This window comes from Oncorhynchus nerka, linkage group LG27, assembly GCF_034236695.1.
Source record: "Oncorhynchus nerka isolate Pitt River linkage group LG27, Oner_Uvic_2.0, whole genome shotgun sequence".
NCBI classification, from domain to species: domain Eukaryota; kingdom Metazoa; phylum Chordata; class Actinopteri; order Salmoniformes; family Salmonidae; genus Oncorhynchus; species Oncorhynchus nerka.
In genome coordinates, this window is record NC_088422.1 from 33455110 (window position 1) to 33743467 (window position 288358).

Here is a 288358-nt window from a genome sequence, read left to right on the forward strand (position 1 = left end):
TTTTAAACAATATATCACGTTTATTCCATATATAATATCTGTGTGGAGAAAAAATTGTGTTTATAAATTAAGGACCATGACAAGAAAACCTGCCGATGAAAAGCAGAAAGTTTCACTGGAACTTTGTCAATATTATAATTGCAAAACAACATGAAGTTAAGGCCACCAAAAGAAGAGAAGACATGATGAGGAATAACATTCCAGATAGAAGTGGGTCTTCTTAGGAATTGTTTTATCCAACTGATCTTAAAAGTATTATTTAATGTAGTAAAGTCCAGAAAAGTCAGCTCACCATTCTCATAAGTGTTCATTACAACAGTTTTCCTAATGTAATGGGTACGAATTCTCCAAAGAAAGTTGAAAAGCATCTGGTCTATCTCCTTGCTTATTTTACTGTCAAGATATAAAGATAGAGCGCCATATGTTAGTCTAGAGATACCTTCAGCCTTGGTTATTAGTCATAGATATGGCTACTAAACGGCAAGCTATAACATTTCAACCAGCCACCTAAAGCTACATTTACCACCAAACGGTAGCACATGACTGGAGTTGACTAGATAGTTAGCCTGGCACCTGCTAACTTATTACTATGCGAAAGGCCTCCCATTTGTAACTTTTTAGCAAATGTTTAACATCAGAAACTATAAATATTTTTGCTAGCTATGTAACATAATTGACAAAGGCTGATATTGGTTATGGTTATGACCGTGGATACATTTCTAAATCACAAAATTATAGACATGATGCTAGATAGGATTCCAAACAGATGTAAGTAACAATTATTGACTATCCAGCCAGCTAGCTAGCTAAATTTACTCGCTAACAGTGAGGCGAAAACAATAATACAACAATTTAACTGTTGTAAATCTCTCAAATTGATAAACTGGATTTACTCAAAAAATATTTGCCTGAGCATGCCTGTTCGACAATGGCTGTAGCTAGATATTGTCTGCCTACCTACCTAGGTGCATTTGCATGGTCTGGTCACTGCAAGGGTTGAGGGTTATGCCATATTTCTTTCTATTCGGCTAGATATTTTTCTAAATGCAACTCTGTGCCTATGCACATGTATGCATGTTCAACTAGTCTATCCTAATGGTCGTTCAAACTGTGCCATGGAGTATAATTTATTATATAGTTTTGTCTTAGACAATACTGTGTGGTGTATGGACTTCTTTCTGGCATGTATTCCTGGAGAGAAACATAATTCCTTTGCCTGCGTGTGTCATTGTAGCAAAACTGTATCCTGTGAACTGTATCCCTCTCGATGGATTGGACATTATGCTGGATTTCAAGCAGAAGATGACTTGAGAGGAGCCAAACGGCAGTTTGATCACGACAACTCCTCCCACTGCTGTACAAGTGTACCCTGAACTTACTGTATGTTTCTTTGGAATGGCAATTTCATCATGACCACCTCTCCATCATCTGCTAATCACTAGTTCTCTTCGCTACAGATTGTTACACCAGACAATGTGATTTAACCAAAGATCTTTGGTTCCATTACTGGGAGTTACAGGATACGTACTGTTTGGTGTAGCACCGGTTTGAATTTAGAAAATGCTCCATTAATAAAATAAATACTTTTTTCTCCATGAAGTAATGCAACAGTGTATCCCGCCATCTTATCTATTTCAAGTCTTCTCTCATTGATCGAGTGTCCACCCCAAAGTGCCGCATGTCATGATGACAGACACCTGTCTCAATCAATGAGAGAAGACTTGAAATAGACAAGATGGTGGCGTAAACATTGTTAATTACTTAATGTAGCAAATTTCTAAATAAAAAATGACCCCCTGCAGCTGGACACACATTTTATGAGACAAATTGAGGACGCAGACAGCATCGCCAAGCCAATGTTGGTCGAAAGTTCTCTGTGCTACACCAAACAGTACCTATCCTGTAACTGACATAAATCACATGGTTGTGGTGTTACCATTTTACACTTTTTTTGATAAAGGTGTCAACCGATTGGGACCTAAGTGTTTAGAGACAGACTAGTGTATTTATTAAGGACAATGTGGGACATTGGGAGCAACTTTTGAAAAGAAAGATCAGTCAACATCTGGGGGGCTGCAAAAGGTGTGAAAGTCTTAGGAGGGCAGTTCCGACACAGTATGTATCGCTGTGTATGGGAGATTGAGGAGAAATGGCACCTTTCAATCGTTCTCATACACAACAATACATTTACTGTCTCTAAAAACAACCCCCTTTCCTCATCTCAAAGACCTATCTGTAAATCTCCCCCAGCCCATTGACTTTGACAGATAATTCTCGTCAATAGTAGCAGGGGAATTTTGTAGACTTGTCTTTATATTGTGTTTTGAGAATCTGCAGAGAGAAGGTGGTTGTGGTTGTGTCATTACTATTGTCTTGATTTGAAACCTTTCCCTGTCCCTTGCTGGTTTTTGTCTAACAATCTTGTTGTGCTCCATAACCACAAGGTGTATCCCCTCCCTCATACCGCTGCTTTGGAGTACTTTTCAGCAGGGCCTGTGGAAGGACTCCAGATAACCTGAATTTTACGAAGAGAAAAGGGGTAGACCAAAATTGATTACATGGTCTGGAAGGTTCTCTGTGGTCCAATTCATGTTTATGCCATGCTTACTGTAAATAGAGCTATTTTAGCCATCAGCTCGTAAATATTTTAGCAAATTTACCTTCACCTTGTGCAGAGCTTGGGGTTGGAAACACATGTTGGTGGAATCGGATTATGTACCACCTACAACAACAATACACCGTTTATTCACCCCATTAATTGTATTGATTTCTATTAGACTGGCTAGCTTTGCACACCTAACATGGTCATTTTAACATTGTCAGCTTGCTGGTAGCGTCACTAAATTGGCAGCAATATTATTAGCCAGCTGAGAACCAACTAACCAACCATAGATAATTTATACACATTCCTCATTACTGCCAACACACCGAGAGTCAGTTAGCTATATCAAAAAATTATACACTGCTCAAAAAAATAAAGGGAACACTAAAATAACACATCCTAGATCTGAATGAATGAAATATTCTTATTAAATACTTTTTTCTTTACATAGTTGAATGTGCTGACAACAAAATCACACAAAAATTATCAATGGAAATCAAATGTATCAACCCATGGAGGTCTGGATTTGGAGTCACACTCAAAATTAAAGTGGAAAACCACACTATAGGCTGATCCAACTTTGATTGGTAAAACAAGTCAAAATGAGGCTCAGGAGTGTGTGTGGCCTCCATGTGCCTGTATGACCTCCCTACAACGCCTGGGCATGCTCCTGATGAGGTGGCGGATGGTCTCCTGAGGGATCTCCTCCCAGACCTGGACTAAAGCATCCGCCAACTCCTGGACAGTCTGTGGTGGAATGTGGCATTGGTGGATGGAGCGAGACATGATGTCCCAGATGTGCTCAATTGGATTCAGGTCTGGGGAACGGGCAGGCCAGTCCATAGCATCAATGCCTTCCTCTTGCAGGAACTGCTGACACACTCCAGCCACATGAGGTCTAGCATTGTCTTGCATTAGGAGGAACCCAGGGCCAACCGCACCAGCATATGGTCTCACAAGGGTTCTGAGGATCTCATCTCAGTACCTAATGGCAGTCAGCCTACCTCTGGCGAGCACAAGGAGGGCTGTGTGGCCCCCCAAAGAAATGCCACCCCACACCATGACTGACCCACTGCCAAACCGGTCATGCTGGAGGATGTTGCAGGCAGCAGAACGTTCTCCACGGCGTCTCCAGACTGTCACATGTGCTCAGTGTGAACCTGCTTTCATCTGTGAAGAGCACAGGGCGCCAGTGGCGAATTTGCCAATCTTGGTGTTCTCTGGCAAATGCCAAACGTCCTGCACGGTGTTGGGCTGTAAGCACAAACCCCACCTGTGGACGTCGGGCCCTCATACCACCCTCATGGAGTCTTTGTCTGACCGTTTGAGCAGACACATGCACATTTGTGGCCTGCTGGAGGTCATTTTGCAGGGCTCTGGCAGTGCTCCTCCTGCTCCTCCTTGCACAAAGGCGGAGGTAGCGGTCCTGCTGCTGGGTTGTTGCCTTCCTACGGCCTCCTCCACGTCTCCTGATGTACTGGCCTGTCTCCTGGTAGCGCCTCCATGCTCTGGACACAGCAAACCTTCTTGCCACAGCTCTCATTGATGTGCCATCCTGGATGAGCTGCACTACCTGAGCCACTTGTGTGGGTTGTAGACTACGTCTCATGCTACCACTAGAGTGAAAGCACCACCAGCATTCAAAAGTGACCAAAACATCAGCCAGGAAGCATAGGAACTGAGAAGTGGTCTGTGGTTATCACCTGCAGAACCACTCCTATATTGGGGGTGTCTTGCTAATTGCCTATAATTTCCACCTGTTGTCTATTCCATTTGCACAACAGCATGTGAAATTTATTGTCAATCAGTGTTGCTTCCTAAGTGGACAGTTTGATTTCACAGAAGTGTGATTGACTTTGAGTTACATTGTGTTGTTTAAGTGTTCCCTTTATTTTTTAAGCAGTGTATTTTTAGTAACAGTGTTTTCCAGACAATGGTGGAATAGATGGCAACCAGATTGAGTTACTCTTATTTGCTAATGTTAGCAAGCTTATGTTAGCTAGAGAGTAGAGTATTAAATATGAATCCCAATTTGGGAATTTTTTTTATCACAGCATGCATCATCAATGACTTTGTAAAGGAAAATGTCATGTTTGTGCTTTTCTAATAACCAATGTGACTGGGTTCATGCAAGTGACTGATTGATTGATCGTGCCTGGGAGGAATCCTCACTATCAGTATAATGCAATTTGGCAGTATGCCCAGAACATTGTTTTAAGATCTGAAAGGGGTGTCTCAGTTTCAAGGTCTCAGCTTGTAAAGAAGAAGCTTTGTGAGGTATTGGTTGGTCACATGCATGAACCAAACGTTAATGATTAATTAATTATGAATAATGAATTAGCTAAATCATGCAAATATAACTTGTCTGTGTAAGCAGTATATAAGAGAACTAATGGGACTGCCAGGGCGGAGCTCCTGACAGCTATAAACTACTTGGTGCATTGAGTTTGTTGGAACCTCTCCAGCTGCTGATAATAAAGAATGATTAATTTAATAGACTTCAAGTGTCTCTGGTGGTAATTTCTATGACAACTTACAATGACAGGACACGCAACAATGACCAACACATGATAAAAAACAACATATTAAGACACAAGGGCATATGCACCATAGTATCCCTAAAATAATAGTCTGATTCCAGTTCTGTTTTCTATCCTACACTGGAGGAAAAACGGGCAACTACATTTTCCAATAGGACTTAAAACAGTTAATCAATTACACTCTTTAAAAAGCCCCATATCTGTGTGTAAACCTCTCTGTGGAACATAAAGGGCAGGATGAACCTGCTACTGAAAATGCTCCTGTGTTGCATTAAAGTGCTGTGGAGTATGTGTGTGTCATTGTTCATGATCATTTGTGTGTTTTTACTTGCAGCCTTTTTATGATCATGTCCTGCATAGATTCCAGGCTACAGCCAATTGTAGCACTGGCTTTCTTAATGATTTTGTTGAGCTTGTTTAAGTCCTCCTTAGATAAATTATCTTTCCAGCACACAATGGCATAGGTCACTACACTCGCCACGACACTGCTATAGAACATACAAAGCATTTTTTCACATACATTAAAAGATTTAAGCTTCTTTTAAAAGTACAGTCTGGATTGTTGTTTTTTGTTGACACTGAGAACTCTCATTCCAGTTCAGTTTGTTGTCCACTATTACGCCCAAGTACTTAGAGTCAACACTGCCAATCTCTTCACCATTATTAAAAATGGGATTAAAACATCTTTGTTTTTCCTAAAAATCTACCACTAGCTCCTTGGTCTTCAGTACATTCAGGTCCAAGTAATTGGCCTCACGCCATTTCACAAAGGACTTGTATCCCTGTAATGAGCATCTCCTCTCATGACACAGCTTACTACTAAAAAATAACTTGTATCAAAAAAGTCTAATAAATAAAAAACAGAAAAGTGGTGTGTGCATATGTATTCACCCCCTTTGCTATAAAGCCCCTAAATTTTATTTTTATTTTACCAGGCAAGTCAGTTAAGAACACATTCTTATTTTCAATGACGGCCTGGGAACAGTGGGTTAACTGCCTGTTCAGGGGCAGAACGACAGATTTGTACCTTGTCAGCTCGGGGGTTTGAACTCGCAACCTTCTCGGTTACTAGTCCAACGCTCTAACCACTAGGCTACCCTGCCGCCCCAAATAAGATCTGGTGCAACCAATTACCTTCAAATGTCACATGATTAGTTAAATAAAGACCACCTGTGTGCAATTTAAGTGTCACATGATCTGTCACATGATCTTAGTATATATGCACCTGTTCTGAAAGGCCCCAGAGTCTGCAACATTACTAAGCAAGGGGTACCACCAAGCAAGCGGCACTATGAAGACCAAGGAGCTCTCCAAACAGGCCAGGGACAAAGTTGTGGAGAAGTACAGATCAGGGTTGTGTTATAAAACATGTCTGAAACTTTGAACATCCCACGGAGCACCATTAAATCCATTGTTAAAAAATGGAAAGAATATGGCACCACAACAAACCTGCCAAGAGAGGGCTGCCCACCAAAACTCACAGCGCATGCAAGGAGGGCATTAATCAGAGAGGCAACAAAGAGACCAAAGATAAACCTGAAGGAGCTGCAAAACTCTACAGCGGAGATTGGAGTATCTGTCCATAGGACCACTTTAAGCCGTACACTCCACAGAGCTGGGCTTTACAGAAGAGTGGCCAGAAAAAAGCCATTGCTTAAAGAAAAAATAAGCAAACACATTTGGTGTTCGCCAAAATGGAAGAAGGTACTCTCCCAAACATATGGAAGAAGGTACTCTGGTCAGATGAGACTAAAATGTAGCTTTTGGGCATCAAGGAAAAGGCTATGTCTGGCGCAAACCCAACACCTCTCATCACCCCGAGAACAACATGGTGATGGCAGCATCATGCTGTGGGGATGTTTTTCATCGGTATGGACTGGGAAACTGGTCAGAATTGAAGGAATAATGGATGGTGATAAATACAGGGAATGTCTTGAGGGAAATCTGTTTCAGTCTTCCAGAGATTTGAGACTAGTCAAAGCCCAGACCTCAATCCAATTGAGAATCTGTGGTATGACATAAAGATTGCTGTACACCAGCGGAACCCATCCAACTTAAAGGAGCTGGAGCAGTTTTGCCTTGAAGAATGGGCAAAAATCCCAGTGGCTAGATGTGCCAAGCTTATAGAGACATACTCCAAAATACTTGCAGATGTAATTGCTTTGTAGAGGTGGCTAGTAGTTTGTCTCTGAAAGGAAAGTAAACCGTTAAGGTTGATAGACTAACAGGATAAGACAGGGCTACATGGTTTGTGTTACTGTGTCATGCTACATTTCCCTCTGTGTACAGAGCAAATGAATGGGATCTGCTGTAGAGTGTGTCATCACAAATCTGTGTCTGTAAAGAGATAGATGGATCACAGGGGTATGACTTCAAATTGCCAAACTAGCAATATCTGCAAATGCTTTCGGTTGTCCTGTGTGTGTCTTGTATAAAACCGTTCTACCCCCATCACCTAGTTTGTATATGTGTAAGGACTTCTAGAAGAGGTGGGTGGAGGAGTCAGGCGCAGAGAGCAGGGTAGTAGATAAGTGTATATATATATTTATTCCCAAAGCAACAGAGTGTCGGTCAACGCCACACACACGGGCGCTAAAAGACCCAATCCAAAAACAAACAGGACGAAACGGTTCGGGAAAATAAAATCCACAAAATAACACACACCAAATACAGAAAAACAAGCCTGCACAAAAGCCGGTGGGCCTACTGGGTTTAAATAGCCCAAAACCTAAACAAGAAACAGGTGCAACTAATCAGACAACACTAAATGAAACAGAAAAGGGGATCGGTGGCAGCTAGTAGGCCGGCGACGCCGAGCGCCGCACTAACAGGAAGAGGCACCATCCTCTGCGGGATTCGTGACAATATGTAAACTACAGTTGCTAAGTAAAACAGTCTGTTTGTGAGGACAACTCATAAAAACCACTGTCTGTGTTGTGGCATTGTTCCTGGAATTATTTGATATTATGTTTATTATATCCAGCTTGGCTCCCAAAATTTGATGTCATATTTAAAAGGGAATTCTACATAACAATTTGTTTTTGTGTGGTCATAGACTGCTAGGGAGATCATTTCTCATGTTTTGTTCACCTAAACTGCTTTCTAGTGAGCAAACTGAAAGTGTAGTTTGTCACTGCAACACTGAAGATGGTCACAATTTTTTAAAGAAATATTATTTCTTTCAGAAAGCTTACAACGACAACAAGAAATTAGAGAGTAGGTTTATGAGAATTGCTCCTATTTCATAATGACAACAAGGAATTAGAGTGTAGGTTTATGAGAATTGCTCCTATTTCATAGACAGACCTGCTTTCTGTGGTAATGATGAGAGGCATATGAGCCAAGTCAGTGGTGATGGCATGCTGCGTCCTGCCCAGCAGGGGATGTTGTGTTCCATTGGCTCTCAGAATCCAATCAAACTTTTTTTAAATGTATTTTTGTTCAATAGTGTATTCTAGTAGTCATATAATTTGGAGAAACAAATACATACAGTACCAGTCAAAAGTTTGGACACAATTACTTATTCAAGGGTTTTTCTTTATTTGTAGTAAAAACATAAAAACTATGAAATAACACATGGTATCATGTAGTAACCAAAATAGTATTAAACAAATCAAAATATATTTTAGATTCTTCAAAGTAGCCACCCTTTGATGACAGCTTTTTTATTGAATACAACACATACAATATACTTGCAGTGAAGCAGCTCAACAACTACACCACGCCAGCCATCCAACAGACTCCATTCAGAGCGACACACAGAAGTATCCAGGGCCAATGCCCTGCTCAAGGGCATATCGACAGATCTCCCATAAGGCCACAAATGGGGACCCGAACCTTCCAAGATCCCCCCCCACAGTCCCCCCAATAAAAAATATATATAAAAAAATACAATTCATTCCATTCCCCACCGCCAAGAATCCCCCCAATGCACCAACAACCAAGAAAATTAACTCGAAAACAGTTGTTCTGATTACAGAATAAATAAAACTGGCTGTCTTGAGTATCTAGTTGAGTATCTGGAGCATCAGCATTTATGGGTTCAATTACAGGCTCAAAATGGCCAGAAACAAAGAACTTTCTTCTGAAAGTCCTGTGTTCCAATGGCACATTGTGTTAGCTAATCCAAGTGTATCATTTTATAAGGCTAATTGATCATTAGAAAACCCTTTTGCAATTATGTTAGCACAGCTGAAAACTGTTGTTCTGATTTAAACAAACAATAAAGCTGGCCTTCTTTAAACTAGTTGAGTATCTGGAGCATCAGCATTTGTAGGTTCGATTACAGGCTCAAAATTGCCAGAAACAAAGTACTTTCTTCTGAAACTCGCCAGTCTATTCTTGTTCTGAGAAATGAAGGCTATTCCATGTGAGTAATGCCAAGAAACTGAAGATCTCATACAACGCTATGTACTCCTCCCTTCACAGAACAGCGCTAAATGGCTCTAACCCGAATAGAAAGAGGAGTGGGAGGCCCCGGTGCACAACTGAGCAAGAGGATAAGTACATTAGAGTATCTAGTTTGAGAAACAGATGCCCCACAAGTCCTCAACTGGCAGCTTCATTAAATAGTACCCGCAAAACACCAGTCTCAACGTCAACAGTGAAGAGGCGACTCCGCGATGCTGGCCTTCTAGGCAGAACAGTTGAAACTGGAGCAGCAGCACGGCCAGGTAGACTGGGGACAGCAAGGAGTCATCATGCCAGGTAGTCCTGAGGCATGGTCCTACGGCTCAGGTCCTCAGAGAGAGAGAAAGAAAGAGAGAAAGAGAGAATTAGAGAGAGCATACTTAAATTCACACAGGACACCGGATAAGACAGGAGAAGTACTCCAGATATAAAAAACACTTAAACTACTGCAGCATAAATACTGGAGGCTGAGACAGGAGGGGTCAGGAGACACTGTTGCCCCATCCAATGATATCCCCCGGAAAGGGCCAAACAGGAATGATATAACCTCACCCACTTTGCCAAAGCACAGCCCCCACATACACTGCTTCCTCGGGAACAGGCCCCGTTCCCCGTGATCTGCGTGAAGAGGAGGTGGAGAAAGAGAGGCCGAAGGTCGAGCTGCCTTCTGAGAATTCATAGGCTATCGAATAAACCCCCCTTCCCTCCATTCTGCTAGCAAATGTGCAATCCTTTGGACAATAAAATTAACGAGTTACGCGGAAGATTAAACTACCAATGGGACATTCAAAACGGTAACATCTTATGCTTCACGGAGTTGTGGCTGAACGACGACAACATCAACATATAGCTGGCTGGTTATACGATGTACCGGCAGGATAGTACAACGGCGTCTGGTAAGACAAGGGGCGGCGGTCTATGTATTTTTGTAAACAACAGCTGGTGCACGATATCTAAGGAAGTTTCAAGCTATTGCTCGCCTGAGGTAGAGTATCTCATGATAAGCTGTAGACCACACTACCTACCGAAAGTTTTAATCTGTATGCTTTGTAGCTATTTACATACCACCACAGTCAGAGGCTGGCACTAAGACAACATTGAATGAGATGTATTCCACCCTAAGCAAACAAGAGGTGGCGCTCCTAGTAGCCAGACACTTTAATTCATGCAGGGAAACTTAAATCCTTTTAACCAAATTTCTATCAGCATGTTAAATGTGCAACCAGAGGAAAAATAACTCTGGACCACCTATACTCCACACACAGTGACACATACAAAGCTCTCCCTCACCCGCCATTTGGCAAATCTGACCATAATTCTATCCTCCTGATTCCTGCTTACAAGCAACAATTTAAGCAGGAAGAACCAGTGACTAGATCAATAAAGATCAATAAAAAAGTTGTCAGAGGAAGCAGATGCTAAGCTACAGGACTGTTTTGCTAGCACAGACTGGAATATGTTCCGGGATTCCTCCAATGGAATTGAGGAGTACACCACATAAGTCATTGGCTTCATCAATAAGTGCATTGATGACCTAGTCCCCACAGTGACCGTACGTACATACCCCAACAAGAAGCCATGGATTACAGGCAGCATCCGCACTGAGCTAAAGGTTAAAGCTGCCGCTTTCAAGGAGCGGGACTTATAAGAAAGCTTATAAGAAATCCCGCTATGCCCTCCGACGAACCATCAAACAGGCAAAGCGTCAATACAGGACTAAGATTGAATCGTACTACACTGGCTCTGATGCTTGTCGGATGTGGCAGGGCTTGCAAACCATTACAGACTACAAAGGGAAGCACAGCCGAGAGCTGCCCAGTGACATGAGCCTACTAGACGAGCTAAACTACTTCTATGCTCGCTTCGAGCCAAATAACACTGAAACATGCATGAGAGCACCAGCTGTTCCGGAGGACTGTGTGATCACGCTCTCCGCAGCCAATGTGAGTAAGACCTTTAAACAGGTCAACATTCACAAGGCCGCAGGGCCAGACGGACTACCAGGATGTGTACTGCGAGCATGCGCTGACCAACTGGCAAGTGTCTTCACTGACATTTTCAACCTCTCCCTGTTCAAGTCTGTAATTCCAACATATTTTAAGCAGGCCACCATAGTCCCTGTGCCCAAGAACACTAAGGTAACCTGCCTAAACGACTACCGACCCGTAGCACTCACGTCTGTAGCCAGAGACCTGGCCGTGTGGTGCCAGGGCAACAACCTCTCCCTCAAAGTGATCAAGACGAAGGAGATGATTGTGGACTACAGGAAAAAGAGGACCGAGCACGTAGCCATTGTCATCATCGGTGCTGCAGTGGAGCAGGTTGAGAGCTTCAAGTTTCTTGGTGTCCACATCACCAACAAACTAACATGGTCCAAGCACACCAGGACAGTTGTGAAGAGGGCACGACAAAACCTCTTCCCTCTCAGGAGACTGAAAATATTTGGCATGGGTCCTCAGATCCTCAAAAGGTTCTACAGCTTCACCATCGAGAGCATCCCGACTGGTTGCATCACTGCCTGGTATGGCAACTGCTCGGCCTCCGACCACCAGGCACTACAGAGGGTAGTGCGAACGGACCAGTACATCACTGGGGCCAAGCTTCCTGCCATCCAGGACCTCTATACCCGGCAGTGTCAGAGAAAGGCCCTAAAAAATGTCAAAGAGTCTAGGTCCAAGAGGCTTCTAAACAGCTTCTACCTGAAGCCATAAGACTCCTGAACATCTCGTCAAATGGCTACCCAGACTATTTGCAGTGGCCACCCCCCACCCCCTCTTTACAACATTGCCACTCTCTGTTGTCATCTATTCATTGTCACTTTAATAACTCTACCTACATGTACATACTACCTCAACTAACCGGTGCCCCTGCACATTGACTCTGCATCGGCACCCCCCTGAATATAGTCTCGCTATTGCTATTTTACTGCTGCTCTTTATTTACATGTTACTTTTATCTCTTATTCTTATCCATATTTCTTTGAAACTGCATTGGTGGTTAGGGGCTCGTAAGTAAGCATTTCACTGTAAGGTCTACTACACCTGTTGTGTTCGGCGCGTGTGACTAATTGAATTTGATTTGACTGTCATTTCGCTTTGCTTATTTGAGCTGTGCTTGCCATAATAAAAATGGCAAACAAAAAAAGAAAAGTCCTCTCACTGTCAACTGTGTTTATTTTCAGCAATATTATGTAAATATTTACATGAACATAAGATTCAACAACAGACATAAAATGAACAAGTTCCTCAGACATGTGACTAACAGAAATGGAATAATGTGTCCCTGAACAAAGGGGGGAGTCAAAATCAAAAGTAACAGTCCGTATCTGGTGTGGCCACCAGCTGCATTAAGTACTGCAGTGCATCTCCTCCTCGTGGACTGCACCAGATTTGCCAGTTCTTGCTGTGAGATGTTACCCCACTCTTCCACCAAGGCACCTGCAAGTACCCGGATATTTCTGGGGGGAATGGCCCTAGCCCTCACCCTCCGATCCAACAGTTCACAGACGTGCTCAATGAGATTGAGATCCAGGCTCTTCACTGGTCATGGCAGAACACTGACATTCCAGTCTTGCAGGAAATCACACACAGAATGAGCAGTATGGCTGGTGGCATTGTCATGCTGGAGGGTCATGTCAGGATGAGCCTGCAGGAAGGGTACCACATGAAGGAGGAGGATGTCTTCCCTGTTACGCACAGCTTGAGATTGCCTGCAATGACAACAAGCTCAGTCTGATGATGCTGTGACACACCGCCCCAGACCATGATGGACCCTCCACCTCCAAATTGATCCCGCTCCAGAGTACAGGCCTCTGTGTAACGCTCATTCCTTCGACGATAAACGCGAATCCGACCATCATCCCTGGTGAGACAAAACCGTGACTCATCAGTGAAGAGCACTGTTTGCCAGTCCTGTCTGGTCCAGCGATGGTGGGTTTGTGCCCACAGGCGACTTTGTTGCCGGGGGAATCAAATCAAATCAAATTTATTTATATAGCCCTTCGTACATCAGCTGATATCTCAAAGTGCTGTACAGAAACCCAGCCTAAAACCCCAAACAGCAAACAATGCAGGTGTAAAAGCACGGTGGCTAGGAAAAACTCCCTAGAAAGGCCAAAACCTAGGAAGAAACCTAGAGAGGAACCAGGCTATGTGGGGTGGCCAGTCCTCTTCTGGCTGTGCCGGGTAGAGATTATAACAGAACATGACCAAGATGTTCAAATGTTCATAAATGACCAGCATGGTCGAATAATAATAAGGCAGAACAGTTGAAACTGGAGCAGCAGCACAGTCAGGTGGACTGGGGACAGCAAGGAGTCATCATGTCAGGTAGTCCTGGGGCACGGTCCTAGGGCTCAGGTCCTCCGAGAGAGAGAGAAAGAAAGAGAGAATTTGAGAGAGCATATGTGGGGTGGCCAGTCCTCTTCTGGCTGTGCCGGGTGGAGATTATAACAGAACGTGGCCAAGATGTTCAAATGTTCATAAATGACCAGCATGGTTGAATAATAGTAAGGCAGAACAGTTGAAACTGGAGCAGCAGCATGGCCAGGTGGACTGGGGACAGCAAGGAGTCATCATGTCAGGTAGTCCTGGGACATGGTCCTAGGGCCCAGGCCAGTTGAAACTGGAGCAGCAGCATGGCCAGGTGGACTGGGGACAGCAAGGAGTCATCATGTCAGGTAGTCCTGGGGCATGGTCCTAGGGCTCAGGTCCTCCGAGAGAGAGAAAGAAAGAGAGAAGGAGAGAATTAGAGAACGCACACTTAGATTCACACAGGACACCGAATAGGACAGGAGAAGTACTCCAGATATAACAAACTGACCCTAGCCCCCCGACACATAAACTAATGCAGCATAAATACTGGAGGCTGAGACAGGAGGGGTCAGGAGACACTGTGGCCCCAACCCGAGGACACCCCCGGACAGGGCCAAACAGGAAGGAAGCCTGGTGAGGACCTGCCTTACAACAGGCCTACAAGCCCTCAGTCCAGCCTCTCTCAGTCCAGCCTCTCTCAGGCCAGCCTCTCTCAGGCCAGCCTCTCTCAGGCCAGCCTCTCTCAGGCCAGCCTCTCTCAGGCCAGCCTCTCTGCCTCTCTTTTTTACCTTTATTTAACTAGGCAGGTCAGTTAAAACAAATTCTTATTTACAATATTGACTTTTACCAAGTAGGGCTATCTTCTGTATACCACCACTGCCTTCTCACAACACAACTGATTGGCTCAAACGCATTAAGAAGGAAAGAAATTCCACAAATGAACTTTTAACATGGAACACCTGTTAATTGAAATACATTCCAGGTGACGACCTCATGAAGCTGGTTGACAGAATGCCAAGAGTGTACAAAGCTGCCATCAAGGCAAAGGATGGCTACTTTGAAGAATCTCAAGTATAAAATATATTTGTTTTACAGATTGTCAGACTTTTATAAAACAGCAAGACTTTCTGCATTTACGCGTGAGGTGTAGGCTAGGTGCCGCTGGAGCAGGGGTGGAGTGCTGCCGGAGCACTACATCCCTCAAATATAAAATATAACACTTTTTTGGTTACTACATGATTCCATATGTGTTATTTCATAGTTTTTATGTCTTAACTATTATTCTACAATGTAGAAATTTTAAAAACTAAAAAGGTGTCCAAACTTCTGACGGGTACAGTATATTTACTCATGTGAACTGCAATGAGACTGATAGACTGGAGTCTTGAATTAAGGAAAATAATTAAATGTTTTTTATATCATCTAAGGATGCATCATCTACTGGTGGGAAATACATATGGATTTGTAGACACATGCTTGTTCACAAGAGGGTGGTTGGAGAAATAAGTAGAGGAAGTGGGAAGGACCATCTGCTCTCCTTTTCAGAAATCCTGACAACCGCAGGGCTCTCCAGAGGGTGGTGTGGTCAGCCCAACGCTTCACTGGGGGCACACGGTCTGACCTCCAGGACATCTACAGCACACGGTGTCACAGAAAGGCCAAGAAGATCATCAAGGACCTCAGCCACCCGAGCCATGGCCTGTTCACCCCGCTACCATCTAGAAGGCAGAGACAGTGCAGGTACATCAAAGCTGTGGACAGAGAGACTGAAAAACAGCTTCTACCTCCAGACCATCAGACTGTTAAATAGTCACCACTAGCCGGCCTTGGCCCAGTACCCTGCCCATGGCTCCGGGCCATGGATCATCACTGGAGGCTCTGGGCCATGGATCATCACTGGAGGCTCCGTGCCATGGATCCTCACTGGAGGCTCCGGGCTATGGATCATCACTGGAGGCTCCGGGTCATGGATCATCACTGGAGGCTCCGGGCCATGGATCATCACTGGAGGCTCCGGGCCATGGATCATCACTGGAGGCTTCGGGCCATGGATCATCACTGGAGGCTCTGGGCCATGGATCATCACTGGAGGCTCCGTGCCATGGATCCTCACTGGAGGCTCCGGGCCATGGATCATCACTGGAGGCTCCGGGCCATGGATCATCACTGGAGGCTCCGGGCCATGGATCATCACTGGAGGCTCCGGGCCATAGATCATCACTGGAGGCTTCGGGCAATGGATCATCACTGGAGACTCTGGACTGCGAACTGTTGCTGGAGGTTCTGGACTGTGAAACATCGCTGGAGGTTCCGGGCTGCAGACCGTCGCTGGAGGCTCTGGACTGGGAACTGTCGCTGGAGGCCTGGTGCGTGGAGCTGGCACAGGATGTACTGGGCCGTGGAGGCGCACTGGAGGTCTGGAGCGTAGAGCTGGCACAACGAGTCCTGGACAAATGACCACCTTCGCACGGCAAGTGCGGGGAGCTGGCACAGGACGCACTGGGCTGTGAAGGCACACTGGGGACATAGTGCGTAGAGCCGGCGCAGGATGTACTGGAACCTGGAGGCGTACTGGAGACCAGGAGCACTGAGCCGGCACAATCCGTCCTGGATAGATACCTACTTTAGCATGACAAATGCGGGGAGCTGGCACAGAACGCACCGGACTGTGGAGGTGCACTGGAGACACTCGTAGAACCGGAAAACATGGCACCTGAACGGTGACCAACTCCACACGGAGAGTACAGGGAGTTGGTTCTGGTTCCCACCGTGGCTCCGCCAACCACCACATGTGCCACCCCCCACCCCAATTTTTTTTTTGAGGCTGCCTCTCTGGCTTCCGTCGTGGCCACGAACCCCGGTGTCATCGATGTTGCTCCTTTGCTGCCTCCGTCTGCTCCCATGGAAGGCGATCCTTTCCGGCCAGGATTTCCTCCCATGTCCAGGATCCCTTCCCGTCCAATATATCCTCCCACGTCCAGGATGTCTGCTCCTCCTGGGCACGCTGCTTGGTCCGTGGGTGGTGGGATCTTCTGTAACGATCGTTGTTGGGTAGGATTGGACCAAGGTGCAGCGTGGAAGGCGTTCATCATGTTTATTAATGTGAACCAGCAACAAAACAAAAAAGAGTAACAAACGAAACGTACAGCTTTGTAGGGCTAAAAAGCAACAATACAAAATCAAGATCCCACAAACAACAGGTGGGGAAAGGCTGCCTAAATATGATCCCCAATCAGAGACAACGATAGACAGCTGCCTCTGATTGGGAACCATACCAGGCCAACATAGAAAATAAAAAACTAGACTACCCACCCTAGTCGCACCCGGTTCTCTAAGGTCAGGGCGTGACAACTGCACTATGTTCATAGTCAATGAACACTGGTCACTTTAATAATGTTTACATACTGTTTTAACCCACTTCCTATTTATATACTGTATTCAAGGCTCATCCTATATATGCTGTATTCAAGGCTCATCCTATATAACTACAGCTGTACACACCTTTTCTATTCAAATACTGTCCATACTGCCTATTTCACACCATTATATATATTTATATTCAATACATTTCATAATTGTTATTATAATTGTTTATTTGTGTATTGTTAGGTATTATTGCACTGTTGGAGCTAGAAACATAAGCATTTCATTGCACCTGCGATAACATCAGCAAAATATGTGTACACAACCAATAAAATGTGTTTTGGTTTGATTTTGATTATCTTTACTCTTCACTTAAGCACTTCTGTTGGCTATGTGTATCACTATGTCTATACAATTCATCCCCATGAGCAAATTGAGCTCTAATTTCTGTGGTAAAAATTACCCTGTTACTGTATTTGGAATTACAAGTCATTGTCGATGTAATCTACTAGCAATATTTAAAAAAATGTGTGATTTGTGACCCATTTCCAAAGATGAAGCTTACAGTATTTAATTGGAAGTTGAGATCAGACAAGTTTCTTGAGGGTTGGCAGAGCCTCAGGCTTTCATGCTTGCATTTTTGTGCTCTAGCCTTTCTGGGCCCTTTCCTTTCACATAGCCATAGCAGTGGAACTGACAATGCCAGTGATGAGGTTGGGCGGTTTGAACCCATAGCTAACCAGGGCAGGAGAGGAATGTGAGAGAGCCAGTTTGTCCTGTGGTGCAAGCAAACCTTTGTTCTCTTCTCTGTGCTCCTGAAGTCCCAAAATCTTTCCTGTTTCACACACCTGCATACCTGACTCCGGAGCGTTATAGTGGCTGCTCCACCCGGTGCCATGAACAGGAAATTCAGGTCCTGCAACCATGATGATGTTTAAATAGCAGATAGGCTCTAACTATGGAATGGAAAACAACAAAAAGGAATGATTACATTCTCTGTCACCTTCACCCTGAAACATCTCAATCTCCTCATCAAGGTCCTAATCCACTGGTAAAATAAAATAAAACATATGATCGCAGTCTCATTCCAGGGATGATCTGTGATTGCTTTAGTGACAGATTTGAATAATAATATGTCTCATAAACTATTTTAAAACGCAACTCAGTGTGTGGTGAAGGAAAAATGTACCCCCTCAGATCCCCAATTTGGTATTCCAAAATGCTTAAAGTCATCATTTGCATTCTTCATCAAGTAAAGTCAGTGAGATCTCCAGGTGCACCTGTCTGTTTTACAACATCTTAAAGAATTTTGTCAAATAGTGAAGCAAGACATTACCTAGTGCAGGGATGGGCAACTGGCGGATCAATTTCCAAAAAACATACTGTTGACAGGGGGCAATTTCTAAATGCATCAGCAGTTTTGCTCTTGCTTTGTCAGTCACCGACAGTCACTCAATTAGCCCATGTCAGCTAACCTTTCTTAGATTAATCATTTATTCTAGCGGCCAGCTATCTAAACTTGTAGTAATCATAGTCGAATTATCGACCGGGGGCCCCCCTTTGATCATCTGATATCATATTAATAAACGAAAACATCTCTCTCCATTCTATGGCAAAATGTGTAGAATTCCAGGAAGTTAGCAGTAAAAATTCACATTTTTCTCCCCACTGCATGGCAAAATGAGAAGAATTGCATGAAATTAGTTATAAAATAGCAAAATATTCTCTCTGCCCAAGGCAAAATGTGTAGAATTTCAGCAAACTTGCTTTATAACTGCAACATTTTCTCTATGCCACATGGCAAAATGTGTAGAATTGCAGGAAATGTACTTTAAAACATACATTTTTCTCTCTGCTGTCAAGAGGAGGCCACTAAAATGTTTTGCTCGCAAGGTGGGGTGCCCAACAAAATTTTGCTTAGGGCCCCCAAAAGGCTATGTCTGGTTCTGACTGCAAGTATGGGTATGGATGTTGGTACACAGACCCTTGAGCCACTGTGGCCCTTCAAGATGAGTTCAGATTTTTTGTGCCCCCCACCCCCATTAAAGTTTCCCACCCCTGACCTAGTGGCATCTCACCATTAGCTTTCAAAAACACTGATGATACGGTCATGATGCTCCAAACTATCTTGTTACACCTGTAGCTCCCATAGGCAGCTCCTCCATACAGTGAGTGCACCCTACCAGCTGCCACTGTCTGAGCATGTGTCCAGTGGCAGCTAGATCACTGCACCTCTGCAGCACACACTAAGGATTAACAGAGAGTCTGTTAAACACTGATAAACTGTCACTATAAATCTACTAACTGAACAAAACAAGCTCTTATATGCTTTCAGAGGAGCAAGCCTTCAGTCCTTTTAATTCCTCCAAAAAAAGGTGTCAACTATAACTGGCAATTATCCTACTGTCCAAATCATACTATACAGGATGACACTATACATTTCTAGAATGGTTAATATTCAGCATTGCATAACCTTCTCCTATGGTGTCCATCAAATAATTTTCATTCCCTTCTGTTTCCCCTATTGTTTATTACAATATCTCCCCCACTACAAACAAAGTAACAGTACATTTTCTGGTGTTTGGTTTTCTTGATCAAACTGAACTTCTTTGTAAGCCTCTTTTTATAAAGCTGTTTTTTAATCTAAGTTTGGTGGATGTTGTTTTCTATTACATAATTGTGTACTTTTTTATGAAGTATTAAGGCCTACTATTATCCATATTCATTTTCTCAAGTATGTCACTAAGTGCATTTGTCACGCCCTGACAATAGAGCCCTCTGGGTTCTCTATGGTGTTTTAGGTCAGGGCATGACTAGGGGTTTTTCTAGTCTATATTTTCTATGTTGATGTGAGTATGGTTCCCAATTGGAGGCAGCTGATGGTCATTGCCTCTAATTGGGGATCATGCTTAGTGTGGTCCTTTTCCCACCTGTGTTGTGGGATATTGTTTTGTTTAGTGCCTATGTGCGCTACGTACTGCACGTTCGTTAGTTCTTTGTTGTTTTGAAGTTTCACTGTAATAAATATGTGGAACTCTACTCACGCTGCGCGTTGGTCCACTCATTCTTACGACGAACGTGACAGAATTGTCCTAATGTAGGCCTAATCCTTTACATCTGCTTCTCTCTGGGTTTAATCTAAGCTTACTTTTCTGATACATCCATTCCCTGTTTTAATCCTATTGACCTAAAAGCAGGCAATGATTTCCACAAGTGCCTCCCTTTTATTTTCACAGAGAAAATAGTATTCTTAGCTTAAGGGTCAAGTAGTACTCGAGTTTGAGAATAAAATTAGGACAAAATCAGCAAAATAACACTTGACTATTTCACTTTTATGCTCACTTGATCTAACTTGCTGGTCATTTCTCGCTTGCAGTGATGAGGGTGCTGTTAAAATGATCCCACAATGAAAACAGCAGGCAGGCTGTTTTCAAACAATGGGATGAGAGGTGGCCTATCCACATAATATGCTGCTGTGCACTCACAGAACAGGCCTACAAGGGTAGGCTATAGGTTATAATTAGCAAATGAAGTACCTAACTGTGTCAGATCGGTTGAATTAGCTTTTGCAGTGATGTGGCCATGCCTGAAAAGAGTTGGTGGCTGCATAGCAAGCCTACTTGGCTCTATTCTAAGCACCTACAATATCCCATTGCATCGTGTGAGGCCAAAAAGCATTTTATTAAGTCATATTGCCCATTATCCAACCTGCAAGTCCCCTCCTTTGTGGTTATTATGATAATACAGGCCAAAGCACAGAATCAGAATGACATATTCTCTGACAGTGATAAATGGACAGCACCATAGTGGTGGAGAAATCTACTTCTTAAAAAATATATATGGTCATGATGCATATTTGAGATTCTTCAAAGTAGCTGCCTTGACGACAGCTTTGCACACTCTTGGCATTCTCTCAACCAGCTTCATGAGGTAGTCACCTGGAATGCATTACAATTAACAGGTGTGCCTTGTTAAAAGTTAATTTGTGGAATTTCTTTCCTTCTTAATGCGTTTGAGCCAATCAGTTGTGTTGTGACAAGGTAGGGGAGGTATACAGAAGATAGCCCTATTTGGTAAAATACCAAGTCCATATTATGGCAAGATCAACTCAAATAAGTAAAGAGAAATGACAGTCCATCATTTCTTTACGTTAAAGTTTCTTCAAGTGCAGTCGCAAAAACCATCAAGCTCTATGATGAAACTGGCTCTCATGAGGACCGCCACAGGAAAGGAAGACTCAGAGTTACCTCTGCTGCAGAGGATAAGTTCATTAGAGTTAACAGCCTCAGAAATTGCTGCCCAAATAAATGCTTCATAGAGCTCAAGTAACAGACACATCCTAACATCAACTGTTCAGAGAAACTGCGTGAATCAGGCCTTTATGGTCGAATTGCTGCAAAGAACCCACTACTAAAGGACACCAATAATAAGAAGAGACTTGCTTGGGCCAAGAAATACGAGCAATGGACATTAGACCAGTGAAAATCTGTTCTTTGGTCTGATGAGTCCAAATTTGAGATTTTTGGTTCCATCCGGCGTGTCTTTGTGAGAGTAGGTGAACTGATGATCTCTGCATGTGTGGTTCCCACCCAAAAACCTTGGAATGAGTAGGTGTTCTAAAAACTTTTGACAGGTAGTGATATATATATATATATATATATATACATTATATACTGTATATTTTTTGTATATGTTTTTTCAAAATGAGAAGAGAATCGTCCAGCCCATTGCGTATCTCACTACACCACCCATATCCCATGTCTTGAAACATGTAGACAGATAGATTAAAAGAACATTTACATCATAATACTTCTGACAGCCAACTTTCTAGCTCAACCTCAACCTTCCAGACTTCGTAGCATTCCCAGAAAGCATGGATCAGTGAATCATTATTAGTTTTACACTTAAGACATGACTCTGCCATTGTGCTGTAGAATTTGTGAATTTTTACTTGTATAATACATTCTATACATTAGTCTATACTGGATTAAGCATACATGTTTGTTAACTGTAATTTCATTAGTTATGCTTCAACTTTCCTTCAATCTTGTGCCAACATCAGTTATTTTTAAGAATCAGTTCCAATAGCTTATCTTTTTGTCTTAGAGTTTGTCAGTTTGATAGGCTCCCTGCAAGGTTTTGTACTGTATATCTTCCCTCTCAAATGAACATTATTTTCTGACTCAAATAAGATCTCTCTCTGGGAGGAGAGAGAGGGAGAGCGAGAAAGCGAGAGAGAGAGAGAGAGAGAGAGAGATGTCAACAGACCACCTACCTACCTGAGACAAGGCTGAGTATAGCCCACGAAGATCTCCCCCAACGCATGAGCCCGAGAGGGCGCAAGACTGGACAGGAAGATCAGGTCAGTAACTCAACCCACTCAAGTCGAGCATAGCGAAGAAATCCTGGCAAGACGTGATGCACCCCTCCTAGGGACAGCATGAAAGAGCACTAGTGAGCAAGTGACTCAACCCCCATTATAGGGTCAGAGGCAGAGAATCCCAGTGGAGAGAGGGGAGCCGCCTTGGCAGAGACAGCAAGGGCGGTTCGTCACTCCAGTGCCTGGCCGTTCACATTCGCACCCCTGGGCCAGACTACACTCAATCATAGAACCTACTGAAGAGATGAGTCTTCAAGTAAATAAATAATGGTCAAGACCGAGTCTGCGGCTCTTGCATTGATAGGCAGACAATTCCATAAAAATTGGGCTCTAGGAGAAAGCCCTGCCTGCAGCTGTTTGCTTAGAAATTCTAAGGACCATAAGGACGCCTGCGTCTTGAGACCATAGCATATGTGTAGGTATGTACGGAAGGACCAAATTGGAGAGATAAGTTGGAGCAAGTCCATGTAATGCTTTGTAGGTTAGCAGTAAAACCTTGAAATCAGCCTGGAGTAATATGATAAAATGATATTACTCGCATTTAGCACTAAGTGAAGTTTATTTAATGCTTTATCCAGGTAGCCGGAAAGTAGAGCATTGTAGTCTAGTAGTCTAAGTGACAAAAGCATGGATTAGCTTTTCTGCATATTATTTTTTACAAAACGTTTCAGATTTTTGCAATGTTACAAAGATGGAAAAAAGATGTCCTTAAAATATACTTGATATGTTCGTCAAAAGAGAGATCAGGGTCCAGAGTAACGCCGAGGTCCTTCGCAGTTTTATTTGAGATGACTGTACAACCATCAAGATGAATTGTCACATCAAACAGCAGATCTCGTTGTTTCTTTGGACCTAGAACTAGCATCTCTATTTTGACCAAATTTAAAAGTAAAACATCTGCTGTCATCCACTTCCTTATGTCTGAAGCACAGGCTTCGATGGTAGGCAATTTTGTGGCATCACCATGTTTCATCTAAATGTACAGCTGTGTGTCGTCCACATAGCAGTGAAAGTTGACATTGTGTTTCAAAATTACATCACCAAGAGGTAGAATATATAGTGAAAACAACAGTGGTCCTAAAACGGAACCTTGAGGAACACTGAAACTTACCACTGATTTGTCAGAGGATAAACCATCCACGGAGACAAACTGATATCTTCCTGACAGATAAGATATTTGAATAGTCCTGCAGGGCTAGCCTTTTGAAGGGGCAATCTGGTATTCAAACAATAACAAAGCGCCTTCGCTGCCACCTTATTTAGTTAAACAGCTGAGGAATGGGGCTCGAGAAATGTAACCACTCCCAAATATAGAGATGCAAGGACTCTCACATATGGATGCAATTACTGACCCTCCAGATCAAAATTATAGTTTTAATCATGTTTTGAAACTATAAAGTGTTTGTTTACAATGACATTGTTTACAAATAACGGAGTAAAACAAGCTTATATTTTGAGTTCTGATGGGGTAAGACCATTGCTCATGAGGCATTTATTCAAGAATCAATAGCTATATATTAATAATAAGTCCAAAAATGGATGTACAAATCCCAGATTGCCCCATTAATGGATTTCATGAATTTATTAAATCTGATGTCATCCAACAGGCACCAACACACATCAACAAAACTCTCCAATCCATTAATACACACATGCACACTCACACGTGTGATTGACGATAATATATACATAAGGTTACCCTTGAAAGTTGGAGGGCCTGATGCAAAGTGCACATTGGATTCATGTGATACAGCTCGCCTAAACGTATCTCATAATAATGACTTACTATCTCATAATAATGACCTACGATCTCATAATAATGTCTTACTATCTCATAATTATAACTTACTATCTGATAATTATGACTTACTATCTCATAATTCTGATTTACTATTTCATAACGCGTAGTCAGATTTGTTTTGGGGGGGTGGCGGGAAAGGGCTTCCATTGGGCTGCTGATAAAACGCCAGCTATATCATCACAACAGCTCTGTAGTCTTATAATAACATTTCAGTTGTGAGGTGATGAAAAATAAACCCGTGCCATTTTAATAGCCTACTTCATGAGTGACGTAAACGGTCTCTGTAACATGGGCTCCCCCCGTGATTCTATGTGCGAACTACTGTGGTATCCTCCGTAGACGACGATTCCCACGTAAAAAGAAACGTTACATTCATTTAGCTTTTTCCTCATCTGGTTAAGTTCGCTGCCTTCAAATGTCACTCGTAGACGTCTAACGCCTGGAACCGGTTGTTTGTGCATTGCTTCTACCAAAAACTTGAAGGAGATAAATAGTTTCACTGGTTTTATAACCGAACATTTTCCTCTAGTGGGAATTTGTTACAAACACTCCATATGTCGAATATCCTTTAAGAGTTTAACCGGCTTCCAAGACGCGAGGATGAATTCCATACGACGGGTGCCTTCAAGGGTGAAAACCAAAATGACCGAAACCAATTTAGGTGCGGAAAGGGATCATTTTGACAAGAAGCAGGTAAATATTTTACTCCATGTGTAACTCTGTGTCGTTGTATGTGTCGAACTGCTTTACTTTATCTTGGCCAGGTCGCAATTGTAAATGAGAACTTGTTCTCAACTTGCCTACCTGGTTAAATAAAGGTGAAATAAAAAATAAATAAATAAAAATTGACTAACCTTGTGATGGTGGATGCATTTGCCCAGCTCAGCTGTTTGTTTTGCGGCTTTTCGACAAACCAGTGTTTGAAATAGCACGTGAGGTCTTTAATTTCTCCAATGCTAATTTTATTTGCGCACCGGCAAGGTAGCGTGTTTCCAAAAACAGCGCTTGTGAACTGTATAACTGTAATATGATGCTCGAGAACGTTTTGATGCAAAATCTGCACCTGGTCCATCACATGAGTTGCTAGTTTGGCAGGCCTGTGGCACCCCGCGTGGCGAAACATTATTCCCAGCATAATTGAACGTTCTGTATGCCATTCAAGCATCTGGTAGTGGTTGCTTGTGATGAATAATTGAGGTTGAGATGTAGGCCTAATTCCTTTACATTGATCAGCCATGCCGCTATCGCAAAAAATATATATACGTCTCACTGTCCAGACATTTTAACTGTATCATCATTTCCATCATCCAAAATGAATAGCCTAATCATCTATTTCCAAATCATTTATTAGTAAATTACACTCTAGGTCGTGTTAATGACATCAGTAGTAGACCTTTTTTGTTGTTGAAGTATCTTAGAATTTTTATTTGCTTTTTGCTTTCATTTTCACCTTCAGTGTCATTTACTTACTATCAGGGATCTGATTGGCAACACATTGTCTGCCTCTCAGGGAAGTCCTGGCTCTCAATACAAGGCCTATCATGTTCAGCTAATCATTCTTGTTTGGCTACCTTGTCCTGACTTTCCCCTTGCTCTTTTTCCTAAACCTGTTAATTGAGACTGTGGCAGCAGACCCAGCGCTATCCTTTATAGAGTATATTGAAATAGTAGTACAAAGTAACTTTAGAAACAGTTTCCTGTGGATGGTTCGCCGCATGGCAAATGCATCACCGAAGTTGAAATGACTGGACAGTAGTAACCTGCTGGACTGCTCCATCTAGAATGACTGGACGTCCAGCAAATTCAAAACGGCAACAGTCTGTGTGACCCTGGCATGAGGCAAGAGGAATCTCTGCCTTCTCCTTGTGCCTTTGTTACAGTACCTCATTTGAATATATTGGATTGATTTGCTGCACAAATACAGGACCTATTAGTGTTGTCACACTACCAGTATCAGAATACTAGGAAGTAAGGAAGCAAAAGAAACAACATGAAGCGGACAAAGTTTGAGGAAAACAGTTCTAATGTTGGAAAAAACAGCCTTATGTTGTGACCCAGAGTCACATTTGTTTATTTTGCAAGCTAATTTACAAAAGTAGGTTTTAAAGGACCATAGAGTTCAGTCTGCTTTGTTTTATTTTCTGCCAAGGAAAATCTGGTATCATAGTATCGCGATACTGGTTTCATGACAACACTAGAACCAAAAGTCACACAAGGTCAGCCAGACAAAGTTAGGCAGTGATGATACTAAACTGAATCAATGAGGAAGAGAAAATGCATTCCTTTGGCCTGCTAGATGGAAGGAGAGGGAGATTGTGTGGTCCCTTTGACTGCATTGTTGACTGGATATTTAAGATTAGCATATCAGATCATGTAAGAGGCGCAGTCACATGCCCTTGGCACGTCTCTGTTCAGCGCTGCCATAGACATGAGATCCTGACATGTTACATCCAAACAGTGACTGGCTTTAGTCTAGCCATTAGTCAGTAGGGCCCTATGAAATCCCTCAGATTTCCTGTCCAAATTCTGTTTTTCCATTTAAATTATTTCTGTGTTATACGATTTACGCTAATTTTATCATCAGAAAGCGTGTGTCTAATAATGTGAATGAATAAAACGTTGACAATTTAATAAGATATAACCGTACAATTGTAATGATGCAACACAACATTGCACTATTTAAAAAAAAAATCTAAGCAAGTGCTTCAATACAGACTTCTACTAAGTGTCTCATTATAAATGAAAAAAGTAATGCAAGAATCTAGGCAACAATGCAATAGGCAAAACCTAGAGTTATACTTAAAAAAACTAAACTTAGCATATATTGTTTTTTGTTAAATAAAGTGCTTCACATAAGTGTTTCATTATAAATACATTTAAAAAAAGATTTATGCAAGAATCTAGGCAATAATGCAGCAATAGTCAAAACCTATGGAACTACCTTATGAGCGGCTATGTCTGTCCATTGTAAGTTTTCCATCTATCACAGACATCTCAATTGAATTACATGATTGTCATCCTGTTTGTGTTGAGCTCGGTGAGTGCCTCTCGCTTGTCTGTGAGTAGAGTCTTGTATTTGCTGAAACTCCTCACAGTCGACTGAGCTGACTGGGAAGTAGATGTAGGGCACTGCCACTTCTGCAACTCTTGGGAATCTCACACTCAGGCCCCTCCAGTAATCAGCAAGCTCCAGAGCAGGTGAGGGCTCACTGGACACACAGTGCTGATAGGCAATCCATTCTTCACTGAGCTCTGTTGATGGGCTTGCCATGGGTTTCAGTTGTGTGCAGGCTTCAATCTGCTTTTCCATGGCTGGAGCCTGCCTGTAGACCTCTCTGGCTGGATGTGTAGCATGCATCATGGAGCGGTCTTGGCACCATACCCACATGTTTTTGCAGTTCCATTCACTAGGTACGAGCCCAAATCCTTTGACATTTGTATGCAGGCACTGCTGTGGTGGGTTCCTTCCAGGATTGGCAGAGTTGTCATCAGTTTGGAGCAGCCCTCCGAGATAAAGGTTAGCTTGACAGTGAGGGCCTGCACCTTCTCCTCTGTTTCCAGCTGGCTGAGGATGTTTGTGACTGCCTGGGATGATGTTTCTGCCAACAAACTCTCTTTACAGATGAACATGCGCTGCATGTTACTTCCCTGCCTCAAAACAGCTATTCCATCTGGAGCTCACTGCTTCAGGAGGAGCCTTGGCCTGCACAAACTCCTTCATAATGAGGAAGCTCACCCATCTTTTCTTTCTGGCAGGCTTCTTGAAGGAGACAGATCTCATCCATGTCACAAGTGATGCAGCTTCAGAGAAGTATTTGTTGTGCTGCCAGGTCTTACCTACCAGATTGACGACATGACAGAGACCGGTTATATGGACACTGTTGGGCGTCACTCCTTTCAGAACCTCCTTGTATGCCTTCAGGCAGTAGGAGGCATTATCTGTGACCACTGCCCAGGCATCATTCAGGTTCAGATGGTTGCTGTGGAGGGAGGCTAGTATAGCTTGGGAAACTGAGTCGTTGCATCTGTCCATGAAAATGACATCCATCAGAAAGTACTGGTTTTCAACACCTGCAATGAAAGATGAGGAAAAACAAATTATGTTTCAACCAAAAAAAGTGTTATTTAAATTTCAAGTCTAAACGCAATATAGATACAGCGGTAGTTGGCTAGATGGAGAGGCAGACAGCTGCTGACTTTATGCATCGCTATATTTCATCACAATAGCTCGTCGTTTGGAATATCACAATTTGCATGCGGACAATTCACATCGGAGTTCCAAATTGGTAACGAAATTACAAAAAATCAGGAATGGAATTACTGCAACTGAATTGGCTACAATGGGAAATCATAATATTCACACTCCACAGTTGGGTCACTGTTGTCGTTTGCCTTGTGTCTGATGGTCAAAACAAGTGTTTATAAAACAGTCTGACTCTGGACATCTCACATACACAAGCCCCCTCTTTCCATTTACTGTAACCAGTTTCTTGCTGTTTAAGTACTTACCTAGATGACTAACTTACCTCAGTTTTGACCTGTTGCTTTTAAGTGCAACGCATCCTTTTTGCCAGTGTACAATTCTCTGGGTTGTCCATGGAAACCAAGCATCTACAGGAAAATGAAGAAGCCAGGGGGAGCTATGTTGGGGGTGGTTTGGTAAGCTTTGTTACTATTATTTACAGCTGACATCCTCCATTTTGTGTGGCACAGCATAAAGTTAGACACTTAGGGGAGTGAAAGCACAAACATCTGGTAGCATAGTCATGGTGTTGACACACAGGGCTAATGTGAACATTTTTGAGAGGTGGAGGAGGAGACTGGAATGACTGTAGTACCATTTTTAAGGTGACACAGCAGTAGTAAACTTCTGCCTCCCTTGAGTGGGTGTGGGCAAGGCGGGTCGCTTGGAATGTTTGGGTTCTATCAGAATCTCACAGGCTTGTTGTCCAGAAGAGGAAGTGTGTCTCTCCAGCACAGAACACTCCCCTTTATTTCCAACCATTGTAGGATGGTTTGAAGCAATGGCAAGTCCTTGTTGCATCTCCTACAGTGCATTCGGAAAGTATTCAGACCCCTTGACTTTCTCCACAGTTGTTACGTTACAGCCTTATTCTAAAATGTATTACATATTTTTTTTATCTACACAATACCCCATAATGACAAAGCAAAAAAACAGGTTTTTATCAATTTTGGCAAATGTATTAAAAATAAACAGATACCATATTTGCATACAGTACCAGTCAAAAGTTTGGACACCTACTCATTCCAGGGTTTTCCTTTATTTTTACTATTTTCTACATTGTAGAATAATAGTGAAGACATCACAACTATAAAATAACACATGGAATCATGTAGTAACCAAAAAAATGTTAAACAAAACTATATATATATTTATTTGTTTGAGATTCTTCAAAGTAGCCACTCTTTGCCTTCGTGACAGATTTGCACACTCTTGGCATTCTCTCAACCAGCTTCATGAGATAGTCACCTGGAATGCATTGCAATTAAAAAGTGTGCCTTTAAAAAAAGTTAATTTGTGGAATTTCTTTCCTTCATGTGTTTGAGCCAGTCAGTTGTGTTGTGACAAGGTAGGGGTGGTATACAGAAAATAGTCCATATTATGGCAAGAACAGCTCAAATGATCAAATAGAAACAACAGTCTGTTACTTTAATGCGAGAAATGTCAAGAACTTTGAACATTTGTTCAAGTGCAGTCGCAAAAACCATCAAGTACTCCTCATGAGAACGGCCACAGGAAAGGAAGACAGTTACCTCTGCTGCAGAGGATACGTTCATTAGAGTTAACTGCACCTCTGATTGCAGCCCAAAGAAATGCTTCAGAGTTCAATAACAGACACATCAACATCAACTGTTCAGAGGAGACTGTGTGAATCAGGACTTCATGGACTTCAATAAGAAGAAGAGACTTGGTTGGGCCAACACAAGCAATGAACATTAGACCGTTGGAAATCTGTCCTTTTGGTTTGCTGAGTCCAAATTTGAGATTTTTGTTTCCAACCGCCGTGTCTTTGTGAGACGCAGAGTAAGTGAATGTATGATCGCCACGTGTGGTTCCCACCGTGAAGCGTGGGGGTGCTTTGCTGGTGACACTGTCGTGATTTATTTAGAATTCCAGGCACACTAAACCAGCATGGCTACCACAACATTCTGCAGCGATATGCCATCCCACCTGGTTTGTGCATAGTGGGACTTTCATTTGTTTTTCAACAGGACAATGACCAAACACACCTCCAGGCTGTATAAGGGCTATTTGACCAAGAAGGAGAGTGATTGAATGCTGCATCAGATGACCTGGTCTCCACAATCACCCAACCTCAACCCAATTGAGATGATTTGGAATGATTTGGACCAGAGTGAAGGAAAAGCAGCCAACAAGTGCTCAGTATATGTGGGAACTATTTCAAGCCTGTTGGAAAAGCATTCCAGGTGAAGCTGGTTGAGAGAATACCAAGTGTGCAAAGCTGTATCAAGGCAAAGGGTGGCTATTTTGAAAAATATCAAATATATTTGTATAACACTTTCAGTTACTACATGATTCCATGTGTTTTGACATCTTCGCTATTATTATTCTACAATGTAGAAAATAGTAAAAATAAAGAAACCCTTGAATAAATAGGTGTGTCAACTTTTGACTGGTACTTTAAGTATTCAGACAATTTGCAATAAGACTCAATTGAGCTCAGGTGCATCCTGTTTCCATTGATTGTCCTTGATGTTTCGACAACTTGAAAAGAGTCCACCTGTGGTAAATTCAAATGATTGGACATGATTTGGAAAGGCACACCTGTCTATATAACATCCTACAATTGACAGTGCATTTCAGAGCTCCTTGACAGGTTTGTTCCGAGTCACGGATCAGGGGAAGGTTACCAAAAAATGTTTGCAGCTTTGAAGGCACAAGAACACAGTGGCCTCCATCCTTCTTAAATGGAAGAGGTTTTGAACCACCATGACTCTTCCAGAGCTGGCCGCCCCTCCAAACTGAGCAATCAGGGGAGAAGGGCCTTGGTCAAGGAGGTGACAGAGCTCCAGAGTTCCTCTGTGGAGATGGGAGAACCTTCCAGAAGGACAACCATCTCTGCAGCTCTCCACCAATCAGGCCTTTATGGTAGAGTGGCCAGACAGAAGCCACTCTTCAGTAAAAGGCACATGACAGCCTGCTTGGAGTTTGCCAAAAGGCACTGAAAGACTCAGACCAAGAGAAACCAGGTTCTCCGGTTTAATGAAACCAAGATTGAACTCTGGCCTGAATGCCAAGCGTCACGTCTGGAGGAAACCTGGCACCATCCCTACGGTGAAGCATGGTGGTGGCAGCATCATGCTTGGGGTTGTTTTTCAGCGGCAAGGACTGGGAAACTAGTCAGGATCGAGGGAAAGATGAATGGAGAAAGTATAGAGATCCTTGATGAAAACCTGCTCAGGACCTCAGACTGGGGAGAACGTACACCTTCCAAAAAGACAACAACACTAAGCACACAGCCAAGACAACGCAGGAGTGGCTTCGGGACAAGTATCTGAATGTCCATGAGTGGCCCAGATCAAACATCTCTGGCGAGACCTGAAAATAGTTGTGCAGCAACTCTCCCCATCCAACCTGACAGAGCTTGAGAGGATCTGCAGAGGGAATGGGAGAAACCCCCCAAATACAGGTGTGCCAAGCTTGTAGTGTCATACCCAAGAAGACTTGAGGCTGTAAATGCTGCCAAAGGTGCTTCAACAAAGTACTGAGTAAAGGGTTTGAATACTTATGTAAATGTGATATTTCAGCTTTTTATTTTTAATACATTTGCAGACATTTCTAAACTTGTTTTTGCTTTGTGATTATGGGGTATTGTGTGTAGATAATGGGGGGGACAATTTAATATATTTTAAAATAAGGCTGTAACATAATAAAATTTGGAAAAAGTCAAGGGGTCTGAATACTTTCTGAATGCACTATATATATATATATATATATATATATATATATATATATATATATATGTGTGTGTAGGATGTCTCGCTTAGGAGAAGCAGCAGCAGGGGTGAGGACAGAATAGTTTCATCAAAGGCTAGTCTAGTTGGGGCTCAGGTTTCTGTCTGTATCATCGCTGTAAGAGACTGAGCCAGCAATTGTGCTGTCTGGGAGACAAAATACAATAAAGCAGGAGTCAAGGAGAAATGTAATACAACAGGGAAATTTACATAATGGCCATGAAAGGCTGTTCCATGAAAACAGCTAGTATTTGATGTTGGGATAATGATAATTGATGCTGGCTTGTTGAAATTAAATGTTTTATTTATTTTTACCTTTTATTTAACTAGGCAATTCAGTTAAGAACATTCTTATTTACAATGACGCTGGGCCAGTTGTGCACCGCCATATGGGATTCCAAATCACGGCCGGTTGTGATACAGCCTGGATTCGAATCAGGGTGTCTGTAGTGACGCCTCTAGCACTGAGATGCAGTGCATTAGACCGCTACTCCACTCTTCTCAACACTGCCAGTGAATTAGTGCTAGACTAGTTAATGCTCACATAACCAGACAGTCTGTTCAGCCTCATTAGCAGTGTGTTTACACTAGTTTATTTAACAGTATTAGTAGTAGCAGCCGTGCAGTGCTTGGGTCTGTGTCTGACCTTGACAGCCAGAGCTGCAGCAGCAGTCTGTTGAATTAAGCTGATAAGAAATGCAATACCTAGAGTCATTGCAGGGCACCTGACTGCCCAGTGTGGAGTAGACTAGAGGTGTTTCTGCTGTCTCCACTAGCTATAGTCCTCCTGGCAGGGATGTCTAAGCACATAGACACACTGCTGCTTAAAGGCAAGAAGGGAGAAGATGAAAAGGTAAGAAGGGAGTGATCGGGGATGGGAGGGGTGAAGCGGAGTGTGTGTGTGTGGCGAGTTTATCTGGTGGTGAATCTTCCGACTGTCTTCAGGGATTAGGCTGGGATCATCTCCCCCTCATTCCCTTCTCATTACTTCTCCCTCTATTGGGGGATTTAGCTATGTTTGGGACCAGGTTCAATGTTATGGTGTCAGACTGTCCCTGGCCTACTTAAATCACAGTTGACCAGCTTCTCCTGTTTCCAACCAGATTAATGTAAACTTTTATGACCTTATGGCATTGCTGTTGAACGTTTTAATGATGTTTGTTTCTTTGTATGAATGAGTTGAGGGAGTGTCAGTGGGGGATGGGGTAGGTCTTTTGTTGGTTTGTGACATTACCAACCTCCAATTCTAGATTTCAAGCAGTTCTGTAAATTGCATTGCTCACACTTCACTGCATTATGCACTGTATGCAGTTTCTGATAAGGTTAGTGTAACAAGGATCTCCCTTCCTCCCCCTTCCCTCTCGTGTCCTTTCGCCTTCACACTCCCTATCTTTTTCACTCACACTCTCTCTGTCCCTCCTACTTCCCTCCCTCCCCCTCTACTTCTCCCTCTCCTCTCTGAGTGACGGTCAGTCTGAATGTATTAGGGAGCCTCCCTGCACTCATGCTGCTCCATGGCTATCTGTCAAGGCCTCTGTCCTAGAGCGTGGCCATCATCAACCCAATCTTCTACCCCAGCTGACGGGCCTTCCTCCTCCCACAACCCCCTCATTGTTATGCACCCCTCCAGACCACCACTTGCTCTGGACCCCTATAAGCCAGGGGGCTAGCTAGCAGTAGCTTTACAAGGAGGGGTCCACATGAACCAAGACTTCTCTCTCTCTCTCCATCCAACTCTCCCCTTAGGTGCACAGTCGCCCTTCTGTGCTTTGATTAGTGACTATGTTTTGGAGGAGGTTGGTGGGTTGTGGTCTGTGGCGTTTCACTAACTAAATTAGGTCTTTATGCATTTCTGGGATTGCTGGCAAATTTCGCCAGGCCTGCCTCGAATTTTGGGTGTGGAGATTGTATTCCTCCTCTCCTATGTGTATGATAAGATGTGTGCATTCTAGAGTGAGGGAATGAACTGTGTGACTGTGTATACAGCAAGTGGGTAAAGGAAATGTGTTAAGTCTGTGTGAGCCTGTTTGTGGGATTCTTTTGCGATTGAGTGACTCAGTGGGGCAGAATGTATGCATATGTGAGTACAGACTTACATTTTCTGCTGCTCGGTGTAACATACCATTGTCTCTTTTCTGTGGTGGTTTGGGACTGGTGGGTTATTGAAGGCCATGACAGTAGCAGAGAATCTGCATAAATGAATCTTAACAGCTCATACATGTTACTCCAAGCTGGATTAGTCAATTAGTTATGTAATGAATTGAAATTAAATAGAACCGCAGGCTGTGAGTGAACAGGGGATCCAGAGCTCTGAACGTCTTGTCCTTTTTCACCCGATGTGTATTCATTCATTCATTCAGGGCCACAGGGAGAGTGGGTGGTGACCTCAGAATGAGTTTCTATTGGCCAATGCTTCTGTGTTGTGTGAGGAATGCTTTGTCAGTCCATTGTTTGGTACTGTTGATCCTCTATTCACTCAAGTCTGGAGTCAGAATTTGGACATGTGCTACAGAATTATGTGTTACCTATATTTCCCTCATTTATTAATTGAAATCAATAGAGCTTGTCTTCAGTGGGTCCATATGGGTCAGTCAGAAAATAGCGTGTTCTCTGCATGTTCATAACTGTTGAAGATGCATTACAGATCTTATGTTGGGACAAGCCAGACTAAGGGTGACGGGCTGAAAAGACTGGTATTTGTATCAGAGGTCACAATATGCTTGTCATGTTTGGGATTCAGCGTATTCCCATTATCTTCTGGTGTTACTAACTAAGCCTTTATCAATGACTGGGCAACCCCATGTACTGTACAAACACACCAGTGGAGGCTCCTCAGAGGAGGAAGGGGAGGACCATCCTCAGTGAATTTAATAAAAAATTAAGAAGTTGTCCTTCCTAGATAACTAGACAAAATATATTCGTTGCCAAATCATTGATTAAAACACAGTTTTACTGAAGGTCGACAGTAGCCTCAACAGCACTCTGTAGGGTAGTGCCATGGTGGAGCCGGAAGACCGCTAGCTTGACTTCAATACAAAACCTAGGAGGCTCATGGTTCTCTCCCCCTTCCATAGACTTACACAGTAATTATGACAGCTTGGAGGATGTCCTCCAGAAGTTCAGAGCTCATTCAGCATGACCTGACATGTTGTCCACCCAATCAAAGGATCAGAGAATGAATTTAGTACTGAAAGCATGAGCTACAGCTAGCTAGCACTGCAGTGCATAAAATGTGCTGAGTAGTTGACTCAAAGAGAAAGATGACAGTTTTAGACAGAGGGAGAGATTTCTCTTAATTTTTGTTTTTGGTTCACTTAGCTAGCTCCTTTCGCCTACTCGAACAGAGGATGCTATGTTAGCTAGCTGGCTATGACTATCCAACACTGGAACTCTTCCAAGTCAAGGTAAGCTTTTGGTTTTACTAATTTATTGTCACTGGGCCTGCTCGTGAAAAGGGAGATGGGAGGAGAGCACGTAGATGCGAGAAGGAATACAACAAGGTGTTTTGTATGTGGCTATGAAAGTGAACTGTTTGCGTGTGATCATGGGTGTATTCATTCTGCCGATTCTGTTGAAAAACATTTCTTAAACAGAAGGAAACTGGGATAAACACACCGGAATTTGTCCAATAAAAACTGTTTGCAACTGTTGGACTAATGATTACACCCTAGGTCAGCTAGATGCAGGCAAGAGTGTGCAAGGTGGTATGGAATGTGTCACTGTCTCTCACCTCATCTTTCTCTCAACCTGTGTGCACCTATGTTGAATTCATAGGCTAGGTTGTAGTATCCTAAACCTATTGATATTAAACTGGGTGAAGGGAATTTGAATGACAGTCATCCAATATGCTGTAATAGAAATAAGGCCATGCTCATTTAAAAAAACAAAATTCCTCCCTCAGCTTAAACGGCACCGACCGCCACTGAAACGCATACGCTTTGAGGAAAGAGTCAGAGCTCGGTCTGAGCAATCTGCTTCTCTCACTTCCTCTCTCCATTCACTCAGACTAGTTCTACCTGTTGGCCAAGAAGCCTGAGGGGCCAGGACGGAAAATATAATTACAAAACTAAATAAAAAGTTGGTCACATTTTTGGGGGGGACACACCCAAGTATATAGAACAGATATACTAGTTGCTTTTTCAGTCCCCATTACTTACGGTAGCCTAAAACAACCAGATGATTGAGAGATTATTCACTTTTATTACGAAAATCCTCTGTAATAAGCATTAGTGCAAAGTCTATGGGTATCTACTAGCATGCTAGCAGATGGCTATAAACTTTCAGTCATTGTGCTAAAGCTAGTTAGCATTGGACTCGCAAAACTACCTCTAACTTCCTTCCTTCATACTGGACACAAGCATATAAATGGTATCCATGAGTTCACCTGACTCTGGGGAAGTAGATAAATGGCCTCATTGCCAAAATCCTAAAGTATCCCTTCAAAATATGCTTTGTCGCTAAGTGGTAGTTCAGTAGCCATGGTAACTGATGGCCTCAACCCGTCCTTTCTCTTCTCTCTCTTCCAGCTCAGCAGCATCAGCAAAGCCATCAACTCCAACGAGGCGCCTGTGAAAGAGAAACATGCACGCCGTATCCTTCAATATAACCCCAAACTGGGAACAGTAAACCTTTTTTGCTATTATGTGCTCCAAACTTTGTATGCCTGATAACCCACTGTGCCGAATAACTGGGCTGTTTTTAACCACTGGGGAGTTAATCTGTTGAACCCCAACTCTGTTTGTGTTCTGTAAAGGTAATTGGTTTTTAGAGCTGACATTTGCCATCATGTAGGCTATACATCACCTCAAGGATAAAAAATAATGAAGGTTAAGACTCAAATAATTCCATGCGGACCGTTTGGAAATAAACACATTCATTGGACCAGCGCTGTTGCTGATTCTGCAGGATTAGCATTGCAAATGTAACCAGCGGCTGGAAAATCAAGTAATAAAGTGGCTGTAGATAATTTGAAAAAAGTTTAAATGAATAGAATGACAAACAGTTGAGCCATGAATTTTGTTGAGTAGTTATCTGAAAGTCACTACAAATGCAAACTTTCTGTACTACTACCGTTCACTCTGTCATTTTCGCGCTGGTTCAGTGAATTTGTTTATTTTCTAACGCTTCTGCATGGAATTATTACGTAAGGAATAATTGAGGGGCTATGCGTTCTATGGAAAATAATAAACAATGTTGAAGGTGTGTTCCACGGCGCGCTAGTGGAGTGGAACTTACCTCCCATGGAATTGAATTGTTTTCCAGAGAACGCATAGTCCCGAGTATATAGCCATTGAATTCTACCGTGCTGATATACCATGCGTTCTAGGGAAGTAATGCACGCGCTAGTATGCCCTTCAAGCCAATCCGAAACGAGTATTCATCAATGCCATGGTATAACTTATCTTCACCTTTGTTATCTTCAACCTAGCATTCACCCAGGATATTTTACTGTTAAATGTATTCTATGGCAACAATGCTTATTATCAAATTAAAACACAGTTTATTGGTCACGTGCACACGATACAGTGGAATAATTACTTGCTAATTTACAATGTATTTTATGCTCCTGGGATGATTTAGTGTTCAGTATACATTCATCTCTTAAACTGTGTTTTGTTATTGGTAATGTAGTAAAATAGAGGCTGAAATGTTGTGATTTTATTACTGTCTCCATCGCACATGAGGGAGAGAAAGTAAAAGAATATGTGAGGGACCAAGTAAAGGTATTATTTTGGCATTGTATTTTGCTGGTTGACTCTTCCTTGATGGGCCCTACAGGGATCATTCTGGGGACCTACAGGGAGAAGGGGGCCTTTACCTTCTGGTCCTACGCCTTGGGCATCCCCTTGTCCAGCAACGCCATCGTTAGCTGGAAGTTCTGCCACGTGCTTCACAAAGTGCTGCGGGATGGCCACCATAATGTAAAAACTTGCTCTCCACTCTATACACTCTGTATTAGGGTTTTTATTTCCACATAATCAAATGCATATAAATCATGTAGAGAGAAAAGGAACCTACATGTGCTGGGTGGAAAAATTCCTGCCTAAAAGTCCTGCCTAATTGGTAGCCTACATAAAATAAACAATGCCGTATTGCTTTGAGCAGAGCTCTCAAACTCATAGACGGTGTATTAATTAAGCATTCTGTTTTTTTATTTTTTTATGCTGACCTCAATGGCCTTAATTAGTCCAGTAATAATGGCTTAATCCTGAAATTGTATAATTGCTAAATTGAGAATTTAAGTTGCAGTACTATTATTGAATTGACATTATCACTCCCCCTTTTGCCCTCCAGAGCCTTCAGGACTGCATGAGACATCACGGTAACATAGTTGAGATGGGGCAACTATGGGTGAGTGGGGATTGTGCTGTGTTTTTGTCAAGGGGTGCTTGAATAGGTTGACATTTTGGGTGAATAAATTGAATGTCAAATTACTTAAAATGAGAAAAACATCCCTTGCTTTAATTATTTCATTTAGGTAAAAATGCAGATGTTTTGAAAACCTCTTTTCAATCATCTTATTTTCCCCCTCATACAGTAATTGTGCTTCTTGTGCAGCCAGAGTTGATCTCTGTTGGCTGCAGTTAGATGTATCTGGTACTTTGGTAAACTTTTTAGCCAGTAGTTCTGAAAGTAGCGCTCACGGGCCTCCCGGGTGGCGCAGTGGTTAAGGGCGCTGTACTGCAGCGCCAGCTGTGCCATCAGAGTCCCTGGGTTTGCGCCCAGGCTCTGTCGTAACCGGCCGCGACCGGGAGGTCCGTGGGGCGACGCACAATTGGCCTAGCGTCGCCCGGGTTAGGGAGGGCTTGGTCGGTAGGGGTGTCCTTGTCTCATCGCGCACCAGCGACTCCTGTGGCAGGCTGGGCGCAGTGTGCGCTAGCCAAGGTGGCTGGGTGCACGGTGTTTCCTCCGGCGCATTGGTGCGGCTGGCTTCCGGGTTGGATGCGCACTGTGTTAAGAAGCAGTGCGGCTTGGTTGGGTTGTGTATCGGAGGACGCATGACTTTCAACCTTTGTCTCTCCCGAGCCCGTACGGGAGTTGTAGCGATGAGACAAGATAGTAGCTACTACAACAATTGGATACCACGAAATTGGGGAGAAAAAGGGGTAAAAAAAAAAAAAAAAGTAGAGCTCACTAGCCAAAAGAAGTCCCCGACATTTGCGTACTAAGTCATTGCTCTCTTGCTCGGCTGTGTGTGATTCTTGCTAGCTGTCACTCAAATGGTGAGGGGCTGGCCCATGTGGGGGAAAATGTAGGGAAAATGGCGTAGCACAGCTTCCAGAAAAGTTGCTTTCAAACTAGGGATTTCATGGCTATTTGAGGCAGTAATTAAGACATTAATTCTGTTCATAGATTATGCATGTATGGAACTACACATTGACACATCCAGCCCAGAGTGGGAGGTTTAATAAATACTTACTAGTCGCCAAAGTACCGGAGCATGTCTTGAAGAGAGGAGTGTGACGAGAGGAAAGGCTTCTTTTTGCCATCTTCAAATAAAGCAAAGCTAAATATTTGTTGCAGGAAAGCTTAATGCTTGCTCTTATTGTTTCCAGGGCAACCTTCATGACAGACATGGACAGCTGGTGGCTCTGTACTGTAAGCTCCTTTGCACAAAGATGGAGTTTCACATGAAGGTAAGCACACCCTCTACAGTTTTGGGGGATGGCATGTTTTACCATGGGACAAGTGCTTTCACATAATGCCACCTAGTTGAACAAACAATGTATGTAATTTGAATTAATGTGATTTACATAGTTTTAATGTTGAATCACTTTTGCCATCCTTTTGTCTTCCATGCAGCATTCTGAAATCCGACCCAACCTAGAGGTGACAGATGAGGTTCTAGAGCGTGTTGCAGGAACCGACGTCAATAATGTGTGAGTGTTCTCTACTCCTCCCTCTCCACACATCCCTGGCACTCTTGGCTGTGCACTCCCTCTCCTGTTGAGTTATCAGAATATCATACAAATCCGTATACATTTAATTGGCATAACTCAAGGGAAGTCAATTATTGATATAAGATACAAATGTCATGCTCTCTGATTCAAAGGAAACTATCATACCATTTAGTTGGAGTACTGTGGGGACTGAGGAGCGAGCCTGCTGCTCTTTCCCTGTTACTAAGGGCAATATTGACTTCCCTCCTGTAGGTTCCAGCTCACTGTGAAAGTGTTTGATTACCTGGATGCAGAGTTGAGGCTAGCCGAGACAGGTGAGAATCCCTCGCTTCTCCCCTACTTACCTACCTCCACCTCTCAAAGGATGGGTAACCAGAGCTACAGGGCAGTGGCTGGTTTCCATCGACTGTTTGTTTCGGAAATGGAATAGGGACAGGATAGCAGCCAGCTAAATAAAAACTTGTGAGCACACTTGTGCTGCTGTTGAGGGAGTGACTTAATTGCCCAAAATGATTAAGTTATCAAGGGATGTTTACCTTGTGTAAATTAAACATTTCTAAACCACTTGTTTAATATGACTAGGGCCCTCTGATGTAATTTCACCAAAACCATATTAATAAGTTCTAAATGTTTTCAATTAGAGGACATTAATTATGTTTCTTCTGATTGGCTGTAATGGCATCATGCCCTGCAGGATGTTGTGACAGCCTGTCATCCTGAACAACCATAAACAAACTCTGCAATTGTAAACAACCCTGCCTGACTTACTAACTTGGACATCTGGTACTCAGGAAACATGGGAGCTCCTAACTGCCTTCTTCCTTCTACCCACCCTAGATCTGCTGGGAACTATTTTCCACCCACTCAGTGGGTGATTCATGAATATGTGAGCTATTATCTCAGTGTTGTATTTCTGAACCAGTGACAGAGAAAGGTGTTTCACCCAGGCAAGCCATTGATTCCAAATCCTGCCAATTGAGGCCATGTGTTTTTCCTACATTGGTGTGTTTCTGTGATCTGCAGTGATCCGGCAGCTCAACACGTCCATTGCCATCTCTACGACAACGTCAGGCCAGTGTCGCCTGTCCCCCCTCATCCAGGTCATCCAGGACTGCAGTCACCTCTACCACTTCACCGTCAAGCTGCTTTTCAAACTGCATGCCTGTACGTTTGACCACTTATGTGTCTTTTAAAGTGGAACTGACAGCATTTTAGCAACATGACATCTTATTCAAATCTATTCATATACACCCCCAGGAAGAATACAGCTTTTTAATACATTTGTTTACATATGGTAATTTTCATGCTTTCATAAATGTATACAATGTTTGGGAATATGTGCTATAGTAAGGCATTTTTAAAATTTCTATAGCAATATAGTGGGAAAGTGGCTGTGCATTTGGACAATTTAATAGACACTGCAGTAAAAACTATGATTTGCTGACTTGATAACAAAACTTGTTTCAAAGTCTTTTTAGTGACTGTCTCTTGCATGTCCTGGATTTCAGGTCTCCCAGCAGACACCTTGCAAGGACACCGTGATCGTTTTCATGACCAGTTCCACAGGTAAGTCACCCCGGGCCTCGGGCTGTTATTATATAAGGGCATTAGGGAAGAGAGGGAGGAAGACTCAGTACAACACAATCTTGCCTATCCCTGGCCTGTGTTACCCTGAGCCGATGTAAATATACTCATCCCTACCACCCAACTTCCACCCATTTCAATGTGTCATCACATCACTATCCTATGCACACCTCTGAAAGTGAAAAGGGGTTGAATCTGAGCAGTGTACCAGGTGACATGTTAATGTTAACAACCTGCACAATGATCAGCCCAGAAAGATTGCAGAGGAAGCTTAATGTATTAGTGCATCTGGATAGTGGGTACCTTGTACCTAAGATAACCAACTAATTTCTCTTCAGACCAATTTATTTTTATTTTACCTTTTTATTTAACTAGGAAAGTCAGTTAACCTCTCTGAGATGTGAGGTTATCAAATTCAAAACAAAAATCTCATAATTAAAATTCCTCAAGCATACAAGTATCTTACAGCATTTTAAAGAGAATTCTCGTTAATCCAGCCACAGTGTCTGATTTCAAAAATGCTTTACAGCGAAAGCACCACAAACGATTTTTAGGTCACCACCAAGTCACAGAAAAATCCAGCTTTTTTTCCAGCCAAAGAGAGGAGTCACAAAAAGCACAAATGGAGATAAAATTAATCACTACCCTTTGATCTTCATCAGATGACACTCATAGGACTTCATGTTACACGATACATGCATGTTTTGTTCGCTAAAGTGCATATTTATATCCAAAAATCTCATTTTACATTGGCGCGTTACGTTCAGTAGTTCTAAAACATGCGGTGATTGTGCAGAGAGCCACGTCAAATTACATAAATACTCATAATAAACATTGATAAAGCTACGACTATTATACATGGAACTTTAGATAAACTTGTCCTTAAACTATGAAAAAAGCAAACCATGCAATCTAAGTACAGCGTTCAGACAACAAAGCAGCCAAAAAGATATCCACCATATTGGGTAGTCAACATTAGTCATTAATAGCATTATAAATATTCACTTACCTTTTATGATCATCAGAATGCACTCACAGGAATCGCAGTTGCACAATAAATGTTTGTTTTGTTCGATAATGTCCATTTATGTCCAAATTACTTATTTTGTTAGGGCGTTTGGTAAACATCCAAAAGCGCGTTCAGGTCCCGCCGAACGTTGGACGAAAAGTTCAAAAAGCTCCGTTACAGCCCGTAGAAACTTGTCAAACTAAGTATAGAATCAATCTTTAGGATGTTTTTAACATAAATGTTCAATAATGTTCCAACCGGAGAATTCCATTGTCTGTAGAAAAGCAATGGAACGAGCGCTAACTGTCTCGTGACCGTGCGTCATGAGCCCAAGGCACTCTGCCAGACCACTTACTCAAACAGCTCCTATGAGCCCCTCCTTTATAGTAGAATCCTCAAACAAGTTTCTAAAGAAGGTTGGCATCTAGTGGAAGCCTTATGAAGTGTAACATAACCAATATCCCACTGTATCTACAATAGGGGCTGAATTAAAAAAACATACATTTTTAAAAAAAACTACAAATCTCAGATTTCCCACTTCCTGGTTGGAATTTTCTCAGGTTTTTGCCAGCCATGAGTTCTGTTATACTCACAGACATCATTCAAACAGTTTTAGAAACTTGTGTTTTCTATCCAATACTACTAATAATATGCATATATTAGCATCTGGGACAGAGTAGCAGGCAGTTTACTCTGGGCACCTTATTCATCCAAGCTACTCAATACTGCCTCCATGTCACCAATAAGTTAAGAACACATTCTTATTTTCAATGATGGCCTAGGAACAGTGGGTTAACTTCCTTGTTCAGGGGCAGAAAGACAGATTTTTACCTTGTCAGCTCTGGGATTCGATCTTGCAACCTTTCGGTTACTAGTCCAACGCTCTAACCACTAGGCTACCTGCCGCAACCACCTGAAGAGTATTCTATTGCATTCTGTCCTATACACATACTGTATATGAAACACAGTTTAGAAAATTTTACATTCCTGTTTTGGAGGCATCATTCGGATCAGTGGTTGAAATATTTTGCCTTGCCTTACAGCCTCAAGACCTTCTTCAACAAAGCCAGAGACATGCAGTACTTCAAGAGACTCATCCAGATCCCCAAGCTGCCAGAGGTGAGAGCATAGACCGACATAGTAGGGGAAAGACACTGTATTGGTACTCAACCACACTTCCTAGATAACGTAGCCATCTGTGTTTACAGTCCTCTGTCTTATGTATGTGTCTTCATCCTCAGTCTCCTCCTAACTTCCTGCACGCGGCTTCCCTGGCCAAGCATGCAAGGCCAGTGGTGGTCATCCCAAGTGAGGATGAGCCCGAGCAGCAGGAGGATGATGATGACGATGATGACCCTGAACCGCTTATCAACGTCAGCGATGTCACCATGCCCAGCATGATGGTGCCACAGGTATGACTCATAGGTCACGGTCATGATCTTTGAGGTCTATGGCCCCTTGGATATTCATGTCTTATTAATAAAGGTATCACTAATTTTGGCTATAGATTGTGTAAACATTAATACATCATCTCTGACTTTTTCTTTTAGCAGTTTGACAGATTTGATCAGACTTTCGGACCTTCCAATGACAGGTTAGTCATTGTCATCTTTTAGCATTGGTGTGCTTGAAAATAAAGGATATGTAAACTGGGGTGCGTTCAACAAGTGAAATAGTTAGCTAACAGATTTAATTTGTTTTGTGTTAGCTGCGACCGTTCACTAACGTTAGCTGAAGTCTGAGAAGGTAGTGTATGGCCAACGTAAGTGTCTGTTTCGGGTCTTAACTGCCACTACAAATAAGAATGTGGACATGTAGACTCCATTACATGTAGTAGGAATAGCAAAGTAATTTGCAGTTTGATTATTGCTCTAAAAATCTATGGTAGTCCTTACAAATAGTAGCTGTTTGATGTTTCACTAACATTTTGGAAAGTTCATTCAAATTGTATAATTAAGTAACATGTTTGCTGCAAACAGAACCCTTGTTGAACTCACCTGGTGATAAAAAAAAAAAAGAAGAAGAAAGTAATAATTTTTTAACTGACCTACAGTACCCGTCAAAAGTTTGGACACATTGTAGAATAATAGTGAAGACATCAACTATTAAATAACATATATGGAGTCATGTAGTAACCAAAAAAGTGTTTAACAAAATATATTTCATATTTGAGGTTCTTCAAAGTAACCACCATTTTCCTGGATGACAGATTTGCACACTCTTGGCATTCTCTCAACTAGCTTCATGAGGTAGTCACCTGGAATGCATTTCAATGAGCATGTGTGCCATGTTAAAAGTTAATGCGTTTGAGCCAATCCGTTGTGTTGTGACAAGATATTTGGTAAAAGACCAAGTCCATATTGCAAGAACAGCTCAAATAAGTAAAGAGAAACGACAGTCCATCATTACTTTAAGACATGAAGGTCAGAATTTCAAGAACTTTTAAAGTTTCTTCAAGTGCAGTTGCAAAAACCATCAAGCTCTATGAGGACTGGCTCTCATGAGGACCACCACAGGAAAGGAAGACCCATAGTTACCTCTGCTGCAGAGGATAAATTCATTATTTACCAGCCTCAGATTGCAGCCCAAATAAATGCTTCAGAGTTCAATAACAGACACATCTCAACATCACTGTTCAGAGGAGACTGCTTGAATCAGGCCTTCATGGTGGAATTGCTGCAAAGAAACTACTACTAAAGGACATCAATAAGAAGAAGAGACTTGCTTGGGCCAAGAAACACGAGCAAGGACATTAGACCAGTGGAAATCTGTCATTTGGTCTGAGTCCAAATTTGAGATTTTTGGTTCCAACCGCAGTGGAGGTGAACAGATGATCTCATGTGTGGTTCCCACTGTGAAACATGCAGTAGGAGGTGTGAGTTTTTTTTTGCTGGTGACACGGTCTATGATTTATTTAGAATTCAAGGTATACTTAACCAGCATGGCTCCCACAGCATTCTGCAGCGATATGCCATCCCATCTGGCTTGGGCTTAGTGGGACTATCATTTGTGTTTCACAATGACCCAAAACACCTCCAGGCTGTGTAAGGGCTATTTGACTAAGAAGGAGAGTGATGGAGTGCTGCATCAGATGACCTGGCTTCCACAATCACCCAAACCCAACTGAGATGGTTTGTGATGAATTGGACCACAGAGTGAAGGAAAAGCAGCCAACAAGTGCTCAGCGTATGTGGGAACTCCTTCAAGACTGTTGGAAATGCATTCCAGGTGAAGCTGGTTGAGAATTCCAGGAGTGTGCAAAGCTGTCATCAAGGCAAAGGGTGGCTACTTTGAAGAATCTAAAATATATTTTGATTTGTTTAACACTTTTTTGGTTACTACATGATTCCATATGTATTATTTCATAGTTTTGATGTTATCACTATTATTCTACAATGTAGAAAATAGTACAAATAAAAACACTTGAATGAGTAGGTGTCAACTTTTGTCTGGAACTGTATGTTTGGATATTTTCTTGTGTGCCAGTGCTTATGTATGCTAATGGTTAGTGAATGTCTTCTGGTGTACAGGGATATCCAGATTGAGAACCTCCAGCAGGACTTGGGGAAGTTGAGGGCAGATCTGGAAAGGGTCAAAGGAGAGGTAAGTAGACATGTTTTAACTCCTTTAAACAGATTTTTACAGTTGTACACATTTGTTGATTTAAATGCTTGTCATAATTAGTTGCAATAATAAGTTACTTGTTGCTCTTTATACCTGAAGATCCATGTTTGATTGAAACATTGTCAATAAAGGTGGTAAATTGGGAGCATATTCAGTCTTTAGCTCAGCACCTATGCATTTTTAAGGATGTGCGTGTGACCACAAAGACATCTATTGTTCCTCTTTGTAATAATACTACACTGAACAAAAATATAAACACATAAAGTGTTGGTCTCATGTTTCTTGAGCTGAAATAAAATATCCCAGAAATGTTCTATATGCACCAAAAGCTTAATACTATCAAATGTTGTGCACAAATTTGTTTATGTCCCTGTTAGTGAGTATTTCTCCTTTGCCAAGATAATCCATCTACCTGACAGGCGTGGGATATCAAGAAACTGATTAAACAGCATGATCATTACACAGGCGCATCGTCTATGACCAGGCAGCTGTGGTTTTGCACAACCGAAGATGTGCTCTTCGCGGATTAATCCAAATTTCAACTGTACTGGGCAGATGGCAGACAGCGCATATGGGGTAGTGTGTGTGCCTGCGGTTTACTGATGTCAAAGTTTTTAACAAAACCCCACCACCACAGTGCACTATGGTATGGGCAGGCATAAGCTACGGACAACAAACACAATTTGGGTTTTTTAGATGGCAATTTGAATGCACAGAGATACTGTGGTGAGATCTTGAGGCCAATTGTCATGCCATTCACCCGCCGCCATCACCTCATGTTTCAGCATGATAATGCACGGCACCATGTCGCAAGGATCTGTACACAATTCCTGGAAGCTGAAATGACCCAGTTCTTCCGTGGCCTGCATACTCACCAGACATGTAACCCTTTGAGCATGTTTGGGATGCTCTGGATCAATGTGTACAACAGCGTGTTCCAGTTCTGGCCAATATCCAGCAAATTCGCACAGACATTTAAGAGGAGTGGGACAACATTCCATGAGCCACAATCAACAGCTTAGTCAACTGTATGCGAAGGAGATGTCTTGCTGCTTGAGGCAGATAGTGGTCACACCGGATACTGACAGGTTTTCTGATCCATGCCCCTACTTATTATTTTTTACAATTAAAAAAAAAAAGTTTCCTGTGACCAACAGATGCATCTGTATTCCCAGTTATTTGAAATCCATAGATCAGGGCCTAATTCATTTATTTAAATTGACTGATGAACTGTAACTCAGAAAAATCTTTGAAATTGTTGCATTTTGCATTTTATATTTTTCTTCAGTATTTAAATGTTAATTATGTATAACAAAGTTGTGACTGGTGAACATTTGTTTGTGTACATGGGAAAGGAATTTAGGAAATGTGTTGGGTGGATGCAAAGACTGAGCTTGACATGTGGAATGTGGCAACTAGTCTCAGAATGGGAAATGACGTCTGTCTGTGTTCAGAGAAGACCAGTGCCTGGGGACAGATGTTTACCCTGGTTTCTGCAAATGGCTAGCTTCTTATGTGGCCTGTTAAACTAATCAGCATTTGTATATTTTTATGTTACAGTAGTTAGCTATGATGCTATCACTATTGAATCAATCCATCCTAACCCAACATTGATTAATTTCAGAATAATTTTGTTCCACTCAACATATGTTTCTCCTGTCTGAGGCTCCCATCCACCAGTGCCATGCCATGGTGGTACTTGATAATCTATCCAAAGGAGGTTTACTATGGTGACTGACTGTCTACCTGCCTGCCTCCTCCCTCCTACAGGCCCAGCGCTACATCACACAGCTCAAGTCTCAGATTAACAGCCTTGAGACAGAGCTGGAAGAGCAGCGGGTGCAGAAACAGCGTGCCCTGGTGGAGAATGAACAGCTGCGCATGGAGCTGGAGGCCACTCGGCGCCGCAACGCTGAACACGAGATCGTGCAGGCCACCTTCGGAGAGGCCGAGAGTAAGTGGCCACTCACTAAGTCTGGCATACATGTTCAGTCACACTTGATTTAAAACGCATTCTGACATCTCTCTCTCGTCTCTGACCCCTTCTGTGCTGTCCAGCGAGAGCCCAGGCCACAGAGCAGCGCTACACCAAGCTAAAGGAGAAGCACACGGAGCTGGTGTCCAGCCATGCTGAACTGCTCAGGAAGGTACAGAACCTCACTTTTGTTGTCATTCTGTGGTTTTCTGTTTGGTTCATTGGGTGCAAAGTGACCACTTGTAGACTCACCTGAGCATTATTTGTCTGTTTAATGTTAATAGACTGTTTAACAGAGTGTGCATGTGACATTGTGCTGGCAGAGTGCAGACACCGTGAAGATTCTGTCGGCAACACATCAGACCCAGGAGGAGGTGGAGAGGACCAAGCAGCAGCTGGCTTTCGAGGTGGATCGCATCAAACTGGACGCTGACATGAAGGTTACTTTATTCTGAGTATTGACAATAGTGATCTAGTACCGTTAATGTTATATTTCAGTACTGTATTAGCCATTTATTAAAATGACTGAATTTTCTTCTTGTTGCAGCTTGAGGAGCAGAAGTTTGAGATGAAGAAGCTTAAAAGGGATTTTGAGGAAAAGCGGGCTGAGGTGGAACATGTCAAAGGCACTCTGCAGCGCACTGAGAAGGTGTGTGTTGCTGATGCAGTAAATATTGAATAAAGAAAGTAGATTCCCTCGCTTATGTAATGGCACAGGTGACTCATCTGATTCACCCTCATGTAGAAGAATCACTGTACTTTCCTGTCATGAAAATCATAATTGGCTGAAAAGCCCATAGGAAGCTGCACTCTGAAAACATGAGTCTCACAAACATCTGAAAAGGCTTGTCAGTTAATGCACCTATTGTTATGCAATCTCCCTCTTTCTGTCTCTTCTCTCCCCACTCCTCTATCCTCCTTCCATCACTCCCTCTCTCCCAGGTGGGGGAACAGCTGACCAGCTCTATGTTGGCGCTGCAGGCGGAGAAAGAGCGCCTGATGCGCTCTGCAAGTGAAAAAGAGGCCGAGCTGTCGTCCCTGAGCCAGACTGCACAGCTGCAGCAGTCTTCTCTGCAGCAGGAGAGAGATCGGAGCACTAGGGAGCTGGGAGAGCTGCAGGGCAAGTTGCAGGAGAAGGTGAGTTAGGACAACACAGCACAGAGCAGTGACTAGCTCAGTCCGCTGCTTTGTCTTGTCTATATAATTTGCTGATAGCAGAAGAGGAAATAGACATGTAAAAGCTACACCGCTGGTCAAGTCCCACATTACTCACTGTGCAGTGAAAGATTGTCTTGAATCGATGAACTATTTGGCTGTCTGTGCACAATATAAGATAAACCATTAGTATGTATGTGCCATCTATTTTTCCCTGTGACTGGGTCTGACTGTGTCTTGTTGCATCTTTGCAGTCCAGACGTGAGGTGCAGTTGCAGCAGAAGCTGCTGGAGGAGCAGTTCTCCCTGCTGCAGGGAACGGTCTCTGAGGCTGAGTACATCATTCAGGACGCTGTGGCCAAGCTGGACGACCCCCTGCATATCCGCTGCACCAGCTCCCCAGGTTAAAATAAGTGAACATGCTCACAGAGAGGGTGCTTAGGGATCCTTAGCTAGTAGTGGTGTTCATGTCACTTAGAATAGAAAGTGAGAGATCCATTCGGTTATCTCAGTTTATATGTATTCATCTGGTATATCTACTCATCATTCCATTCATTATTTTTGGATCTAGAACAATATTGCATTTCAAACGTTTCCTTGGTCTCTCCACCACCACAGATTACCTGGTCAGTCGGGCAGAGGCCACTTTGGGCTCCATTGACAAAGTGAAAAAAGGTCACTCCGACTACCTGACGAACATGGGAGGTGAGTTGCTCATTACTTGGTACTTCGTGTTTTTGATATACTGTAATTAGTAGTCTTTGAGCAACCACAGTGATGGTCATAAGTGACAGAGCTGGGCTGTGTTGGAATTGGCAGTGATACCTTCTCTCGCTGGTTGTATTTCTGTTCTCTAGATGCTGGTGGGCTACTGAGGGCCCTGACCAACTTCTCCCACCTGGCTGCTGACACCATCATCAACGGCAGTGCCACAGCACACTTGGCTCCCACTGACCACGCCGACCGTAAGAACATTCTTCTCTTCAAGTACAATTCATTATTGTTTGAAACAGGCATCTTGTTGTATCTTACTGGGATTTTACTAGATGAGATATTGAATCCATTTGGTATGTGATTATAGTGTCACAGAGTGTGTCTTGCACTTTTGCACTCTGCAGGTCTGACAGAGAATTGCAGGGGCTGTGCCACTCAGAGTCTGCAGTTCCTGAAGGATCTCAAGTCCAAGACCTCCCTTCAGAGGGCAGACCCGGCCTCCATTCGCATAGTGGTTGAAAATATCATGAAGCTGGGGGAGGTGAGGGGCTACTGGGCAGTCTTCTCCATTTCTCCCACTCTTCTTTTCCTACTTCTTAATCTCATCTCCTCTTCCAATGTTTAGGAGCTGCGACCTAAAGGCATGGATGTGCGACAGGATGAGCTGGGAGATCTGGTGGACAAGGAGATGGCAGCCACATCAGCAGCCATTGAGAAGGCAGTGAGCAGAATCGATGTGAGGATCACAGCCATATAGAATCTAGAGCACCGTACTGTAGCTAGGAATGCCATATAAAGCTCAACCCTATGTTTTACAATGTGGGTAAGTCATTCTGTATCTAGACATCTCTCATTTGCAGTCTTTCTGTATCTAAAGGAAATGATGAACCAGGCCCGAATGGACACCTCAGGGGTCAAACTTGAGGTCAATGAGAGGTCAGTACTATATGTGTTACTTGCACTGTTTATGCATTCATCCCCTTTCACTCACCATGATATTACTCCTTGTTTTATAGAATCCTCTACAGCTGCACAGACCTGATGAAGGTAAGATGCCTTTTTCGATTGACTTGCACAAAAGGTCTGATCGACATCCTAATAATGCTGCGTTTAAAAAAAATATATATATATACAGCTATGGAAAAAATGAAGAGATTTCAGCAAAATGATCCGTTTGACTATTTATAGGTATGTGTTTGGGTAAAAATGTAAATGTTTTATTATATAAACTAGTGACAGCATTTCTCCTAAATTCCAAATAAATAATATTGTTATTTAGAGCATTTATTTGCAGAAAATGACAACTGGTCGAATAACATAAAATGTGCAGTGTTGTCACCTCGAATAATGCGAAGACAATATGTTGATATACATTTTTTTTTACTGTTTTAACTTAAGAAGAGTTCAGACATCAATATTTGGTGGAATGACCCTGATTTTCAATCACAGCTTTCATGCGTCTTGACATGCTCTCCACTAGTCTTGCACATTGATGTTGGGTAACTTTATGCCACTCCTGCCTGGCGCAAAAATTGAAGCAGATCGGCTTTGTTCGATGGCTTGTGACCATCCATCTTCTTGATCACATTAGAGGTTTTCAATGGGGTTCAGGTCTGGAGATTGGGCTGGCCATGACAGGGTCTTGAGCTGGTGGTCATCCATCCACACCTCGATTGTCCTACTGGAAAAAACAATCCTCAGAGTTGGGGAACATTGTCAGCAGAAGGAAGCAAGTTTTCTTCCAGGACAACCTTGTTCGTGGCTTGATTCATGAGTCCTTCACAAAGACACATCTGCCCGATTCCAGCCTTATTGAAGCACCCCCAGATCATCACCGATCCTCCACCAAATTTCACAGTGGGTGCGAGGCCTACAAGCCATAGTGTGTGTGTGTGTGTATGTATATATATCTTTTTTTTGCATTCCCTCCTTTCCTCTATCCCACTCTCAGGCCATCCACCTGTTGGTCCTGACATCCACCGACCTACAGAAGGAGATTGTTGAGGGCGGAAGGGTGAGTCTTGAAATATAGAATTAAATGTTGAAAATGTAATGGAAATCCATCCTATCATTAGCTAAAAGATTAACGTCCTGACCACTGCTGGACTTGATGTTCTCTCTCTAGGGTGCAGCCACTATTAAGGAATTCTACGCCAGGAACTCCCGTTGGACTGAGGGACTCATCTCTGCCTCCAAAGCTGTGGGATGGGGAGCCACGCAGATGGTGTAAGTGCATTATCATGAGGGTCGTCTCAGCTTGTTATTGTGAGAGTGATACAGAAATGTCCCATGTTAGAGGATTGGGATGATGATGTGTTGCTTGCTTGGTTTCTCTCACAGTGAGTCTGCTGATAAGGTGGTGCTGCACACTGGCAAATATGAGGAGCTCATTGTCTGCTCCCACGAGATCGCTGCCAGCACGGCACAGTTGGTCGCATCCTCCAAGGTGGGAAACAAACGTTTGAACTCAGTGCTCCCTTTCCCCTTAACATTCTCTGTTTATTTTCCTCTAGCCCTCATGTATTCCCTCAGGGTTCCATTTTAGCATCTGTGGTCATTTGTATTAATGACTTGGGAAATGGGCTGCAACCAGACAAGTTGCATCTGTATGCAGATGCAACGGTCATCTATTCAAAAGATCCTTCTCTGGTTCAGGAGGTTGAAGAGTTCGACTGCCTTTCAGTCACTGCAGAGCCACCTATATGGTCTCAAACTGGTCTTGAATACACAAAAAAATGAATTATGACTATACCAGATCTCATTCTCAGCTAGAAAAGGGTTAGCATTTTCACATCTGGAGGCACATCCATTGAAAAAGTGTCATCCTACAAATACCTAGGTATATGGTTGGACAACAAACTGTCGTTCAAATTTCATATGTATTGTCTTGTGAGGAAACTGAAATTGGGTTTTTATTTTCGTTTTAGGCTTCCTTCCTGTTTTGAAATATCACATGGAATAATGTAGTAACGAAATAAGTGTTAATGTAGTAATCTTCAAAGTAGCCAACTTTTGCTTTGCACACTTCGCATTCTCTCAACCAGCTTAATGAGGTAGTCACCTGGAATGCATTTCAATTAACAGGTGTGCCTTGTTAAAAGTGAATTTGTGAAATTTCTTTCCTTTCTAATGCGTTTGAGCCAATCAGCTGTGTTGTGACAAGGTGGGGGTGGTATACAGAAGATAGCCCTATTTGGTAAAAGACCAAGTCCATATTATGGCAAGAACAGCTCAAATAAGCAAATAGAAACAACAGTCCATTACTTTAAGACATGAAGGTCAGTCAATCCGGAAATGTCAAGAACTTTGTTTCTTCAAGTGCAGTCGCAAAAACCAAGTGCTATGATGAAACTGGCTCTCATGAGGACCGCCACAGGAAAGGAAGATCCAGAGTTACCTCTACTGCAGAGGATAAGTTCATTAGAGTTACCAGCCTCAGATTGCAGCCCAAATAAATTCTTCAGAGTTCAGTAACAAACACATCACAACATCAACTGTTCAGAGGAGACTACGTGAATCAGGCCTTCATGTTCAAATTGCTGCAAAGAAACCACCACTAAAAGGACACCAATAATAAGAGACTTGGTTGGGCCAAGAAACATGAGCAATGGATATTAGACCGGTGGAAATCTATCCTTTTGATGTGAGATTTTTGGTTCCAACCAACGTGTCTTTTGTGAGATGCAGAGTATGTGTGGTTCCCACCGTGAAGCATGGAGGTGGTGTGGGGTGCTTTGTTGGTGACACTCAGCGGTTTATTTAGAATTCAAGGCACACTTAACCAGCATGGCTACCACAGCATTCTGCAGTGATATGCCAGCCCATCTGGTTGGTGCTTAGTGGGACTATCATTTGTTTTTCAACAGGACAATGACCCAAAACTCACCTCCAGGCTGTGTAAGGTTTATTTGACCTGGACTCCACAATCACTTAACCTCAACCCAATTGAGATGGCTTGGGATGATTTGGACTGCAGAGTGAAGGAGAAGCAGCCAACAAGTGCTTAGCATATGTGGGAACTCCTTCAAGACTGTTGGAAAAGCATTCCATGCGAACCTGGTTAAATAATGCCAGGAATGTGCAAAGCTGCCAAGGCAGAGTAGGGATCTGAGTGTCACCAAAGAGTGGCTACTTTGAAGAATCTAATTGTAATATTTTGATTTAACACCTTTTTGGTTACAACATTTTTTTTACATTTACATTTTAAGTCATTTAGCAGACGCTCTTATCCAGAGCGACTTACAAATTGGTGCGTTCACCTTAAGACATCCAGTGGAACAGCCACTTTACAATAGTGCATCTAAATCTTTTAAGGGGGGAGGGGGTGAGAAGGATTACTTTATCCTATCCTAGGTATTCCTGAAAGAGGTGGGGTTTCAGGTGTCTCCGGAAGGTGGTGATTGACTCCGCTGTCCTGGCGTCGTGAGGGAGTTTGTTCCACCATTGGGGGGCCAGAGCAGCGAACAGTTTTGACTGGGCTGCGCGGGAACTGTACTTCCTCAGTGGTAGGGAGGCGAGCAGGCCAGAGGTGGATGAACGCAGTGCCCTTGTTTGGGTGTAGGGCCTGATCAGAGCCTGGAGGTACTGAGGTGCCGTTCCCCTCACAGCTCCGTAGGCAAGCACCATGGTCTTGTAGCGGATGCGAGCTTCAACTGGAAGCCAGTTGAACATACAACATGATTCCATATGTGTTATTTCATGATGTTGACGTGTTCATTCTACAATGTAGAAAATAATACAAAATAAAAACTTTTGAATAAGTCGGTGTGTTCTAACTTTTGACTGATACTGTATATATTCGAATTCTGCCCCTATCACTATTTCTCACCCTCCCTCTCTCCTCTGTGTTTAGGTAAAAGCAGACCGCAACAGTACAAAACTGACAGCTCTCCAGCAGGCTTCTCGCCATGTGAACGAGATGGCAGCCAACGTGGTGGCCTCCACCAAGACAGGCCAGGAGCACCTGGAGGACAAGGGTTAGTGTGTGTGTGCGTGTGTCTGACCAAACAGAAGATGTGAATCCCCTCAGGCCCTGAAGTCATATGGCTGTGTTTGATGTTTGCCTTTCTCTTTCTTCTGCAGATACCATGGACTTCTCTGGAATGTCTCTCATCAAGCTAAAAATGGAGGAAATGGAGTCACAGGTGAGTCCCTGTGTATGTGTCTGTTTGAGCCTGTCTGCATACATGTGTTTCTGTTTGATTGTAACCCTCCACTAATGTATGAGTAGGTGAAGGTGTTGGAGCTGGAGAATCAGCTGGGTAATGAGCGTCTGCGCCTGGGAGAGCTCAGGAAGAAGCACTATAATATTGCAGGTGTTCCAGCAGCAGACCTCCCGGAGGGCAACGGACTGGACCCCTCGCTTGCCCCTGTTGCACCCTCCTCACCCAAATCCTCCAAGCCTAGTGTCATGAGGAAACCTGACTTGGCTCAGAAACCCAACTTACCGCCTAAAAATATGGTAAGAGAACACAGTCGCTGGGTTTGTGTTCATGTTTAGTGTAGTACTTACTGAAAAAACTGCCACATAATGCCACATTTGAAAAATACTCTTATGCTGCACCATTTAATGGTAAATTATTGTTTCAAATGTGTGTTTTCTCTCGTCATTGCAGTTTAGGTAGACAGCTACAAGCTAGAGAAGGACATCTTCATAGTGGATGGTTGGGTTGATCTGAGACACAGCCATCTTATGACGTGGACACAGGGTCCTTTTGAGCTGCCTCCAACCGGACAATCCTCTGTCCCAAACTCTCTGCCTATTTCTTTTGCCAAACTGGAACTTGTGCTCCCCTCTTCTTCAGCCTGGTTTTATCTCTCGGTGCTTTCTGCCTGTGAAAGAGATGCGCTCTATCCTTTTTATAGATAAACCACAATGTGCCACCGAGGCGGTATTCTTTGTTTTTGTGGACCATAATGGTATCAAGAACTGAAAGGGAAAATGTTTTATGGAATTATGCAAATCGTTTGTAATGGAACAATGTAATTTTGTGTTTCTGAGCTTTTTACTTAAAGCTACTTTTAAAAGACCGTTGTGCATATAATTGTATTAGTATGGACAGGATCACTTTAACATCATAAAATGACAGAGTATTGAATTAGGCCATATCTGGGACAGCCTCTTGGTGCACATTGTTTGGTAGCCTTTTTCTGGAGTGCGTCACTGTATTTTTTTGTTATTTTTCTATGTTGGTTGCTGTGTGGGGGAAGGAGGGAGACATTGGCACACAGTTCATGCGGGAAAGCACATTTTTACACAGTCCCTATTCAATGTCTCTGCATAAGTTCCAGGGTGTCATTCCCGCTACTTCCTTAGCTTGACCCTATATGTAATTGGGACTGTAGTCTCGTCCTCACCCCTTTCCATATCACTACATGCATGATCATCATTAAGACCAGGGAGTTAGGTGTTTCGAGATCTCCCAACGCTGTTTAGGTTACTGCATTTGATTCTAGATTTGACCCATTACCCGCAGATCAAAGAACCGCTCGATCAGTAACTATACACACAAGTACAATTATGTATTTTTATATACAATAGGAAATTTACTCAATAGGGATTTAATCTGCACATCACAAATGATTGTTTGCATCTCTTATGTGCACCCTAGACACTGACTGTCTCTAACACTGGGTATGTTAAACTGGCTATGTAGTTACAGGACATTGGTTAAAAATGTTGGCACACAAAGGCAATCTCTGTACTTGACAATGAACAAGTCTCACCTTTTTTAAAGGGACTTTTTTGCTACTTTCCCAGGCTGAAAAGGGATGGAATATGTGAGAGGGTGACGGCACAAGGGGTCTATACAGGATGTACAGTATGTTGAACCCTTCTTTTGCTTCTGGGAGCATAAAATGCTTTCCTGTTCTTTCCTCTGTATTAAATGTGTTTTATATATTAAAATCTAGTAATATATTTTAGTAAAGACTGCTGTTACTGTGGTTCCTCTTTATACATGGCAAATAAACAAATGTTAGTGTATGTTTGCCTCTTATTTTGGACACAATACTTATCATGAGCAGGTTTTGTTTTTTTAATCCTTTACACTTATGGGACTTGACCTGTGGATAGGATACATTTTAAATGTTTCTTACTTTTAATATTTCTTCTGTATGTCACTTTACCCCTAGCTACATGTACAAATGACCTCCACTAACCTGTCTCTTGCACATTGACTCTGTACTGGTACCCCCTGTATATAGCCTCGTTACTGTTACTTTTTTTTTTAATTTAGTTTATTTAGTTAATATTTTCTTGACTGCATTGTTGGTTAAGGGCTTGTACATCTTTTGTATTCGGCTGTGAGAAATAACATTTTTATTTGGTAGCAATTGCAGGGCAACAGTTTATTATACCAAAGGTGAGGCCACAACAGTTCACCTGACACTAGACTGAATCCAAACATTACACTGTTGATTTTGTGCACTTTATATTTACTGTACTCTTTGCAGCATTTGTTGATAACAAAATTGGAAAATACTCTGGATACATTCAGTAACATAATATCTTAATGTGGGGTAGTGCAACAATAGACAAGGACTAACTGGTGTTTCCAAGTGGCTATTCACCTCTCCAAAGTGCACAGTTCCTAAGTCATCTCAATGCAGTTTTATGACTTATAGAGTCTTCAACATTAGCTTGATTTGCATCCAAGACAGATTTTCATGAAAATGTTCTAAAACCTGCACAAAATAATCTGCGCATTTTCCCACCAGAGATGTTTCAACCATACGGGCCTTTTATGGATAAACATTGCATGTTTATCAGCCCAGTCATAACTTTTTTTTCATGCTTCAGGTAATTCATCCTCATGAAATGGTTGGAAACCTAGTTTATAAGGTGCTTTTTGAGCTCTCCTAGCTGTGCCTTTGTGGAACTGGAGCAAGGACACTTGTTTGGAACACAACCCTGCATCCCTGCCACCGCACAATTACTGATGTAATTCATTTGTCTGCTAAAGCTAACTCTCTCTCCTCTGCTCTCATCCTTCTAGACCTATCGGCTGCCTTCGATACTGTGAACCATCAGATCCTCCTCTCCACCCTCTCCGAGTTGGGCATCTCCGGCGCGGCCCACGCTTGGATTGCGTCCTACCTGACAGGTCGCTCCTACCAGGTGGCGTGGCGAGAATCTGTCTCCTCACCACGCGCTCTCACCACTGGCGTCCCCCAGGGCTCTGTTCTAGGCCCTCTCCTATTCTCGCTATACACCAAGTCACTTGGCTCTGTCATAACCTCACATGGTCTCTCCTATCATTGCTATGCAGACGACACACAATTAATCTTCTCCTTTCCCCCTTCTGATGACCAGGTGGCGAATCGCATCTCTGCATGTCTGGCAGACATATCAGTGTGGATGACGGATCACCACCTTAAGCTGAACCTCGGCAAGACGGAGCTGCTCTTCCTCCCGGGGAAGGACTGCCCGTTCCATGATCTCGCCATCACGGTTGACAACTCCATTGTGTCCTCCTCCCAGAGCGCTAAGAACCTTGGCGTGATCCTGGACAACACCCTGTCGTTCTCAACTAACATCAAGGCGGTGGCCCGTTCTGTAGGTTCATGCTCTACAACATCCGCAGAGTACGACCCTGCCTCACACAGGAAGCAGCGCAGGTCCTAATCCAGGCACTTGTCATCTCCCGTCTGGATTACTGCAACTCGCTGTTGGCTGGGCTCCCTGCCTGTGCCATTAAACCCCTACAACTCATCCAGAACGCCGCTGCCCGTCTGGTGTTCAACCTTCCCAAGTTCTCTCACGTCACCCCGCTCCTCCGCTCTCTCCACTGGCTTCCAGTTGAAGCTCGCATCCGCTACAAGACCATGGTGCTTGCCTACGGAGCTGTGAGGGGAACGGCACCTCAGTACCTCCAGGCTCTGATCAGGCCCTACACCCAAACAAGGGCACTGCGTTCATCCACCTCTGGCCTGCTCGCCTCCCTACCACTGAGGAAGTACAGTTCCCGCGCAGCCCAGTCAAAACTGTTCGCTGCTCTGGCCCCCCAATGGTGGAACAAACTCCCTCACGACGCCAGGACAGCGGAGTCAATCACCACCTTCCGGAGACACCTGAAACCCCACCTCTTTCAGGAATACCTAGGATAGGATAAAGTAATCCTTCTCACCCCCTCCCCCCTTAAAAGATTTAGATGCACTATTGTAAAGTGGCTGTTCCACTGGATGTCTTAAGGTGAACGCACCAATTTGTAAGTCGCTCTGGATAAGAGCGTCTGCTAAATGACTTAAATGTAATGTAATTTGTAAGCCAGTTGCCAACATGACTAGCTAAATTATAAAATGATATTAAGGTGTAAGGCTTTCACAATGCAATTCAGGGAAAGGAGTGCATTCAGGTGTATGTGCGGTGGCACATTTTCTTCACAATAGACAAGCATAGGCTCATTCTGTTCAGAACAACCCACTGTAGGCCACATCAAACAGGGAACAATATTAGTTTAATGATATGGAAATATGAAATGCACATTTGGACTTGCAGGTGTTTGGCTTGCTTGTATGACATCAAAGCGGTATTTATTATAATCATGTTCAGAACCATATGATAAATAAAGGGGGCATATAAGCAGACGATTGATTAATATTTCTTTAAAACAGGCTTTAGGCTACATGTGCCTCACCAAGTCAGAAAAGTAGGCTAAATAATGAGGGGAAAAGGGACCAAATTATTAGGGTTAGGCACATGGGCTACTAACAGCTTACTACACAACATACACTTCGTATTACTTTCTTAGCTGCAGTATACATATCTCTGTGGTATATTACATAATTTATGCAGCAGCATACAACACATTTTTGGACTCACCTTGTGCTGTGATCATTTGAACAGGAAGGTGGTGTGGCGATCCTTCATGGGCCATTGTCATCAAAGCCTGGCTTTTTCTGGATTTATGGTGCTTTCAAGACAACTGGGAACTCTGAAAATTTCAAGGTCAAATCATGACGACGTCAGTGATCTTCAGGCCGGAGCTCTAGAAAGAGGCCCGAGTTTCTGACTTGCAATTCCAAGTTGGATGACCCTTCAAAACGTATTTTCCCAGTCGGATCTTGTTTTTTTCCATGTCCCCAGTCTTGAACTCACTGAAGTCTGCGATTTCCCAGTTCTGAGTTTCTCTTCATTATTTTTCTTCATATGACAAGGATTGAAAATGATTTGCCAGTACATTGTCAACTTGATTCATGATGATGACTGCTAGCTTGCTAGCAAAGATTTTGAAAGTATAATGTTGACATGATCAGTCCAATCAAAGCTACTGTAGATTTAACGCGATTAAATGTCATTTTATCTGTGGCCAATGACCTTGAGCCTTCTTGGATGGGCACTTCTAATGTAATTCTATGGCAGCATCCAAGGGGCTGGAATTTTCGAGCTCTCCCCATGAGTGACAGAACACTGAGCCAATTACAGTGCAACTAGAGAACATTACCCCAACGCTCCGTATTTGCCACTGGCTGCCCCACCACCACAGAAAGCACTGAGCTACGGTGAAACACCTGCATTTTGGAGCTGCCTTACTCAAGAAAGCAAAAAAGACACCATGTTTATATGCAGCTTGATTAATTAAATTATTGTTAGATTTTTTACATTGTTTGCAAACTGATATGTGACATGTATTAATACCAAAATAACATTGAAAAGAGGCAAAACATATATTTTAGCTAAACGGGTGGGGCTCAAAACAGGTGGTGCGCTGCCCTGAATGACGGGTCGCCAATACCCAAACGTCTACACATACATAGAGTCCTCTTAATTTGCAGAATTTCCCTCACTCAGACAACCAAAAATCTTCAAAAGTTGCCCAATTAGCGGGAGGGATGGGGTCAAAATAAAGATGATGCCGAAGAACATGGCTGACGTTTTACATTCTCCCAACCAATTGTGCAATTTTGTTATATTTTTGCATTTTGTGTAACTTCTTTTACATTTTTAATTTTTTTTTTAACTTATTGTGTACATAATGTTCCTGCTACAATCTCTTATGACCAAAAAAAAACTTCTGGACATCAGAAAAGCGATTACTCACCGCGGACTGGAAGAAACTTTTTCCTTTAACAAGTCCAACGAGAAGGATATCCTGCTTTCACTGGAACAGGCCCAGATCCAAGCCTTTTGCATGAAGAAAATACGCCGGAAAAGAGGATGCAGATCGGGGATCCTTCTGAGAATCTGGAGGCTAGCGAGTAAACTCCCAATGTCTTCCATTCTCCTTGCTAACGTTCAATCGTTAGAAAATAAAATTGATGACCTACTATTAAGATTATCCTACTAACGGCACATTAAAAATGGTAACATCTTATGTTTCACCGAGACGTGGCTGAACGAAGAAACGGACAATATAGAGCATTTGGGATTTTCCATGCACCGGCAGGACAGAGACGCTACCTCTGGTAAGACGAGGGGTGGGGGTGTGTGTCTTTTTGTCAATAACAGCTGGTGCGCAATGTCTAATATTAAAGAAGTCTTGAGGTATTGCTCGTCTGAGGTAGAGTACCTTATGATAAGCTGTCGACCACACTATCTACCAAGAGAGTTCTCATCTGTATTATTCATAGCCATCTAATTACCACCACAAAGCAAAGCTGGCACTAAGACCGCACTCAACCAACTCTATAAGGCCATAAGCAAAGAAGAAATTGCTCAAACAGAAGCTGCGCTCCTAGTGGCTGGGGACTTTAATGGTCTAGGATTTTTTTGCCCCCCTGGTTGCACATGTGACATGCTGGTAAAAAAAATTGGTAAAACTGATTTAAGTTGGCTCTCAACCAACTATATAAGGGCATAAGCAAAGAAGAAAATGCTCACCCAGAAGCGGCGCTCCTAGTGGCCAGGGGACTTTAATGCATTAAAGTCCCCTGTGCCGCTTCTTTATAAACTTGATCTCCACTATAAAAAGTATCTAGACATTATCTCACATTTCTTTTAGGCTGTCTCTCTGACATTTGCAACATAGTTTCACAGATCTCCAGCTGTCCCATAGTAATGAATGTGTTGGTCTGGACAAGACAGACAGGCAGCTTTTCTCAGCCAGTCGAAATCATGAATCAACCGGCATCATTTTTATGGATATATGCAAAGAAATGTCAACTGAAAAAAGGTCAAATGAAACGAAGTGCAGCTAGTTTGCGGTCTTTCCAGCTTCCATTTTTGACCTCATCCCGTCAGTAGAGGATGCCTTGTTGTTCTTTAAAAGTAATTTCCTCACCATCTTAAATGAGCATGGCCCTTTCAAAAAATGTAGAACTAAGAACAGATATAGCCCTTGGTTCACTCCAGACCTGACTGCCCTCGACCAGCACAAAAACATCCTGTGGGGGACTGCACTAGCATCAAATAAGTCCCCGCGATATCCACATTTTCAGGGATGTCAGGAACCAATACACAGTCAGTTAGGAAAGCAAAGGCTAGCTTTTTCAAACAGAAATTTGCATCCTGTAGCTCTAACTCCAAAAGGTTTTGGGACACTGCAAAGTCCATGGAGAATATGAGCACCTCCTCCCAGCTGCCCACTGCACTGAGGCTAGGAAACACTGTCACCACCGATAAATCCATGATAATCGAGAATTTCAGTAAGCATTTCTCTACGGCTGGCCATGCTTTCCTCCTGGCTACCCCAACCCCGGACAACAGCTCCGCACAGCCTGCAGCTACTTGCCCAAGCCTCCCCAGCTTCTCCTTCCCCCAAATCCAGATATCAGATGTTTTGAAAGAGCTGCAAAACATGGACCCGTACAAATCAGCTGGGCTAGGCAATCTGGACCCTCTCTTTCTAAAATTATCTGCCGCCGTTGTTGCAACACCTATTACTAGTCTGTTCAACCTCTCTTTTGTATCGTCCAAGATTCCTAAAGATTGGAAAGCTGCCGCGGTCACCCCCCTATTCAAAGGGGGTGACACTCTAGACCCAAACTGTTACAGACCTATATCCATCCTGCGCTGCCTTTCCAATGTCTCCGAAAGCTAAGTTAACAAACAGGTCACTGACCATTTTGAATTCCACCGTTCCCCACTCCGCTGTGCAATCCGGTTTCCGAGCTGGTCACGGGTGCACCTCAGCCACGCTCAATGTACTAAACAATATCATAAACGCCATCGATAAAAGACAATACTGTACAGCCGTCTTCATCGACATGGCCAAGGCTTTCGACTCTGTCAATCACCGTATTCTTATCGGCAGACTCAACAGCCTTGGTTTCTCAAATGACTGCCTTGCCTGGTTCACCAACAACTTTTCAGACAGAGTTCAGTGTTTCAAATCTGAGGGCCTGTTGTTTGGACCTCTAGCAGTCTCTATGTGGGTACCACAGGGTTCAAGCCTCAGGCTGACTATTTTCTGTGTATATATCAATGATGTCGCTCTTGCTGTGGGTGATTCCTTGATCCACATCTACGCAGATGACACCATTCTGTATACATCTGGCCCTTCTTTGGACACTGTGTTAACAAACCTCCAAACGAGCTTCAATGCCATACAACACTTCTCCCGTGGCCTTCAACTGATCTTAAACGCTAGTAAAACTAAATGCATGCTCTTCAACCGATCGCTGCACTCACCCGCCTGCCCGACTATCATCACTACTCTGGACGGTTCTGACTGAGAATATGTGAACAACTACAAATACCTAGGTGTCTGGCTAGACTGTAAACTCTCCTTCCAGACTCATATTAAGCAACTCCAATCCAAAATTAAATCTAGAATCTGCTTCCTATTTCGCAACAAAGCCACCTTCACTCATGCTGCCAAACATACCCTCGTAAAACTGACTACCCTACTGATCCACTCTACTCAGCAAACTGGATGCAGTCTATCACAATGCCATGCGTTTTGTCACCAAAGCCCCATATACCACCCACCACTGCGACCCTTATGCTCTCGTCGGCTGGCCCTCGCTACATATTCGTCGCCAGACCCACTGGCTCCAGGTCATCTATAAGTCTTTGCTAGGTAAAGCTCCGCCTTATCTCAGCTCACTGGTCACCATAACAACACCCACCCATATCACACGCACCAGCAGGTATATCTCACTGGTCATCCCTAAAGCTAACACCTCATTTGGCCGCCTTTCCTTCCAGTTCTCTGCTGCCAATGACTGGAACGAATTGCAAAAATCGCTGAAGTTGGAGACTTATATCTCCCTCACTAACTTTAAGCATCAGCTATCTGAGCAGCTTACCGATCGCTGCAGCTGTACACAGCCCATCTGTAAATATCCCAGCCAACTACCTACCTCATCCCCATATTGTTTTTATTTACTTTTTTCCCCTCTTTTGCACACCAGTATTTCTACTTGCACATCATCATCTGCACATCTATCACTCCAGTGTTCATTTTCTAAATTGTAATTACTTCGCTACTACAGTTTATTTATTGCCTTACCTCCTTACTCCATTTGCAAACATTGTATATAGATTTTTCTATTGTGCTATTGACTGTACTTTTGTTTATCCCACATGTAACTCTGTGTTGTTGTTTATTGTCGCACTGCTTTGCTTTATCTTGGCCAGGTCACAGTTGTGAGAACTTGTTCTCAACTGGCCTACCTGGTTAAATAAAGTTGGGGGAAAACATGTTTTTAAGTGATTGTGTTAGTTGTGTTGTTGTTGGCTAGCTCCTCTGAACAACAGTGCCCTGACGAGAGAGCACATTTTCGATGCCAGGCGAAATAGCACCTCATTAGCTCATTGTTAATAGATGCATCCAAATAAATGTCACTAGATTTGTGTCAAGACTATATCTTGTGGAAGGATGAAATAGAATGAATAAATTCATCATAATAACATTTTTAATGAAAATATGTAAATCATTATTTGAATATGTTGGTAACCCATTGTATAAAAGTTACAATGCCCTTGAAGCCGGTGTTTGGAGGATATATTGGTACAGTTTGCTGGCCCGCCACAACACCCCTGACAATATATCCTCCAAACACCGGCTTCCCGGGCATTAGGGTACTATAGGGCGAGACAGTTCCATTTTTCAACAGTTCCTCTGGCTGCTACTAGTCTTGATCAACTACAAATTGTATCTGTTTCATCAATATTTTTTAGACATTCCATCAAAACAATTTAGTGGTAAATTGATCACATTTTTTGTAATTTAGAAAATGTTTTAGATATAATCAAATGAAGTTAGATCAATTGTTTTTATATATACATGTAGGGTTGCCTTAAGATAAATCCTCCACTTGTTTAGAGATAATTGTTTTGTTTTTGAGTAAAGTAGTAATATGTCAGGCTAGTATGCTAGGAGCAAGATGGCATCTCCAATGGCATCTCGCCCCTTGATGGTTGATCATTTGTTTCTAGCTGTAATTTAGGCACTGGCTAGCCCAGTTAGCTAACTAGTAACCTCACTAACAGAAAGTATGAAGTTAAATAAATGCTAGCCAGCTATTTAGCATTAGCTAATGTCTGCTAGCATATCTTACTAGCCCCCAGTTAGCAGGGCTATTATTAGGATTAGGGGTCAGAGTTAGAATGGGGGGCTGGGTTAGTATAGGAATACGGGTTAGGGTTAGAATAGCGGTTAGGATTAGAATAGGGTTAGGTTAGGGTCAGAAGGGTGTAGGGTTAGGGTCAGAATAGGTGTTAGATTAGGGGTCAATTCTCAACCATTCTCCACCATTGGCCATCAGACTGTTAAACAGCCATCACTAACATTGAGTGGCTGCTGCCAACATACTAACTCAAATCTCTAGCCACTTTAATAATTAAAAATGGGATGTAATAAATGTATCACTAGACACTTTAAACAATGCCACTTTATATAATGTTTACATACCTTACATTACTCATCTCATATGTATATACTGTTCTCTATACCATCTACTGCATCTTGCCTATGCCGTTCGGCCATCCCTCATCCATATATTTATATGTACATAATCTTATTCATTCCTTACACTTGTGTGTATAAGATAGTTGTTGTGAAATTGTTAGATTACTGCATATTACTGCATGCTAACCATGTGTATGTGACCAATAAAATTTGATTTGATTACTAAAATATATTTCATTTTTAGATGAGAGTTCACAAGAAATTATATGATTATGGTGGCTATTTTTATTTTACCTTTATTTAACTAGGCAAGTCAGTTAAGAACAAATTCTTATTTACAATGAAGGCCTACCAAAAGACAAAAGGCCTCCTGCGGGTAGGGGGGCTGGGATTAAAAATAAACTAAATAAAATATAAATATAGGACAAAACACACATGACAAGAGAGGCAACACAACACTACATAAAGAGAGACCTAAAACAACATCGCAAGGCAGCATCACATGGCAACACAGCATAGTAGCAACACAACATAGTAGCAACACAACATGGTAGCAGCACAAAACATGGTACGGTTTGGTGAAGATGCGCTTCGTTATATCCTGAATGCTATTGAAAATGGGCAGGGTTTTAAGGCAGCTGCCCGTGCTTTTAATGTGCCACCCAAAACCTTGAGGCCCACTGGAACAAGCAGGCCAAAACCCCAGGTCACAGCCATTTGGGTGGGTTACCAGTCTTCACTTGCTCTTTCGATTGTAACCTGGTGAGCCATATCCAAAAAATGGAAAGAGCCCTTTTCGATTTACATCATGGGATGTCCACACCCAACAATGGTGTTTCCATCAAACTGACTTGTTGCCGATAAAATTCAATGCGTAGTGCACACAAGATTATTATTATTTTTGCTTACATTTTCATGTACCGAATACAAATCAAAGTTTCAATGTGTTTATATCGCATTTTAAACTCTACCAATAGTTTTGTCACAAAAACTGTTGTGTTAAATAGCACATGTCTACTCTGGTCTTGGCACATGATCTCTAGCCAACAGTTTGCAGATACAGTGCGGGTAGGCTTATTATGGATAATATTTGTATTTTCCAAACGGCAGTCGTGCAACAATCATGTCACCAGAATAAGACCCTCGATATTTATTGGAAAATAGCATCAAACTCATCACCATGCACTTTCACCACCCTGTCAAATTAATCATAATCTATTTAATCTGTAGTTTAAGAGGAGGACCATACGCCATGTCATCGCGTGACTCCAAATGTACTTCGATATGATGGTTATTCTATCAATATTATTATATATTGATTATATCAATATTTGTGCATAAAAGGCGTTTCCACCACAATTTCTTGCATTGTGCACTTAATTTTACCAAAACAAAACGATCCTACTATGTCGAACTAACATATTTTGTGTGTGCGTTTATAAAATTGCACCGAAACTTCCTGTTTCCATCACAGTTGTCGTTGTATTTTATGACTACTCGCATAAAAACTGTGGATGGAAACGTGGTTACTGACCAATAAAACAAACTTGGTTTCCACAATGCTTTTTGGGGTGAACCTGTAGCAGGACGAAGGGATGACGTTTCAGCACCCTTCTGTGACATGACATTTTTCAACTATCATAATCATTTCATGAATGTAAATAAAACATTATTGGAAAGTTCATGAAAGGGAGACAAATTACCTCACTCCACAAACAAATTGTGATGGATGATAATGATTATTTGAGGAGCTTACTTCGTCTTGGTCTGGCTCGCCTACCTCGCCAACCTGAGTGCTGAAAAGAAGTCACATTACACCACAACTCTCAATAGTCATTTCACTTATGTCCCCGTCTGTGCTTCTTTGGACAGGATATTCACTGCAGTAATGCCGATGGTAGCAGCAGGGTTGATTGCAGACGATCCAATGTTACAGCCAATCAGAATATTATGTCCTTTGTATGAACTTTAATTGTATTTTCTCTCATTTTTTGATGTCATTGTTCTTGAGCCAAGCACCTCCACTGTACCAAAGCACAGTACCACATGTAATCTGAAATGCAATACTTCCTTGTGATCATGTTTGCATGATGTGTGGTGGGAGTATTCTTATTGGCTGATAATGTGTAGATCTTAATTCAGATCTTTAATCAGCTCATCATAATAAATGCCATGATCATTAATACTTTCACCTCCTTTGCCAATATACTAATCAAGCAACTCACTATTACTACCTCCATCTTCCATTCATTTTAGAAGGCCACATGTGCCACAAGCCACAAATCCACATGCATGATGTCCTCCCTGGAGAACTCATTGTTCTCACTTCATGAACAATCTTAAGTGTAACCAAAGTATTGCTATTGATCTCAGTAGTCGTATTGGAATGGCTAGGACATTTATTGTCAGGGTGTAACCTGAGTTTTTAATTTCTCTCATTGCACCTCTCCAGGATAAGTATCTTCTCCGGAGACATGAGGCGACCAGATGTGCCAGATATGTGGAAGAGAGGAGATTATTTGCACATGAAGCAGGCTCAGGAGGCACTGAAGCATCCATTAGCTGGGACCTATAATGTCCCATGCTGGTGGTCTCCAAGTACAAACAGTACAGGAATGGGCTTGTGGTCCGTGCACCAACAATTGTCATGGGAGTCCTTGCACCAACAATTGTCATGGGAATGTCCAACAGCCAGTTACCACCAGAGGGTGTAGGGGAGCGCCAGAGGGTGAATTATTGGAGTTCTGGTTGAATACAGTACCAAAAATATGTGCTCAGGCTGGGATAGTCAGATGACTCATATTCAGGGCATAGTTTGACAGGAGAGCTTGGTGTTTTGAGGCCTAAAGTGAGTAAGATGAATCTATGAAGAAAGTCATAAAGAGCATTATGCCAAGTGCGATTGTCAGGACAAAGTTGTCCTGATGGGACAATGAGAGATTCATTCTGGAGAGAAGAATGTGCTATCTGAGATATCCTGTGCCTTTTCAATAAATGTTTTGTTGTACAGATATGGTGCTTTATACTAGCAGTAAGTAGACTGTATTACAAGCTGGCATATTGTTGACTACCTGTGATGTGAAGATGATCAGAAGCAATTTTTTCAATAGATATGGTTTTCAACACAGTTTTCAATGTTTGCTCAATTTTCGACACTCAAACATATAAAATTGCACAGTGTTTTTAATGTGATGTGACTATGATCACAAGCTATTTTTTCCAATAGATGCCTGTCAGTTCTAGCATATTTGTTGGCCTTGTTAATTCTGATGGTTTTATCGCTGCTTTTTCAGGGATTCCTGAAAGCTCTCTGATGGCCACAAGGCCCCCTGATTGACGGAATGTCAATCTAACTTCAGACATTTAAATTCCAAGTACAAAGTTTAAAATAACAGGGAAACATCACGTGCTGTTTACCCGATTATGCGCATGGCTTCACGGTCGCCATGGAAACGTTGCTCTCTTGTTACAAGTGGCGGAACAGGCTATCTATCGCTATTGGCTTATTTGTATGTCCATTAAACATTTTCAAAGAGGATGGTCCATTCAGTTACTAACTTGAAGTGGCTACTGTAGCTCGCATGGAACTACATGTATTACAGTTCATACGTTTATTCTATGTTAAATGTCATAACGGTGGATTTGAGAAATCGGTCCCACCGGTTGAGAAAACAAACTCGTGTTTCTTTCAACTCAATTCGGTGCGCTTTTGGAACACGAGAAATGGAAGAGTTGAACGAGTCCAAGTCCTCACCGGCTTCTGCGTTCGAGAAGGACGCATTTGAGCTGACAGTGGAAGATGTTTATGACATTTCATACGTTATTGGCAGAGATTTGTTGAAAATAATTAGTACAGGTGAGGAAGTCTCAGATTTGCAATTCAAAATTGTGCGTGTTTTGGAGATGTTTGAAACGTTAGTGAATAAGCACAACCTATCGCTGGAGGAGTTGAAAATGGAACGAGACAACTTGAAAAGTGAACTGGATAGAATCGTGAGAGAAAGTTCTGTCGGTCAGGAAGAGGTGAGTTTGATGTTTTCAGACCAGGAATCTTTAACAGTTGTGGACAGAATCGATACATTTCATTTCCCATAACGTGGTCATGTCTACCTGGACTAGGTTCTGTCAGGGTATGTAAAGGTTGTCTTACGTTTCACTGGGTTGCTATACACTCTACTTTGCAACACAGTTGTGTGGACTCCTTTTTGTTGAGTTTATCCCTTTAATCAATATCTTCTCCCAGCAAACACTAGGACCAAACAAACTGGTGGTAGACATGAAAGATCCCAACAGACCACGCTTCACAATGCAGGAGCTGAAGGAGGTGCTTCAGGAGAGGAACCAGCTCAAGGCACAGCTATTGGTGGCCCAGGAAGAGTTGCAGCTCTACAAGAGGTAGAATACAGAGCCAGGCCTGACCAGTCCCCCCCAACCAACATTTACACATGTCTATGAAGTGCCTAAACCTATGACTTAAGTGTTGGCCTGGCTGTCAAAGTGTGTACCTCACTCAGGGAGTGATAGGGAAAAAACGTTCTGTTACAGCGAACATACCAAAGCACAATCAATTGTGAGATACAACATATACATTTTGTGTGATGGATTTATTTCAAAATACATCACCCAACAGAGCAAGCCTTTTACTATAGGCATAATTGTCAGAAACCATTTTATTTCTTTCAAGGCCTTTCTCTGTAGCCTAAACCAAGCAGAAAATGCCGGAGTCTTTAGTACTCGGGAAATGTATACTGAAGCAAACATTTCACCCACCTTTTTATATAAGAAAGTCTAATAATTCCACAGCTTTTGTCTTCATAAACTTTCACTCACATAGCCTACTTTCTGATCCAAAGTCATGGGATTACACCCATCTGCCATCCTCGTAACAAACCCAAGCATACTTGATAATCTAGCCCAGCTTCTAGACAGATATAGGGAAACACTTGAGTAAATGAGGGATACAAAGTATATTGAGTTGGTGACTGAGAAGGCCATGGCATATGACTTACACAGTTAGAACTTTCATAAAACCATTCAGTGACAACTTTGCCCTGTGGATGGGGTCATTGTCATTGGAAGAGAACACTCCCATCAGGATAGAAATATTTCACCATAGGTTGAAGGTGATCACTCAGAAGGGCTGTGTATTTATTGGCTTTTACCTTGCTCTCTAAGGGGTTTATTGGACCTATTGGACCTTTCAGGGAAATGCCCCACACAGCCATAACAGAACCGCCAGAACCCCTCACCTGCTTTCAATTTACTTTGTATGTCTGTCTAGAACAGGGATGGACAACTGGCAGCTTTTGTAGGCCCGCGGATCAATTTAACAAGACAAACAAATTTACTCAGTCAGGTGCTCAACTTGCTGTAGAGTTAGAATAGTAGAATACACAAGGTGCAATTTTGAAATTTGGTTGTGCATCAGCAGTTTTCCTGCTGACCGTCACTCAATTAGCCCATGTCAGCTAACATTTTTTAGATTGATAAGTTAGTCTAGCAGCCAGCTATCTAAACTTGTAGTAATCATGGTCAAATTACTTACTGGGGGGGCCCCCATTGACTTTGTTAGTCACTCACTCAGATATCATATTAAAAACTGCAAACATTTCTCTCCACCCTATGGCAAAATTAACACCCTGGGTTGCTCCTGCTGCTCTGCATCGTTCCATTTCTCCAAACATCAAATTTCTAAGCTGCTCCTCTGTATCATTCTATTTCTCCAAAGGTCAACTTTTGAAGTTAAGTTTATGCACTCATTCACAAATGGTTAAGGTTATGGAAGTTCCCGACGTCCTCAGAACATGGAAAGACATCCAATTTCGAAGTCAATCTTGAACGATCTCCCTGAGCCAAATGTATAGAATTGCATGGAATGAGTTATAAAATTGCTAAATAGATTTTCAGGAAATTAACTTTAAAACACTGTGGAGAGGAAGGCCGCTAAACTGTTTTGCTCTCTCTGGAGGGGAGACCCCAAAACTAAATTTCACTTAAGGCCCCCAAAAGGCTAGGGCCGGTTCTGACCACACGTGTGGGTATGGATGTGGGAACTCAGACCTGTGAGACACTGCGGCCCACTATGATACATTCAGATTTTCTGTGGCCCCTACCACCATCAGTCGCTCATCCCTGGTCTAGGAACTGGACTTGATTTGCTACCCCATAATAGGCTATGTGAGTGAACGTTTATGAATACAAGCAGATGGTTGACATGACAGAAAGGTATGCAGATATATTCTTATCTAAAAAGGTGGGTGAAATGTTTGCTTCAGTATACATTTCTCAAGTGAAAGTTGTGTGTTGTGTCGCACAGAACTTGTGCATTTTCTGCTTGGTTTAGGCTACAGCGAAAGGCATTGAAAGAAAGAAATGGCTTCTGACAATACTCCTATATTAGCTTGTTGGGTGATGTGGTAAAGTCTGATGTATTTTGAAAACTGCCGGTGACAGTGTTGTTTTAAGAGTTCCCTCATTCGTGTGTTGTTGTATGCGCAATAAACCTACGGGCTGCTGTTCCCCTCTTGCTTGGCAGAGATCTCAGAAAAGGTAAAAAGTTGTGAACCCGTAAATGTTTGTGCTTTCTTAATCGATTAGGCTTCCCGAATTTACACTGAACAAAAAAATTCAATATGCAACAATTTCAAGATTTTACTTAGTTACAGTTCATATAAGGAAATCAGTCAATTGAATTAAATTATTTAGGCCCTACTCCTCTTCAATGGCTGTGTGAAGTTGCTGGATTTTGGAGGGAACTGGAAAACGCTGTCGTACACGTCGATACAAAGAATCACAAACATGCTCAATCTGTGACATGTCTGGTGAGTATGCAGGCCATGGAAGAACCAGGACATTTTCAGCTTCTAGAAATTGTGTATTGTTCTGTGTGACATGGGGCGATGCATCATCATGCTGAAACATGTGAGGTGATTGCGGCGGATGAAAGGCACGACAATGGGTCTCAGGATCTCGTCACGGTATCTCTGTGCATTCAAATTGCCATCAATAAAATGCAATTGTGTTCATTGTCCGTAGCTTATGCCTGCCAATACCATAACCCCATTGACACCATGGGGCAGTCTGTTCACAACGTAGACATCAGCAAACCACTCGCCCACATGATGCCATACATGCTGTCTGCCACCTGCCCGGTACAGTTGAAACCGGGATTAATCCTTAGAGTACACTTCTCCAGCATGCCAGTGGCCATCGAAGGTGAGCATTTGCCCACTGAAGTCAGTTATGACGGTGAACTGCAGTCAGGTCAAGACACTGGTGAGGACGACGAGCACGCAGATGAGCATCCTTGAGACGATTTGACAGTTTGTGCAGAAATTCTTTGGTTGTACAAACCCAGTTGTCAGTTGTCCGGGTGGCTGGTCTCAGACATTCCTGCAGGTGAAGAAGCCAGATGTGGAGGTCCTGGGCTGGCGTGGTTACATTTGGGCTGCAGTTGTGAGGCCGGTTGGACTCGCTGACAAATTCTCTAAAACAACATTGAAGGCGGCTTATGGTAGCGAAATGAACATTCAATTATCTGGCAACAGCTCTGATGGACATTCCTGCAATCAGCATGCCCCCTCAACTTGAGACACTTGTGGCACTGTGTTGTGTAACAAAACTGCACATTTTAGAGCAGCCTTTTGTTCCCAGCACAAGGTTCACCTGTGTAATGATCATGCTGTCTAATGAGCTTCTTGATATGCCACACTTGGCAGGTGGATGGATTATCTTGGCAAAGGAGAAATGCTCACTAATAGGGATTTAAACAAATTGAGAGAAATAAGCTTTTAGTGCGTGCGGAACATTTCTGGGATCTTTTATTTCAGCACTTTACACGTTGCATTTATATATTTTTTTCAGTGTATGTTCGCTGAGAGAATGTAATTACTGTCAGTAGATTTGCTGTATTCCTCAGGGGAGGGGCACTTTGAGACAGTCCAACACTAATTCGGAGAAGTTTAGGCAGTTAGACAAATTCCCTAAATTTGCTGCTGTTCCTCTTTTAATGAAGTGCTCTGTACTTGCAGTGGGATGCACTCACAGGGCAAGCATGCCATGGTAAAGGCTGACCTGGAATTTCCATCCCCTTTGGTTCCTAACACAACAGATGAGACTAAAGAAGAGGAACCAAAAGAGGAAAATACCATCAGAAAGCTGTAAGCAATGAGCTTTTTTCACAAATGAACTTTGCATAACTATTTAACATCCATAGTGAAGTGTGTGAAAAGCATGTAGTTTGAAGAGGTTGATTTACACTGAAAAAAAAACAGAAGTATTTCAGAGACATTCATCATGGTATCACAGGGTGGACAACCAGGGGTAGTTTGTTTTCACAGTCCATCTCTGCCTTATGACCTGCTTGTGACTGGTGGGCTGTTTGTGCTGATACTGTGTGATTGAATGAAGAGAGAAAGCAGATGTAACTGTTGCTGACCACTTCGAAGCCAGCTTGGATGTTGTGGTCAGCATTGTTATGGTCTGCACTCTCCCTTCACAAAGACCAGTAACTTCTAGGGACTTGTTGGCAAAAACAAATTGCAGAGCAAGCTTTCTCAAATGCATTCTGAACTAATGTCTTTATTTGTAGGTTTTCATTCAGGCGGAAATGAGGACAACCGGTGTGAGAAGGACCTAAATCATTAACACCAACGATAAACCAAACATTTTTTATGTACACGTTTTTCCTATGCTTCCTTTGTACTAGGATAATTTAACTTTAACGGAATGGCATTTTAAACTCTAGAATAATTAAGCCTTTTAAAAGTATCTCAGCATTGTGTTTTTATAGATGTCATTAATAGTTAAGGGAAATTCCTATTTCTGCACTTTAGGTAGAATAACATGGTAGATGCACGCTAAACTCATGTTTCCTTGAACATTGTACAAAAATGAGCTGTAACAGAGGATTCCTTTTTGGTTGAACATTCATCACTACTTGGTTCAAACTCTGGATGGACAGATGGAACCTTGCAAAGACCAACATTCAAGCCGGGGGTTACAACAGTAGCCCCAGTAGAGACAGGACCTCCAAGACTACATGAGCACTCTGCCATTGGAATGTTTTAGCAAATAGGATTTTCTTTTTATGTACACTGAGTATACAAAACATTAACACCTGCTCTTACCACAACTGACTAGGTGAAAGCTATGATCCCTTATAAGTGTCACTTGTTAAATCCACTTAATCAGTGTAGATTAAGGGGAGGAGACAGGTTAAAGGATTTAAGCCCTGAGACATGGATTTTGCATGTGTACCATTGAGTGTGACTGGGCAAGACCAGTACCATTGAACAGTGTATGGTATTAGGTGCCAAGCGCACCGGTTTGTGTCAAAGAATTGCAACGCTGCTAGTTTTTTCCCCCACACTCAATTTCTCATTTATATCAAGAATGGTCCACCACCTAAAGGACATCCAGCCAACTTGACAACTGTGGAAAGCATTGGAGTCAATGTGGCAGCACCCCTGTAGAACACTTGACACCTTGTAGAGTTTGACATGACAGGAGGGGGGCACTACACAGGAGCCTATATAAAAAGAGTTGACAAAATTGTTCACCCTGAATTTTTTTAATGCAAGTTCTAGACATTTTCTTTGCTATTTACTGAGTGATTGAACTTCACTTTTATACTAGCGCAAAGGGCTTTTGAACTACCATTTGATCTCAAACAATAGAGCAGCTGTAAAGAAAGCAATTTGAAATATTACCGTTATAAAATCACACCAAATATATTTAATCTGTTGCACGTTGTGAAATAATCATACAAGGATGCTGGACTGTTACACATCTGAATATTAATAAGCTTGCCTTTCTGTGCTTTGCAAAATGAGCTTCCAGGCTAGCCAGATTTATGAAAAGATTTGTCTATGTACACAGTTCATTTGTTCAAAAAGAGCAACTTACATTGAATTCAAAATTCATTCGGATGTTTCACCCATTGCAACAAAAGCTACATTTTCAAATCAAGTATAAGCTGTTCTCCCCGAAGCCAGGAGAGCATTGACGCTCCTATGCAACATATTGTTGCGTCAACTAGAACCATACATAGCTTGATAAATTAATCACTTATATAAAAGCAACCTAAAAACAATAGCTAGTATGTTAAATATATTTCACACATGGACACACTGGCCTTAATATGTATAAAAACTCCATCCAAATCCAGCAATAAATGTATAGTTTTAAAAACAAATTTAACCCATGTGCCATCTTAAAAGGTTGTGTTCCACCTTGTTCATACTGCCACCGTTTTGCCCAAACAGGCACACTTAATTTGTCTCACCGGAAAGCAGTTTGCACCTTAGGGCCAATGGAATGGATTTTTAAAAAACAAAAAGAGAACAGGTTCTCTTTTTGAAGAAATGAATGCACCTAGTCATTGTCTTGAGAGAATACTCTGGTGGAACATCAGTATTTGAGCCATGGGTGAGCACATATTGATTCCTTGCTACGATCACCGTAGTCATAAACCAGCTCTTCCTCTGCCTCAATGTCCCTTGAAGCCACCAGTATGAGATGAGGTATTCCATCCATGGCATGGAGCTTGGTCTGGCAGTTGCCATTTTTACTGTGGTTTAGCAGCCTTCCCAGGCGAGTTGATTCTTTTGTAGCATCAACACTGTAGAGGAAATGAAAGATTTGAAAACATCCACGAGCTAGCTGACAATAGTGGCAATACATACACTGAGTATACAAAAACATTAACACCTGCTCTTTCTATGACACCAGGTGAAAACCATGGTCCCTTATTGATGTCACTTGTTAAATCTACTTCAAAAATCACTAACTTTTTTTAAACCCCTCTGTGTAGACAGGGAGGAGACCGGTTGAATAATGATTTTTAAGCCTCGAGACATGGATTGTGTACGAAAGCCATTCGGAGGGTGAATGGGCAAGACAAGATTTAGGTGCCTTTGAATGGGGTAGGGTAGTAGGTGCCAGGCACACCATTTGTGTGTGTGCAACTCAATATTAGGAAGGTTTTCTAATGTTTGGTGTACTCTGTGTATGTCAGGGTTACTTAATATAAACTGAAAATTAAGTGTGTGTAGATGACTTACCAGTAGGTTTTGCTGAGATACTGAAAATAGTACATGTAGCAGCCAGTCCCAGGGTCTTGGGCATACAGAGCCTCTCTCTTCTTGGCATCAGTCAGATGCAACAAGTCACCATGATACTCAATTACAAACTGACCCTTCTTGAAACATCTGACAGCAAACACTCCTCTTCCCTTCCCCTCTATATTTTTTACCTAATTGGGGTTTAAGTAGGTAAAAATCAAATTCCAGGTTCAGATGATATGGGTCAGTAAAATATGACTTTCATTTCAAAACCAACCTGCAGTCCTTCTTCAACTCCATGTTTTATCAGGTCATCAAGCTGTCGGTGTTCTTCGTTCTGTTGGCAGAGTGTGGTTTTTAATTAGTAATTAAAGTGACTCAATAAATATTAAGGCTGTCAAACAATACAGATAATTAAAAACATGACTCTGTAGTTTGAATTTACTCAAATTAGACCCGAAAGAAAGATTTGTCCATTTTAAAAGCAGTGCATTGTGTTGCTCCCGAGTGGCGCAGCAGTTCAAGACACTGCATCTCAATGCAAGGGGTGTCACTACAGCCCCTCGTTCGAATCCAGGCTTTATCACATCCGGCCGTGATTGGGAGTCCGGCGCATAATTACGCCGGATTGGGCGGCGCACAAATGTTCAGCATCGTCCAGGTTTAGCCAGGGTAGGCAGTGATTGCAAATAAGAATTAGTTCATAACTGACTTGCCTAGTTAAATAAAGGTTACATTTACAGGCATACTATGCTTTGATTGTGAAGGAAGGATAAATGTTCTTGAAGTTTAAATTGGAGGGTTTATAATAAGGAGAAAACATTTAAACCTGGCCAACAATTATGAATTCCACAGAAGACAATCCCTGATCAGCCAGGTCTGAGTTCATGTATGTAATACAGCTATTAGATGTAGCCTAGGCTACTTATTCATAACCATGTTCTCCAACATTAACTAGTTCAAGCTGCTACTACTAGAATTGAGAGCATTTGCTTAAATCTTGGACCTGAGAATTACATTATTAAAAAAAAATATTTAAAAAAACCCACCACACTAGATGAATGGATGTCCTGTTCTGACTAAAATCATTGTAGGAAGTTTAGTGTTCAAGAGGCATCCATTTACTACACATTATTCAATTCTGAGCAATACTTTTTGGGGGGGGGGGGGGGGGGGTAGTATAGTTGATCCTGAAGCACAACTCACTTTGGCATTATATACTGACCTTCAATTCAGCTTTGCTTTTTCTGGAACTCCGTCTAATCGGATAATAATCTGTGACCTTCCTGTTTTGGGCAGCACTGCCTTGTGCTCTGGATAAAAAGAGAATACATTATTCCATTCTGAAAAAAGCGTATGCGCCAATGGTCAGATGATCTGGTCATGAAGCGCTGGCCTGACCAACAAATACTGTTCTCCATTTAAACAAATGTTTTATTGACGTGTCAGCATGACTTACTTTTTGACTTTTTGACTAGCCCCCCCCTTAGATTTGGGCATGGGGACATCTGGCGCAAGCCCTGGGTCGGGGTGCGATTTAGGATCCTCCTCAACCTTCAAGGCAGTTGTTTCTCTGGTTCGAGGAGCCAAGCAGGTCCTCACTTTATTCTCCGCTTGCCGAGACACACCAGCTTGAGAGTTAACTTGATTCTGTCTCACTGAATAGAATAGTTTGGAATGAAGCACAATGTACATCAGACCTGGTTGCATAAGCAAAACATACTGCCTAAATAAACAGCTGTGTCATAAGACATTGATCAGTGGACACTGCTGCTATTCACACACAGGAAATTATTCTGAAGGGCACTTAACGCCGATCTCCTGACTAACAAATAATTTAGAGGTAACCAAAACATATGGAGTGCAATTGTTGCATGGCTCGAGGTCCTGGGTATGAACTCCGCCCTGTGCAACTGGGTCCTGGACTTCCTGATGGGCTGCCCCTCAGGTGGTGAAGGTAGGCAACAGCACCACTATGCTGATCCTCAACAGGGGGGGCCCCACAAGGGTGCATACTCCACCCCCTCCTGTACACCCATGACATCTCCAACTCAATCAAGTTTGCAGACGACACAACAGCGGAAAGCCTAATTACCAACGACAACGGTAAAGTCCCTGGCAGAGTGGTGCCATGAAAATAACCTCTCCCTCAACAAAACAGCTGATCGTGGACTTCAGGAGACAGCACAGCGCCATCGACGTGGCTGCAGCGGAGAAGGTGAAAAGCTTCAAGTTCCTCAGTGTACACATCACTGACAATCTGAAATGGTCCACCCAGACAGGGTGGTGGTGGTGAAGGTGCAACAGCAGCTCTTCAACCTTGGGAGGCTAAAGAAATTTGGCTTGGCCCATAGACCCACAAACTTCTGCCCTCCAGGACGACATCGACAGCACCCCCTGTCACAGGAAGGCCAAGAAGATAAAGGACCTCAGCCACCCGAGCCATAGCCTGTTCACCCCGCTACAATCCAGAAGGCGAGATCAGTACACATACAGCAAAGCTGGAACCAAGACACTGAAAAACAGCTTCTCTCTCTCAAGGCCATTAGACTGTTAAAGTCACCACTAGTTGGCCCCTGCCCTGAACTTCTGTCACTAGACAGCTACCACCCGGTTACACTACCATGCACCGTAAAGGCTGTTGCCCTATGTACATAGTCATGGAACACTGGTCACATGAAATAATGTTTACATACTGTTTTACCCACTTCATATGTATATACTGTATTCTAGTCAAGGCCCATCCTATAACTACTGCTGTACATATACTACATATTCTAGCCCTATAGTCTATTCATCCCATCACACGACCAAAAGTGTGTGGACACCTGCTCGAACATCTCATTCCATAATCATGGGCATTCAAATCGTTTTATTTCACCTTTATTTAACCAGTTAGGCCAGTTGAGAACAAGTTCTCTTTTACAACTGTGACCTGGTCAAGATAGAGCAAAGCAACAAAAAAACAGAGTTAAACCTACAGTCAATAACACAATAGAAAAAAAATCTATGTACAGTGTGTGCAAATCTATTAGAGTAGGGAGGTACAGCAATAAATAGGCCATAGAGGCAAAATAATTACAATTTAGCATGAACACTGGAGTGAGACACTGGGGTGCAAAAGAGCAAGAAAATAAATAATGTGGGGATCAGGTAGTTGGGTGTGCTATTTACAGATTGGTGGTGTACAGGTACAGTGACCGGTAAGCTGCTCTGACAGCTAATGCTTAAAGTTAGAGGGAGATGTCTCCAGCTTAAGTGATTTTTACAATTCGTTCCAGTCATTGGCAGCAGAGAACTGGAAGGAAAGGCGGCCAAAGTATGTGTTAATATGGAGTTGGTCCCCCCTTTGCTGCAATAACAGCCTCCACTCTTCTGGGAAGACTTTCCACTAGATGTTGGAACATTGCTGCAGGGGCTTGCTTCCATTCAGCCACAAGAGCATTAGTGAGGTCGGGCACGGATGTTGGGCGGTTAGGCCTGGCTCAGTCGGCATTCCGATTCATCCCAAAGTTGTTTGATGGGATTGAGGTCAGGGCTCTGTGCAGGCCAGTCACGTTCTTCCACACCGATCTCGAGAAACAATTTCTATATGGACCTCACTTTCTGCACAGGGGCATACCTAGCCTGAACCTTGAAAAACAGCCCCAGACCATTATTCCTCCACCAAACTTTAGTTGGCACAATGCATTGGGGCAGGTAGCGTTCTCCTGGCAGCCGCCAAACCCAGATTCGTCCGTTGGACTGAGAGATGGTGAAGCGCAATTCATCACTCCAGAGAATGCGTTTCCACTATTCCAGAGTTCAATGGCGGCGAGCTTTACACCACTCCAACCGACACTTGGCATTGCTCATGGTGATCTTAGGCTGTGCACGGCCACAGAAACCCATTTCATGAAGCTCCCGACAAGCAGTTATTGTGCAGATGTTGCGTCCAGAGTTAGTTTGGAACTCAGTAGTGAGTGTTGCAACCGAGGACAGATGATTATTTTACACGCTTCAGCACTAGGCGGTCCCACTGTGAGCTTGTGTGGCCTACCACTATGCGGCTGAGCAGCTGTTGCTCCTAGACTTTTCCACTTCACAATAACAGCACTTACAGTTGACCGGACTGACTTGTTGGAAAGGTGGCATCCTATGATGGTGCCACATTAAAAGTCACTGAGCTCTTCAGTAAGGCATTCTACTGCCAATATTTGTCTATGCAGATTGCAAGGATCAATTTTAAACACCTGTCAGCAACAGGTGTGGCTGAAATGTCCAAATCCACTCATTTGAACTGGTGTCCACATACTTTTGTATATAGTGCAGCAGAAGGGGGGGGGGAAATACCATATTTAAGGCCCAGGATTTTTGAATGAAATGTTCGATGAGCAGGTGTCCATGTAGTGGTAATGTAGTTGTGTATACACACTGCTCGTTCTAATATTTAGATATAATATTTATTTTACACGTGTGTATTAATGTATATAGACTTTTTTTCCTACTGTGTTATTGACTTGTTAATTGTTTACTCCATGTGTAACTCGGTGTTGTCTGTTCACACTGCTATGCTTTATCTTGGCCAGGTGGCAGTTGCAAATGAGAACTTGTTCTCAACTAGCCTACCTGGTTAAATAAAGGTGAAATCAAAAAAATAAAAATATTACTGCACTGTTCAAGCTAGGAACACAAAACAAGTATTTTGCTATACCCGCAATAAAATCTGCTAAATACGTATATGCGACCAAGACTATTTTATTTGACATCTGGTGGGTTAAAGGTTTTATTCAGACAATAATCAATATTGTATGGTTTAGAAAACGAGATGGTAGAAGTCCATTGTCATTATTGGTGGTGGATGGAAATAACAAATGGTGGGTTACCTTTCCCTTGCTTTGATTTCTCAGTTTGTAGAGTCAATTTCTCAGGAACATTTTCCTCTTGGCTGAGAGAACTTGAGTTGTTGCACAGAGGAGATTTGGGTTTGCTGGGACTCCAAAAACTTGGTAAAGTGGTCTGACCATTACCTGCATCCTGCAACACATTAATGTTTTCATAATGGGTGAATGTATGCAACATGCACTGGTGTAACTTAGCTAGCGAACACCTGAAAAGTATTGATGACCAATACCAGCCTGTATTAGTGCTATATTTCCAACACAATAGCAATTTACCCGATTAAATTCTGGTTTATTTTCCTTTTCGACTTGTTTGGGCTGAAGGGTTCCCTCGGGTTTCTTGTAGGTGGTCCGCATTTTTTCCTTCCCTTTGAAGGCAGTCGTGTCTGGAGGTTAGTTAGGTTGACCTTGATATAGCCTACCATATCAATAGCATATCCAAGGGTTATTTTAGCTAGCTAGTTAGTTAGTCCCCAAAAATTGGGGATAAAAATAAACAAGTAGGACACCGGAGCAGAGCACATAAATACAAAAACCACCATACAGAAAAATATTAATAAAATGAGGACAGATCGCATTTCATCATACATCAAATATTATTTGTACTGCACAATGCTGTTACTAGCATTTCATCATACATCAAATATTATTTGTACTGCACAATGCTCTGTTACTAGCTCTGTAATTTGAGGCAATTTAGTAAAAACGACAAAATTAATCGTTACTTGAAAATGTACATTTACGAATGAATATATATATATTCATCTCAAATGTAGCTTCTCAATTTTATCAAAATAAAATACATTTAACGTCTCTCTAGCTTACTTTTGTCAAATTAGAGACACAACGTGTTACCACTGTACTAAGTAACGTTAACGTCGTTGGCTAGATATAGTAACGTTGGATAACTGACTAAAGTTAACTTCCTCAAAACATCCCTGTTTCGCTACTTACCTTTCGCCATTTCAACTCTACAAAAACTAGACAGTATATGCACGAATTTACGTTATAAGTTTTTGCAATGTTCGCGTGTTCCTCGTTACGTTACACTGGCAAACAAACACAACCAGAAATTCACCACCACCCACCGTGCCCACAATAACAACTATTTAAAAATCTAGCTACTGCGTCCCTGATTGGTTAAACACTACTCTGGTAGCATGTGATTGGCATGACGCGAAACACACGTCAGAAGCCAAAATGGATCTAGTTTCTTTGAGTTGTCTGCCCTTGACGTGATAATAAATTTAAAAAACGAGTTCGTGCATTGCAAATCTATTCAAAATCTCAGTAAGCAAGTAGGCTACATCATGTTTCTGTTTCCCCAATATGTGTCAATTGATATACACTGCTCAAAAAAATAAAGGGAACACTAAAATAACACATCCTAGATCTGAATGAATGAAATATTCTTATTAAATACTTTTTTTCTTTACATAGTTGAATGTGCTGACAACAAAATCACACAAAAATTATCAATGGAAATCAAATTTATCAACCCATGGAGGTCTGGATTTGGAGTCACACTCAAAATTAAAGTGGAAAACCACACTACAGGCTGATCCAACTTTGATGTAATGTCCTTAAAACAAGTCAAAATGAGGCTCAGTAGTGTGTGGCCTCCGTGTGCCTGTATGACCTCCCTACAACGCCTGGGCATGCTCCTGATGAGGTGGCGGATGGTCTCCTGAGGGATCTCCTCCCAGACCTGGACTAAAGCATCCGCCAACTCCTGGACAGTCTGTTGTGCAATGTGGCGTTGGTGAATGGAGCGAGACATGATGTCCCAGATGTGCTCAATTGGATTCAGGTCTGGGGAACGGGCGGGCCAGTCCATAGCATCAATGCCTTCCTCTTGCAGGAACTGCTGACACACTCCAGCCACATGAGGTCTAGCATTGTCTTGCATTAGGAGGAACCCAGGGCCAACCGCACCAGCATATGGTCTCACAAGGGGTCTGAGGATCTCATCTCGGTACCTAATGGCAGTCAGGCTACCTCTGGCGAGCACATGGGGGGCTGTGCGGCCCTCCAAAGAAATGCCACCCCACACCATGACTGACCCACCGCCAAACCGGTCATGCTGGAGGATGTTGCAGTCAGCAGAACGTTCTCCACGGCGTCTCCAGACTGTCACATGTGCTCAGTGTGAACCTGCTTTCATCTGTGAAGAGCACAGGGCGCCAGTGGCGAATTTGCCAATCTTGGTGTTCTCTGGCAAATGCCATACGTCCTGCACGGTGTTGGGCTGTAAGCACAACCCCCACCTGTGGACGTCGGGCCCTCATACCACCCTCATGGAGTCTGTTTCTGACCGTTTGAGCAGACACATGCACATTTGTGGCCTGCTGGAGGTCATTTTGCAGGGCTCTGGCAGTGCTCCTCCTGCTCCTCCTTGCACAAAGGCGGAGGTAGCGGTCCTGCTGCTGGGTTGTTGCCCTCCTACGGCCTCCTCCACGTCTCCTGATGTACTGGTCTGTCTCCTGGTAGCGCCTCCATGCTCTGGACACTACGCTGACAGACACAGCAAACCTTCTTGCCACAGCTCGCATTGATGTGCCATCCTGGATGAGCTGCACTATCTGAGCCACTTGTGTGGGTTGTAGACTCCGTCTCATGCTACCACTAGAGTGAAAGCACCGCCAGCATTCAAAAGTGACCAAAACATTAACCAGGAAGCATAGGAACTGAGAAGTGGCCTGTTGTTATCACCTGCAGAACCACTCCTTTATTGGGGGTGTCTTGCTAATTGCCTATAATTTCCACCTGTTGTCTATTCCATTTGCACAGCAGCATATGAAATTTATTGTCAATCAGTGTTGCTTCCTAAGTGGACAGTTTGATTTCACAGAAGTGTGATTGATTTGGAGTTACATTGTGTTGTTTAAGTGTTCCCTTTATTTTTTTGAGCAGTGTATATTTTCATCTGATAACGATAACACGCACACACACACACTTCTCGTAACTAATTGTCATGATCATGTAGCGTAAATGACGTAAGAGTAGGCCTACGCCAGGGATATTTTTTTTCTCATTATTAAACATTTTACTGTAACGACAATATGTGTACGATAATACTTATTTAATTGTAATAATATCCTTATTACATTGCATAGGAATATTTTTTTGAGTTACGTTATCCGTATTACTAGCACAGGCTACAGGAGCTGTATGGTCAGTCATAAAAAAAAAATATTCAGTCATCTGAGTTTGACATTAACTTAAAAAAAATATTTTGCCTTAAAACTATAACCCAATACACTATAACAAAAAGCTTAAAGAAAAATAATTTCATAAAACGTGTATTTTTTAAATGAATTTTGTAATAGTTATCCTAAGAAAGTTGTTTTTGGGGTCAAATAAGCATGTATTTGCTATTGTGAGGATATATTGCATTGTGGGTGTCAATATAAAGTGACGGCCATATTTGCCGGTGCTGCTCTGCTGTAAACAAAAAGTGTCTGAGGGAGACAGAGACGCTTCATTGGATTTTAGGACGATTTTTATTTCTTTAATTTATAATGTCTTTAGGAATGTCTTACAAGCCCAACCTCCATCAGCATGTTCTCGGAACTTCCGTGAACCAAGGTGAGGAGGAAATTGCAGTTAATGTTTAGTCTTGACTCTGTTTTGTCGGTTGTAAAATTCGATGTTGTAATGAATACCTGGGGGAAGCCCGTGACTGTAGTTTTTGTCCAGTTATATGTATAGGGTCAGATCCTGAGAGCTGATTCATATCCGCCATTATCACTAATCATAAAACCCTTTCCCTCTCGTGCATCCGTAAAGTTTATAATTCGGTTGTTCACTCGTCTACCTAAACAGAACATGCGTACTCTATTGTCGGATTTTCTCTCAGGTTGGATGCTGCAACAGTGTATATTAAATGTATCACTTTGGCTTCTTAATTCTACCAGTACGGCTTCCTCCATGATTGTTTCACCAAGGCTAATGATTGATCTGGATGTGGACCGTTCTTTGACCCTTTGGTGACACCCAGTGTTCTCTGAGCCTCATTGCATCTCCATCTCACCCCCCCATACAGCCTCCATTAGTCTCCATGTATGTCAAGTTAAAATGGACAAAAGTAATGCAACACACTCATTGAAACAATGTCATAAATAAAACTAGTCTAACGTTTCAGCCACTTATTCCTGGTCAATTTCAAATGATTAATTCCAAAACAATTTAATTTAATGCATGCATGTATTGCATGTGGCATATAGTATACTGTATATCTTTTTGTTTTTTCACTCCAACAGTTGCTGTTGTTCACTCTACTTCAACAAGCATATCAACACTGCAATCTTACAGGCCAGTAGTGAATGACTATGGACCACCATCTTTCAGCTTTTCACAGGTAAAGACTGAAATTGTAAAACATGTTTTGGATGATAGCAATGCATTATCTAATGTGATAGATTATACCACACATTTTAAATGTTGCCAAATGTTTTTTTGCAGCACAAAGCATGAATTTCCATAGAATATTTCTGGTACCATTTACAGTCAGTGGCCAGTTATTATATACACCCATCTAGTACTGGGTTGGACCTCCCTTTGGCTCCAGAACAGCCTGAATTCTTCTGGGCATGGAATTGTTGCTCAATTGGTATCAAGGGACCTAACGTGTGCCAGAAAAACATTCCCCACACCATTACGCCACCAGCCTGTACCGTTGACACCAGGCAGGATGGAGACATGGACTCATGCTGCTTACGCCAAATCCTGGCTCTGCCATCAGCATGACTCAACAGGAACCTGGGATTCATCGGACCAGGCAATGTTTGTCTACTCCTCAATATTGTCCAGTGTTGGTGATTGTGTGCCCACTGGAGCAGCTTCTCTTTTTTTTATTTTTTAGCTGATAGTGGTGGAACCCGGTTTGGTCGTCTGCTGCAATAGCCCATCCGTGACCAGGACTGACAAGTTGTGTGTTCTGAGATGCCGTTCTGCACACCACTGTTGAACTGCACCGGTACTTGTCTGTTTGTGGCCCGCCTGTTAGCTTGCACGATTCTTGCCATTCTCCTTCAACCTCTCATCAATGAGCGGTTTTCGCCCACAGGGCTGCCACTGACTGGATGTTTTTTTTGGTTTGTTTCACCATTCTCGGTAAACCCTAGACACTGTCGTGCCTGAATAGTGCCTGAATAAAGGTTAAAAAAATAAATAATACTACACTCCATCTCTGAGGTCACTCGTTTTGCCCATTCTAACATTCAATCGAACAGTAACTGGATGCCTGCCTGCCTGCTTTATATAGCAAGCCACGTCCACGTGACTAACTGTCTGTCGGAGCGAACTATTTTCATGAACGGGGTTGTGCACCTAATAAACTGGCCACTGAGTGTATGTTGGTGACTAACGTAATCGACATAAGTCACACTGTTATATTTTCAAACCATTCTTTCATTGTATCAAAGAGTTCAAGTGGAAGTCAAGTGCCTCAGAGTAAATATGCAGAACTGCTATCCATTATTGAAGAGCTTGGGAAGGAGATAAGACCAACTTATGCTGGGAGCAAAAGTGCCATGGAGAGACTAAAGCGAGGTATGTGCTTGCCTATTCATGCACTGTAATGCTAGCGCCTTAGTCCATTCACAAAATTATCTGCCCATGCGGTGGAAATGCCCAGACGGTCTGTCAAAATGTTAATCTTCGCTTGCAATATGGTTCAATATCCTCGCTTGCAATACTTTTTAAAAACTTTTTTGACATTTTGAAAATTCAACTTAATTATCATCCAAAAATAACTTAAAGTTGTAATCTGTAGCGTTGAAACTGCCACATCCGTTTGCGATATTACATCAACAAAGACGTTACTTCAAACAACAAATATAGTTTTTTCCCCCTCTGACATCATTGCACACCATTGCATGCATGGTAGAACAGTAGAGTATGTACTATGATTTTTTTATTTTATTATATATTTTTTACCACAATGCAGAATGCACCTCTGCCCCGTTTTCAAAAATAATAACAAATGCGACTGGTGCGACCAATGGCGATGTTTCAACAAATGTGGATCTCAGTTTTAAATGCCAAAGAGCATATGATTTGCACAACTATTTAAGTCAATAAGTCATCGTTTTAGTCAAAAGTATGATATATTTGGGCTTGAAGTAGGACTGGGACGACACCAGTATTGCGATACTCTTTAGTGCCCTGGCAAGGAAGCAAAGCATGAAGCGGATTAAACTTCTTTAGGAAAACGCCAAATGTTGGAAACGAATATCATTGTTGTCATCCAGTCACATTTATTTATTTTCCAATATATTACATGCAGCAGGTTTTTAAAGGTTCAAATAGTTTGGTCTGCCTCATGTTGTAAGTTTTTCCCTAGAATTTATTTTGCAATACTGGTATCATCACCGCTCTAGTTTGAAGTGACAAATCCGAACTGCCCACTTCGTGCGAATCCGTGTGAATGCGGTCTTTTCCCATGACATGTAATACAAATTATTTCCAACCTCCATCTAGTTTCAGGGCTGGGTTTTATTTGAATGTTACCACCCACCAGCATGGCATTGTTTATTAACCATAAACCACTGCAAAGTTATTCCTCTTTGCGACTGAGCCAAACAGTGTCCACTTGGCCGCCTGAGCCATTAAGCAAATTAAAATAGGGGGTACAAACTTATGTTTTTGCACCGCCACTTTTTGGGGGGAATAATTGTAATAATGCATTGGATAATGTGTCAATTTTCACTTCATTTTGAGCTAGCCTGTGTAAAAATTATAAATTTATGTGTGTATATATATATATATTTTTTTTTTTTATCCGTTATTTTACCAGGTAAGTTGACTGAGAACACATTCTCATTTTCAGCAACGACCTGGGGAATAGTTACAGGGGAGAGGAGGGGGATTATTGAGCCAATTGTAATCTATCGATAGATATAGATATATATAGATGGTGCCTTTGGAAAGTATTCAATCCCCTTGACTTTTTCCACATTTTGTTATGTTACAGCCTTATTCTAAAATTGATTAAATTGTTTTTTTCCCCCCTCATCAATCTATAGATAATACCCCATAATGTCAAAGCAAAAACAAGTTTGACATTTTTTGGGCAAATTTCTAAAAAACTGATATTACATTTACATAAGTATTCAGACCCTTTACTCGGTACTTTGTTGAATCACATTCTTCTCTGCAGATCCTGTTAAGCTCTGTCCGGTTGGATGGGGAGCGTTGCTGTAGAGCTATTTTCAGGTCTCTCCAGAGTTGTTCAATCGGGTTCAAGTCTGGGCTCTGGCAGGGCCACACAAGGACATTCAGAGACATGTCCCGAAGCCACTCCTCGTTGTCTTGGCTGTGTGCTTAGGGTCGTTTTCCTGTTGAAGGTGAACCTTCGCCCCAGTCTGAGGTCCTGAGCGCTCTGGAGCAGGTTTTCATCAAGGATCTCTCTGTACTTTGCTCCGTACATCTTTGCCTCGATCCTAACTAGTCTCCCAGTCCCTGCCGCTAAAAAACATCCCCACATCATGATGCTGCCACCACCATGCTTTACTGTAGGAATGGTGTCAGGTTTCTTCCAGATGTGACGCTTGACATTCAGGCCAAAAAATAGTTTGATCTTGGTTTCATCAGACCAGAGAATCTTGTTTCTCATGGTCTGCGAGTCTTTAGGTGCCTTTTGGCAAACTCCAAGCATGCTGTCATGTGCCTTTTACTGAGGAGTGGCTTCCGTCTGGCCACTACCATAAAGGCCTGATTGCTGGAGTGCTGCAGATATGGTTGTTCGACTGGAAGGTTCTCCCATCTCCACAGAGGAACTCTAGAGCTCTGTCAGAGTGACCATCGGGTTCTTGGTCACCTCCCTGACCAAGGCCCTTCTCCCCCTTTTGCTCAGTTTGGCTGGGTGGCCAGGTGTAGGAAGATTCTTGGTAGTTCCAAACTTCTTCCATTTAATAATGGAGGCCTCTGTGTTCTTGGGGACCTTCAATGCTGCAGACATTTTTGGTACCTTTCCCCAGATCTGTGCCTCGACACAATCCTGTCTCGGAGCTCTACGCACAATTCCTTCAACATCAGGGATTGTTTTTTGCTCTGACATGCACTGTCAACTGTGGGACCTTTATATAGACTGGTGTGTGCCATTCCAAATCATGTCCAATCAATTGAATTTACCACAGGTGGACTCCAATCAAGTTGTATAAACATCAAGGATGTTCGATGGAAACAGGATGCACCCGAGTTCAATTTCAAGTCTCATAGCAAAGGGTTTGAATACTTATGTAAATAAGGAATTTCTGTTGATTTTGATTAAATTTACTACAATTTCATAGTACCAGTCAAAAGTTTGGACACACTCATTCCAGGGTTTTTCTTTATTTTTTACTAATTTCTGCATTGTAGAATAATCGTGAAAACAACATCAAAACTATGAAATTACACATATTGAATCATGTAGTAACCAAAAAAAGTGTTGAACAAATCAAAATATATTTGAGATTCTTCCAAGTAGCCACCCTTTGCCTTGATGACAGTTTTGCACACTTTTGGCATTCTCTTAACCAGCTTCATGAGGTAGACACCTGGAATGAAATTCAATTAACCAGTGTGCCGTTAATTTGTGGAATTTCTTTACTTCTTAATGCTTTTGAGCCAATCAGTTGTGTTGTGACAAGGCAGGGGTGGTATACAGAAGATAGCCCTATTTGGTAAAAGACCAAGTCCATATTATGTAAAGAGCAGCTCAAATAAGCAAAGAGAAACGACAGTCTATCGTTACTTTAAGATATGAAGGTCAGTCAATCTGGAAAATTTCAAGAACTTTGAAAGTTTCTTCAAGTGCAGTCGCAAAATCCACCAGGCACTATGATGAAACTGGCTCTCATGAGGACGGCCACAGGAAAGGAAGATCCAGAGTTACCTCTGCTGCAGAGGATTAGTTACCAGCCTCAGAAATCCCAGCCCAAATAAATGCTTCAGAGCTCAAGTAACAGACACATCTCAACATCAACTGTTCAGAGAAGACTGCGTGAATCAGGCCTTCATGGCACTAATAAGAAGAAGAGACTTGCTTGGGCCAAGAAACACGAACAATGGACATCTGGCCAGTGGAAATCTGTCCTTTGGTCTGATGAGTCCAAATGTGAGATATTTGGTCCCAACCGCCGTGTCTTTGTGAGACGCAGAGTAGGTGAACGGATGATCTCCACGCATGTGTGGTTTCCATCGTGAAGCATGGAGGAGGTGTGATGCTGTGGTTCGTTCCAGTCATTGGCAGCAGAGAACTGGAAGGAGAGGCGGCCAAAGGAAGATTTGGTTTGGGCTATTATTCTACAATGTAGAAAAAAGTAAAAAATAAAGAAGAACCCTTGAATGAGTAGGTGTGTCCAAACTTTTGACTGGTACTGTATATGACCATTTTATAAATGGTATAATTGTGTGATATGATAGCAATATGATTGCAAACTCGCTCCCCCCGTCACGCCAAGATGAATGGTTTTGACCACTAAAGTTTTGCTTCACTACACTCCACTGCTTTGATTGGTGTAAAGTTGGCTAGAAAACACAATAAGATAATGAAAAGTCACCCGTGAAATAGAATTCTAGGAATTATAGTTACATGTAATTTGTGGTATTCATGAGCAAAGTCATTGTAGCCTGTCATTTCACTTCCCCTTTGAGAACAATGAGATCGTGCTGTCTTGGCATTGCTGTACTGCGGCTGAAGCCTGCCAGCAGCCTACCGACCACAAGTTTGGACCGTTACAATGTGGAAAAATGCATATGAGCTATCTTTCAATAGTTATCCATATTACCGGAGCTTCATCTTCTAATTATTTCTGTCGGATTCGCAGCCGCAATTTATGGAAGACGCCAAAACTTTGGATATCACAACAAAGGGTGAAGTCAAATATGCCAGTGATATCCATCTGTGGCAAAGTTTTCCCCAAATCAATGCTTAAGACAAATCCAGGTCCTTAAAGGTAACCAGTAGAGAGGTACACTTAGTGTTAGCTCATTTACTACATATTCCCACTGATATTTTTGGTGTAACAACTTTAAGCCTTTTTTTTGGTCCCTCTTGAGTTTTCATTAGCTTATGAAGTGTCGCACGAAATACCTGTGGGAATCGGTTTTAAAAGGGAGTACAATAAGTGTATTTTCTCTTTTCTCTGTGATGTTAAAGTTCGAAAGGTGTCCATAACCATATCGCAAGCAGGGGTTAACATTTCTAAATGTTGAAACAGAGCTTCAGGACTAATACATATTGGCCCAGCTGTGGTCCATATGTTTGACTGAGAACCCTAGGGAGGGCTGTATGCCCCCCCCCCCCCCTTCCCCTTTGGTTCTCGAGAGCTTGTGCTTACCTTGTGGAATCTTACAATGCACCATTGGGTTCTGTAAAGTTATAATTTGATGTTTCATGGACTCAAGCTGTTAATTGTGTTTTTACCTTTTCTATTGTTTTTTTATTTGAAGGTATCATTCATGCCAGGGGGCTTGTACGTGAATGCTTGGCAGAAACAGAGAGAAATGCAAGATCCTAACAGGCAAAGTGCAATGTTATTGAATTGGACCAACTCTCCCGACTGAAGATCTACAAGATGAAGCTATTAGTCAATACTTCTATTGCACCAATAAAAACGAAACTTTTACTTTATTTTTTAACTGCGATGGCACATTGGGCTTTGACCAAAAAAGTGACCTATGAGCTGTACTTGACATAAATTTCCTGGTTTTATTTGTGCTCCCCTTGGAAATGCCTAATTTCAATATTGTATGAATAAAAACAAAAATGAAACAAACAAAATGCATGTTATGTAGCAATGCCCCTATCATTTAATGAAACGTGCATGGATTTTATAATGTGAGTGTAGGGCATTTTGACACTGGATGAGTTCTACCTATAGCTAATATACTTAGTAGCTACTAACTATTACTATAGTAAATATAACATATACTATAATAGTTACAGTATCTTTTTACTATAGTGGCTATAGCATCTTTTAAACATATTTAAGCACGAGTTACAGCAAAAGGGATAGGTGCTTTTAGCATGTGTTTACATACACTAGCGTTGCTTTCAATTGTATTTGGTTGCACAAAAACAGTCCGTGGGAAGCCAGAAGTTATCCATTTCATCTTACTGTGCCGGTGGGTAGGACTGTTGGTAATTATGGCTGGGGTATTTTGAGACCCCCAAATGACCAACAGTCCTGTCCACCGGCACGAGAAGTCTGGCTTCCCACAGACAATTGTTGTGCAACCCAATACAATAGCGTTGCTTTCAAGTGTATGTACAAAAGGAATAGTTCCAACCACACTTAAACACACCACATTATGGATAAACTATTGTACTAAAGTCATTGTTTGCATCTTTGTATTTATTGCCCAGTGTAATACAACTTATTTCCATTAAAATGATTGAAAATACTGACATCATTCCTCTCTCTTAGACAGATTGATAACAATATAATTGATTTCAATAGGTGCTCTTTATTTACAACACAGATCACAATGAGGTAGGACATTTGTTGATCAGTCTGAATTTTGTTCATGCATCCTTTTACCTGGTAAAATAAGGGTACATTTTTTTAAAGCATCTGCCTCTGAGCAGTCTTCTCCAACTCCTGTTGCCTTTTTCCTCATCTTGTTACCTTTGTATTGACTCATTCTTCAGAAAGCCACGCTCTTCTCCCTTGTAGGTGACCTCAAGATTCTCGCTCATTATCTCCTGAGCTCTTTTCCGGTTTGTGTCCACAGATCTGGTTTGATGACACTCAATTATGAGTATGAGAAATACAAATTTGACAGATTATGGTACCTCCGAAATGGTACAATTTATGGGGGACATAAAATAACCCCATACATCAGATGCCCATGGCTGAGGAAGGATACTGCTAGGTTTCTCCTTGTTTTCCATATGTAAGATTGGCTGTGTTATGGTCATCATGAACTAATACTGTATTTGCTGTATACTTTGGAAGTATTGGAATTAGGCCAAGACTGTAGGCCTATATCTAAAAGAAATATAAATGGCGAACTTGATCAAATGTCTTTGGAGGTGTCTGCAGATCTGACGGTTTCTGAAACACAAACAATTGCTAACTGTTGTCGACATGTAAACAGATCATTTGAATTAAATAATGTTTTGCATTTACTTTCTCCATAACCTAAAACTTCCTTGCTAATTCTGAAATATTGTCTACTCAAAAAAATATAGTAGGCCTACTTAGTGGTAGCCTATACGCTTCAATGCAAAATACTACTGTTATAAACTGCGCTCCCTTTCAGATACATAGAGAGAAAACTATATCAAAATAATCGAATTGGCCCAATTAAATTAAGGATGCTCGTGATTTCAACATCCATTATTTCACCCTTACTCGAAAATATACTGTTTGCATTTTCAACTTTATTTTTCATGTTTACGATTTATTTTATTTTAAATTCAATACATATGGCGTGAAATTGGCTCCATACTGTTGCGCACTATCGCCACCACCTGGAGTCAGACGGACCAACACCTCAGTAAAAGATTTGTATAACTAACCCAGGATAGACCAGAGCCTGTCGTTTCTAACTGGAGCAAATGTATCATAGTGGGCCGAACAAGCAAGGAGGTTGGCAGAACCAAACACGAGCTAGTGAGAGCCTATTGGCGCATGCTGACATTTATTTGCATATTTCCCTTAGGGCTACTCTATGAGGTGCACGTGTGCAATAACTTCTAAATGATTTTTGAAACTTTGGCAAAGGGTAAAGTCTACAAAACGCAGTCCACTCGGTTTGTTACAGATTCTAGTTTTGGAAACAGAAAGAAAAGTATTCAATCGATGAGAAAAGGTGCAGAATGTTGGCAAAAAATCATCTCGACCCATTTTTTCCACTGGGCTTCCTCTCATCACCATATTTGGTAGTGAGTGGAAACGCCACCCGGATGCTTCACATTTACACATCTGGTGAAATATCTGGCTCATTGTTCTATCTGTGCCTCAGTGAACGCTATCATGGCTGACATGATTTCCATTTGCCCCTTAAAAATATTTTATAGAGCATAATCAAATGGTAAACAGGATCTGTTTGGGAAAACAGTAAGACAGCACCCTCCATATGCTAGAATTTGTTGACCTATTCACAATCAAACTTTGGTCTGTGAGGGAAGTAGATCTATCTAGTGTTTTTGTGAATGTGTGATGAACGTATAGATAGTAGTAATAGGCATTATCTCTCACATAATGGACAACAGAGCAGTCTGGGCCTGATGAAGACTACAATGCACATTCCAGATGTTGATCAAGCATATATTTTAGATTCTTCAAAGTAGCCACCCTTTACCTTGATGGCAGCTTTGCACATGCTTGGCATTCTCTCAACCAGCTTCACCTGGAATGCTTTTCCACACATGCAGCGTCATCTGTTCACCTACTCTGCGTCTCACAAAGACACGGTGGCTGGAATCAAAAATCTCAAATTTGGACTCATCAGACCAATGGGACAGATTTCCACCGGTCTAATGTCCATTGCTCGTGTTTCTTGGCCCAAGCAAGTCTCTTCTTATTATTGCTGTCCTTTAGTAGTGGTTTCTTTGCAGCAATTCGACCACAAAGTCCCAAGTCACGCAGTCTCCTCTGAACAGTTGATGTTGAGATGTGTCTGTTACCTGAACTCTGTGAAGCAATTATTTGAGCTGCAATTTGTGAGGCTGGTAACTCTAATGAACATATCATCTGCAGCGCCGGTAACTCTGGGTCGTCCTTTCCTGTGGCGGTCCTCATGAGAGCCAGTTTTAACATAGAGCTTGATGGTTTTTGCGACTGTACTTGAAGAAACAAAGTTCTTGATATTTTCCAGATTGTCTGACCTTCATGTCTTAAAGTAATGATGGACTGTCATTTCTCTTTGCTTATTTGAGCTGTTCTTGCCATAATATGGACTTGGTCTTTTACAAAATACAGCTATCTTCTGTATACCACACCTACCTTGTCACAACACAACTAATTGTCTCAAACGCATTAAGAATGAAAGAAATTCCACAAATTAACTTTTAATAAGGCACACTGGTTAATTGAAATGCATTCCAGGTGACTACCTCATGAAGCTGGTTGAGAGAATGCCAACATGTGCAAAGCTGTCATCAAGGCAAAGGGTGGCTACTTTGAAGAATCTCAAATACTAAATATATTTTGATTTGTTTAACACTTTTTTGGTTACTACATGTTTCCAAATGTGTTATTTCATAATTTTGATGTCTCCACTATTATTCTACAATGTAGAAAATAGTTCAAATTAAGAAAAACCCTGTAGTGAGTATGTGTGTCCAAACTTTTGACTGGTACTGTATATAAAGGTCTGTCTACAAACAATGCCACAACATCTGGCCGCAAGGCCTTACGTTGCTTTATACAATCAACCTGGACTCAAGTGATCACCAGCCGGTCGATCTTCAAGGCATTCCGATCACCAAACATAACGATAAAGCCTTGCGTTCCTATTGCTTTTCATTCTTTCCGCGCTTTACGTGAGATGCACTTGATTCAGCATCCCGAGTCCCGGGAAGGCAAATTCTTCCTATTTTGAACAATTTAATGTGTCTGAAGCTTGTACTCAGCCTACCCGGCAGGCCCAGAGAGCAAATCGGGTGCACCTACAGGTTAACGATGGCCAATCAGATAGCTCAGATCGCGGTGTCAGGCACAGTTTCCTTGAGCCACAGACTGTAAAAAGCCTCAGCAGGATGTTGTATCTATACCTTATGTCATGCCTTACTGGAATGGATTTATTGATAATATCTGTTGGAAAAAAGTTTGGATGTTGCCACAAACATACCTACTTGTTAACTAAATTAAGGAAGTTTCCTTTAAAATTATTCATAAATACTATCCTGCCAACCACTATATGAAGAAGTTTAAGGAAAACATCAACTCAAATTGCTCCTTTTGTAATGACCACCCAGAAACAGTTGTGCATGTAAGAAAACTGTGGCAAGACATCAGTAGGTTTATAATTGAACACATTTATGAAGATTTTACACTATTGTGGAGAGATGTACTGTTTGGATTCTTTACATACAATAGAAATAAGCGGAATCATTTTTATGTAATTAATTTCATTATTCTTTTGGCCAAATTTCATATACACAAATGTAAATTTACAAACAGAAAACCACATTTTCGTATCCTACAAAAAGAAATTGAACTGTATTTTAAGACGGTTAAATGCTCTACTAACAAAAAAGCTGTTAGAATTGTAAGTATATGCATGTCCCTTAAGGTCCTTGTGTAATTGTAATGTGATATTGTACCCCCTAGCTCGATTGTCCATTGTTTGTAATCTATGTATGCTTGTGTTCCCTCATGTGCTTTATGTATTGATTTGTTGTTAATAAAAAATAAAATAATATTTAAAAAAAAAAAAAATTTTAAAGACTGTAAAAAGCCTCGAAAGCACAGCAAAATTGACACTGGGATTTCAAAACTTTTCAAACCATGGCTTGAGAGAGACTCAACGAATACATCAAATAGGTGCTGTTTTTAAAAAGCCTAGCTAATGTAACCGTTAGCCAATTAACAACAAGAAATTGAAATTCGTAACATATCACTTAATTTGTATAGGAAATTTGTACTAATTGTAATTCGTAACGTTTCATTTGAAATATATGATGGACGTCCACAAATTAATACATACCATATGAAACGTAACATATGCAAAATGGTGGAGACAGATTTACATTTACTATGTTATGAGTCCAGGTTGATTGTATAGCTATAGCATTACCACTGTCATATGCACAACCTGAATTTTTCCTTGACGTCACTTTATCCTTTCATAAGAATGCATCATATTGCTCTGTTTGCGGAAATGGGTTGTGCACGATCATTTGGCCAACAGGAGGCGCATTCCATTTGACCTGAGCGCGAGAGGGAAGCAAATGCATAGCTGTGGTTCACGAATAGCGAACAAGATTAGACGGCTCTCCGAAGCTCAGGATGGTGAGTCTCTTCACCATATACTCTTGATTCAGGAGGAAATACGAACTTCTCTTTTACCAGTGTTTGAATCCGCTGCACTATCTGAGCGTCTCTTTCGCTTGAGGGGGAACTGAAATGAAGGCAGAAGGCAACTCGTGTGTGAATTACTATTGGATACAGTGAAGTCAAGGACGTTCAGTACATGGCTTTTCCTTCGGTGTACTACCATAAAGCTTAGGGCCACCGTAGTTATTTGGTCAAGGAAATGTGAGGACTTGGATGCAGCTCGAGACTGATGATGAGTTGTCCCTAATTCCCGTTTTACATGAAGTCGTTAAACTATCAAACGGCCTCAAGACAAAGGAAAGGAAACGGTCTCAATTAATTGTTGGCTACATTGTAACATTTCAAGCTGGTATTAAATGCCACCCTGTATTGTATTTCTATGTCTGCTGAGTATAGGAATAAGCACGCGCTCTTGAAAAACAGAGGGAATGGGCCAATGAACTTTGATTTTGGGTGAGTACTATAGTATTCTATTTCAGCGTACTGGTGTGCATCCTTTTTATCCATGGTATGCGTTGAGCATTGCCATCCATTAATTTGTTAATAAAATGCTGTGATGTTGCTAGGTAACTGACTTGGTGTAAAGATGGTGGGTTTACTTTGGATCACACTGAAAATCTAGGAACAATGTCAGTCCTTTCCCCTAACAGAACAGCAATTCAATATCCAATTGCAAATGAAATGTTCACTATGTTCTCATCATAGCTCATGATCAGATGTAAGTGTATGTCTAGTAGGTGAATGATGCGATGCGGTAACGGGGAATCGGGGTTTGATTCCGGAGAAGGAGCCTGAGATACGGCTATCACATCCAAGAAAGGCAGTCAACAAGTCACTATCAACAATGTCTTCATCAGCACACGAAAGAGATCAATTAATGCACGAGAGAACTAATGAACTACTCTGGATTTGTTGAAAAGAGACGCATTGGTTTGGGGAATGGTTTCATTGTTGCCTCAGCCTGTCACTTGTAGTGGTGCTTGTTATCATCTGAAGATTGTGTAACATGTTGCACATGCCAGGTGGAAATAAAATTTGAACACTACCTTTAATGTCTTGAATCTGCAGCTATGGATTCAGTTCTAATTCATCAGGCACATGCATAACTTATCCCAACCCATGCTTATCTCTTGAACAGGGATGGGCAACTTTGGGCCACAAAAAAATTGAACTCATCCTGAGGGGCCGCTGTGGGTCTATGTACCCACATCCATACCCACGGATGCAGTCTGAGCCGGCCTGAGCCTTTTGGGGGCCCGAAGTGAATTTGCTGTAATTATACCCGTTTTGCCAGGAAATAATGATATTGATTAGATCAGTTATACATGGTAACCTCTTAGAGTGATCTTGTGTTTTTCATCTAGATTTTGTAATGGTCTCTCATCAGTCTTTTTAATAATTGGAATTATTCAGCTCTGACTGCAGCATCACCTGCATGTTTGTTTCGCTTGATTAGTCTGCCAAACTGAAGAGTGATGTGCTATCCATCAATTTTTGTTAGTACTATATTGTGAACTCCTGACCATGTCTCTTCATGCAGCTGTCAGTTTGGTTAGGTTCTGTGGGCTTCCATGGTGAGGTGCACTCCCCACTCTACAGGGTGACTCATTCTCCAGTGCTGAAAGGGGGCTGTGGCCACTGCTGCCCTGATGCTGGTTCTGCACTGAAGGGCAGACTTGATGCAATGCCACTGTTCTGATGGGTGTCCGCTCTACCACAGGGGCACTGTACCCAAGGTTGCCCCTTCTCCCAGAGGTACCATACTGAAAGCATGCACATTCTTTCAGGAAATGTATGATTGTCGGGCCAAAAGGCACACGTTTCCCTTTATTTTGTTGACAAAGTAGCTGAACCCCCCCCTACTGTAGCAGGTTGTGAAGACCCTCCAGGCTTGTGCAAAGGGCAACATGTCGTCTCTCAAGCCACACAGCTTCAACACACTGATAGAGCGGACGTCCTCCTCAATGACGTCAACATTGCATGTTTATTGCCAGAAAAGAAAAGAAGGATTAAAAATGCATAAGGGGTTGTTCCATTGGATTTAAGTCACTTTCTGACTGCACCCATTTTTGATTAGAACAAAACTTTCCATACATATTTGCCCATGGTAGAAGTAATCAAAGTTACTTTTTGGATGTAAAATGCCAAAACATTCAGGAGAGGTGTGGCATATCAAGAAGCTGATTTAAACAGCAAGATCATTACACAGGTGTACCTTTTGCTGGGGACAACAAAAGGCCACTCTAAATTGTACAGTTTTGTCACACAACACAATGCCACAGATGTCTCAAGTTTTGAGGGAGCGTGCAGTTGACATGCTGACTGCAGGAATGTCCACCAGAGCTGTTGCCAGAGAATTGAATACCAATTTCTCTACCATAAGCCGCTTCCAACGTCGTTTTAGAGCATTTGGCAGTAGGTCCAACCAGCCTCACAACTGCAGACCATGTGTATGGCTTCGTGTGGGTGAACAGTTGCTGACACAATGCTGAGTAGCCTCGTATCACTGCCAAAAATAAAAATTCAGCGAAATAGCAACACAATGTCAAATACAGTTAGCTTAGTCGAATAATTAACATCCAATCACATTAACCGTTACTCTCTCACGGGAATTCCACTAACGGAAGGTATGTAGCCAAACGTAGCTGCTGCTCATTCCGTTTGCTCTAAAATTGATAAAGGGTTACAAAAGTAAGGCCTGCGTCTATAGAGACACATACCAGCTCTACTGGTAGTACTGCTACTACCAGCAGTTCTACATAGTTTGTATAGTACTGCATAGTTTGAAAATGTGAAGATAAAAAACAATATATATATATATATATATATATATATATATATATGTATATATGTATGTATGTATGTGTGTGTGTGTGTGTGTGTGTGAATCACATTTTTATTTGGCATACCACAGTTTGGGAATACCTGCTCTACAGCATCTGGTGTCTGCTGTGGTATTGGGCTGTTATATGATGGACCACATTCATGCTCCAGCCTGCCAAACCTCAGCCAGGGAAGAGGACAGGAACCTCTAGTGCTCTGGTGTGCTGTGATGTGCATAGACAGTCAGGTGCCAGATCGTGATCTTGTCCATACAGTACAGTACTGCACATACAGTACCAGTCAAGTTTGGACACACCTACTCATTCAGGGGGTTTTCTTTATTTTTACTATTTTCTACATTGTAGAATAATAGTGAAGACCGCAAAATGAAGAAATAGTACATATGGAATCATGTAACCAAAAAGGGTTAAACAAATCAAAATAGATTTTAGATTCTTCAAAGTTTGCCTTTGCCTTGATGACAGCTTTGCACAATCCTGGCATTCTCTCAACCAGCTTCACATGGAATGCTTTTCCAACAGTCTTGAAGGAGTTCCCACATATGCTGAGCACTTGTTGGCTGCTTTTCCTTTACTATGCGGTCCAACTCATCCCAAACTATCTGAATTGGGTTGAGGTCGGTTGATTGTGGAGGCCAGGTCATCTGAAGCAGCACGCCATCACTCTCCTTGGTCAAATAGCCCTTACACAGCCTGGAGGTGTGTTGGGTCATTGTCCTGTTGAAAAACAAATGATAGTCCCACTAAGCGCAAACCAGATGGGATGGCATATCGCTGCGGAATGCTCTGTTAGCCATGCTGGTTAAGTGTGCCTTGAATTTGAAATAAATCACCAACAGTGTCACCAGCAAAGCACCATCACACCTCATCCATGCATCACGGTGGGAACCACACACGTGGCGATCATCCATTCACCTACTCTGCTGGAACCAAAAATCTCAAATTTGGACTCCTCAGACCAAAGAACAGATTTCCACTGGCCTAATGTCCATTGCTCGTGTTTCTTGGACCAAGCAAGTCTCTTCTTCTTATTGGTGTCCTTTCGTAATGGTTTCTTTGCAGCAATTCGACCAGGAAGGCCTGACTCACGCAGGCTCCTTGGAACAGTTGATGTTGAGGTGTGTCTGTTACTTGAACTCTGTGAAGCATTTATTTGGGCTGCAATGTCTGAGGCTGATAACTATAACTTATCCTCTACAGCAGAGGTAACTTTGGGTCTTCCTTTCCTGTTGCGGTCCTCATGAGAGCCAGTTTCATCATAGGGCTTGATGGTTTTTGGCCTGGTGGCCAGCTTGGTGGTTCCAAACTTCTTCCATTTAAGAATAATGGAGGCCACTGTCTTCTTGGGGACCTTCAATGCTGCAGAAATGTTTTGGTACCCTTCCCTAGAGCTGTGCCTTGACTCAATCCTGTCGGAGCTCTACAGGCAATTCCTTCGACCTCATGACTGGGTTTTTGCTCTGACATGCGCTGTCAACTGTGGGAACTTATATAGACAGGTGTGCCTTTCCAAATCATGTCCAATAAATTGGTATTACCCCAGGTGGACTAGAGTAAAGTTGTAGAAACAACTCAAGTTTGATCAATGGAAACGGGATGCACCTGAGCTCAATTTCAAGTCTCATAGCAAAGGGTCTGATTTTTTTTTTTCTTCTAAATTGGCAAAGTGTCTGTCTTCACTTGTAGTCTGTGAGAAAGACCCGATCACATGATAGAGAGCCATGTGAGTGAGAGGTGCTTCAGAGCACGCAGTATTTAGGGAGAAGGGAACAACGGCCACTGGCCGCAAAAAGGCATGGATTTTTTTAGGGTACATTACGACCACATACAGGGGATGACGCCGGGAATTTCGAGGCATTATCAAGTGTTTTTCAAATTGTGAATGAACGACTGATTTAAGTGTGTACAGCCTGCGTAACAAACAAAGCAGAGCTCATTCTTTTCATATCTTCAGTAGTCGCATCATGCAGCCTTAAAATGTATTAAAAATCAAAACATATAGCCCAACGTTTGCAGAACAAATAAAGTTACAATAATAACTAAATTTGCATATAGGAGTCCATATTTCTTTGTTAACCGCTCAACACAGAATAGCATACTAAAAATAATATAACGCCATGGAATTGTAACCAAATCTTCTCTGCTAAATGAACTTGTGTAGCCCACAGCCATATGGTATAGCCAGATCAGGACCTAACAGAAGGACAACTCATGGTATGCTATTCTGTTATGAAATAGACTACATTTTCTTCATATCACGTTTCTTTAGACCTGTCTAAAATAAATAATGGATTTATTGTGAAGGTTTAGGCTATGTTACATGGTTTAATACTTTTAAAAATGTAGATGTTTCAAAAGGTCTGCATCAGTGGCTTGTAGACTGTGTGGAAGCCAGGAGATGCTAGATGTGTTTGTTAATTAATGGTCAATTGCCATGAGACCAACAGCGATTTGCTTGAGAATCACCGGCTGATGAAATTTCGTGACCGCCAACAGCCCTAGTTCTCACACAGCAGTTATGCACAGATGTGTAGTGCTAGGATCCTTTCTCCCTCAGGCAGTGTTGGTCTAATCTCGGTTAACCCAGAACTAAAGTTTTGCGTAGTTGGTTAGATGCTCAATTAAGTTCAGGGTACATACATGTTAAGACTAGAGATTGAATGAGGATCGGAAACGAAAGAAAGAGCTCCACCCTCTCGCTTTGCAAGTTACTAGCAAGTCTATGGGCCAAATGTCCCCTCCCCTTCTAAAATGTGGAAGAATCTAACACCTGCGAAATTGTGATTTATCCAAATAACCATTGATGAAAAACCCGAGCACCGAAACCAATATAACTCGATCTTACGAATCATGTTGTATTATGACAGTTCTATGGTACCATTTATGTTTACGTAGTATGTCCACTAGAGATGAGTGTTTGCCACACCCCTCAGAGGCAGTCTTAACCTTTTGAAACTCAAGCCTTTCAAAGTCCTGTCTACGCAATTTCTGTTTTGGAGATGACAGAAGCATGTCTGTTCTTTCTCTGTTATGCTGTGTGCACTGAACTGACATGCATGATTGTTGATGACACTCTGATGTTCAGATTAAGGGAATTAAATAGTCTGTAATGCGCAGCGGAGCTTAACTTCTTAACTCAGACAGCGGTGTGTAGTTTGCTGTAGCTGCTGGCAAAGTAATGACAACATCAAGCTTGTGACTCTCTGCATTTGCTGTTTGTTTTGGTTGTGTTTCAGATTATTTTGTGCCCAATAGAAATGAATGGTAAATAATGTATTGTCGTTTTGGAGTCACTATTATTGTGAATAGAATATGTTTCTAAACACTTCTACATTAATGTGGAAGCTACCATGTGGTTAATGATGAGTGAGAAAGTTACAGATGTGCAAATATCATACCCCCAAGACATGCTAACCTCTCATTACAATAACAGGGGAGGTTAGCACTTTTTTTTGGGGGGGGGGGTGTATGATATTTGTGCATCTTACCTTCTCACTTATCATTATTCAGCCTACAATCAGACACTTTTTTTTTCTCAGAGTGCGGGCGGAGCAGGAGAGAGTGGCTCGCTCATCACAACAGCAGGCCACAGCTAAAAAGGTGCATGACAGACAGGCGGAGGGCAGAGACTTTTATTACAGGAATAACTGTTTGACCCAATCATGGTTTCAGTTTGGAGTGAGGTGACCATGTAGAATGTGCAGCTCGCACCGATGCGACCAATTTAAAAATGTAACTAGCACAACCATGTCAAAGGGTCACAAAATATGTGTGTGTGTGTGTGTGTATATATATATATATGACACACACACAGAACAAGTTCGGAGTGTGATAGGCCAGTGGTGAGGAGGTTGAAACTTGAGAGCTCCTTCACCCTGAGGGGTGTGTGTGTCCAGCTAATCCAGCACAGTGGAGCATCAGGGCCCTGGGTCACAGCATGCCTCTCTTTTTCCACTGCACTGAGTGAGATTCTGGGTGGGAGAGGTGGACAGGAGGCTAATTGTGTGTGCGTTCATGCGTGCTTATAGGAGCTCATCAGACATTTTCCTTTTCTTGTTTTGGTTCCGCCTGCAACAGGGAGCTCATGTTTTCTTAATTTCCTTTCTGGGAGTAACAAACGGAAAGAGCAGAAGCACGATTGTGTACAACTCATATTCATCATTGACCAGATTTGTTTACACTTCATATTACAACTACTGTGTGTAATGAGTTAAGTTAATCATTCATTATATTATTATTAGCCATTCATTCATCATGACACTTGATGTTGTCGATACTTACCATCAGCAATTAGGGATATGTTTGCAGAAAATGACTGGTATCCGGTGCAACCACTGCCAACATATAATCGTTTCGTCTTTTTAGGGGGAGATCAGCTTTAATATTGCAGATAGATTGTAGCTTCCATCAATGTAATCACTTTCAATCCCCTTATCTTTTTTTGCAAATATGTGTGTGTGTAATGTAATATAAATTATATATATGCATACTCAGCAAAAATAGAAATGTCCTCACACTGAAATGTCCTCACACTGTCAACTAACAGAAATGGAATAGTGTCCCTGAAGAAAGGGAGGGGGAGGGGGGGGGTCAAAATCAAAAGTAACAGTCCGTATCTGGTGTGGCCACCAGCTGCGTTAAGTACTGTAGTGCATCTCCTCCTCATGGACTGCACCAGATTTGCCAGTTCTTGCTGTAAGATGTCACCCCACTCTTCCACCAAGGCACCTGCAAGTTCCCAGACATTTCTGGAGGGAATGGCCCTAGCCCTCACCCTCCGATCCAACAGGTCCCAGACGTGCAAAATGGGATGGAGATCTGGGTTCTTGGCTGGCCATGGTAGAACACTGACATTCCTGTCTTGCAGGAAATCACACACAGAACGAACAGTATTTGCTGGTGGCATTGTCATGCTGGAGGGTCATGTCAGGATGAGCCTGTAGGAAGGGTACCACATGAGGGAGGAGGATGTCTTCCCTGTAACGTACAGCTTTGAGATTGCCTGCAATGACAACTAGCTCAGTCCGATGATGCTGTGACACACCAACCCAGACCATAACGGACCCTCCACCTGCAAATCAATCCCGCTCCAGAGTACAGGCCTGGGTGTAAAGCTCATTCCTTCGACGATAAACGTGAATCCAACCATCACCCCTGGTGAGACACAAACGTGATGTCAGTGAAAAGCACTTTTTGCCAGTCCTGTCTGGTCCAGCGATGGTGGGTTTGTGCTCATAGGCGACGATGTTGCCGGTGATGTCTGTTGAGGACCTGCCTTACAACAGGCCTAAAAGCCCTCAGTCCAGCCTCCCTAGGCCTATTGCGGACAGTCTGAGCACTGATGGAAGGATTGTGCGTTCCTGGTGTAACTCGGGCAGTTGTTGTTGCCATCCTGTACTTGTCCCGCAGGTGTGATGTTCGGATGTTCCGATCCTGTGCAGGTGTTGTTACACGTGGTCTGCCACTGCGAGGACGATCAGCTGTCCGTCCTGTCTCCCTGTAGCGCTGTCTTAGGCGTCTCACAGTACGGACATTGCAATTTATTGCCCTGACCACATCTGCAGTCCTCATGCCTCCTTGCAGCATGCAAGGCACGTTCACACAGATGAGCAGGGAACTGGGCGTTTTTCTTTTGCTGTTTTTCAGAGTCAGTAGAAAGGCCTCTTTAGTGTCCTATGTATTCATAACTGTGACCTTAATTGCCTACCGTCTGTAAGCTGTTAGTGTCTTAACGACCGTTCCACAGGTGCGTGTTAATTAATTGTTTATGGTTCATTGAACAAGCATGGGAAACCGTGTTTAAACCCTTTACGATGAAGATCTGTGAAGTTATTTGGATTTTTACAAATTATCTTTGAAAGACTGTCTTGAAAAAGGGACGTTTCTTTTTTTGCTGATGTATGTATGTATGTATGTATGTATGTACAGTTGAATTCGGAAGTTTCCACACTTAGGTTGGAGTCATTAACATGTTTTTCAACCACTCCACAAATTTCTAGTTAACAAACTATAGTTTGACCAAGTCGGTTAGGACATCTACTTCGTGCATGACACAAGTCATTTTTCCAATAAATGTTTACAGACAGATTATTTCACTTATAAATTCACTGTATCACAATTCCAATGGGTCAGAAGTTTACATACACTAAGTTGACTGTGCCTTTAAACAGCTGGTAAATTCCAGAAGATTATGTTGTGGCTTTAGAAGCTTCTAATAGGCTAATTGACATAATTTGAGTCAATTGGAGGTGTACCTGTGGATATATTTCAAGGCCTACCTTCAAACTCAGTTCCTCTTTGCTCGACTTCATGGGAAAATCAAAATAAATCAGCCAAGACCTCAGAAAAACAATTGTAGACCTCCACAAGTCTGGTTCATCCTTGGGCGCAATTTCTCAGTGCCAGACGGTACCACGTTCATCTGTACAAACAATAGTACGATAGTATAAACACCATGGGACCACGCAGCCGTCATACCGCTCAGGAAGAAGACTCATTCTGTCTCCTAGAGATGAATGTACTTTGGTGTGAAAAGTGCAAATCAATCCCAGAACAACAGCAAAGGACCTTGTGAAGATGCTGGAGGAAACTGGTACAAAAGTATCTATATCCACAGTAAAACGAGTCATATATTTACATAACCTGAAAGGTCACTCAGCAATGAAAAGGCCACTGCTCCAAAACCGCCATAAAAAAGCCAGACTCCGGTTTGTAACTGCACATGGGGACAAAGATCGTACTTTTTGGAGAAATGTCCTCTGGTCTGATGAAACAAAAATAAAACTGTTTGGCCATAATGACCATTGTCATGTTTGGAGGAAAAAGGGGAGACTTGCAAGCCAAAGACCACCATCTCAAACCGTGAAGCACGGGTGTGGCAGCATCATGTTGTGGGGGTGCTTTGCTGCAAGAGGGAATGGTGCACTTCACTAAATGGATGGCATCATGAGGAAGTAAAATTATGTGGATATATTGAACATCTCAAGACATCAGTCAGGAAGTTAAAGCTTGGTCACAAATGGGTCTTCCAAATGGACAATGACCCCAAGCCTACTTTGAAGTTGTGGCAAAATGGCTTAAGGACAACAAAGTCAAGGTATTGGTGTGGCCATCAAAGCCCTGACCTCAATCCCATAGAGAATTTGTGGGCAGAACTGAAACAGCATGTGAGAGCAAGGAGGCCTACAAACCTGACTCAGTTATTACACCAGCTCTGTCAGGAGGAATGGGCCAAAATTCACCCAACTTATTGTGGGAAGCTTGTGGAAGGCTACCCGACACGTTTGACCCAAGTTAAACAATTTAAAGGCAATGCTACCAAATACTAATTGAGTGTATTTCATTAAATGGTACCCGCAAAAAACCTGTCTTAATGTCAACAGTGAAGAGGCGACTCCGGAATGCTGGCCTTCTAGGCAGAGTTCCTCTGTCAAGTGTCTGGTATTTTGCCCATCTTAATATTTTCTTCTTCTTGGCCAGTTTGAGATGTGGCTTTTTCTTTGCAACTCTGCCTAGAAGTCCAGCATCCCGGAGTCTCCTCTTCGATGTTGAGGCTGGTGTTTTGTGGCTACTATCCTATGAAGCTGCTTTTGCGGACTTGTGAGGCGTCTGTTTCTCAAAGTAGACACTAATATACTTGTCCTCTTGCTCAGTTGTGCACCGGGGCCTCCCACTCCTCTTTCTATTCTGGTTAGACCCAGTTTGCGCTGTTCTGTGAAGGGAGTAGTACACAGCTTTGTACAAGATCTTCATTTTCTTGGCAATTTCTCGCATGGAATAGCCTTCATTTCTCAGAACAAGAATTTACTGACGAGTTTCAGAAGAAAGTTCTCTGTTTCTGGCCATTTTGAGCCTGTAGTCAAACCCACAAATGCTGATGCTTTCTTTAATCAGGACAACAGTTTGCAGCTGTGCTAACATAATTGCAAAAGGGTTTTCTAATGATCAATTAGCCTTTTTAAAAGGATACATTTGGATTAGCTAACACAACGTGCCATTGGAACACAGGATTGATGGTTGCTGATAATGGGCCTCTGTACGCCTATGTAGATATTCCATTAAAAATCAGCCGTTTCCAGCTACAGTAGTAATTTACAACATTAACAATGTCTACACTGTATTAATGATCAATTTGATGTTATTTGGAGAAAAACAAGGCAATTTCTAAGTGACCCCAAAGTTTTGAACAGGTCAGTGTGTGTATATATGAGTACGACACACACACTTATTCAAGCGTTTTTCTTTATTTTTACTATTTTCTACATTGTAGAATAATAGGGAAAACAAACTATGAAATAACACATGGAATCATGTAGTAACCAAAAAAGTGTTAAACAAATCAAAATATATTAGATTTGATTTGAGATTCTAGTAACCACCCTTGATGACAGACTTGATGACAGCTTTGCACACTCTTGGCATTCTCTCCACCAGCTTCATGAGGTAGTCACCTGGAATGCATTTCAATTAACAGGTGTGCCTTGTTAAAAGTTAATTTGTGTAATTTATTTCCTTAATGCATTTGAGCCAATCAGCTGTGTTGTGACAAGGTAGGGGTGGTATACGGAAGATAGCCCTATTTGGTAAAAGGCCTAGTCCATATTACGGCAATGACAGCTCAAATAAGCAAAGATAAACGACAGTCTATCGTTACCTTAAGACATGAAGGTCAGTCAATACGGAAAATTTTTCAAGAACTTAAGTGTAGTCGCAAAAACCATCAAGCGTTATGATGAAATTGGCTCACATGAGGACCACCACAGGAAAGGAAGATCCAGAGTTACCTCTGCTGCAGAGGACAAGTTCATTAGAGTTACCAGCCTCAGAAATGGCAGGCCAAATATATGCTTCAGAGTTTAAGCAACAGACACATCTCAACATCAACTGTTCTGAGGAGACTGTGTGAATCAGGCCTTCGTGGTTGAATTGATGTAAAGAAACCACTACTAAAGGACATCAATGAGAAGAAGAGACTTGCTTGGGGCAAGAAACATGAGCAATGGACAATGGACAAATTTGTCCCCTGGTCTGAAGTTCAAATTAGAGATTTGGTTCCAACCGCTGTGTCTTTGTGAGACGCTGTGTGGATGAATGGATGATCTCTGCATGTGTATTTCCCACTGTAAAGCATGGAGGAGGTGTTATGTTGGGAGGTGCTTTGCTGGTGACACTCAGTGATTTATTTAGAATTCAAGTAACTTATGGCTACCACAGCATTCTGCAGCGAATTGCTATCCCATCTGGTTTGTGCTTAGTGGGACTATCATTTTGTTTTTCAACAGGACAATGAGCTAACACACCTCCAGGATGTGTAAGGGCTATTTTCCAAGAAGGAGAGTGATGGTGTGCTGCATCAGATGACCTGGCCTCCACCCAATTGAGATGGTTTGGGATGAGTTGGACCGCATAATGAAGGAAAAGCAGCCAACAAGTGCTCAGCATACGTGGGAACTCCTTCAAGACTGTTGGAAAAGCATTCCAGATGAACCTGGTTGAGAGAATGCCAAGAGTGTGCAAAGCTGTCATCAAGGCAAAGGGTGGCTATTTGAAGAATCTCAAATATAAAATCAATTTTGATTTAATCCTTTTTTTTTTGGTTACTACTTGATTCCATATGTGTTATTTCATCGTTTTGATGTCTTCACTATTATTCTACCATGCAGAAAATTGTAAAATAAATTAAAACCCTTGAATGAGTAGGTTCTAAAACTTTTGACTGGTAGTTTATACATCACTATGGCCAATGCATGTTTACTTAAAGCAATTTGTTCGTAGAACCTGTAATAAAACATGGCCAAACAGCATTGTACGTGTATTGACTCCGTTTAGCCTAATAACAAAAACAATGTTCACACGCAGTTTATAAGAACACCTTCAAATACAATTATCTGATTGCCTTGTTAAAAGTTATCAACCTAAATTGTTGCCATGCTAATGTTTGAATTAAGCCTTTTGCTTAATTCATACTACTATTGTAGCTATAACATAACCTTCTTGACATAATTGGAGTCAAAATGCATTAAGTATCACTCCCCCACTAAGCCGGTCTAGAACACCAGTGTTTTCTACATTACTGGCATAATCAGATTTGCTTTCAGGAAACAAAACAAGACACACTTCCTGTCAGTTGATATTTTCTCGACTTTCAGGGCTGTGCGGTGCTTGTTTTTGTTCCTTTTGAACCTGTGTATAATTTCAGTTGATTAGGTACAAGATACCATGAGATCACTGAGCATGGAGAGCAGAGAGACTGATGAGCATCGATCACAGTAGATGGCAGAGTGCACAGACTCAACACAAACGAGCTTACAGCCTAAATGCTCCTTCTTGGGGGAAACTCCTTAGATTGTTTATAAGAGGTGCTTCATGTTAAGCGCATCAACCTTATGTACTCTGTATGTGCACAACTGGTGTCAATATTTGTCCTAATTGTACTGAAGTAAAACTCTTCATTGGCTTTACTCAGCGACCATTTACTGTTCTATGTTCATTTTTGTCTTCTGCTTTGGCTTATCAGAGGCGATCACTGTAACTGAATCATTCTCAAGTAACAACCCCTTCTCAGTCACCAGGTCCACATCAATAACTAACTAGGCTGTGTTTGTGTTCCTGTGTGTTTGTTTGTGTGTCTGTTTGTTTCTATGTAGCCAATGGGAGACAGGGTAACCTGGAGTGCCTCTTAATTCCTTGAGTGTATTTCTGGCTTTGACATGTGGAATTTCACCCTGGCACTTATGCAAGTTCTATTTTGTACCGGAGCAGAAGAACGGTGAGAGGGGCAGGAGAGCGTCTTGTCCTGACCATCAGATGACGTGAATTTTAAGGCAGCCCACCGCACCTCTCTGAGGGTTTAGGTAAAATGCGGGAAGACACATTTCAGTTGAATGCATTGTTGTTCAACTGACTAGGTATCCCCTTTCCCTTTCCTGAGCCCCACCCTCCCCTACTGTCACACTCTCTCCCATGCACCGCCACTCCCCCTGGAGGCTGCTTTATCTCTGGGCCATAAGATTCAGTGCATAGTGTCTGAGATATACAGGGATTTATGTAGCTAGTTGAACTGAAAGGACCACGGTCACTTTTATGACCTCTGATGTGTTCGCATTCCATGCATTCCTCGTCAACCTTGTCTGTGGCTCTATCAATTTTGCATGGTGCTAGTCAGCAAAGATGTTATCTACAAGCAATGATGATTATGTCATTGGCACATGGTTCTTCTCTTACCACAGTACATTATCTGCTGTGTAAGAAAAAAAAAAGTGCATTGTTCTACTTGTCATGAGTTGAATGAATATCCGCATGTTCCTCAAGACTTCAGAGACAGGCTGCTTAGTAATGTGATTATGACGATGGACCACAGATTTAGATACAACAGCACATAGGAAGAAACTGTAAGTGACATTTGCGTTTGTGCCTCTGAGTACCAGAGTTTATTACAACAAGCTTGTTTTAATGTAACATTTTTTACCACGGTTGGTCCTTGAAGTGGTTGTCTTGACAATATTTGAAATGAGCCTTCATCATTTACTTGGCAGACAAGTCCTGAATGGAACGTTGTGCTTCGGCACATTTACCATTTACCATGGCAATCCCCATCCACTGTACCCCCCCACACACACACAAACACAGCCCTTCCCTGCCTGCTTCCTGTCTCACCTCCCTTCAACAGAACAGGTGATGCTGGTCTGGCACACTCAGCCGATGACGGAGACTACGGTAGTACAACCTGTCCCCACGCATCCCTGATGAGACCACTGATTAATGGCACTTCACTGCCAATGCTCCCACAGAGGTGCAGTCTGGGACAGGAAGAAGGTGGGGTGTTTGTGTAGGAGAACACTGTTCTGCCTTCCCCCTCCTGGGTGGTGGTTGTTCCAAAAATGGTGAGACGGCGCTCCTAAACGAAGGAGGGTTTAGCCCTGTCTCCTTCCCCACTGAAGTTTTAGTCTAAGTCTATGGTGGAGGGGTGTCATTATTGTTTTCATCCCTCATTGTGTAGTCCACATCCTCTCTCCTGGGTCGTTCCATTTCATTTCAATCACTTTTTAACTGTACCCCTTTTGATTTGAACAAACTTTTTAGTGGGACATTTTGTCTGTGGTAGAAGTGGTCAGAAAGTAACTTTTTGGACCTGAATGCCAAAACAAGTGCTTAAATTCACCTATTTTGCATACCCCACCCTACCATGAGACAATTATATAATTTTTAAAATCAAAATGGTCATTTCTTTTTTAGTTATCTAATAAGGTGCGTCATGATGTTTTATGGAACCTGTTACTGGTTATCCCAGCTAAAAAAAGGTTGCAGAGATATCTGGTGAAAATGTACTGTGTTCTGTGAATCCTGCAGTTTGCCTCTGTAGTGTTGTTTTGCCCTAAAATGTATTGAGTGTTAAGTTTGGGAGGTGCGGGTGTGTTTTGCCTTGTCCGACTTGTAGAGGCATCTATGCTTCATGTTTTGTGGGGTAGGTTCTTGTGAAATTTGCAGCCAAATCCTTTGTGGTGTCATTCTAAAGGGCTGGTTGGAGAGAGAGGTGACGAGCCCAGGGACTCTGGGACCCACCATCTCCATCAGGGAAGTGCACAGCTATTAAAGCAGAAAATGCAATTAGGCCTGCTCAAACGAAGCAAGGACCTCAATCCCCTGGTAGATGCTGGATTGGCAAATCTAATCAGCAAGTTCCATGCTCTGCTTAAAATGAATGTTGCAGCCCCCCACTCATCACACCGTTCTCTGGTCCTCCTGTGCCAAAGCCTATCTGTCACCTGAGTGTGTTTTTGTTGAGGTAGGCCTTCACACTAACTCACAGCCTGACAAACAAAACACACTCATCATTTTTTATATTTGTATATTGGATGTTCTTCATGTATGCATCCCTCTCTCCTTTACTGTATATGCCTGACTGTATGTCTGTCAGTTTGTGTGTGTTTTCCCTCTCCCTGTGGAGTGTGCCTGTTGGCGCTCTCTGACTCACAGGGATCATGTCAAATAAAAGCGACAGCGCTGCTTCTTGTCACTTTACCCACGCTCCTCGTTCTTTTCCACTGGCCACAGACACCTGACTTCTATGTAGCTAAAAATAGACACAACCCACCACCAGCATCTCCTCCACCCTCACCCTGTCCTCCAATATTTTTCCCTGTGCGTATGCTGCTGTCGGAAGTGTCCACATTATCCCCTCTCTCCTTGTGCCACAGGGCCCTCTCTAGAGAGTAAACATTTTGACTATAGCACAGAGGTCCGATGATCTGGAGTGGGAGAAATTCCGCACTACACTGAGTAGTACCCTTCTGGGGAGACTGTGACCACATCATTACATGCTGACCAGACCGGACACGTCGCGTGTGCAAGCGTCGCAAAATAAATGTAGAAATCCATGTTATTCAATTATTGCACCCACACTACTCGTGTGCGCCAACGAGCGTCTGCGTTGCCAAGGGTTAAAATAGAACTCCTTTCTATTTCTGACGCAGATCGTGCTGAAATCTCCTCATTGGTTTATAGAAGCAGGTACCTACGTGCCATTTCCTCATTAGTTATACCCACGTGGATGATTGAAAGACTAAATGTTTTGCCGGTTGTCGTGGTAAAAGTGTAGATTCCAATCACCATATAAGTTTAAAAGATGAAAAAGCCTGGAAGGAGGAGAGATGACTAGAAACTATTCGGTTGGCCGTTTTATGTGGATTAATTGTCGGAGTAGAGGACCTTGTGCATTTCAGGTAAAATAACAACTCAATGTTTTATATCCCAGGACAAATTAGCTAGCAACAGCAAGCTAGCTAAATATGACAAATTAGCTAGCACGTGCAAGCTAACTAGCTAAATTGCCATACATGTTTAATGCTTTTTGACCTGTCCCCAAATTAATGTAATTGGTTCAGAGTTCGTTTTGATATTTTAACCTGCGTGTTGTGATCGCATTTGGTGTAGGGGGACAAAATAAATGTATGCACTATAGCGCACGATGGCGCACGGGCAGCCGGTTTGGGTTCGTGTTAGTGCATACTGGCACAAAGAAGTGCATGAGACATCACTCAGACACACCATTCTCCCTTTAGTTCTTTTGGTGGATGCTGCCTGGGAAAATAAGCCATAAGGATTGTTTAAGCATACACCTTGTGAAGGTGAACAGGTTTTTTTTTCTTGTCTGAAATGGCTTATGGTTTCCCAGATGTTAAGATGATTGAAGAACATGGTTCTCCATTTTTAATATTCTACGTGCTTGCCAAAACCAATCCATATTTCTGCCATTACTCTCTGTCTGTGGTCCCCTCTGTGTATCTCTCTGTATCATAGACCTGTGGATACCTGTTTCATTGTTAGACATTTTTTTATTTGAGTTTGTTTAGACATGGCTACAATGTAATTTGTTGATGTATGGAGCTGTGTGTCTTATAGCCTACACTCAGTCAACCATGGTTTCTATGCAGAGTAAGACTGTGTTTATGTATAGGCCTTTGCCAACTTGCCAAGACGTATCTAACTAGACCTAAAAGTAAGGTTTCTATTCGGGATGCACGATATGTCGGTAAGCATATCGGAATCGGCCGATATTAGCTAAAAATGCTAACCTCTGCTTTATGTATAGTTTAACGGCGATGTGCAAAACCGATGTCAAAGCTGACGTGCATATCTGGATAACATGGGTAGATGACATAATGAAGCCATGAAAAATACAGCATTCCTTACCTAGACCACAATGTCTGCTGTGTGGATCTATTTTGAAGTTTCAAATGAAGATAACAAAAAGCAATATGCAACGTTTGTGCTGCTATTATTTCCCGAGGGGAGAAAGTGAAATCTTTCAATACCACAAACCTAATTACTCATTTGAAAGTGCATCACCCCCCAGGCGTTCAGCGACTACTTAGAACAAAAGCAGAAAAAAACTAAGCGTACACTTCAAATAACTAAACAAGTTCAAGTCGAGCAGTCATTTGAAAGAGTAAAGACCATTTCAGCGGGACAACTCAGGCGAAATCCATTAACGGCAAGATAATGGAATTCATTGCCCTTGACAATCAAACGTTCGCTGTTGTGGATGTTGTTGGCTTTCGCCGACTCGTCGAGCACCTCGAGTCCTGGTACACACTACCAAGGCGCTAGTTTTCAGATGTTGCCCTACCGGAGTTACACAGTATTGTTGAAATGCACATCCATGAGCTACTTGCTATGGGCATCACTGCTATTAGCTTCACGACTGACATTTGGACCAGCGACGTCAGCCCCATGAGCATGCTGAGTCTGACCTCAGTGCGTTGACGAGGATTTCGTAGTGAGGAAAGCCGTATTGCTCAAGAATGTGCTGGTTCTCATTTAACATTTACATTTAAGTCATTTAGCAGACGCTCTTATCCAGAGCGACTTACAAATTGGTTCTCATACCGCTGCTGCCATTTCAATGGCATTTCAGAACATGTTTGAAACTTGGAAAATCCCCAAGAACAAAGTACACGATGTGCTACGTGATAATGCACGTAACATGACAAAGGCTTTGGAAGAATGCGGAGCCGCCAGTTTGCCATGCATGGCACACGCTGCAACTGGCTGTGAACGAAGGTGTTTTGGCCCAACGCAGCATATCGGACAGTGGCAACAGGTAGGAAGATAGTGGGTCATTTTAAACACTCACAGCATAGAGCTGCCTGCATGAAACAGGGTTTACGTGAAATGTTAGACACAGCTGGACAAGCTGGAAACGGACAGTGACAGTGCGCACCGTGGAAGAGGACACGGACGGACAGAGGTGGAACTTCACTGCTTGACATGTATGATAAAATCCTGGTTAATAAGAATGAAACGACTGAACAAATGAACAATGAAACAGCACAGCAAATAAGTGAACGAAATAGGTTTTGATGATGTTTTACTGGTAGTGGGGACATGCGTACATGGCAACAAAATAACTGTTTGGTCAGTGTGTGTTTCAAATATTTAACTGCTATATTGCTTAAAAGGCTGCTAAATTGTAAAAATCATTTATTTTTTTTGGCAAGGAAAGGATTGAGTATCGGCCAAAAATGTCATATCGGTGCATCCCTAGTTTCTATGTCAAGAAATTGCTTTGCTCATCTCCTGAGGAGACCAAAAATACCCAGGTAGAGATGAGCACTCATTCTCATTCTGTGTGTTGTCTAGAGATGAGCACTCATTCTCATTCTGTGTGTTGTCTAGAGATGAGCACTCATTCTCATTCTGTGTATTGTCTAGAGATGAGCACTCATTCTCATTCTGTGTGTTGTCTAGAGATGAGCACTCATTCTGTGTGCTGTTCCTTGGTTGAGTTTTAATTGGATGGAGGAGTGTGTTGGCCTGTTGCATAAGTGGCCAGTGGGTTGTTGTGGTGCTGCTGCTGTGTTTTGGTGCAGCTATGCCGCTCCAGAGCCTGGGAGCCCAGTGAGTGGAGCAGCGTTTTTAAATAGCCCTGAATAGTGGCACACTGTGGGGAGCTCCGAACTCAAATCCCTCAGGATGAGGGCTGATTTACTGCTGTAATTTATAAATGAAGAAGTAAAAGAGGCATCTCTCATCTCTATAAATAAACCAGCATCCACCCTCCTCACCCACCCCTTGCTCTCTCTTTTTCTCTGACGGAGGTCTTGGCGTCACGGCAAGATGTGCTCTCCTGTCTTTCTCCTTCTCTCCCTTCCTCTCTCCTCTTTCTCCCCTTATCCGTTTCATTACTTTCTTTTGTCTGCTCTCTCTTTCTCGCTATATTCTATTGATTTCTCTGGCATTTCCATCTAAAAAGACTCATGAGCACCATCGTGAAGTTCTTAGGAGCATATCAAAATTGGGTGTCAAATGAAAGCTAAGAGTCTATTTTTTATCAATTAAGGCATATACACATTTCAACCTTTTTCCATCCTAACAATTAGGAATAAGCAAAGGCTTTGATTTCTGGTCAAACGGATGGAAAAGGGGTCTTACACAACGTCTACGAGAAAAAGTCTTAAAATGATATTGGAAATACATCAACACACGATAATGAAATAAAATAAAATGTTATTTATCACATGTACTGAATACAACCTTCCCGTGAAATGCTTACTTACTAGCCCTTAACCAACCATGCATAGTAAGCAAATATGTTCTAAATAATCTAAAGTAAAAAAAGTAACACAATAAAATAATAATAACAAGGCTATATACAGGGGGTACCGGTACCGAGTCAGTGTACGGGTTAGTCGAGGTCATATGTACATGTAAGTAAACTCAGCAAAAAAAGAAATGTCCCTTTTTCAGGACCCTGTCTTTCAAAGATAATTTGTAAAAATCCAAATAACTTCACAGATCTTCATCGTAAAGGGTTTAAACACTGTTTCCCATGCTTGTTCAATGAACCATAAACAATTAATGAACATGCACCTGTGGAATGGTCATTAAGACGCTAACAGCTTACAGACTGTAGGCAATTAAGGTCACAGTTATGAATACATAGGACACTAAAGAGGCCTTTCTACGGACTCTGAAAAACAGCAAAAGAAAGATGCCCAGGATCCCTGCTCATCTGCGTGAACGTGCCTTAGGCATGCTGCAAGGAGGCATGAGGACTGCAGATGTGGCCAGGGCAATAAATTGCAATGTCCTTACTGCGAGACGCCCAAGACAGCGTTACAGGACGAACAGCTGATCGTCCTTGCAGTGGCAGACCACGTGTAACAACACCTGCACAGGATCGGTACAGCCAAACATCACACCTGCGGGACAGGTACAGGATGGCAACAACAACTGCCCGAGTTACACCAGGAACGCACAATCCCTCCATCAGTTCTCAGACTGTCCGCAATAGGCTGAGCGAGGCTGGACTGTTGTAAGGCAGGTCCTCACCAGACATCACCGGCAACAACATCGCCTATGGGCACAAACCCACCGTCGCTGGACCAGACAGGACTGGCAAAAAGTGCTTTTCACTGACGTCACGGTTTTGTCTCACCAGGGGTGATGGTTGGATTCACGTTTATCGTCGATGGAATGAGCGTTACACCGAGGCCTGTACTCTGGAGCGGGATCGAGGTGGAGGGTCCGTCATGGTCTGGGGCGATGTCACAGCATCATCGGACTGAGCTTGTCGTCATTGCAGGCAATCTCAACGCTGTGCGTTACAGGGAAGACATCCTCCCTCATGTGGTACCCTTCCTGCAGCCTCATCCTGACATGACCCTCCAGCATGACAATGTCACCAGCCATACTGCTCGTTCTGTGCGTGATTTACTTCAAGACAGGAATGTCAGTGTTCTGCCATGGCCAATGAAGAGCCAGGATCTTAATCCTATTGAGAACGTCTGGGACCTGTTGGATCGGAGGGTGAGGGCTAGGGCCATTCCCCCCAGAAATGTCCGGGAACTTGCAGGTGCCTTGGTGGAAGAGTGGGGTAACATCTCACAGAAAGAACTGGCAAATCTGGTGCTGTCCATGAGGAGGAGATGCACTGCAGAACTTAATGCAGCTGATGGCCACACCAGATACTGACTGTTACTTTTGATTTTGACCCCCCCCCTTTGTTCAGGGACACATTATTCAATTTCTATAAGTCACATGTCTGTGAAACTTGTTCAGTTTAGGTCTCAGTTGTTGAATCTTATGTTCATACAAATATTTACACATGTTAAGTTTGCTGAAAATAAACGCAGTTGACAGTGAGAGGACATTTCTATTTTTGCATGGTTTAGGATTAGTCATTATGCATAGATAATAAACAGTGAGTAGCAGCAGTGTAAAAAAGGGGGTCAATGCAAATCATGTTGAAGACCCTTGCATCTAATATCAATACTTTTCTATTTAGTTTTGGAGAGATTTCTTGCCTTCTATAAATGTAAGAAACATTGCCTTGTGTCTTGTAATTCCATTACCAAAAACCCACATCTTCAAGATATTTTCTCTCCCTCAAGAGGGAGGATAATGAAAGTTCACAGAAGTAACAAGTAAAGTTAGACCTACCAATTTAGTTAGTGTTTTTATTGATATCAAGTTTGTTTCTGAATTTAAAACTCGTAATTCTGTTACCAAATCGGTAACTGTTAAAACAGTCTGGACAATCTCTCTCTTTCCTTTCTCTCCAATTAATGTCACCTTTCCCGGCTCTTACTGACACCTATCCTCTTTCCTCTTTTTTTGTTCTCCCCAATTTCGTGATATCCAATTGGTAGTTAGTCTTGTCTCATTGCTCCAACTCCCGTACAGACTCCGGAGAGGCGGAGGTCGAGAGCCGTGCGTCTTCCGAAACACAACCCAACCAAGCCAAAATGCTTCTTGCTTAACCCGGAAGCCAGCCGCACCAATGTGTCAGAGGAAACACCGTACACCTGGCGACTGTTTCAGCGTGCACTGCGCCCGGCCCGCCACAGGAGCCCGGCCCGCCACAGCGAGGACATCCCTGCCGACCAAGCCCTCCTAACCCGGACAATGCTGGGCCAATTGTGCGGTGACCCATGGGTCTCCCGGTCACAGCTGGCTCCGACAAAGTCTTGACTCGAACAAATAATCTCTAGTGGCACAGCTAGGACTGCGATGCAGTGCCTTAGACCACTGCGCCACTCGGGAGGCCAGGCCAGACCAAATCTGAACCAGTCATAAACTTCTATGTTTCACATGTTTGGACAGCACAGTAGAAGAGTACAGAAAAGTAGATTACAGTACTGTACAGAAAAGGAGAGCACACTAGAGTACAGTGTATTGTACGCTACTGTAGAAAACCTATCTACTGAACTTTACTGTGATGTCCAAACTTGTGAAACCAATGTCTATGATTGTTTCAGATTTAGTCTGGTCCGGAGCTCATTACAATAATAGCCAATGTGTAGAATACCCAAATATGCAGAAGAAAAAGAGTGCATATTTCTACCTTTGTACCTATTCAGGATACATCACCATGAAGAGAATGACATTCATATCCATAATTAGGCATTTCTGTATAGTGCAGATCATGAACCTATGATGTAATTCCGTTATCTGATTTTAAATCCACTTCACGTACTGTAGTTCAATAACCAAAATAATGTTTTTCAAACTCAAGGTGTCATGTCATAGCTGACATCCCATTCTTTCTGCAGATGTCTTTTGAATCTTAATTCGGAGCAGATATTTAGAGTTTTTGGAAAACGTGGCATAAACTGTAATCCTGTTAAACTTTGCATTTGCACAGTTCTTCCAATACATTTTTGTCAAATGTTCTGTCTACATTTTTCAAAGTAGTCCTTGTGCATAGATTTGTTTGGTTTATTGAACTTTGAAGTCAATTGTTTTTGTTTGGCATACATTTCAAAGTGAATCATCTGAGACAAAGGTCTTTTTTTCTTGTTCTCTCCCTCTGTCCCCATTGCAGGAGGACAGCCAAACTAACGCTTCACTTTACCCCTTGAGTGTACAATCACCAACACAGGCTTTTATCTTTCTGTTTGTGCGTATGCTTAGCATGTGGGGTGGCAGGTAGCCTAGCGGTTAAGGGCCAGTAACAAATATTGCTGGTTCGAATCCCCGAATCAACTAGGTGAAAATCTGCCTGTGCCCTTGAGCAAGGCACTTAACCCTAATTGCTTCTGTAAGTTGCTCTGGATAAGAGCATCTGCTAAATGACTGAAATGTGAAGTGGTCAAGGATAACCTATCCAGTGGATGAGATCTATTTGCTTGAAATATTGCTTGAAGTAAGTACTTGCCTACATTCAATTATAACTTCTATTTTCAGACAGAGATGGCAGGACATGCTTGCCAACAAGTTACATAATCACCATAAAATCAATCACGTTAGGGATCATCATACTCGTCTGACTCATACAGTGCCTGTCTCTCCACAACGAGAGAGACACAGTACATGGTACATCTAGTGCAGGGGTTCTCAAACATTTTGGGGCCAGGGACCCCCTTTGTGATCGAAAATTCATCAGGGACCCTCTCATAATTAGAAAACATCTGAGTGAGATAAAAAATAGCATATAAGGAGTAATACTATTATTTTGGCAGTGCATGGCTGGACAAACCAAGTCCCAGGCCTTGGGAAGAAACATTTTAAAGGCTCATCTCTTGGCATCGGAGAGAACTTTTTAGCAGTTTTCAAGCTAATGTCCTGCAGTTCTACACATTTTGCCATGAAGGAAATTCTCAGTTCTGACTAGCTCATGAACGCTGCATAAGAAGAAAGATTCATAATATTACATTCTATTGTATTACACCTTCTAAACTTATTCCACAGATCCCTTGGCCGAAATTGGTTTAATATGTTACATAAACTCCGAACTTTGAGAACCGCTGGACTAGTGGTTAATATGTTCTATTCTTCATTTTGTACAACAAATAGGCCTACACATATAGTTACATCTGTGAAGTAATTGCCATGTTATAACACACAGAGGGAAATTGCATTGTGTGGATTTACATGATGTGGACTACACTGTGAGACCAAGACACTGGCTTCATAGTATAGAGGAATGTGAGAATCACTGTATACATAGTAACAAGAGGGAGAGGAAGGAAACAAGTGGATGAACATGGAAAAATGGAACTGATGAACTATTAGGAAGAATGTGGAAACGCATATAGTGAGGGGTAAATCAAAGAGAACATTTAATTTGTCACAAGCTTTGGTAAGAGGGTAGAGAGGGAGGAAGCTCTGGCAGAGTCTGGTCTCCACTCTCCTCTCTGACTGCATCCCAACAGCCAATCATGACAGAGCCTTCTATGTCTCCATGGTAACCTCCAGTTTAAGCAGTGACTGAGAGCATCGACTGGGTTTAGGGGCTCAATGTAGAGGAGAAGAGCAATACTTCCCGCCTCTTCAAAAACCATTGGCCAAAAATCACACATAATATGCACATTGTCTCTCCTCCTACATTGTCTGTATATTAGTAGATTTGATTGCCAGGACACAGCAGCAATATCATTTACAACATGAATTAGGCTATAGGTGGCAGAGGACCTTAACTCAAGGCAACAATGAATACATGAGAACTATGGTAATTCACACACCTTTTGGTAGTAAGTTAGTTTTTTAAGTCTAAATTATGGAGTAAGAGACATTCATTCATTCATATGTAATTCTATGGAAATGGTCTCCCAAACCTGAAGAGTTTTGCTTAACTCCATTGTGAGCACATTATGAGGTGTCTAACACTGCTGAGCCGGTTGTTTTTCTTTTCTGTTTTGCTATGATGTACTGCTAAATGACTTGAAGATGTTTGGAACTTTTACCTGTGGAGAAGAATGAGGAAGAGTAGGGATGTTAAATTACAGGCTAAAATACAACTTTGGCATGGGTACAGGGAAACCATTAGGACGAGACCTGGTCTGATTGGACTTGCAGGGATGAACTGAGGGCCAAAAATGGTGGGTGCAGGGATGTTTTTCCCTTCCGTCTTTGAGTTACATAAGGCCGTTCTCTGTTACGCAGAACATTCCAGCTCTTCGAGCAAGCTACCCGGACAGAATGTCACCAATGGGAGTTTTCATTCTACCTCGGCACTTAACTGATCAATTCAAGTGTGATTTGCATACAAGGTCACCTCACCTCATCCAGTGTTTCAGGTGGCGTTAAGGTGTTGATTTGAGTGACAGGTCGAGTTTAGAAGGAGACCCTGTGGTTTCTGGCCTTAACAAGGCAGGACAATAGCTTGCAGAACATAGCCTAAACCAAATGATGCCCTCTTACTGTAGGCTACTAGTACAGTATTGGCGTGCAGGAGCTCACTGTAATCAATTAACTCTAACATCTGTTTACTATACACTACACCAATGACGACCTGGCGGCCTGGATGCTGGGAACTGTGGTCCACAATAACCAATCACAATGGTCTAATCATCAGTGGTTATCCCCTTCCTCCATTGTAAAACAATTTAGTTCTGCACTCCTCTACTTCTTCATCCCCTGATGTTTACAGCCATACTTCATCTAACTAATTAGAATAAGGTGAGTTTTGCATTGGGGTACTACAACTGTCATTGACACTGACCCAACTCCAGCCACTTTAATAATGGGAATTGATGGGAAATGATGTAAATATATCACTAGCCACTTTAAACAATGCTACCTTATATAATGTTACTTACCCTACATTATTCATCTCATATGCATATGTATATACTGTACTCTAGATCATCGACTGCATTCTTATGTCACTAGCCACTTTAACTATGCCACTTTGTTTACTTTGTCTACATACTCATCTCATATGTATATACTGTACTCGATACCATCTACTGTATGCTGCTCTGTACCATCACTCATTCATATATCCTTATGTACATATTCCTTATCCCCTTACACTGTGTATAAGACAGTAGTTTTGGAATTGTTAGTTAGATTACTTGTTGGTTATCACTGCATTGTCGGAACTAGAAGCACAAGCATTTCGCTACACTCGCATTAACATCTGCTAACCATGTGTATGTGACAAATAAATTTGATTTGATTTGGTTTAGCAACAGGATTTGATGTGCAGTGAGCGATCACGGTCGTGGATAATTAACAACCTACTTGTTGCTCAACTTGAGCTGCGTATCATGGAAGCTTTCAGTAGCTTAACATGTACACCAAGTTATAGGAGTATCAAGAAGTTATAGGAGGATCAAAATCCAGCTCTGTTTCTTTCTCTGTGATTAAACCAGGGTCAGCTGGAGGAGGAGGTACATGATGGAAGAGCTGCTCGGTGGGTGTAGAGTATTTTTAACTCTCTCCTCGTAGCGGAATGATGAGTAGAGGACAGGGCCAGGGCAGGTTGTGCTGTGCATCCCTCCTGCTCAGCTTGTGGAGGGGCACAGGTCAGGGGGAGGCGATGACTGATTGCTCCATGGCACACTGTCTGGACCATAAGAGGCTGCCCAGTGGTGATGGCAAGAGCCCGGCCCCTGGGCTGCCATGGTTGTTAAACAATATTCATACATTTTCCTACTTGTTTTTTTATAGTCATGGTATGTCCACATCTGTTTTCCTCCTATCTGGTCATGGGAGGCGGGTAGAAATGCTGGCAATTCTTACCACTAGCCACACAGACAAGACTATTGTCCTAAGCCTTTGACTTTTTAACTGGATTGGGAGATAAGCCTGCAGAGCCATTTATGGGGTTCTTACTATACACTGAGCTGTGTTTGGAGTGGTTGTCATGGCTAACGTTGTTCCTGCAACGTCAAGGCGACTGTGTGAAAGTGATATGTGGTATTTTAGGCTGACCGGGGTCCATTTTTCACTTGTATTTAAATGGGTTTTATTCTTGGTGCATCATGAGGGAACCCTCCCAACTCTTCCATTACAACCCTCCCCAGCCACTCCCCCTCGTAGCCGCCCTCTCAGAAACGGGGTTATATTTCATTATTAACAGAGACCGGTAAAATGCCTCCTGTGACTCAGCATCTCCCTCCCAGGATTCCGCTTTGATGCCTTATGTCGCCGTGACGACAGCCAGCACCAGCTGTTCCGCACTGCTCCTACTGCCTGTTTGTGAGATGTGTTTATATGTACAGTAAATGTGTTCACTATGATACAAATTATGTGAAGAGAGAGGTCAATGTTAGTGTTTTAGATTGTTTTACTCGTAGCTTTTGCTGCTATTACGTGAATAGCCCTTCCCTAGTAGGCATATTCCTCCGTGGGAGTTGAATACCACAGAATAGCCACAGAGCACTACCTGGAAAAAATAAGTGGGGTGTAGTAGAGGGTGTTAAACGGGAAGATTGTGTGTGTGTGTGCTGTTACCCATCAGTCAGGATGCACAGATGTTTGTGTGTTTACTGATCCTGTCCTGCTGGTTCCAGTAGTGCTAAGCTTCATGTTATGTGAGGTTTAAGCCCAGGATCTCCAATTGTATTTATCACATGCGCCGAATACAACTGGTGTAGACTTTACAGTGAAATGCTTGTTTACCAACCTTTCCTGACGATGCAGAGTTTAAAAATGAAATAGTAACCAACACGAGGAATAAAATACACAAGAATGGAGCTCTACAGGGAGTACCAGTACCAGATTAATGTGCAGAGGAACGAGGTACTTGAGGTAGATATGTACGTGATACAGGATAAAGTGACTTAGGCAACCGGTTAGATGATGATGATGATGATGTTAAGAATAATTTTAAAGAACAGAGTAGCAGCAGCAAAGGAGGAGTGTAAAAGTGTGTGTGTGTGTGTTTTTCTGGTTGTGTGTGTGTGTGTGTGTGTGTGTGTGCGTGCGTGCGTATTGTAGTGTTTGAATGTGTGCGTGTATTATAAAGTTTAGTAATTGTGCGTCGGGTCAGTGCAGGTAGTTCGGGTACCATTTAATTGACTATTTAGAAGTCTGGCTAATTAGCAGTCTTAAGGCTTTGGGGTAGAAGCTGTCTCGAAGCCTGTTGGTCTGAGAGCCGATGCTCCAGTACAATTTGCCAGGCAGTAGCAGAGTGAACAGTCTATGGCAATTTTTCAGGCCTTCCTCTGACACTGCCTGATATAGAGGTCCTGGATGGCAGGGAGCTAGGCCCCAGTGATGTACTGGGCTGTACGCACCCCCTTTCTAGCGCTTTGCGGTCAAGGGCTGTGCAATTGCCATACCAAGCAGTGGTGCAGCCAGTCAAGATGTTATTGATGGTGCAGCTGTATAACTTTGAGGATCTGAGGTCCCATGACAAATCTTTTTAGCCTTGTGACTTTTCAACACCTTCACTACTGTGCAGGTGTGTGTGTGGACCATGTTAAGTCCTTAGTGATGTGGACACCAAGGAACTTAACGCTCCCAACCTGTTCCGCAACAGCCTCGTCGATATGGATAGGGGCGTGTTCTCCCCTCTTTCTCTTATAGTCCAAGATCTGCTCCTTGGTCTTACTGACATTGAGGGAGAGGTTGTTGTCCTGGCAACACACTGCTAGGTCTCTGACCTCCTTCCTGTAGGCTGACTCATCACCATCAGTGATCAGGCCGATCACCCCCGTGATGGTGTTGAAGTTGTGGGTGAACAGAGAGTACAGGAGGGGACACACCCCTGAGGGCCCCCTGTTTTGAGGGTCAGCGTGGGGAAGGTATTGTTGCCTACATTCACCACCTGAGTCTTGACCCTTCAAGATGTCCAGGATCTAGTAGCAGAGGAAGGGGTTCAGTCCCAGGGTCCTTAGCTTGGAGGGGACTATGGTGTTGAACGCTGAGCTGTAGTTATTTCCCCTCTTGTCCAGGTGGGAGAGGGCAGTGTGATGTGCAATAGAGCGTCTGCTAAATGACTTAAATGTAAATGTAAATTACGTCATCTGTTGGGGAAGTATGCAAATTTGAGTGGGTCTGGGATGATGGTGTTGATGTGTGTCATGACCAACCTTTCAAAGCGCTTCATTATTACAGATGTGAGTGCTACAGGGCGATAGGTATTTAGGCAGGTTATCTTGGAGCTTTTGGGGAAAGAGACGATGGTAGTCAGCTTGAAAAATGTTGGCATTACAGACTGGGACAAGGAGAGATTGAAAATATCTGCTTTGAGAACGTGCCCGGTAGCCTTGTGATTGTTAACCTGTTTAAATGTTTTGCTCACATCGGCAATGGAGAGAGAGATCAGTCATCTGGAAAAGCAGGGGCTTTCATGCAAGACAGTTATATTCCTTGATGAGAGCATAGAAGGCATTTAGCTCGTTTGGGAGTTCTGTGTCACTGGGCAGCTCATGGCTGGGTTTCCCTTTTGTAATTCATTATTGTCTTCAAGCTCTACCACATATGACCAGTGTATTGGCCAGTGTAATAGGATTTTACCTTCCTCCTATGTTGTCCTAATGCATGTTGGATGTTTCGTCTGCGGTTATAGCAGGATTTCTTGTATGCGTCCATGTCCGTGTCCCGTTCATTGTAAACAGTAGCCTTTAGCCCAGCACGCATATGTTGCCTGTAATCCATGGTTTTTGGTTGGGATGCCTTCTTCTAGTCACTGTGGGGATGACATAGTCTATGCACTTATTGACGAAGCCTGTGACTTGTATTAAACTCCTCAATGTTATCGGATGAATCCCGGAACACACATCCCAGTCTGTACTAGCAAAACAGTAGCCTCGCATCTGCTTCGTCCGGACACTTCTGTATTGAGCGCATCGCTGGTACTTCCTGTTTGAGCTTTTGTTTGTAAACGGGAAGCAGGAGAATGGAGTCATGGTCAGATTTGCCAAAGGGAGGATGAGGGAGGGCGTTTCTGTGGATAGAATAAAAGTGGTCTAGAGGTTAGTGGCGCAGGAGACGTGTTGGTACAAGTGCGGTAGGACGGTTTTAAATCTTCACGCATTAATGTCTCAACCCACCAGAAATGCTGCCTCTGGGTGAGCGGTTTTTTGTTTGTTTATGGCCCCATATAGTTTGAGTGCCAGAGTGGTGTTGGCCTGTGGAGGAATGTAGACAGCCATGATAATTACAGTTTAGAACTCTGTTTGTAGACAAAAAGATCTGCAGCTTACCATAAGGTATTCTACATCGGGTGAGCAAGAGCTTGAGATTTTCTTCACATTCGAAACAGCAAACCAGTTGTTATTTATGAAAAAAACACACTGCCTCCTTTCAATTTCCCCGAAGCCGCCGTCCTATCCTGCCACTGCATGGATAATCCACTGAGTACTACGTGCATTGCATCATCATCCAGCCATGTTTCAGTAAGACATATATAATATTGCAGCTTTTCAAGTCTCTGGACATTTGCTAATAGAACAGAGGGGAGCACCATTCGGTTTTCTCTTCACCTCATTTTCACTAGGACTCAACGTCATGTCCAGCGTTTACGTATGCCGTGTTTTGGTAGCCCATGGATCCAAGGAACAGGATCTGGTATGAACAGCTGAGTTGAAGTTGAAATCAAGGTTAGTAACTGTCGATCTGTTATCCAGAAGTGCTTGGTGGTCATACGTGATAATAGTATTGACATTCTGTACAAAAAAAGTAAAGATAAACCAGGTAAAAGTCACTATATAGCTAAATTGGGTTGGAACTCATAAGATGTCGCCTGTCTCCGTCGGCGCCATCTTTCATCTCTGGGACCATGGAAAGTTCAATTTAGGGTTGGGCAGTATCATATCGTCATAGCGTCCTTCTCTCATCCCGGGATTTACGGTATTACCAGGTTAGTACACAAACTCAAAGCACATTAGACATCTATTACCAGAATGCTAACAAAATTAGCACTAGTAATAGTGAATTTCCATGAAAGCTGCTAGCTAAATATGCTAACAAACTCAAAAGAAAATGTATTAATTGCAAAGACAGTCAATCCAGCTCATAAAGTTATACATGCATACACTACATGACCAAAAATATGTGGACAACCTGCTCGTCGAACATCTCATTCCAAAATCATGGGCATTAGTTGTGAGATAAACATTAGTGTATAAAAAACATATAGCCTAAGGCTGCTCTGTTTCTTGAACAGGCTGCACACACTTCATCAGTCTCTCATTCACAATTTGACAAGCACTTAATAATATTATCACCCATGAGACTATTCTCAATTTAATCAGGTCATTACATATACAGTGCATTCAGAAAGTATTCAGATACCCTACCCTTTTTCCACATTTTGTTACCTTATTGCCTTATTCTGAAATATACTAAATACCTTTTGTTTCCTCATCAGTCTACACACAGTACCCCAAATTGAAAACAGGTTTTTAGAAATGTTAGCAAATGTATTATACAATTTTTAAAAATACATTTTTTTTTACATAAGTATTCAGACCCTTTGCTATGAGTTTCAATATTGTGCTCCGGTGCATCCTGTTTCCATTGATCATCCTTGATCAAGGTCCACAAGAACACAATCATTCTTAAATGGAAGAAGTTTGGAACCACCAAGACTCTCCCTACAGCTGGCCGCCAGGCCTAACTGAGCAATCGGGGGAGAAGGGCCTTGGTCAGGGAGGTGACCAAGAACCCATTGGTCACTCTGACAGAGCTCTAGAGTTCCTCTGTGCAGATGGGAGAACCTTCCAGAAGTACAACCATCTCTGCAGCACTCTACCAATCAGGTCTTTATGGTAGAGTGGCCAGAGAGAAGCCACTCTTCAGTAAAAGGCCCATGACAGCCCTCTTGGAGTTTGGTCTGATGAAAGATCGAACTATTTGGCCTGGATGCCAAGCATCACGTCAGAAGGAAAACTGGCACCATCCCTACAGTGAAGAATGGTGGTGGCAGAATCATGCTGTGGGGATGTTTTTCATCGGCAGGGACTGGGAGACGCGTCAAGATCATGGGAAAGATGAACGGAGCAAAGTACGGAGATCCTTGATGAAAACCTGCTCCAGAGCGCTCAGGACCTCAGACTGGGGCGAAGGTTCACCTTCCAACAGGACAACGACCCTAAGCACACAGCCAAGACAACGCAGGAGGGGCTTTGGGACAAGTCTCTGAATATCCTTGAGTGGCCCAGCCAGAGCCCAGACTTGAACCCAATCGAACATCTCTGGAGAGACCTGAAAATAGCTGTGCAGCGGTGTTCCCCTTCCAACCTGACAGAGCTTGAGAGGATCTGCAGAGAAGAATGGGAGAAACTCACCAAATACAGGAGAGTGAATCTTGTAGCGTCATACCCAAGAAGACTGGAGGCTGTAGTCACTGCTAAAGGTGCTTCAACAAAGTACTGAGTAAAGGGTCTGAATACTTATGTAAATGTGATATTTAATACATTAGCAAAAATGTCTAAACTTGTTTTTGCTTTGTCATTATGGGGTATTGTGTGTGTATATTGAGGAAAACAAGCAATTTAATTAATTTTAGATTAAGGCTGTAACGTAACAAAATGTGGAAAAAGTCAAGGGGTGTGAATACTGTAATGAAACAGGCAGGGAGCAGGTCTCGAACCCTCAACCTTCTAGCCCGAAGTCGACGGCCCCAAATGCATGCTCAAGCGGCAGAGTCGATATCCGCGCTTATAAACCCAGGGCCGTTATATTAGTAGCCTACAGTGCATTCAGTATTGTATGTGTGGAATAATTTTTGATTTTAGAATGGCCCACAAAAATGGACATTTGGACTCTCACACTTTAGCTCAGAGTAGTTATTGTCTTCAGCCAATGAGGACAGAAGTTTGGCTGGGGACCAAGTTTTCAGTGTGTTTTCTAGAAAAATGTGTGCATGCATTCGCAATAACCACAAGATCACTTCTGATGAAAATGTGTGTGTGTGTGACTGTGTGGTGGTGACTAACAGAATAAAAGTCTGGATGTGGACACATCTGCCTGGTTATTACCGGACCCCCTCTAGTGGGGTCAGGCCAATGTAGAGTCCGCTTAAGTAACTAGCGGGTAAGGGCTCAGAAGCCAACTGCTCAGACTGCTCCAGCTAACCCTTCTGACCTGCTATAGTTGAGGTGCTCCGAAGAAGAGTCTGTGCGTCATGCCAAGAGACTACTGTCACCACCCACCTCAGCCTACACTGCCACACAAAGCCGTCATGCACTTGAGGAAGATGGCGCTGCGAGGCGCTACACACCTCTCTCATCTAAGAGACTACCAGCCCTGCTCCAGGCTGTGTCTGTGGTCATGGAGTGACCACACCCTCTCCAGTTGGAAGCTGCAGAGGGAATACGAGGACCTGCGTCATGAGCAGGAAGAGCTCAGGAGGGCGTACTCTAGGCCCTCCCGGCCTGAGTCAGTTTGTTTCCTGCCTACCTGGTAGATGTGAAGTGTCAAGGTTTTGAGTTTCCTTCCCCTTAAGTAGGTTTAGCCTATCCTGCCCCCTTGGTAGTTCTAGAGTTCCCTGCCTTCCTGGACGGTTCAGTCTGTCTTGCACGAGCCTGCTTCCCCTGCTTCCCCAGCTCTCGGTTTCTGGCCTTACCCGACCCTCAGTCTCTGGCCCTAGTTGCAGGCTCACACTGTTCTGGCTGACATCCCTGGCCTGCTGCATTAGTACTAAGGCCCCAGTCCTCTACCATTCTGTCCACAGTCCCTTGCAGTAGTAACATATAAGTTTGCTGCTCTGTCAGTCTCTAGGTATCCTACCAAGCTAGGCCCTGCGTTTGCTTTGCTTGCTCGGTTCGCGGCCCCCTGGCTTATCGGGTACGCAGCTCCCTATCCCACCAGGATTAGAGCCCTCTGCCATACTATACCTTAAGTTAGCTGCCTCTTTTGCAGGTCTGCAGTCTCCTGCCCTGCTTGGATATGGTCACATCTGTCTGGTTCTTACCAGACCGTTTCTAGTGGGGTCAGACCGCTTAAGTCACTAGCAGATGAGAGCTCAGAAGTCAGACGGCTCCAGCTAGCCGTTTTTACACAAACCTTACCTTGGTTAGGCTACATGATGCAAGCATCTGTGATTTTTAAAAAATGCATGCACTGTTTCTTCCCCATGCTGGGCATCATTCACAAGTGATAATATTCTCACCCATTAGACTGTTCTCAATTTAATCTTGTCTTTACATATACTAAATAATATGTGTCAAATTAGTTTGGATTTATAATGGGCAGTTATCATGCACCTGTCGGAACAGGGGCAGGGTAAAAACATTACGTCATCCGTATGCACTTGAATAGCGAATGAAGGGCGCTTTTCCAACGGTTTATTTTCATTCCAGCTGGGTAGGCTACTCCGGTTATAGAGCGAAGCGATATGCTTCATATTCGGAAAGTTGAGTTCAACCTAGCCTATAGAAATCTGATGGGATCCGCCTCTTTTTAATAGAGGCCATCAAAACTCTTGTTTTCTCACGCAATTGCATAGCCTATAAAAATACTGTGCAACATGGGCTTATAGGAACACTTGTTTCATTCCATGCATCATCCAGCTATGAGCAACAGGTGATCCTATTCTGCTCAAACTCTGAATGCCAGGGCTGTCATGAAGTGTTTTGATTTGATTTTCCATTGCATTTGCATTGATGTCAAAGTGATTAGAGGGACAATATAGCGCTGAGTACCTATCAAGTGGTATTTGACTGTGGTTATAACTCCTGTGTGGTGGTAATAAGGTCACCGTAACAGCCCTAGTTTTGAATGACCTCCCTAGGTACCTGGTTCCTCAGGCTAGTAGCGGATATTGAGGAATCGGTCTCATTGCAAACGCAGCTTGTGCTCTTCCATGTCTAAAATTATGAAAGGTGTGTTCACAGTCAGCAGTATCGTCCACGATTTTCACAGTCATGTCAGGGGAAAAGAGATGCTGTGTCAGTAGAGTGTCAGGAGTTTTGAGGAGGGTTGTTTGATGTCCTGCTCATACTCTGTCTTGGTTAGCAAGACTTACAGCAACACCATCCACAAGGCAGAGGTCCGTGTGCCACCTGAGAGGGGAGCAAGTGAGGGCACAAACTTGTGCTCAAGCAATCATATGGAGGATTTTCAGGTTAGCAGTACAGAGAGGTTAGCAGGGAGAGATCTGGGTGCAGCACACATCAATATGTTACACCAGATCTTACTCCCTTGCTGCTGGCCACCGCTATTCAATTCAATAGAATTCAAATAACTGTATTTATAAACCCCTGAGAAACCCTTCAGATAACACCCATCCACATTTGTTCAGTAGACTAGTTTTAGTAGAGAATCCTCAGCCCACCAGATAAGTGCTGTGGGGTCGCTGTGTGCTGCTATTGCGTCACTACCAAGGGGGTAGAATTTTTTTGCCAGTCCTGTCTGGTCCAGCGACAGTAGGTTTGTGCCCATAGGCGACGTTGTTGCCGGTGATGTCTGGTGAGGACCTGCCTTACAACAGGCCTAAAAGCCCTCAGTCCAGCCTCTCTCAGCCTATTGCAGACAGTCTGAAAACTGATGGAGGGATTGTGCGTTCCTGGTGTAACTTCGGCAGTTGATGTTGCCTGTGCAGATGTTGTTACACGTGGTCTGCCACTGCGAGGACAATCAGCTGTCCATCCTGTCTCCCTGTAGCGCCGTCTTAGGCGTCTCACAGTACAGACATTGCAATTTATTGCCCTGGCCACATCTGCAGTCCTCATGCCTCCTTTGCAACATGCCTAAGGCACGTTCACGCAGATGAGCAGTGACCCTGGGCATCTTTCTTTTGGTGTTTTTCAGAGTCTGTAGAAAGGCCTCTTTAGTGTCCTATCTATTCATAACTGTGACTTTAATTGCCTGTCATCTGTAAGCTGTTAGTGTCTTAATGACTGTTCCACAGGTGCATGTTCATTACTTGTTTATGGTTCATTGAACAAGCAGGGAAACAGTGTTTAAACCCTTTACAGTAAAGATCTGTGAAGTTATTTGGATTTTTACAAATTATCTTTGAAAGACAGAGTCCTGAAAAAGCGCTGTTGAATTTTTTTTTTTTATGAATGTACAGCGTCAAGCACTCTGCTCGCTTGCATATGCTTGGATTATTGTGTCCATTCTATTTTTAGACTTAGTGTGCATGTATGAGAGGGGGCTGTCTTTTTTCTATGCAAAGCGTGGTGCAAGCGGTCTATGTGAAGGTTGCTGGTGGTACATGAGTGACCGGCATCTGTATAATTGTCAATTGATTCTAGTTGTTAAAAGATTACCGGTTGTTTTCTGTTATGGCATTTTCTGTGTAGCATCTTGCAGGAAACTTGCTTCACTCAATCTGGGAAAACTGCTAAGCCATTATTAGAAAGAGTATGGTGTTCGGTTGAGGAACAGTGCTGATTTACACTGTTCAGTAGAAAAGATGGAGGAAAAAAGACTGAAGAGTAATTGAAGTAATTACCTGTTTGATGGGGAGGTTTGCTAGGATGCTGCTCTCCGTTTCCCTAAGCACCTGTGTCAACCATCAGTGCACCAGACTAGAGCTGTGGCGGTCACGAAATCTTGTCACGGTATTTGACCTTTAATTAACAAACACATTTAGCATCTCCTGGCTTCCACACAGTCTACAAGCCACTGATGCCGACCTTTTGGAACATCTACATTTTAAAAAGTATTAAACCATGTAACATAGCCTAAACCTTCAATAAATCCATTATTTATTTTAGACAGGTCTAAAGAAACGTGATATTAAGAAAATGTAGTCTATTTCATAACAGAATAGCATACCATGAGTTGTCCTTCTGTTAGGTCCTGATCTGGCTATACCATATGGCTGTGGGCTACACTAGTTAATTGAACAAAGCTGAATAAAATAGAAAGGATATTTTCTCCAAACAATTTGAGGGAGTGAGCACATGCGGCTATCCTGTGTTAAGCGGTTAACAAAGAAATAGGTACTCCTATATGCTTAATTTAGAGTTATAAATGTAATTTAGTTGTTCTACAAACGTTTGGCTATATGTTTAGATTTTTAATACATTGTAAGGCTGCGCGATGCAACTCTGATGATTTGAAAAAAGTCGCTTGAAAGGCATGAGCTCTGCTTTGGTTTTGTTGTGCCGGCTGTACACACTTCATCAGTCTGTCATTCACATTTTGAGAAGCACTTGATAATGCCTCAGATTTCCCGGCGGCACCTCTCATCTCACTCACACAGCTCTCCATCAAGTGATTGGGTCTTTCTCACAGGCTTCAAGTGCATATTGAAGATATTGGAACAACTGTCCACATTTACTTTTCATCAGCCAAATAGATGAGTAGGCCTAACGAACAGCAAAAGCACTAACCTATGCCAATCTACTATCCCCCATAGTACAAAAGTTGACCTATTCTGTGCAAGAAATAAATATTCCAAACATAGTCTGAGACAGTTGTGGAATGCGATAGATCCTAAATTAGTACAACCACTAGCATAAAAAAAGTTGAAAAGCAACGAGGCTGATGCAACAGCTCCAAATGTTTAGCTTTTAAATGTTGGGAAACTATGCTATTTCTTCACATAATAAGCGTAGCAATGCTCCCATGGCAGTAGGCTTTAAGCGCGAATGTTCCATTAGTGGGAAAACAGCATTATCAAAAGTGACCACAAATTCTTGATTTAATCTAGTCTTTACATATACTAAATAATATATGTATGACATTTGTATTTATTTAGGATGGACCATTATCATGCACCTGTCTCGAAATAAGGGCAGGGGAAAAAATACATTGCATCTCTGCACCTAAATAGCGAATGGAGGATGCTTTTCCTGTGGTTCATTTTCATGCCATCCAGGTAGACTATACTCTTGTTAAGATGAGCAATGTGCTTAATATTAGGAAAGTTGAGAAATAAATATAGTAGGCCTAACTTATAGAAAGCTGATGGATCCTCCTCTTTTTAATAGAGGACATCACTCTGTTTTCTCACACAATTGCATAGCCTATAGAAATGTTGCACAACATGAGCTCATGGGCTCTCAGGAAGTGTTTCGTTAGATTTTCGAATTACATTTGCTTTGATGTCAGAGTGATTAGAGGGACAATAGAGTGCTGAGTACCAGGCAGTTAGCAAGTTTGGTAGGCTACTAATGACCATCAGCAGCATCAGAGCATGGAGAAGCCTAATTACCGTGACTAAAAAGTAACGTGGAATTTGACTGTCTTCATGACCGCTGGTGTGGCGGTAATACGGTCACCGCAACAGTCCTACTCCAGTCTCTCTCTCTCTGGCCTGTCTGTTTAATGCACAGAAAGGTTTTAGAGGAGCTTGACCTTACTGGTGTGTTAGTTTGTGAGTGTGTCGTTTGCAGGAGGCTCTGAAAGTTGGGTAGAGACAGAGAGCGCATTAACTAGATTATTGAAAGAGACATTGACAGAGGGAGGAGATGGGAAGGGAGCAGAAGAGTAACTATGATAGAGAAGGAGAGGCTTCCCTCTCCATCTCTGAGTGGTGAAGCGAGAGGCTCATGAGTCTTGTATGTTGATGGCTGTGTGGCAGACAGTGAGGCGGGAAGGCTATATTTGCATGCGTCAGCACAATCCCATTCTGCAGCATCATCATTGCTGCCCACGGGCTCCCATCAGGTCCCCCTGGACAGAGCCACGCTGTGACAGTGCACCGGCGTGTTGGAATCTCTATCCATCTCTCTTTCTCTCATACCTTATCACTCACTCACTCACTTTTTCTGACTGCAGAAGCCTGTAGGGACAAGGACACAGGGGCCTTCCTCTCCTCTGTTTTGACTGCTGAACAGTCAGCAGTGTGTTTTTGAGCATGGCAGAATACTGTATGTTTCTGTCAGTGTGCGTGTTACAGTATTCAAGACTGCATTAGCATCTGTGGGTGTGAGAGGGTGTGTTTCATCAAATAGCACTAGAGAAGTAGGCCTAAATTTGTCCATGGGTGGTGACTCAAATACTTAGGCTGCAGCCCAAACACGTTATTTTTACCCCCTCAGCTCTTGCCCATCCACTTTCCCTTAGGTGAATCCCAATCGAAACCGGATGCAGTTTGATTGCCATCTTAAGTGGAGGTCCAATTTACTAACTTTGCCCCCTCAGCCCTGGATTTAGCTGGAGCGAGTGAACAACTTTGGTCACTTGCGGGGTTAATATGACCCACAATTCAATGCAAACTGTAGTCTCATGTCGAACTCTGGTGGCCGCGAAGTGTCACATTTTATTTAAAAAAGGCTGCATTTTCGGCATGTCAGAAAAAGTATGAAGCTAGCGTGCTAAAAACAATATATTTATATATATATATTGATTTTAGTGTTTGAAAATTGGCATGAGTGCTAGCTAGAAATGTTAGCTTACTAGGTAACATTACATTAATAGCTTTAGGTTGGTTGTTTTTAAGGTCACCTTCAAGGACAGCGATCATCACTCTCCCTAGCTTGGGCAAGGGACATTTAACGTACACTCTGATGTAAAACGTTATTCAAGGGCTGAGGGTTTAGAGCCGAGGGCTGTCTACTTTGAGTTTAAAACGCACCCTAATCTTTCACACACTCCTCTGTGTAGATTTCCCCCTGTTCCACTTCCCCTAGATAACATCTAAACAGTGTCTGCCTTATTCTGCCTCTAAACAGCAGGAAGCAGATTGTACAGTCAACCATCCTGCCAGTTCTTGACTATGGTGACATCATTTACCAGAATACAGCAGCCACGACTCTGAAACCTTTGGATGCCGTCTACCGTAGTGCCCTTTGCTTTATCACAGGGGACAGTTTTAATAAGCATCACTGCATCCTGTATCAAAAGGTTGGTTGGTCCTCATTAAAGTCCCATAGATCCCTAAATTATTCCATTTTTGTTTACAAAGTTCTACTACACAAGCTTCTGACTTACCTAACTTTGTTGTTGAAGTATGAAAACATGAGTTACCAAACCTGTTCAACTCTTGAGGTTCCTTGGGTCTGGACTGCAAGTCCGCCTTCAATTTTAATGACCCCAATTTGTGGAATAACCTGCAGAACTCCCTGAGTCTTGATTCCCTGGTGCCACTAGGGCAATTTAGAGTCTAATTTTGAATTTGTTAAATGAGAATACATTTGTTTTGATTAAATATCAAAATGTATTGTTTTGAGAAATTGTAACCTGTAGATTTTTTTATTATTGGAATGTTTGTGTTGAATTTGCCCCATTTGAAAATTAGACCTGGTCTCAATGAGCTACCCTGATTTTAAAATAATCCAAAAATATATACAATATATTTTTTACCTCCCTTGCTCTATAGGCTATTCATTTAAATCTCTTAAACAATGGCTCTCACAACCCCAATCATTATCCCGGCTTGTGCCTGAATTGAATCAGTCCTGCTGCTGCTGTGTTAACCGACATTGGTCGCAATGGACCGTTTCATCATTATGAGTTTGACTATAAGAGCACTAGAGCATGGAGTTGTGAAAATCGATTTCACCATTTTTGTTTCCTCATCAATGCTCAATATTACAAAGCTGAGGGATTAGATCATGTGTTTTGGCACAGTGGAACCAGGCTAAAGGGTGATTGGAAGGTAGTGTTGGGCAATTCCACAGTAACAGAATTGCGCTGAGACTTTTTGTTTTTATGAGCGCTGAGATTTTTCACTTTAAAACTTAGTGCCCAACAAATAACATTTATTTTAAAGTTTTGGAAGAAGAACTGTGCAGATGCAAAGTTTGTTAACAGAATTTAGGTAAAATCCCCCTCAGTTTGTGACCACATTTTCCAAATAACTGTTAAATATCTGCTCTGAATTAAGATTAAAAGATGTCTGCAGAAAGAATAGGGTTTCGGCTATGACATGTCACCTTGATTTAGAGAAAATATATTTTGGTTATTGAAGTGGATTGACACCCAGAATTGTGGTAACAGAATTTCATCATAGGTTCCTGATCTGTACTACACAAAAATGTATAATTATGTATATGAATGTCATTCTCTTCATGGTGATGTATCCTATATAGGTGCACAAAGGTATACAGTGCCTTCGGGAAGTATTCTGACCCGTTGAACATATTTTGTTATGTTACAGCCTTATTCTAAAATGGATTAAATAAAACAATTTCCTCAGCAATCAAATGTATTTATATAGCCCTTCTTACATCAGCTGATATCTCAAAGTGCTGTACAGAAACCCAGCCTAAAACCCCAAACAGCAAGCAATGCAGGTGTAGAAGCATGGTGGCTAGGGAAAAACTCCCTAGGAAGAAACCTAGAGAGGATCCAGGCAATCTACACACAATACCCCATAAGGGCAAGGCAAAAACAGGTTTTTAGCTATTTTATAGACCTGAAAATAGCTGTGCAGCAACACAGCATTCAACCTGACAGAGCTTTAGAGGAACTGCAGAGAAGAATGGGATAAACTCCCCAAATAAAGCTGTGCAGAGGCCTCCCAAGTGGCGCAGTGGTCTAGGGCACTGCATCGCAGCGCTAGCTGTGCCACCAGAGACTCTGGGTTCGCGCCCAGGCTCTGCCGCAGCCGGCCACGACTGGGAGGTCCGTGGGGCGACGCACAATTGGCCTAGCGTCGTCCGGGTTAGGGAGGGTTTGGCCGGTAGGGATATCCTTGTCTCATCGCGCACCAGCTAACTAAGGTCGCCAGGTGCACGGTGTTTCCTCCGACACATTGGTGCGGCTGGCTTCCGGGTTGGATGCGCGCTGTGTTAAGAAGCAGTGAGGCTTGGTTGGGTTGTTTCGGAGGATGGCTTTCGACCTTCGTCTCTCCCGAGCCAGTACGGGAGTTGCAGGGATGAGACAAGATAGTAATTACGAACAACAATTGGATACCACTAAATTGGGGAGAAAAGGGGGTAAAACTTTAAATAAATAAATAAAGCTGTATAACGCTTGTAGTGTCATGCCTAAAGTACTGAGTATGAATACTTATGTATTTTTCAGTTTTTTTATTTGATAAATTAGCACACAAAAAAGTAAAAAATGTTTTTGTTTGGTAGATTGATTAGGTAGCCTAGTGGTTAGAGCATTGAGTCAGTAACCGAAAGGTTGCTAGATTGAATCCCCGAGCTGACAAGGTAAGAATCTGTCGTTCTGCCCCTGAACAAGGCAGCTAACCCACTGTTCCTAGGCCGTCATTGTAAATAATAATTTGTTTTTAACTGGCTTGCCTTACAATAAGGCTATAACCTAACAAAATGTGGAAAAAGTCAAGGGGTCTGAATACTCCTCCTTTTGCATGTTTTGGTATTCTACACACGGGTTATTATTTTAATGAGCTCCACCCCCAAACAAGAACATATTTGGGTAGTCAGAACATCAAAGTACAGCATTTTTTTTTTTTTTTTTTCACCTTTATTTAACCAGGTAGGCTAGTTGAGAACAAGTTCTCATTTGCAACTGCGACCTGGCCAAGATAAAGCATAGCAGTGTGAACAGACAACACAGAGTTACACATGGAGTAAACAATTAACAAGTCAATAACACAGTAGAAAAAAAAAATGGGCAGTCTATATACAATGTGTGCAAAAGGCATGAGGAGGTAGGCGAATAATACAATTTTGCAGATTAACACTGGGGTGATAATGGTAGAACTCCGAGTACAGTATAATACAACACAGCAGTAGAGTTCAGTCTAGTACAGTAGAGTATGGTTCAGTACAATACAGTACATTATAGTGTATGCAACTAGTGTGCTCTACTGTGTACTCTTCTACTGTACAGGACTATGTTATTTTTTTACTCTACTGTGCTCTACTTTAGTGTACTATACTGAACTATAATCTGCTCATTTTTCTTTTACTGTACTGTGCTCTACTCTACTGATGTACTGTACTCTACTTGTGAAACAGACATCTATGATTGGTTCAGATTAGGTCCGGTTCAGACCAGGACAAATCTGAACCAATCATGGACGTCTATGTGTGGGTCAAATCAAGGCCAGTCCGGACCAGGGTTTGGTTCAATTTTGGAATTGACTCCCATTCAATTTATGAGTTTGAATTAAATTGGCCACACCCCACAGGATGTAGAATTTGAGTGACAGGAATTAGAATTGAATTCCGTGTAATTCAAAGTAAATTCCATTCAGTCATAGAACATGAGAGTTTCATTGAATCTGACAGGTCACACTTCCAGTTACCAAAAAATATATAGCTTTTCTCTGGACACAATGTCCTTTTATACCTTAATAGCCAATTATATTTCCACCAACCCTTTTCTTTGTTTGACTTCTTTTTGAAGGCCACAGGGTCAATTTGAGGGTTAAACAAATGCATTCTGGGAAATGTAGTATCCCTCCCATATTGAACAAAATGTAACTGATTCATGAAATATAATAACTTAAAATATTTGCTTACAGTTCTGTTTTCTTTGATCATTCAGTTTAAGTTGATTGTTTCAACAATATTTTATATGCAATTATTTAACAACATTTATGTTTTATGTGTATATTTGTATAGACTACTCGTAATATAAAATAGAAGAGGCATTTTAATTCAATTTCACTGAATTAAATTATATTTAATTTAAATTGCAATTCTGTGTCCTCTTTACTATTTCAATTCAATTTCAAGAATTTAAATGGAATTTGAGGTATTCTCAATTCATTTCTGAATTGAGCCAAACTCTGGTCCAGGCTGGACCAAAACTCTACATCCGTGGACCTTGAAATTAAAGCCGGGGTGGAACGTGCCGAAAAATGACTTTGGTGGATGTTGAAATCAAGGCTAGATGTTTTCTAAGATTCCTTTTTGATCCATTTGACCAGAAATCAAAGCCTTTGCTTATTCCTTGACATTAAGGATAGAAAATGGTGAAAAATGTATATATGCCTTATCATAAAAAATATAGATACTCTTAGCTTTTATTTGACACCAGATATGACATGCTCCTGTGGACTTCACATGTTGGTGTTCATGGGTCCTTTTACATTGAAATGACCTGTTCAGCTTCAGACGTGTCAGCATGATGAGTGGTGGTCTGTATTCCATTCTCTATCTACAGTAACGTTATCTCTTCCCCAAACAACGTGGGCATGTCCTTCTGCACCCTCCTGTGCCCCTGCCTCCGATGTAGCCCTCTCTAGCCTACTTTTATCTCCAGTGTTTCCCAGGAGAGTGGTTATTTTAAGCGGAGCACGATGTTCCGCTCTGCTTTTGTGGATGTGTTGTCCCATCTAGAGCAGGCCGCTGTGTGGAGAATAGAAAGAAATAGCGGAGGAGGAAGAGATTTAAAACTGCACAGCCCTCCCACACTGTTAGCCAGTGTTTCCTGCCTCTCAATCACTGTTAAGTGTTGATGTAGAAGTGTTTATGTCGACCTGGATGGGTCCCCTCCGTGTCCTCTGTATTCTAGTGGTGCGTCACTCACCTTTAACGGGTTAAGGGGGGGGGAGCTCAGCTCAGCTCTCGACAGGTCGAGGACCTGAGCGTGGCAGGCGGCGTCACTAGGAGCCTTTCTCAAAGCCAGCCTTTGTTCAGTGGACGAGTGACGCAGTGGGAATATTAGCATGATTAGATGGAATGGCTGAGAGCCAGAGAGGACCACAGTTGCTGCTATTGGGGGGTTTGCTATGGTTATGCAATGCTGGGGTAATCACTCGTGGATGACCATGGGCTGCCAGCATCAGGCCTGCACTCTGCTCTGTGCTCTGCTCTCCCAAGGTTAGGCTTCAGGAGAATAGGGAAAAGGGATTGGATCAGTGGAAACAATCTAAGGCAGTGAATACAGATCCTGGAGACTAACTGGAGGGTATGATAATACATGATAATGGTATGATAATACAGATCCTGGAGACTAACTGGAGGGTATGATAATACATGATAATGGTATGATAATACAGATCCTGGAGACTAACTGGAGGGTATGATAATACACGATAATGGTATGATAATACAGATCCTGGAGACTAACTGGAGGGTATGATAATACATGATAATGGTATGATAATACAGATCGGTGATTGCATTATATAGACAATTTAGTTACAATTCAGTTGGATTATTGACACATGGTTGCCAGTGAGGACCTAGAATGAGGAGCTGTGTTTTGACCAGAGCTCAGTGTTGTGTTTCTGTGTAGTCATCAGGTGTTGTTCTGCCCTAAGGGTTCAGCTAGATACAGTACACTCTGTCTCAGTCTCTGGCCACATTGTTAAAAAATAACATTATGATATGCATAATTCCACATAGTAATGACTGTTAAGCAGCATACATGCATAAGGGGCTCTGAGGAAATGATGCAATGCCCCCCACTTCCAGCGGGTGTAATCCCTCTTATGCTGAATGAGCCCCCAACGTGATCGAGCAACAGGTCTGGGAGAGAGGCTGGCTCTTGGCATGTGGTGCTGAGGTGACTGTTGCTGAGGTGTTTAGAGGCTTGGCTGTTCTCCAAACTCTGGTCCTGTGTGGCGGTCAGGTGCGTGCCCCCGCCCGCTGGCTCTGGACTGGGGTATATAAGAACTGAGCCCAGGGTTGGGGGGGCCTTCCTGGGATCTGAGACGTGCAGAAAGACCACTGTTGGATGGAGTGGAGTTTCTAATCTCCCTCAGAAAGGAGCTGTGGATCTGAGCGAAGGACACCGCTCCATACTGAGCGAAATACCCCTGGAGGTTCCATCTTTCCTTTCATACATTTCTGTCTATCTGGGTGTGAGCCAGTTGAGAATGACATTTTATGTCCTTAGTTGTGAAAATAGAGGGATTTCACTGCCTAAGGCGAAGGACTGTTTTTGAATACAGGTATTTTTGGTTAGGATTTTGAACTTTTGTTCTTTGCAGCCGCACTGTTGTAGCCTTGAGGCTTGCGGAATGGTTTTGTTATTTGTGGATTCATTCTGTGGAATCTGCTTTAAGAAAGTTCCTAGGTCATGGATTTTCTTTTCTTTGTGTGTTTTAAGAGGTCTGTTTTTCAAGACCCACTGCTGGCTAACTTTACCCACTCTATGACCAACTACCACCTAGAATCTGTTGACTTTACATTTGAGTAATGTAGCAGACACTGTTATAGTGAGTGCATACGTTTTCATACTTTTCCGTACTAGTCTCACGTGGGAATTGAACCCACAACCCTGGTGTTGCAAGCGCCATGCTCTACCAACTGAGCCACACAGGACAAAATCATCAGTTGCTGTTAACTGTTCATCTATGTTACCATTATGTCTCTCCTTTCGTCCACAGGCACCACCAGCAGTGAATTGACGAGCCACACATAGAAGCCCCCCAGTCCCTCCCACCTCCAGCCCCCTCCCCTCCCCTCCTTTTGACCCCTCTCCCCCACCCCAGACTCACCATGCTGATCAAGGAGTATCGGATCCCAATGCCAATGAGCGTGGACGAGTACCGCATCGCCCAGCTCTACATGATCCAGGTGTGTGGACTTGTACTGGACATGTTTTAATTGGACTTTATCAGAGGAAGGGCTTTGACACTAGCAGGAAGTCAGGCTGATCAGTCATTTCTAACAAATGGGGTTGAGCTCCAGAGCCATTGATTCTGGGCCAGTGCCGTAAGCACATTGTAAACCTCAGCAAAGTGAACAGAGAGGTAAGCCACATGGATGGGTTGTTAACAATCTGAGGCAGGCAGGATGGAGGGATGGCGTTAAATTGTCTGGTTGGATCAGTGACCCATAGTTACGTGTCCCCCTGACCTCAGCCTTCTCTGTGCTGCCTCACTCTCTCGCTGGTGTGAAGTTTCCGTGACCATGGTAACCATGACATCAGCAGCGTGCCGGCAGTCAGGTTTTGTTCGAGAGAGAGTGCGGCGTGAGAGAGAAGAAACAGTGGGGAGAATGGGGGGAAAACAGGGGATGAGGGGGAGAGAAGAGAGAAGAAACAGTGGGGAGAATGGGGGAAAACAGGGGATGAGGGGGAGAGAAGAGAGAAGAAACAGTGGGGAGAATGGGGGGAAAACAGGGGATGGGGAGAGAAGAGAGAAGAAACAGTGGGGAGAATGGGGGAAAACAGGGGTGAAGGGGAGAGAAGAGAGAAGAAACAGTGGGGAGAATGGGGGGGGGATGAGGGGGAGAGTAGAGAGAAGAAACAGTGGGGAGAATGGGGATGAGGGGGAGAGAAGAGAGAAGAAACAGGGGAGAATGGGGGAAACAGGGATGAGGAGGAAAGAAGGGGAGAACAGTGGGGAGAATGGGGGAAAACAGGGGATGAGGGGGAGAGAAGAGAGAAGAAACAGTGGGGAGAATGGGGGATGAGGGGGAGAGAAGAGGGAAGAAACAGTGGGGAGAATGGGGGGAAAACAGGGGATGAGTAGGAGAGAGATACAGAGGGGGAGAGAAGAGGGAAGAAACGGCGAGTCAAATACTTTGGGGAGAGTGTGGATCCCCTGTCTTCATTAGTGTATGTTGCTAGGGCAACCCCAGGCAGCATGCTATTCCCTGACTCATCCCCAGTGTAAGCATATTGGCTCAAGCCTGCCTGGGCCTCTCAGTACAATTTAAACTCTTCTCTGTACTGTATGAGTATTGTCACTCCAGCCGGCCAGACTCCTCCTGACTCCATGTTCCACACTGTTGTCTCTCATTTATCTTCATACCTAATCACGGTGCCTCCTTAATTGATAGTTAATTGTGAATTCATTATCGCGGCTTAAATTGACAAAGATATCACAAATGCGGGGTGTAAGTGAAATGAAGTCGGCACTCTCTCTCGCTCTCACCCATTATATTGCTCTTTCAGAAAGTGAGAACCTTCTCAACAGGAAATATGTCTCCCTGATTTGATACCATATGGCATGTACCAGGATATAATGCTGTCCTCAAGTCAATACAGCCAGCCAGGTAGTTGTGAGGAAGCTGAACAGAAAGCAGAGCTGAGTGATTTTAACCAGCATTTCGGTTATTTTTCGTTTTTTAAACAACTAATTGACTGATGTCGGTTAAATATTTGAATTCCATTATTTATTTTTCTTCTGTGAGCTCAATGTGCACGCTGGGCTGCAGTTTCTGTAGAGTTAAATCCGATCATGCCCGAACTGTGCGATGTAGTAGGGAGCTGTAGTTTCCAACAGGCCAATGTTCTACATAGTTTAGCACAGAAAACGTGATCATTACCTACTCTTACCATAATCCATCATCCGCGGCTACATGTCCGGCCTATGTTTATTTTACGCCTGCTACATAAGAGGCAGAAGAATGCGCGATCAAGAGGGGATACGTAGAGAGCAGTTGCTTTGCAAGGTATTGGTATTCAGCAGTCAAAATAGTAGACTTTATTTACTTTGAAGAACTACTAAAATAGTGATTTCTGTCAGACAGCATAGGCAGTAGCTCTATGGATATGAGATGATGACTTGGAATGAAATAATGAAGTTATAAAATGCAACAAATACAATATTTTATCAAGGTAGGCCTTCAGCAACATGAATAACTGATGGTTAAGAAGTGATAACAGTCACGGGCAGTCACTACCATCAGTGACTTTTTAAAATGTTTTTTTTCTGTGTTACAGCATTCAACCCACGTAATGCAAAGTGCATTTAATGTAAAAAAAATATATATCAAAAATACAGAAACTTACCTCAAAAAGCACAAATCACTCCGCACCAACAGATAGTTTAATGACAGACTGTCCTCTATACTTAGTCCTTCCTGAATAGCTTCATATAATGTAGCTTCCTTCCTTCCTGAATGTAATTATTTGTTACTTACTCTTTCTGTTTGGGTTTAACTCCTGGAAGCCTGTCAAAACCATGAGGAAAGACATTGAAATAGCAATGAATTGCCCCTGCCTGCATTCCCTTCCTCTTCCTTTTGCTTTGTTTCAGTTTTGTTCGAGACCCTTTATGGTTGACACACAGATCCAACCAGAACATTAGGCCTATTCCCACTGGGCACTGACGTCTGTTCAACGTCAAGTTTTTACATTTGGTTGAACTGTCAACTAATGTGAATTCTACGTCAAATCAACTAAAAGATTCACCATGTCATTGGATTAGGGTAAAAGGTTGGGTGGAAAAAAGACAATTCCCTTACGTTGATGATGTTTTGCAAGTCCAATCAGTCTTCCATGTTGATTCAACACCACCATATTCAACGTTTTAGTTGAAATGATGTAGAACCCATGTTGATTCAACCTGTTTCTGGTTAATGGGTTCCTTTTTATATTTCAATTTTAGTCATTTAGCAGACTCTCTTATCCAGAGAAAATTACAGGAGCAATTAGGGTTAGGTGCCTTACTCAAGGGCACAACAACAGATTTTTCACCTATTCGGCTTCGTACCAGAGACCTTTCGGTTACTGGCCCAGCGCTCTTAACCGTTAGGCTACCTGCCAGATTTTTTATCTTCCTGATGGTTTCTTGTGAGATGCAGAGCACCAAGAGCCAACCTCTAGCAGGAGAACAGGATTGATACTGGCCAGTGGCACACAGGCTCACAGGCCACAGGCACCTGTCAGCAGGCTAATGAAGTGCCTTGCATGTGTGGGTGTATACACACTACAGTATGTCCGTTTGTGTAAGCGTCTGGCTGTGGGCGTGTGTGTGTGCAGCTGTGCGTACATTGGCCTATACTGTATGCTTTGCGGAGTGTTTTTGAGCGTGTGTGTGTACACACTGAGTGTACAAAACATTATGAACACCTTCCTAATATTGAGTTGCATTCCACGGGGATGTTGACTCCAATGCTTACCTCAGTTGGCTGGATGTCCTTTGGGTGGTGGGCCAGTCTTGATACCCATGGAAACGCTGTTCAAAGGCACCTCAATCTTTTGTCTTGCCCAGTCAACCTCTGAATGGCACACATACTGTGGGGAGAACAAGTATTTGATACACTGCCGATTTTGCAGGTTTTCCTACTTACAAAGCATGTCAAATACTTGTTCTCCCCACTGTACATAATCCATGTCTAAATTGTCTCAAAGCTTAAAAATCCTTCTTTAATCTATCTCCTCCACTTCATCTACACTGATTTGAAGTGGATTTAATAAGTGACATCAATAAAGGATCATAGCTTTCACCTGGATTCACCTGGTTAGTCTATGTCATGGAAAGAGCAGTTTTTCAGTCAGTGTCTGTGGTGCCGTGTCTGGCTGTTGAGAGCAGGGTGGGTGGCTAATGAATGACCTGTCAGAGGTAATGAGGGCTTGAGGGTTGGACACCTCACTCACCATCTCATCTCCCCACCATACCACTGATTTACTGCCTGCGCTCCTTCACTACCCTGCTCTCCATCACTACCCTGCTCTCCATCACTACCCTGCTCTCCTTCACAATCCTGCTCTCCTTCTCCATGCCGGTAATGCTGTCTGTAATTAGTCAAATACATGTATCAGAGTTTCAAAGTGGAGAATAGAAGTGGCTCAGGCATTACATTTACATGTTGACTCTATTATTAACTCAGCCTCTCTGGAAATGTTGTACTGTAGTCCTTGCCCTTTGCTCCTCAAGTTTTCAGCGTCCTCAGCACTTGGACTCTGTTACCTAGTGTACCTTTAGCACTCCTGTTTCCCTCATGTTTACATCATGAAGCCTCTCCCTGGTGGATCTCGCTGCGTTATGTTTGAAAAGTAAAGTCATCCAACCATTTTAGTCCCCTATGACGTCTCCTTTCAGCCCCCCACTCTCCCCCTTTCTGTGGTGTACCTGGAATGTGAATATGGGAAAGGTGTTTTTCACTGAGCTGGCTGGCCAACTCTGCTGACTAAGCAGTGTAGGTCATACCTGGATGCAATGGTTATTGTCCACACATGAGTCATGACATGGTGTGTTTACAACTATCAGCTGTCTGGAACTTTACCAGCAGGGTAGAGTTTGTTCAAGCATTAGTTTTATGGCAGAAAACCTTTTGTGTGTCGCCTATGTAACAAGTGAAATAACAGACCTGGTGCTTTCTAGACCTACTAGAAACAGCCTAGAGTCTAATGAAATCCGGTACTCAAGCAACATCATGTCTTGGTGATTCACCGATTCTGTTGATGACCACATCATCTGTGTTTTTTAGATTAATAAAAACAACATTTGTAGCAGTTGAATTGTTTAGGGTTTAGGGGGATGCCACACTTGACTCGTTGTTGTCTTTCCAGCAGTGTGCTTCTCCTGACCTCCATGGTTTAACCTGATTTCAGTCCTCATTTGACCTTTTGACCTATGCTTCCTCACCTAACCCCTCACTGAAAATCTATTGTGATCTGAACAGAAAAAGAGCCGGGATGAGACCTGTGGCGAGGGCAGCGGAGTAGAGATCCTGGAGAACAAGCCGTACGATGACGGCCCAGGAGGAGTCGGCCAGTACACCCACAAGGTTTACCACATCGGCATGCACATCCCCAGCTGGTTCCGCTCCATCCTGCCCAAGGCAGCGCTCCGGGTGGAGGAGGAGTCCTGGAACGCCTACCCCTACACCCGCACAAGGTGTGAGACTACTGCCACCTACAGGAGTACCACCCTTACACCCCCACGCACACAGGCATACCACCCTTACACCCCACACAGAGAAGTACTACCCTTATACCCCTAAAGAGTCAGGGAGCCTCCCCCACTTCCACAGGAAAAGCTTAACATGTTGAGACGGCAACCCCTTCAGTACAGTATGATGAGACGGTTTCCCTTAAGCGTATACTCAACGTCAAGCCTTATCCATAATGGAGTGATTGTTTATCCAATCTGTCCCTTCAGGAAAAAACTGTTACTAAGAGCCAAATAAAGAGCCAAGCAAATCTTCCAGAGCAGTTGTCAGAACACTGCTGAGCGTGCCAACCAAGACATGGACAGTCTTCAGGTCAGCAGCTCTGCTAGCCAGCCTGTCAATAAGAGTTGATGACCCCCCCCCCCCCCCCCCCCCACAGTCTTAGTGTCTGTCTGTCTGGGGCCTGGGCAGAGCCGCAGGCGTGAGGCTGCTGAAATGAGAAGCTCCCCTTGAAAACACTGTCAAGGTACTGATAGACTGGAGCCATCTGCTGACACATTTATCAAAGCAGTGACAGCTCTGCTGCAGACGACTGAGAGATGGGCAGGGCTAGCACCTCTACACCTCGCCTGGAGCCAGAAACACAGAGAGAGAGAGTGCGGGTGAGAAAGATTGAGAGTGACAGACAGAGACAAAGACCAACAGTAGCTAACTCTTGCCATGTAGGCATATTTTGGGCCTGCCCATCATTTAACAAAGAACCCACTCAATAACAGAGACATCAAGATGTTTCCACCAGTCATTTCCCTGTGAGTATATAGTGTGTCCAGGTCAATATATTGTGGTTATTTATTACTGTGACCTCTAAGCTTGCTGTCCTTTCTCCTCCAGGTACACCTGTCCCTTTGTTGAGAAGTTCTCCATTGACATTGAGACGTACTACAAGCCAGACACAGGGAACCAGCCAGACGTCTTCAACATGTCCCCAGTCGAGAAGAGGCTAAGGACTCTGGGTAAGAACCTGTGGTGCCAGTCTGGGACAAATAGTGGGAGATTAGAAGGACACTATAGCCTCAGACCATAGTGTCCAAATTGACAGCAATGTTAGATGGCGAATTTTTTTCTCACAATGGACAACTTGCAAAATGACAGATCTATGTAATTGGTCTTGTTTTAAATAGTCATGATTAGTATTGAGGGCTTCCTGACGCATGACCCCCACAAGGGTTAGAGGGAAGCTCCTGGGCTCACACAGCAGCCAGTAGAGTAGAGGCCCACTGGTGGCCGTTTGCTACCACTGCAGCTGTTTTCCTGTTGTGGTTGGCGGCAACAGAGAGGCTGTCACGCTGCTCAGATGCTCATGGTTTGAGGGCATGCAGTGACCCAATTTACACAATTCATTGCCAGTGTTCCTGAGATGTCATGAATGACATTTTTACCCTGGTTCATCGTCAGTTGTGGACCGAAAAAAGAAAAGGTTTGTCCTAGAAATACCAAGTCCAGTGTGTACTATTAAGTGTCCTAGATTTAATTAACGTGTCAAAATAACTTGGTTGTTAAACCATTTTGTTTCGACCAACAGCCATAAACGACTGGCTATGTCATGTAGGAAAATGTGGACACCCCAACAACCCACCTGCTCATATGTACATGTTATTTTTAGCACTTGTTCACATCAGACTCTCTTGCAGACCCCATCGACATTGTCAAAGATCCCATCCCCCCACATGAGTACATGCAAGAGGAGGACCCTCGGATCTACAGGTCAGACAAGACCAAGAGAGGCCCTCTGCAGGAGGACTGGATCGAGGAGTACAACAACAACCCGGGGAAGACACCCATCATGTGTGCTTACAAACTGTGCAAGGTGGAGTTCCGCTACTGGGGCATGCAGTCCAAGATCGAGCGCTTCATCCATGATGTAGGTGCGTATGAGATGCGATTAGGCGTTGAAAGAGTACTATGAACAATACCTTAATATATCCCTTCCCCGGTGCTGGCTATATGACTGCTTGGTCCAAGAGAAGTAGTGTTCCCATACTACAGGCATGCTGCTGTTGACTAGTTTAGCTAGCAAACTTCAGCTGAAATAGTGTCAATATGTTGGAGGGGGTGGCCAGGTGGGATGCACTGATGTTTTCCAGTGCTGTCTGTCTAAAACAATCTCCCCTTCCTCAGGGCTGAGGAAGGTGATGGTGCGGGCCCACCGGCAGGCCTGGTGCTGGCAGGATGAGTGGTATGGCCTGACCATTGAGGACATCAGACAGCTGGAGCTTGAGACCCAGCTGGCCCTGGCCCAGAAGATGGCCCAGTTCAGCCAGGCAGAGGAGGCCACTGAGGCCAATGGTGCTGCTTCATCCCCAGACAAGAACCAGGAGGCCAAAGATACCATTAGCTCCTTAGAAACTGAGGTGGTCAGTGCAGGGGGCGGGGGAGACACTCTCCAAACAAAACGAGCAGGGCTCACCAAGCAGTGGTCCACCTCCTCCAGATCCTCCCGTTCATCCAAGAGAGGAGGTGAGATGTTTGAGCCCAATCATCTGCATCCGTGTGGAGATATTGGACTGTTTAACAAGCAGGTGGTGTACAGACATCATGTGTTATTGAGTATGTATCTAGGTGCTGTATCTACACAACTACTGTCCCTGCTTTATCCAGATTTTGCGTACCTGCCTGTTCAATATACAGTCTAAGGACAAACCCCTGTCCTACAGACAGTACAACCCCCATCCCCACCTTTAAGCACCAGTCAGAATCCTGCCTGCCACCTGGAGCCTCTCTCTCTGCCAGTCAGCCTCATTTCACCCCTTATTACCTAGGGCCGGGAATTGCCAGGGACCTCACGATGCAATATTATCACGATACTTCGGTGCCGGCACGATATGTAACTGTATAGACATTTTTTCCCCCATTACTACTATTATCCCCCTCTACTGCACTCTCCTGGGCTATTTATAGCAGTAGTATTGACATCACAGGCTAGAGGAGGCTGACTCTCTTCACACTGACCCTCCGCTCCACCTCTGCTGCTCCCCTCTCTGGGCTGACAGGCACAGCTGCGCTCCCTAGCCCATGAGCATCCAGCATGGGCCAGCCAGGCTTTCAAAGAGATATTTCTGTGTGCTAATTGAGTGTCAGTGTGTCTGTGTTATGTTGGACTCCACTCTTCACGCCCCCTCCTGACCACTGAGCAATTGATCTGTGATTAAGTCAAGTGTGTGTGTGTGTGTGTGCGCGCGTCAGTGGGAATATGATGCAGTTGCGTCATAAAAAACGGTGGGCCTCCCGGGTGGCGCAGCGGTCTAGGGCACTGCATCGCAGGCTCTGTCGCAGCCGGCCATGACCAGGAGGTCCGTGGAGCGACGCACAATTGGCCTAGCGTCGTCCGGGTTAGGGAGGGTTTGGCCGGTAGGGATATCCTTGTCTCATCGCGCACCAGCGACTCCTGTGGCGGGCCGGGCGCAATGCACGCTAACCAAGGTCGTCAGGTGCACGGTGTTTCCTCCAACACATTGGTGCGGCTGGCTTCCGGGTTGGATGCGCGCTGTGTTAAGAAGCAGTGCGGCTTGGTTGGGTTGTGTTTCGGAGGACGCATGGCTTTCGACCTTCGTTTCTCCCGAGCCCGTACGGGAGTTGTAGCGATGAGACAAGATAGTAACTACTAACAATTGGATACCACGAAAATGGGGTAAAATTGAATGAAAAAAAATAAATAACAGCGGTACGGTTTGTTCCCCTCTGTTTTCAGCGAGCCCATCACGCCACAGCCTCTCTGAATGGAGGATGCAGAGCATCGCACGAGACTCCGAGGACAGCTCAGAAGAGGAGTTCTTTGATGCTCACGGTAAAACCACCATTTTGATATAGACCTTTTAGAGTCCTAGAGTAGGTTACAGTAGACAACACTAGTAGTGTGTTCCATTCCCGTAACCCTACTGTTGCTTCCTCCTTTGACTCTGCATGCGTCTCTTCAACACAGATCAGTTCTTAAGCTACCCAGATACCCAGCATGCTTTTGGCCTGCGGTTGAAATAGGTGGGTGCAGCTCGACACTTCGGTTCATCTGCTGGGTGAGCCCAGGAGAGGACTCACCCCGGGTTTTGGCTTGTCCTGAAGAAGTGCTGAAATCATCACCCTCTATCTTCACCTGTTTCCCATTGACAACACTATCTCACCCTGCCGTCCTAGACACACAACACACACTTTTACGGCCTACCTATTGCATTTATCAGACCGTTCGTAAAGACTAAGTCTGTACTTCGTAAAGCTCATCACATCCACCACACATTGCCTGTTGAGAGTCAATCATCCCATCATGTCAATCCACAAAATGATGTTGTATTACCTGTAGGTGTATGGGTGGAAACATGATCAACTTAGATTTGTGTATATGACATAATAAAGTAGGAAGTAATGGAATAAGAATAATAAAGCAATGCATGTTTCCTTAGCATCAGTGTCATTTAAATAAATAGATACAATGTGGATTAAACCTGTATCAACTGTTGAAACTGTTCATGAGATGTCATGAGGTAACTGCATTGTAAATGTGCATTTAGCTGCATGTTCAAATATATATATATATATATAGCTGTATGCTTTTGGTGTTTGTGCCATTATTTATGTTCACAATGAGATGGTAGCTGTTTCTGGTGAATATAAATAGTTTCATCCCTGGATTCATCTGTTTTCCCACTAACCATCATACAGTGTGGTATGTATATACCATTATGTACACCCCAGTATGTGGCTACCGGGGGTCTTCAACTTTTCATTGGACACCTGATTGGTTCATTTCAAATCAATTAAAATGTGGAAACTAAATGCTGAAACATAATGAAATAATACTTCACTGTAACTATTTTATTATACAAGCAACCCTACTCGGTCTCTTCATGAGTTAATCCCTTAATAATGAACTCTGAAAACATTGCCATAATGAGCAAGGATTTCTAGAGCAGCAGTTTGGTGGGGTTTGTAATGTAATAGGACAGTAAGTACTGACATTGGTTCCACAGAATCTTTTCCTCATGACATTTTCCTTGTGAGCAGTACAGTAGCATATCATAAGAGCTGAGAACACCCATGCCTAGTCTCTGTATGAGTCGTTCATTAAGATTACCATGATCAGATGGTGACACGATTTATAGAGGTTACAAGGATGACAATAGCATACATACAGGCATATGCAATATGCATAAATATGTTTGTAATTAAATTAACAGAATCAAGTCTGATAGTAGGCACATAGCTGTAACATTCTGTCATCGTAGTGCCACAGTACTTACACTGTATCCATTCATGACCATTGCATGTCAGATCATGGAATGATTAAACCAATTTGACACATGAATGCTACTGCTCTGTAGCATCATTTGAATAAATTCACGCTGAAAAGTGTTTGAGCGTACTCCGATAAATGCTCCCGCTCATATAGCAGCTTTTATACTGCTCAGCGTCTTTACCTGGACTGAGCTTCTCCCTGATCTGTGCAACTGAGGACCAGCAAAACATTGTTTTGGAGGTTTGAGTGGCGACCTTTTGATAAAGCAGACGTGCATAGGCTACAGGTTGTGTAATGTGATTTCACTGAAAGATCCCAGTGGCTTGGTGATTTGATTGAGCAGACTATGCTATTTCAAACTACTATGGTTTCTAAAGGAACACATCTAATTCAGGGTAGTAATTACTTTATCAGTATTATTTTTTTATCTACAATGATTGGCCACATGGCCACATAATATCCTATGGTAGAGATCAGGGTGTACTGTATGTTTGTATCTATCTGTACTCAACCAGTACACAGAAGCCCCTTTCACATTTGTGAACATATAAATGTCTCAAAAGTTCCGTGTTCCTTGTCACAGAATGTTTGAGAATGATCTGTGACTCGTCACCTGTGACCAGTTTTTCAAATGTTATCTGGATTTCGCCTCTAGGGTAGGATTAAATGCATAGAAATATAATGAAAAGAAAGGATGAATCATTGACTTGAATGGGGACACCCCCGTTCTATTCATTCTATTTCTATGCATTTAATCCTATCTGATAGGCCAAATCCAGATAATTTTGAAGAACAGAGCCCTAAATATCAGTGGTGTAAAGTACTTAAGTAGTACTTTAAAGTAATTTTACTTAAGTACTATGTTTTGGGGGGTGTCTGTACTTTACTATTTATATTTTTTACAACTTTTACTTCACTACATTCCTAAAGAAAATATTGTACTTTTTACTCCATACATTTCCCTGCAACCCAAAGTGGTCGTTACATTTTGAATGCTTAGCAAGACAGGAAAATTGTGAAATTCACGCACTTACCAGGAGAACACGTGGTCATCCCTACTGCCTGCCTATGTTCTGGTGGACTCACAAACACAAATGCATCTTTTGTAAATCATGTCTGAGTGTTGGAGTGTGGCCCTGGCTATCCATACATTTTTTAAACAAGAAAATGGTGCAGTCAGCTTTGCTTTATATAAGGAATTTGAAATTATTTATACTTTTAGTTTTGATACTTAAGTGTATTTTAGCATTTACATTTACTTTTGATACTTATATTTAAAACCAAATACTTTAAAACTTTTACTCAAGTAGTACTTTACTGGGTGAATCACTTTTACTTGAGTAACTTTCTATTAAGGTATCTTTTACTTTTACTCAAATATGGAAATTGGGTGCTTTTTCCACCACTGCTGAATATATTGTAGATGGGATAAAATGGCACATTGACTTGACAGGTGTTATACTTGGTAATATGGACACCTGGTAAAACAAATCCTGTCCCTTCTCCCCACAGAGGACTTGTCAGATGATGAACAGGTTTTCCCCAAGGAGATCGCCAAGTGGAACTCCAATGACCTCATGGACAAGATTGAGGCGGCTGACGCAGAAGACAACCCTGGTATGGAGACGAACCCTATGTGTTGTATTATGGGAGATAGGCGAGACAGAGGAGATGGAGTTTGTGTCAGTGTCTTTTTTTTACCGACAGTGTTCTATTACTCTGATTCTCGACGTTAAAGTGTGTCTCTGGATGTTTCTGGATGTTTCTGCAGGAGAGCTGTACAAGGATATGGCAGGGGACTATGAGAGGGCAGCCAGCGAGGAGAGACTAGATGAGGTAGGTACTTGGGAGGGTGAAGGGCTTTTCAACTGAACATTGGTATACCAACAACACCATGACAGCCAGACCCAAAATTCGTAACATGTTACGTACAGTTGAAGTCGGAAGTTTACATACACCTTAGCCAAATACATTTAAACTCAATTTTTCACAATTCCTGACATTTAATCCTAGTAAAAATTCCCTGTCAGTTAGAATCACCACTTTTATTTTAAGAAAGTGAAATGTCAGAATAATAGAGTGATTTATTTCAGCTTTTATTTCTTTCAGCACATTCCCAGTGGGTCAGAAGTTTACATACACTCAATTAGTATTTAGTAGCATTGCCTTTAAATTGTTTAACTTGGGTAAAACATTTCAGGTAGCCTTCCACAAGCTTCCCACAATAAGTTGGGTGAATTTTTTGCCCATTCCTCCTGACAGAGCTTGTGTAACTGAGTCAGGTTTGTAGGCCTTCTTGCTCTCACACGCTTTTTCAGGTCTGCCCACACATTTTCTATAGGATTGAGTTCAGGGCTTTGTGATGGACACTCCAATACCTTGACTTTGTTGTCCTTAAGCCATTTTGCCACAACTTTGGACGTATGCTTGGGGTCATTGTCCATTTGGAAGACACATTTGCTACCAAGCTTTAACTTCCTGACTGATGTCTTGAGATGTTGCTTCAATATATCTACCTAATTTTCCTCCTCGTGATGCCATCTATTTTAAGATGTGCACCAGTGCCTCCTGCAGCAAAGCACCCCCACAACATGATGCTGCGACCCCCGTGCTTCAAGGTTGGGATGGTGTTCTTCACTTGCAAGCCTCCCCCTTTTTCCTCCAAACATGACGATGGTCATTATGACCAAACAGTTCTATTTTTGTTTCATCAGACCAGAGGACATTTCTCCAAAAAGTACGATCTTTGTCCCCATGTGCAGTTGCAAACCATAATCTGTCTTTTTTATGGTGGTTTTGGAGCAGTGGCTTCTTCCTTGCTGAGCGACCTTTCAGGTTATGTCGATTAAAGGAATCATTTTACTGTGGCTATAGATACTATTGTACCTGTTTCCTCCAGCATCTTCACATGGTCCTTTGCTGTTGTTCTGGGATTGATTTGCACTTTTCGCACCAAAGTACGTTCATCTCTCGGAGACAGAAGGGTTCTCCTTCCTGAGTGGTATTTTTTATTTTTTAAATTTTATTTCACCTTTATTTAACCAGGTAGGCAAGTTGAGAACAAATTCTCATTTACAATTGCGACCTGGCCAAGATAAAGCAAAGCAGTTCGACACATACAACGACACAGAGTTACACATGGAGTAAAACAAACATACAGTCAATAATACAGTATAAACAAGTCTATATACGATGTGAGCAAATGAGGTGAGAAGGGAGGTAAAGGCAAAAAAAGGCCATGGTGGCAAAGTAAATACAATATAGCAAGTAAAACACTGGAATGGTAGATTTGCAATGGAAGAATGTGCAAAGTAGAAATAAAAATAATGGGGTGCAAAGGAGCAAAATAAATAAATAAATGAAATACAGTTGGGAAAGAGGTAGTTGTTTGGGCTAAATTATAGGTGGGCTATGTACAGGTGCAGTAATCTGTGAGCTGCTCTGACAGTTGGTGCTTAAAGCTAGTGAGAGAGATAAGTGTTTCCAGTTTCAGAGATTTTTGTAGTTCGTTCCAGTCATTGGCAGAAGAGAACTGGAAGGCGAGGCGGCCAAAGAAAGAATTGGTTTTGGGGGTGACTAGAGAGATATACCTGCTGGAGCGTGTGCTACAGGTGGGAGATGCTATGGTGACCAGCGAGCTGAGATAAGGGGGGACTTTACCTAGCAGGGTCTTGTAGATGATATGGAGCCAGTGGGTTTGGCGACGAGTATGAAGCGAGGGCCAGCCAACGAGAGCGTACAGGTCGCAATGGTGGGTAGTGTATATGGGGCTTTGGTGACAAAACGGATTGCACTGTGATAGACTGCATCCAATTTGTTGAGTAGGGTATTGGAGGCTATTTTGTAAATGACATCGCCAAAGTCGAGGAAAGGTAGGATGGTCAGTTTTACAAGGGTATGTTTGGCAGCATGAGTGAAGGATGCTTTGTTGTGAAATAGGAAGCCAATTCTAGATTTAACTTTGGACTGGAGATGTTTGATATGGGTCTGGAAGGAGAGTTTACAGTCCACGTATTCTAAGTCAGAGCCGTCCAGAGTAGTGATGTTGGACAGGCGGGTAGGTGCAGGTAGCGATCGGTTGAAGAGCATGCATTTAGTTTTACTTTTATTTAAGAGCAATTGGAGGCCACGGAAGGAGAGTTGTATGGCATTGAAGCTTGCCTGGAGGGTTGTTAACACAGTGTCCAAAGAAGGGCCAGAAGTATACAGAATGGTGTCGTCTGCGTAGAGGTGGATCAGAGACTCACCAGCAGCAAGAGCGACCTCATTGATGTATACAGAGAAGAGAGTCGGTTCAAGAATTGAACCCTGTGGCACCCCCATAGAGACTGCCAGAGGTCCGGACAGCAGACCCTCCGATTTGACACACTGAACTCTATCAGAGAAGTAGTTGGTGAACCAGGCGAGGCAATCATTTGAGAAACCAAGGCTGTCGAGTCTGCCGATGAGGATGTGGTGATTGACAGAGTCGAAGGCTCTGAGTATGAAGGCTGCGTGGTCCCATGGTGTTTATACTTGCGTACTATTGTTTATACAGATGAACGTGGTACTTTCAGGCATTTGGAAATTGCTCCCAGACTTGTGGAGGTCGACAATTTTTTTTTCCTGAGGTCTTGGATGATTTCTTTTGATTTTCCGATTATGTCAAACAAAGAGGCACTGAGTTTGAACGTAGGCCTTGAAATACATCCACAGGTACACCTCCAATTGACTCAAATGATGTCAATTAGCCTATCAGAAGCTTCTAAAGCCATGACATCATTTTCTGGTATTTTCCAAGCTGTTAAAAGGCACAGTCAACTTAGTGTATGTAAACTTCTGAACCACTGGAGTTGTGATACAGTGAATTATAAGTGAAATAATCTGTCTGTAAACAATTATTGGAAAAATGACTTGTGTCATGCACAAAGTAGATGTCCTAACAGACTTGCCAAAACTATAGTTTGTTAACAAAAAATGTGTGGAGTGGTTGAAAAACGAGTTTGAATGACTCAAACCTAATTGTATGTAAACTTCCGACTTCAACTGTAGATGCGGTCTGGCTGAGATCATATTCAGACAAAATATCAACATTAAACATGCAGGAAGTATGAGCTCAAGGGAAACTTAAATCCCAGTCACCCAGCCACTAAAGCGCTCAGGCCTAACAGTAGGTGTTGAAGTGAATATTCTGTGTAGGGCTTTAGTGGTGGCAGTCAGAGAGAGGTGGACTCCTTCAAGCACTCTCTGCCCTCTTGTGTTCAGATGCGTGGCTCTGTTAGCAGCCAAGCCTATAGCTCTACCATTCCCACCATCACCGTAACCAAGCACCAGTCAGTAAGTAAACTTCCTGTCCCATTGCATTATGGGCCAGAGTAGATCCACAGACACCCTAACAGACCCAGTAGTAACTGCCCTGCTCCTGTCTTTTCCCTAGCCCACCCCCTCTACTCCTCAAACCCCCTATCCCTTATGAAATATTCTCTGAACTGTAGCCGTGCCGTGGAGTGTATTGTGTACAGCCTCTGTGAAAAATGTGAGTTTTTGAACACACAAAAACTTCACATTTACATTTTCCCTTTTTATGTGAGTGTGGTTTTGTATTTGTATACAAATGTGTCTCTGCCCTTGGTTTTTCTTGTTGTTGTAGTGGTTGGCTAAAGTTGGAAGCGTTTGCAGTGTGACCAGCTGGGGTGTAGGTTGGTCAGCGTCTCTTAATGATGCTCTGAGTGTGAAGAGGAAAGCTGGACAGGCATGCTGTTGCTGGATAGGGTGTAGTTATCACAAACTGTATACGCTTCCTGAGTTTCATATCTGAAGGAAGTGGAAGTGCAAACTGAACACACAATGAGATGTTTCGCTATATACTAAAGAGGTGTGTGCAACCACAAAGCCTTGTTATTGTCTCAGTGTGGTTTTGTGAGCAAGTCCAGAAGCATGTTGTCAGTGGTCATGATACTTTAGTAGTCAAGCCAGAAGCATGGTTCTATGGGTGAATGGCTTCATTTCCCTTGAGTTTAACAGATCTCTCTAATGTCCCTCATCCTGCCTTTTCTCTTTACCTCCCATTCCCTCCATCCATTCCCCCTCCTTTCCTCCCCCATAATAGGACCTGTCCTCCCAGGAATGTCTGCAGCCTTCTAAGATTCATGTGCTGATCCTGGTGTTACATGGGGGCAACATCCTGGACACGGGCGGAGGGGACCAGACCAGTAAGCAAGGCGACATCAACACTATCAGCACGGCCTTTGACGCAGTGATGCGCGTGCACTATCCCACTGCGCTGGGCCGCATCGCCATCCGTCTGGTTCCCTGTCCCGCCATCTGCGCTGAGGCCTTCTCCCTGGTGACCAAGTGAGGGACACACACTCTACACAACCGTAGATATTGTGTACACAACCTACTACTAATTACTAACCTTCCCCTGTGTGTGTATCCCTGGCTTCAGTCTCAGCCCATACAGTTATGATGAGAGCTGTCTGTCTAGCAGTCAGGACCACATCCCCCTGGCTGCCCTGCCTCTGCTGGCCACCTCCGCCCCCCAGTACCAGGAGGCTGTGGCCACCGTCATCATGAGAGCCAACCAGGTGTACAATGACTTCATCAGGTCCCTGAACGGGGCAACCTTCTCTGGCCAGGTGAGGAGCTGCTACTGACCTGTCAGCCTCTCCATTAATATGGGCCTGTCAACCTCTCCGTTGATACGGGCCTGTCAGCCTCTCCGTTGATACGGGCCTGTCAGCCTCTCCGTTAATACGGGCCTGTCAGCCCCTTTGTTAATACGGGCCTGTCAGCCTTTCCGTTGATACGGGCCTGTCAGCCTCTCCGTTAATACGGGCCTGTCAGCCTCTCCGTTGATACGGGCCTGTCAGCCCCTTTGTTAATACGGGCCTGTCAGCCTCTCCGTTAATACGGGCCTGTCAGCCTCTCCGTTGATACGGGCCTGTCAGCCTCTCCGTTGATACGGGCCTGTCAGCCTCTCCGTTGATACGGGCCTGACAGCCCTTTTGTTAATACGGGCCTGTCAGCCTCTCCGTTGATACGGGCCTGTCAGCCCCTTTGTTAATACGGGCCTGTCAGCCTCTCCGTTGATACGGGCCTGTCAGCCCCTCCGTTGATACGGGCCAGTCAGCCCCTTTGTTAATACGGGCCTGTCAGCCTCTCCGTTGATATGGGCCTGTCAGCCCCTTTGTTAATACGGGCCTGTCAGCCTCTCCGTTGATACGGGCCTGTCAGCCTCTCCGTTAATACGGGCCTGTCAGCCTCTCCGTTGATACGGGCCTGTCAGCCTCTCCGTTAATACGGGCCTGTCAGCCTCTCCGTTGATACGGGCCTGTCAGCCTCTCCGTTGATACGGGCCTGTCAGCCTCTCCGTTGATACGGGCCTGACAGCCCTTTTGTTAATACGGGCCTGTCAGCCTCTCCGTTGATACGGGCCTGTCAGCCTCTCCGTTGATACGGGCCTGTCAGCCTCTCCGTTGATACGGGCCTGTCAGCCTCTCCGTTGATACGGGCCTGTCAGCCTCTCCGTTGATACGGGCCTGTCAGCCTCTCCGTTGATACGGGCCTGTCAGCCTCTCCGTTGATACGGGCCTGTCAGCCTCTCCGTTGATACGGGCCTGTCAGCCTCTCCGTTGATACGGGCCTGTCAGCCCCTTTGTTAATACGGGCCTGTCAGCCTCTCCGTTGATACGGGCCTGTCAGCCCCTTTGTTAATACGGGCCTGTCAGCCCCTCCGTTGATACGGGCCTGTCAGCCCCTCCGTTGATACGGGCCAGTCAGCCCCTCCGTTGATACGGGCCAGTCAGCCTCTCCGTTGATACGGGCCTGTCAGCCTCTCCGTTGATACGGGCCTGTCAGCCTCTCCGTTGATACGGGCCTGTCAGCCTCTCCGTTGATACGGGCCTGTCAGCCTCTCCGTTGATACGGGCCTGTCAGCCTCTCCGTTGATACGGGCCTGTCAGCCTCTCCGTTGATACGGGCCTGTCAGCCTCTCTGTTGATACAGGCATGGCCTGCTCTTTATTTGGAGCTCTAAAATGGCAAGAGCATGTTCGCAAGTCAAAGAGTAGATTTCTTATGAAAAACATCATTTGGATTTGAATCCTTTCAGCACCAAATGAATTATGTGGGTGTTTTCTGTTTCTGAATTATGTGGATGTTTTCTGACACTAGCATTCAATATTTGTCACAAGTTGAATTTAGTATACATTTTTCTAACAAATTGTCAGAGGCTCACATTATTTGACAGATTATTTTTACTTATGTGGGCCTGCAAATGTGTGGGTGTGTTTTGATTATGTGGTTATTACAGCTGATTATTTTAAAAGGGGTTGGAAGCCATTATCTGCATCCTGTTGGATATCTAATGACCTGATCTGTTTTAGTAAATTGACCTGTGACCTCTGTGTAGGTGTGCCTGATTGGGGACTGTGTGGGAGGGATCCTGGGGTTTGACGCATTGTGCAGCAGCAACCAAACTATTGGTGACAGCCAGAACAGCAGCCGCAGGGGCAGTGTAATCAGCGTACAGGTAAGACCTAAACCTTGATGCTTATTTACTCTCTCTGTTCCTAAGCTTTACATCGTTACCCATACTCCAAATCACAGACACTCACTCACTCACCTAGTAGCTCGGAATAAAAGTTACAGTGCCTTGCGAAAGTATTCGGCCCCCTTGAACTTTGCGACCTTTTGCCACATTTCAGGCTTCAAACATAAAGATATAAAACTGTATTTTTTTGTGAAGAATCAACAAGTGGGACACAATCATGAAGTGGAATAACATTTATTGGATATTTCAAACTTTTTTAACAAATCAAAAACTGAAAAATTGGGCGTGCAAAATTATTCAGCCCTTTTACTTTCAGTGCAGCAAACTCTCTCCAGAAGTTCAGTGAGGATCTCTGAATGATCCAATGTTGACCTAAATGACTAATGATGATAAATACAATCCACCTGTGTGTAATCAAGTCTCCGTATAAATGCACCTGCACTGTGATAGTCTCAGAGGTCCGTTAAAAGCGCAGAGAGCATCATGAAGAACAAGGAACACACCAGGCAGGTCCGAGATACTGTTGTGAAGAAGTTTAAAGCCGGATTTGGATACAAAAAGATTTCCCAAGCTTTAAACATCCCAAGGAGCACTGTGCAAGCGATAATATTGAAATGGAAGGAGTATCAGACCACTGCAAATCTACCAAGACCTGGCCGTCCCTCTAAACTTTCAGCTCATACAAGGAGAAGACTGATCAGAGATGCAGCCAAGAGGCCCATGATCACTGGATGAACTGCAGAGATCTACAGCTGAGGTGGGACACTCTGTCCATAGGACAACAATCGGTCGTATATTGCACAAATCTGGCCTTTATGGAAGAGTGGCAAGAAGAAAGCCATTTCTTAAAGATATCCATAAAAAGTGTCGTTTAAAGTTTGCCACAAGCCACCTGGGAGACACACCAAACATGTGGAAGAAGGTGCTCTGGTCAGATGAAACCAAAATTGAACTTTTTGGCAACAATGCAAAACGTTATGTTTGGCGTAAAAGCAACACAGCTCATCACCCTGAACACACCATCCCCACTGTCAAACATGGTGGTGGCAGCATCATGGTTTGGGCCTGCTTTTCTTCAGCAGGGACAGGGAAGATGGTTAAAATTGATGGGAAGATGGATGGAGCCAAATACAGGACCATTCTGGAAGAAAACCTGATGGAGTCTGCAAAAGACCTGAGACTGGGACGGAGATTTGTCTTCCAACAAGACAATGATCCAAAACATAAAGCAAAATCTACAATGGAATGGTTCAAAAATAAACATATCCAGGTGTTAGAATGGCCAAGTCAAAGTCCAGACCTGAATCCAATCGAGAATCTGTGGAAAGAACTGAAAACTGCTGTTCACAAATGCTCTCCATCCAACCTCACTGAGCTCGAGCTGTTTTGCAAGGAGGAATGGGAAAAAATGTCAGTCTCTCGATGTGCAAAACTGATAGAGACATACCCCAAGCGACTTACAGCTGTAATCTCAGCAAAAGGTGGCGCTACAAAGTATTAACTTAAGGGGGCTGAATAATTTTGCACGCCCAATTTTTCAGTTTTTGATTTGTTAAAAAAGTTTGAAATATCCAATAAATGTCATTCCACTTCATGATTGTGTCCCACTTGTTGTTGATTCTTCACAAAAAAATACAGTTTTATATCTTTATGTTTAAAGCCTGAAATGTGGCAAAAGGTCGCAAAGTTCAAGGGGGCCGAATACTTTCGCAAGGCACTGTACAACACTCTACTATTTCACCACCACATTTCTCCGCTGAGAAGGACACTTATCCAGCGTCCAACCTAGGTCTGGTGCCGTTTGCATGTCAGTCAAGTTCAGCATACATTCCCCATCCTCTGCCCCCCCCATCCCTCCCTGCAGGACCAGGACCTCCTCTCCCCAGGCATCATCATAAACAGTGGGCATGGCTCTGCCTCTCCCACTCTGGAGGGCAGCCGCCACCTGAGCCTCAGCAACATCGACATCCCCCGCTCAGGAGGACCAGACGACTCCAAGAGACAGCAGCCGCGCAAAAGGAGTGGCGACTCCACATACGAGCTGGACACCATCAAACACCACCAGGCCTTCCTGACGAGGTGTGACAGGATCTATGTTACTACAGTTACATGACATCATTGATGTAGCTGATGGATAATAGTTCATGTCACTGTACTGAGAAGGGTATGGCTGTGCATGTGATATTGTAGAGTCATGGGTTGCTGTAATCTTTTACCGACATTGATCTGTGTTTGTGTGTGTATACATGTGTATGTGCTTCCCTCTTTCTGACTCTGGCTGTTTGTCTATTGTTTTCCCCTCAGCCTCCACTCCAGTGTCCTGCGGACTGACCCGTGCTCCCGCAGGTCCAGCAGCAGCACCTTCCAGGATGCAGGCTGTCTGGGGAGGTTTGACTTTGAGGTGGCAGACTTCTTCCTCTTCGGCTCTCCTCTGGGCCTTGTCCTTGCCCTGAGGAAGACTGTCATTCCTGTGCTGGATGGTAATCCCACCTAAACAGAGGGAAAATGAATAAAGTGCTTTAAAAATGTGTTATTTTAATATGTGAAAATTTTTGTGCTATGAATCGGGAAGTGAAAACCAAGGAGGTACTATGGGTTCTTATCTCCTTGAAACCCTCTTCTCCTTCTCTTATGCCTGTCAACGTTTGTCTCCCCTTAGTGGCCCAGCTGCGCCCAGCTTGCCAGCAGGTCTACAACCTGTTCCATCCAGCCGACCCCTCGGCCTCGCGCCTGGAGCCCCTCCTGGAGAAGAAGTTCCACCTCCTGCCCCCCTTCAACGTACCCCGCTACACACGCTTCCCCCTGGGGGACGGCAACTCCGCTCTACTGGGTGAGCACACTGGAATGAGAGCTGGAAGAGTTCACTCACACACAAGCCAGCACCTGTATGAGCATATATCTGTTGTGGAAATATATGCAAACAAAAAATGTACTCATTTGTTACATTCATTGGTTATATAGCCCTTGTTTTGATTAACCATTGGAGACTCTGTGGGATGTAGCAGAGTGTGTAGAAACTGACAAATGTGATGGATTATGTTGTTTGTTTTTTTACTTTTTTGACTCTCCCACACGTACAGGGAATGTCTCCGAGACCTATTGCCAGTGGTCTGTTGATTGCTATAGAGAGAGGCACCGAAAATGGCTTCAAGTTGAGAAAAATGAAGAAATAAAATGGCCGAACTCTATGCAGTGCATTCAGAAAGTATTCAGACCCCTTCCCTTTTACGTTACAGCTTTATTCTAAAATGGGGAGAAGGGCCTTGGTCAGGGAGGGAACCTGATGGTCACTCTGACAGAGCTCTAGAGTTCCTCTGTGGAGATGAGAGTACCTTCCAGAAGGACAAGAATCTCTGCAGCACTCCACCAATCAGGCCTTTAAGGTAGAGTAGCCAGACGGAAGCCACTCCTCAGTTAAATGCACACAAAAGCCCGATTGGAGTTTTCCAAAAGGCACCTAAAGGCCTCTCAGACCATTAGAAACAATATTCTCTGGTCTGATGAAACCAAGATTGAGCTCTTTAACCTGAATACCAAGCGTTAACATCTGGAGGAAACCTGGCACCATCCCCACTGTGATGCATGGTGGTGACAGCATCATGCTGTGGGGATGTTTTCCAGTGGCAGGGACTGGGACACTAGTCTGGATCGAGGGAAAGATGAACAGAGCAAAGTACAGAGAGAGAGAACCTGCTCCAGAGTGCTCATGACCTCAAACTGGGTCGACGGTTCACCTTCAAACAGGACAACGACCCTAAGCACACAGCCAAGGCAACGCAGGAGTGGCTTTGGGACAAGTCTCTGCATGTCAACAGGTGAAACTTACAGGTGATACAACAGGTGAAATGCTTACTTTACAAGCCCTTAACCAACAATGCAGTTTTAAGAAAATACAATAAATAAATAAAAAATAAACAAAGAGATAAGTATAACAAATAAAGGAACAGCAGTAAAGAACAATAGCAGGGCTATATACAGGGGGTACCAGTACAGAGCCAATGTGCAGGGGGGCACCGGTGTCGAGGTAATTGAGGTAATATGTACATGTAGGTGGTGTTATTAAAGTGATTATGCATAGATAATAACAGAGAATAGCAGCAGCGTTCCCGGGGGAGGCACAATGCAAATAGTCTGGGTAGCCATTTGATTAGCTGTTCAGGAGTCTTATGGCCAAATATTTTCAGTCTCCAGAGGGAGAATAGGTTTTGTCGTGCCCTCTTCACGACTGTCTTGGTGTGCTTGGACCATGTTAGTTTGTTGGTGATGTGGACACCAAGGAACTTGAAGCTCTCAACCTGCTCCACTACAGCCCTGTCGATGAGAATGGGGGGGCGTGCTCGGTCCTCCTTTTCCTGTAGTCCACAATCATCTCCTTTGTCTTGATAAAGCTGTGCAAAGCTTGTAGTGTCATACCCAAGAAGACCCGGGGCTGTAATCACTGCCAAAGGTGCTTCAACACAGTACAGAGTAAAGGGTCTGAATACTTATGTAAATGTGATATTTCAGTATTTTATTTTTAATACATTTTGCAAAACTGTCAAAAAAACATGTATCATTATGGGGTATTGTGTGTAGATTGATGAGGGGGAAAAACGATTTCATCAATTTTAGAATAAGGCTGTAACGTAACAAAATGTGGAAAAACTCAAGGGCTCTGAATACTCCAAATGCACAGTATACTGTATATGACTTTGGTTAGAACCAACAGAGTCTGAATTAGAATCCAAGAACAGCGTCATCCTGCTCCCCTTAGCTCTACTACAACCTGTTGTTGCCTTAGTTACTCCTACTGCAGTATTTCCTGTAGCTCTAAGGGCTTGACTCGCAAATCCTGTTTCACATTTCTGTTGTTCTTGTTATTGTTTCATGTTTTCTGTGTCTTCATTGTCTTCCTTTCCCCTCTCTCGACCTCCTGCCCCCATCTCTGAAAAAACCTACCCCCTTACCCTGAAAACCCTGCCCCCTACCCTCTGATCCCCCCACCTCCCCCTTTAGTGGAGACAGTCCAGAGCAACCCTCAGCTCCTGCTCGATAGTGGGACCCCCCTCTCTTTCCGCTGTCAGGAACCTATCAGCGAGACCTGCTTCCCTGTGCCCGTGCTAAACTGGCAGGAGGGCTCCCTCAAGGCCACACCTGCTGTTCTAGAGTGTGTGTAGCCTCTCCTCTTCACTTGCATCCCCCGATGTCTCTCACTCTGTGTCGTACGTGTCTTTTTGTGTTAGTTGCACCCTCTTTCCACACTGACTTTGTCTGTGTGTATTTTTTCACACCCTTACCAATACTGGTGTATTAGAATGCTTTGGGAATGTTACCCCACTCAAGAGTTGGGGTCACATTACTGGCTGTTCCAGGTCAATCATGTCCTATATGAGCCCTCGTTCTGCAGGATTCAGTCCATTGCCTTTATTATAGCTCATTAGCATGGCCCTCAGAATCTCTAAACATTTTTATGATTTACAGAGACTGCAATGGGTTCCACCGTGAATGAAACCTTGACCTGGAAGAGTCTGTCCTTGTTTTGCTGTGTTTCGCTAATGCCATAAATGATTTATGTCCTTTGTAATGGTATGAAAATAGCGTGCCACTTCCTGCACTCGTTGTTGTGATGTGGTTTCTTTGCTGCCGCAGCATCTCCTCAGCATCATATACAAGAGTTGGGGATTGTGTTTTAAGGTGGTAGGCAAAGGTCTCCATATAAACCATAACTGTCTTCTGGTAGATTTTGCCAAATCTGAGGCTTGGAAGCTAAACGGACTGTGTTGCTCAGATGTCGGCTTGAATCATGGAACCCTGCCCCTTGCATTGTAATTGTGTATCCTTGTGTTTTTCTGCTTGTGATGGTGGTGAATATAGTATCTCCTGACTTTTTGTTACAACATGTTGATTAGCTTCACATACTAAATGAGACTGTTACCACTTTAGTTATACATGGTAATAATAATCCAGCTAATCATTTGACAGATATTAAAGTCTTTGAGGCATAGTGCTGTGACAACCAATGGAGTAACATCTCACTTTTAACATGCTGTTGTATTAATCAGTCCACTATCTGATCACTCACTGATTGTCCACGAAATCTGATGTTGGCACCTGCTGGTTTCTGAAACCATGTCCATCACATTTCTTGGTTGCAACCCCCTCCTTCTCATCCTGTTCCCTCGCTGTTCATCCTCCTCTTGTCTTGTCTATGTCTAATGGGATCTCCTTGTTTCGACTCAATAGCGGATGTTGTTCAGTCTCATGGTGGTGTCTTCATGGACAGTTCGTACCCCTCCTCCCCCGTTACGGGCCCCCACTGCCGGGGCCTGCGCAGGGCCAGTGAGGTCAGCATTGCCAGCCAGGTTTCAGGAATGGCAGACAGTTACACTGCCACCAACATAGCCAACAGTAAGTGTTCTCGTTACCACAAGTATCTCTCTCTCAACTCCTCTTTCAGTCAATCTCTTCTCTCTCCTTAGTTCGACCCCCTCTTTTCTTTTCTGTCCTGTTCTATCTTCCTCTTCCTACTCCACCGCACTCCTTCAATCTCCTCTCAATCTTTTCTCTCTCGCTCATTCTAACCGTCCTTACTCAGACTGCACACATCACTCAGTGCACCGGATCCCGAGCGGCTCTGTAGGGACCCAGTTGTGCCTGCAATTCACGGAATAACCACATAGTTACCTGCTAGCTAGCGCCAACACATTATGACACCTGTGATGGATTGCACTGCTCTTAGCCCCTTCATCATAGAGGGAGCAAACAGTGGACGTTGTCCATTGTTCAAATACAATGTGCCAGAAGATTATCACTCTACTACTAAAGAAACCAAAGCTCAGCTCCTTTCACTGCGTGTCTGTCTTACTCTGACCCATTGTTTGAATATAAATGCAAAGGCTGCGTTCTGCATTTATTTAATGTTTGCCATGCATGTAGAGACCCGTTTAGCTGAATCATTCCTGCATTGTTCGCTCCCTGTCGCACTGTCTGCCTAGGTGACCAAGCTTCTGTTGTTTGATGTAAAGATTTTCTCCCAAAGTAGTGGATATGTCCTATATAAGGCCTAATAACACCTACAGAAGTATCACATGGCTTTAAAAACATTTACTAACAATGTACTCAGTTGGGAAGTTGTAATAGTGCGTTGATGAGATCATTTCTAGTTCATGGTTATTGGAAGAAATGCCATGGATAACGTTTTTCACTGTTCAGGAATACAACAAAACTAAGAGTGCACAATATGTTGTGAAACAAAGTATGAAAATGGGTTTTGTTGAATAAAGAATTATAAGCTTTTTTTCAGTTCATCTGAGGACCAATCGGACACTCAATTGAATATTTTGTTTTGAAGACATTTTCAGATTGTGAATGCAGCTCGTAGCAAAAGTACTTCACATGTATATTTGTAAACTGGAATTAACTGCATTATACAGTATGACACCAATTTCCTTTGTCATTATCATCAATCATTTTCACCTGGTTTCTTTCTTTTTGTTTTGTTTCCCATAGCACAACCATGCCAAATTAACCAAACCAAAAAACTCAGCCTTTTGTCCCAAATCGCCCTGACATCACAAACCAAATTATCCCTGAGAAGCCCCCCTAAATCCCATAGAAAAGAAAGGACTGATCCAGTCCGAGGATCTACTGACACAGACAACGGGTCACAACCAGACCCAGAGGCAGACCCAGACGCTAACAGAGGTGTAAGCCCCTGTGGCTCTGGTCAGTTAGAGAGACACCTGTCAGCTGGCCTGGATTATACCATATATGACCTGGTCTCCCTGGACTCCCAGGCAGAGGTGGATCAAGGTATTCTTCTAAGGGAGTGGACCCTATCAACTCTGTACCAAAGCCAGGCTGAGGCTACTACTGACTCCTATCCTCCTCCTCTTTAAATCCTAATTTATTGTGCAATCAATCTCTTTTCAATATGCTTCTTGGCTGCCCTAGACATCTCCCAGCTTGACTCTCTCTCCCTCTCTGTTTCTATGATGAACTCTGCTCTGAAAGGACTGACCCCAACCCTCTTCCCTGGTGGAATATGTCTATTGTATACAATAGTCCCAACAAACTGTACACTTTAAAAGTGTAACATACCCATCATCCAAATGATATAGCGGGAAGGCTACTGGCCCAATTTGCCAGTCTCTGCAGTTAACACCATTGAATATAGGTGAGTTCATGAGAAGTCCACCACCAACAAAATGGAAGATATGTTTACAAAACCATCACACAATTTTACCACTGCCATGTGGTGGAGCCCTATGGACACTGTAACAGATAAGGTTCAACAGATATTTTTGTCCCAGCCTGTTCTGGAGGCAAACATGAATTGATCAGTGACAGTCCCTTAGTTCAGTTTTATTTGGTGTCTTTTTAATCCCATCTTCCCGTTTCTTCATGTTTCATATACTAATACAAATAACTATGCTGCTTTAACATTGACTCATGTTTCATATACTAATACAAATAACTATGCTGCTTTAACATTGACTCATGTTTCTTGTACTAACTTTAACAATATAATTATTGCATAAACATTATCATCCCTCCTATATTTGTTTTAAAGCTTTGTCAGCTGGGAGTAACACTCTTCAACTCCTGTCTTACTTCCCTTCTAGCTGAGGAACTGCTGTGGACTATCTGGGCTTTGATAGTGGTTTATGAATGAATGCAGTCTTCCTTCAAACGGTTAATGTTTTTACCTTTCCAGGGGTGTGTATTGGGATGTTTTTGCCCCTCTGCCCCCATGCCACCCCACCCTTACCCATGTACCCCCTCTCACCGTGTAGTCGCAGCCCGTTGGTGGGGAACCAAGCGTATGGACTTTGCCTTGTACTGCCCTGATGCCCTGACAGCCTTCCCCACGGTGGCACTACCGCACCTCTTCCATGCATCCTACTGGGAGTCCACGGATGTAGTGTCCTTCCTGCTGCGACAGGTAAACTCGCCCCCCAAACATCCATGGCCTGTGCTTCTCGCCCCCTTTACACTAGTCTAGGCATGGTGAGTAGGTATGGGGTCATCTATATGTTTCTTTTAGGTGATGAGGCATGAAAACTCCAGCATACTGGAGCTGGATGGTAAGGAGGTGTCAGAGTTCACTCCATCCAAACCTCGGGAGAAGTGGCTCAGGAAGAGAACCCACGTCAAGATCAGGGTACGGTCTGGTCCAATCAGAACAGTGTTGACCACTTGAAGAGATTCATTCTATAGGCTAACACTGTAATTGTCTCAATCTATTCATGAGTGTGTGTCTTTGACAGAATGTGACAGCCAATCATCGTGTGAACGATGCAGTGTTCACAGAAGATGGGCAGCAGATTGTGACTGGCCGCTTCATGTACGGACCTCTTGACATGGTCACATTGACAGGGGAGAAGGTGGGCCCTCTCTCTCAGCAATCATTATTTTTATTTATCATTACAACAATGAAAACAGTATGTGTGTAACACAAAGGCCTATATACAAATATATATATATATATATATACCTCCCATCTTATGTACTAATCCCTCCATCCATGAGTCATATCTGTATTTGTTTTCAATCCAACACACAGCACATGTATGTGCAAATCCTATGTGTTTGTGTTCATAGTGGTCGTATATCTCTATGTTTACAGGTGGACATCCACATCATGACCCAGCCCCCATCTGGAGACTGGGTGTACTTTGACACGGAGCTAACCAACAGCAGCGGCCGCGTGTACTTCATCATCCCAGAGAGCAAACGGCTGGGGGTTGGTGTCTATCCGGTCAAACTGGTGGTCAGGTGAGACTGGGGGTTGGTGTCTATCCGGTCAAACTGGTGGTCAGGTGAGACTGGGGGTTGGTGTCTATCCGGTCAAACTGGTGGTCAGGTGAGACTGGGGGTTGGTGTCTATCCGGTCAAACTGGTGGTCAGGTGAGACTGGGGGTTGGTGTCTATCCGGTCAAACTGGTGGTCAGGTGAGACTGGGGGTTGGTGTCTATCCGGTCAAACTGGTGGTCAGGTGAGACTGGGGGTTGGTGTCTATCCGGTCAAACTGGAGGTCAGGTGAGACTGGGGGTTGGTGTCTATCCGGTCAAACTGGAGGTCAGGTGAGACTGGGGGTTGGTGTCTATCCGGTCAAACTGGAGGTCAGGTGAGACTGGGGGTTGGTGTCTATCCGGTCAAACTGGTGGTCAGGTGAGACTGGCATCTATGGCACGCTCTTCTATGGCCTCTTTCAGCCAATCCAGTCTTGAGGCCTGATACGTGGTGACCTCGCTTTTACATTTCTCTAATATATTGTTTTATTCTGTTTCTTAATTTCTTTCCATTTGTATTCGTCTCTCCTCCTCCATCATGAAATTATTTTGTGTACCATCACTGCCAGGGGGGACCACACATTTGCAGACAGCTACCTGACAGTGCTTCCCCGTGGGACAGAGTTTGTGGTGTTCAGTATAGACGGCTCATTTGCTGCCAGTGTGTCCATCATGGGAAGCGACCCCAAAGTGCGCGCCGGAGCAGTCGACGTGGTCAGGTAATATGCACCTGGCATCATCACTTGGTGGATAGTCATAACCACCAAAATGATTATCTGTTTTTGTTTCTATAATTGTATTGCACTCTCTCCACTCTTTCTTATACTGTTGGATTTCTTTCCAGGCACTGGCAGGACCTGGGCTATCTGATCGTCTATGTGACAGGGCGTCCAGACATGCAGAAGCAGAGAGTGGTGGCCTGGCTGTCTCAGCATAACTTTCCCCATGGCATCGTGTCCTTCTGTGACGGCCTGGTCCACGACCCACTCAGACACAAGGCCAACTTCCTCAAGTCACTCATGGAGGTCAGGATGGGAGTGGGGGTTGGGTGGTGGGTTTCTGGAGGGGACTGAAGGTGGGTAACAGGCTGGGGGTAGGTTCAAAAGTAGTTGAGGGCTAAGGGGAATGGTGGGGGACAATGAAGGGAGAAGAGATGATTGAGGAGATTGGGCAAACAAAAAGATAATGAGAGAGATTTTTGAGAAAATATGTTGTCTTGGTCAGAATTTATAGATGACACGTACTTTTTCTGGTTCCACAGGCTCACATGAAGATCTTTGCTGGCTACGGTTCTACCAAAGACATTTCCGTCTACACCTCCATCGGCCTCTCTCCCTCCCAGATCTACATCATTGGCCGACCCTCCAAGAAGATGCAAGCTCAGTGCCAGGTACGATACACATGCACTTCTGACATTTTGAGTTTAGTCCTGGTCCTGAAGTTTACTATATTGCAGCACTCCATTACATGTTATGATTGTCTCTTTCCCCTGCCTGTCCCAACAGTTCATTACTGAGGGCTATGCGACCCACCTCTCTCAGCTGGAGTACAACCAGCGCTCCCGGCCACCAAAGACCAGCAGTGCCCGCATGGTCCTACGGAAAGGCAGCTTTGGTCTGGGTGCAAAAAGCGACTTTCTGCGGAAGCGGAACCACCTGCTGCGCACCATTTCCGCCCACCCGGCCTCCAGCTCGTCCACCGGCAGCGGCCACAGCAGACCAGAGCGCACACAGAGCCAGTCAGACAGCCACAGCCACAGCCAGCACGGACCGGGACCAGCCCAGCGCAGCATGAGCATGGCAGCAGGCTGTTGGGGCCGCAGTGGCAGCACAAAGCTGGAACCTGGGATTTTCAACCCAAAGTAGGGTTAGAGAGGGAGGATAAGGAGAGTGTGTAATGTTAGAGAAGAAGAGGATGAAAATGAGAAAGGAGGGAAAGCCTGCAAAATAATAAAATAAATACAAATTGAGATGACAAGTAATTTCAAGATGGGAGAGATGCTGAAAGTAGGCTTTCAAGGCTCTATATATAGACAGGAAGTAGAATGAGAGAATACAGCATTGAAAACCTTAGGTGCTACGAACCAGTCTTTGTAAAGCGACACCATCAACATACCTGAATCAACAAAAATATACGGTCAGAGGCTCTTTTTACTTCAAACAGTGATACAATGGAGAAAAGCCTTTAAAGAAGCATCTTATTTAAGCAAAGAACATGCATGCACAACACACAAACCATTGGCCAACAATAGCAAAAGTTGCTACAGAAAAAGTTGCATATTGTTTAAGTGTTTATTTATCAATGTCTGTAATACCATATCAATATACATAGTGTGTGTCCTGGACTGGGGCTTCAGAGTGGAGCTGGTTCCATTCTCTGGTAATTCAGCGCCCCCATGCTGCACGTTTGGGTTAAGTCCTGATAGATCAATGTTCCCCATCTTCCACCCTGGGCTATACAGGTGTGTTTTATCCTCCTTGCACCATGGCAGTCTACAGTCTCCCAGAACCACACAAATACAGCCAATATAGAATCATGGCATTTCTTCAGATACTGCAATACTCCCAGGTTTGTGTACCAATTGCTCTTTGGTTACAGTTGAGAACCCAATTATTGTCTGTGCTATCATACAGAATGTTACATTAGCTATAGGCCACTGCAATCATTGCCTACACAACAGGTATATTTATAGATATCACTTTCAGGGCAAACTTGTATTACTGTAAGGTGATGTGCCAAAGTAGGCCGTATGAAATTGTATACTATATGTGAAGGGATAAGCTGAATCCAAGATGTCCTTTGAGACAGGCTGAAACTGCTCTGTGGTCCTCGTTTGGGATGATTGATTGTATAGTTGAAGATGATCAAGGCTTGTCTATAATATTGTTTGTTGAGCTGGGGTCAGGTCTACCAAGGGGCCATTATCTAGTATCCTCTTCACACGGAGGAGATTCACATTCAGGATACAGTTTTTAATTATTTTTAGATAGATATAAATGTGTGTATATATACTTTTTTTTGTGAACTTAAGTGTTTTAGTTCTGTTAACTACAGTGTTTCATTTTCTAGGTTGTTTTCTCAAGCAATCATTCGCAGCAGCCAATACACAGCAGAGGTATTTGCCTTGCACAGTATTGTATTTCTACCAGATTGACTGATCATGCAAATCACAAGACTTGTATTAATGTATCTGCTATTATTACAGTGCATTCGGAAACTATTCAGACCCCTTGACTTTTGCCACATTTTGTTATTCTAAAATGGATCAAATTACTGAAATTAATTTTCTCATCAATCTACACACACCATAATGACAAAGTGAAAACAGGTTTTTAGAAATGTTTGCAAATGTAAAGGACATAAGTATTCAGACCCTTTGCTGTCAGCTCAGGTGCATCCTTTTTCCATTGCTTATCCTTGAGATGTTTCTACAACTTGATTGGAGCCCACCTGTAAATTCAATTGATTGGACATGATTTGGAAAGGCACATATATAAGTTCCCACAGTGCAAAAACCAAGCCATGAGGTCGAAGGAATTGTTTGTAGAGCTCCGAGATAGGATTGTGTCGAGGCACAGATCTGGGGAAAGGGTACCAAAAAATGTCTGCAGCATTGAAGGTCCCCAAGAACACAGTGGTGCTCCACCAATCAGGCCTTTATGGTAGAGTGGCCAGACGGAAGCCACTCCTCAGTAAAAAGCACAGGACAGCCTGCTTGGAGTTTGACTAAAGGCACCTAAAGGACTCTCAGACCATGAGAAACAAGATTCCCTGGTCTGATGAAACCAATATTGAACTCTTTGGCCTGAATGCCAAAGGTCACATCTGGAGGAATCCTGGCACCATCCTTACGGTGAAGCATGGTGGTGGCAGCATCATGCTGTGGAGATGTTTTTCAGCGGCAGGGACTGGGAAACTAGTCAGGATCGAGGGAAAGCTGAACGGAGCAAAGTACAGAGAGATCCTTGATGAAAACCTGCTCCAGAGCGCTCAGGACCTCAGATTCGGGTGAAGGTTAACCTTCCAACAGGAGAGACCTGGGGTTAGAGCATTGGACTAGTAACCGGAAGGTTGCAAGTTCAAACCCCCGAGCTGACAAGGTACAAATCTGTCGTTCTGCCCCTGAACAGGCAGTTAACCCACTGTTCCTAGGCCGTCATTGAAAATAAGAATTTGTTCTTAACTGACTTGCCTAGTAAAATAAAGGTAAAAAAATAAAATAAAAAATAGCTGTGCAGCAACGCTCCCCATCCAACCTGACAGAGCTTGAGAGGATCTGCAGAGAAGAATGGGAGAAACTCCCCAAATACAGGTGTGCCAAGCGTGTAGTGCCATACCCAAGAAGACTCAAGGCTGTAATCACTGCCAAAGGAGCTTTAACAAAGTACTGAGTAAAGGGTCTGAATACTTGTAAATAATGTACATTTTATATTTGTTTTTTTTATTTGCACACAACTTGTTTATGCTTTGTTTTTGCAGGATATGTGTGTAGATTGATGACGGGGAAAAAAAACATTTAATCAATTTTAGAATAAGGCCGTAACGTAACAATGTGTAAAAAGTCAAGGGGTCTGAATACTTTCCGAAAGCACTGTACGATATATTTAGAAAATATGAAATACAATCACTTCCTAAGCTGTAAATAAGGCACTGAATGATTATGCACATAGACAATACTATTTAGGTTCAATTGGAAGTCATTTGTTGAAGCCTCCGATGAACAATGTGTAGATAATGTAAAAAATATTATTTGGAAAGTAGCAACACAGAGTTCAGATTTGTTCAATAATGTTGATTAATAATTTAAGATGATTGACCGTCAGTTTATCATTCAAATGATTTGTACTACCTTGTTTCAAACCTGTGTAGAACTATAACAGTAATCGACCAATGAGAATTGAAATGTTAGTGAAAAGGTTCAATATTACCCACACGCATGCCACAGCAGCAGATCCACCATAGAGAAAGAATTCCACAATGCATCGACAATCAGTTAAGCAGGCACATGCAGAAGTAGACAAACAGAATGTCTTGGTGCCGTGTAATTTGAGACATACGGGTATAAACATGATCATAGAAAATTGTTTTGACAAATGGCATCTTGGTTGAACTGTTATTACATTGCTTACGTGATCCTGGGAAAATAAGGAAGACTGTGTGAGGGATATATGGGGAGGGAGGACCATCATGGTGAAGTGGGGTCGTCTCCATCTAAACAGATTGCTCTGGTAGGGAATGAATGAGGCACCAGACTGTCTATAGCCCTATTTATACTGCTGTATTTACACAGGCAGACTCATTCTGATCTTTTGGCCAATTAAGGGAAATAGAGCTGATCTAATTGGTCAAAAGACCAAATTGTAAAAAAAAGATCAGAAGTGGGCTGCCTGTGCGAACACAGCCAACCTGGCACTAACATTCACACTTTGTCCTGATCTTGTTCACATTCTGATTGTCATCAGACCTTCCACATTGTGTCTGAATATCAATCAAGGGTAAACAGATATGGATGATCAAATCATCGTTATAACGGCCTCAAATTATTGACAGGTAGCACGGTTGATTTATGGCATCAGTAATTGTCTTAAAATAAATAAATAAATATTTTTGAAAGAATAGCTGTCAAATATTTTGCATACAGGGAGGCACCAGCTAATCTGTTCACAATGCGAACACAGTGGCAGGATGAGGCACTTTGGCTGCGTTTAGACAGGCAGCCCAATTCAACAACAACAAAAAATCCACTAATTAGTCTTTTGACCAATGACATCAGATCGTTTTCTTATGTGATTGGTCAAAAGACCAATTAGATGAAAAAAATATCAGAATTGGGCTGCCTGTGTAAATGAAGCCATTGATGGGATTCAATTATTTGGCCAGGTTTACCCCCAGTGGGAGGAGTTTGCAGTCTGCTCAAAACAGAAGTGATGTAGCCTAGGCTAGATAAGGCACGTGAAGTAATGAGTAGGATTCTGTGTTTTCGCATGCAAAAGTGATTGCTTTGTGATTGTGATTGCCTATCCAATGAAAACTAGTTTGAAAAGTTGAACATATATTTTAGGAAAAAGAGCTGTATGTTTCTAGATGATACAGCATGCTTCCTTGTTGAAAACATGGCCGAGCTGCGCAGATTACTGTTCAATTTTTAGAAGGGCGCTCCTCCCTCGTCGCTTTTGCCCGTTCACTTCACGAGCCATAGACCAGTGCACCGAAGCTCAGGTTAACAGAACTCCCTCATTGTAATACAATATCTAGAAGCGACACACCTTGATCAGATAGTGATTGGATCATATTGATCAAATCATAAAACTCGCATGTTAGCACAAGGTTTGAACGAAGCTATTGTGAACCCAATGTTCTAGAATCCTTAGATAACCACCAATTAATCTCATACATATATGAGATCATGCTATTCCTGTTCAATTTCTGGCTATAGGCACATTCCAGAGGGACTCAAAGCATTGCTCCAAATACAGAAACATGCAACAGGCGTGGTAAATATGCAGTCAGTTGAGCTGGAGGGGCTTGTGTGGTAAAGGAATGCAGTTGTAACTGATACTGCAGCATGCTTCAAGTCACTGTTCATATGATATGGTTACCTTTTCTTTAAGTAGCACATAACTCTAAGGGCAACCCACATGGATTTCTCTGTAGATAACACTGAGTCTTTCTGTGCATCCTGACAGTGAAATTGGATAAGACAGTTTAGCACATCCAGCTAAAAGAAAACATGCACCCTTCTAACAATTATTACATGGCTGTTCTTTAAAGCATCATCCTGCTCCAGAGATACTGTATCAGTCAACTGGACATTGACACCTGGAGAATGTAAAGGTAGATCTGTGAAATCATCAGTTAAACTCAAGACACTACACAAAAACAATCCCCATAGTGTTCCTACTGGCAAATGCAGATATTACCACAGGCCTTACAGTACATTTCCCTTTTTGCCTTAAATTTGCTGTTTCCCTGTTCTGACTCATGCCTCTGGAATAATCCTCCAGTAGAATTTGTTGTATGGTCACTGACAATGACCATTATTTACCAATGAGACGTTGGTATGATTTTTATGTCTGGTTGGTTGTATCGACAGGGAAATAGTATAAATGTACATAGGAATATATTACAAATAAAACTACTTGCACCCGTATCATATCAAGCCTCCACTCTGCACTTAAAAATGTTTCATCTCACGCTTATTGAAATGGCAATGCTGACTGAATTTGATCGCATCAAAATGACCTTACCTGGCTGTACAAATGTCCCAATACCTTGGCTATATACAGTATCAACATACTTTGTATTACTCTGAAGTTTTAGACAGTTATTTTACCCATTCTTTGTGTTTCCATGTACAGTGTATAAAGTAAGTATGAAGAACAGAAATTAAATGTGTGGGTTCTTGTCTCAACATTCTTTTAATGACAGGTGTAAGACTGAAATAGTAAATATCCGATGCACACAGCAATGGTCAAGGATAATTATCCCCCCCAAAAAGACTATTATGCTGAGCAAAAATATAAACGCAACATGCACTAATTTCAACGATTTTAATGAGTTACAGTTCATATATTATAATATAATATATATAATATAATACTCTACCATAATATATATATATATATTTTAATCAAACTTAACATTTGTATGAACATAAGATTCAACAACTGAGACATAAACTGAACAAGTTCCACAGATGTGACTTACAGAAATGTAATAATGTGTCCCTGAACAAAGGGGGGGTCAAAATCAAAAATAACAGTCAGTATCTGGTGTGGCCACCAGCTGCATTAAGTACTGCAGTGCATCTCCTCATGGATTGCAGCAGATTTGCCAGTTCTTGCTGTGAGATGTTACCCCACTCCTCCACCAAGGCACCTGCAAGTTCCCGGACATTTCTGGGGGGAATGACCCCTAGCCCTCACCCTCCGATCCAACCGATCCCAGACGTGCTCAATGGGATTGAGATCCGGGCTCTTCGTTGGCCATGGCAGAGTACTGACATTCCTGTCTTGCAGGAAATCATGCACAGAACGAGCAGTGTGGCTGGTGGCATTGTCATGCTGGAGGGTCATGTAAAGATGAGCCTTCAGGAAGGGTACCACACGAGGGAGGAAGAGGTCTTCACTGTAACGCACAGCGCTGAGATTGCCTGCAATGACGACAAGCTCAGTCCGATGATGCTGTGACACAACACTCCACCTCGATCCTGCTCCAGAGTTCAGGCCTCGGTGTAACACTCATTCCTTCGACGAGAAACGCAAATCCAACCATCACCCCTGGTGAGACAAAGCCGCGACTTGTCAGTGAAAAACACTTTTTGCCTGTCCTGTCTGTTCCAACGACGGTGGGTTGTGCCCATAGGCAATGTCGTTGCCGGTGATGTAAGGCAGGTCCTCACCAGACCCCAGGAATACAAGCCCTCAGTCCAGCCTCTCTAAGCCAATTGCGGACAGTCTGAGCACTGATGGAGGGATTGTGCGTTCCTGGTGTAACTCGGGCAGTTGTTGTTGCCATCCTGTACCTGTGTGATTGTGTGATATTCCGATGTACCGATCCTGTGCAGGTGTTGTTACACGTGGTCTGCCACTGCGAGGACGATCAGCTGTCCGTCCTGTCTCCCTGTAGCACTGTCTTAGGTGTCTCACATTACGGACATTGCAATTTATTGCCCTGGTCACATCTGCAGTCCTCATACCTCCTTGCAGCATGCCTAAGGCACATTCACGCAGATGAGCAGGAACCCTGGACATCTTTCTTTTGGTGTTTTTCAGAGTCAGTAGAAAGGCTTCATTAGTGTCCTATATATTCATAACTGTGACCTTAATTGCCTACCGTCTGTAAGCTGTTAGTGTCTTAACGACCTTTCTACAGGTGCATGTTCATTAATTGTTTATGGTTCATTGAACAAGCATGGGAAACAGTGTTTAAACCCTTTACAATGAAGATCTGTGAAGTTATTTGGATTTTTACAAATTATCTTTGAAAGACAGGGTCCTGAAAAAGGGCAGTTTCTTTTTTTGCTGAGTTTATTCGTAAATCAGTCAATTGAAATACATTCTTTAGACTCTAATCTGTGGATTTCACATGATTGGCCAGGGGCCCAGGTGTGGATGGGCCTGGCTCCCCAGTGGGTGGGCCTATGAATCAGAATGAGTTTTTCCCCACAAAAGTGGCTTTATTACTGACAACCCCATAGGTTAAGAAGCCGGATGTGGAGGACCTGGGCTGGCATGGTTACATGTGGTCTGCGGTTGTGAGGCTGGTTGGACGTACTGCCAAATTATCTAAAATGACATTGGAGGCGGCTTATGGTAGAGAAATTCATATTCAATTATCTGGCAACCGTTTTGGTGGACATTCCTGCAGTCAGCAGGCCAATTGCATGCTCCCTCAACTTGAGACATCTGTAGCATTGTGTTGTGTGACAACTGCACATTTTAGAGTGGCGTTTTATTGTTCCCACCTGTGTTATGATCATGCTGTTTAATCAGCTTCTTGATATTCCACACCTGTCAGGTGGATGGATTATCTTGACAAAGGATAAAATGCTCACAAACAGGGATGTAATACATTTTTTGCACAAAATTTGAGCGAAATAAGCTTTTTGTGCATATGGACAATTTTGGGGATCTTGTATTTCAGTGCATGAAACACAGAACCTGTACTTTACATGTTGCATTTATATTTTTGTTCAGTGTACATGGTCAAAAAAAACTAAAGTAAGCAGCATTACACAGTTGACTTGGGTTTTTGGGTTCAGTTTGAATGCATGTATAATGGAATTGAATAATAAAACATTGACAGTCAGGCCGTCATGGCCGTTCTGATGCATTCAGAGAAAGTCCAGTGAATCGTGGTGAAAGGATGCTGGTCAAGTAAAATCTAAATGTTATTACGTTTAATTTGAGCAATTAAATGTCAAGTCTGGCCAAACTTAATTTAAAGTGTGACCAAAAATCATATGATTGAGTCACAGTACAGTCATAGATATGCACAGAAAGGGTTGTTTTTCACTTTCATTTTGGAGACATGTAGTGATCATGTCACAGCCAAACATTCACTGGAGTTTGATTCTCCTGTCCTATCTATACAGAATAGTATAAACGGCTCCTTCCTCCTTTCTACCATAACCTTGGGATCAGGTGTGATCCTGTACCTGTTCAATCCTAGTTTCTTCTGAAAGAGGTTTCTGTCTCCCTTTGTGGCTTGCTGTGACAAGATTTTAGGGTAAATGTTAGGTAGGCATTTTTGGGGGGTAGAGGACAAGATTTTATTTTAACCCCCAAAAGCACACATCGCTACGTGGCCTTTGATGGTTTTCCATTTACCTTGTTTATCTCTGTGTCTCTCTTTACTGACAATCTCCTCAATTGATCTCTCCTTCTCCCCTTATCAGCCTGAAAAACAAAGATAATACACTGCTCCAAAAAATAAAGGGAACACTAAAATAACACATCCTAGATCTGAATGAATGAAATATTCTTATTAAATACTTTTTTGCTTTACATAGTTGAATGTGCTGACAACCAAAATCACACAAATTATCAATGGAAATCAAATTTATCAACCCATGGAGGTCTAGATTTGGAGTCGCACTCAAAATTAAAGTGGAAAACCACACTACAGGCTGATCCAACTTTGATGTAATGTCCTTAAAACAAGTCAAAATGAGGCTCAGTAGTGTGTGTGGTCTCCACGTGCCTGTATGACCTCCCTACAACGCCTGGGCATGCTCCTGATGAGGTGGCGGATGGTCTCCTGAGGGATCTCCTCCCAGACCTGGACTAAAGTATCCGCCAACTCCTGGACAGTCTGTGGTGCAACGTGGCGTTGGTGGATGGAGCGAGACATGATGTCCCAGATGTGCTCAATTGGATTCAGGTCTGGGGAACGGGCGGTCCATAGCATCAATGCCTTCCTCTTGCAGGAACTGCTGACACACTCATGAGGCCACATGAGGTCTAGCATTGTCTTGCATTAGGAGGAACCCAGGGCCAACCGCACCAGCACATGGTCTCAAGGGGTCTGAGGATCTCATCTTGGTACCTAATGGCAGTCAGGCTATCTCTGGCGAGCACATGGAGGGCTGTGCGGCCCCCCAAAAGTGACCAAAACATCAGCCAGGAAGCATAGGAACTGAGAAGTGGTCTGTGGTCACCACCTGCAGAACCACTCCTTTATTGGGGGTGTCTTGCTAATTGCCTATAATTTCCACCTGTTGTCTATTCCATTTGCACAACAGCATGTGACATTTATTGTCAATCAGTGTTGCATCCTAAGTGGACAGTTTGATTTCATAGAAGTGTGATTGACTTGGAGTTACATTGTGTTGTTTAAGTGTTCCCTTTATTTTTTTGAGCAGTGTATAATTTTACTTTATTCACAAGGCAATAAAAACCAGCACAAACCCAGCCCATATAGGAATAGAGAGACACTACTGAGCCATAGATGCCTTGTTGTCTATAGCGTTGGTGTACCTGGTGCGTCCAGCCTCAGGATCTACCGCCCTGCGGATGACACTCTGTTTAGCCTCATACTCCTCCTTCGTTAGGCGCCTCTTGGTGGATAGCCTGGCTTTCTGCTCATCTGTCATTGCTAAAGAATGGACAAAATAAAAGATCTATCTGCTCAGCTTTATGTCTGGTTTCATTTTCCATTCCTTGTTGAGTTAGGTAACAAAGAAACATCCCATCATTGATAACATAAGACAAAATGCTATTGCTCGCCTGAGGTAGTGTGGTCTATAGCTGTTTACAAACCACCACAGACGGAGGCTAGCACTAAGACAGCATTGAGGCTTCGTAACAGCTTCTACCCCCAAGCCATAAGACTCCTGAACATCTAGTCATCAAATGGCTACCCAGACTAGTTCTTGAATTGTTTCCTTTTTTCCTTCCTCTTGGCCTTTTCATCACTTGATGAGGATGAAGAGCTTGACAAGGAAGATGAGGAACTTTATTTTTTTCTTCCCTTCTTTCCCATCTGAAGCAGACAAAGGTATAACAAAGGCACATTGTCGGCATTGATAATAAAATGCATTTCATTACCATATTCTCTGACAAATTAGATAATAGATATGTCTGTGTGAGGATGTGCATTGTCTGAAGCACTACACATTGTTGAACACGAAGTTGAATTGCATTGAATTCTACGTCGGTTAGAAATGAGCGTTTGTCGACCCACTTCCTCGCTTCATACCTCATTCCAAAATAAAGTCCTGTACGTGCGCCATAGACATCGGGTAAGCAGAGAGGAAGTGGGTCGACAACATACCGATGTTTGGAAAGTCCGTTTAATAATACGTTCCTTTAGATAGTTTGACTAAAATACCCCCGTTTTAATTACCAACCGTCCTAGTAAGTTGAAATGGAATTGTATTCAACTTCTGGCTTCCCACGGACTGTTTTTGAACAACCCAATACCAAAAGGAGCAACTCTGTAGTGTATCAGCGTTGCTAATAGCAGCTATACACATTCCAGTTTGACTGTTTAACGTTACATGCCTACTACTACTAATGAGGATTTAATCATCGAGTGACGAAAACCTTAACGGAATGTGACTTTATTTAAAGGGGTCGGATTTGCACTGCTGCTGTACAGGGATGAAGAGGAACGTCTTCGCTTTTTCGATGTTTTTTTTCCTCTCTGCCTTGTCTGCTCGTATCCGCGAAAATGTACGTGGTGTATGCTAACGTTAGGTCAATCAATTAGTCGTATGTCTCTAAAAAAAATTGCCGATGTTTCTATAAATAAATGGAGAAATACAAAACATGTCCACTCCAAAACAAATTGTATTGTGCAACTGTTTTTATTCCACAATGCTTTTGAAGGACGTCTGCTTCCGGTTACGGTCCTCCTGCACACTGATCATATAATTTTATGAGCCGCCTATAATATGGACAGAGTATTTTGGCCAGTCATTGTCAGAATATCGTTATTTTTTCTTATTAATAGGACTGATATAAAATCAAGATGTATATCATACTCAAAACTATCACCTCTAAGGGTTGAACTAAAGGGTTAAAATTATTGGATGATGTGATATTTTGTATCATTCCTATACAATGGAAATAACGGCCTACCTGTAAATCTTTACAATAGAGATGACATATCATATAGTAAGACTGATGTGTGTCTGTTGCAGAGCACCTGCCCCCCCCCCCAAAAAAAAAACAACAACAACAACATGACAATACAGTAATGAAGTCCATCCATTTGCAATAACATTTTATTTAAAAATTATATTTACAAAGGTATTTTTGAAGCACTGTAAATGTAAAGCTTATGATGTGTTTAACACTCGTTTTATCCTGACATTTCATAACTCTAGCCCTTAATCCTCTTAACTCACAGTGCTTGTGTGATCTAAAGGGTATTGTGGAGATAGACAGTCTATTTCTTGCCGGTCTCTCTTGCACTTGAATGCTTTTAACATATTTGACAAATGAACGCAGAGAAATACATAAACAGGTAGTTCAAATTCACCTAAAACCAAAAGGTCTCATAGAAAGTACATTTAAAAAATAATAGTGTCTTGCGAAAGTATTTACCCCCTTGGCATTTTTCCTATTTTTGTTGCCTTACAACCTGGAATTGTTTTTTTGGGGGGTGGTTTGTATCATTTGATTTACACCTCATGCCTACCACTTTGGGGAAAAAAACAGAACTTGAGCGTGGATAACTATTCACCCCCTCCCCCCAAAGTCAATACTTTGTAGAGCCACCATTTGCAGCAATTACAGATGCAAGTCTCTTCGGATATGTCTCTATAAGCTTGGCACATCTAGCCACTGAGATTTTTGCCCATTCTTCAAGGCAAAACTTCAAGTTGGATGGGTTCTGCTGGTGTACAGCAATTTAAGTCATACCACAGATTCTCAATATGATTGAGGTCTGGGCTTTGACTAGGCCATTCCAAGACATTTAAATGTTTCACCTTAAACCACTCGAGTGTTGCTTTAGCAGTATGCTTCGGGTCATTGTCCTGCTGGAAGGTGAACCTCCGTCCCAGTCTCAAATCTCTGGAAGACAAACAGGTTTCCCTCGAATTTCCCTGTATTTAGTGTCATCCATCATTCTTTCAATTCTGACCAGTTTCCCAGTCCCTGCCAATGAAAACATCCCCACAGCATGATGCTGCCACCACCATGCTTCACTGTGGGGATGGTGTTCTCAGGGTTGAGAGGTGTTGGTTTTGCTCCAGACATACCATTTTCCTTGATGGCCAAAAAGCACAACTTTAGTATCATCTGACCAGAGTACCTTCTTCCATATCTTTAGGGAGTCTCCCACATGCCTTTTGGCAAACACCAAACGTGTTTGCTCATTTATTTTCTTCAAGCAATGGCTTTTCTCTGGCCACTCTTCCGTAAAGCCCAGCTGTGTGGAGTGTACGGCTTTAAAGTGGACTGATACTCCAATCTCCGCTGTAGAGTTTTTCAGCTCCTTCAGGGTTATCTTTGGTCTCTTTGTTGCCTCTGATTAATGCCCTGCTTTCCTGGACCGTGGGTTTTGGTGGGCAGCCCTCTCTTGGCAGGTTTGTTGTGGTGCCATATTCTTTCCATTTTTTAATAAAGGATTTAATGGTGCTCCGTGGGATGTTCAAAGTTTCGGACATTGATCTGTACTTCTCCACAACTTTGTCCCTGACCTGTTCGGAGCGCTCCTTGGTTTTCATGGTGCCGCTTGCTTGGTAGTGTTGCAGACTCTGGGGCCTTTCAGAACAGGTGTATATATACTGAGATCATGTGACACTTACATTGCACACAGGTGGACTTTATTTAACTAATTATATGACTTCTGAAGGTAATAGGTTTCACCAGATCTTATTTAGGGGCTTTCTTAGCAAAGGGGGTGAATACATATGCACGCACCACTTTTAAGTTTTTTATTATTTTGAGTTTTTTGAAACAAGTAATTTTTTAAACTTCATTTTACCATATTTGGACAATTTTGTGTATGTCCATTACATGAAATCCAAATAAAAATCAATTTAAATTACAGGTTGTAATGCAACAAAATAGGAAAAAACGCCAAGGGGGATGAATACTTTTGCAAGGCATATATAGTAGCTGAATGACTGAGTTGTATTAGCCTGAAATGGCGGGTAGAGATTATGAAAGTGGAAGGTACCAGCAAGTTGAGAATCCTAAAGCAATCATGTTTCGATCTGTGTCTGTGTGCAGTGGAGTTCGCCGAGTTGCTCAGAGTAAAAAGGGAAGGGATGGTGGGATGGAATGTGTCACTTGATGAAGTCAGGTATGGCCTGTTATGAAGAGGCTACCATGCGGATCCTCTCAGCAGGAGTCAGCAGGAGGTTCTTAGCTGCCTTGATTGTGTTCTTCATAAGCATGGCCACTGTCATGGGCCCTACTCCTCCAGGCACTGGGGTAATGAAGCTAGCCTTTTGTCTCACACCTACACAGGGAGAGATAAATGGTGAGTGTTGGAAAGAAAATGTGTGTGAGAACACAGGTATCAGGATAAATGTAAAATAAGACAAATTGTGAAGTCTGTCTAGATTAGAATCTCCTACCTTCAAAATCCACGTCCCCTACAAGTCTGTCCTTGCCAGTCACATGGTCATGCACTCTGTTTATTCCAACATCAATAACGACTGCTCCTTCTTTGATCATGTCTGCGGTGATGAGGTTTGGAATCCCTGAGATTAGGAGAGGGTTTAGAGTGAGATCAGTTTATAAGAGACCTTCCCAAGACAACCTCCTCAAGAGATACAAAAATAGCTCTATAAAAGTACAGGAATATGCTTACAGATATGCAGAATAAGAGAGACAGGTATTAGACAAGGTAAAAATATATCTTCAGTAGGAGGAGAGGATCCATACCTGCAGCAGCAACAACGATGTCTGCAATTCTTGTGTGCTGACGGAGCTGTTCCTTTGGTGTGTAACGGTGAGAGATAGTGACCGTGGCATCACCTGCAAAACCAAAATAATAAGTAAATGCCAGGGCCATGATCCACAAATTCCCTTTCAACTTCAATATTTCAACTTTAAGCGAAAACCCTGTATTGTCTCTATTACCCATTGCTAATCTACCTTTACATACACCCTATTACTGTAGGCCCTAGTTACCCTGACATCATTACTCACCCCCTGGCCTCTCATGGCGTCCATCCGAGTGCAGCAACATGGCAATGGGCATGCCCACATTCTTGGAGCGTCCCGCTACCACAACATTCTTTCCAAGGGTAGGAATTCCTGGGAACCGGAAATAAACAGTCAGTGACAGAGTTGACATTGCTCCCCATAACAGTCTAATTCCATTCATATAACAGAGGGAGGTGAGAGATTCCTCCCACTACCTCACCTGTGCGTTTGATGATTTCCCAGACTCCCCAGGGAGTGGCGGGCAGCATGGTGGACTGGTCCAGGCACATGCGGCCCACGTTGACCACATGGAAGCCGTCCACATCCTTGTCGGGGGACACAGCATTACAGATGCGCCGCTCGTCAATGTGTTCTGTGAGAAGACAATGAGACTGATGGTTACAAGTCATCATATACATGGATGTTGTTCAGTAAATAGGCCAAATCAGTCAAGGATATGCCCATAATAGCCATAAATACTCAAAACAACAGCTTCAAACTGTCATTCCTTCTATGTCCCTATCCATATGCCCTTTCCAAAGCAATGCCTCTCCACCTCGCTCTAAAGTCACTACTTACCTGGCAGAGGCAGCTGCACCAGCAGGCCATCCACCCGGTGGTCTGTGTTGAGTTTGTAGATCAGGTCCATGAGTTCATCCTCAGAGATACAGGAGGGCTTCAGGATGGTCTCACTGCTGATACCTGTAGAGAAGAAAAAGAGAGGAAGTATGAGCCCATTATATCCCCAACGAAAATGAGCAGTGCCATAGATGAATGGTGACCAGGAAGAAAAAGGGAATTAGAAAGCCACACTGAAGAGTCATAGAATTCATAAAAATAGTTTCAAAGTCATGTATGCACAAGCCAAGCTGATGTATGTACACTGCTGTGTAGAGTTCAGCTCCAGCACAGGTAAGTAAAGTATTGAGTGTGTGTGTTTACATACCAACATCAGCTGCAGCCCGGGTCTTATTCAGGACGTAGGAGTGACTGGCTACATTATCTCCTACAAGGACCACGCTCAGGTGGGGTCTCCTGTTGCCAGTGGAGACCCACTGTTCCACATCGGTCCTGGCCTCCTCCCGGATCTGACGGGCCAACTTCCTGCCTGAGATGACCACAGCTTCCTGTCTTTAGAATCAGAGGCAGATGTTAAAGGACAGCAGAACATGTAAACAGTCAGGGGAAAGTATACACTGTGGTGGGCAAATGGCTTATAGTCCTGCAGACTAGTTGTCGATCCCAAAGTGAGAGTGCATGGCATTCAACCAGCAAGGAGTGCCGCCATAAGCCAGCGATGGCCAAGTACAGTCATACCAAGTACAGGGCTCCTGGGTTCCCCATGCATGAGGAGTATGGTGGCTAAAAATAGCAAGACATGAGTTACAATGTGGCTCAGGCTATTTAAGAAACGTATTGGAAACCCTATACCCTCTATTCACATTCATGTCCAATGTGTTAAACTAGATAGCAGTGCTTATGTAATAGCATGCACACAGAGGAGTAATAACTGAGGAGTAATGAGCTGTCCACAGTGATGTAACCATCCCTTGATTCTGCCACAAGTAATTAAAGACCCATAGACACATTCAAATCTTCTATGGGGGCAGGATAGCAAGTCCTGGAGGAGACTCCACTAGGGCATGACATTTGGCAACAACACCCCCACTGCCCAGCTTCCAACACACACACGGAGCATGAACATAATGTTTTAGACTAAGTATTTTTGGACAACCTTATTGGAAATGTGTTGAGTTCTCAGCAAACAGTTGACAAGTGACAATGTTAATGAGTAGTTAACCTCTGACAGGATAAAGTACATGAGTGGCCATCACAAGCAATTGGAGAACTGCAAATGCAGAGCGGACTCAATAGGCCTTAACTTCTACCCAAAGAATACACCTTTGACAAAAATGCATATACTTTTCTCACTTAGCTGCCTTTCCTCCCAGACCAGTTCTACTTCACATAGTACCAGTACCATGATATGAAAAGGATTTGCAGCTGCCCCAAATAATTAAGATTGTTAGCTTTGAACTAGAAGCCAAGCCAATGTGTTTTAACATGTTTTCCAGTTATGGATGGATCAGCAAGGCTGTGCCAACTCTGTTCCCAAGTATGGGCTTTGTCTTGATGCACGTTTGAAATGTAGCCCCTACAACCCTCAAACTAAACTGTGCATGTTTTCATTGTTCCCCTCTAGTCAGTGACTGATGTAGACCTGTGACACCAGGTGTGTGCAATTCATTATCAGGTAGAACAGAAAACCAGCGGGCTCCAGACCTCTAGGGTAGGAGTTGAGTACCCTTGCCCAACAGGTTTGCCTTCATGTAACTTGTAGTATACATGTAACTCAAGTATACAAGGTCTGTGTTGTTATGGTTTTATAAACTCGTGTATGTTTTGTTTTTTTAAATACTGTCCTATGTTGACCATAACCTACTACTCAAATGCATCATGAATTTGCATGCTCCAAAAGAGACTCATCTCCTGCTAGATTAAAAGTGGCTAAATCAGTTGTGATGTAAATCATGTGAATAGTCACACGTGGTTTATGTTTCTGGGTGACTGTGTGGAACATTACTTGGCCATAAGGAACGTGTTGCATTAAAAGGAATGACTCAAATAAAACAGGGGTTCTTGGAATTAATTGAATACATTTAGGCAAACAGTTACAGCACATAATAGTCTGCAAACGCCAGTTTTAAAACACACAGGACATGAGAATACTGATCACTTTGGTTGGTGACAACGTTCCCCCACTGGGAACTTGCCTGCTTACAATACACACAATGCAAGTGCCCTGTGCGATTTCATCAGCCATGCAGAATTGCAGTGATACCGGCATAACGTTAGGGGGCGCATTACGAAGATCATTGATTCAATTATACAATGTATAATTTAAAATGTTACATAACGTTGTCATCAAAGCACAACCAGAAACGTTGTATCCGCAGAGACATCAGGTAACCGTGTACAGGGTAGAAAACAAACATAAGGGAAAGTGTCGAGCTATGTGTAACGTTAAATATCATTGACAATGAGAAAATACCGGGTAGGCTACCTTCCAAAAAGAAGAAGCATTTTTCATATCGAAAGAAAGCAACCTCCAAGACAGATAAATAATCTATTTGACATCTCAATGTTAATACATACCTTGATGCGGACATATGTAGACTGCACACTTGATGCTTAGATTGCTGGCAGAATTTTCTCAGAGCTCTCAGCGTTGCCATGTTTACTGATCTAGAAAAGTAATCCAACAATGAGTTAAGGAAGAGAGAAGCGAGGGAGCCTGGAGGAAGTAAACCCGGTCTGAAAGAGCACCGCCTGTACGGAAGTTTGAGAGGCTCGAGATGTTTTAAAGGCTCATGTCCCCCTCCAGCGCTGGCTGCTGGCACTGAGCATATTCTCCATATTCTCAATACGTCAGTTTCTAGGCATGGGCCACACCTCTAAATGGGTCCTTCTATTAACTAGCGTACCAGTGAGCATTTTTTTTCGTGGGCAACTGTTTGGACCGTTACAAAGTCATTAATAATAGGCTGGTTAGACTGTAAACTCTCCTTCCAGACTCACATCAAACATCTCCAGTCCAAAGTTAAATCTAGAATTGGCTTCCTATTTCTCAACAAAGCCTCCTTCACCCATGCTGCCAAACATACCCTTGTAAAACTGACCATCCTACCGATCTTCGACTTCGGCGACGTAATTTACAAAATAGCCTCCAATACCCTACTCAATAAATTGGATGCAGTCTATCACAGTGCCATCCGTTTTGTCACCAAAGCCCCATATACTGCCCACCACTGCGACCTGTACGCTCTTGTTGGCTGGCCCTCGCCAAACCCACTGGCTCCAGGTCATCTACAAGACCCTGCTAGGTAAAGTCCCCCCTTATCTCACCTCTCTGGTCACCATAGCAGCACCCACCTGTAGCACGTGCTCCAGCAGGTATATCTCTCTGGTCACCCCCAAAACCAATTCTTACTTTGGCCGCCTCGCCTTGAAGTTCTCTGCTGCCAATGACTGGAACGAACTGCAAAAATCTCTGGAACTGGAAACACTTATCCCTCACTAGCTTTAAGCACCAGCTGTCAGAGCAGCTCACAGATTACTGCACCTGTACATAGCCCATCTATAATTTAGCCCAAACAACTACCTCTCCCCCCACTGTATTTATTTATATCTCTACTTTGCACATTCTTCCACTGCAAATCTACCATTCCAGTGTTTATTTTATTTTTTAAATATTTTTTTTACTTGCTATATTGTATTTACTTTGCCATCATGGCCTTATTTGCCTTTACCTCCCTTATCTCACCTCATTTGCTCACATTGTATATAGACTAATTTTTCTACTGTATTATTGACTGTGTGTTTGTTTTACTCCATTATTTAACTCTGTGTTGTTGTACGTGTCAAACTGCTTTGCTTTATCTTGACCAGGTCGCAATTGTAAATGAGAACTTGTTCTCAACTTGCCTACCTGGTTAAATAAAGGTGAAATAAAACACATTTAAAAAAATAATAATAATAGGCACATTTTTGTCATTTGAGTACATTAGATAAGTGTTTGTTACCTGAGAGAGAGAGAGAGGTCATGAGCAGATGAGCTCCCACATTGTTCAGCATGTTTTTAAAAATAGATTTAGAGTTAGACAAACTTAGATTTTTGGGGGGAGGAACATATTCAGGATGTTACCCTAAACAACATAACCTTCACTCCAAATCGAAACTCCAAACCTACAACCTGATTTTTGGATGGAATTTAGTTGGAATGCTTCCTACACTCAATGCTTACTATTCAGAAACTATACATCAAATCCTCTGGCAAACAAGCAGAGACCTGAAAACAACATCCAACCTGGAGCTGAGTGATTAATGCTTAGTCTGAAACAAAACAAAAAACTTTTAAAAGCCAATTACAATGATGTATTTGACTTAATAAGGACTGAATGCTCAGGCTACGAAGCTTTGCTAGGACAAAGAGTTCAACTTCAATTTGGCTTGAGTGTGAAGCGAGAGGTGTCGAAGTCTTTTAGCCCAACAAATGGCATGCTACCCCACCCAGATCCAGAGGCCTTGAAGCCCCCTCCTGCTGTTCAAAGACCATCCACTGGTATTTTCTACAAGAAATCTGCCTCCAGAAATGAAAGCTTCTCCCAAATGGGTGACACCTACTCCCATTGCCTGCTGCACTGCTGCTTGGATTCCACCTGGCAATCTGCCCAGGCCTGTCTCCCCCTTGCTATTTTGCTATTTGCCTCATGACTCTTGCATGCTTTGTTGACTACGAACTTTCTTTACCCAACCGTGGGACAGACTATGTTTGTTCCCACACTCAGGACTCTGACTCTCTATTGGTTACACAGACTTTGGCCTCCCATCCTATACTAAACACCTCTCGCCGGCTTTGTATTCATGTTACCTGATGAAATTGATGTACAATATGATCTTGTTGCCATCTGATGAACATTCAGATGTCATAAATCAGCACTGCAGAGCTTTCCCTGTCCTATGCGATGCCTTGATTGTATTACTGTTGATGTTATCTGGAAATGTGCATGTACACCCTGGCCCATCCTCTGTTGCTAGCCCCAATTCTGACTTGTGCTCTGATATCTGCTTCACTGATTTCTGCTCCCGTAAAAGCCTGGGTTTTCTGCACGTTAACACTAGAAGCTTATTACCTAAAATGGATCAATTGAAAGTGTGGGTTCACAGCTCCAATCCAGATGTGTTGGTCATTACTGAGACGTGGTTAAGGAAGAGTGTTTTGAATACTGATGTTAACCTTTCTGGTTATAACCTTTTTTGGCAAGATAGATCTTCCAAAGGTGGGGGAGTGGCAATCTTTACCAAGGATCACCTTCAGTGCTCGGTTGTCTCCACCAAGTCTGTCCCCAAACAATTTGATTTGCTGGTTTTAAGTACTGTATTAAACTTTAAAATAGCTCTTTGTTGACTGTTGCTGGGTGCTATTGTCCTCCATCAGCACCGGTCTGTACCCTACCTGCCCTAAGCTCTCTCTCCTGCCCCCCTACACCAAGTCTGAATTTGTCCTGCTAGGTGACCTAAATTGGGACATGCTTAAACTACCTGACCAAGTCCTAAAGCAATGGGACTCCTTAAATCTTTCTCAGATTTTTACCAATCTCACAAGGTATGACTCCAAACACCCAGAAAAGGCTACTCTTCTTGATGTTATCCTCACAAATAATATGGATGAGCGATGGCCATGCGGCATAGGCAAGATGCAGTAGATGGTATAGAGTACAGTATATACATATGAGATGAGTAATGTAGGGTATGTAAATATTATATAAAGTGGCATTGTTAAAAGTGACCAGTGATACATTTATTACATCCAATTATTAAAGTGGCCAGAGATTTGAGTCTGTATGTTGGCAGCAGCCACTCAATGTTAGTGATGGCTGTTTAACAGTCTGATGGCCTTGAGATACAAGCTGTTTTAAAGTCTCTCGGTCCCAGCTTTGATGCACCTGTACTGACCTCGCCTTCTGGATGATAGCTTGGTGAACAGGCAGTGGCTCGGGGGGTTGTTGTCCTTGATGATCTTTTTGGCCTTCCTGTGAAATAGGGTGATGTAGGTGTCCTGGAGGGCAGGTAGTTTGTCCCCGGTGATGCATTGTGCAGACCGCCCTACCCTCTGGAGAGCCTTATTGTTGTGGGCGGAGCAGTTGCTGTACCAGGCTGTGATACAGCTCAACAGGATGCTCTCGATTGTGCATCTGTAAAAGTTTGTGAGTGTTTTAGGTGACAAGCCACATTTCCTCAGCCTCCTGAGGTTGAAGAGGCGCTGATAACAAGTTCAAACAGGTGCCATTAATACATGTAACGAGTGGAGGACAGAGGAGCCTCTTAAAGAAGAAGTTACAGGTCTGTGAGAGCCAGAAATCTTGCTTGTTTGTAGGTGACCAAATACTTATTTTTCCACCATAATTTGCAAATAAATTCATAAAAAATCCTACAATGTGATTTTCTGGATTTTTTTTTTCATTTTGTCTGTCATAGTTGAAGTGTACCTATGATGAAAATTACAGGCCTCTCTCATCTTTTTAAGTGGGAGAACTTGCACGATTGGTGGCTGACTAAATACTTTTTTGCCCCACTGTACCTGCTGGAGTGCGTGCTACGGGTGGGTGTTGTTATCGACCAGTGAGCTGAGATAAGGCGGAGCTTTACCTAGCATAGACTTATAGATGACCTGGAGCCAGTGGGACTGGCGATGAATATGTAGCGAGGGCCACCCGACTAGAGCTTAAAGGTCGCAGTGGTGGGTGGTATATGGGGCTTTGGTGACAAAACGGATGGCACTGTGATAGACTGCATCCAGTTTGCTGAGTAGAGTGTGGGAGGCAATTTTATAAATAACAATGCCGAAGTCGAGGATCGGTAGGATGGTCAGTTTTACGAGGGTATGTTTGGCGGCGTCAGTGAAGGAGGTGGATCAGGGAATCAATCAAGCAAGAGCGACATCGTTGATATATACAGAGAAAATAGTCGGCCCGAGAATCGAACCCTGTGGTACCCCCGTAGAGACTGCCAGAGGTCCGGACAACAGGCCCTCCGATTTGACACACTGAACTCTCACACACTCTTCCTTCCTAATCTGACCGTTTAATCTTGGTCCACTGACCTTTCTTTGGAGGGCATATAAATGCTGGCCCTTGGGCTCAGAGTCCCATCTCTTCTGCCACACATCTATCAAATTGTCTCTGATCTTACATTTGGCCTCACCTCTACCCAGTGGAACATTAATATCAATTATATCTAATTTCAAAGCTCTTTTGGCTAACTGGTCTACAATTTCATTCCCTTCCACACCGGTGAACATGAGCGGTGTCCCAGGTCTCCTCCGCACGCCTGAACCAGTCGTCCACCGCCTTGAGCCTATGTCTGACTCTGATGCCAAGGTGCCAGAACTGGCTGGTTCCCCAGTACGCACTGGAAAGGCGAGAGGTTAGTGGAGGAGTGGCGGAGCGAGTTCTAAGCCATAGGCCTAGGGCATGAATGCCACCCACTCCCCCGGCCGGTCCTGACAATAAGACTGCAGAAACCTACCTACATCCTGGTTCACTGATCGAGACCCCCAGACGTTCCATGAACGCCCTCCAGACCCTAGAAGTGAACTGGGGACCCCGAGAGGTTGAGCGGCGATGGCTAGAAGACCGGTGACGTTGACCGGCGAACGCTGCCTGAACAAGGAGAGGGACCGACTTTGGCGGAAGTCTTGACAGTATCTACACATCAAATTCAGGAACGTAAATGCCTGCTTCTGTGCGCCCACTATCTGGGTCCTTGGATCCATCTGTGAAAAGTGGTAAAAAAGCATAAAAACTTCTACCAATGTAATTTTTAACCAGTGTCCCTATTTCACTGACTTGACCAATCTGACCAATCTTTCCTTTTCTCTACCAAGGAGATCTGAGACAATTGAACATGTGTAAGCAATACCACCAAAATCCCACCAAGCCTATCGAAGGGTAAGGTGGAGCTCTCACCATGCCACCACCCCTCAATCCCTCTCAGATCTCCACAACTGTCTAGACTCTGGGCAGTGGGGGCTAGGGGTTGTTAGTGCACATGCCATGGGTATTATGGTAGTCAGTCAGTCAGTCAGTCAGTCAGTCTGGCACTGTCAAAAAATGTTAATAGCGGTCAAATACTTACTTCCTCTGTCCTTGGGAGATTCTCAAATGCATTTCCTTGATTCGTTGCATCCTCTCTCCTCGTCTCTTTCTCAAAACCCATTGGTTGAGGTCCGAGGTCCCTCCCCTCTCACCTTCTTATCCAATGGGTTTTGAGAATTAGGCGAGGAGAGGAGGACTTGAGGAATGAAAGAAATGCAAAGCACATTGGGGAAGAAGAGGCAAGGAGTGGAGGAAACCAGGACAGAGGAGGCAAGAATGTGATGTCTAGTTTTCACACACGTGTACATACACGCACACACACACATTGCTTGAAGTATCATTATTTCATTATTGGTTATTATTGTCAATGATTTTACTGACAGAACACATTGTATTATATTGTATTATATTATTATATCAGTGGGGCAAAAAAGTATTTAGTCAGCCACCAATTGTGCAAGTTCTCCCACTTAAAAAGATGAGAGAGGCCTGTAATTTTCATCATAGGTACACTTCAACTATGACAGACAAAATTAGAAAAAAAAATCCAGAAAATCACATTGTAGGACTTTTAATTTATTTATTTGCAAATTAGGGGAGGGTTTGGTCGGCAGGGATGTTCTTGTCCCATCGCACTCTAGCGACTCCTGTGGCGGGCTGGGCGCAATGCACTCTGACATGGTCGCCAGGTGTCACAAGAATTTCTATCCCAATGTTCTAACTGAACTATTTTATATCTCTGTCTAATTCCTGAAGGTTGTAAAGCTCCAGTTCAGAGAAATAGACAAAGTTTCAGCCTGCAATAGATCAATTATTTATTCAGAGAGCGCTCTGTCTTCAAAATGAGAACATAGGCTTTTTATAGCACACACAAATGAACTCACATCAGTAGAAACTCCACCTCGCTTTAGGTGGGCTGTATTTTTCCACAGTTCACATATATTGTTTATCACACTTCTGCAACATGTTTCATTATCTTCTGCAAGCCATTTCTAACAGTTTTTCTCCTCCCTAGGTTGGGGAGGCCTCTTTCCAGTTATTAGTTTCACCGTTATCACAAGTCGACAGTTCAGTTGTCCTTGAATGTCTCAACTATATCCTGCTCATATTGCGAAATAGTAACACAATGGCCTAGTCTTAAAAGGTCTAGTCACACACATTATTGGATTATGACTCACACATTTCATACAATTATATGGTTTCAGGGTGGACTACTTTAGTCATTATCTTAAACATACAAATTCTTCTATCACCAGGTGAACAGTGTTTCCTCCGACATATTGGTGCGGTTGGTTTCCTGGTTAAGCGGGCATTGTGTCAAGAAACAGCGCGGATTGGCTGGGCAGACAGTATCCTCTATGGAGGATTTGCTCTCGATTACATTGAATGAACTACAGGACAAAATACAAACCTTTCAACACAAAAAGACCTGTGTTGTTGATGGTTTTCTAAATTAAATGATAAAATATACCCCAATAACTAATGTGGAGTATGAAGCAACAGCAACCTTGGGAAAATCCTCTGCATTATCATTAACGGCAGACTCCTACATTTCCTCAGTGAAAACAATATCCTGAGCAAATATCAAATGGTCTTTTTACCAGACCATGTATTCACCCTGCACACCCTTATTGGCAAAAAACAACAAATAAAAGCCAAATCTTCTCTTGCTTTGTTGATTTCAAAAAAGCTTTTGCTCAATTTGACAAGAGGGTTTGCTATATAAATTGATGGAAAGGGTTGTTGGCGGGAAATATATGACACTATAAAATCAGTGTACACAAACAAGAAGTGTGTGGTTAAAATTGGCAAAAAACACACAGAGCCCCATCCTCTTCAACATATTGTATATATCAATGAATTGGCGTGGGCACTAGAAAAGTATGCTGCACCCAGCCTCACCCTACTAAAGACTCTGAAGTCAAATGTTTACTGTGTGTAGATGATCTGGTGCTTCTGTCTCAAACCAAGGAGGGCCTACAGTGGCACCTAGATATTCTGCACAGATTCTGTCAGACGTCCTGACAGTTAATCTCAGTAAAACAAAAATAATGGTGTTCCAAAAAAATACAAATTCTACCTAGACATTGTTGCCCTAGAGCACACAAAAAACTAGACCTACCTCAGCCTAAACATCATCACCACATTTAACCACAAAGCTGTGAACGATCTGAGAGACAAGGCAAGAAGGGCCTTCTACGCCATCGAAGGGAACATACAATTTGACATGCCAATTAGGATCTGGCAAAAAATACTTTAATCAGTTATAGAACCCATTGCCCTCTATGGTTGTGAGGTCTGGGGTCCACTCAGCAACCAAGAATTCACAAAATGGAACAAACACCAAATTGAGACTGCATGCTGAATTCTGCAAAATAATTCTGCAAAAGAATCCTCTGTGTACAATGTAAAACACCAAATAATGCATGCAGAGCAGAATTAGGACAATTCCTACTAATTATCAAAATCCAGAAAAAAGCAATTAAATTCTACAAGCACCTAAAAATAAGCGATTCTCAAACCTTCCATAACAAAGCCCTCACCTACAGAGAGATGGATCTGGAGAAGAGTCCCCTCAGCCAGCTGGTACGGGGGCTCTCTTCACAAACACAAACAAACCCCACAGAGCCACAGGACAGCAACACAATTAGACCACCAAATTAGAGTACACAGTAACAGAATACCTGACCACTGTGGTGACTGACCCAAATTAAGTAAAGCTTTGACTATGTACAGACTCAGAGAGCATAGCTTCCCTATTGAGAAAGGTCATCATAGGCATTAATAGACTGGTTTTACGCACAACAACTTTCTATCCAAGCTGGGAGAGAGCACGAGACCTTGCAGGGGTCTGTAGAAACTGCTTTACGCCAGTGGCCTCCACTACATCCTCAAACACATAGACAACCCAAAGGCATATGCAAGGCAAGGATATTGTTTGTGGACTTTAGCTGTGCGTTCAATACCATCATCCCAGAAATGCTACAAGACTAACTCTCTCAGCTGAGTGTGTCCAGCTCCATCTGTCAGTGGATCACTGACTTCTGACCAATGGGAGCAAAACCCGTGAAGCTGGATGCATGCTCTCTCCTCTACTCGACTCACTTCATACCAATGACTTCAACACCAACAATGCATCTGTCAAACTATTTTGCAGATGACACCACCCCGGTTGGTCTCATCACTGACAGCAATGAGTCCATGTACTGTGGGGAGGTTGACCAGCTGGTGGCCTTTTTCATTCGTAATTTACTTCAGAAAACGCCCCCCACCAATCCCCCCCTCGAGATAGAAGGCTAAGCTGTTAGCACGGCTGAATCATTCAAATTCCTGGGGACCATCATCTCCCACAACCTCAAAGTGAGAGGACAACATCACAACGGTCACTAAGAAGGCACACCAGCGGATGTATTACTTGCGGCCCACTCCAAGGGCAAATTGCAACGCATTGTCCAGTCTGCAGAGAGGATCATCGGCTGCCATCTGCCCTCCATCGAGGTCCTGCACAACTCCAGGGCATTGAAGTGTGCAGGAAAGATCATTGCCTCCCACCCTGGTCACAGCCTTTTCCAAGAACTCTCCTCTGACACGGGATTCAGGTCAATCATGACCAAAAAATCACCCGCTAACTGAATAGTTTCTTTCCCTGTGCTGTGTCCCTGACCAACCAGCCATCTGGCCAATAGAGCCTAAAGAACTATGCACTCTATGCTGCAAACATCATCAAGCCTTCTCTGACCTGTACACAAAATAACTGCACTATACTGCAGTTGTGCACTCTGTTCATCTCATTGCATTCATCTCATTGCATATGTCTGCATTTAGATATATTTATATCTAAATGCTAAACTTCTCTCCGCCCCATTGTGAAATGAGTAGAATTGCATGAAATTAACTTTAAAACTGTAAATGTTCTCTCAGCTGTCAAGAGGGGGACCACTAAAATGTTTTGCGCATGATGTGGGGCAGCCCACAATCAAATCTCGCTTAGGGTCCGCAAAGGATAGGACTGGCCCTGCCCATAAGTCTTCAATTGGGTTGAGATCTGGTAAATGAGATGCCATGGCATATGGTTTAAATAATTTTCATGCTCATCAACACATTCAGTGACCACTCTTTCTCTGTGGATGGGTTCATAGCCAAAATAATGACCTGTCCAGTATTTTTATACATTTAAAATATATATATATACATATACATTAACTTAGGAACCACACATGTGTGGAAGCATTTGCTTTCAATACACTTTATATCTATAATTGACTCAAGTGCTTCCATTATTTTGGCAGTTGCCTGTTTACGGCTCTGGCGTCAACATGCCGAGGAAGATTCTCGCGAGAGAAAATGTTGCGCTATCTACGTAGTTACGTACAATTTTTCTTTATTTTCCGTACATCTTGCACGACGACAACACACTGACAAGTAAGAGGTTTGCAAACTTCGGAGAATTTTCACCAGGGCAGTGGAATCTAGAAACACTATATTTTTACCAAAAAGCAGTGAAACCTTGGAAACGACAGTTTTGCTTATATCTACAATATTCGTTGGTCTACACACGGAGTTTTCAACGATGAGCTTCCTATTGTAAGTAACGTTTGCTAGCTAGTTAACGCGTTAGCTTTGTTGGGTTGTGCTCGTAGCTAGTTCGCTAATTAGCCAGCTATGCTGTTAGCTATATTTGCATAATTTACTAAGACTAGCTAGAAATGCTGTAACCACAGATTATCATAATATTTGTTGAAACTATTGATCATTTTAGTTAACGGTAGCTAGCTTGTGAATGACTAGCCACTGACGTAACGTTCCTAGCTGGATTGAGAACATTAGCTAAATAACAACAAAATTGTTATCTAGCTAGCTATGTGTGTCACATATCAGGGGAACTAATAATTAACCGTTTTTTTTTTACCATGTAGCTAACTAGTAAACAAGTCAGTGGCAAGCAATTATAGATAGCCTGGGTGCCTTCCTGTTTTGTTAGTCAGCTAATCAGAGGAAAGTGTTAAACAGGAAGGTTCACACAGTATGATTTCATATCTTGAGTAGTGAGCACATAGCTACCATCTATTCATCACAGTAACCACAACTTATCCCTGTTGATATTACTCTATCTCCCCCTCATCCCTTCATCCAGTGGCAGTCGTTCCTCTAAAACCTTCAAGCCGAAGAAGAACATCCCAGAGGGCTCCCACCAGTATGAGTTGTTGAAGCATGCGGAGGCAACACTGGGGAGTGGGAACCTGAGACAGGCTGTGATGCTGCCAGAGGGGGAAGATCTCAATGAGTGGATTGCTGTTAATAGTGAGTGAAAAGGGTGATTGAGGGAGGAGAGCACGGGAGATTGAAATGACACAGACTTCATGGCCTATAGGCTGTAGCACAGTGTCTATATACGTGGCCTGAGATGAGATTTGAGTCTGACTGTTCAGTCTGTGGTAATTGCCTCTTTCATATCAAGTACTTTGTCATTGGGCATTTAGTTGCCTGTTCAGTTGTACTTTTACATGGAATAATATGGGCCTTTGGTCTTCTCTCTGTTTCAGCTGTGGACTTCTTTAATCAGATCAACATGCTCTACGGCACCATTACTGAGTTCTGCACTGAGACCAGCTGCTCTGTGATGTCTGCCGGCCCCAGGTAATAAAGGCAGACAGACAATTCAAATGGATAAGGAAGCTGCACGCTCATCTATCTTTGCTGTAGATTTATTTGACCAATGTTTCAGCTAAATAAAGAACCTTCATCAGGGTAACATACAGACATTTGATGCATGTGCCGTCTATTTCAATTCTAATATTCTCTGAAATTGCCTGAAAAGAGTGATGAAAATGTTACTTTAATATGTTTATTTATCCATAAGCTACTGCTATGGTCAGCCCAGCGCAGACAATCCCCACATAGACATGTTTTATTTTGGTCCCTAGTTTTAAACTTTGGTTCAGTGTGTTGGTTTCACTTCATGTTTTTACAATGTAAGTGCAGTACAAAATAAGTTGTTTCTGGAGGAGGCCCGTATTCACAAAGCATCTCAGAGGAGTGCTGATCTAATCATGCCTACTTATTCGTTACGATATAAAAGGAGATACTGATCCTAGATCAGCTGTCCTTCTCTGATGTGCTTTCTGAATACTGATTCCTCTGTCAACTGAATCTACTTAAGTACTGTCGTTAGTTTATTGGTATCTAGTTTTGGCACTTCCTCAGTTCCTTCCCCTGCTCTATTTTTGGTCTCTAATCGGGAGGCCTGCCTGCCATAGCTGGAGCCCCATCTGTGCAAAAGACTACCATTTTGATCCAGTATGAAATCTGTTTTTCATCAATATAGCCACGCAGGACACTGAACATCCCCTATGTCGTTTCATGCTTGGGAATTGTGAGCCAGAACAACATATCCTCGTGAATACAGTCACCCAACATGTATAGGGAACAAAAATCAATGAATGGCTGTCTCGGCCCTCGCAGCTAACGTCAATTTAGAGAGCAAAAGCTGGGGAGTTTTTGAGTCGTTCAGTCAGAGCATAAATTCTCTAACAGTCTTATCTGACAAAGGTATTGATGTGAGTTTATGTGCCTGTCTTGCCACACATTGTTTTCGCCATATCAATTGTGGCCCGTAACATCAAAGTCTCTGCAATAGTGTGTGGTTTCATAGCATAGCGTGCCTAGCCACTCATCGTGGGAATGATTCAAGTGCTGCCTTTTCCCATGATCAAAGGGTGCACTCTGGTTGAATTTTGTCTTTTAGATTTGAATTATTTTCACTTAGGTTTTTAAGATGAACCACATTACAATGATTTTGAGAGATACATTTTGTGCTCCCAATCGGCCCGTAGCATTGTCACCGGCTTGTTCTATCCAAACTGTGCTGTCCCTTCCTCTCTCCCGTTCCACCGTTTTCATTTGGTGGTGGTGCGGGCACCTACTCAATGAGTACCATTTTGGCTTTTTTGCGCTTAGGCTTTTGTGGTGTAGGTTGAGGCTCAGAAGAATAATCATCAGAGATGTCATGATTAATTTCTTCCCTGCCATCTGAGTCATTTTCATTCAGATTTAGTAGCGACGCTAACACAGCATGTGCATCCATTCGTCTTGGGCTTCTTGTCCAAGTAGACTGAGAAGACTGCTTGTATTTGGTGGGCTGATATAAGGTACATACCATTTTGAGATTAGAAATTATAATGGATCAACACAATAGAATGGCCCACCCTGTTCTTCATTCACAATTAGGGATTACATAACGATGCATGTTCACTTCCCCTTGTTCATCAACTCACCCATCATACTTCATCTGCTATGTGTGAAATTAGTTTTGATATAGGTAAGGTTTAGTTTTGAATAAATTATCGGGGCACAACTGGGCACAATACTTTCTTCAACTGTCTTGAGAAGGAGGGGAGCAGCAGGCCCTACTGTCAGGAAAAGAAGGGCAACGGGGAGGAAGCCGTTGCAAAAAATGACATGCCCTCCTCAATCTGGTTATTTTTTTGTGTGTTTTTTGTTGTGAATTTTACCCCTTTTTCTCCCCAATTTCGTGGTATCCAATTGTTGTAGTAGCTACTATCTTGTCTCATCCCTACAACTCCTGTACGGGCTCTGAGAGATGAAGGTTGAAAGTCATGCGTCCTCCGATACACAACCTAACCAGCCGTACTGCTTCTTAACACAGCGCGCATCCAACCCGGAAGCCAGCCGCACCAATGTGTCGGAGGGTACCTGGCAATGACATCATGCACCTGGCAACCTTGGTTAGCGCGCACTGCGCCTGGCCCGCCACAGGAGTCGCTGGTGTGCGATGAGACAAGCCGACCAAGCCCTCCCTAACCCGGACGACGCTAGGCCAATTGTGCGTCGCCCCACGGACCTCCCGGTCGCGGCCGGTTATGACAGAGCCTGGGCGCGAACCCAGGGACTCTGATGGCACAGCTGGCGCTGCAGTACAGCGCCCTTAACCACTGCGCCACCCGGGAGACCCTCAATCTGGTTATTACTCCGGGTTCTGTTTTTGATATTAAGATTCTAACAACTACCGTGTGTTATATAGACTTATTTTGTCTTCATAAAGGGGGGGGTTTACTTAAATGGCAGAGTAATATTTTTTGTTTCATTCATGAGCAGTCCAAATGACTGCTTTAGCAGGTCTAGTATTAAGCCATGTGTGACATTGTCCAACAATCAGTGATGTTGAATTGTGCCAAAAACAGAGGGAGTCAATTGCATGTTAAAATTCCATCTCACCTCCATCAAGGTATGAATACCACTGGGCTGATGGCACCAACATCAAAAAGCCCATCAAGTGCTCTGCTCCCAAGTACATAGACTACCTGATGACCTGGGTGCAGGATCAGCTGGATGATGAGACACTCTTCCCCTCCAAGATAGGTTAGTTGAAAATTCACATTTGTGCGGATGAATTTTAAATCTTCACAGCCTTAACCTAGACCTTTTGGCTTTGAGACAATGATAGAACTCCCCTGCTCTGTCTCCCCAGGAGTGCCCTTTCCTAAGAACTTCATGTCTGTGGCCAAGACCATTTTGAAGCGCCTGTTCAGAGTCTATGCCCACATCTACCACCAGCATTTTGACTCTGTGATGCAGCTGCAGGAGGAGGCCCACCTCAATACCTCCTTCAAACACTTCATCTTCTTTGTCCAGGTGACACTGCTAATACATTCAAAATATCAAATACTCTATTTTATTGGTGTTTAGAAATTATTGTCATGATTCTATCACAGGGGTTTTTCATGCTTCCATGGATGTAGCAAATAGTATTATATTCCCATTGATGCATTGTGCAATTATTATTCAGTTAACAGGTGTAATTGTTACTATCCTGTGTAAATATAACAGGAACCTTGATTTTATGTCCTATCACGGTCACATATGGTTTTTACCTTGGTTGTGTGTCTGTTTAGGAGTTCAACCTCATTGATCGTCGTGAGCTGGCCCCCCTGCAGGACCTCATTGAGAAGCTGGGCTCCAAGGACAGATAAACTCCTTCCTCTCTCTCTTTTTCCTCCCCTCTCCTCTCTCTATCTCGCTCTCTCTGTGCCTACCACCTCTCTGGGTTTCAATAATTGTCCACTCTTTCACTTTGTGCCTTTTTCTTTCTCCCTCCATTCATTACCTGTTCTTTTGTTGTTCTGTTCCAGTTTCTTGCTCTCTAGTTGTCTGTCCGCTTTGTTTTAGAGCTTGTATTGTTAGAGTGAGCTCTATCTAGTCTTTAAGGTAAGATACCAGAGTGTAGTATGTAAAAGGTGTATTTTGTAATTTTGGTAAACAAGTTATATAATTGGGACCTACTGACCTGTACTGTGGACCAAGATGTTTAAAGAGTTGAAATGGACTCCAGCATTTCTTTCCTATAAGATTTGGGTCAGTTTAAAGTATATCTATATTCTAAAACAGTTTTACATGCTTTTTAAAAAACATTTTAACTCATGTTTTCAGTTGAAGTTTTGGTCAATAATGTACTTTGATACAGTTTTTTGGATCTGTGTCTGACACGGTTTTAGATTTGTAGATTTATTTCTCTTAGGGTGAAAGAAGTTGCAAAAGCCAGGGAATATTGATCAATAAATATTTGCTGTGACACTTGATATACTTGTGAAATAGATAATCCTCCATAGTTCATAAACAATCAGTGATCATATTTGTATGCTTTACTTGACTACTTAGACATTATAATATATGGTATTTTAAGAGAAAGCAATCAAAGTATCAGAGGATACATTTGAAAATGTATATGAAATGTCAAAAAGGAAATGTAGTATAATGTGAATATTTAGATTTGACTCATTCTGTCATTTCACTCAAACAGCACACATGTGCCTCTGATGTTTTAACTGTGTCAAATTCCTTGGATATCTTTGTCCTACATGCTGGTACTTAATTTTAAAATCAGTATCAAGTCAAACATTGTTTTATTGTTTATTAAACATAATTTTACTTTAGTCATGTATGCAAAATGCAATAATAGCAATAGTGCTTGCACCGATACATGACAAGGGTCAATGTACAGAATATACTTTTTTGTTTGTTGATATTTTCTGTTATTTGTCTTATCTGAGTGTGACATGTTAATTCACCCAAGTCATTATATATGTTCAATCTTGGCACACAGGGCTAAAGCAGCAGGGCTGTTTGTTGTGCCACCTTGACACAAATGCAATTTTGATCACCAAAATGGAATCTTAGGCAATGTAAATACATGTTACACTGCTTATCTCTCTTTTGGCCCCCAGTTTGGAAAATACATCCTTGTAGAAATATGGTCTACTAGTCAACATTAAGCAGTTGTGAGATTGGCGTGTCTTTTCAAAACCCCAGCATGTTTGTGATATTCATCATCTTTCCTAATATGTTTGATTTGTCTGGATAAAGTGACCTAATATACCGCCGGTATGTGTACTTAACGATTTTATTGCATTCAACATTGTAATTTTGAATGTGGAGTTAGTCCCCATAGGTAGTAATGAGCTGTTGGGAATAATAAGACCATACACACTCCATATGTTTCTGGAATGTATCAGGTGTAGTTTTCTTAATTTTGGGGGGAAATGATGCCTACTTTTGGTTTTTATTTTGATTTCATATGATTTATTTGACAGATTTACTTCATTTTCTCTACCTTTTCCTCCCATATATCTAATGCCATAGAGTTAAAAAAAAAAAAAAATTTTTTTATTGCTGTAAAATGAATTGTGACTTTTGAGTAAAGAATTCAAAAAGGGTTAGACTTTTTATATATATTTAGATGGTTATAGACCTTTTGGAGGTAGCCTAATTTGTGGGAAATGAATGTTACAACTGTGAGTCCAATACTCTGCTGTAAATAAGATAATTTACAGTACATTATGTGAACAAAACTGTGCCTTAGAAAAGAGAAAATAACGTGTCTGAAATTACAGTATTGATGGCACAATAGTTTGATAAACATTAAAAGGAATTTGTGGAGATTGCATGTGTCTGTTTTGAAAGTATTTTAAATGTGTACGAGAGCCTCACAACAATTAATTGGTTGCTCAAAGGATCAAAAAGAGTAGGGAAACTAAATTACACTTTTCTTGATAATAACTTTGCTTGATGTAAGATCGCATCTACTATTCGGAAGTTACCGCATTGAAGTTGACATTTATAAGGGTTAAGGAAGGTTAGATGGGTAGGGGTTAAGGATTTAGGATATGGACATGCCAATGATCAAATGAGAGAATTCCACTCGGGTGATCTCATTGGTTAACTGTCTTTCGATGACTAGCGAATCAGAGTTGTGCGTCACTAATACTTTCAAGAAACGCTCTCACTTCGCTAGCTAGCACCCTAAAAATGGCTTGCATAAACGAGCTTGAAAAGTAGCTAGCTAGGGTCAAAATCATACAAAGTTAGCAGCAAAAGAGTTTTATTGTCACCCCAGAAGTTTACTCTGACATTTAGCTTTTCAAATGGCGATTTAAAGCCGCCCTCCATATTTAGCTATCGTCTAGAGATACCTAAAGTTACGTTAGCCAAGTACAGTAAACAAACAAGGGACTGAACTCAGCACAGGTAGCTATGTGACTTTCTCATTTATAGATACCGGTACAATCTGGTAAATCGAAACTACCAGCATCGAACTGAAACAATAGCTAGCTACGTTCTATGTTCGCCTGGTCATTGTCAGCCAAATGACGATACTAGCTAACTGGGAACGTTTTCTAGCTAGCTAACGTTACTATTTAGTTTGGACAGATTGCTAGCTAGCAATAATGTGGGTTGTGGGTCATTGTAACGTTATCTGTACATTCTGTAGTAAACTTGTTATAAAAGGCGATATTTGATGCCACATACGTTTTCGGGGGATTGTTTGCCGCCAGAGTTTTTCAAATGCCTTTTGACAATTTCAACCTATTTTTCTTTCCCTCTTATTTCAAAGCAAGCCATGGCAGATGAAAGCACAACGTTCTGTGCCAATTGGTAAGTGTGAATATTCAGGGAAGTTGAGGGACAATGTGTATAAATGCACATTAGGGCTCTTTCCCTCTCGTTCTTTCTTTCTCTCCCACTCTCTAGTCAGCATGACATTCCAGAGGCTAATTTCACTACTCATGAGATTCACTGTTGCCGGAATATTACTCTGTGTGAGGTGTGCCAAGAGCCAGTGCCCCGTTCAGATCTTAAGCAGCACAAGGAGCAGGAACATATGCAGGTAAAGTGCTAAACATGGAGAGGGCGGGAGGTGGTTAGGCTAGTCATAAGTTAGCATATTCAAAGCTAGGGACACATCCCTAAGTTGCTGTACACTTGTTGCAAAGGAGGCTTCAAACTTTTTCTTTAAATTTCAGGTGAAATGTAAGTGTGGTTTAAAGGTTGAGAAAATCCATATCGAATCCCACCAGGTATGTGAAACTTGTATCAGGATGGAGACCTCATCTACCTGACGTGATGGTCATGTATTACAAATTCAACTGAGACGTGGCTTTTATCTGACCTCTCTTTTTCAGAGCTCTGACTGCAATCAGCGGATGGTGCCATGTCAGTACTGTGACCTGGAGGTGGTTTTCAGTCAGTCTAAGGAGCATGAGGATTATTGTGGTACGCGCACAGAGCCCTGTCCATTCTGCATGTGCAATGTAATGTTGAGGGAGCAGGCTGTCCACCCAACCTGGTGTGGTAGCCTCATGCCTCAAGAGAGGAACAACAGCCGGGCAAGTCACAGCCCAGCAGAACCCCAGTCCCCAGGAGCCTGGTTTGAAGCCTACTCCATCCGTAACCTGTTGAGGGCCAAGGAGGGAGGAGGCCACAAGAACAACAACGCCAGTGCATCTGACCGCAGGGCCCTACCACGGCCCCTGGAGGCCAGAGTGCACAACAGCACCCGGGGGCAAGTGGGCCTGGGAGGAAGGGGGGACATTGCCCCGAGGAATACAGACTTCAGCCACTGTACGTCAGCCAATGGCTCATACAAAGTGTTCAAGCTTTTCTTGTCCCTTTACATTTTACCAAAAACATATATTAGAATGTATATTCTGGTATTGACAAACTTCCCTGGCCTATATTAAAGTGGAACATTGTTTAATTGGAATATTCTTTTTGTGTGCTTTGTAAAAACATATCTCACTTGTGTTTTTACCTCCCCAGTGCTGGAACAGGAAGCATCAGTGATGGCCAACAACAATTACAGCATGGCATCATTGGCATGGCCTGCAGGCCAATCACTGGGAGAGGACTCTGCCAACCTGGACTACCTGCTGGCCCTCAGCCTGCAGAGTGATGGGGACACTGGGGATCTAGGGGGAGGAGAGGGAGCCTTGTGGACGGATGTCTGGGACCACAAACTTGGAAGGATGTCCAACACCGGCTCCCTCATCTCTCCCATCTCTGCCCCAAACAACTACCAACATATCACCACAGGCACCAATACAGACCTTGACCAGACAGGTGAGATACTATACAAAATACCACTTATTGTCCCAGTTTGTTTTCATGTGAGAATTATTTTCTGTTACAGTATGTTGCCCTCCTCTGCCTTTTACATTTTGACATTTCCACCCCTCTTCTGAATAAATCTTGTGTTTTCTATTGTACCCATTATTACTTTGCTCTTTTTCTCCTATTTAGACACCATGTTGCCCTGTGAGTTCTGTGAGGATCTGTTTCCTGAAGTGGACCTCATTTTACACCAGGTTAGAAGGATCTTTTGACTCTTAGCCTACAAGTCAGGCTAACTCAATGGCGGCTGAGTCTGACGAGACCTGGGAATAAATGTCCTTTATAGGCTGCATCAGTTAGTTATAAACTCAGCCCCCCTTATTTCCTTCCTGTGGATGTTGTTTTTCTTTTGTTCACTCCCTCTGGTCTAATTTCCTAGTTTTCCCTCCTGATAACAGTTCATACTCGGTCACCGTTCATTTTGTCTTACACTTGGTATTAGGATTGGGCGATGTCAACCTTTGTCCTATTGTGATTATGTACTTATAAAACGTGATGTACGATGGTATTTCTCCCTTTTGATTCAGAGGGGTTGTGTTAAATGGGGAAAACACATTTCAGTTTAGTGCATTGTTGTGCAACTGACTAGGCATCCGCTTTGTCCCCCAAAAATACATTCTACAAAAATAAAAACCGCTGAAACCACAGTAATGCTATAGCGTGAAATCACATGCTACAACTGGATGAATCAGGAAGAAAGATAATGTTATTAAAAGCCTTGGCAGAGGCGAAGTGCAGGCAAATATTTTCTAATATCCCTTTCTGGTGGAGCGTGTGTGTCTGCCTCATGCACATGATGGAGCAAAGTGACAATCAACTGATAATGAACAGGCGGTCTTACCTTAGTGAGTTAGGTTATAGTCCATGAGCCAGGGCGTCAGTCGGGCCGACGATGTCTCAGGGATTTCTTTGAAGGTCTATGTCTCTAGAGGTGGACAATGTGTAATGTGCAGCAATAGTAGCTCTCTTTGTGCTATCACTCTTTCTTTCATCACTCCATCAGATGTGTTTTTTTCCCTAGGGATTTTACCCTATGACAAACAGTCAGTATACAACAAGCTATTGCTCACTTATACACTTTAGTCATATCATTGTAAAGCTTAGATTCATCAGGCACATTTTTCAGAACTTTGACCTCTGTTAAATATCATAATTACCTGTTATAAATGGATTTAAAAAGCAAACCATGATACATTTTCAACTTTGTTTGACAAGTGGAAATTGTATAGATACACTACCTTTCAAAAGTTTGGGGTCACAGAAATGTCCTTGTTTTTAAAGAAAAACCTTTTTTTTTTGTCTATTTAAAATAACATCAAATTGATCAGAAATACAGTGTAGACATTGTTAATGTTGTAAATTGTAGCTGGAAACGACAGATTTTTAAAAATTGAATATATATATATAGGTGTGCAGAGGCCCATTATCAGCAACCATCACTCCTGTGTTCCAATAGCACGTTGTGTTGGCTAATCCAAGTTTATAATTTAAAAAGGCTAATTGATCATTAGAAAACCCTTTTGCAATTATGTTAGCACAGTTGAAAGCTTGTGCTGATTGAAGAAGCAATGAAACTGGCCTTCTTTAGACTAGTTGAGTATCTGGAGCATCAGCATCTGTGGGTTCGATTACAGGCTCAAAATGGCCAGAAACAAATAACTTTCTTCTGAAACTCGTCAGTCTATTCTTGTTCTGAGAAATTATGGCTATTCCATGTGAGAAATTGCCAAGAAACTGAAGATCTTGTACAACGCTGTGTACCACTCCCTTCACAGAACAGCGCAAACTGGCTCTAACCAGAATAGAAAGAGTGGGAGGCCCCGGTGCACAACTGAGCAAGAGAACAAGGACAAGCCTTCATTTCTCATCATAGTGATGTAGAAAACACAACCATGTGTGCCAGATATATAAAGATTATTCACAGAAATGTGTTAATGTTCCTAGAAAGCTGTCTGAATCACTGATTTCTGAAGACGCTACGATCAACAATTGCAATATTTAATCTTCAACCATGGTAAATGAATACGTACATGTGAATAGTCATGGATGTGATTTGATTAAAATGACATACGATGTAGCTGTTTTCAGTATGAGGACTATACCGTTTATTCGGGAAGTATTCAGACCCCTTCACTTCTTCCACATTTTGTTACGTTACAGCCTTATTCTAATATGGATAAAAAAATCAAAAAAATATGAATCAATCTATACACAATACCCCCTAATAACAAACTAAAGACACGTTTTTAGATATTTTTGCAAATGTATTAAAAATGCCAAATACAGTCCCTTTACTGTGAAACTCAAAATTGAGCTCTGGCGTGTCCTGTTTCCATTGATCATCCTTGAGATGTTTCTACAACTTGATTCGAGTCCACTTGTGGTAAATTCAATTGATTGGACATGATTTGGAAAGGCGCACACCAGTCTATATAAGGTCCCACAGTTGACAGCGGATGTCAGAGCCAAAACTAAGCCATGAGGTCGAAGGAATTGTTAGTAGAACTCCGAGACAGGATGGTGTTGAGGCACAAATCTGAGGATGGGTACCAAAACATTTCTGCAGCATTGAAGGTCCCCAAGAACAGTGGCCTCCATCATTCTTAAATGGAAGAAGTTCGGAACCACCAAGACTCTTCCTAGAGCTGGCAGCGCGGCCAAACTGAGCAATCGTGAGAGAAGGGCCTTGGTCAGGGAAGTGACCAAGAACCTGATGGTCACTCTGACAGAGTTCATCTGTGTAGATGGTTGTCCTTCTGGAAGGTTCTCCCATCTCTGCAGCACTCCACCAATCAGACCTTTATGATACAGTGGCCCGGCGGAAGCCACTCAGTAAAAGGCATGTGACAGCCTGTTTGGGGTTTGCCAAAAGGCACCTACAGGACACTCAGACCATGAGCAACAAGATTCTCTGGTTTGAGGAAACCAAGATTAAACTCTTCGGCCTGAATGCCAAGTGTCACGTCTGGAGGAAACCTGGCACCCCTCATCACCTGGCCAATACCATCCCTACAGTGAAGCATGGTGTTGGTAGCATGGTGTTGGTAGCATCATGCTGTGGGGATGTTTATCAGTGGCAGGATCAAGGCAAAGATGAAAGGAGCAAAGTACAGAGATCCTTGATGGGTCTTAGACTGGGTCTAAGGTTCTCCTTCCCATAGGACAACTTCCCTGAGCACACAGCCAAGACAACATAGGAGTGGCTTTGGGACAAGTCTCAATGTCCTTGAGTGGCCCAGCCAGAGCCTGGACTTGAATCCGATCAGACATCTCTGGAGAGAGCTGAAAATTGCTACGCAGTGACACTCCCATCCAACCTGACAGAGCTTGAGATGACCTGCAGAGAAGAATGGGAGGAACTCCACATACAGGTGTGCGATGCTTGTAGTGTCATACCCAAGAAGACTCAAGGCTGTAATCACTGCCAAATGTGCTTCAACAAAGTACTGAGTAAAGGGTCTGAATACTTATGTAAATGTAATATTTCAGTTTTTTATTTTTAATACATTTGCAAACATTTCTAAGCCTGTTTTTGCTTTGTCATTATGGGTTATTGTATAGATTTGAATCAATTTTAGAATTAGTCTAACGTAACAAAGTGTGGGGAAAAGTGAAGGGGCCTGAATTCTTATCGAATGCACTGCATACCAAACACCTTACATTCCATTACAGTGTAGTAAAATCCAATGTTGTGCCTGTTGGCTTATTACATTACTTTTAGTATTCTATTAACGGACCAATCTGCTTTGGCCCCATAGTAAGAACTTGAATGAACTACATATAATAGTTTGTTGCTCACATCAGGTGAAAACGAATTGGCATTCCAATGGAATTTTACATTGTAATGTATTTAGCAAGTGTCTAGTCCTCTACTACCGTTGCTGCACTGCAATCACACATTTTCCAACTCTATGGACATAAAAAAAATTGTGGGCCCAAGTGAGCCTGATGACACACATTTGTGGGTTTGGCTCATGGACTATTATAAATCATGGTCTGGATAGAAGTAAAGTCTACGGTCTTCAGAACTGGATAATTGCTTTGCATCATCCTCTTCTCTTAAAGGAGAATTTACCCCAAATCAAATAACTCCAAAGGGATTTCATACATTGAAACTACTTCAGTGGAGTTTGCCCTCTCTCCCTGTAGTGCTGTATTGAAATGGCTGCAAAAACGGGACTTGTGACCTTGCTCTGCTCCGTTGCCAGTGAATTTTATGTTTCAGAAATCTGCAAAATGTGGACAAATTCGTTTTATTGAAAGTGTACGGCCGAATGAGCTATTTTTGTCATGTGCTATCGCTTTTGAGCCACTAAAGGTGTACTTTTCCACCTAAATCGTTTGCAGTGTAATGCTCATGTGCACCGTCATGGGGAGACACTGCTACGTAGAAATGTCACGATATGCCCTTATGTGGAGCTTGAAGTCACAGATTTTTTTTTAAATGGGGGGGGGGGGAGAAGGAGCTGGAGCGAAAGTTGATTTATAAATTAGGCATGTCGCAGGTAAAGTTAGTTATGCAAAGTGGGGGAAAAGATGGTAGAAAGAGAGCTGTTATTCGGTCCCTAGCTGTACTTTATACTGGAAATCAAAGGAAGAAGGCACCAAATATCACTGTTTTCTGATAAAGATACAGAGATGCAGAAGATGGTTATTAGCAATTCGAAATAGTAAAAGTAAATAATTATACAACCAACCTTGCATTGCTCTGTATGTGTGTATCCAGCACTTCATCAACGATGGATATGAACGAGATATCCAATCTGGATTTATGGGGGCAGAAAACCTAAGGATCCTAAAAGATGGGGAGAGAGCAAACTCCACTGAACTAGTTTCAATGTATGGAATCACTTGGGAGTTTCTGGATTTTGGGTAAACTTCTCCTTTAATGGGCATAAAGCTGTGATTGAGAGTAGCCTAAGCCATTCGACTTCTTTTTGAAAGCGGCAACCTTAAGCTATTAGAATATTTGGGAAATAGGCTACTGTTCATTAATTTAATACTCCTAATAGGAGGATAGGTTATTGGCCATTTGATTTTTTCAACCTCGCTTGGTGGGATTCTTCTGCACTGCACGGACAATTCCTGTCTTAATAAGCTTAAACTTGATAAAACGTATCATTAAATTTTTCTATAGGCCAATATTATATTGTTTTCCTCATTTATTAGTCCCCTGACTGCCTTACGTAAGGCAGTCAGGGGACTAATAATGAGAGGAAAAACAATATAATATTTAGGCTATTAATACAACTTTTTGCGATGGGTATCTGTTAGATTCATTCATTGTTTGATCGGTAGAGAAAGCATGCATGCACAAAACAATGAAAGCCTAGCCCAAAGTCATATTAATATCAAATGGAGAGACAAGGGAATAATGCCTACTTTAAAAAAAAAACAGTTAGGCACAAGGGTAAATCCACTTGAATTCAATCACTTTTTGACAGCACCCCTTTTGATTTGAACAAAACCTTCCATACATATTTTCCCATTGTAGAAGTCCTGACAAAAAGGGATTGAATTCAAATGGATTGTGTCTGTTCTAAAACAAAATCTCGGTTTCAGCTATAAGGCCCATGCACCCGAGAGAGAGAGACAATATTTTCTGACTGGACATTTTGCGCCTCCCTGTCTAGCCTATATTCCTCTGTTCTGTAGGCCTATATAACATGTGCTATTTATTGAAATAGGACTAGGCAGATTACTCAGAATGTCACTTGTGTGCTGCCCTTGCCAGTCAAGTTCAAATAGGATAAACCATTGTTCGTCACATCACGATGTCGTCACCATCGACGATGCCTGTCAATCATCGTCGATAGACGATACTATCGTAATATCACTCAACCCTACTTGGTATCCCACCCCCACACCTTTTTAAATGCACAATTATGTAACGTCGATAGTTATGGCGAAATGCCACAATATGTAAATGTTTAGAAAATGACTAACAGTTCTATCTGAGGGCTGATTTGATAGTGTGGATCATGTGGTAATTACCTGAGGGGAGGTAGCTAGCCACCTGATCTATCTGGTGAGCAGAAATACATTTTTCCCACCATGGCTGTTTTTGTCTTTCAGACTGGCTGTAGTCCAGCCTCAGCCTTTGCATCTTTCAGCAAGCGTCCTCCATCTCCACGCTATGATGACAGGATTGCTAGGGGTGCTGTTGGTCTTCTGCACATACCACCTGACACCCCTAGCTTCCCCACCTTGCCCCTTTCAGTCTCCCCGCTCTCCTACAGTTCACCTGCCAGTCCACTAGAGGGGGACGTGGTTATTCCCTGTGAGTTCTGTGGCGTGGCCCTGGCGGAGGCCGTTGTCTTTCACCACCAGGTAGGCCTATGTTATTTGCTCTGCAAGATGTAGTACTGTAAGAACTGAAGATCATAATCAAAGAGTGTATGCCAATCATTTGAAAAAGTCCTTAGTCACAATACAAATGAGGGAGAAAAGTCCTTTTGACGGGTAGAAAATCTGGTAACTTTGCTCCTATACCTGTGTATTAACATGGTAATTACTTAAGTATTATTGCACTAACATGTTTCTCCATAGTAATTTCCTAGTAATCGAGTAGAGCATGACACTTTTTTTTACAGGATAAGTGTGACCTCCGACCCTGCTCTGTTCACTCAGTGGATAAGGTCAGCAAAGTGTCCTTTCAGAAACCATCTCTTCCTCCAAAAGAGAGCTGTGGACAGAACTCCCCTGAGGTGCAGAGGAGACTCAAGCACCAATGTAAGACACTGAACCCCATGTTCACCAATGCTCAATCATTTTTAACAAAGTCAATGTTTGGGTGACATCTATCCACCTATGTTTTATTTTATTAAAATGTTATTTTACAAGGTAGGTTGATTGAAAACACATTCTCATTTACAGCAATGACATGGGGCATAGTTGCAGGGGAAAGGGGGGAGATGAATAAGTCAATTGGAAGCTGGGGGTGATAAGGTGGCTATGATGGTATGAGGGCCAGATTGGGCTTAACACCCCTTCTCTTACTATAAATGCAATGGGATCTTTAGTGACCACAGAGAGTCAGGACACCTGTTTAACATCCCATCCAAAAGACTGCACCCTACACAGGGTAATGTACCAATTACTGCCATAGTGTATTGGGATATATTTTTTTAGACCATAGGAATGAGTGCCTCCTGGCCCTCCAACACCACATCCAGCAGCATCTAGGCTCCCATCTCGGGACCAACTCTGCTTCGCTTCAGACAAGGCAGCAGTGGGATGCAGGGTGGTATGCTGCTATGTATAATTTGTACATCAAATTCAGAGAGACTGACTAATTTTGTGTGTGTGTGTACTCCCTTGCATCTAAAGTGGACTCCTTGAGTGGGCTGGACAGAGAGAGGCCCCTGGTACGAAGCCCAAACGAATGGCAGAGAGACCACAGTGGGCTGCCCATTACAGGGAAGATCTCAAACTGTGATCCCCAGGTGAAGAACAGACTCCAGCATGGCAGAGAGGCAGATGGAGGCCACTCACTTTTCAGTGAAGGCCACAAATCCAACTCTGCAGCAGCTGTGGGGTAAGAACAATGACATACCTTCCATAATGTAATTTTAACAAACAATTTGTTTTGGTACAAAAACGTAATTTTAAAATGGTTTGGAAACCTAATATCTGGATTATGTTTTGTGTTACAGAATTAGTGTTAAGCGTTTTCTTTAGTATAATATAGGGATGGTAATTAAAGGATGTAACGATTCACCAATACACATCGCTCCCTGGTTCAAATGTTTAATATATGAGTGCACATGTGGGAGCCCAAACCGATCCACATTAAGCATGCATCGGTTAGAGAAAAATGACTCAAACCTTACAAATCGCCTATTTACCAATGTTTTTAACTCATTGTTTTATTCCAAAAATACCTCTTATCTGTTGTGACTGAATTGATGCCGCCTTCAGTTCAGTAGCCTATCGAACTTTCATGCATGTTCTGCATATGACTGTCAGATAACAACTGTGTGCATTGTGCAGGAGACACAGCTGCTCGTGCAAACAAGAGGTAGACCTATCCCCTGTTCTAATATCTGACACTTCAGCATTCAGATGCTTGTACAATGGCTTTCACAATGTCAAATGATAGGCTTTATTAGTTACAACCTATGTAGTTTGCTGGGTCATTGTTACCGAATGCACAGTAGAAAGTTGTTTTACCGGAGTTGTGTAGTTTACCAGAGTGGATGCAACGCACATTCAATTGATGATTGGGGTTTTAAATCATTCAGATTTTATTTAGATTGTTCAGGTTCACCATAAATAATTTTGGTAGATTTGCTTTAAACAGTTAGTGTATTTGGTCATTTTTACATGAACATGGTAATTTCATAAAGGACAGCAATCATTTCGCATTCATTGGTTGAAGCGGTAAAAATGGTCGAAACCATTCGCTTTCAAAAGGGGGGTAAAATCCCAAACTACATTGTTAAATGGCTAAATGCCATGCTAATTTCTAAATATAAATATTGACATAGTAGTAGCTCAGCATTTTCAATCTGTTAAAAATGACAAGTTAATCAGTGGTGATGGGGGATCTCAGATAAAAAGTGTGTGTGTGGGGGGGGGGGACCGGACCAAAAGCATACATTTACCCCACCCCTAATCTGATAGTGGGGTTGTAGATGCTCAGGTTTGCCCATTGGCTTGGCTCAGGTGCCTACACACACTGAGGGCCTCTCAGTTTAGGGAAGTAATCTCAGACAGATCCACCTCTAATCAAACTGAATTGCACCGATTAATTTCAAACTAAAAAATATCATTCCTGTATCATATTGGAGCCAATGCATCTAGATATGTGTCGAATCGTTCATGAAAGAGAGATGCACGTCCCTAATGATAATGCTTCCAAATTAAATAAAATATTTTGCCTCTATCCACCAGACCACCCCTAAGAGAAAATAATGGGGGAAGAAGGAATGCAGGGCCATCAAAGGTAAACAAACAATCATTGTTTCTTTAGAGCTTCTATGGGGTCATCTTTTAAGTAAATTTGAATGTTTTCTGTGACCACATTCATTTTTAGGTGCCTAAGAAGCAAAACAAAGAACAGGACGAGGAGTGAGGTCGAGACTGTCGATGGGAAGAGCACCAGGCAATCACCAAATGCTTTTTGTGTGAGCTGTGGTCTGTCACACTAAAAGTGGTGTTTCTGGCTGACTACATTGAAGACACCTCCGAGGTCTCACCATGCTTAGGTTGGTGTTTAACACTGATGCCCAACTGCGCAGCAGATTACGTGGTGCGCAACCAGTGGTTGAATCAATCCAATATAGTTGGCCTAAAACACGATCCGTCTCTTTATTGCCTGTATGTGTGTCGGTATGTATCAGTCGCTCTACCTTAAAAAAAAAAAAAGTATAAACAGTCAAACTGACATTTTTGTGAGTTTAAGCTTTAAGCTTATTGTAATCCTTTCAGTTTTAAACTTTTAATATAAATTGTATAGAATCTAAAACCCACCTTATTATACTCTTGAAAAAACTATGTAAAGAAAAAAAAATGTATATGTAAGACATCTTGAAGCGCCACAAAGTAATTGTACTGTTCTCTGAATAAGGGAAAATCAATGACAAATAAATACATTATCTAAGCATTATTTGTATTTCAGACTGCACCTATAAGTGTTTTTATTCAAATACACTGATGTCATCTTCATACTTTTAATAAATCCTAGTATTGATGCATATGTGCTTGTTGATCACTCTTAATGTAAAAGAATGTTCTCAATACAAAGTATTTATTCATCACTGCTTTGAAACCTACACATATCACCTACACATATCACATTGGTTACTGCAGTATGACCAGAGAGTGAGATTGGCAGAGATTCAAAATTAGTACTTGGTCAATGGTCCTCTATTTTCCCCACCTGTAAAAGTATAGTTTGCAGACCATTGGCATTCATTTCTTCAGTTCAGTGTTGGCTGTATCCCTCATTCAATAGGTTAAACATCATCTCAATTATAGGCTCTAATCTATGGACTGTATATGACTGAGAATACAGATATCTTAACAAATAAAAGGGTAGGAGCATGGATCAGAACCAGTCAGTATCTGGTGTGACCACCATTTGCCTCATGCAGTACATCTGCTTCGCGTAGTGTTGATCAGGCTGTTGATTGTGGCCTGTGGAATGTTGTCCCACTCTTCAATGACTGCGAAGTTGCTGGAAATTGGTGGGAACTGGAAAACGCTGTCGATCCAGAGCATCCCAAACATACTCTATGGGTGACATGTCTGGTGAGTATGCAAGCCATGGAATAAGTGGAATTGTGTACAGATCCTTGTGACATGGGGCCATGCATCACGCTGAAACATGAGGTGATGGCAGGTGAATGACAAGACAATGGGCCTCAGGATCTCGTCATGGTATCTCTCTGCATTCAAATTGCCATTGATAAAAAGCAATTGTGTTCGTTGTCCATAGCTTATGCCTGCTAATACCATAACCCCACCTACATGTGGTGCACTGTAGCCTAGTGGTTATAGCATTAGGCCAGTGACCAAAAAGCTGTTGTTCTGCCCCCGAGCAAGGCAGTCAATCCACTGTTCCCCGGGCGCCGAAGACGTGGATCTCGATTTAAGGCAGCTCCCCGCACTTCTCTGATTCAGAGGGGTTGGGTTAAATGCGGAAGACACATTTCAGTTGAAGGCATTGTTGTACAACTGACTAGGTATCCCCCGTTCACACGATGCCAAACACGTGGTCTGCGGTTGTGAGGCCGGTTGGACATAGTGCCAAATTCCCTAAAATGACGGAGGCGGCATATGGTAGATAAATGAACATTCTATTCTCAGGCAACAGCTCTGGTGAACATTTCCACAGTCAGCAAGCCAATTGCACGCTCCCTCAAAACTATAGACATCTGAGGCATTGTGCTGTGTGAAAAACACAAACATTGTAGAGTTGTCTTCTATTGTCCCCAGCACAAGGTGCACCTATGTATTGATCATGCTGTTCAATCAGCTTCTTGATATGCCACACCTGTCAAGTGTATGGATTATTTTGACAAAGAAAAGCTCACTAACAGGGATGTAAATATTTGTGTGAAAAATTAGAAAAGCTTTTAGTGCATATGGATAATTTCTATGATATTTTATTTCAGCTCATAAAACATGGGACCAACACTTTACATGTTGTGTTTATATTTTTGTTCGGTGTAAGTCAAAAGTTAAGCGTTGCCTTCTGGTAGTTCACATATTGTTCACTGGTGGGCAGAGTCTACTCATCTATTTCTGCCTTTGAAACAATTCAGCACCTGAATGTCTACGAAAGAGGTTCATGAGGTTCACATGATATATAGCCAACGATACCATCACGTTTAGGCGAAACAATATTTTCCAAGCCAAATTTATTATAGCCTACTTTATTGACCATATCTAGTAGATATTGGATTTCAAAATTGTTAGATAATATTTATAAAATACATTGTATCTAATGAAGGCAACATAATGATACTGTTTATCTAAATATTTTTGTCCTCTTGGCCTAGTTTTTTTTCTGAACTTAATTACGTGTATTACTTATTGACTAATAACTACATCTTGAGTACCCACGAAGGGCCGCGGTTTTGAATATGTTATTCAATTGGTCGATGAGTATTTCAGGGGCGGGGCAGACATCAAATCTAGTGCGATTCTGTATTCAAACTCAAACTGGTTCGTTTATTCTAAACATTTTAGGAGTGAGAGAAAAGTGAAGGAAGCCAGATAGAGTTGAGGTTTTTAAATATGTTTTTAATCTCTAAATCACTCCAATCGTTTTTTTATTGACATAATCCAAAAGTTATTTTGAGGCAGGGGTTTTCATTGTGATCAGACTCATAAATTATTTGTAAAGTTGCTTTGAAGAAACTCCGATTCGAGCAGGTGGAGCATCAATTCCGACACGTCAAAAGGGGACTTGGACCTTCTTTTGGGATATAATTGTTGCCAGCATTTGTATGCTACTGGCCTATGTTATTACATTGATAGGTCAGTTATTTGTTTGAAGGACGTTTCCAAAACAAAAGCCTGCTTTTTGTTCGTCGTTGAGTTTGCGCTTTTTACCGTTCACCTGTCATTGTAGCCTAAAGACTGAAAATGTCTGCTGAAAGGTATTCAACTTTGGATGAACCGTCGCTTCGGAATCTGGTGAGTAATGGTGTGAAACAAATACTGCTTTATTTATATTGTGTGTACCTCGGCTCATATTACACTTTACTAGAGGCTAATATGAAAGTTTTTTTTTACACACCTGAGAATAATTGGGCATGGAATCTCAGGTTCTCCCCAGTACCTATGAAAAGGGAGCGACAATGAATAGCCACAATAGTGGAATCTGCGATTTGCCTTCAAAATAAGTCACGCATTAAGTGATGTAAACGGATACAAATAGTGTAATCATGCCATATTTGGACTAGAATTATAAATTGTAATGTTACAATCCAATTCATTTTACATTAAACAGAACATTGAAATCACACTGTGGATGTATTAGACTGCATAATTGCATTGGGGGAATAATTAGTGTCAGAAAGCATTCCACATTTTGTTGTGTTAAAGGCTGAATGTAATATTGATTACATTTAGATTTTGTGCCACTGGCCTACACACACTACCCCCATACTATGAAAGTGCAATTATGAAAACATTTTTATTAAGTTGCATGGACTCACTGTGTGCAATAATGGTGTTAACATGATTTTTGAATAACTACCTCATCTCTGTACCACACAAATACAGTAAATTGTAAGGTCCCTCAGTCAAGCAGTGCAATTTAAACACAGATTAATCCACAAAGAAAAGGGAGGTTTTACATTGCCTCGCAAAGAAGGGCACCTATTGGTAAAAAAAAAATGACATTGACTATCGCTTTGAGCAAGGTGAAGTTAACAATACACCCAGTCACTACAAAGATACAGGTGTCCTTCCCAGAGTAAGGACACCACTCAGGGATTTCACCATGTAGCCAATGGTGACTTTAAAACAGAGTAGCAGGAGAAGAACCTAAAACACAAGGCTGGAGTTTGAGTGGTCTAGTTACAGTTTTGACTTAAATCAGCTTGACAATCAATGGCAATTCTTGAAAATGGCTGCCTAGCAATGATCAACATCCAACTCGACAGAGCGTGAATCATTTTTAAAAGAATGCAAATATTGTACAATCCAGGTGTGCAAAGCTCTTCGAGACTTAGCCAGAAAGACTTCCAGCTGTAATCGCTACTAAAGGTGATTCTAACACTCCAATACCTTGACTTTGTTGTCCTTAAGCCATGTTGCAACAACTTTGGAAGTATGCTTGGTCATTGTCTATTTGGAAGATCCATTTGAGACCAAGCTTTAACTTCCTGACTGATGTCTTGATGTTGCTTCAATATATCTACATCATTTTACTTCCTCATGATGCCATCTATTTTGTGAAGTGCACCAGTCCCTCTTTCAGCAAAGCACCCTCACAACATGATGCTGCCACCCCTGTGCTTCACGGTTGGGATGGTTTTCTTTGGATTGGATTTCCTCCAAACATAACATTGGTCATTATAGCCAAACAGTTGTATTTTTGTTTCATCAGACCAGAGGATATTTCTCCAAAAAGTAAGGTCTGTGTGCCCACCATTGGGGCGGCAGCGTAGCCTAGTGGTTAGAGCGTTGGACTAGTAACCAGAAGGTTGCGAGTTCAAACCCCCGAGCTGACAAGGTACAAATTTGTCGTTCTGCCCCTGAACAGGCAGTTAACCCACTGTTCCCAGGCCGTCATTGAAAATAAGAATGTGTTCTTTTTTTTGAGCAGTGGCTTCTTCCTTGCTGAGCGGCCTTTCAGGTTATGTCGATATGGGACTCATTTTACTGTGGATATAGATACTTTTGTACCGGTTTCCTCCAGCATTTTCACAAGGTCCTTTGCTGTTGTTCTGGGATTGATTTGCACTTTTCACACCAAAGTACGTTCATCTCTAGAAGACAGACTGCGTCTCCTTCCTGAGTGGTATGATGGCTGCGTGGTCCCATGGTGTTTATACTTGCGTACTATTGTTTATACAGATGAACGTGGTACCTTCAGGCGTTTGGAAATTGCTCCCAAGGATGAACCAGACTTGTGGAGGTCTACAATTGTTTTTCCTGAGGTCTTGGCTGATTTCTTTTAATTTTCCCATGATGTCAAGCAGAGGCACTGAGTTTGAAGGTAGCCTTGAAATACATCCACAGGTGCAGCTCCAATTGACTCAAATTATATCAATTAGCCTATCAGAAGCTTCTAAAGCCATGACATCATTTTCTGGAATTTTCCTAGCTGTTTAAAGGCACAGTCAATTTAGTGTACATAAACTTCTGACTCACTGGAATTGTGATACAGTGAATTATAAGTGAAATAATCTGTAAACAATTATTGGAAAAATTACTTGTGTCATGCACAAAGTAGATGTCCTAACCGACTTGCCCAAACTATAGTTTGTTCACAAGAAATTTGTGGAGTGGTTGAAAATGACTCCAACCTATGTAAATTTCCGACTTCAACTGTATCCCTCGAGCTCAACCCTGGACTTCGAAGCCAGTTCCACTCTAATCAGGGACTGATTTAGTCTTGGGACACCAGGTGGGTGCAATTTAATTAACAGGTAGAATAGAAAACCAGCAGGATCTGGAACTCGTAGGGTAAGAGTTGAATACCCCTGGTATATATGAATGGACAAAGCCATCGATCACGTGACACCAATTATTGCTATGTGAAGACTCAATATCGCATTGAAACCAAATTAACTCGGTTGAGATGGCGTCTCATTGACTCCAGCCACCCAATCCCATATACTGTTCTCGCTCCTCTGCAAGCGTTACTGGAGCCGCCTGATACCAAGAGGCTCCTGAACAGCTTTCTATCCCCAAGCCATAAGACTGCTAAATGGCTAACAAAATGGCTACACGCACGGTCTGCATTGACTCTCTTTTTTTATTTAAAATGTTTGCTCTGACCATACATATTTAACCCTACCACTCCAGTATCCCGGCACATTGTAAATATGGTATTGGCATTGTCCCTGTATATAGCTAGCTTACATTCTCATGTTCTTATTTATATTTCTTGTGTTTTTGTTCTTCTTTACTTTTTATTTATTTTTTATAGTACTATAAATTACAGTGTTGGGAAATAGCAAGCGAGAAAGACATTTCACTGTGCACGTGACAATTGAAACATAACATGCGCAGTTTGAGTTTACTCCATGATGTTACATTGCAGGCTAGCTAGTATAAGATGGCGCTGCAGTGGATAGCAGCCGTTTTACTCTATTTTTAAAAATAAGAAGAATTTATGCTGAGCCTAACTTTTTTTTTAACATAATGACTCTGTCATCATTTCCTATGACCAAAAACAGCTTCTGGACATTAGAACAGTGATCACTAACCTCGATTTGGATGACAATTTCTACTTGTCGGCAGCTCTGGACGTTCTGCTTACCAGGCCCTTAATACCCAAGACTCTAAAGAGAATACAACGGCGCACGAGATGCAAATGAGCCGGCATCCTGATGTGACTATGTTGGCGAGCAAAAGACTATCCTGCTTGAGACTATCTTGTCAACAGGACCTGAAGAACTGTAATATTCAGTTTTTCTGAGTTCTGGCTGAACAAGGACATGGATAATATACATCCCTGTTTTTTTCATGCCTTGTCTCGACCGGACAGCAGCCTCTGGAAAGGGGGTGTAATCTCTTTGTTAACAGCAGGTGCGCAATCTAATGTTAAGGAAGTCCTCGAGTTTTTGCTCGCCTAAGTTAGAATACCTCATGATAAGCTGCAGACCATACTATTTACCAAGAATTGTCATATTTTTCGTAGCTGTCTATTTACCTCCTGAGTCAAACTCATTCCAAGGAGGGGCGAGAGTTTGCAGGTTTTCACTCCACCCTTGTACTTGACTGGGTGCTTCTCTTGGCCTGTGATTTTAATGCAGGGGAACTGAAATCCGTTTGATAAAATTTGACCAGCATGTCACTGGTGCAACTATATGCGACACGACTCTTGATCACCTTCACTCCACACACACAAATGCGTACAAGGCTCTCCCTCGCCCTCCCTTTGGCAAATCTGACCATAAATATCCGCCTGATTTCTGGTTACATGCAAAAACTCAAACGGGAAGTACCAGTGACACGCTCAATACGGAAGTGGTCCGATGAAGCGGATTCTAAGCTACAGGACTGTTTTGCTAGCACAGACTTGAGTATGTTCCGGGATTCATCCATGTGACGGTTTGTGCCGTCACTCTGTTACCAAACTTAGCATCTGCACCGTTTTTAATTAAAAATTGTAACATTAAAAGTCATCCTTGTGCATCGAGTTGTACGGTTTGTTTTGTTTTGGCATATAATCAGATTCCCAGCATCATTCTGTTCCAGTGGAATTGCCATTAGCTAATGTGGCTCACGTCACAGTGGTGTCAAAGTCCCGCAATAAGGGCTATGATGCTAATATTTGTGTGCACTCTTCAGCGTTGTGTTTTCTGGGTGTCACTGAGTAGGCTGATGCCTATGGAGTGTGCACACATAAAATGGTGTAAGGCTGTACAGTCCAATATGAATGTTGACTGGAGCACTGATTTGCATAGTCAGTTCTGCAATAAGAACTATGATGCTAATATTTGTGCAAACGCTATTCCATGGAGTTGTATTCTGTGGGTGTCACTGAGTAGGCTGATACCTATGGAGTGTGCATCCATAAAATGGGGTAAGGCTGTACAGTTTACATAAATCTGCCACCTATGCAATTATGCAGTCCAATACAGTGCCTTCAAGAAAGTATTCACACCCCTTGACTTTATGTTGCGTTAGCCTGTATTTAAAATGGATTAAATTGAGATTTTTTGTCGCTGGCCTACACACAATACTCCATAATGTCTAAGTGGAATTATGTTTTTTGAAATGTTTACAGAAATGTCTTGAGTCAATAAGTATTGAACCCCTTTGTTATGGCAAGCCTAAACAAGTTCAGGGGTAAACATTTGCTTAACAAGTGACAAGTTGCATGGACTGTATGTAATAATAGTGTTTTAACATGATTTTTGAATTACTACCTCATTTCTGTACCCCACACATGCAATTATCTGTAAGGTCGAGCAGTAAATTTCATATTGATAGATGGTTAAAAAAGAAAACATTGAATATTCCTTTGAGGAAGTTATTAATTATACTTTGGATGGTGTATCGATACACCCAGTAATACATAGGTAAAGGCATCCTTCCTAATTCATTTGCCGGAGAGGAAGGAAACTTAGGGATTTCACCATGAGGCCCAATGACTTTTTTTCTTAGTTTAATGGCTGTGATGGGAGAAACTGAGGATGGATCAACATTGAAGTTACTCAACAATACTAACCTAATTGACAATTTGAAAAGAAGGAAGCCTTTACAAAATAAACATTTCCAAAACATGCATCCTGTTTGAAACAAGGCATTAAATCAATACTGCAAAAAAATGTGGCAAAGCAATTCACTTTTGTTCAGAATACAAAGTGTAATGTTTGTGGCAAACACATTTACTGAGTACCACTCTCCATATTTTCAAGTATAGTGGTGGCTGCAACATGTTATGGGTATGCTTGTAATCGTTAAGGACTGGGGACTTTTTCAGGATAAAAATGGAATGGAGTTAAGCAAAGGCAAAATCCTAGAGGAAAACCTGCTTCAGTCTGCTTTCCACCAGACACTAGGAGATGAATTCACCTTTCAGCAGGACAATAACCTAAAACACAAGGCCAAATCTACACTGGAGTTGCTTACCAAGAAGACCGTGAATGTTCTGGTGTGAAATGACAGCAGGCCTTTAACCAGTATGTCCAGAAAGCCCCAGAGTCCCAGACAATATAGAATTATAAAAATAAGTCTCTGACACCCAATTCTGCATGTTTATTGTTTTATATATATTTTTTCAAACATTGTTTTCTTAAAGATGAATGTAAATGGGCTACAATTTACCTATGGAGATTAAGGTGAGTGTCAAAATTTTCAGACGACAGTGTAGGTCTATGCTTTATGTATGGTAGATCCTAGCCTACATGTCAATGGCATCCCAATTATTCTCATTTTCTATAGACTAACATAGTAATTTGGTGAGCACGTAGTAGTGCTTGGGAATTTTGAACTGTTTTGATGAGCACACACATTCCTCAATGCACCCCTTGACCCCTTAGGATGCACGTATTTGTAGCAGTTTGAGCTACTGGTTCTAGACACCTGGTTCTAAATACTTCTAAATGAGTCTAGTCACCCATTTAGAAGTATTTTAGCCAGATTGGTATTGCCTTGCTGAACACTAACAGACAGTACCTTTAAAAAAATCCCAGTTGTGGTGGAGGTGACATGACAGACAATGTTGCTCAACAGGCTTAGTCATAAAATCTTCCAGACAGAAATGCTGATGGACAGGACACCTAGAGACAGGGCTTAATGGTGTTTACTTAAAGGCCCAGAGCAGTCAGCATTCAGTTTTCCTGTTTCATATGATATTGTACAACAGCTGATGACACCAACTGTCAAAGTGGGTTATTTTCTGATAGTTGCTGGTTGAAAATACAATCTACACAGATTGTATTAGCAGGTTTGCATGGGGGAGAGTTCTGGCTTTTCATGGTGACATCACCATGCGATAAATTGGTTATTAGACCAATAAGAAAGAGTTCCAAACCTCTCTGCCAATAGTTTTCAGCTTTCCCCTCCCCACTCAAACCACCCCGACATTCCTTGCAAATGTCTTGCTTGAAAAAGTGTTTTGCTAAAAAGCTATTTTTGCCTATTTAAAAAAAAAATGGAAATCTGTTACAGTAAATTACTTAATTGTTTCCTAGAAAATATGTGGTATTGATATGAAAATCGCTGCATTGGGCCTTTAAGGAAACTGCTGTAACATTAGTGTCTTATGCCTCATAACACCTGTCTGTGTATGATCATTGGAGATGTATTAGTCACCTGGGCCTTATCAGACACTCTTACTCTGTATCTCCCACACACATACAACCATAAAACCAACTACTGTACACACTTCCACAATCCACACTCTAGTGTTGTTGAGGACCATTACACCTTGGAATGAGGATGGTATAACAGCTCTATTTCCAGCATGTATTCGAGGAACACAAAATGACATCAGTCATATCAGTGTCTAAGTCACTGGTAATAATCCCCCAGTGACATCTGATACTGCTGAAAAAGAGAGAATCCCTGCCTTGTCTAGTGCTGTTCTGTGCTGGTAAAACACTTAACATCTGGGCTAGCTGAGGTCAGTTTGATTAGCTGGCCAGCTATCAGATGGGGCTCAAGTTCTCCTTTTGTGGCAAGAAATAATGCTCAGGGTTGTTATCCTTATAGGCCACTTTCCAAAGAATTGGTGTTCAGATACAAACACAGTCTGTCTACATGAAAAAGCAAAAAGGCCATCTTAAAATAACATGATTTGCACTGTTAAAATGGCTCATTTTGGTAGAAGAATGCAAGCTGTTTGTGCAGAGGCGGATAGGGGTGTGATGATTTGTTGACCTGCTGAGGCTTATTTGATATATTTTCCTGAATTCCGTGACTCATGAATCCCCTTCAGAAATATCAGATGGGAGGTATTGTCTAGGCAGGGACTGTTACTTTATCCTCGTAAATTTCGAGAGGGCAAACTTTTACCACAGGCAGGAATCTGGCAGAATGTAAACAGGACTAACATAATATTCCCTCTCATGACGTTCTTTAATGTCCTCAGCTTGAAAATGATCTGAATTCAGTATGGACTATATATGGAATAGTTAGAGAAGGGAATATGCACATCTGTAGCTTTAATCGTTTTTCCTCTTCGCACTTCCATACTTCCCGCGTCACTGACCATATTTCCCAAATGAAAGGCGTATGTATTTTCCAGGATGGGAAGAAGATTGGAGGTTTACAAAATGTTGATCAAACCACAGCAGAGGAGGAATTGGAGGAACTTTCCTATACAAATGTAAACCCATGAGCCAGTAGAACGAAAGTAGACTGACAGTGAAGGAAAATATACCCTAAGAAATATACAATATCGACTGAACAAAAATATAAACGCAACAGGTAAAGTGCTGGTCCCATGTTTCATGAGCTGAAATAAAATATCCCACAAATGTTCCATACGCACAAAAAGTTAATTTCTCTCAAATGTTGTACACAAGTTTGCTAGTGAGAATTTGTCCTTTGCCAAGATAACCCATCCACCTGTCAGGTGTGGCATATCAACAAGCTGATTAAACAGAATGATCATTACACAGGTGCACCTTGTGCTGGGGACAATAAAAGGCCACTAAAATGCAGTTTTGTCACGCAGCACAATCTCACAGATGTCTCAAGTTAAGGGAGCGTGCAATTGGCATGCTGACTTCAGGAATGTGCACCAGAGCTTTTGCCATATAATGTAATGTTAATTTATCTACCATAAGCTGCCTCCAATGTCGTTTTAGAAAATGTGGCAGTACGTTCAACCCGGCCTCACAACCACAGACCAAGTGTAACCACGCCAGTCCAGGACCACATCCGGCTTCTTCACCTGCGGGATGGTCTTTGACAAGACAGTTGATAAAACTGTGGGCTTGCACAACAGAAGAATTTTGGCACAAACTGTCATAAACCGTCTAAGGGAAGCTCATCTGCATGCTCGTCGTACTCACCAGGGTCTTGACCTGACTGTAGTTCTGTGTCGTAACCAACTTCAGTGGGCAAATGCTAACCTCCGATGGCCACTGGCATGCTGAAGTGTGCTCTTCATGGATGAATCCTGGTTTCAACTGTACCGGACAGATGGCAGACAGCGTGTGGGCGAGCAGTTTTCCGATGTCAACGTTGTGAACAGTGTGCCATGGTGGCTTTGGGGTTATGGAATGGGAAGGCATTAGCTACAGACAACGAACACAATTGCATGTTATCGATGGCAACTTGAATGCCCAGAGATACCGTGATGAGATCCTGAGGTCCATTGTTGTGCCATTCATCCACTGTCATCACCTTATGTTCCAGCATGATAAGGCACGGCCCCATGTTGCAAGGATCTGTACACAATTCCTGGAAGCTGAAAATGTCCCTTCCATGGCCTGCATACTCACCAGACATGTCACCCATTGAGCATGTTTGGGATGCTCTAGAATGATGTGTACGACAGTATGTTCCAGTTCCCACCAATATCCAGCAACTTTGCACAGATATTGAAGAGGAGTGGGACAATATTCTACAGGCCACAATCAACAGCCTGATCAACACTATGCGAAGGAGATGTCTCGTTGTATGAGGCAAATGGTGATACCTTTTTTAAAGGTATGCATCTGTTGGTGACAGATCTGTACTCCTAGTGAAATCCATAGATTAGGGCCTAATGAATTTATTTCAATTTGACTGATTTCATTATATGAACTTTAACTCAGTAAAATATTTGAAATTGTTGCATGTTGCATTTATGTTTTTGTTCAGTGTAAGTAGATACATTTGGTGTATTTAGGCTGATAATGGCCATTATAATCACATAATAACAAAGAATGGAATTCTATGTCTCTCACCAGACCCCAGTGCAGTATGTATGGGACTAAGTTAGGCCTTCACTGGTGCCTGTCCCCCATGGCTCCCGTTGTCCCCCCCCCCCCCCCCATCTCAGATGTGACCACAAACAAGGGTCACAGAGCTCCCAGCCCCCCCTGAGCTCTACAAAGATGCTTGATGTTTTAAGTGTCACTTTTTTCCATGGAAGAATCATCTCCAAAGGAAACAAAAGGCTGTTTGGGGCTTATTGCTCCAGTTGAGTTGTTTATATGGAGGTCTGATCTGATTTGGCCCTGCTGTTGGAGAGAAGGATGAATGGCGCCAAATGTTTTTTTTTTCAGCTGAATCTTTTTCTCTCCCATTAAAAGATGGCCCACAGCATCCAGCTTTAAAAAAAAAGACGCCAGCAGCAGGGTAGCAGTTTGTGAACATAGGATTTGTAACCTGTTGCTACTCAGGAAGATGCTTAAAATAAGCCATTGACAAGAATTTAACGGTAAAACTGTGATTGGCCTATATTTACAACAGGCACTGTGGAGTCTGGGGTGTGGCTGCTACAAAACACATTTGGAATAACCTCATACACACACACTGCTGTGCTTAATGAACTAAACAGTGAGGAGGTCATATGGTGGTCTCCCTAACGGTACTAATTTCATGAATAATCTTCCATTCAGTCCACTGCCAGCTGCCTGCCTGCTGGTATATTGCTCATTTGTTCCCCTCCACAGCAACCAGGAAAAATCTTTTCAGTTGGACTCCTTGAACACACACACAATCATCAGTTGGTGTCTTCTCTGGGTTTTTGACACCAAACTACTGGAGGCTGGTTCCGAAAGCTTAAGTACATGTCTAGTGTGAAATGCAGAAAAAGAAGGACATGGTCACAGAGCAGTGACAATTGCTAGGGTCAAGATTCCTTTGAAAATATGTCCCCTAATACTCATAAATGAACATGGAGTCATTTTTCATTTCTGACCTGAGTGTTTGTGCTGATCTGAAATATTTACGAAAGCAGCAGAGGGGAAACGCTAAACTTGTTATTGCTATGTCTTTCATGATTAGCTGCCCCAAAGGAAAGAAAAAAGGAAGCTGTTTAAGAAAATTGGTTAACAGACATGTTTTTTTCCGCCATGCGTCCCCATAGAACCATTTTTTGATTACAAGCAAGTGTCACTTTCGAGTGATGTGCGCATCCCGGCACCAAAAAGCTCTGTAGCAGGATAGCTAATGCTAAAGTCAGGACCTTAACAAACTTAAAGATGCACTTTGCAAAAATTGCTCTGCCATTTCCTGGTTTCAAAAATTTGAATAGTTCACATAATTTCAGTTTTCTGTGACCAATACAAGCAAGTATAGTGTAGAGAATCATTGTACCATTTTAAACCACTGTGAAAAATATTTTCCATAATCCAAAATATTGTAATTTGAGCTGTTTGAAGCTGGTGTACAAACACAAAAACTAAATTTAAGAAAGGGAAGCATAGAAATAGTGGATATAGAACAGATCAACTGCTTCTTGGACTTCCTTTTTTTAATATAACCTTTTTTTTATCTAGGCAAGTCAGTTAAGATCAAATTCTTATTTACAATGAAGGCCTACCAGGGATCAGTGGGTTAACTACCTTGTTCAGGGGCAGAATGACAGAGTTTTACCTTGTCAGCTCGGGGATTCGATCCAGCAACCTTTCGGTTACTGGACCAACACTCTCACCACTGGGCTACCTGCCACCCCAATGAGAATGATAGATCTATAACACCCATTTCTATGTTAATTTGCTTAAACTGCCATTTAAAGTTGCATTTGATTGTATCAAAACAAAGATGTTTCTGATGACAAGCCGCACGCGCAACTTTTTATTTGAACCTTTCCACGCGGCTGGGAAATGGGTATATAATAACCCATGATATTAAATAAATAGTGACCCAGTTTTTCAGTTAAGCTGGTTAGCTGTGTATGATGATTGTTAGTCATTATGCTCTAAGCTGTGAGCCAATGTGACAGACCTGTAGGATGGGCCAGCCCACAGGTGTTTTAGACAGGGGTACTGTCAGTGCTGCGATCCCCTCCCTCTTGCCAGGGGCTGCTTTGTCACACCAGCACAGGAGGCAGGGCGCACCTGCTCACTCACATGAGATTGACAGTCTGACAGATCCCTGGCGTCAAGCAGCCTACCCACTCTTTCTGCGATGCTTTGACCCTGCAGCGGTTACTCTCTCCCTCCTTCCTTCTGTGCTCTAGCCTGTGTGTGCAGGTGATCATCTGGTTAACAAACCTTTTATATCTTATCTCTGAAGTTCGGATAATTAGCTGAAGATAGTGTACAAGCTTGGGCACTGAGCTCAACTTTCCCTTTGAACTGATGTTGGTGTTAAGATGGCACCTTCTGTGTCTCTAGTGCCATATTTACAATACAGGGCTATTTAGATTTTCTTTTCACATTGTCCTTGCCAGCATAAATCCAGCAACTATGGGAGATGCCTAACCAGGCCAGTCCAGTACAGCTCGGTTCTGTTTTGCTCAGTAGCGTGAAAAGCGTATTAATCTGTATTGTGTTTTGTGACCGTGATGCATTTTTCATCACTGGATAAAGGGAAGGAAAAGGGGGATACCTAGTCAGTTGTACAACTGAATGCGTTCAACTGAAATGTGTCTTCCGCCGTTAACCCAACCCCTCTGATAGACATGATTGATATGAGGTCTCTCTGTCCCAGGCGCCATGTGGGCTGATCAGCCGTGTAGGATGTCCTGCATGGTGATTTGTGACTGGGCTTGCAGGCTCTGTGACCCACCCTTTCTCTCCAGCGAGAGATTCACATGTTAAAAATAGAGTAATTACACTGTGTGGTTCAGGTCCAGCGATAAATGGGACCCCTGGGCTGGAGGTTTATGGCTCTCTGGGCCCTTCTGTGTTGACAGGGGCTTGGGAGGTAAAGAGTGGAGAGAAGGAATGGGTTTGTTTTGGAGACTCACACACCAGTCCCATGTCCTCAGGTCCCAAGAGGCCTGCTCGGAAATGCCAGCTCCATCAGAGAAAATTGGAAGAATTACACAGATTTATAAAGTCAGTAATTATTTATATATGTTTTAGATAAAAGTGGGTATTCTGTTTTCATGTTTGTCTTTCGCAGTAAGTCTGTTACATTCAGAGGCCAAGATTTTGGTTACAGCACACTGGCATTGGAAGGATATAAATTCATTTTTGACTGAAGCCAACCTTTGAGGCATCAAGAAAACCAGCCCTGCCCTGGTTTCCCTTCTGAGGGACTGCGAGAGGCTGAGGGAAGATGGTGTAGTTAATACTCCCGTGTTTTCCATGTAGGCCCTGGATTCAAGCTGCTGCCTGCCTTACAGACACTCTCACAGCTCCAGGCTGACATACATGCGCGAGCGGATAGGATTCCAGGTAGTGTCCGAGCAGAAACCATTGAGTCTTAGTTTACAACAACCCAAACAACTGCTGATTAGTAGCTGAAATTACCTTTGACCTCTATGGCTGTTTAGAACATTTTATGGCTGGTGTTTTTCTCACCCAGAGCGAGCAAAGCTGTAAATTATGTGAGCAGAGTTCAGACAGCAGACCTGATTCTCCACTGGACCTGTTGTCATTCTCAGGCATTACTAGTTACTTTATGTTGGACAGAGCGCCTCTATTAGTATTCCGATTCTCAAGTAGAACAAATGTATTCTCTACCTAGTGGCCACTGTCTTACATCAGACAATGTCCAATGACTGTGTTGTCATTGGACTTGTGTGTGTGACAGCCACAATGCTTTGTCCCACTACTTAACTGACAACAGTGTATCACGTCATTGACTGACAGCAGTGTGGTGGTGGTGTCGTACATACGCTCTGACTATAACGTTAGAACGCACTGGAACCAGAGCCAGGGAGATGAGGCAGAGCATATTTATTTGATAAGATGGGACATTTCTGTCTCTGCCAAGTACTCAAAATAGTATTTTTGGCTCAGAAGTGGTGAGAAAAAATGCTATGAACTTTGAGATGGGCTATATTTATAGTGTGGGTTATTTTTAGTCCATTGTATTGCACAATGTTTGATACAAGAACAATCACTTTGAGTAAATATAGTATGGATGTTTAGTTTCATTTATTAAATATACTATGTGCTGTAGACTTATGTATACATTGAAACAAAATACCATGATATTCAGTCAAATATTCTATTTGTAAGTCGTGACTTCTTGTAAACCATAAGTGTAAATGAAGTTCTTTGTATATTGGCAACAGAATACGTTATGTTACCCATTTGTCCTGCAGTTCCTGGAGAGGTAACAGGAAAAGACCAGGCTTGAGCGATAAATTGAGGCTTTGGTCCCTTTCACTACCTGTCTCTCGGTGCTCTGGATATCTGTGTGTATGTGTTCCTCCCAGTCTGACTATGCTGCAGTTAGGTGCAGTGTTGACAGACTAAAGGGAGGACATCCAGAAAGCTGCAGGTTTAAAAGCAAGAGAGACCTCTACACAGCTGGTCTCTTCTGCAAGACTCTTAACCTGAACCACATCTGTAAGTGGCCAATGCATAACGGCATGTAATAATAAAACATATGTATAATCCCTCTTGAGAGAGGGGTGTCAGACAAGCTTTTAAGTCCTAATTGATAGGTTAGTTAGCACTAGATCTTAGTCTTAGAGATATTCCACTGTCAGGGCTCAGCCCTGGTCTGGTCTGGCTCAATAAAGTGAAGCAGCAGGCAGGGCTTTGGGGGCTGCTCCCTGCTTGTCTGCAGCAACACCCAGTTAAACGGAAAGCTCTGGATAAGGGATCTTCTTCTGCTAGACGGATGGATAGGGATCTGGTTTGGCCCAGTGTTCCCAGTCTGACTTCACGCTTTGGGGGTGTTGAGTTTGGAAATAATGTCTGTCTTCTGCTTTCTCTGGCAAATACCTGCGTCAGATTCATGGAGCAGGTGTTGTGATCCCAGTGGGGACATTCAACAGATATTTAGAGTCCTGTGTGACAACCCTCAGCCAGCCGTTGTCAGTGACTGCTGGTCCCCCAGCTGCCCTCAGCCTGGCCATGACAGCCCTGACACTCCATGTCCAGCCAGCCTGGAAACTTATTGCATTTGTATGGGGAAATGATGATGGATGCAGAACTCTCCCCTGTCCTCTATTACATTATCTTGTCTCTTTTCATCACTTCTAGGATCATCTTAGGCTATAGCTCCTTAGCAGCTCTCCTCTCTTCCACCAGGAGCTGTATATCAGACAGGCCTGTAAAGATCATCTCCAGGTGTAAGATGGGGATTTGCAGACCCCTGTGACACACCACACACATAGTGATGTCATGGTCTCTACCCTCACTTGCCATAACCAATGTCAAGCATAACGTATTAACATGAAAATACTTTTGCAAAAGAAGCCATAGTCAAAACTAAAAACAAACCGGACAGACAGGCTAGTTATTTACAGACAGGGAGAGAGTGAAAGCACATAACTGTGGTTTTAGCCTTCCTGTCTGGAATCCCTCAGGATAGAGGCATTTCCTGAGATCCACCAAAGATGTCCTCGAGCGGATGTTGATATTTTGCTTTCCTTGTTACAGTGTTTAAAATGGTGGCGCTCCCAAAATAAACACAGCTGATTTGTAGATTGTGTTTTTTTTCTGTCTGCCTGCCACTCTCTGCTCCTGTCCATGTTGCGGTGGAGGAGAGGAGGAGGCTGGACTCACTGGGTTTATGCATCCAGCTGATCACCATGTTCCAGTTCTAGGACCTCCCAGTGTGCTACAATCTCTGTGTTCCATCCCATGGTACTTCCCTCTGTTGCCTCCCTGATTAAGACAAACAGGTCAGTCGTGCAGAGCTACCCATCATGCTCCAGCTGGTAAAGTTGCCGTGCTCTGGGACTTGAGAGTGGACAACGTCAGCAAGAGTTAAGAACCAGGCCAGCTTAGAAAGCTAATGTGACATGGTGTACAATGACGTTCTTTACAAAGATGAGGGGTCCTCTCCCTTTCTTTTGTGCCTGTCCACTCCTCTAATGTAAAGGCATGATGACAGCATTAATACGTTGCTCTAAGCTGCGTGTAGTTGTGAGCTTGGCAATACGTTTAAGATCACGTCGACGTGAACTCCCCTCTTATGTGCTGCACAATACGTTTAAGATCACGTCGACTGGAACTCCCCTCTTATGTGCTGCACAATATGTTTAAGATCAGGTCGACTTGAACTCCCCTCTTATGTGCTGCACAATACGTTTAAGATCAGGTCGACTTGAACTCCCCTCTTATGTGCTGCACAATACGTTTAAGATCAGGTCGACGTGAACTCCCCTCTTATGTGCTGCACAATACGTTTAAGATCAGGTCGACGTGAACTCCCCTCTTATGTGCTGCACAATACGTTTAAGATCAGGTCGACGTGAACTCCCCTCTTATGTGCTGCACAATACGTTTAAGATCAGGTCGACTTGAACTCCCCTCTTATGTGCTGCACAATACGTTTAAGAAGAAAGCGATAGCAACAAAGCAAATGGAAAACGAGAACATGGTGATTTTGAGTGGGAGGCAGAAGATTGACACCGGTGAAGATGAATAGATATCGAAGACAAACTAGGCTGGTCTGAAATGTCTTTACTTGGGGGAGGAATTGGATAAGGATATATAGCGGATATTGGACTGGACAATGAATGCTAGTGTGATATTTGAGGGAGGAAAATGAGGATGAGATATCAAGATTTTATGTTAAAAATAAAGAGATGGTTGAAATCAAGGAGGGAGGTGCAGAAGACTGAGGGAGAGGACAGTGAATGTGAAAATGTCTGAGGTTTGTAGGGATGGGGATATGGCATGGAATAGAACCGTGTATCCTTGAACTCTCTTAGTTTGCCTGTACACCAGAGGAGGCTGGTGAGAGGAGCCATCTTTTTTTAGAGAGTTGGTCCAGATCACGTGAACCATGTTTTCGTTGGACATACAGTATTTAGAAACTCTATACCCCCCTTGGATTTCTTCACATTTTATTGTGTTACAAAGTGGTATTAAAATGGATTTAATTGTCTTTTTTTGTCAACTATCTACACAAAATACTAATGTCAAAGTGGAAGACAAATTCTATAATTAGAATATTAAATTAAAAAATAAACTAATATACACTACATGACCAAAAGTATGTGGACAAATGCTTGTCGAACATCTCATTTCAAAATCATGGGCATTCATGTGCAGTTGGTCTCTCCTTTGCTGCTATAACAGCTTCCACTCTTCTGGGAAGGCTTTCCACTAGATTTTGGAACATTGCTGCGGGCACATAGGCCTGGCTAGCAGTCGGCATTCCAATTAATCCCAAAGGTGTTCGATGGGGTTGAGGTCAGGGCTCTGTGCATGCCAGTTAAGTTTTTCCACAACGATCTTGACAAACAATTTCTGTATGGACCTCGCTTTGTGCATGGGGGCATTGTCATGCTGAAACAGGAAATGCCTTCCCCAAACTGTTGCCACAAAGTTGGAAGCACAGAATCGTCTAGAATGTCATTGTGCGCTGTGTCATCAAGATTTCCCTTCACTGGAACTAAGGGGCCTAGTCCGACCCATGAAAAACAGACCATTATTCCTCCTCCACCAAACATTACAATTGGCACTATGCCTTGGGGCAGGTATTCGTCTGTCAGACTGCCAAGTGGTGGAGCGTGATTCATCACTCCAGAGAATGCATTTCCACTGCTCCAGAGTCCAATGGTGGCAAGATTTACAGCACTCCAGTTGATGCGTGGCATTGCACATGTTGATCTTAGGCTTGTGTGCGGCTACTCGGCCATGGAAACCCATTTCATGAAGCTCCAGACGAACAGTTATTGTGCTGACGTTGCTTCCTGAGGCAGTTTGGAATCGATAGTGAGTGTTGCAACCGAGGACACACTTGTTACGTGCTACGCACTTCAGCACTCGGAGGTCCCATTCTGTTAGCTTGTGTGGTCTACCACTTTGCGACTGAGCTGTTGTTGCTCCTAGATGTTTCCACTTCACAATAACAACACTTACAGTTGACCGGGGCAGCTCTAGCAGGGCAGAAATTTGATGAACTGACTTGTTGAAAAGGTGGCATCTTATGACGGTGCCATGTTGAAAGTCACTGAGCTCTTCTGTAAGACCATTCTAATGCCAATGTTTGTCTATGGAGATTGCATTACTGTTTGCTCGATTTTATACACCTGTCAGCAACGGGTGTGGCTGAAATAGCCAAATCCACTAATTTGAAGAAGTGTCCACATACTTTTGTGTATATATAACTCTCTGAGTCAAAACGTTATAAACACCTTTGGCAGCGTTTACAGCAGTCTTCTTGTGTAAGTCTCATGAGAGATTTGCACACCTGTATTGTGCAATATTTGCCTATTTCCTTTTCAAAATTCTACAAGCTCTGTCAAGGTGTTGGGGATCATGGCTGAACAGCAATTTTCATATCTTGCCATATACTATATGTTCAAGCAGATTTAAGTCAAAACTGTAACTCGGCTAATTAGGAACATTCACTGTCTTCTTGGTAAGCAACTCCAGTGTAGATTTGGCTTTGTGTTGTAGGTTATTGTCCTGCTGAATGGACAATTCCTCTCCCAGTGACTGGTGTAAAGCACACTAAAGCAGGTTGCTTAGCTCCATCCATTTCTTTCATCCCGAAAAACTCCCCAGTCTTTGCCAATGTCAAGCATACCCATACCACGATGCAGCCAGCCACCACCATGCTTGAAAATAAGGAGACAGTTACTCAGTGATGTGTTGGATTTGCATTTAGGCCAAAAAGTGTATTCCTTTGCCATGTTTTCTTTGCAGTATTACTTTAGCACCTTGTTGCTTGCATATGCATGTTTTGGAACATTTTTATTCTGTATATTTGTAGTCTTCTTTTCACTCTGTCATTTAGGTCATTATTGTGGAGTCACTACAATATTGTTGATCCATCCTCAGTTTTCCCTAAGCGGTTATCTTTCTGTCCTGTAGCTCAGTTCAAACAGACTACTGCATCATGTGTCTGGGTGGTAATACATCATCCACAGCATCATTATTAAATTGACCATGCTTAAATATGTATTCAATGTCTGATTTGTTATTGTTACCCATCTACCAATCACTGCTCTTCTTTATGAGGCTTTTGAAAAGCTCCCTGGTCTGTGCTTGAAATTCAATACTTGACTAAGGGTCCTTAAAGATGTTGTATGTAAATGTATGGGGGACAATCCCTATTATTTCACACTGAGTGAATCCATATAACTTATTATGTGATTTGTTAAGCCAAATTCTACTTTAATTTAGGGGTTGCCTAAACAAAGGAGGTGAATGCTTATGCAACAACTATATTTTAGGTAATTCATTAGATTTTTAAAATATTTTTAATTTTCTTTTCACTTTGACATTATGCAGTGTTTTGTGTAGATCAATGGCAATAAATTACAATGTAATCTATTTCAATGCCACTTTGTAACAAAAGAAACAGTTCAAGGGGGTGTAGACTTTCTATTGAAAGGGTTGCAGTGGACCTTTGAAGATGCCCTCGCTGTAGGACTGAATCTACAGTGCAGCTGGGGGCACTGACCTCACGTCAACACTCATGTCGGTGTGCCTCGCTAATGATTGACTACCTGCACATGCAACACTACCAGAACCTGTGACTGTACTTTGGACCCTAACACACCCAGCATGATCAGGCCTGAGTACAGATCACACAATAGCATGAGGTCTCCAATCCTCTCAGTGCGTCATTACTCTCCCGTAGGGCTTTCCTTCATATCCTGTACCCTCCTCTGACACACACACACACACACACACACACACACACTATATCTACCATCTCTTTATTCATGCTTACCAGAGTGGAAAGAGGGACACTGTTCCTCCTGGCCTGGCCTTCTGACTGTCCTGCCATGTAGCTCTGAGGTGGGATATTTTCCCGCTTGCGTGGAACTTCCCTGACAACACAGGCCTGCATGAAGAGGATCTGTTTTCCCTCCCTCTTTCATATCTCATCTCTCTTTCTTGCTCTGTCTTCCCCCTCTCCAGACAATGGCTGCACAGTATAGTGAGGTGCAATCTGACCCTGGATTCTTCGGTACATATTAGAGGCCTTTGTTTTGGGTGTGGTACTGTATGTATGACTTGAGTTGTTTGCTAGTGGCATCAGGGAATGGTTCATAAGGTTTTACCTGTCTTTTATGATGGAGTTTGTTCTCTTTTATGACCGTCGATGGCTAGTGGAGGGATGCCAACGTAATAACATGATGTTGGAGAGCAGGACAACCAAGGCCCTCCAGTTCGGGTTAAGTGGACATTGTGCCAAGAAGCAGTGTGGCTCAGCTGGGTTGTGTTTTGGAGGATGCACGACTCTCGACCACCGCCTCTCCTGAGTCCGTACGGGAGTTGCATCGATGGAACAAGACTGTAACTACCAATTGGATTTTTAAAAAATGCTAAATTACATTTGTACATTGGTTTCCTTGCCCTGCAAGCAGTCGATGGACAGGGTTAGGACAGCAATCCATGCTTTAGTTTTGTGTAGCATTTACATTTTAGTCATTTAGCAGATGCTCTTATTGAGGACAATTAGGGTTAAGTAACACAAAACCAATGCAAGTGGATTTCCCTGATATATTATCACCTTCCATGTCCAATCATCCGAAAGTGTCAAAATGTATTGTGTAGCTCAATAAAGTTTTATTGACATAGTTTTTTTTGCTATGCTGTAAATGCTAAAAAGCTGGAGACAGCTACCAAGTAAACAGGACCCAAGCATGGATTGCTGTCTTGTCTTGTTCATCGACTGCTTCCAGAGTAAGGAAACCAATGTGTAATTCGTGTGAACTATCCCTTTAAGTCCACATCCCAGGCCATTCATTGTGGAAATACACTGATATGCAAAACCCCCAAATGAATGAAAAAGATAAGCACCAAATAAGATCTGGAAATGATATGGTGTTATTCTTTTCCCGTTGGTGTTGAGGCATAGAGCTGGCTCTCTACACATGTAAATAGCATCGGGTGTGTATTCATCTTCGGAAAAGCATCAGCTGGCGCACACCCCAATAAGTTAGTAGAGCTGCTTACTAATGGTGAGAAAACTGTAGGCTATAAAATTTGTAAGTCGCTCTGGATAAGAGCGTCTGCTAAATGACTTAAATGTAAATGTAAATATATGTTGTTTATCTCTGTTGTCTCGATCACTCTCTCCTCTTGTTTGTTTCTGTCTATCTCTTGGCTTGTGCCAGGCTGGCTTCCTCAGTGGCAGCTTGTAATCTGCTCAGGCTCTGACTCTCTTCGAGTGTCCTGTGACCTTATAAGGACAAACTGATTCTGTGCGAACACTGGATTCTAAAGCAATGATCCGATCTGCTGCTTTGGCTGCACTCTAACCCCCGTGCTGGAAATTATTACACCCCCTCCACCATACACACAAACACCCGCACACATTTGTTTTTAATGTTTTTTCAGCCGTACTCACTTGAGCTCTTGCTGGCTGCCCGTCAGGGTTCCCACCCTAAACACTCATTTTGATATACCTGTCAAATTAACTAAGTAAAAACAGTTGAACTGTAAATGAGAAATACTTTTTCACTTACAAACACCCGCTGTCAGTCAAAAGGTTAACGACACAGCCTGAGGATCTGTTGTGCTCTGAGACCATTGTGGGAGGAGGAGAGGGGGATTCCTGCCAGACGTAGGCTGTGATGTAGCTAGAGACTGGAGTGGAGAAGCAGCATGACGTTGCTCAGGCTGTGTGATTGTGAGTCACTCAGTACCATGGAGAGGCTGGTGGCTGGTCCTCCTCTGCCCTGACTCACAGCAGTGAGACACTGTGTCTTTGTCGGTCTGCTTGCCTGGCCGTCAGCCTACAGGGAGAGGGACCAGAGCATGCCTATATGTCTTTTGGTTAAGACAAAGACTACACTGAACATAAGTGTAGAACACTACAGAACATTCAATCCTAACTCCTGACTATGTCTTTCACATTGTGGTGGTATGTAGACGCTCTGGTTTATTTTCCCTACTGTAGTGTTTCACCACAGGCAGAGACTGGCATGGGCTGGGTGCTGGGCATCCTCAGGAGCCTTTCCCCAGCTGGTGGGCATTATGAGCGGGCTCTGGTGCACCATAATCACCCTCTATTTGACCGTTATTGATTGAGCCACAGCTGAATGCCTTTATGGACAATTTGGGAGTTTCATTTCCATGGAGATTTATTTATTTGGTGTGCTGTTAATCTACAGGAAGTTGACTCACAGAGGGCTGCGTGCCTTAATGAGGTTTCTTATGAAAAATTAGGATTGTCTGTTTCTTTTCCTCGTGTTTACCACAGTATATTTACAGACTCATTTGGCAGGTTTCCTGTGGGCCATTCAAACAGGGTTCTCAACTTTGCTCATAACTTCAGAGGTTTGATGGAGGAAATGAAAAGTGTTGAAATGTCATTTGTTTGCTACTTCAATAACCTGACTTCGAGGCTGCATGGTAGAATCCACTGGCTATCACATGATTGGCTGCCTGCCCATCTTCGTCACCCTCTTCTCTCCTGTCTGCGACACCCCCTCCTGTTTCCTAACGCATCACTCCTCGTGCCCAAACCCTACCCTTAACCACCTGAATCAGGAGACTCCACCAAGGCCACAGTTCAGTTTCCTGAGAGACTGGTTGTGTCATAACATGTCTCTCTCTGTTGTGACTCAGCATGCTGACGTTCTAATGATGTTTACTGTAGCTTTCTACTGTGTGTGAGCCATTGCTAATCTCTTGTACTTAACTCATGCACATTTCCTCCGGATGTCGTGAACTGTGACATAGCATTTTGGCTTCCTTCCCTTCCCACCAGTGTCACGGTGCTCAGGACAGAACTATCCGGTAGAGCGGAGTGCTCTTGGTCCAGCAGAGAGCTCAGTACTGGCTACAGAACATTCAGTCCTGTGAGCATAGTGCCTTGGCTCAGGAAACGCTGCCTTCTCCATCAGTATTGTTTGGTTTGACCAAAGTGACGGTTGGTAACCCGGGAGCAACAGCGGTTCAGTTTGATAAATGCACGTTGGAGCAGGTTCTGAACTGTGGACCTGTTCAATACTTTCCTTCTTTGATTCTCCCTTCTCTCCTGCCATATTCCACTACCGTGGGTTCCCTGTATATGGGTTATACACCTCTAGGGGTCAAAAGTCAAAGAACTCTGTGTGTGTTTCCATGTCTGGTTCTGCAACAGTTATTGTGTTTTTCTTGGCAGACGCCCAAGTGAAAGGTGTGTTTTATTTGCTTTATCATTACTCAACCTTCCTGTACCGGCCCAGTCATTGGTCTGCTGCCAACAGACAGTAATATCCTCGCCCCCGCATGTCTGGACCAATCAGGGTTGATGTTAGGTTAAGCTTGTCAATTTACTGGCCAGTTGGAGGCTGTTTGGAACCCACCTGATGCTGTTAGCTGTAAGTGCTGTGGGCATGGGGGAAAGGTCAGAGTCCTGATGCTGTTAGCTGTAAGTGCTGTGGGCATGGGGGAAAGGTGTCCTGATGCTGTTAGCTGTAAGTGCTGTGGGCATGGGGGAAAGGTCAGGTCCTGATGCTGTTAGCTGTAAATGCTGTGGGCATGGGGGAAAGGTCAGAGTCCTGATGCTGTTAGCTGTAAGTGCTGTGGGCATGGGGGAAAGGTCAGAGTCCTGATGCTGTTAGCTGTAAGTGCTGTGGGCATGGGGGAAAGGTCAGAGTCCTGATGCTGTTAGCTGTAAGTGCTGTGGGCATGGGGGAAAGGTCAGAGTCCTGATGCTGTTAGCTGTAAGTGCTGTGGGCATGGGGGAAAGGTCAGAGTCCTGATGCTGTTAGCTGTAAGTGCTGTGGGCATGGGGGAAAGGTCAGAGTCCTGATGTTAGCTGTGTTGTGGGCATGGGGAAAGGTCAGAGTCCTGATGCTGTTAGCTGTAAGTGCTGGGGCATGGGGGAAAGGTCAGAGTCCTGATGCTGTTAGCTGTAAGTGCTGTGGGCATGGGGGAAAGGTCAGAGTCCTGATGCTGTTAGCTGTAAGTGCTGTGGGCATGGGGGAAAGGTCAGAGTCCTGATGATCACAAGTTGTGGATTATGTTTCATCTTGTACCATCACCTTGTGATCTTAATCCCTGTCTGTCTGTTTGTGTTGGGCAGGATTGGGGTAATTCATCTGGGCAGCTGGTAATGCCAGCCAGACCACTGTCAATCTGCAGTCCATCACATTCACCGGATTAATAACGTTTTTTTATGGCATTCTTCATATTGGTCTTGTTTTTTTAAACTGATCATCATCAGAAATGGATGTAATTTGGAAGTATTTGATGACCTCCCTCCCACACAGGCAGCGTGTGGTGGAGGACTCGGTGTGCTTGATTCATGCTCTAGCTAGACTACCTCTCACCTTTTGTCTCACATTTTTCTCCCAGGCTCCAGGCTCTTTCTCTGTTATCTGAAACATGTATAAATACATCTCTAATCACAAGAAATTGATCACAACATCTTGGTTAACAACTTGGCAGCATAATGGGACATGTAATCAAATCATGGCATTCATGCAGCAATAAGCTCAATTGTGCAGAAAGGGAGAGCTGTCTGTGGTGTGTGCGAGAGAGAGTGTGCGAGAGAGAAACGGAGTGGAAGTGACAGTGTGTTTTTCATTTACTCCTCTTCCTTCTCGACCCTCTCCTTCTCTGGCCATGCTTCCAGCCCATGTGTCATCTGTGTAGGCCTGCCTGCCTGCCTGTCGGTCTGCCTGTCTGTCCCAGTGCCTGTCTGTAGCTGATTTCTCTCTCCTCCTGAGTCAGCAGGAATGTGAGGAATGACTGAACCTTTCCCACCCTACTCTTGTCTGCCCATTTTTAGGCATGACCGACTCTCTCTTTTTGCTTCATTCCTCTCTCTTCCTCTGTCATCCTATCCCACCATTAACTACTAATGTATTTTGCCTCCCACCTCTCCATCCCTCCCCGTCATTCATATCCTTTCTCTTCTCTTACCCTCTCTCTGTCTCTACTCCTCTTACACATTTTCTCCTCGGTCAGCTCAACACTCCAAATTTCTCCAAATTACATGCGAGCCCCCTTGAGCGGGAGGCGCTTAGCTCTATATTCTACCAAACCGCAGAGGCCTCGAATCCAGCGACCCCCCCTCCCCATGAAGAGTACTGTACCTCCTCTGGTTCCTCCTTTACGATTCACAGGGCTGTTCACGGGTGGTCTGTTTGATCTCCGGTTTACAACCCCCATGCCCCCACACTACTATTGTAAGTTAGTACACCATTATGACGTGGCTGGGCCATGTGGGCTGGTCCAGGAAAGTCTCTGCCAGAGGAAATGGTGCTGTTCATCCCTCATGCGTTTGTTGACAGGTTCCTTCAGTCAATGCTGGAGTAGAGCTCTGCTACCTGTCATACCTGACAGAGAACGGCTCCCTCTCCTCCCTTTTCTCTCCCTACTCCCTCCATCACTTTGTGCTGCTATCACTCACATTAATGCAGGCAGGTTGATTGGGATGAATCGTGTCCTGGAGACAGAGCGGAGCAATTTCCACTGCATGGGCCACCTGCAAAGTCAAAATTGACTATATATCCTAAGAATTCATGAAAACATAAATGTGTTTTTGGTCTTAATTTAAGGTTAGGGTTAGGTACAAGGTTAGCAGTGTGGTTAAAATAAAATCAGATTTTATGACTTTGTGGCTTTGCCGGCTAGTGACTACCCTGCAGAGCTGCCTCCAGTACATGAGTCATCCCAATAAATGTCAACCTGCTTAAATAATACAGTTGGCTTTCCCGGCTTCTGTGTGTGTCTGCACACATACAGACACATGCACACATGTACACTTCCTGTCTCTGTATAATAAAATAACTCTAACAGATGGAGCAACTTGAGGATGGGCACACAAACATTTTTCTCGAGGCAAGCCGAAGTTGAAAGCCCAAGTCTACACCCCTTCGTCAGTGATTATTCAACAGTAGGGATTCTTTAATGACTTGTTTTGACTAATTGTTTTCATGCACATTTTTCGCTTGAGAAATACTGCACCAAACATCTTATTTAGATGTAAAATTGTGCGACTAAGATCCCCATGGCAAAAATGTAAAACATTTGACAGATTTCTTGAGTTGTCTTAGATTAATTCAGACTATTTTGAGTAAGTGTAGACTGGTTACAGCATCTCAAAATGGACAACCAGTACTATTGCTGCTTTTTTCTCATTTTTTCAACTGAAGGCCTTTTAAGGGAGTATACGAGCACACTAATTCGGCTAGGCGTCAGTAGACTGAAGCATGTGAACGCCTTCTGCCTGGCCCAGCCTCTCTCCTAGAGCCCAGTAGGTTTACAGTCAGCCTGGTCCAGCCTCCTTCCTAGAGCCCAGTAGGTTTACAGTCAGCCTGGTCCAGCCTCCCTCCTACAGCCCAGTAGGTTTACAGTCAGCCTGGCCCAGACTCCCTCCTACAGCCCAGTAGGTTTACAGTCAGCCTGGCCCAGACTCCCTCCTACAGCCCAGTAGGTTTACAGTCAGCCTGGCCCAGCCTCCCTCCTACAGCCCAGTAGGTTTACAGTCAACCTGGCCCAGCCTCCCTCCTACAGCCCAGTAGGTTTACAGTCAGCCTGGCTCAGACTCCCTCCTACAGCCCAGTAGGTTTACAGTCAGCCTGGCTCAGACTCCCTCCTACAGCCCAGTAGGTTTACAGTCAGCCTGGCTCAGACTCCCTCCTACAGCCCATTAGCTCAGCAACAGCTGGGAAGCTGTCTGTTTCTCATCCTCTGCTCCATTCTCAGGTGGTCCTCACTCTGTGCTTTATTGAAGTTAAATCACTTGTCGCCAAACTATAAAAGCTCATGTAAGCCCCACTGACCCCATGACTCCCCACCACACTCTGTAAGCTAAGCCACGGCCCACCTGCAGCAACAGCACAATGCTGCCTGGCTCTCACAGACATACTACTGACACTTCCTTCTGCTCATGCTCCATGAAATAAATTTTGACTCATTAAAGTAGAATTCCATGTAACTTTGTGGTCTACGACTGATCAGGGATAAAATGTTGAAGATGCAGGGGATTCTGCCGTGTGTGTGCTCAGCGGGGCAGGGGCGCCAGAACTCTGGCCTCGTGTAAACGCACATCTCTTAGCGAGCTTAAGAGTGGTTTAATTACAGAGGGCCAGAGGGCTACCATGCAAAGCAGACTGGGGAGAAGAGAAGAGGGTAGGGCCTGTTTCCCATGGAGAGACTGGGATGACCTTGAAGAGGCAGTTCCAGAGGGGCTTCGACTGCCCTGCCTGCCATAGTGGTTTGACTTTACAGGACAGAGGACACGGCGTGATATAAGCCGAATTCAATATAATTCCAATGCAAGAACTTCCCTAAATTGTGCCCGCGTACTGATTTCAACTGCCCCCTTAGTAACTTTATCCTGGTGCTGAGTCTGTCTCTTAGATGTGTGTGTCCCTATGTGCTTGCTCTCCATTGCTGACACTCCTGCTCTTCCCTCTGTGTGTGTGTGTGTGTGTAGCTGGATGGGACGATGGACCTGGATGAGCGGCGGCTGATCCGTTCAGCCATCAGAGAGCTGAGGAGGAGAGAGATAGAGGACATGGAGGCAGCCCTGGCCAGCAAACGCTTCCGGCACAAACGCCTCAACCAGAATGACGACAAAGAGAACCAGCTCACAAATAGGTCAGCCTCCTGAATCTGAATACACACACACACACACACACACACACTTGCATACAGCCCCATTATCCATGACAGATTGTAGCAGTCCAGATGAGCTGCCTGGAAACACTGAGACAACAAGCACAGAAATCCAGATGCAGCACTCCCTCTCCTTCTCCAGGGAGGCCTTCTGGGAAGTTGGGCCACAACAATGCAGATCTGGAAAAACCATGACAGAGTCCATAAAAAACAGGGGAGGTAAGAAGAACTCATATGCAATATTTTGTTATGCAAATACACACCTGTGTAGGCATAACGTTTAATAAGTTGTGTGTACTGTATGTATTCTCATACATTTACTCATACCTTTTAATTTCATATTCCTAACAGTATCACTGTCATGTAGCCTACAGACGAATCCAGACACATTCTATTAGGCGGCTACCAGCCATATCCCTGGAAGTAAAGACGTCAATACAGTCGTTTACGTGTTTTTTTCTTTCTTTTGTATTTCATTAGTCTTTATTGACCCGTTACAGCAGGCTTGAACGTTTTACCGGTTCAGCGATGCGCGGCCGCCAGAACCCGTCACGCCGCGCAGCCATAGCAGACGGAAAAACTGACGAGTCTGCAGTCGGTGCCTCCTGTCATCTGTTTTTTTACACCCGTTTGTTTTTCATTACAACCCCATCAGAAACAAGACTAACAAGACAACAACATCCCTTCGTGTGCCAATCATCATCACCATTGTACTTTTTACCGGTTTTCATTGGGCTGTAATGGTAGTGAGGGAGTTCAGGCTGGAGTGTCTAGGCTGAACCCAGTGGGCCCTGCTGGCTTGCTGCTCCTCTCTGCTAATTAATGACTGGCTCTACTACAGCAGCTTACTGCAGCCAGCCGGGAAGGGCCCCAGCAGACAACTGCTCCTAGTTGACTCGTGTTCTGGGCTGCAGATCCACAACATGAGGAGGACGCTGGCCCTCCTACATCTCTGCTCCTACTGGATCACATTAGGGACAATGACTGTTAAATGGGATCCGTTTGCTGGGTAGTTGGATTACTTGGGTTACATAAATAACAGAGGTGCCCCTTTTTAAAGCTGGAAGAATATGTCTACTTGCCACATGCATGCACGTACACACACACACACACACACACACACACACACACACACACACACACACACACACACACACACACACACACACACACACAGACACAGCCTCCTGAAAGCAATATTATCCTTTTCTACTCACTGCGGGAATGTCAAATATTCTATTCCAAGTTCCACACATCCTCCAATTCCAATGAGGCGAGGAGAGAGGGAAAGAGAGGGGGAATGAGTCAGAGAGGAAGAAAAAAGAGGCAGAGAAATGGAGAGCTATATGAGGACAGAGAGGAGGAAGATGTTTTTGCCTGGCAACGTGCTTCTCTCTCCTTTACATGTCTATCATGCTGTCACTTTTTCTAGGCTGGATTTGGGAATCTTTTTCGCAGAAAAAAAAAAGTTTTCTTCCCGGCCAAGAAAAACTGTCTGGCGTCTTGATTTACTCCAGGAGTGGAGCCAGTGAGGCACACAACACTGCAGGATGCCTCTGAATGTGGATTACACTGCCCTTCTGGCCACCTTAACACATGAGCAGGGTCAAGCATCACCAACTACCATGAAAGCAGCACTCTGATGTGTGTGTTTCTGTTTGTGTGTCTGTATCTCAGGTCAGATTTGGGTGACTCCCTAAACATGCTCTCTGTGAAACTACAAGCCATCCAGGACATGGAGGAACTGACTGGACTGGTGAGAACAGTTATGTACACCACACACATTACTTGTGAATTTACAGTTAGACATCATCAATATCAATCTTTCACAAATCTCTATGCACATACTGCCCTAGATTAGTAAATCAATTACAAGTCAGCCAGTCTCACTCATCTGTTTCTGCATCTCTCTATGTGGCCCTCTGAGTTTGTCTCCCCATCCACATGAATGGTTCTGAGCATCACTCTCCCTGTGTTGATGGCTGTCCTGTCTGTGTATTCCAGCTGCGCGGGGCCACTGAGTATGAGGAGAGGAAACTGATCAGAGCTGCCATCCGCCGCCTCCGAGACGAGGAGCAGCAGGGTGAGTACAGAGGAGGAGGAGGAGGAGCTGGAGGTAGAGGAGGAGAAGGAACAGAGATGGAGTTAGAGGAGAAGGAACAGAGGTAGAGGAGGAGGGGAAGGAGAAGGAGGAGGATGGAGAAGGAACAGAGATGGAGGAGGAGAAGGAGAAGGAACAGAGATGAGATGGAGGAGGAGGAGAATGAACAGAGATGGAGGAGAAGGAACAGAGATGGAGGAGAAGGAACAGAGATGGAGGAGGAGGAGAAGGAACAGAGATGGAGGAGGAGGAGAAGGAACAGAGATGGAGGAGGAGGAGAAGGAACAGAGATGGAGGAGGAGGAGAAGGAACAGAGATGGAGGAGGAGAAGGAACAGAGATGGAGGAGGAGGAGAAGGAACAGAGATGGCGGTAGAGGAGGAGGAACAGAGATGGAGGAGGAGGAGGAGAAGGAACAGAGATGGAGGAGAAGGAACAGAGATGGAGGAGGAGGAGAAGGAACAGAGATGGAGGAGGAGGAGAAGGAACAGAGATGGCGGTAGAGGAGGAGAAGGGAACAGAGATGGAGGAGGAGGAGGAGGAGAAGGAACAGAGATGGAGGAGGAGGAACAGGAGGAGGAGGAGAAGGAACAGAGATGGAGGAGGAGGAGGAGAAGAAACAGAGATGGCGGTAGAGGAGGAGAAGGAACAGAGATGGAGGAGGAGGAGAAGGAACAGAGATCGAGGAGGAGAAGGAACAGAGATGGAGGAGGAGAAGGAACAGAGATGGAGAAGGAACAGAGATGGAGGAGGAGGAGGAGAAGGAACAGAGATGGAGGAGGAGAAGGAACAGAGATGGAGGAGGAGAAGGAACAGAGATGGAGGTAGAGGAGGAGGAGAAGGAACAGAGATGGAGGTAGAGGAGGAGGAGAAGGAACAGAGATGGAGGTAGAGGAGGAGGAGAAGGAACAGAGATGGAACAGAGAGGAGGAGGAGAAGGAACAGAGAGATGGATAGAGGAGGAGGAGAAGGAAACAGAGGAGGAGGAGGAGAAGGAACAGAGGTAGAGGAGGAGGAGAAGGAACAGGAGATGGAGGAGGAGGAGGAGAAGGAACAGAGATGGAGGAGGAGGAGGAGAAGGAACAGAGATGGAGGTAGAGGAGGAGGAGAAGGAACAGAGATGGAGGTAGAGGAGGAGAGAAGGAACAGAGATGGAGGTAGAGGAGGAGAGGAGGAGAAGGAACAGAGATGGAGGGAGGGAGAAGGAACAGAGAGAGGAGGAGGAGGAACAGAGATGGAGGAGAGGAGAAGGAATGGAGAGGAGGAGGAGGAGAGAGGAGAGAAGGAACAGAGATGGAGGAGAGGAGGAGAAGGAACAGAGATGGGGGTAGAGGAGGGAGGAGAAGGAACAGAGATGGAGGGAGGAGGAGGAGAACAGAGGTAGAGAGGAGGAAAGAGAACAGAGGTAGAGGAGGAGGAGAAGGAACAGAGAAGGAACAGAGATGGAGGTAGAGGAGGAGGAGAAGGAACAGAGATGGAGGTAGAGGAGGAGGAGAAGGAACAGAGATGGAGGAGGAGGAGAAGGAACAGAGGAGGAGGAGAAGGAACAGAGATGGAGGTAGAGGAGGAGGAGAAGGAACAGAGATGGAGGTAGAGGAGGAGGAGAAGGAACAGAGATGGAGGTAGAGGAGGAGGAGAAGGAACAGAGATGGAGGTAGAGGAGGAGGAGAAGGAACAGAGATGGAGGTAGAGGAGGAGGAGAAGGAACAGAGATGGAGGAGAGGAGGAGGAGGAGAAGGAACAGAGATGGAGGTAGAGGAGGAGAAGGAACAGAGAGGTAGAGGAGGAGGAGAAGGAACAGAGATGGAGGAGGGAGGAGAAGGAACAGAGATGGAGGTAGAGGAGGAGGAGAAGGAACAGAGATGGAGGTAGAGGAGGAGGAGAAGGAACAGAGGTAGAGGAGGAGGAGAAGGAACAGAGGTAGAGGAGGAGGAGAAGGAACAGAGATAGAGGAGGAGGAGAAGGAACAGAGATGGAGGTAGAGGAGGAGGAGAAGGAACAGAGATGGAGGTAGAGAGGAGGAGAAGGAACAGAGATGGAGTAGAGGAGGAGGAGGAGAAGGAACAGAGATAGAGGAGAGAGGAGGAGAAGGGAGAGATGGAGGTAGAGGAGGAGGAGAAGGAACAGAGATGGAGGTAGAGGAGGAGGAGAAGGAACAGAGATGGAGGTAGAGGAGGAGGAGAAGGAACAGAGATGGAGGTAGAGGAGGAGGAGAAGGAACAGAGATGGAGGTAGAGGAGGAGGAGAAGGAACGGAGATGGAGGAGGAGGAGGAGGAGAAGGAACAGAGGTAGAGGAGGAGGAGAAGGAACAGAGGTAGAGGAGGAGGAGAAGGAACAGAGGTAGAGGAGGAGGAGAAGGAACAGAGAGATGGAGGAGAGGGAGGAAGGAGAAGGAACAGAGATGGAGGAGGAGGAGGAGAAGGAACAGAGGTAGAGGAGGAGGAGAAGGAACAGAGGTAGAGGAGGAGGAGAAGGAACAGAGATGGAGGTAGAGGAGGAGGAGAAGGAACAGAGATGGAGGAGGAGAAGGAACAGAGGTAGAGGAGGAGGAGAAGGAACAGAGATGGAACAGAGGTAGAGGAGGAGGAGAAGGAACAGAGAGATGGAGGGTAGAGGAGGAGGAGAAGGAACAGAGATGGAGGTAGGAGGAGGAGGAGAAGGAACAGAGATGGAGGTAGAGGAGGAGGAGAAGGAACAGATGGATGGATAGAGGAGGAGGAGAAGGAACAGAGATGGAGGAGGAGGAGAAGGAGAGGTAGAGGAGGAGGAGAGGAGAGAGGAGAAGGAAACAGAGGTAGAGGAGGAGGAGAGGAGGAGGAGGAGAAGGAACAGAGATGGAGGTAGAGGAGGAGGAGAAGGAACAGAGGTAGAGGAGGAGGAGAAGGAACAGAGGATAGAGGAGGAGGACAGAAGAACAGAGAGGTAGAGGACAGAGAAGGAACAGAGATGGAGGAGGAGGAGAAGGAACAGAGATGGAGGTAGAGGAGGAGGAGAAGGAACAGAGATGGAGAGGAGGAGGAGAAGGAACAGAGATGGAGGTAGAGGAGGAGGAGAAGGAACAGAGATGGAGGAGGAGGAGAAGGAACAGAGATGGAGGTAGAGGAGGAGGAGAAGGAACAGAGATGGAGGTAGAGGAGGAGGAGGAGAAGGAACAGAGATGGAGGTAGAGGAGGAGGAGAAGGAACAGAGATGGAGGTAGAGGAGAGGAGAAGGAACAGAGATGGAGGTAGAGGAGGAGGAGAAGGAACAGAGATGGAGGTAGAGGAGGAGGAGAAGGAACAGAGATGGAGGTAGAGGAGGAGGAGGAGAAGGAACAGAGGTAGAGGAGGAGGAGAAGGAACAGAGATAGAGGAGGAGGAGAAGGAACAGAGGTAGAGGAGGAGGAGAAGGAACAGAGATGGAGGTAGAGGAGGAGGAGAAGGAACAGAGATGGAGGTAGAGGAGGAGGAGAAGGAACAGAGATGGAGGTAGAGGAGGAGGAGAAGGAACAGAGATGGAGGTAGAGGAGGAGGAGAAGGAACAGAGATGGAGGTAGAGGAGGAGGAGAAGGAACAGAGATGGAGGTAGAGGAGGAGGAGAAGGAACAGAGATGGAGGTAGAGGAGGAGGAGAAGGAACAGAGATGGAGGTAGGAACAGAGGAGGAGGAGAAGGAACAGAGAGAGGAGGGGAGAAGGAACAGAGGTAGAGGAGGAGAAGGAACAGAGATGGAGGTAGAGGAGGAGGAGAAGGAACAGAGATGGAGGTAGAGGAGGAGGAGAAGGAACAGAGATGGAGGTAGAGGAGGAGGAGGAGAAGGAACAGAGATGGAGGTAGGAGGAGGAGGAGAAGGAACAGAGATGGAGGTAGAGGAGAGGAGGAAGAGGAGGAGAGAGATGGAACAGAGATGGAGGTAGAGAGGAGGAGAAGGAACAGAGATGGAGGTAGAGGAGGAGGAGAAGGAACAGAGATGGAGGTAGAGGAGGAGGAGGAGAAGGAACAGAGATGGAGGTAGAGGAGGAGGAGAAGGAACAGAGATGGAGGTAGAGGAGGAGGAGAAGGAACAGAGATGGAGGTAGAGGAGGAGGAGAAGAAGGAACAGAGATGGAGGTAGAGGAGGAGGAGGAGAAGGAACAGAGATGGAGGTAGAGGAGGAGAAGGAACAGAGATGGAGGTAGAGGAGGAGGAGAAGGAACAGAGATGGAGGTAGAGGAGGAGGAGAAGGAACAGAGATGGAGGTAGAGAGGAGGAGGAGAAGGAACAGAGATGGAGGTAGAGGAGGAGGAGAAGGAACAGAGATGGAGGTAGAGGAGGAGGAGAAGGAACAGAGGTAGAGGAGGAGGAGAAGGAACAGAGATGGAGGTAGAGGAGGAGGAGAAGGAACAGAGATGGAGGTAGAGGAGGAGGAGAAGGAACAGAGATGGAGGTAGAGGAGGAGGAGAAGGAACAGAGATGGAGGTAGAGGAGGAGGAGAAGGAACAGAGATGGAGGTAGAGGAGGAGGAGAAGGAACAGAGATGGAGGTAGAGGAGGAGGAGAAGGAAGGATGGAGAGATGGAGAGTGGAGGGAGGAGGAGAAGGAACAGAGATGGAGGTAGAGGAGGAGGAGAAGGAACAGAGAGAGGTAGAGGAGGGAGGAGGAGAAGGAACAGAGATGGAGGAGGAGGAGGAGAAGGAAGAGAGGAGAGGAGAGGAGAAGGAACAGAGAGGAGAAGGGAAGGAACAGAGATGGAGGTAGAGGGAGGAGGAGAAGGAACAGAGATGGAGGTAGAGGAGGAGGAGAAGGAACAGAGAGATGGAGGTAGAGGAGGAGGAGAAGGAACAGAGATGGAGGTAGAGGAGGAGGAGAAGGAACAGAGAGAGGAGGAGGGTAGGAGGAGGAGGAGGAGGAGAAGGAACAGAGATGGAGGTAGAGGAGGAGGAGAAGGAACAGAGATGGAGGAGAGGAGGAGAGAGGAACAGAGATGGAGGTAGAGGAGGAGGAGAAGGAACAGAGATGGAGGTAGAGGAGGAGGAGAAGGAACAGAGGTGAGAGGGATGGAGGAGGAGAAGGAACAGAGGGAGAGAGGAGGAGAGGAACAGAGATGGAGGGAGAGAGGAGGAAGGAACAGGAGAGGAGGAGAAGGAACAGAGGTAGAGAGGAGGAGGAGAAGGAACAGAGGTAGAGGAGGAGGAGAAGGAGATGGAGGTAGAGGAGGAGGAGAAGGAACAGAGATGGAGAGGAGGAGGAGGAGAAGGAACAGAGATGGAGGTAGAGGAGGAGAAGGAACAGGATGGAGAGGAGGACAGAGAAGGAACAGAGATGGAGGTAGAGGAGGAGGAGAAGGAACAGAGATGGAGGTAGAGGAGGAGGAGAAGGAACAGAGATGGAGGTAGAGGAGGAGGAGAAGGAAGATGGAGGGAACAGAGATGGAGAGGAGGAGGAGGAGAAGGAACAGAGATGGAGGTAGAGGAGGAGGAGAAGGAGGAACAGAGGTAGAGGAAGGAGAGGAACAGAGATGGAGGAGGAGGAGAAGGAACACAGATGGAGGAGGAGGAGGAGAAGGAACAGAGAGGAGGAGGAGGAGAAGGAACAGAGATGGAGGTAGAGGAGGAGGAGAAGGAACAGAGATGGAGGTAGAGGAGGAGGAGAAGGAACAGAGATGGAGGAGGAGGAGGAGAAGGGAGAGGAAGAGGAGGAGGAGAAGGAACAGATGGAGGTAGAGGAGGGAGGAGAAGGAACAGAGAGGTAGAGGAGGAGGAGAAGGAACAGAGATGGAGGTAGAGGAGGAGGAGAAGGAACAGAGATGGAGGTAGAGGAGGAGGAGAGGGAACAGAGATGGAGGAGGAGGAGGAGAAGGAACAGAGATGGAGGTAGAGGAGGAGGAGAAGGAACAGAGATGGAGGAGAGGAGAGGAACAGAGATGGAGGAGGAGGAGGAGAAGGAACAGAGATGGAGGTAGAAGGAGGAGGAGAGAACAGAGATGGAGGTAGAGGAGGAGAAGGAACAGAGATGGAGGTAGAGGAGGAGGAGAAGGAACAGAGATGGAGAGGAGGAGGAGGAGGAACAGAGATGGAGGTAGAGGAGGAGGAGAAGGAACAGAGGTAGAGGAGGAGGAGAAGGAACAGAGGTAGAGGAGGAGGAGAAGGAACAGAGATGGAGGAGGAGAAGGAACAGAGATGGAGGTAGAGGAGGAGGAGAAGGAAGAGGAGGGAGGAGGAGAGAAGGAACAGAGATGGAGGAGAGGAGGAGGAGAAGGAACAGAGATGGAGGAGGAGAAGGAACAGAGATGGAGGTAGAGGAGGAGGAGAAGGAACAGAGAGGTAGAGGAGGAGGAGGAACAGAGATGGAGGAGAGGAGGAGAGGAACAGGAGGATGGAGGTAGAGAGGAACAGGAGAGGAGGAGAAGGAACAGAGGTAGAGGAGGAGGAGAAGGAACAGAGGTAGAGGAGGAGGAGAAGGAACAGAGGTAGAGAGGAGGAGGAGAAGGAACAGAGGTAGAGGAGGAGGAGAAGGAACAGAGGTAGAGGAGGAGGAGAAGGAACAGAGATGGAGGTAGAGGAGGAGGAGAAGGAACAGAGATGGAGGTAGAGGAGGAGGAGAAGGAACAGAGATGGAGGTAGAGAGGAGGAGGAGAGGAACAGAGATGGAGGTAGAGGAGGAGGAGGAGAAGGAACAGAGATGGAGGTAGAGGAGGAGGAGAAGGAACAGAGATGGAGGTAGAGGAGGAGGAGAAGGAACAGAGATGGAGGTAGAGGAGGAGGAGAAGGAACAGAGATGGAGGTAGAGGAGAGGAGAAGGAACAGAGATGGAGGAGGAACAGAGATGGAGGAGGAGAAGGAACAGAGATGGGAGGTAGAGGAGGAGGAGAAGGAACAGAGATGGAGGTAGAGGAGGAGGAGAAGGAACAGAGATGGAGGTAGAGGAGGAGGAGAAGGAACAGAGATGGAGGTAGAGGAGGAGGAGAAGGAACAGAGATGGAGGTAGAGGAGGAGGAGAAGGAACAGAGATGGATGGAGGAGGAGGAGAAGGAACAGATGGATGGAGGGTAGATGGAACATAGATGGAGGTAGAGGAGGAGAAGGAACAGAGATGGAGGTAGAGGAGGAGGAGAAGGAACAGAGATGGAGGTAGAGGAGGAGGAGAAGGAACAGAGATGGAGGTAGAGGAGGAGGAGAAGGAACAGAGATGGAGGTAGAGGAGGAGGAGAAGGAACAGAGATGGAGGAGGAGGAGGAGGAGAAGGAACAGAGAGATGGAACAGAGGTAGAGGAGGAGGAGAAGGAGGAGAGGAGGAGGGAGAAGGAACAGAGATGGAGGTAGAGGAGGAGGAGAAGGAACAGAGATGGAGGTAGGAGGAGGAGGAGAAGGAACAGAGATGGAGGTAACAGAACAGAGATGGAGGTAGAGAGAGGAGGAGAAGGAACAGAGGTAGAGGAGGAGGAGAAGGAATGGAGAGGTAGAGAACAGAGAGGAGGGAGAAGGAACAGAGGTAGAGGAGGAGGAGAAGGAACAGAGATGGAGGAGGAGGAGAAGGAACAGAGGAGGAGGAGAAGGAGGATGAACAGAGGAGGAGGAACAGAGACAGAGGAGGAGGAGAAGGAACAGAGATGGAGGTAGGAGGAGGAGAAGGAACAGAGATGGAGGTAGAGGAGGAGGAGAAGGAACAGAGATGGAGGAGAGGGAGGAGGAGAAGGAACAGAGATGGAGGTAGAGGAGGAGGAGAAGGAACAGAGATGGAGGTAGAGGAGGAGGAGAAGGAACAGAGATGGAGGTAGAGGAGGAGGAGAAGGAACAGAGATGGAGGAGGAGAAGGAACAGAGATGGAGGTAGAGGAGGAGGAGAAGGAACAGAGATGGAGGTAGAGGAGGAGGAGAAGGAACAGAGGTAGAGGAGGAGGAGAAGGAACAGAGATGGAGGTAGAGGAGGAGGAGAAGGAACAGAGATGGAGGTAGAGGAGGAGGAGAAGGAACAGAGATGGAGGTAGAGGAGGAGGAGAAGGAACAGAGATGGAGGAGGAGGAGAAGGAACAGAGATGGAGGTAGAGGAGGAGGAGAAGGAAAGGAACAGAGAGGAGGAGGAGAAGGAACAGAGATGGAGGTAGAGGAGGAGAAGGAAGAGATGGAGATAGAGGAGGAGGGAGAAGGAACAGAGATAGAGGGAGAAGGAACAGAGGAGGAGGAGGGAGGAAGGAACAGAGATGGAGGTAGGAGGAGGGAGGAGAAGGAACAGAGATGGAGGTAGAGGAGGAGGAGAAGGAACAGAGATGGAGGTAGAGGAGGAGGAGAAGGAACAGAGATGGAGGTAGAGGGAGGAGGAGAAGGAACAGAGATGGAGGAGGAGAAGAGGAGGAGGAGAAGGAATGGAGAGATGGAAGGTAGAGGAGAGGAGGAGGAGAAGGAACAGAGATGGAGGTAGAGAGGAGGAGGAGAAGGAACAGAGATGGAGGTAGAGGAGGAGGAGATGGAACAGAGGATGGAGATGGAGAGGAGGAGGAGAAGGAACAGATGGAGATGGAGTAGAAGAGGAGGAGAAGGAACAGAGATGGAATTAGAGGAGGAGGAGGAGAAGGAACAGAGGAGTAGAGGAGGAGGAGAAGGAACAGAGTAGAGGAGGAGGAGAAGGAACAGATAGATGGAGAGATGGAGGAGGAGAAGGAACAGAGATGGAGGTAGAGGAGGAACAGAGTGATGGAGGTAGAGGAGGAGGAGAAGGAACAGAGATGGAGGTAGAGGAGGAGGAGAAGGAACAGAGATGGAGGTAGAGGAGGAGAGAGAAGGAACAGAGATGGAGGTAGAGGAGGAGAGGAGATGGAGGAGAAGGAGAAGAGATGGAGGTAGAGGAGGAGAAGGAACAGAGATGGAGGTAGAGGAGGAGGAGGAGATGGAGGAACAGAGATGGAGGTAGAGGAGGAGGAGAAGGAACAGAGATGGAGGTAGAGGAGGAGGAGAGAGGAACAGAGATGGACAGGTAGAGAGGAGGAGGAGAAGGAACAGAGATGGAGGTAGAGGAGGAGGAGGAAGGAACAGAGATGGAGGTAGAGGAGGAGAAGGAACAGAGATGGAGGTAGAGGAGGAGGAGGAGAAGGAACAGAGATGGAGGTAGAGGAGGAGAGAAGGAACAGAGATGGAGGTAGAGGAGGAGAGAAGGAACAGAGATGGAGGTAGAGGAGGAGGAGAAGGAACAGAGATGGAGGTAGAGGAGGAGGAGAAGGAACAGAGATGGAGGTAGAGGAGGAGGAGAAGGAACAGAGATGGAGGTAGAGGAGGAGAGAGGAGGAGGAAGGAACAGAGATGGAGGTAGAGGAGAGGAGGAGGAGAGGAGAACAGAGATGGAGAGAGGAGGAGGAGAAGGAACAGAGATGGAGGTAGAGGAGGAGGAGAAGGAACAGAGGGAGAAGGAGGGAGGAGAAGGAACAGAGAGGAGGAGGAGAGAAGGAACAGAGGTAGAGGAGGAGGAGAAGGAACAGAGATGGAGGTAGAGGAGGAGGAGAAGGAACAGAGATGGAGGTAGAGGAGGAGGAGAAGGAACAGAGATGGAGGTAGAGGAGGAGGAGGAGAAGGAACAGAGATGGAGGTAGAGGAGGAGGAGGAAGGAACAGAGATGGAGTAGAGGAGGAGGAGAAGGAACAGAGATGGAGGAGGAGGAGGAGAAGGAACAGAGATGGAGGAGGAGGAGAAGGAACAGAGATGGAGGAGGAGGAGGAGAAGGAACAGAGATGGAGGTAGAGGAGGAGGAGAAGGAACAGAGATGGAGGTAGAGGAGGAGGAGAAGGAACAGAGATGGAGGTAGAGGAGGAGGAGGAGAAGGAATGGAGATGGAGGTAGAGGAGGAGGAGAAGGAACAGAGATGGAGGTAGAGGAGGAGGAGAAGGAACAGAGATGGAGGTAGAGGAGGCGGAGAAGGAACAGAGATGGAGGAGAAGGAACAGAGATGGAGGTAGAGGAGGAGAAGGAACAGAGATGAGGAGGACAATACTTACAGTACATACATCTCTCCAGGGGGGCAGGCATACAGCACTCCCCTGCTACCTGATAAGTTGAAGGACATGTTAGGATACTACTCTATAATAATCCTGTCCCCTGTTGGCCAGAGGTTCTCCCTTTATCTATTTTCACCCTCTTGTTCTCTGTCCTTCTCACCCTATCTGGCTTGCTCATTCAGTAGTAAACTCCTGTCTTGACAAATAAACCACTTTAGCTTCTCCATAAGTGTGTCTCCTCAGCTCCCATTGGAGATTTGATAGGTTTGTATTGTCTCCCCCCTCATCAGTCAGTGTGTAACCAGTTGGATGTGGTGTGTGTTTCAGGTACAGGGCAGAAAGGGGGAACCACCGGCCGATGCCTGGAATCTGAGGGCCTGGATCTCCAAAACAGCCTGGGAGCAGGGGTGAGTGAGTGAGTGAGTGAGTGAGTGAGTGAGTGAGTGAGTGAGTGAGTGAGTGAGTGAGTGAGTGAGTGAGTGAGTGAGGAGATGGCAAACAGGTTTGATTATGACAGCTGTATGATCTGACTGACTGTCAATGCCTCACACTTTTTTTATATGAAGAGAGATCATGTTGCAACTTACACGTCAACTTTAATTAGCAGCACAGACTCAGTTGTGGGTGTTGAGTATATGTTTGCAGAGAACAGTGACCATTTTTTCTGCCACAATGAAGAATGCAGACAACAACAACACCCAGGCATGTGACTCCGTCAGACACTGTCTGTCTCATGACTGTGTCTTCTCTTCACCATGTTCCGAACACATAAACTGACAGACACGCAGGCGAGCTTGCGCCAAAGTGGCTGCCACGACGCAAGGAATGTATTTTCATTCTTCATACCTCATTCATTTCTGGCTAAGTACACCCAGACACTGAGAGGAGAGGAGATTTGTTCAGGCTCTGGTGTTTGGTATAGGCAGTAAATCCTTGGTGATAAGAACACCCTGCGAGCCAGGCCTGTCATTCTACACACTACTGGTTACCCAGGCTGTCACTCTCCAAACTCTCACATCACACTGAAGGGAAATGATTATGTTTTGATTATGTGTGGCAACCAGAACTTAGGCGTGTCTGTGCGTGCCTATCTGTCCATCTGTCTGTCGGAGATTGGAAGGGAAGAGTGATGGTAGTCTCTCTCCCATTCTATATTCCTCCTTCTCACCTCTCTTGTTTCCTCTTTCCCCCTTTCAGATTTGAGGCTTTGCATGTCAAAGCCCTTTACACATTTGGTTAGGAGAGGCCCCCTTGTGGTCAGTGAAGCGAACTACTATATTCGTAACCCTAATAGCTTCAGTTAATTTCAATATGACAGTTTCCTGTGAAAGCATTGCAGATTGACTGATGAGTTTATGTGCTGATAATGCTGAAAGACGTAATAGTAACAACGTAATCATTTTTCAGAACTGCTTGCCTGGGTCTAGATGCTATCTTATCACTGTTGCACGATCAGTTTGTCTGTACTCCCTGCTCTGTTTTCTGAAGACAGGATCTCTGTTGGGTAAAGTTAATTCCTATCGTATGCCGTCATTCCTGTAAGAATTGGGTTGGTGATGCGGGTTAGGCTGCATGCTCAGCCGGGAATCTGTACCAACATGAAAAAACTATAGAATACTACAGTACTTATTATAGAATCCTATAGTAAACTGTAGTATACTCTAGAATACTATACTACAAATTGTAGTATCCCTCGATCATGTGTAGTACTTACTATAGAATGTTAATACTACAGTATTATCTGCAAAAAAGCATTGTTGTAAATACTATAGTAATGTCCAGAAAAACACAACAGTCCGTAAAAACTCGACACTTTTAGTAGTGCTGAGCGATTAGTGCTTCTTTTAGGTTAGTTCGATTTCAGTTTGATTATTAAAATGACTTTCATAAAACATTTCAGTTGTTTTGTATCAGACCTCAGGATAAGACCCAGATGCAGACAGTTTGAAAGTAGCAAAAGTGTATTACTAGAACGGGGCAGGTAGAGGTCAGTAATTCAGAGCAGAGTCTGAAAGGTACAGAATGACAGGCAGGCTCAGGGTCAGGGCAGGCAGAGGTCAGTAATTCAGAGCAGAGTCTGAAAGGTACAGAATGACAGGCAGGGTCAGGGCAGGCTCAGGGTCAGGGCAGGCTCAGGGTCAGGGCAGGCAGAGGGCAGTAATTCAGAGCAGAGTCTGAAAGGTACAGAATGACAGGCAGGCTCAGGGTCAGGGCAGGCAGAGGTCAGTAATTCAGAGCAGAGTCTGAAAGGTACAGAATGACAGGCAGGGTCAGGGCAGGCTCAGGGTCAGGGCAGGCAGAGGGCAGTAATTCAGAGCAGAGTCTGAAAGGTACAGAATGACAGGCAGGGTCAGGGTCAGGGCAGGCTCAGGGTCAGGGCAGGCAGAGGGCAGTAATCCAGGGCAGAGTCTGAAAGGTACAGAATGACAGGCAGGGTCAGGGCAGGCTCAGGGTCAGGGCAGGCAGAGGGCAGTAATCCAGGGCAGAGTCTGAAAGGTACAGAATGACAGGCAGGGTCAGGGTCAGGGCAGGCTCAGGGTCAGGGCAGGCAGAGGGCAGTAATTCAGAGCAGAGTCTGAAAGGTACAGAATGACAGGCAGGCTCAGGGTCAGGGCAGGCAGCGGTCAGTAATTCAGAGCAGAGTCTGAAAGGTACAGAATGACAGGCAGGGTCAGGGCAGGCTCAGGGTCAGGGCAGGCAGAGGGCAGTAATTCAGAGCAGAGTCTGAAAGGTACAGAATGACAGGCAGGGTCAGGGTCAGGGCAGGCTCAGGGTCAGGGCAGGCAGAGGGCAGTAATCCAGGGCAGAGTCTGAAAGGTACAGAATGACAGGCAGGGTCAGGGCAGGCTCAGGGTCAGGGCAGGCAGAGGGCAGTAATCCAGGGCAGAGTCTGAAAGGTACAGAATGACAGGCAGGGTCAGGGCAGGCTCAGGGTCAGGGCAGGCTCAGGGTCAGGGCAGGCAGAGGGCAGTAATTCAGAGCAGAGTCTGAAAGGTACAGAATGACAGGCAGGCTCAGGGTCAGGGCAGGCAGAGGTCAGTAATTCAGAGCAGAGTCTGAAAGGTACAGAATGACAGGCAGGGTCAGGGCAGGCTCAGGGTCAGGGCAGGCAGAGGGCAGTAATTCAGAGCAGAGTCTGAAAGGTACAGAATGACAGGCAGGGTCAGGGCAGGCTCAGGGTCAGGGCAGGCAGAGGGCAGTAATCCAGGGCAGAGTCTGAAAGGTACAGAATGACAGGCAGGGTCAGGGCAGGCTCAGGGTCAGGGCAGGCAGAGGGCAGTAATCCAGGGCAGAGTCTGAAAGGTACAGAATGACAGGCAGGGTCAGGGTCAGGGCAGGCTCAGGGTCAGGGCAGGCAGAGGGCAGTAATTCAGAGCAGAGTCTGAAAGGTACAGAATGACAGGCAGGCTCAGGGTCAAGGCAGGCAGAGGGCAGTAATTCAGAGCAGAGTCTGAAAGGTACAGAATGGCAGGCAGGCTCGGGGTCAGGGCAGGCTCAGGGTCAGGGCAGGCAGAGGGCAGTAATTCAGAGCAGAGTCTGAAAGGTACAGAATGACAGGCAGGCTCAGGGTCAGGGCAGGCAGAGGGCAGTAATCCAGAGCAGAGTCTGAAAGGTACAGAATGGCAGGCAGGCTCAGGGTCAGGGCAGGCTCAGGGTCAGGGCAGGCAGAGGGCAGTAATCCAGAGCAGAGTCTGAAAGGTACAGAATGGCAGGCAGGCTCAGGGTCAGGGCAGGCTCAGGGTCAGGGCAGGCAGAGGGCAGTAATTCAGAGCAGAGTCTGAAAGGTACAGAATGACAGGCAGGCTCAGGGTCAGGGCAGGCTCAGGGTCAGGGCAGGCAGAGGGCAGTAATTCAGGGCAGAGTCTGAAAGGTACAGAATGGCAGGCAGGCTCAGGGGTCAGGGGCAGGCTCAGCAGGTCAGGGGGCAGGCAGAGGGCAGTAATTCAGAGCAGAGTCTGAAAGGTACAGAATGGCAGGCTCAGGGTCAGGGGGCAGGCAGTAATCAGTCTGAAAGGTCAGACAGGCAGGCTCAGGGTCAGGGCAGGCTCAGGGTCAGGGCAGGCAGAGGGCAGTAATTCAGAGCAGAGTCTGAAAGGTACAGAATGAGGGTCAGGCAGGCTCAGGGTCAGGGCAGGCAGAGGGCAGTAATCAGAGTCTGAAAGGTACAGGACAGAGTCAGGAAGAGGGCAGTAATCCAGGGCAGAGTCTGAAAGGTACAGAATGACAGGCAGGGTCAGGGCAGGCTCAGGGTCAGGGCAGGCAGAGGTCAGTAATTCAGAGCAGAGTCTGAAAGGTACAGAATGACAGGCAGGCTCAGGGTCAGGGCAGGCAGAGGGCAGTAATCCAGGGCAGAGTCTGAAAGGTACAGAATGACAGGCAGGCTCAGGGTCAGGGCAGGCTCAGGGTCAGGGCAGGCTCAGGGTCAGGGCAGGCAGAGGTCAGTAATCCAGGGCAGAGTCTGAAAGGTACAGAATGGCAGGCAGGCTTAGGGTCAGGGCAGGCAGAGGTCAGTAATCCAGGGCAGAGTCTGAAAGGTACAGAATGGCAGGCAGGCTTAGAGTCAGGGCAGGCAGAGGTCAGTAATCCAGGGCAGAGTCTGAAAGGTACAGAATGGCAGGCAGGCTCAGGGCAGGCAGAGGTCAGTAATCCAGGGCAGAGTCTGAAAGGTACAGAATGGCAGGCAGGCTTAGGGTCAGGGCAGGCAAAGGTCAGTAATCCAGGGCAGTGTCACAAGGTACAGGCAAGGTCAGGGCAGGCAGAATGGTCAAAACCAGGAAAACTAGAAAACAGGGACTAGAGAGAAAAACAGGAGTATTGGGGAAAACGCTGGTAGGCTTGATGAGACAAGACGAACTGGCAACAGACAAACAGAAAACACAGAAATAAATGCATAGGGGATAATGGGGAAAATTGGTGACACCTCGAGGCGGGTGGAGACCAGCACAAGAACTGCGCTAAACTATTTAGAATATTGGCCCGTTGGACTCTACAACTCCCTACTACATTGCACAGCTCGGGCTTGATCTGATTTATCTCTAGAGAAACTGCGCATCGAGCCCCCCCCAAAAACAAACTAAATGGAATTCAAATTATTGAACCGACGTTGGTCAGTTCCTTGTGGAAAAAATAACAGACATTTTGGTTAATCGCTCAGCACTAAACTATAGTAAATACTACAGTATTGAATTTGCATATACCCTGCCTATTCCCCTCCCCCATACTCCAATTTGTGCCACCCATAAATTAGAAACCAACATGCCAAGTATAGACCATATTGTGTTCCTTGCAGGTTATAGAAAAGAGCAGAAGCTCTGAACTCTGTTCAGACCCCAGTCCTACCTTCCTACAGGTTATAGAAAAGAGCAGAAGCTCTGAACTCTGTTCAGACCCCAGTCCTACCTTCCTACAGGTTATAGAAAATGTACTATTTTAGTATTTCTCTGGTAGGTTTCCTGGTAAGCCTCCACTTCTATGTCAAAGATAATAAAACAAAAATACTACAGTGATGTCTGCAGTAACAATAGAGCAAACACTACAGTATACTACATTTTGCTAAAACAATACATTACTATAGTATTTAGGGGCTCCCGAGTGCCACAGCGGTCTAAGTCACTGCATCTCAGTGCTAAAGGTGTCACTACAGACACCCTGGTTCGAATCCAGGCTGTATCACAACCGACCGTGATTGGGAGTCCCATAAGGCGGCGTACAATTGGCCCAGCGTCTTCCGGGTTTGGTTAGTGTAGTCATTATAAATAAGTTGTTAAAATATGTTCTTCACTTTTTTTTTTATATGCTAGTTCTCCTTTACTACAGTATTTACATTTACATTTACATTTACATTTACATTTAAGTCATTTAGCAGACGCTCTTATCCAGAGCGACTTACAAATTGGTGCTTTCACCTTATGACATCCAGTGGAACAGCCACTTTACAATAGTGCATCTAGGTCTTTTAAGGGGGGGAGGGGGAGAAGGATTACTTTATCCTATCCTAGGTATTCCTTAAAGAGGTGGGGTTTCAGGTGTCTCCGGAAGGTGGTGATTGACTCCGCTGTTTTAAACTATTTAAACTATAGTTCATTGTAAATACTACAGTGTACTACAGTATACTACAGTAAAGTCTGCAAAAACACTACAGTGAATACTATAGTATTTATACCATATTTTATTTATTCCATAGTATACTATAGTACGGAAAAAAGTATGGAAATGTATGAACTCAGTAATGTAAGTTGCTCTGGATAAGAGCGTCTGCTAAATGACTAAAATCTTAATGTAAAATGTAAAGTACTTGTGGCTATACAGTAACTACGATGTAGCAATGCTTAACGCTCTAGTAGTCTTGTGTTGCTTCCGAACAAAAGGCTTTAAGATTAGTTAGTCACCTTTTGTTCCTTCGTAAACTGTATTTCCTTTAGGTCTGGTTTTGTTTGTCATATATTTCGGCAACATATACTGGATTTAGTATTGTGTGAAACTATGCAATTGTAAGATGTTGGAGGTAACAATTCAGACCACACATCTAGCAGATAAGAATTATTGGTTAGAACAATCTAGAAAGGTTGTATGATATACTCTGTATTTGTCTGTTCTTGTTCTTGGCTGTCTAGTTGTCAATGTTGGAGTGGGTCCCATATGCATTGGATATCTGAGCCAGTGTCTGTGTTTCTTTGAGTCTGTATGTTTGGAGTCTGACGTTCTAGTCAGGAAGAAGAAATAGCTTTTTTCAGGTCAAGTGGCACAATGCCTGCATCCTCTCAGGTGGAGGGTCTGACATGGCCCTCGTGCTGTCGGAAAGGGGCTACAGGTGGGGTGGATGGGGTGAGGTGATGGGGGCAGACAGACACATCCAGCCCACCAGCTGTGCTCCAGCAGTTTGTCTTGAGTCAGTCTGCTCTATCTGTAATGGGGCTGTAGCCAACAACAACAGCAGCAACTGGCAGCAGGGCTCCTTCCATACATCACAGGAGCGGATCTCTTTGAGCTGCGATCAATTGTCCCCAGGCAGATGGAGGCCCCAGATAATGGTCTATAGTTCACATAGATATACAGTACCAGTCAAAAGTTTGGACACACCTACTCATTCCATGGTTTTTCTTTATTTCTACCATTTACTACATTGTAGAATAATAGTAAAGACATCAACACTGTGAAATAACACATGAAATCATGTAGTAACCAAAAAAGTGTTAAACAAATCAAAATATATTTTATATTTGATATTCTTCAAAGTAGCCACCCTTTGCCTTGATGACAGCTTTGCACATGTTGGCATTCTCTCAACCAGCTTCATGAGGTAGTCACCTGGAATGCATTTACATTAACAGGTGTTCCTTGTTAAAAGTTAATTTGTGGAATTTATTTCCTTCTTAATGCGTTTCAGCCAATCAGTTGTGTTGTGACAAGGTAGGTGTGGTATACAGAAGATAGCCTTATTTGGTAAAAGACCAAGTCCATATTATGGCAAGAACACCTCAAATAAGCAAAGAGAAATGACAGTCCAACATTACTTTAAGACATGAATCTGGCTCACATGAGGACCGCCACAGGAAAGGAAGACTCAGAGATACCTCTGCTGCAGAGGATAAGTTCATTAGAGTTATCAGCCTCAGAAATTGCAGGCCAAATAAATGCTTGACAGAGTTCAAGTAACAGACACATCTCAACATCAACTGTTCAAAGGAGACTGCGTGAATCTGGCCTTCATGGTCGAATTGCTGCAAAGAAACCACTACTAAAGGACAGCAATAATAAGAAGAGACTTGCTTGGGTGAAGAAACACAAGCAATGGACATTAGACAGGTGGAAATCTGTCCTTTGGTCTGATGAGTCCAAGTTCGAGATTTTTGGTTCCAACAGCCGTGTCTTTGTGAGACGCAGAGTAAGTGAACGGATGATCTCTGCATGTGTGGTTCCCACCGTGAAGCATGGAGGAGGAGGTGTGATGGTGTGGGGGTTCTTTGCTGGTGACACTGTCAGTGATTTATTTAGAATTCAAGGCATACTTAATCAGCATGGCTACCCCAGCATTCTGCAGAAATACACCATCCCATCTGGTTTGTGCTTAGTGGGAGTGTCATTTGTTTTTCAACAGCACAATGACCCAACATACCTCCAGGGTGTTTAAGGGCTCTTTTACCAAGAAGGAGAGTGATGGAGTGCTGCATCCGATGACCTGGCTTCCACAATCACCCGACCTCAACCCAATTGAGATGGTTTGCAGCCACCAAGTGCTCAGCATATGTGGGAACTCCTTCAAGACTGTTGGAAAAGCATTCCAGGTGAAGCTGGTTGAGAGAATGCCAAGAGTGTGTAAAGCTGTTATCAAGGCAAAGGGTGGCTACTTTGAAGAATCTAAAATTCAAAATATATTTTGATTTGTTTAACACTTTTTTGGTTACTACATGATTCCATGTGTTATTTCATAGTTTTGATTTCTTCATTATTATTCTACAGTGTAGAAAATATAAAAAATGAAGAAAAACTCTTGAATGAGTAGGTGTGTCAACTTTTGACTGGTACTGTGTGTGTGTGTGTGTGTACAGTGTGTGTGTACATTGTGTGTGTGTGTGTGTACAGTGTGTGTGTGTGTGTGTGTGTGTACATATATACACACACACACACACAGAGCGAGAGAGAAAAGGTCTATGGCAGCAAACTAAAGACACACGGAGTGTAGTGATCAGCTGCTGACACATAGTGTATGTCAAACAGTGTATCTCCTTCAAATCTCACATTCAAATGAGAAATATGTATATACATGTTCAAGAATGGAGGGAGTTTTTATTTTATTTTGACTGTTGATGTAAGCTTAGTTTTTTGCCAGACACCAGTAGGCCTGCTAGTGGTTATTGATGACTATGTTTATAATGAATGTGCTTGAATTGAGAGAGGATAGCTGAGGTAACAGTTTCCATATGGTAAGGAAAGAGAAGTTTGCACACCTAGCAGCTCAAAAATGTAATTACATGTATGGGTGAAGGAATGTTGGCAAGAAAGAAAAACACTTTTTTGTTTTATGCTAAATGTATCTTTTGTCTGAACTAACATGCCAATTAAAGCAGACTCAGTAATCACAAAAACAATGGAGTTTACCTTGGTCAAAAGAGCGTGTCAAAAGTGAACTTGTCAACCAGGCAACCTGCTAACCTGTAAAGCCTGTCGGATGTTTCCCAGTCAAAACTGCATATTTTGTGATGTTTTTGTTCATTTTGGTGTTTGGCAGACTGCGACCACCTCTGCAAAAAACATAAAAATTAAATACAGATTTCTTGATTTATCTTAATCTTAATTCTGACTATTTTGAAGAAGTGTTACTAGCTATGTTGTTGCTACAGTGGCTCAAGGGGGACCAACAACAGTAATAGTGCCATTTTTCAACTGAAGGTCTTTAGGGAGTATGCCTAGAGTTCTGCTAGGTGCAAACCCAACCTATGTATGCAGACGTCTTAAGGATTGCGATATCGAGAGGAAGGAGAGGGGGAGGGAGACTTAGAAGGAGCCCTGTAGAGACAGAAGGGGAGGGAAGGGAAGTGGAGGGAGTGGCCTGTTGGTGGGTGTGTGTGGTATGTAGGAGTGTGTGTGGTGACTGAGGGAGTGGAGAGGTAGAGTAGAGGATGTCATGACTACTAGAGCGAGAGCAGAGCGAGAGAGAAGACAGACAGACAGGTAGCGGAGCCAGTGAAAGAAGGTAAATGACACATTCTAGTTCTTCCACTCTCACAGACCTAGTTCTCCTCTCTGAATGCCTGTCCTTTTTTTCAGACTTTGTTCCTCCTTATCAAATTCCATCTACTTCTCTTTACACAATTTGTGCCTGTTTCTTTTTGTTTCTCATTGCGCTGAGACCCGAGGAGCTGCCTCTAAGGTTTAATGTTGGGATAATTGGGCAGTCATTTAGACAGTTTCTATCAGTTGGTTTCATAAATCCATAGTTAATAGTACACAGGTGTGTATTTTTGGTACATTGTTGCAACTTTACAAAATGGTAATTTATCAGATCTGCCTCCATGGCCAGGTGTGTGTTGAATGGAGCAGGTGAGGTAGACCAGACTGGGGGCAGAGACGCTGTTTGTTTACTAATCTGATATGATCATAAACCTGTAATAAACTGAGACTAGCAGTTTATGATGACAAGCATAATGCTAAGTAAGATCTGCTGTAGTGAGAGGATGGATGATGGAGAAAGGGGAAAGAAACCGACACGCAAAGGGAGATAGATGGCAAAAATAGTTGGATGGAGGAAAACGGCTTTAACTGGACTTTGAATGATGTGTGAGTAAGTGAAAAACGGGTTTCACGATCGTCGTAATGAGTAGACCAAGGCGCAGCGTGAATAGCGTTCTACATATTTTTAATAAACTGAAAGGCACCAAACAATAAAGCATAAATGAAACGTGAAGCTACTGGTGTGCACTCAGGCAACTCAATGTAGACAAGATCCCACAAACACAAATGAGGAAATGGCTACCTAAATATGATCCCCAATCAGAGACAACGATAAACAGCTGTCTCTGATTGGGAACCATATCAGGCCAACATAGACATACAAAAAACCTAGATGACCCACCCTTGTCACTTTCACTCCCCAACCAACATACAGAATAAACTGCTTACTATGGTCAGGGCGTGACAACGAGGCTTATGGGTGTGTGATGCAGAAAGGATTGCTACTTCATTCCTGCTAATGTATTTCACTTACTGGAGGTTGGCCTTGTGTATGGTTCCTCAGGCTTTGCCATGAAGTCATGGAAAAGGACCCTGTCAGACTTCCCTCAGAGAGCCATGGAGAGGAGAGCCTGACCTCATCGCATTCTGATCTCATTTGCACAATAATGGATTCTGCTTCCTTGGAAAATGTGTCCATTCTAACCCAGGTAGCTGAAGTAATCCCTTGTTTAGTTGAGCTGCCTCTGCTCTGCTCTACTCTGGGTGGTGCAGTAATCCGTAGTAGTCTACCTCTGCTCCGTGCCTGTTTGTTCCGCCTGATTGTTGTTTCTGTGGCTCTGAGTGTTCAGATGAGTCCAGATGGCCCATGCCTTGGCTGTGGTCAGGCCAAAGGACAGTTGTCATTTTTGTGCATTTACGAGCCAGAGCTTTCACAATTAAAATCCTGACCGACCCAAACACTCGTGAACCCGTATGGTGAGGCCACGAGCACTACAGGAGAGAAGCTCAGCTCCGATTCTGAGGCCTAAAAGCTGATGAGGCCAGGGTGCTGCAGTGGGACTGCTTCGGTTCCACTCTGTCAGGTCTGCACTGTCAGCCTGGGCCAGAGGCCAGTGATGACAGTGTGGGATTGGCAACAGGTCCTGGGATGGGATTATCTTGGGTGTATTCATTAGTCGCAGACCATTGCAAAATGTTTGGTCTGTTTCATGTTTTGCAACGAAGACCGTTTACCTCTTGCTAACAGAAGCAAACGGAATAAAACAGAAAGAAACACGGAGGGACCTACCTGAATTTGTCCAATAGAAACGCAAAGCATTTTCCGGTTGGAGTAAACGGTTTCCGTTACAAAACGTTTTGCAACATACCAAACATTTTGCAAAGATCTGCAACTAACGAATACACCCCTGCTCTCTCTCTTTCTCACTCAAACATCACTATCAATGCTTTCCTTCTTTCTGTCTCTGAGAAGTATGTTCCCTGTGGTATAAGGGAGCTGTGAAATGATCACTGTCTGGGTGTTTGTCTCCTGTTCGTGGCAGCTGAGGGGAGGAAAATGAAGAAGAGGGATAGATGGGGGGGGGGGTATTTCCAGCTGAAAAGTCTTGTTTCCCCTCAGCTTCTTTGAATGAAGAACCTTCCTCAGGGAGAGAGTATTTTAAAGCAACTTCTCTCATTCTTCTACATTTCTTCTCTTTGACATTTTCTATGGATTAGCTATTCAGGTTTGGGGTGCTTTTTTTTTTTTTTTTGCTATAGTCACTGTCTGGTCCTGGCTCATCAGACACAGGCTAACAAGTGATTAAGCTCTCTCCTTTTACATCTCCCTCCCTCTCTCACTCAGGTGTGTTTGTGTGGTACCAGGCTTGTTCACTCCCTCACCTTACACTCTCTCACTTCTCTCTGATCACAGCCTGATTTGATTGACTCTACTCACAAGGCTGTGATTTTTAACCTCCTCACTTCTGACACCTTTATCAGCCCCAGGATAATGTACATTAAGCAAATGTGCCGTGTTTGTTTAAAGATGGTGGATTTGAATCAAGTATGCTCCAGGCCTGTGTGTCTGTGTGTGTGTGTGTGTGTGTGTGTGTGTGTGTGTGTGTGTGTGTGTGTGTGTGTGTGTGTGTGTGTGTGTGTGTATATATATGTATACAGTACACACACACACAGAGCGAGAGAGAAAAGGTCTATGGCAGCAAACTAAAGACACACGGAGTGTAGTGATCAGCTGCTGACACATAGTGTATGTCAAACACTTCAAACCCTTCAAATCTCACATTCAAATGAGAAATATGTATATACATGTTTAAGAATGGAGGGAGTTTTTATTTCATTTTGACTGTTGATGTAAGCTTAGTTTTTTGCCAGACACCAGTAGGCCTGCTAGTGTGTGTTTCGTTACACTGGCAATTCTGGCATTATGTTGTTTCAGGGCAGAGTATTTCTCATGATACCCGTTTATAGACCAGTGAACCAGACACAGATCTGGTTGGACTATTCTTGGATGCAATATGCCAAATACCTTGTGGTTGTAAAGAAAAACTGGGAAGTTATTTATATATTTCTAAATAAGTGTGTGTAGAAAGCCCATAAAACCACCCAATCCTTTTCCACACAGATGCACTTCAGTGGAGAGGTTTGGGGTGCACTGGAGGGAGAGTGTGGTTGTGTGTGTGTCCGTGCGTGTGTTGGCCTTGGTGTTTGTACAGCTGCTCCTCCTGTAGAGTCTCTCAAGGTCAGGCAGCAGGGGCCTACAGCAGTGGCAGCCTCTACATCGCTCCCTTTCTCTCTCCTTCTGTCTCCACCTCCCATTTCCTCTCCATATGCCGAAACGTTGTGCTCTCGATTCTACCGTCTCCCTCCTACTGTGTCTTTCCTCTTTCATGGCAGATTTTGAGGCCCTGTGTGTTTCTCATGTCTGGGCTGGCTGTGCAGTGTGTACTGCTCTGTCTGTACAGAGGACCAGATGTTACTGACACGGCAGCCCAAGGTGGAGGAGTGAGGGGTCAGAGGGCAGGCAGATGCTAACCCAACCCAGCAGAGTTCAATCATTACCCCCAACAGAAGGCTGTGTCCATACAGCTGGCTCACTAACTCCCTTGGTGTAGAATCCAGCTTCAAAGTATTATGGGATGGTTGATTTACCTGCCTGGCTCTCAGGGTGTGTTGTGCTACGCTGTCTCTCTCCCGGGGTGAACAGGGACAGGGTAGAGGCAGCCAACAGCTGTCTTATCATCTCATCTGTAGGCAGGGCCTCATCATGGCCTCTCTCTTTTGAGGAGCGTTTGACCCTGACACACAACACTGTTCTGATTGGCCTATACAGACAGAGGACTTTGTGCACCTGATGGTTCTACATATCTTCTGATCAGACCACTGAGAGGGATGGGTTCAGCTCACTGTTGTGGCTGACTGACTGTGTTCTGTCTATGTCATACTGCCAGTGAAAAGAACTAAATGCCCTCGTCTCGACTCCGTTGTCTCTGCATTGATGCGATGATGTATTGAAAAGCACCAAGTGTCTCTGATTTACTGTTGTTTCTGCAGGACACAGAAAGGGAGAGCTTTGGTGAGCGAGAGAGAATCAAGTCACAGATCCGGGAGCTGCGCAGCCACCAGACGCAACAGGGCAGAGAGCTACATAGGACAGGTGAGCAATGTCAAAGACCATCTGAATGAGTGGTTGACTGTTCCTTTCCTCTCAGCCTGTCCATAGGTCCACACACACACACACACACACACACACACACACACACACACACACACACACACACACACACACACACACACACACAGGTGCACTCAGACACATACCGTTTATATGCTTCCTGCCATTTAAATCTCTGTTCTATATATGACATGCTTTTTTGATAACGTTTGCATTAGTTTAAGGGTCAAGTTTGGATAGGCAATTTTACTTAAACACAACATTGATTGAAATCATTTCTGGGATTTCCACACTTATGCACTTAGATGCAATTTCCTCTGGTCTGCAAGTGAAAATAGCCAGCCAATAGAGCCATACTGCTGTAGGGGAGTGGAGCTGAGGTGGTCGGTCGGTCACATTGGTTTAGCTCCTCCTTTTTATTTTGAGGTTAGAGGCACCACAGTCATGGGACTAACACTCTGGTTTTGGGTGTGTAGTCATTTCATTAACCAATGTTAGCAAACACAGTGAATGCTTTACTGTAGGTTTGCTAGCTTCATCCATGACCTTTTGACTTGTACACCCACTCCATACACAAAGTGATCGAAATGTAAATGTAAATGTTTAAATGAGAAAGAACTTTACCTCTCCATGTTTGTACAGACTCTTATTTTTGTTAACACCAAGCCAATAAAGGGATACATGACAGTCACAGACCATTTGTACAGTAGTTGCTAGAGAGTAAAGAGCAGCATATAGGAGAGAGGAATAGTTGAGTGAAGCAGTAGAATAGATCATTTGTTTACGCCCATACTGATTTGAATGCCTGAATGTAAAGTGAGTATTTGTTGAACAAATATACCCGCCTCTAATACTTAAATCATTGTAGGCGTCCCAAATAGCACCCTATTCCCTATATAGTGCACTACGTTTGACCCGAGCCCTACAAGCCTATGAGAATAGGGTGCTATTTGGGACGCACAACGAGTGGTCTGGCCTGCCCTTGGACCTCAGCATCCCACTCATCAGCCAGTGCCTGGTAGTAGTGGGGTTATGAGACGGAGCAGGAATATCATCTGTTCAAGGGGGAACCCACAGCCAGTAGTGATACCTCTGCTATTTAAACCACATACCAGAACTAGAACAGAATCCTTTCTTGACATGGACCAGAAACACCCAGCTCTCCTTGCTCTGCCCTCGCCCTACAATTTGTACCGGGTTGAAGTCAGGGCCAGCAGCTGGCAGGAGCAGACCTCCACAGAGCAGAAGGATTGAGGGTAGGAGCTGTTTGAAATGGACGCCGATACACAAACGCCGATACACAAAGACACAGGAAGTTAGAGGCTGGGAACAAACAGGATAGGGTGGGGTGGGTTTTTAACAGAGAGAAGGAGAGAAGTGGCTAGAAAGAGAGAACTTAACTTGGAAGATTAGGGGGGTACAATGGCACACACATACCTCTCTCTCCTTTTTCTCTCACACACACACACACACACACACACACACACACACGCTTAAATATACAGCAGCATGTCTTGCACACGTATACATGCTCACAGTCCACAGTGTTGGTGACAAGGCTGTGATTTAGGAAATTACCCATTTGAGAGACATGGCACGTTCCACTGAGCCACTCTGAGTGACAGGGAGCCAGACTCCTCAAATTTGAACTTGAACACTGAAAAGACTGCTTTTGTTGTTGTTGCTATTTAAAGAAGGGTTAGAGGAGGGGGGCTCTCTGCTTTATGCACGAGTGTGGTTATTTAAAACCATTCTCCAAGAGCAGTAGGGGTTTTCCCAGAAACCCTCACAACAGGGCACAATGGACTGGACAAACATCATCCCATTAACTTTAGTTCTCTTTTCATTGGAGTTGACTGGGGCCTTCATTAGATCACGTGGTCTATTTTATAGGGCCTCATGTGAGAAAGGCAGCCATGTTGTGATTTTCGAAGTGAATGCCTATAATAAGCACGTTTCTTATTCAGACCCCAGTCAATAACTATTTAATCAACCAATCAAGTGAACCTCATCCTGCTCCTGGCTCTGGGAGGCCTTTCGAGGGTCTTGAAAAGGCTGCGGAGGCTGTGGACGTCTTAGGCCAAAATGGGGCTTTCCCTCACTGATTTGGTTTGTAAATGACAGACCTGCACGCTTTGTGAACTCTGGATCGAACACATGGCTAGGGTATGCAGAGATGTGTTATCATACAATGATGTGTCTCTTGTAAGGACACTGTGATTTTCCACTTTGTCGGTGTCTTTTACGCAGCTTGTCTGTGGTCTCTGTACAGCCACCCAGAGTTAAAGGCACTGAGCAGTGAGCATCACAGGGTAAGAGGTAGGTTGAGAGAGCGAGAGACTGAGTGAGATACTCTGGATCTAGGAGTGGGAGGATGTGGGCACTGCAATGTTGTTTGGAGTGTGGTTTCCTGATGAATGGAGGAGGAATGGAGGATGTTGGATAGGGACCGGGGGAGGGGAAGTACTTATCCTAGTCTCTATTTCACCCCCCCCCCCACTTCCCCCTACACTTCCTACTGCTCGGTTACCACCTACTGTTGTGGCGCTTTCTCTCTCACATACGCACACGCACACGCACACGTAGACATCTGGTCCAGGAATTGAGTCAGACCTGGAGGAAATGCCTACATCCCATTATGTCTCCATGTGTCTCCTCTCGTATACCCAGTGACGCTCACATGTCTCTCCCACACTCTTGGGGATTTGGCATATGCAGAAACCTTTCATATCCATCAGCAATCCACAAGTTATCCAGCAACCAACCTCTCACGTGACCCCACATTCCATCTTTTTTTATGTTTGGTCAGAGAAACAAAAAATATGCAAGAACAGAATTGTACAGAGCAGAGTTGTATTTCCATGGTGTTCCTCTGCACTATAATCAAATCAAATTTGATTGGTCACATACATATGGTTAGCAGATGTTAATGCGACTGTAGCGAAATGCTTGTGCTTCTAGTTCCGACAGTGCAGTACAAGAGAGGGCTGAGAATGCGTCCTTGTGGGGCCCCAGTGTTGAGGATCAGCGGGGTACCTTCACCATCTGGGGGCGGCCGTCAGAAAGTCCAGGACCCAGTTGCACAGGGCAGTGTCGAGACCCAGGGTCTCGAGCTTAATGACGAGTTTGGAGGGTACTATGGTGTTGAATGCTAAGTTGTAGTCAAAGAACAGCATTCTTACATAAGTATTCCTCTTGTCCAGATGGGAAAGGGCAGTGTGATTTGCGATTGCGTTGTCTGTGGACCTATTGGGGCGGTAAACAAATTGGAGTGAGTCTAGGATGTCAGGTAGGGTGGAGGTGATATGATCCTTGACTAGTCTCTCAAAGCTCGTCATGATGACGGAAGTGAGTGCTACGGGGGGCGATAGTCATTTAGTTCAGTTACTTTAGCTTTCTTGGGAACAGGAACAATAGTGTGGGGACAACAGACTGGGATAGGGATCGATTGAATATGTCCGTAAACACACCAGCCAGCTGGTCTACGCATGCTCTGAGGACACGGCTAGGGATGCCGTCTGGGCCGGCAGCCTTGCGAGGGTTAACACGTTTAAATGTTTTACTCACCTTGGCCACGGAGAAGGAGTGCCCACAGGCTTTGGTAGCGGGCTGTGTCAGTGGCACTGTATTGTCCTCAAAGCGAGCAAAGAAGTTGTTTAATTTGTCTTAGAGCAAGATGTCAATGTCTGCGACGGAGCTGATTTTATTTTTGAAATCTGTGATTGACTGTAGACCCTACCCCATACATCTTGTGTTTGAGACGTTGAATTGCAACTCTACTTTGTCTCTATACTGATGCTTTGCTTGTTTGATTGCCTTGCGGAGGGAAAAACTACACTGTTTGTATTCGGTCATGTTTCCAGTCGCCTCGCCACGATTAAAAGCGGTAGTTTGCACTTTCAGCTTTGTGTGAATGCTGCCATTAATCCACGGTTTCTGGTTAGGGAAGGTTTTAATAGTCACAGTGGGTACAACATCTCTGATGCACTTGCTAATAAACTCACTCACCGAGTCAGCGTATGCGTCAATGTTATTGTCTGAGGCTACCCGGAACATATCCCAGTCCATGTGATCAAAGCAATCTTGAAGCGTGGAATCCGATTGGTCAGACCAGCGTTGGATAGACCTGAGCACCGGCGTTTCCTGTTTTAGTTTCTGCCTATAGGATGGGAGCAACAAAATGGAGTCATGGTCAGATTTGCCGAAGGGAGGGTGGGGGAGGGCTTTATATGCATAGCATTCGATATGCTGAAAGAATTTAGGAAGCCTTGTTCTCTTATTAGCTTTGTAAAATCCTCAGCTACAATAAATGCCTCAAGATAGATGGTTTGCAGTTTACATGGAGTCCAGTTCTCTCAGGGCCGTCGAGGTATGTATGCACGGCTGTGACTATAATCGAAGAGAATTCTCTTGGGAGATAATGTGGACGGTATTTGATTGCAAGGAATTGTAAGGTCATGTTAACAAAAGGACTTAAGTTCCTGTATGCTGTTATGATTACACCCTGAGTCGTTAATCATAAGGCATACACCCCCGCCCTTCTTACCAGAAAGATGTTTGTTTCTGTCGGCGCGATTCATGAAGACACCTGGTGGCCGTACCGACTCTGACAATATGTCCCGAGTGAGCCATGTTTCCGTGAAACAGAGAATGTTACAATCTCTGATGTCTCTCTGGAAGGCAACTCGTGCCATATTTTCACCCACCTTGTTTTCTAGAGATTGGACATTGGGGAATAATATACTCGAAAGCGGTGGATGGTGTGCTCGCCTTCTAAGTCTGACCAGTAGGCCGCTCCGTGCCCCTCTCCTGCGGCGACTGCGTTGTTTTGGGTCAGTCTCTGAGATTATATCCCATGTCCAGAGTAGAGGACCCGCTTCAGGAAAGTCGTATTCCTGGTTGTAATGTTGGTAAATTGACGTCGCTTTTATATCCAATAGTTCTTCCTGGCTGTATGTAATAACACTTGAGATTTTCTGGGCTAACTATGTAAGAAATAATACATTAAAAAAACGAATTACTGCATAGATTCCTAAGGACCTGAAGCGAGGTGACCATCTCTGTCGGCGCCATCTTGCTCTCCAACTAGATCATGGGTATGTTCCACTGTGTCCACTCACTGTATTGTGGTGGTTGTGTTCCGTAGGCTCCAACTCAGGCATGGTTCTAGTTCTGGACCCCCTTGTGAGGAAAGAGGTCTCCGGCCCTCTGCTGAACCACCCAAAGATCTGGGACCCTGTGACATCATCAGAGGTGGATGTGGTCCTGTCCCACCGCCAGTGCTCTGACTCGACATCCTCGGACCACACCCTGGCCTCCAGGCCACGTCTCGACTCAGGAGCCTCAGAGAAGAGCCTGGGTCTGGGCTCAGCCTTCAGAACCAGGGTGGACTCAGGAGCGTCAGAAAAGAGCCTGGGTCTGGGCTCAGCCTTCAGGACCAGGGTGGACTCAGGAGCGTCAGAAAAGAGCCTGGGTCTGGGCTCAGCCTTCAGGACCAGGGTGGACTCAGGAGCGTCAGAAAATAGCCTGGGTCTGGGCTCAGCCTTCAGGACCAGGGTGGACTCAGGAGCGTCAGAAAAGAGCCTGGGTCTGGGCTCAGCCTTCAGGACCAGGGTGGACTCAGGATCGTCAGACAGAAGCCAGTGTTCAGTCCACAGAGGCAGACTGGACTCTGGGGCCTCCGAGTCCCGCTTCAGACCGAGACTAGACTCTGGCACGTCAGACTCCAGCACGGGACCGCCAGCCCCTCTAGGCTCTGAGACCTCTGACAGTGCAGGGCTGCTGTCACGGAAACGACTGGACTCTGGGACTTCTGACCTGAGCGTGGGTGTGTCTTCTGTTGAGCGGGGCCGTGTGGAAGAGCCAGAGGTGACCATGAGTAGCTCCTCCTCCAGCACAGATTCAGAGGCTGAGAGCACCAACCACCATTCAGCCCAAACCCGCCAAGACCGCTCCACTACCAACTGTGATCAGCCTGATGGGGCCGTCCTATCCAGGAAAGCCTCAGACTCCCACAGTACCCTGCTCAATGGCAGTTCCAAGGGAAAAGGAGACATCCAGGAACAGAAGGTACACTCTTGTTTAATCTTCCAGGGTGATGCTTGCTGGTATGATCTGATGTGTCTCAAGGTAGAACAGGAGAATATGTAGGTATATGTACACCACTAGAGGGGGATGTGGGGCAATGATGATGAGGCTACAATGTCCCTCTCCTACACCTCTCTGATTCAGAGGGCTTGGGTTAAATGTAGACAACACATTTCAGTTGAATGCATTCAGTTGTGCGACTGACTAGGTATCCCGTTTCCCTTCCCTTTCCTTCCATCCTTCCCTCTATTTTGAAACACCAGTTCTCAGTACCTTCGGCAACTATAAACATCTCATCTTTCTCTGTATGTCTTTAATAGCTTCGTTAAGCTATGGTTAATTTGCTACACAAATAAACTCAGCACCTCAGAGCCGGGCCCAAGTCCTTTATTGTGCTCAACTGGTTCTGGTTCCCCTCAGATCTGTCTCCCTCACCTGCTGTCAGAGGGAGAGCCGCTGGGGCTGGCTAGAAACAGCCAAACACACAGGCAGAAGAATGCTGCAGCATTCTGAGTCTCTTTATTGTTTGCTCAAAGCTCTCATCAGGGACTTGGGTCACCATGACACCACGTCGTCGCCCTTATCGGGAGTGTTTCCCCAACATAGGCTACAGGCTCTTTTTATAGGGCCCTGCAATAATATGCTTGTGTTCTGTATGTTTACATTACGCTGTGGACGTTCAGGCACATCGTGGCCCCATGGCCCCTTGATCAGCCCCAAAAAGAACAGAGACACAAACTTGTCTCCCTCGCTCTAAACACTGTTACATAATGCAAACACTACCCTGGTCACCTGTATGCGTGTGCATGTGGTTGCCACCATGACCAGTTTGATCCTCTATGCCCTCAGTGCCTTCTGCCATCCAATGGATCTGCACTATTGCCCTGTGATGCTTTACTGTGTTTTATTTTCACCTAAACTCTCTCTCTCTCTCTCTCTCTCATTTTCAGGTCAGAGATACTTTATTCCCTACTCTCAGCAAAGCAAGCGATGCAGGTGAGCATGTTTACAGATAAAAAAAACGAATCTATGTGTGTACAGTGCCTTTAGAAAGTATTCCTACCCCTTGACTTAATTGACACTTTGTTGTTGCAACCTGAATTCAAAATGGATCAAATATATTGTTGTCACCCATTTACACACAATACCCCATCATGCCAAAGTGAACATGTTTTTAGAAATATTTGCTTATTGAAAATGAAATACAGAAATTTCTCATTTAAATACTGTTCCTATTCACACGCCTTTGCTATGACAGTCCAAATTGTGCTGCATCCAATTTCCTTTGATCACCCTTGAGATGTCACTACAACTTGAGTCCACCTGTGGCCAATTCACTTGTTTGGACATGATTTAGAAAGAAACACACCTGTCTATATAACGTCCCAATGTTGACAGTGCATGTCAGAGCAGAAACTATACCATGAAGTCCAAATAACTGTCCGTAGAGCTCCAAGATATTATTGTGATGAGGCGTATATCTGGGGAAGGGTATAAAACCATTTCTAGAGTGTTGACAGTTTGCAAGAGCACAGTGGTCTCCATCATTGGGAAATAAAAAAATAAGGAGCTACTAGTCTATGCCTAGAGCTGAGAAAACGGGAAAGAATGACCTTTGTCAGGGAGGTGACCAAGAACCCAATGACCTCTGGTGTAGTCAGTTTCTATATTTCTTTGGTTATGCAAATATTTGTTTATTATACAACGGGTGGGTCTAATCCTCAATACGGAATGGTTTAACCTCTCTGGTACAAGTGGGACGATAGCGTCCCACCTCGACAACAGCCGGTGAAATTGCAGGGCGCCAAATTCAAAACAACAGAAATCCCAGAATTAAAATTCCTCAAACATACAAGTATTATACAGCATTTTAAAGATAAACCTCTTGTAAATCCAACCACGGTGTCCGATTTCAAAAAGGCTTTACGGAGAACGCACACCATGAGATTATGTTAGGTCAGCACCTTGTCACAGGAAACGCTACAGCCCTTTTCCAACCAAGGAGAGGGCTCACAAAAGTCAGAAATAGCGATTAAATTAATCACTAACCTTTGATGATCTTCATCAGATGGCACTCACAGGACTTCATGTTACACAATAAATGTGTGTTTTGTTCAATAAAGTTAATCTTTATGTCCAAAAACCTCAGTTGAAATTGGTGCATTATGTACAGTAATCATTGTCTCAAACAAACATCCGGTGAAAATGCTGAGAGCCACATCAAATTACAGAAATTAGTCATCATAAACATTGATTAAAGATAGTGTTTAACATACATTTAAAGATATACTTCTCCTTAATGCAACCGCTGTATCAGATTTCAAAAAGGCTTTACGGCGAAAGCACAGAACGCGATTATGTTAGGTCAGCGCCTAGCCACAAAAACTATACAGCCATTTTCCAGCCAAGGAGAGGGCTCACAAAAGTCCAAAATAGCATTCAAATGAATCACTTACCTTTGATGATCTTCATCTGGTGGCACTCCCAGGTCTCCATGTTTTACAATAAATGTTTGTTTTGTTCGATAATGTCCCTCTTTATGTCAAAAACCTAAGTTTTGTTGGTGCGTTTAGTTCAGAAATCCAAAGGCACAATGCGCGCTCTCAACATCAAGACGAAAAGTCAAAAAAGTAGAATAAAAGTTAGTAGAAACATGTCAAACGATGTTTAAAATCAATCCTCAGGTTATTTTTGTCATAAATAATCAATAATATTTAAACCGGACAAAAGCTTTGTCAATAGAAAAGGAGAAACAAGAAATGCGTGCTCCCGATCACGTGCAGGACTCATGGCTGGAAATTTCCACTGGCCTCTCATTGAAAGTGCTGTATCTCCCTCATTTTTCAGAGTAAAAGCCTGAAACAATGCCTAAAGACTGGCCACATGTAGAGGAAGCCATAGATATTTGTGAACTGGGTCGTACGTCTTTGTATGGTTGATAGGCATTCAATGGAAAAACAGCCTTTCAAAATAATAGTACTTCCTGGTTGGATTTTCCTCAGATTTTCGCCTGCCATATCAGTTCTGTTATACTCACATACATTATTTTAACCGTTTTGGAAACTTTAGAGTGTTTTCCTGCTCGGTGCATGTTTTAGTTTTTGCCCTAGCACTACACAGCTGATTCAGATAATCAAAGCTTGATGATGCCTTGGTAATAAATCCGCTGTGTACTGCCAGGGGGGCAGGACCGAGTTTGGGAAACCCTGCTTTACAGAACTTCACCAATCTGGGCTTTATGGGAGATTGGACAGATGGAAGCCACTCTTGAGAAAAAGGCACCAGCTTGCAAAAAGGCACGCGAAAGACTTTGAGAGCACAAGGCAAAAGATTAACCAGGCACAGCTTATCACCCGTCTAACACCATCCCTACCGTGAAGCATGGTGGTGGCAGCATCATGCTATGGGGAAGCTTTTCAGCAGTAGGGACTGGGAGACTGGTAAGAAGAGAGGGAACAATGAATTGATGAGAACCAGCTTCAGCGTGCAAACAACCATAGACTGGGGCAAAGATTTATGTTCCAACAGGACAATGACCCCATACAGCCATAGCAACACTGGAATGGCTTCAGAACAATAATGTGAAAGACCTTGAGTGACCCAGCCAAAGCCCAGACTTGAATCCCATTGAAAATCTGTGGAGAGACTTGAAGATTGCTGTTCACTGCCGCTCCCCATCTAATTTAACAGAGCTTGAGGAAATCTGCAAGGAAGAATGGGAGAAAATCCCCAAATCCAGACATGCAAAGCTGATACAAACATACTCAAGACGACTCAAAGCTGTAATCGATGCAAAAGATTATTCTACAAAGTATTGACTCAGGGGTGTGAGTCCTTATGTAAATGAGATATTTCTGTATTTCATTTTAAATATATTTGCAACAATTTCTAAAAACATGTTTTCACTTTGTCATGGGGTATTGTGTGTAGATGTGTGATTTTTTTTTAATGAATTTTGAATTCAGGCTGTAACACAACAAAATTTGGAATAAGATCATGGATTTTTTTGTCCTGTAAACTTTGTAAATTAATAGTTAGGGTGAAATGGTGGACAATGTGCACAATTATCGATATAGTTTATACTAGTTATCGTCAAATAATTATTTAAAGTCTCACCCATGGCTGCACCCCTGCCCAGTCGTGTGGAATCCATAGATTAGGGCCTCATTAATTTATTTAAATTGACTGATTTCCTTATATGAACTGTAACTCAGTAAAAATCGGTTTATTTTTTTGTCAGTACCTGACCAAATTCACATAGAAATGTGTGTTATATATATATATGTCATTCTCATCTAAGAAGCGGTAGATTTGTTTTATGTGCACTAGTTCTATACTTACCATTATTACATTTTGTTTTTGCCTTTCAATTTTGGTTTTGGACACCAGCTTCAATCAAAATACAATATTTTTGGTTATAGAAAAGATATTTCAGTGGTTTAGATGGTACAATGATTCTCTACACTCTGTACTTGCTTGTTTTGCCACAGAAACTGTAACTAAGTGAACTATTAGAATTTTAGCCACCGGGAAATGGCAGAGCGATTTCTGCATAGTGCGTCTTTAAAATATTTCTGAGATATATCTCCAATATATATATTTTTATCATTTATTTCCCTGAGCCTCTTTTGGCCATTGGAATGCTCAGTCTGATCATGTGGGAGTTAGGAAACAAATTTGAAGATATTTACATACTCAGCCCTGATTTTGTCATTATGGGGTATTGTTTGTAGATGGGTGAGAAACAACATCTATTTAATCCATTTTGAATTCAGTTTGTAACAAAACAAAATATGGATTAAGTCAAGGGGTATGTTATACTTTCTGAAGGAACTCTAGATGTAATAACCTGACATTTAAAGTGGGAGCCAGCCAGGATGTGTGCCTCATTACTTGTGCTTTACTGTTAAACTCCACCGGCAGTGTTGATAACATCACACCAGAGGACCTGTGAGCTGGAAGCCCTTGGTGCTGCTGAGTTATAGCTGTTTCTCTAATATCAAGACGCCCTGCTCCCTAAGTCCTATCAGTTGAATGGCTTCCATTCGAAGGAGCCTTCCGGGGCCAGCATGGCCGTATAGGGCCTTTCATACAGGGGTGCACCGATAGAGGACAGGATAGAGATAGAATATGGAAGATACGAGTGCACAGGATCATGTGTATGTGTGTGTGTGTGTGTGTGTGTGTGTGTGTGTGTGTGTGTGTGTGCATGTCTTTTAACTCTCTATACCATGTAAACACTGGTCTGTGTCCGCAAATGTTTTGCCTCCATAAGGGAGACGTTGTCTTTCGGCCCCTAGTGCTTCTTTAGAATCTCCTGTCTGTGGCCCCAGGCTCCTAAAAGCTTGTGATTGATTCTCAAGCACACTAAATCGAGATTATTAAGCGGGAGGAAACTGCTTCCCTAAAAAAAAGAGTGTGTAGCTTTTCCCTATATGTGATGAAAGCAGACCATCATTTTACTGTACATAAAGGAACAGGAATCCAGAAACACTCAGGCAACCTAGACATTGAAAAATGCACTGAAAAAGAGGGAGAATGAGGGAGGGCGAGTGAAGAAAAGGAGGGGGGCTGGAAAAAGGAAGAGAGAGAGAGAGAGGGAGTGTGAGAGAAGGGAAATAAAATCAAGGGATTTGTAGAGAGCTTTAGGATGAGGAGACAAAGGCAGTGAGTGTGCTGCTTTGAGTTTTGGGGATTTTAGTCATATTGCCCTGCTGAAGACTTTGAAATGTTTCCAGTCTTTGTGTGTCAGCTGTACCGGGGAGCTGGGTAATTAACTACTGAGTTTGTATTACTTAACTGTGTCTGTGGTCCTCTGTTCTTTGCTACTGTGTGTAAGTCATTTCCACTAATGTGCTGTCTGTGTTTTGCAGTGCCTGAAAAGAAACCGGTTGTCTTGGCCCCGTTTGGCCGGGCTAACTCTGTGCGGGACCGTATGCGTAAGTTTACAGAGCCCAGCCCAAGCCCCAG

General features: G+C 43.5%; 7 protein-coding genes, 1 long non-coding RNA gene, 1 other non-coding gene and 1 pseudogene across 29 annotated transcripts in view; 7 read left to right on the forward strand and 3 right to left on the reverse strand.

The window, feature by feature from the left end:
- The first annotated feature begins 24738 nt into the window (after window positions 1-24738).
- LOC115111629 (huntingtin-interacting protein 1-related protein-like) lies at window positions 24739-57353 on the forward strand. 5 transcript variants are annotated; one of them, XM_029637889.2, is made up of 32 exons: window positions 24739-25102; window positions 36934-36997; window positions 38186-38328; window positions 38702-38758; window positions 39964-40044; window positions 40211-40287; window positions 40561-40622; window positions 41332-41472; window positions 41817-41874; window positions 43945-44020; window positions 44143-44313; window positions 44452-44495; window positions 46432-46504; window positions 48296-48479; window positions 48584-48672; window positions 48824-48940; window positions 49048-49149; window positions 49443-49637; window positions 49910-50057; window positions 50273-50359; window positions 50512-50619; window positions 50773-50909; window positions 50994-51104; window positions 51246-51304; window positions 51385-51415; window positions 52320-52382; window positions 52494-52594; window positions 52709-52814; window positions 55221-55344; window positions 55451-55512; window positions 55599-55829; window positions 55984-57353. In XM_029637889.2, exons 1-32 carry the CDS (start codon window positions 25010-25012, stop codon window positions 55990-55992), a joined length of 3204 nt encoding a protein of 1067 aa, XP_029493749.2. In that variant the 5' UTR covers window positions 24739-25009; the 3' UTR covers window positions 55993-57353. The 5 variants fall into 5 exon arrangements, with proteins under 5 accessions (XP_029493749.2, XP_029493750.2, XP_029493752.2 ...); XM_029637890.2 differs by having other exon boundaries at window positions 44455-44495; XM_029637892.2 differs by having other exon boundaries at window positions 25068-25102; window positions 36934-37798.
- Window positions 57354-69688: 12335 nt separating this feature from the next.
- Window positions 69689-75714, forward strand: LOC115111632 (RILP-like protein 2; annotated as a pseudogene).
- A 160-nt stretch (window positions 75715-75874) lies between these two features.
- On the reverse strand, window positions 75875-83200 carry LOC115111631 (N-lysine methyltransferase KMT5A-like). Of its 2 annotated transcripts, none has more exons than XM_029637894.2 (8): window positions 83060-83200; window positions 82382-82491; window positions 82091-82241; window positions 78685-78883; window positions 78451-78538; window positions 77503-77562; window positions 77226-77416; window positions 75875-76783 (listed from the first exon to the last, which is right to left on the reverse strand). In XM_029637894.2, exons 1-8 carry the CDS (start codon window positions 83067-83069, stop codon window positions 76573-76575), a joined length of 1020 nt encoding a protein of 339 aa, XP_029493754.1. In that variant the 5' UTR covers window positions 83070-83200; the 3' UTR covers window positions 75875-76572. The 2 variants fall into 2 exon arrangements, with proteins under 2 accessions (XP_029493754.1, XP_029493755.1); XM_029637895.2 differs by having other exon boundaries at window positions 82382-82473; window positions 83060-83199.
- Window positions 83201-86377: 3177 nt separating this feature from the next.
- Window positions 86378-92726, forward strand: LOC115111634 (uncharacterized). The gene is made up of 2 exons (XR_010461502.1): window positions 86378-86465; window positions 92546-92726. It is a non-coding gene; the product is annotated as an uncharacterized LOC115111634 (long non-coding RNA).
- A 5228-nt stretch (window positions 92727-97954) lies between these two features.
- Window positions 97955-180152, forward strand: LOC115111203 (membrane-associated phosphatidylinositol transfer protein 2-like). 8 transcript variants are annotated; one of them, XM_065011576.1, is made up of 27 exons: window positions 97955-98058; window positions 98500-98556; window positions 144232-144421; window positions 149204-149418; window positions 150305-150426; window positions 151105-151338; window positions 151592-151930; window positions 153162-153257; window positions 156210-156314; window positions 156469-156533; window positions 160786-161030; window positions 161125-161314; window positions 163089-163208; window positions 165094-165308; window positions 165534-165709; window positions 165889-166059; window positions 168225-168377; window positions 169452-169616; window positions 170718-171020; window positions 172004-172152; window positions 172255-172371; window positions 172478-172594; window positions 172837-172985; window positions 173572-173721; window positions 173847-174027; window positions 174264-174392; window positions 174508-180152. In XM_065011576.1, the coding sequence occupies exons 3-27, from the start codon at window positions 144344-144346 to the stop codon at window positions 174865-174867; spliced, it is 4344 nt and encodes a 1447-aa protein (XP_064867648.1). In that variant the 5' UTR covers window positions 97955-98058; window positions 98500-98556; window positions 144232-144343; the 3' UTR covers window positions 174868-180152. The 8 variants fall into 8 exon arrangements, 7 of the variants coding, with proteins under 7 accessions (XP_064867648.1, XP_064867647.1, XP_064867652.1 ...); XM_065011575.1 differs by having other exon boundaries at window positions 97963-98556; XM_065011577.1 differs by lacking the exons at window positions 97955-98058; window positions 98500-98556 and adding an exon at window positions 143524-143793.
- trnaa-ugc (transfer RNA alanine (anticodon UGC)) lies at window positions 144094-144167 on the reverse strand. Its single transcript has one exon. It is a non-coding gene; the product is annotated as a tRNA-Ala (tRNA).
- Window positions 180153-186215: 6063 nt separating the features above from the next.
- Window positions 186216-192517, reverse strand: LOC115111635 (bifunctional methylenetetrahydrofolate dehydrogenase/cyclohydrolase, mitochondrial-like). Its single transcript, XM_029637898.2, has 8 exons — window positions 192271-192517; window positions 190061-190245; window positions 189694-189816; window positions 189335-189487; window positions 189118-189225; window positions 188851-188943; window positions 188541-188666; window positions 186216-188422 (listed from the first exon to the last, which is right to left on the reverse strand). Exons 1-8 carry the CDS (start codon window positions 192348-192350, stop codon window positions 188274-188276), a joined length of 1017 nt encoding a protein of 338 aa, XP_029493758.1. The 5' UTR covers window positions 192351-192517; the 3' UTR covers window positions 186216-188273.
- A 9624-nt stretch (window positions 192518-202141) lies between these two features.
- LOC115111637 (MOB kinase activator 1A) lies at window positions 202142-208729 on the forward strand. The gene is made up of 6 exons (XM_029637903.2): window positions 202142-202355; window positions 202906-203072; window positions 203315-203408; window positions 206017-206150; window positions 206260-206423; window positions 206684-208729. The coding sequence occupies exons 1-6, from the start codon at window positions 202342-202344 to the stop codon at window positions 206759-206761; spliced, it is 651 nt and encodes a 216-aa protein (XP_029493763.1). The 5' UTR covers window positions 202142-202341; the 3' UTR covers window positions 206762-208729.
- A 314-nt stretch (window positions 208730-209043) lies between these two features.
- Window positions 209044-220845, forward strand: LOC115111636 (TRAF-type zinc finger domain-containing protein 1-like). 4 transcript variants are annotated; one of them, XM_029637901.2, is made up of 12 exons: window positions 209044-209312; window positions 209680-209720; window positions 209817-209952; window positions 210089-210142; window positions 210248-210686; window positions 210885-211184; window positions 211365-211429; window positions 217311-217565; window positions 217829-217967; window positions 218565-218772; window positions 220131-220182; window positions 220273-220845. In XM_029637901.2, exons 2-12 carry the CDS (start codon window positions 209686-209688, stop codon window positions 220309-220311), a joined length of 1722 nt encoding a protein of 573 aa, XP_029493761.2. In that variant the 5' UTR covers window positions 209044-209312; window positions 209680-209685; the 3' UTR covers window positions 220312-220845. The 4 variants fall into 4 exon arrangements, with proteins under 4 accessions (XP_029493761.2, XP_029493762.2, XP_029493759.2 ...); XM_029637902.2 differs by having other exon boundaries at window positions 209684-209720; XM_029637899.2 differs by having other exon boundaries at window positions 209680-209952.
- A 2071-nt stretch (window positions 220846-222916) lies between these two features.
- Window positions 222917-288358, forward strand: part of LOC115111638 (smoothelin-like) — a 101320-nt gene continuing 35878 nt past the window's right edge. For 5 of the 6 annotated variants that reach the window (XR_003860827.1, XM_029637904.2, XM_029637907.2 and 2 more), the window contains exons 1-9: window positions 222917-223382; window positions 250239-250402; window positions 252098-252176; window positions 252425-252503; window positions 262786-262865; window positions 276181-276283; window positions 281448-282370; window positions 283339-283384; window positions 288262-288358. The exon at window positions 288262-288358 is cut by the window's right edge and continues 554 nt beyond it. Coding sequence is in view for 5 of the 6 variants with exons in the window: in XM_029637904.2 (XP_029493764.1) it covers window positions 223332-223382; window positions 250239-250402; window positions 252098-252176; window positions 252425-252503; window positions 262786-262865; window positions 276181-276283; window positions 281448-282370; window positions 283339-283384; window positions 288262-288358 (1622 nt within the window). In the remaining variant the exon portion in view is untranslated. Of the gene's footprint in view, window positions 223383-250238; window positions 250403-252097; window positions 252177-252424; window positions 252504-262785; window positions 262866-272052; window positions 272153-276180; window positions 276284-281447; window positions 282371-283338; window positions 283385-288261 lie in introns of those variants that run through there. The other variant, XM_029637908.2, reaches the window with a different exon arrangement.

Bases quoted from the DNA above. Each gene is read 5' to 3' on its own strand.
- LOC115111203 (XM_065011576.1), top strand. From the start codon at position 144,344: ATGCTGATCAAGGAGTATCGGATCCCAATGCCAATGAGCGTGGACGAG. The intron at 172,153-172,254 runs GTAAACTCGCCC...TGTTTCTTTTAG, and splicing joins TGTCCTTCCTGCTGCGACAG to GTGATGAGGCATGAAAACTC. The intron at 172,986-173,571 runs GTGAGACTGGGG...CATCACTGCCAG, and splicing joins CCGGTCAAACTGGTGGTCAG to GGGGGACCACACATTTGCAG.
- LOC115111629 (XM_029637889.2), top strand. From the start codon at position 25,010: ATGAATTCCATACGACGGGTGCCTTCAAGGGTGAAAACCAAAATGACC. The intron at 52,815-55,220 runs GTGGGAAACAAA...CTCTGTGTTTAG, and splicing joins AGTTGGTCGCATCCTCCAAG to GTAAAAGCAGACCGCAACAG. The intron at 55,513-55,598 runs GTGAGTCCCTGT...ATGTATGAGTAG, and splicing joins TGGAGGAAATGGAGTCACAG to GTGAAGGTGTTGGAGCTGGA.
- LOC115111631 (XM_029637894.2), bottom strand. The intron at 82,242-82,381 runs GTAAATTGCTAT...AATGTGTTGCAG, and splicing joins ATAAACCAGAATTTAATCGG to GATGCAGGTAATGGTCAGAC. The intron at 78,539-78,684 runs GTAAGTCATGCT...CTTTTTATCCAG, and splicing joins GCTAGTCAAAAAGTCAAAAA to AGCACAAGGCAGTGCTGCCC.
- LOC115111635 (XM_029637898.2), bottom strand. From the start codon at position 192,350: ATGGCAACGCTGAGAGCTCTGAGAAAATTCTGCCAGCAATCTAAGCAT. The intron at 189,817-190,060 runs GTATGTAAACAC...TCTTCTCTACAG, and splicing joins CCGGGCTGCAGCTGATGTTG to GTATCAGCAGTGAGACCATC. The intron at 189,226-189,334 runs GTGAGGTAGTGG...TCCGGTTCCCAG, and splicing joins GGAAATCATCAAACGCACAG to GAATTCCTACCCTTGGAAAG.
- LOC115111636 (XM_029637899.2), top strand. From the start codon at position 209,764: ATGCACATTAGGGCTCTTTCCCTCTCGTTCTTTCTTTCTCTCCCACTC. The intron at 211,430-217,310 runs GTTAGAAGGATC...TTTGTCTTTCAG, and splicing joins TGGACCTCATTTTACACCAG to ACTGGCTGTAGTCCAGCCTC. The intron at 217,968-218,564 runs GTAAGACACTGA...TTGCATCTAAAG, and splicing joins GAGGAGACTCAAGCACCAAT to TGGACTCCTTGAGTGGGCTG.
- LOC115111637 (XM_029637903.2), top strand. The intron at 203,073-203,314 runs GTGAGTGAAAAG...TCTCTGTTTCAG, and splicing joins TGAGTGGATTGCTGTTAATA to CTGTGGACTTCTTTAATCAG. The intron at 206,151-206,259 runs GTTAGTTGAAAA...CTGTCTCCCCAG, and splicing joins ACTCTTCCCCTCCAAGATAG to GAGTGCCCTTTCCTAAGAAC.